The 244481-nt window shown below is 52.6% G+C and overlaps 13 protein-coding genes and 2 long non-coding RNA genes across 70 annotated transcripts; 9 read left to right on the top strand and 6 right to left on the bottom strand.

The window, feature by feature from the left end:
- Positions 1-275: 275 nt before the first annotated feature.
- Positions 276-5231, bottom strand: NAIF1 (nuclear apoptosis inducing factor 1). 2 transcript variants are annotated; one of them, XR_002137099.3, is made up of 3 exons: positions 4484-5214; positions 2228-2754; positions 410-1000 (listed from the first exon to the last, which is right to left on the bottom strand). XR_002137099.3 is itself a non-coding variant. In XM_019728677.3 (2 exons), the coding sequence occupies exons 1-2, from the start codon at positions 4992-4994 to the stop codon at positions 2282-2284; spliced, it is 984 nt and encodes a 327-aa protein (XP_019584236.2). In that variant the 5' UTR covers positions 4995-5231; the 3' UTR covers positions 276-2281. The 2 variants fall into 2 exon arrangements, 1 of the variants encoding a protein (XP_019584236.2); XM_019728677.3 differs by having other exon boundaries at positions 276-2754; positions 4484-5231.
- An 833-nt stretch (positions 5232-6064) lies between these two features.
- Positions 6065-40762, top strand: SLC25A25 (solute carrier family 25 member 25). Of its 6 annotated transcripts, none has more exons than XM_019728679.3 (11): positions 6065-6433; positions 33195-33321; positions 33409-33496; positions 34119-34154; positions 34412-34523; positions 35736-35894; positions 37055-37207; positions 37541-37648; positions 37748-37915; positions 38427-38577; positions 38685-40762. In XM_019728679.3, exons 1-11 carry the CDS (start codon positions 6167-6169, stop codon positions 38867-38869), a joined length of 1554 nt encoding a protein of 517 aa, XP_019584238.1. In that variant the 5' UTR covers positions 6065-6166; the 3' UTR covers positions 38870-40762. The 6 variants fall into 6 exon arrangements, with proteins under 6 accessions (XP_019584238.1, XP_019584239.1, XP_019584240.1 ...); XM_019728681.3 differs by lacking the exon at positions 6065-6433 and adding an exon at positions 24183-24806; XM_019728683.3 differs by lacking the exon at positions 6065-6433 and adding an exon at positions 30587-30841.
- A 9317-nt stretch (positions 40763-50079) lies between these two features.
- On the bottom strand, positions 50080-55127 carry PTGES2 (prostaglandin E synthase 2). 2 transcript variants are annotated; one of them, XM_019728686.3, is made up of 7 exons: positions 54796-55119; positions 53389-53586; positions 52626-52684; positions 52078-52227; positions 51598-51798; positions 51374-51491; positions 50080-50680 (listed from the first exon to the last, which is right to left on the bottom strand). In XM_019728686.3, the coding sequence occupies exons 1-7, from the start codon at positions 55063-55065 to the stop codon at positions 50558-50560; spliced, it is 1119 nt and encodes a 372-aa protein (XP_019584245.3). In that variant the 5' UTR covers positions 55066-55119; the 3' UTR covers positions 50080-50557. The 2 variants fall into 2 exon arrangements, with proteins under 2 accessions (XP_019584245.3, XP_088649017.1); XM_088792891.1 differs by lacking the exon at positions 53389-53586 and having other exon boundaries at positions 54796-55127.
- Positions 55128-65106: 9979 nt separating this feature from the next.
- LCN2 (lipocalin 2) lies at positions 65107-68558 on the top strand. Its single transcript, XM_019728690.3, has 7 exons — positions 65107-65392; positions 65818-65954; positions 67059-67138; positions 67314-67433; positions 67643-67744; positions 68206-68239; positions 68363-68558. The coding sequence occupies exons 1-6, from the start codon at positions 65255-65257 to the stop codon at positions 68223-68225; spliced, it is 597 nt and encodes a 198-aa protein (XP_019584249.1). The 5' UTR covers positions 65107-65254; the 3' UTR covers positions 68226-68239; positions 68363-68558.
- A 1955-nt stretch (positions 68559-70513) lies between these two features.
- Positions 70514-73998, top strand: BBLN (bublin coiled coil protein). The gene is made up of 2 exons (XM_019728703.3): positions 70514-70748; positions 73529-73998. Exons 1-2 carry the CDS (start codon positions 70670-70672, stop codon positions 73699-73701), a joined length of 252 nt encoding a protein of 83 aa, XP_019584262.1. The 5' UTR covers positions 70514-70669; the 3' UTR covers positions 73702-73998.
- A 933-nt stretch (positions 73999-74931) lies between these two features.
- On the bottom strand, positions 74932-99311 carry CIZ1 (CDKN1A interacting zinc finger protein 1). Of its 15 annotated transcripts, XM_088793607.1 has the most exons (20): positions 99169-99311; positions 96695-96901; positions 92325-92512; positions 91054-91201; positions 90240-90390; positions 89914-90029; positions 88300-88371; positions 86327-86556; positions 84014-84104; positions 83721-83832; positions 82593-83203; positions 82213-82334; positions 81383-81580; positions 80544-80668; positions 78452-78539; positions 77859-77972; positions 77502-77657; positions 75912-75981; positions 75604-75725; positions 74932-75271 (listed from the first exon to the last, which is right to left on the bottom strand). In XM_088793607.1, exons 3-20 carry the CDS (start codon positions 92397-92399, stop codon positions 75053-75055), a joined length of 2820 nt encoding a protein of 939 aa, XP_088649733.1. In that variant the 5' UTR covers positions 92400-92512; positions 96695-96901; positions 99169-99311; the 3' UTR covers positions 74932-75052. The 15 variants fall into 15 exon arrangements, with proteins under 15 accessions (XP_088649733.1, XP_074187213.2, XP_074187210.2 ...); XM_074331112.2 differs by lacking the exons at positions 92325-92512; positions 96695-96901; positions 99169-99311 and having other exon boundaries at positions 82593-82794; positions 82891-83203; positions 91054-91229; XM_074331109.2 differs by lacking the exons at positions 92325-92512; positions 96695-96901; positions 99169-99311 and having other exon boundaries at positions 82593-82794; positions 82879-83203; positions 91049-91223.
- Positions 98342-138535, top strand: DNM1 (dynamin 1). 24 transcript variants are annotated; one of them, XR_012495962.2, is made up of 23 exons: positions 98342-98615; positions 110163-110236; positions 110575-110724; positions 111087-111290; positions 111580-111678; positions 111773-111933; positions 112958-113100; positions 113219-113354; positions 113522-113589; positions 116453-116591; positions 121419-121505; positions 123834-123904; positions 124064-124115; positions 124320-124331; positions 126446-126559; positions 130218-130327; positions 131150-131261; positions 131717-131728; positions 132108-132278; positions 133322-133537; positions 133932-134147; positions 136250-136286; positions 137912-138535. XR_012495962.2 is itself a non-coding variant. In XM_074331095.2 (23 exons), exons 1-22 carry the CDS (start codon positions 98455-98457, stop codon positions 136269-136271), a joined length of 2556 nt encoding a protein of 851 aa, XP_074187196.1. In that variant the 5' UTR covers positions 98342-98454; the 3' UTR covers positions 136272-136286; positions 137912-138535. The 24 variants fall into 24 exon arrangements, 16 of the variants coding, with proteins under 16 accessions (XP_074187196.1, XP_088649729.1, XP_074187197.1 ...); XR_016019491.1 differs by having other exon boundaries at positions 137908-138535; XR_012495964.2 differs by having other exon boundaries at positions 137236-138535.
- A 632-nt stretch (positions 138536-139167) lies between these two features.
- GOLGA2 (golgin A2) lies at positions 139168-157095 on the bottom strand. Of its 9 annotated transcripts, XM_019728705.3 has the most exons (27): positions 156938-157095; positions 155319-155441; positions 154275-154355; positions 151124-151240; positions 150796-150839; positions 150616-150676; positions 150149-150208; positions 149891-149971; positions 149081-149119; positions 148744-148806; positions 148562-148655; positions 148359-148465; positions 147318-147376; positions 146855-146996; positions 144868-144960; positions 144654-144761; positions 144359-144446; positions 142989-143326; positions 142608-142721; positions 141705-141929; positions 141544-141619; positions 141231-141322; positions 140751-140966; positions 140561-140663; positions 140367-140473; positions 140139-140295; positions 139168-140052 (listed from the first exon to the last, which is right to left on the bottom strand). In XM_019728705.3, exons 1-27 carry the CDS (start codon positions 156983-156985, stop codon positions 139835-139837), a joined length of 3054 nt encoding a protein of 1017 aa, XP_019584264.3. In that variant the 5' UTR covers positions 156986-157095; the 3' UTR covers positions 139168-139834. The 9 variants fall into 9 exon arrangements, with proteins under 9 accessions (XP_019584264.3, XP_019584266.3, XP_019584267.3 ...); XM_019728707.3 differs by lacking the exon at positions 149891-149971; XM_019728708.3 differs by lacking the exon at positions 151124-151240.
- Positions 157096-157183: 88 nt separating this feature from the next.
- SWI5 (SWI5 homologous recombination repair protein) lies at positions 157184-162886 on the top strand (the record flags this gene model as incomplete). Its single annotated transcript, XM_019728974.3, is given in 5 exon segments — positions 157184-157398; positions 157718-157766; positions 159743-159864; positions 160546-160640; positions 162546-162886. Coding segments are annotated over 5 exon segments (546 nt in total), but the record flags the coding sequence as incomplete, so codon positions are not given.
- Positions 162887-163410: 524 nt separating this feature from the next.
- On the top strand, positions 163411-168916 carry LOC141571193 (uncharacterized). Its single transcript, XR_016019185.1, has 3 exons — positions 163411-163540; positions 164801-164962; positions 168386-168916. It is a non-coding gene; the product is annotated as an uncharacterized LOC141571193 (long non-coding RNA).
- An 8803-nt stretch (positions 168917-177719) lies between these two features.
- Positions 177720-186755, bottom strand: TRUB2 (TruB pseudouridine synthase family member 2). 2 transcript variants are annotated; one of them, XM_019728713.3, is made up of 9 exons: positions 186678-186751; positions 185596-185853; positions 185087-185218; positions 183722-183796; positions 182584-182645; positions 181416-181497; positions 179646-179718; positions 179066-179202; positions 177720-178308 (listed from the first exon to the last, which is right to left on the bottom strand). In XM_019728713.3, exons 1-9 carry the CDS (start codon positions 186682-186684, stop codon positions 177977-177979), a joined length of 1158 nt encoding a protein of 385 aa, XP_019584272.3. In that variant the 5' UTR covers positions 186685-186751; the 3' UTR covers positions 177720-177976. The 2 variants fall into 2 exon arrangements, with proteins under 2 accessions (XP_019584272.3, XP_019584273.3); XM_019728714.3 differs by lacking the exons at positions 181416-181497; positions 182584-182645 and having other exon boundaries at positions 186678-186755.
- On the top strand, positions 185919-195567 carry COQ4 (coenzyme Q4). Its single transcript, XM_019728715.3, has 7 exons — positions 185919-186243; positions 186323-186454; positions 187788-187884; positions 188419-188521; positions 192202-192331; positions 192849-192942; positions 193565-195567. The coding sequence occupies exons 1-7, from the start codon at positions 186174-186176 to the stop codon at positions 193722-193724; spliced, it is 786 nt and encodes a 261-aa protein (XP_019584274.1). The 5' UTR covers positions 185919-186173; the 3' UTR covers positions 193725-195567.
- A 121-nt stretch (positions 195568-195688) lies between these two features.
- Positions 195689-198995, bottom strand: LOC109445898 (uncharacterized). 2 transcript variants are annotated; one of them, XR_012495967.2, is made up of 4 exons: positions 198699-198995; positions 197877-198558; positions 197232-197482; positions 195689-196190 (listed from the first exon to the last, which is right to left on the bottom strand). It is a non-coding gene; the product is annotated as an uncharacterized LOC109445898 (long non-coding RNA). The 2 variants fall into 2 exon arrangements; XR_002137102.3 differs by lacking the exon at positions 195689-196190 and having other exon boundaries at positions 196325-197482.
- A 195-nt stretch (positions 198996-199190) lies between these two features.
- On the top strand, positions 199191-212271 carry SLC27A4 (solute carrier family 27 member 4). Its single transcript, XM_019728712.3, has 13 exons — positions 199191-199342; positions 200608-200774; positions 202379-202773; positions 204033-204191; positions 205667-205736; positions 205840-205931; positions 206708-206817; positions 207078-207287; positions 207441-207567; positions 208210-208347; positions 208538-208702; positions 208790-208936; positions 211420-212271. The coding sequence occupies exons 2-13, from the start codon at positions 200614-200616 to the stop codon at positions 211575-211577; spliced, it is 1932 nt and encodes a 643-aa protein (XP_019584271.3). The 5' UTR covers positions 199191-199342; positions 200608-200613; the 3' UTR covers positions 211578-212271.
- A 7104-nt stretch (positions 212272-219375) lies between these two features.
- On the top strand, positions 219376-236868 carry URM1 (ubiquitin related modifier 1). Of its 2 annotated transcripts, none has more exons than XM_019728724.3 (5): positions 219376-219523; positions 223632-223702; positions 233480-233561; positions 235001-235049; positions 236073-236868. In XM_019728724.3, exons 1-5 carry the CDS (start codon positions 219489-219491, stop codon positions 236130-236132), a joined length of 297 nt encoding a protein of 98 aa, XP_019584283.2. In that variant the 5' UTR covers positions 219376-219488; the 3' UTR covers positions 236133-236868. The 2 variants fall into 2 exon arrangements, with proteins under 2 accessions (XP_019584283.2, XP_019584282.1); XM_019728723.3 differs by having other exon boundaries at positions 219384-219523; positions 235372-236868.
- The last annotated feature ends 7613 nt before the right edge of the window (positions 236869-244481 follow it).

The following is a 244481-nucleotide window of genomic DNA, read 5'->3' as shown; positions in this document are numbered from 1 at the left end:
AGCCTGTTTACCATCCATATTCTTAGAGATCTCCTTCCAGGACACCTTCCAGGTTTTGGGGAGGTGAAGGGTTGGGTATGTTTAACAAACACCCTAGGTAATTCTCATTCAGAGTCTGAAACACTGCCCTAAACCAGGGCTAGGCAGACTTTTTCTGTAAAAGGCCAAAGAATAAATATTTTGGCTTTGTGGGCCAGATGTCTCAGTTACCACTGCTCAACTCTGCCACTGTAGCGCAAAAACAGCCAAAGACATTAAGTAAATGAAGGGGTGTGTCTGTGTTCCAATAAAACTTTATTTACGAAGACAGGCAGAGGCCTGACTTGACCTGTGGGCCATAGTGTGCCAGCCCTGCTTTCTGCCAGCCCATATCTCTTCTATATATAACCCATAAAGGCACAGACATGGGTATTAAAAAAGTGATATTTCTTTAATTTAAAATTGTGACCTGGAAAGAACCAGTCAGTTTAAGTATCCAGGTTTCCTCTTTACAACCAATTGGGACAGACACAATATTGGCTCAGATTACCAACACTAGAGAAAAACCAAACCAAATCAAAAATCCTCAGGACATCCCTGCAGCTACCTTGCTGGGGCCATCGGACTCCACTGCAGGAGGGCCCCCAGGTTGTCAGGGGCTGCTGCTTTCCAGCCACGCTGAGAACAGCTTTCCCCACCGCCACCCAACTCCCTCCCAGGCCTGAGTCCTCTCCATCGCTCTGTAGCGGGCCCTGCACATGTCCTCCACAGAGAGGTTGATGGCATGGCAGTCACCTCCCAGCCATCTTTGGGGCACTTTCCCGTGACTGCAACAGTGGAGCTGAGCAATTCTGAACGTCTGTGCCCAGAAGGGCAGCACCTTCATTGTTTAGCTGAGATCTGGAGCCTTGTGTTGTACCATCAGTCACGTGTGGTCAAGGCACCGGCAGTAAGATGGCAAACTTGGGAAATGACCTGGGAAGATGCAAGGGTCTCGGTAATCGATTCAATCGATTTCATTCTGAAAACGAAACAGACAAATGCTATCTGGGTAAACTCCCTACAAACAAGAAAAAGCATCAAGATGGAGCAGGGAACCACCACCTCCTTCAGGACTCCAGGTCTGTCTGCTCTTTCCCAGCACAGAAATCAAAGGTTCCCCTTCTTAGGTGGGTGACGCTCCCACCTCATATATTCAGGGCCAATCAGGCCTGTGGATTCATCTAGCAAGCCAGTGAGGGGTCTCGAAAGAACTCGAGGCTCTGGATAATGTGTGAAGGGAGTCCAGGATGCTGAGTAGGCTTTTTTATGCACTGAATTTTGGAAGCGTGCAGTCAGTAGAGAGGAAAGGAGGAAGGGCATGACCAGAGCAGCCCTTGGAGATCCTGGAGGCCTTCCCAGAAGGGGTTCATGGACAGAATAAATACAACTGGCTTGAAACAGGTCTAAAAGGAGTCCACAGGTCACTGTAGTGACAAGTTTCCACACTGGTTTGCTTTCTCTAAAATGTACAGCACCTAAATCCTAATATTTGACCTGAGTCAAAGGGGTGGGACAAACCACTAAAGGGCTGCCCGGGGATGCAGTGGAAGACCAGATGGTGGCCAAGCTGTCCCCACCACACACAGCATTCCTGAGCCCAGAGGGGCACATCCTGGGTGTAACTCAGAGGCAGCTCAGGGCACTAACAAGGGCCCCTGCTGTATACAGGGTGGAGTGGGTGGGGGGAGAGCATGGCATTAAATAGAGTCCCCTGAGAACTGAGGTGCAGTGAGGAGAAAGGGGTGGGGCTTCCTCCTCAGGCCCAGTCACTCTGCCTCCCAAGGGAGGAAGAAAATATTACTGTGCATTCCAGCACCACTGATAGTATCTTACTCAAAAGGATGGCACCTGCGGGTGGGGGCATTTCAGCACAGACCCCCGGGTGTAAGACAACCCCCAGTGAGAGCCTTTCTTACAATGGTCCTAGACAGAGTTTGGGTCATGTCACAAGCCCTGCGTGTCACAAGCCCTGGTTCATGACAACACATATCCCATCAGCAGCACCTGACCCCCAGCTAACCAGTCTTCAGGTCCTTACAAGACAGCTTAAGCGGTGGGGGTAGGAGAGGTTGGGTCCCAGGACCCCACAAAACTCCTCTTCCCAGTCTCCTTTTCTCAGAAATAGTGGACCCCCTAAATGTCCACTAGAGAGGGAGCTGTCCACGTGGCTGGCCCCAGCCAAAGACCAGTCACTGAACCCACTTACGAGACCACCGCAGTGTCATCCAATCACAGCAGAAGGCTGGCTCGACCCCTGCCCTCACTGGATGATGCTGTCCGGCTGCCCATTCTGGGCCACCTGTCCAGGGTCAGAGGCAGGGGCAGGGTTGGGCGTGTTGTTCTGCAGGTAGCGGCGGAAATCTTTGATCATGGGCCGGAGGACCTGGATGAGGACACTCAGGGCTGCCTGGGTGCCCTCCATGGCCTGAGCCTGGCGCTCCTGGGCACAGGCCTGCACCTCCTGGGAGCGGCGGATCATTTGCAGCAGGTCGTTCTGCTGCTCCAGGTGCTGGGCGATCTCCTTCACGTGCAGGTTGGTGACTCGCTGCTCCTGGATCAGCTTGGCCGAGTTGAGGGCGATTCGACTCTTGAGTGCCTGTGGCTTGACTGAGGGGTCAGCATGCTGGGCCATCATCTCCACAGGGGCTTCAGCTGGCAGGGGCGGGGGGGCCTCAGCCGTGCAGTACTCTACCACCCCCTCCTCAAGTGTGTGATAGGTGGTCTCTGTGGGGACTGTGGACAGAAAGAGCAAAGGCAGTGTCAGGTCACTTTCTAGAATGAAGCTGGCCACGTGGAGTGGGGAGGAGGCCATTTAGCTTTATTCTGGGGAATTCAGGCCTCCTCTGACTTTATAGTTATTCACGTACCTCAATCTAGAATCTAAGGGGTTTAGAATCTAAATCTACTTCATAACCAAAGGGTCAGTCACGGATCTGGCAAAAGCAAAGATGCTAATAATAATACCAGCAAAAAGGGTAGAGCACCTACTATATGCCATGCACTGTGCTAAGCCCCTTGCACTCATTTGCTCGACAAATCCTCTTGATGACACCAAGAGGTCCTGTCATGGTGATTGGCAGAAATGAGGAAATAGAGTCAGAAACCTGGAGTGACTTGCTTAAGGTCACACAGCTTATTCAGCAGGTCCAGGAAATAATCCCAGGTCTCCCCAACACCAGAGTCCATCGTGCTCAATATCCCCCCACTGGGCTGCTTCTGGCTCATAAAAGCAGGACCACATGCTCCCCATAGTGCCAGAAAAAAGCAGGCATCTTACGGGGGGACTCTTTATATGAGCTGTTTGTAGCCACACTGATCCTACCTCCTTCAGTGCTTTCTTGACTTCGATGGCAAAGCAGAAAAGGTGGGAGTGTGGCAGCAACAGCTAAAGTGCCCAATAAATGCTTCCCTGTCTCCTTGATCAGCCTGGTCAATGGGATACCTAAAGGCCCTTCCTGTCCCAGAATAGCAGTTGATTTAGGCCAGTGTTCAATCCCCTTTCTTACCTCAACATCCTTGAGAAATATGCCACTGCAGGGGATGTTGTTCATACACCCAATTCCCTGAAGCCCCACTGAGAACCACTGATGGGTACAGTTCATAACCCAGCACAAAGGAGCAGTTCACAGTCACTGATGCAAATCTCATCTGAACGAAAAAGTCCAACCCAAGCTAGCTTTGTCACTATTCACAACTGAGAACATTTGAAGGGATTCTAGGTGGGCTGTTTGGGCCTCCATGCACAGGGGAAACATTAATCTTCTCCACCCTTCCATGCCAACATCAACTATATGTCCTCACCCCGACCAGGAAGACCCCTTTCTCTTCTGAGTCCTTAGGTTCTCCCAACTAACAGTGCAATTACTCACATATGTGTCTTATCTGTCCTACTAGAATATAACTGGCCTGTCTTAGACACCTGGTAAACCCAGTGCCAAGCACAGGATTTGGCACAGAAAATGTGCTAATGTTTGATGAGTGGATGAATGAGTAGATTAACACCAGAAACCATGAGGGTCCTCAGTGGTACCCGATCAATGTTCGTCGGACTGAAAATCCAGAATATCTTTGTCCAGAGTCTGACTTGGGCATTATCATTCCCATCTATCTACTCATTCAACAGATATACCCTGACTGCCTTCTATGTGCCAGGCCCTGTGATAAGTCCTGTGGGGATAGAAACATGGTCTCTGTCAAGGACCACACAGTTCAGTCATGGACACAAATGGTGACAAAACACAGTTGAGAGCAATCCAGCTCATCGGGAGTCCAGACTGCATGCTGAAGAACTCCCAAAGAGAACAAGATCACTTCTGTCTGGGGAACTCTTGGAAGGCCTCTTGGTCTTCCAAGACTCCCGTCTGACCTTTGACCCTTTATAATCAAGCTTCCCAAGGCTGCCCAAGCTCTTGCTGGCCCTTCCCATTTAGGCGCGCTGGACTGGGCAGGAGAGGTCACTCACTCTGTGTCAGGGTGACCGTGGCTGCGGCTGCAGTGGCTGTGGGTCCGAGGGCCACAGGGTGGATCTCTGTGGTACTGGGCAGGCTGATGATGGTGGCCTCACCCAGCAGGTTGCAGATGCGCTGTTGCATGGGGGTGAGCAGTACGGGGGCTACAGCTGAGCCACCGCCACCACTGTTACCACCTGACCCTGGCCCACCAGCTCCATCTTCCTCAGTGGGCCCTGGGACATCGCCACCCTCCACGGCTGCCCGAACTTGGGCAACCTTGCGACGGACCTCAGTCTTGAGGTCAGACCATTTCTTCTTGACCTCGGGCAGCTCCCTGCGGCAGGTGGCCACAGCGTTTACCCTTCTCAGGATGCCATGCCAGGCCGCGCTCTTGGCAGCTAGAGGGACTCCGGCGTTGAAGTGGTTCACCAGCAGGTGCTTCTTCAGTTCCAGCTCCTCCACGATGATCTCCACCTCTCGCTCAGAGAAGTTCATCTTCCTCTTCTTGGCTGGGACGGCCATGGCTTCTCCTCACCCCCCTTTTTAAAGAAATTATAATCCCCTCAACCGCCCCAATTCCCCTTCTCTACTTCCCCCGCCTCGCCCCTCATCCAACCCCCTACAGGGGATAGGCCGGGCTTGCCAAAGGCCAAGCACCAGGCCTTTGGTAACCCCCCTCGCTACGCAAAGTGCGTAGGGCCAAGCGCCGACTGGCCCAGCCGCTGCCAGCCAGCTGCGTAATGGCTTCCTGAATCTGCCTCTTCCGCCGTGGTGTGCGGAGATCCGCCCACTTCCCCTCTTCCCGCCTCCCAGTCCTTTTCCAGGGGAATCCGCCCTCCCGATTAGTCGCGGCTCAGTATCACGTCGTTCACTGGATTTTTGATCTGTCGCTCAACTACAGAGTACGCCCACTTATTGAATTGGACAGATCATTGGTCTAAAGGTGTGTCTGTCGCTACAGAGCTCTCCGCCCACTAAGCCTTTTATTCACTTCCATTGGAAAATCGTCCTGTCGTTCAATCATCAGTATTATTTGACAGCATAAGCTGTTAAATTCAGCTATTTTATTGGTGATTTTAGGTAGTTAGTTGATCGAAACCTGGCCTCCTGAGGATTCCCTAGTGCTTTCGGCCTTAAGCCGTTGGCCAATTAATTTTTAATTCCACACACGGGCCCAAACTCTGGTTTGTAGCCGCAGCTCACAATTACTCCTCATACAAATCCTGTTTCCCATCGGAGACTACTTCGTAAACGACCGCTCCTCCGATCCTTTCGGTTCTGAAGGCTAAACAGAGTTTCTCAATGGAAATTGGACACGGTGCCTTCCAATCTGCCAATCACATGACTTCTGCCTATCACGACATGAATTTCTCTCTTCAGCCCGCCTCTCTCAGTTTGAATCGGCCTCAGGCTGAGCCGGAATCGCCCCGCCCTCTCCATTGATCTGGGGTGTCCTGGGCGGTGTGGGCAGTCTTCGGGGGGGCTCCGCCCCTCGGCAGTCCGGGCCTGTGACTGGCCGGCGACGCGCCTGGGGGCGAGGCCATAGAGGGAACGAGCGGCGGGGCGGGGCGGGGCTCCCGGAAGCGGCCCCTCCCTCCAGTTTGCCGGCGTCTCGGATCCCGCGCTCGCAGTCTGAGGACACCGGCTTGTCTTCCGCGTTCTCCTCGCCGCCCGGCGCCCGTGCCTCGCGCCCGATGGTGAGCAGTGTGTTGTGCCGCTGCGTGGCTTCCCCGCCGCCGGACGCCGCCGCCGCCTCCTCGTCGCCCGCATCGTCGCCCGCATCATCGCCAGCATCTGTGGACCCGTGCGGCGGCGCAGTTTGCGGGGGCCCGGACCACCGGCTGCGCCTGTGGAGCCTCTTCCAGACGCTCGACGTCAACCGCGACGGTGGCTTGTGTGTCAACGACCTGGCCGTAGGGCTGCGACGCCTAGGTCTGCACCGCACCGAGGGCGAACTCCGGGTAGGCGACGCGCACTGTCCGCCCGGGGGTGCGGGGGCCCCTTCACGCCCCAGCACCTCGGGGAAGTCCAGTGACAGGTCTAGGCTTCTGGGTGACAGATCTGAACGGCCCGGCTTCTAGGGCAGACCCTTGGAGCGTGCCATATCTGCTGGACGGCCTCTTGAGCTGGGTGGGACCCCCAATTGACAGACGGATACCCAATTTATACTCTAGTGGGAGTGGAACTCTTTCCTGACTTCTGTGGGCGCTTGGTCCAGGGGGAAAGACTTCGTGCACAGGTGGGCATCCTCTGAGCTTGCTCTGGCTTTCCCCAAAGTAGAAGGCCAAGTCTCAGAAGTCTGCGTTTCGTTACCCACTATTGACGGGTTCATCCATCCTCCAGCAGACCCCTCCCTTCCCCTCTCGTTTCCATGCCAGCCCTGATCTGGTTCCTTAGAATCAAGGGGGCGTTGGAAAAAATGGGAATTGGGGTTTCGGGTAGATCTGCTAAGGTGTGGGTGGTGAGGACTGACAGTTCTGATAGTTTAGGCACATCTCCATTGACATGCTTATCAGAAGGTGAGATTGTGAACCCTTGCAGGGTGGCAGATCATGAAAGAATCTGGGGGAAAATCCTTTCTAAAAGTGAAAGTGTTGCACACCTAGGAGGCATGTGGATACTCTTGTTCAGCAGTGGGCTCTTGGCCAAGGGAAAGAGGGGACAGAATGTCCATCTCTGGGCCTGCCAGAAAGAGAAGTGCTGCCCTTTCTTTATAAGAACCTCAAGCAGAGGCTGTTTCTTCCCCTTCTGTCTCTCATGGTATGTTTTCCCATCTGACTTTGTAGCTGTAGCTACCCTTTCCCAAGTATTTCCCTTACTTGTGACCTGGAGGATTACTGAGTACTTTATTTGGTAACCTGTTTCTCTTAAGTGAGTCCATTTGGTCCATTTGTACATAAAACAATTAGAGCCAACTATGAAAAAAATCTGGTAAAATGCCAGAGAGTTAAACCAATTTGTTTGTGAGGTGGGTAGGTGTTTTTAACTCATGTCCAAGATATCTTGGATCCACATCCAAGGTATTCAACCTACTTAGGATCTGCCTAGGAAGAAGACCAAGGGTAACGATATGCAAGATGCAATCGTTGGGTAAAGTCCAAGAGGTTTAGAAACAAGTTAAAAAAAAATTTTTTTTAATTTTACACAAAATGACAGCTTGATATTTTCCCATCCAGATCTGATGAATAAGTCACTTGGAAAGATAGTATGGCTAAACTCAGAGGGTCTATGCCTTATGGGCTCAGGGAGGTGTGGGCCCAGGTTTACCTTTCTGCTTGTGTGAACCTACCCACTTGGCATATGCTGCCAGACACATGGCGGGCATCTGACTGCGGGAGTGTATTCAAATGTTTACACTATGCTTTGTGCCTCACCTAGAGTCACAGTGTTCTTGCCGTTCACAGCACATCTGATATTGATCCTAATCCATTTTTTTGGCAGCAAATTTCTAAGGGCAAATAAGGAGAAACTGATCGTTTTTCTTTTCAGTGTTGAAAGAAACCTTTTTGATTAACCAAAGGGAGGCTAGCCGCTGGGGGTCACATTGGTTTTAAAATCTTTGACTCTGTGACTGATCTAAGTTCTGTTGTATGAAACAGTTCTTTTTTATTCTTTTGGTGTTATGATTTAGTATGGGCTCTATTTCTACAACTCTTTCAGCTTTTGACTAAGTTAAATTATACAGCTTTGAGACTGGGGATGATCTATTTTATTAATTTATTACCTGTAGAGGTATACATGTGAGTCCTGTGGCAAATGGTTTAAGTATTAAGAGAAGGAATCTGCCTTTTTGTAAATAACTGGGCAACAGGAAGACACTCTGCCTCATGAACCCCCATACCACTTCCTGTTGAAATAGTATCAATGTTAGCCACCTACAGAAAAAGCAGTCCTGTAGTTTTGCAGAACTAGCAAAGCCAAAAGAGAATTTGAGGCCCCATGGGTTGGAAAGGGGTCCTCTGCCTTAGGAATAGCTGTTGAAAGACACATCATTAAATTTTGGCGGCTGCTTCCTGTGACCCTTAGGACCAGTCTGAGATGGTAGGGTTTGCTCAGGAATCAGCTAAGAGTGCTTATCAGTGGGTGATGGGTGAACCCAGGCCATGTGACTATACAAAGCCCCTTGCTAGCTTACAACAGGTTGGGTCAAGTTTTCTTTAGATACAAACCAGCAATTTTTGGCACCCCCCCCCTTTTTTTTAAAGAAGAAATTGGAGTAGTCGAGGAAAAATGACTTCAAATGGAAGTGGGCAGAGAAACTGATGGCAGCCAGCCAGGGCAGTTTTCTTTGTAAAGGACATGTGGGCAAGAAGCCGGTCCTGGGACAAAAGAAGGGAAGGGTTTGTTAAAGAAAGAAAAAAGATGACGACAGAGGTAGTGACTTTGGGAAATGAGGCTTCAGCTGGTGCTAATTATAGCATTGCCTATTTAAGGCATTTTCTTGTGCCCAAACAAAATCTTTGTCTTAAAACAAATTTAAAACATAGGTTGGAACTCAGGCAGCCAATTAGAGGAAGAACGCAGGCTGGGTTAGATGTAAACAGTGTCCCTTTAGCTGAGTCTTGTGGGGCTCTCCTAAGGGGCTGGTATTTAATGCGGGTGAGGATTCTAGAAGGTGGTGTGGTTTGCCGATTTAGAGACTTGCATAGGCACCAGCTAGTTTAAGCCTCACAATAACTTTGTGTAGTAGGTAAAACAGTGCTTTCACCCCATTTTACAGAGGTTCAAAAATACTATAAAACAACTTCAAAACTCATTTGACCACTAAGGAATTAGACCAGAGAAAGAACAGGAACCATCTTCTGATTCCTGCTCCACTCCCATTTAACTATACCATTTGTTTCTGAGGAACATGCAGAGTTCCAACCTGGGCTTCTGGGAGAATTTGAGAAAGAACCATTTAGAACCACATCTGCTATTTCCAAAGTAGGTTTCAAAATTATCCAGAGATTATCCTGTCAAAGAATGCGAATCCTCCCTACCCTAATTCTCTCCTTGACCTGAGCAGTGTACATGAGGCAATCTCTGTTGACTTCAAATCATTGAATGGCAGATCACTAAGGTCAAGTTGGTATTGCTTAATCAGACAGTTCTGTTAAACTCTATACCTTTTAAACTTTTATTTATTTTAAGTGTGTTTTTCCAGGACCCATCAGCTCCAAGTCAAATAGTTGTTTCAATCTAGTTGTGGAGGGTGCAGCTCACAGTGGCCGGTGCTCGGATCGAACCGGCAACCTTGGTGTTACGAGCACCACGTTCTAACCAACTGAGCTAATGGCTGCCCCAAACTTTATACCTTTTAAATGTGTGGCCATTTGGGGGGAAGGTGTTTACCTAAATAGCTGGACTTAGATAAGACAGTCTACAGGAAAAAAAAAAAGCCTTTTTCATAGAAAAGGGGTAGACATAATTTGATATAATATAATTAGAAAAAGAAAAAGGCTCTTTGCAGCTTGGATTGAGTTCATATATTAAACTGATTATGTTATATTGATGCAGAATTGGTTCCTGGCTCGAAGTAACCATCATCAAGATAAGATTTTTTTTTTTTAGTTAGTTGATATTTGGAAAGGTCGAGTCAGGTACCTTGATCGGAAGACCAAGGAATATGTATGTACAAATATAGCAGAGGAAGCCTGCTCTGGAGCTTCAGTTGGATGAATTCCTTTGATGTTCAGAGTCATTAATTGGTTGATGTCTCACAGAAACCAAACAGGAATGAGAGAAACAAATACAGTGGTACCTCGGTTTTCGAACATAATCCGTTCCGGAGACCGTTCCAGTTCTAAAACGTTCGAAAACCGAGGCCCGGTTTCCCCATAGAAAGTAATGCAATATGGATTAATCCGTTCCACACCTTTAAAAATCAACCCCTAAAACTGCAAATTAGCATGAATTTTACTATCTAATGATACCATAGATCCATAAAATTTATGGCATTCGTAAACCGAAATGTTCGTCAATGGAGACATTCGAAAACCGAGGTACCACTGTATTTTGCTGATACTTATTTACTCATTTCTAGTACAGCTGCAAATTGGAGTCAGTAAACAAAGCTATCCTTACAGAGGACTAGTCTCATTAAGTCAGGGCAGACTTTTCATTTTAACCATTTCTTATACTGACATGAATTTGGTAGAACCAAAGCATTTGATCTTGGAAAGGTCACTGGCCATTACAGGCCAGCATCTGGGGAGCACTCCTCCTGGGGTATCCTTCACAGATGGCCAGCCAGCCCATTCCATAGTGGACCCCTCCGGGATCATGGTGAGTTCTTTCTTAGGTCAGACTGAAGTCTGTCTGCTTATATCTATTCCCATTTGCCCCAAGTTTTACCTTCAGGAGCAACACACGAAAGTGATCCAAGGGCCCTTTAAGTATCTGAAAACAGGTACCTTATCTTACTGTAGTCTCTGTGCTATGAAAACAGTGGGTTCCATCGTGCACTTCTCACATCAACTGTCCACACCTTTCACGGTCCCTCATCCGAGGCAGTGTACTATGGGAAACATACAGACTTTCCTTGGAAACATTACACTAAGAAACCAGTCACAAAAGACCATATATTATGTGATCCATTTATACCGCTGGGAAGGGAGGGGAATGGAGCGGTAGGAAAGTGATAACTAAAGGGTTTGGGGTTTCTTTTTGACGTGATCAAAATGTTCTAAAATTGACTGTGGTGATGGTTGTACATATCTGTAAATATGTTAGAGACCATTGAATTGTACACTTAAGTGGGTGATTTGTATGGTTTGTGAATTCAATAAAACTGCTTTTATTTTTATTTTTAATTTATTTTTAAGTTAAATTTATTGGGGTAACATTGGTTAATAACATATAAACTTGAGGTATACAGCTTTATAATAGGATATCTGAATACCCTGTTGTGTCCATTTGCTCTAGTGTGTCACTTAAGGCTGATAGTTCCTTATTGATTTTGTGGCTGAATCCATTGCTGTCAATGGGGTAGTCAGGCCCCCTCCTGTAATTGCATTTTTGTCAGTTTCTCCCTTTAGTTCTGTTAGTAGTTGCTTTGTATAGTTTGGTGCTCTCAGATTGGGTGCTTATATATTGATAACTGTTAACCTCTTCTTGATGAATTGTCCCCTTAATATTATAAAATGTCCATCTTTGTCTCTTGTTACCTTTTTTTTTTTCCTATCTTGAACTCAATTTTGTCTGATATAAGTACTGCTACACCCACCTTTCTCTGGACGCCATTTGCTTGAAGTATATCATCTTCCACCCATTCATTTTGAACCTATGCTTGTCTTTGGAGCTGAGGAGAGTGCCCTGCAGGCAACATATTTTAGGTAGGTGCAAAAGTAATTGCGGTTTTTGCAATTATTTTTAACTTTTTAAATCACAATTGCTTTTGCACTTGTTTTGTAATCCATCCTGTTACTCTGTGCTTTTTTTGATTGGTGAGTTCAGCTTATTTACATTTAGGGTGATTATGGGTAGATGAACTTACTATAGCCTTTTATCTTTTGTGTTCTGGTTGCTCTGTGTCTCCATTGTTTCTTTTCCCTTGTGATTCTGACTGCTATTTCAGTGTAGTGGTTTTCTGTGACGTTTTTTTCTCCATTTTTCTTTTTTATGTTTCACGTCTCAGCTCTGGTTTTTTGTTTAGTGGTTGCCATTACGTTTGTGTAAAATGTCTTATACATACAATAATCCTTTTTCTTTTGATTGCCTCTTCTCTCCATTCACCTGTTCCTATTCAGTCCTTTTTCTCCTCTCTTCTTATATTTTGTTGTCACAAATTATCCCTTTTTATGTTGTGCATTTGTTACCAAATTGCAGTAGTTACGTTATTTTTAATGCCTTTTTTCACAGTTAACCTTTATGATATAATTAAGTGTTTAATAACCTATTCTGAATTAGATTTGCAGTTTACTGCTTCTGTCTATCTGTTAATTACCTCACTCAAAGTTTTGTATACTTTTTTCTTTTCTTTTTTTCTTTTCCTGGTAGAAGAGCTCCTTTTAACATTTCTTGTAACGCAGGTCTCGTGGTGGTAAATTCTCTCAGCTTTTGTTTGTCTGAGAAAACCTTTATTTCTCCTTCATACATTATGTACCTTAAGGATAACTTTGCTGGATATATTATCCTTGATCAGTGGTTCTTCTCTTTCGATACTTTGAGTATTTCCTTCCACTCTCTCCTGTCTTGTAATGTTTTTACTGAAAAATCTTATGATAATCTAGTGGGGTTTTTATAGGTTACAGTCTTTTTTCCCCTGGCTGCCTTGAGAATTCCTCCTTTGTTATTAATTTTTAGAAGTTTGAATAAAATTTATCTTGGAGAAGGTCTTTCTGTGTTAATGTAATTAAGTGTTCTGTTAGCTTCCTCTTTTCTAAACGCCAGTTCTTTCCATAGGTTTGGAAAGTTCTCATCAATTATTTCTTTGAATAGGCTCAGTGTTCCCTTCTCCCCCTCTTCTTTGGGTATATGTGTTATCCTTAGGTTGCCAGTTATTTCTTGTAGAGTTCTTTCATCTTTTTTAGCTCAGTTCTCTCCATTACTCCTGTGTTATTTCTAGGTTTTTGTCTTTGAGTTCACCAATTCTTTCTTCCACCTGATCTGCTCTATTTCCAATGATCTCTAATGCCTTCCTTATTTATTGAGTTTTTCAGCTCCAGAATTTCTGTTTGGTTCTTTTTTACCATTTCAATCTCTTTGGTAAACTACTTCTTTTGTTCATTAATTTTATTCCCGAGTTCATTGAACTGACTTTCTGAGTTTTCTTCTATATCGTTGAATTTTTTCATGACTGCAATCTTGAATTCTTTGTCATCTAAATCAGTCTTCCATGACTTTGTCTAGAGACTTTCGTTTTCTTTCTGTGATCCCAAGTTACCTTGGTTGTTCATGGTATTTGATGGATTGTTTCTCTGGGCATTTGATGTAGTGAGCTTTTTCAGATACTGTTTTGCTCTCAACAATTCAGCAGGTTAATAGGGTACTTTCTTTTGTTTTTGAGTAGATGTTGTTACAGTGCAAGTTCTTGTTCTAGCTGCACTATTTGTGCCTCTGGGATTGCCATGGAGTGGTGTCACTTTGGTTAATGCCGTATACCCACCGGTATGGTGGCTGTCCCCTTTGTGTGTGTCCCCTTGCCTCGGTTATGGGGCACCACCACTCTGGTGGCGGAATGTGGCAGGTGGTGGAGAACCGGTTTGGCAAGCTCCCAGAGCTACCTCCTTTTCCACTGTTTTTGGCTTCACTGGGCTCTGCCAGAGAATGTGGTGGAGAGGAAGTGAATTCGGATCTCCCAGCTCTGTTCTCCTTCCAATAATGGCTGTCCCGACCATTGTGTAGTCTAAAGGTTTCCAGCCACCTCTACCCAGCTGGGCTACGATGGGGAGTAGGGAAGGGAGATGCCCTTTCTGGAAGAGAACCTGACTCGGCCCTTCTTCTGCTCCAGGCCATAGTATGAAGCCTGGAGCCTGACCTCTCCACCGCACCCACCAGACTCTCAGGAGCCACAGTGGACACCAAAGTGTGTCTGCGGGCATTTTCCCTGTCCTTCCCCATCCCGCCTCCCTTACTCCTTCCAATATACCCACCTTCAGGTGTCCCAATGAGTGGATCTTTCAGGCGTGTTTGTTTGCTGAGCAGGGGATCTTTGTCGAGTTACAGTTGTCTGACTTGTAAATGTAAGGGGAGAAAGGATGGAGTCTTCTCACTCCTCCATGATGCTGATGTCACCCCCAAAACTGTTTGTGTTTTTTTTTTAAACAGTACAATATAGGCTTTGTGGTATAAACCTGGGTTCAAACAAAAATATTGTTTCTGCCACTCGCTAGCCGTGTGACCTTGAGCAAGTTACTCAACCTCTCCAAGTCTGTTTCCTTATCAGAAACATGGTGGTATGAATAACGACCTCATCAAGTTGTTGTGGGGATCAAATTAGATGAAGTATATTATATAAAAGGCCGGGTACAGTGGCTGACACACAGGTGTTTAATGCAAAGCGACTTTTTCCCCTCATTGAGTCTTTGAAAATGAGATACCCAGAATTGGTGCTAATCATCCACATTTTTCCTGGATTGTGAGGTGAAAAGTGGAACGGGAAGAAGGAGAACGTGTGGGGATGTCGGGAATACAGGGTGTGCACAGTCTCCCGTCAGCGGAGAGGGCCTGCAGCGGTTCTGGGAGGAGGACTGTGGATTGTAGAGCCTGGGCCACGTGCATATTAGGAAAATTAAAACAGAAAAAGAAACCCTGATCGCAGGAGCTTTCTCAATAGTGGCTGTAGTGGTAGAGTCACGACATATAACAGTGTCTTGGGCTCAAATGTTTCCCTGGATGGAAACAGACCCTTAAGAGCACGGTTCTTGCGAGCTTGCTACCCATTTCATGAGCCATGGATGCTCTTTTCTCAAATTGTGGAAATGGAAGCTTCACGTAGAGTTTGGTTAAAACCCTTGGAGATTATCTCACTCACCGCGTTATTTTGCAGAAGTGGGACTGAGACTTAGAGGCCAGCCTGGTTGAAGGCAAAGCCAGTAGCAGAACCCAGGATTTTGACTCAGCCCAATTTAGCTCAATATACACGGCCTCCTACTACGGGTGTAGATACTTAACTAACCCCTAAAACTTGACAACCTTTACATTCACAGTTATGAGGTTGCCGTATCTGTGTGATACCAGCTCAGCATTTTAAGACCCCTGATGGTATTCAGAAAGCAGCAACTGAAATGATAGGTATAAAAGACTCAACATAACACCTAAAAAAAAGATATTGTTGCCTTACAGATGCACCTTTCTTTGAAGTTAATAAGTAAATAACAACGGTTGGACATAAGGAGCTTCTTATCTGCTTTAAACTCTTGGCATAGCTTCCAGGAAGCTTGAATTTCCCAGGTTCAAAGTGGAAACTGGAGATGGTGACTGTCCCTATTCCTGCTTTGTGAAGCTTTCCACATTCCATCAACCCCAGGCCTCGTGTCTTCTTTCCTCCCGTCCTCCCTCCCCTTGGCTGGAGTCTGATGTGACTCTAAAACAGAAAAAACCCACCTGTAAGAAAATTCTCAAAACCACAGAAATACCCATGGTGGGGAGGGAGGCCGTGGGCAGAGACAGGGTAGTTTAGATCACCAAGGGTAAGCACAAACTGTTAAATCCTTGGCTGTTGGTCTGACACAACTGAATGGTCCTGTTGGTTAAAATCAGCCAGCAACATACACTGCCCACCTGCGTCAACCTGTTGTTCTTTCTCCCATCTCACAGGCAAAGCGCTGCTGTCACCTTGGGTTTAAGGCCTTTAGATTGACTTAGGATCCACACGACATTAGAACTGGAAAGGTTTTCAGGGTTTGTCCAATTCAGTCCCCACGTCTTGCAGCCCAGAGAGGCTGAATGACTTGTCCAGGGTCCCATAGAGGAACCAGAGAGGAAAAGGTGACGCCCCTGTTGCACCCCTTCGTGGTGCATTTATAGACACAGTTAACTTTTTTCATTCACCTCTTGGGTGTGTTCTTTTTGATAGAGTCTCTTCTTTAATCTCTATAAAAAGTAAAGCTAGCATCTGGTGTAAATAGTTCTATAGCAAAAATACGCCTTTCCTGAATTGCTTCTACGAGCTGGCTTGGTTTAAACCAGTTATTGTTACAGACTTCTCCCGCTGCCCTTCGCATCCTGAGCTGCTCTGCTGTGTATTTGCAGAAGGCAGCCGTTGGGTGGGGTTCACACCCCTGTGTGGGCTCTTCTCTCACAGTCCTCCCCGGAGTATAGAGCAAGCAGCTGCTGAGATCTATGTTTGTACCCATCAGACGGTCTCAGTTTTAGGTGTGATCCTGGAATCGTTTTTAAGAAACTGAAAACATTTAGTGTTGCTTTAATAATAAAGCTGCTGGTTTGCCTCTTCACGTGGGCGAAGGGAAGTCATGAATAAGGATAAAGTGGCTGCAGCGAGCAGGCTGAACTTGTACCAGTGGTTTGGCTCCCACTGATCCATTTTGGATTGGTTGAGAAATTTCTGATCATTTTAGGTGATTGGGTTTTTACATGCCAGCCTCAATACCATATTCTCCCCGCCCCCTTATACTTGACACATGTCTAATCGGAAAGAGCGGTGTGCTCTTATAAGAGCAGAAAAAGAAGAAAAATTATGCGGGGTTTCTATGCAGTCTTTTCTTGTGTCTGCAGAACTTTAATTTTCATGTTACGTCTCAAAATGCTACACTTAACCAAACTAAAATTACGTTAATTTTGTATACTCCTAACTCGCTTTTAGATAAAAGAAAAAAGACATCTTTGTTAATAGGCATTGACCTTGAACTTGGGACTTCGATGGGGATTGGCTTTTTATCAGAAGTAAACAAAAGCCGTCCAAGAGACCTTTTTCTCTGCGGTGTACGTCTCTTCCTCTTCCACAGTCACGGGAGCTCCCTTCAGGGAGTTTTTGCCAGCGCTAGTTTCTGGTTTCACTTCCTCAAATGGAAATAGATTAAGGGGCTTTCACCTTTGTCATCACTGCACTTGTCATCTTCGATGCCTTGATTTCTTTTGTGCCAAATGAGGTGAGTGCCTGCTCCTCTTCATTGTCTAATTGAAGGCTGAGTCAGGGCAGAAAGGTGTTCAGTAGTCCTGCCTTACGTTCTGGAACCCCGCTGTCACATGGCTACACGGGCAGCAGGTAGGATTAAGCATTTAAATTCTCCATTTGATTCGTGTCAAAGCAGAGGGATAGTCACCTGCTATAGTTATGCCTCTGAAATAACAAATCACTGCCATATATCAATGTACAAAAGAGATCCTTCAAACTCTTTAGCTCCCGTATTGTCCTTAAAGAATTTAGAAACCAACATATGCCCTTGCATGTATTTAAGTCGACATCTAAACATTTTTGTCAGCAGTTTAATAGCTGCAGAGGAAATAATTTCTGGCATAGTGTATATCTGCTTTAAATGTTTTTGTCAGTTTGGGTTCTGGGTCTGGTTTTGGTCAAAACCTTACGAGTTTTGCAGATTTGACTCATTCAATGTATGGGAAATCCCTCCATGTAACCTCACTGGCCCAGCCCGTCCTCACTTTCAAATCACATCTATCTGGCTGTCTGTCAAATAAAATCTGGCTTCATTATTCCATTTAAAAAAAAGTGTTGATAGTCAGCCCTCGGACAACATGTCTTCTGAATGTTAATAAGAATTCTAAGATAGATCGGTAGTAAGTGGTGCAGCTGACAGACGTAAGACCTGCAGCTCTGCTTTGTGTAAGATTCCCCCAGGAACCCTCAGCTGTCCTTCGTGTGATGCACGAGGGGCCCTTCTCATCTGGGCATGTCAGCAGGGTATTGGAATGGGTTCCCACCGGGGGTCCATTCCATTAGAATCTGTTGTTTTCTCTACAAGCGTGGGAGGTCCTGTGACACACTTTTATTCAGCAAGTCTCTATTTTCTAGATCCTCAGAAGAGTGGGTTACTTCTGCAGGTGATTCATTCGCCTCCTCTTAACCAGTTTCTGTTGAGTTTATAAGCTCCGCTAACAGTAGGATTATATTTGCCTGCCCTGTGTCTGGGTCTGGGTGGTCCCTCATCCCCCAGAAAGCTAAGTGTGGTAGAGCTGGAATATAGTAATCGCATGGAGCCAAAGAAACTAACGGTCTACCAGATGCTGCTGGTTCAGGTGCTGCTGCGGTATAAAGAAAGGGATACACTGCGTTAACCCAGAAGGAAATCAAAGGCACAAAAGAAAAGGCCGTAAAATACAAATATTGGCAAAGTATGCAATTGCACAAATGTTCATTGATCTCTGGCTTAGGTGCCGAAGAAGGGAGATTTTAGGATAAATAAGCCATGGTCTCGTCCTCACCTAGTTTATTATTTCCTTTCTTCTGCTTACTTTCGTCTTAATTTGTTCTTTTCTGATTTCTTGAGGTCAGAAGCTGAAGGCTATCGATTTGAGACCGTTCTTTTCTAATGTCTTCCCTTCTAAATACGGCTTTGGCTGCATCCCACAAATTTTGATCTGTGTGCTTTCACACCATTCAAAATACTTTCTAATTTCTCTTTTGATTTCCTTTTTGACACATGGATTATTTAGGATTGTGTTAGTTTCCAAATATTTAGGTATTTTCCAGACATATTTCTGTCACTGGTTTCTAATTTAATTCCACCGTGGTCAAAGAACATCTCTTTCTCCTTTCTTTTGATCAACTGAGTATTATTTGTGATTCCGTTTTTTTCTCTCTTGTTGGTTTGCTTTCTATCTCTCTCTAATGCTTGCTTTAGGAATTATACCACAGTATACATCTTTAATTTATTACCACCTATCTCAACTGATAACTATACCGCTTCACAAATAGTTTAAGAATTTTAAACAGTATATTTTCATCTCTCTCCTCCCAGCCTCTGTGCTGTGGTTTCCACACATTTCTCTACATGTGTTATAAACCCACAATCCATCATTTTATTTTTGCTTTAAACAGTCGCTTATCTTTTAAAGAAATTTAAATAAGAAAAAAGTCTTTTATATTTACCCACACAGTTACCATTTCTGGTGCTCTTCATTCCTTCCTTTACGTCTAGATTTTCATCTGATATCATTTTCCTTTTACGTGAAGGATTCCTAACATTTCTTGTAAAGCAAATCTGCTTTACAGTTTTTGTATGTCTGAAAAGTCTTTATTTTACCTTCCTTTTGGAAGGAATTTTTCTAGGTATAGAATTCTGGGTTAACAATTTCTGCTGGGAAGTCCCCTGTCATTCTTTGTTCCTCTGTATATATTGGGTATTTTTTTCTCTAGCTGCTTTCATGATTTTCCTCTTTATTTTCAGAAATTTAATTGTGGTGTCCCTGAGTGTAGGTTTTTTGGTTTTGTTTTATTTTGTTTTTTTCTTTTTTGATGTTTCTTATGCCTGGTGTTTGTTGAGCTTCTTGGATCTGTGGATTTGTAGTTGTCGCTAAATTTGGGGGAAATCTGGCCCTTATTTCTTTAAATATTTTTTTCTGTCCCTACCGTTATGGACTCCAATTATGTATATATCAGCCTCTTAGCAGTTGTCCCGCAGGTCACTAATGCTCTGCTCATTTTTCTGTTTTGTTTTGTTTTTCTCTCTTTCATTTTGGAAAGTTTCTATCGCTATGTCTTCAAGTTCGTTAATCTTTTTCTTCTTTTGTACTGTCTAATCTATTGTTAAAGCCAGCTGGTGTATTTTTTATTTCAGACGTTTTAGTTTTCATCTAGAGTATCTGCAGTGTCTCTGTGTAACATGTGCAATCTTTCCATTATTTTCTTCAGCATATGGAATGCCATTACGTCTTTTAATATCCTTGTGTACTAATTATTTCATTATGTCATTTCTAGGTCAGTTTTAATTGATTGAATTCCGTCTTCATTATGGGTCATCTTTTCCTGCTCCTTTGCATTCCTGTTAAATTTTTATTGGAGCTGATCTTTCTGGTTCCTGGAGATTTTTGTATTCCTATCAATGTTCTTGAGCTTTATCCTGGGGTGTAGTTAAGTTTTGAGCTTGTTAGGGCTTTTTAAAGCTTTGTTAGGCAAGAATGGCATTTAGTATAGGGGTAGTTTTGCCTCACTATTGAGGCAACAACCCTCTGATACCCTTCCTGAACCCCCCTATATTGTGAAGTTTCCATTCTGGCTGGTGGGGACAGGAGCAGTTGTTAGGACTGTGATGCCTTTGGATGGTTCTTTTCCCACCCTCAGGCAGTTTCCTCACGTGCATGTGCTGTGACCATGGGGGGCCCTCAGCACTGTAGCTCCCTCCTGTCTGGTACTGGGTCCTGAAAACTCTAGCTGCCCTGGCCTCCCTGGCCTCCCAGCTTTATCTCTTCAACCCTGAGAGACTGCTGGACTCTGCCTGAGTATCCACTCTCTACTCCGTAGCCTGGAAACTCCAACCAGGAAGCTAGGGCAATTGTGGGGCTCGCCTCATTTGTATAGATCTCCCAGGAGGCAATGCCCTTTCTTGCCCAATGTGCAATGTCTTAAAAACCATTGTTTCAAATATTTTGTCTGGATGTTTAACTGTTATTGGCAGGAAGATGAATCGGTCCCTGTTACTCCATCTGGGCTGAACCCCCTGAATTCATAACTCAGTTCTGTGGTATGTAGGAGTCCATTCAATTAAAAGCTAGTAGCCAGCTAAATACAGGATTTGTCTTATGTTTATAGAGGAGGACCCAAAACATCAGTCTCCTCCATTTCAGCAGACTTTCAGTGTCTAAAAACAAGATTCATTTTTATAAAAGACTTATTTATTTAGTTAGGGTTTTTGGCTACAGATGGGCTCTTCTTTAGTGTTGTTAAAAAACAAAATTGTGGGTACAGGATAGTTAATAATTAACATTTATAGCACATAGAGATAGTATATGGGCAGCAAGATAACAGCGAAGGGTTCTGTGGTCTCTGCTCTGGCACCCAGTGAATTTGGAGACCTAATTGGCTTTATCAAGCAATTCATGTATTGGGCAATATCCCATCTGACAACTAGAAGGGCGCTCTGCGGGGTTGTAGAAAATGGGAGGTTTTAGAGGAAAAAGGGTGGGGCAAGGGAGCTGTTAACCAAAGAAAAAGGATTATTTTCAGACCGACCAGGACATCATCTTTGGGGGGATAGGGAGGGAATGGCAAGGGTTTTTACCATGCAGATTACCTCTTGCTGCTTCTTTCTATGAGGGATGGAGAAGGCCCACTGCGACAGAATGTTACTGGTGCTTGACAAGAAAATTCCAGACTGGTTGACTAAGATTGTTGTTCTGGTAGAGGTTGAAACTGCAATTAGATCAGGTATTAAATCTAGGTTTGGTATCATGGGCGTTTAGCACAAGTGACGCCATTTTGGGCCTGTGGCTTTCTCTTTAATATTGTTAAAACTACTTAGTTGCAAAGCGCCCCTCCCCCAACCCCATGCTTTTTGATCTCTAGGTTTTCAGTGTACCTGACTCTGCTGGCTCAAGTGCACTGACTGAGGCACTAATAAATTGAAGGGAAAAAAACCTGAAACGATTACCAGGTTAAGGGCAGACTACAAATAAAGGATAATTGGGACAGTGCCCAATTTGAAAACAAAACAAAAAACTAATTAGTTGCATGAACTCACAATCTTTTTCTAGATAATGATAATAAAATAGCTAATAGTCATGTCGACAAATGAACATCCAAACCTACAGAAAAGTTTTAGAAGAGTTTATTTGAGCCAGATTTTTGAGGACATGCCCAGAAGCAAGATCTCGGCAGCTTGAGAAAATGCTCCTAAGAATGGCAGATCTGCATCTTATTTTACACACTGGAATCAAAGGAGGAGACATAAGGAGAGTTACATGAAATCCATTGATGGTAGATTAAGGGGGCGGGCGAAAGCAAAGCGGGGAAGTCTCTAGGCTTGGATAAAAAGCAAACTGAAGAAACACATACTTCTTTTACATTTGTGGGTGCAGGATAGTTAATAATGAACATTTACAGCACATAGAGATGGTATATGGGCAGCCAGATAACGAGGGTTCTGTGATGTGCTCTGGCACCAGCGACTGTGCCTTCAAGGAGTCTAGGAAAGGAAATTACTCTGACCTTTCAAAGCTATGTTATCTTAGATGCATAAAAACAGTGGACAGGCTCATTTAAGGTAAGATTGACCTTTGCTGTGGAAGCTGAAGGCCTGGGATGGGACTGCCCCCATGGCCTGCCCGCTTAGGAATTTTTATGTTCAAACCATTTTGTGTAGTTACTTTTGGTCATTGAGCTTGTCAGTTTTATTACTTAGCCCCTTTTGATTATGTGATATAGCCCCAGTATTGCGTGCTCGATATACTGTTCTTAGAACATTATATATTATCTAATTTAGCCTTCAAAGAATTCTATTAAGTAACAGTATGATTCTCTTACTATTGCCATTTTGCACGTAAAGATATTAAGCACAGAGAGCTAAAGTTACTTGACCAAGATCACACAGCTAGTAAGTCGTGGCCAGGACTTGAACCTGGGGTCTAGCTCCAAAGATTGCACATTTACGTAATCAACACACAAAACGGCTTCTAAATAAGGTTATTCTTAGCTTGGGCGTCTTGGTATCCCTACTTGTGTTTTCTTTTCAAATAATTGTTGTATGTATGTGTGGTCGTACATGCTCCTTATTCAGTTTCACAAGACATGAATATCCATTCAGTGAAAGTAAATCTCCCATCTGCCTTTGTCCCCTCAAACCCACAAGTGTCCTCCCTGCACGCTTCAATTTTAGTGTGCCTTTCCCTAGATACTCTTCATGTGTACAAGCTTAGAAATAAATGACAGCATCCTATCACCTTTCTTCTGAACCTTGCTCTTTTCATTTAACAAGATATTTTTAACAAGTCATCCCGTAATAGTGTCAACCTAAAAATAAAGGCCAAAGTGAGAGGCAACGAGTATTTATTTGAGATCCAAAAGAACAGCTATCGGGGAAGCACTGATGCAGGCAGAAGCCCAAACAGTGTTCTGATTAGAAGGTAGAAGCAAGGAGTATTCATGAGAAAAATAAGGGGAATAATTACATGCATAGAATACAGTACTGCTTTCAGCCCAGTCCAAAGGTTATTTTGCCTAGTTTTAACATTCCAAAGGTTGGAGGGGTAAGGCCTACAAGGCAGTTCCTCTGGGATAGCAGCTCTGAGTCCATTTTGAAGTGATTCCATTTATACTATTTTTTACAGTATTGCATATAGAGCTGCCTTATTCTTTTGAACAGCTGCGTGCTCGTAGGGTTCCATTGTACGGTGTGCCATAATTTATGTACCCACTCCACTTTTAAAGGACTGAGTTGGTTCCAAACTTGTGTTATTATAAACAGTGATGCAAAAAAAATCCTTAGATTTGATCACATGTGTATCATGTGTATATATCATGCGTATATACATACAATTTCTCACGTGTGCAAATGTGTCGACAGATTAAATTGCTTAAAGTGGAATTGCTGTCAAAGGTCTGTGCTTTTGAAATATTGGTAGCTAAGACGAAATGACTTCAGAGAGGTACCGACGTACACTCTCATATGAGGCTGGATGGTTCCCCATACTCTTCCTGACACAGTTTAGTAAACTTTTTCATGTTTGTGTTTTTAGAATAATGGTTATAAACACGGTATCAGAGGGTCCCTTTGTGAGGGATGATGGTAGTTTGTTCCTGCATTTGTCTGCTAGTAAATTAAGAAACAAATGAGCAAAGATTAGTTCCCTTTTATTCATAACCATTTACTCAATTCAGCCTACAGACTTATCTGTGCCTGGTTCTGGGTACTAGGGGTAGAGATCTGTCACTTGGTCCCTGTCCCCCAGCAGCTCCCCGTGTCCTGGGAGACAAGGGAGGAGAAGTAGGGATGATACGGCTTGCGTTATGTTACACATAATTGGAGAGAATGGGATCACAGAACAAGGAAAAGTGTCTTAGGAAGTGTTGCCAGGGATTCTCGATCATGTTAAACTTGATGGTGAACGTCATTCCAGAAACAATCCAGAGGAGGGAGTTGGGCTCCTGCGGACGAGCCAGCACCAGGTAGATTCGGTGAGCCGGGAGCTCAGCTGGAGGTTGCCACCGGCACCTCCCTGCAGAAGTGCAGGGCTGCAGGCAGGGAATCGGCCGCCTGTGATTGGAGGGACGTTGCTGGGATTATGAACTTGGTAGTGTCGGCAGAGGTGATTGGCCGCGCCCTGCTGCAGTGAGAATGCAGACTGGATGCTCAGCTCTTCGCTGTGTGATGCTCATTAGTTGAGCGAGGACAGTTGAATAATTAGGAGCTCGAAGTTGCTTCTGCCTCTGGGAAAGGTCTGTTGGGCTATTGCTTTCTTTCTTTTTTAAAAAAGCCAAACATTTGATCACCATCTACCGGCAGAAGAGAGTTTTTATTGAAGAAGCTCCAGCTGCTCGCTCCTCACTGCCAGCAACCCGGCGGGACTCTCTTAGAGTGAGCTATTTCTCAGGCCAGGCACGACAGCAGTGCTACTAAATTTGAAAGAGCAGGAAACAGCCACTGCATGCAGAGCTTCCAGCCTTACAACTCCCTAGGCTAGTCTTGCGAGCAGCTGTGTAGCCAGTGACCCTTGGTATTGTGGTCACATCCCTCCTCAAAAGTGATCGGTCACCATCGGCGACGTTGGGAGAAAGCCGTGATGTTGCAGATGCTGTGGCATTTTCTGTCCAGCTTTTTCCCTGGGGCTGGGTGCCAAGGCTCCAGAGAGGGGAACGAGAACGAAGTCAGAGGCACCCCAGCTCCTGCTCTCGGAGACCAGATGTCAAGCTTTTTGGGGAAACAGGATGGAAGGGCTGAGGCCACGGAAAAGAGACCGACTATTTTGCTGGTGGTCGGACCTGCAGACCAGTTTCCTAAGGTAATGGCAACTTCAAGAGGACCTCCTAGTTTAGGGGCTGGTCTAGGAACATGTTCCTGGAAAAAAACTGAAGTGTGGGGAAGAAGAGAAGACTTTTAAATCATTCAGTTTGGTGTTGGGGACCCGGGAGAAGGGTTAGGCAATGAGGAAGCCAAATCCTCAGTCCAAAATCTTTCTATGGTCGTTGTAACAGCTTTATTACCCTACTGAGCACTTCACTGTGGCCATTTGGGGAAGGAAGGTTGAGTGCAATAGAAGACTTGCCTTGGATTTGTCAGTTTGGCCCCAGAAAGCCATTTGAAAGTAAGGGACAAACGATTACAGTCTGTCTTATGTATTAGCGTATCTGAACAACGCAGAAAGGACCGAGCTAAGCGGGCAACAGAGTGAACATTCCAAGTTGAACCCAACAGCCTGGAGCTGGGCAGGGCCAGCCTGTCCTGCATCCCGAAGGTCAGACCCCTTGCCTTGGCGGGCAGAGGGCCTTTGGGTCTGGGAGGAAGGGAAGGGTCAAAGGAGAGGCTGGAGTCTCAAGGTGCAGAGGCCGGTGCCTCTCTTGGGTCTGTGGGTCTGTTGAGTGCCAGGGCGTTCCGTCCATCTCATGCCCTGAGTGTGGGTATCTCATCTGATCCTTGTAAGAGCCAAGGTAAGTGGTGGTACCCCGTTTCATAGATGAGGAAACTGAGGTGCAGAGAGGGTAAGTAATTTGCCCAGGGTTAAACAGTTAAGGAGGAGTAGAAGTGGTATTTCACCCGAATCTGTCTGGAACTTTGCCCTGTATTGTCTCACTTTCCCCTAAGAAAGCAGTTTTTAATGGGACCAGGTACGTTCTCAGCATTAGAATGGAAAATGCCATCTGGCTGAGATTTCTCTTGCCTGCAGTAGGAGTGACCTTTTTCACCTCCTGAGCTTTGGTTATTTTGACGCTTTTCTCCTTTCTCAGGATAAAAATGAACTAACGGAGATTCTGCGCTACGTCTGGTACACTATAGGTTCCTAAAAGATGTTCGTTGAATTGAATTGCTACATTTAAGAAATAAATGTTCAGTTTTTCCTTTGCTAAGTGGGAGGAGGGACTTTTGAGGCAACAACTTTTGCAGTCATTTAAGATTAAGCATCCAGGAGAACCGTTAGTCTGTGATGGGCTTATCCTGGTCGTCAGGGATCTCAGAGTCCGTGTTATGCTTGAGATGTGTTGCGAGGGGTGTCACTTTCTACCTTTGGATTGTTTTAGACAAGCTCAGAAATGGCGGTGGCGCTGTTTTTTGTGAGGAATTTTTATCTACAGACCTGCTTGCCTTGTGGCCAAGGGACTAAGGGGTTGGCTGGCTCCCTTTTAAAGTCACCTACTTTTGACTTTAATAATAAACTGCTCCATTTCCTAGACTCATACTGACACCTCTTGCCAGCCCTCCCCCAGGTGACCTCGCATTAGGACTTTCTGATCTGAACAGTTTAGGTCCTGGCCTGCAATGGGGCTGGACCTTCGACTCACACCTTTCACCGGCCCTCTTCCTCAGAAGGGAGATGGCTCAGTGGGCTGGGGGGTGGCGGGAGCCCCAAAAGGGAGCTGGATCTGCTGGTTTTGTTTGAAGCAAGAAAGCAAGCACATCTGGGGAGTGTGGACTCTTTAAAAGCAGATAAACTGAGAATTGGAATGGTAGGAACGTTTCTGCAGCCTGTTCTTTTCTAGTGCAGCTTTTCTTGAAGGTAGGCTTTGGGGTTTGTGATCACTGGCCGATGGGGCCTGGCCTCTCCATTACTCAGGAAGAGGCTCCCGAAACACTGTGGAAACCTTATAGAAAAGTTCACATTGGTCCTCAGGCTTCTCAGTTTCCCAGCAGCACTAACTTTATTTTGGCCTCCCGTCCCCCATTTAAATATGTCTGCTGGTAAGTCAGGTCCCTGAAAGCTTTTATCCTAGGAACTGTTCCAGTTTTCCCCTTTATGTTCTTCTTGCAATTAATCTGCAGTTAGAGAAGAAAGCCATTAGCCTGGAGTGGGGAGGGGTGCCCTCAGCAGCATCCAAGCTTTCAGTTCCTGAGGGGCTGTCTTTTCAGAAGCTCAGAGAATTTTGCTTATTGTGTGTCTAATTGCCAAGTATAGGCCGGTTTCATTGGAAACCAGCTACACTGGGCTGTCATGGCAACCTGGTCGTCAAATGACACTGTGGCCACAGCAACAAATGAGGTTTGAGAGACTTACCGGTGGGTGGGGCTAGAGCAGCCAGATGCTGGCACGACTCCTTCGCATATTAGTATTCTGGCTTGGTCTGAGTCATTGCAGAGGAGGGGGAGATACTCAATGACCTAATGCTGGGCTCCCCAGGTAGTCCACCTGCCCTGTCTTACTCAAGGTATCGCAGCACTTACAGGAAGCTCCTGTTTTGTTGGCATGAAGCGGAGTGGTAGAACGAGGAAAGCTTGTGGCATTGGCAGGTTGGAGGACAAGAAGACGCTCCTGAGACCAACTGCTGCTTTACAGATGCAGTAAAATCTGATACCACTAAATTCTAAGGGATCTAGAGTTGCTGTCATTGTTCCTAAATACTGATTATACGAATGGACATCAGAAGAGAGGAAACAAAAGTAGATCTGGGTCACAAAATTAGAATAAGAGCAGAGAAGAATGTAGACAGCTGGAGGGAGGGAGAAGGGGGGCAAAGAGAGAGACTGAGAGAGAGAGAGAGAGAGCGCGCGCTACTCCGGGATCTTAAAGAGCCTGAGCTGGTGGGAAGCATTAGGCCCTAACTGAGCCCGGCTTTCATCTTCTTCCTTATTTGTATTATATATGTGTTTAGAAGCCGTGACACAGATACAGGGCTTTTGTTGTTTTTCAGCTAAGGCTAAGCTGAAACTTGCTCAGGTTACTCTTTTCCCACACACCTGCCTTCTTCCAGTTTGAGGTAGTTTACTGTAATTCTCGGGATCAGCCTTACAAGTGTTCTTTGGGAACTGAATTCTGAAATCTCCTTTTGGCAGCGTCACGTCTGGGTACTGTTTTAAGTGGCTGCTGTGCCAAGATTCAGGCCCTGGGTGAGGCTCAGCCTCACCACCACCAGGCTCTGGGGCCTGGGCAAACCAGGCAACCTCTCCTGGCCTCTTTGCTCACCTCAGAGATTAAGGGGTAGCCCCAGAGCCCCTCTGGGCCCCACTGTCGGTAATTCCAGAGAAAAAGCATTTACTTTGGACACTAGGTGCCTGGAGATTGGCTTACGTAGGAAGAATCCCACGTGAAAATGGAGTTGTGTGTGACCTGTGAAACTCAGAAGCGTGGGTGGTTAAACGTCAATTTACGTTTGTCCAATGAAGACATTCCATTGGACTTGGTGACAGTTGCAAAATAAAAATGAGTTAAAACCCTTTTCAAAAATTAACATTGGAATAGAGTTAACAGCGTTGTGAAATAGCATGTGGACAAGCACGCGCAGAATTTTTCAGAGAACATCTGATACCGTTGGTCTGTAACGTAATGAGCTTTGTTATCATCAAGGCGATTCCATGCTGTGTTTTCTAGAAAATAGTTGCTCTTATTTGATAAAATTTTAATAATTTTTCCTTATATATTGAACACAGGTTTCAGTTTTATTTAGTATTGTTTTCAAATCTCTTCTCAGATTTGTCCTGTAAATGCATCATAAAACTCAATGGTACAAAAAGAAAAAAAGCTCAGTGGTAGAGTTATGATTACCAAAATTTATTTGAAAAATATGTTATATTAGGAAATGAATATCTCCAGTTGACAACTAATTTATTCAGTCAAAATATTTCCCATTTTGTATTGGAATGACTACAGCCATCATTGAAGTGAGATATTTCAACAGAGCTGTGTAATTTATTTTCATTTCAGAAGCAAACATAAATAATTTAACAAAGGAACATCAGCATTTTAAAATTCAGCTCTTTTATTTGTAAAGGTGAACCTCCTTTAAAATAAAAAATAATAAATTATCTGGTTGAGGTGGATAAAATAAAACCTGAGGGCTTCCTCAAGAGTAGTCTCTTTGCTTGTCGGGGTCTTAGAGGCCTGTCAAGCCCAATTCATTCATTCATTGATTCATTCATTCAGAAACGGCTTCTATGCAGCACCTTCCATGGTCAAGGCAAGGGCTCCTTCCACACCAGGAGGACAAAGGTTTGAGCAAGAGCCTCCTTCCTTCAAGGATCCCAACAGTAGAGATAAGATGTGTGTAAAAATAGCCCCAAAGCAGAAAGTTCTGGATTGGACAACATAGAGTGTCATGGGATTTAGGTGGAGCTGAACAGGAATCTACCTGCACAGTCCTGAGCTGCCTCTGGATACCTCATTGGACCTTCCCTAGTGAAGCCCGGGGTCTCTTTGTCCAGACTCATCATCAGATCTCTTTTAGAAGGGCCGGAGTGGCATGTAAGTTTATAAACTCTGTTTCGTAATGTTGTACGGAAGCATCAGCATCTTGTTTTAAAATCCTTTTTTGAAGTTCTCCACAAAAAGCTTTTTATCAAATTAAGAAATTCCTTTTACTTTTGTTGAGCCTCACATGATAGCCATCCATGTTTATGCCTCCTGGTTGTGCGACTTGGTCTATATTAGGAAGTGCTACACTGTAGTAGGAACAAGGCGAGACCCATTCCCTTTTCGTCTTTGTCACATGTTCTCTTCCTCCACAGCACGAATCTCTGATACTTGCTGCCAGGAAGGAAATGAGGTAGAGATTGCAGGTTGTCCTGGAGAGGGTCACCCTGAAGAAAATATCGAATCTTGACTTTCTAGGACCTGAGATTTTCTCTCATCCTCACCTCAGAGGGCCATTCCAGAGCAGCGTTGCCCAGTAGAACTTTCTGTGATGATGGACGTGCTCAGTGAGTTCCCGCGGCTGTGGAGAACTTTAACTGTGGCCATACCACCAAGGAACTGAATTTTCATTTCATTTCAATTCATTTAAAGTTTAACAGCATCCATGTCGAACAACAAACACAGTTCTAGGCGGAAAAGCTACAATTCCACTGAGCTGTCCAGTGTTCTGAGAGAATGTGGGCTCTGAAGACTGCCTCTGTGGGTCTTAAGTGAGGCCCTGGATGACCTCAGGGTCAGAGAGGCCCTCCGTGTAACAGCCTTTTAGCCTAGTGTGTTCTCGTACTGCCCCTATCATGTCAGCTCTTCAGCGCTGTGGGAACCCCAGGGGAAGCCTGCAGGGGAATGGGTGGCTTCTGAGGTGCTCACGCTGTGGAGTGGCCTGGAAAAGATCACTGGAGCCGGCCAGAACTGTGCCTAGAAGGCTGTGTGGCCAAGGCAGCCCTGCGTCCAGGGCTCAGCCAGCTGAGGGGGGTGGGGGGCGGCTCCCCTGTGGATGAGTGGGGCCACTTCATGGATCGCTGGGGACCCTCAGCTCCCCCCCCCCCAGCTTCTACCCCCACAGCTAAACTTGGCCTCTCGTCAGTGAACTTGATTCGATCTCTACATCCACTTATTTTTCTGTTGGGAATGATTGACTAAGGGGAGAAAACCACCGTATTGTGTGACGTGTTTGGGGACCTTGTGGAAAAACAGACTGAAGGCTGTTTGTTCACTTGGAGGGGTTGGCGCCAGAGGGTGAAGGTTTGTTTGAGCAGGATACCAAGCCTCTAAAGAGTTAACTCGGAGATGACGTCAGTCCTGATCTTTCTGCCTCCTCTGGTGAGCAAAGGAGACGTCTGTGCTCATTGGCCCTTGACTGGACTTAGAGTGGGCGGGCTTTTTTCAATTAAGGAAAAGGGCGGGGCTTGAGCAGCCAATGACAGCTGCGCCCCAGCATATCTTGCGCAAGTTTGCGGGGCCGGCAGCATTCCCCATTCTCCACGCTACCAGAACTTGCCCCGGTGGCGGATAGCAGCTGAGCCCCGGCTGTCCCCGTGAGCATGCTCTGCCTGTGCCTGTATGTGCCAGTCACTGGGGACACCCAGACGGAGTTCCAGTACTTTGAGTCCAAGGGGCTTCCCGCCGAGCTGAAATCCATCTTCAAACTCAGTGTCTTTATCCCCTCCCAGGAGTTCTCCACCTTCCGCCAGTGGAAGCAGGTCTGTACCGGGTGCCACGCCAGGCTGTGAAAGGCAGTGGGCATTTCCTCAGTGTTTGTTGAGTGAATGGATGAGTGCTGGTAGGGGGACACGTGTGAAATCTGCGAGTTTTTTTCCCTACTTGTCTTGTGGCTCTGCCGGCAAAAGGGCTACGTCACAAGAATGACTGGCTTTCATGTGACTTCCAAGGAATGCTGGAATTATAGGGAAGGCACTTGTGGGAGAGGTGGAAAGGAATTATCTCGCTCGGGGGTGCGAGGGGGGGTTCCTGAGAAGGGGGGCATAATCCAACTGCTGCGGGGCTGTTTCTCTGAGCTGGGGGACAGAGGAAGAGAGAGGCAGAGAGGTTTCTCATTGGAGGTCCAGACTTGGGACCATAGCTACGACGCTGGATCTGGCAGGGCTGTGGCCTGGGTGAAACAAACCAATGTGCGAGGTGAGGGGAGCCTCCCAGAGATCCCTTTGGAGCAGAAATCATTACCATTTTAAAGATGGGGAAATAGCTACAGACTGGGGGTCGCTTGCCTCCTAAAGGGGCACCCAACTTCTCTGTGAATCCCATCCCATGCTGTCCCCTAGTGCTCATGATGGCGGAGGAGGTGTATGGTAGACAGGGGTGGTGATTCGCACATCCTAGGATGGAGACAGAAAGCGGGCCCAGTTGTCTGAGGCACAAGCAAGGACTTGGAGAATATTTTGAAATCAGCTGCAGTAAGCACATCCTTGGGTCGTCTGTATCACAGGACACCCACCCCAGTAAGGTGCATGGCTCGCGTTGGTGGCAGAGCAGCCGAATACCAAAGAGCTTCGTGCCTGTCATTCACCTCCTCCCTAAATGACATGTAGATTCTATTTCCACTCCGGTCATAAATCTAGAGTGATAACCCTATACGTAATTTGTGTCATTCTTGGCTGAGAGCACAAATGTCTGCAGGAAGTTAACACAACTCCAGATAGTATTCTCGATAAAATACTTACTAGCATCTGTCTCACATTCCAGCCACACCCTCTGTATTGCTCTTTGGATCGTGTTAGGTGACCCAGTATCTGCCCAGGCCTCCTCCTGGCACCCTTGGTGGCTGAGCAGTCACAAGGAGCTATCATCAGGTGGTGAAGGGAGTGACCGTGATTGTAATCGTCGGTGAGCGCCAGCTAACCAACGGTCCATCAATTTCCAAACCCAGTGGCTCAAAAGGCTTGGAAACCCATATTGGTTTGTGGATAGTGAATGGATTTCTCACTGAGAATTGTTCAACACAAGGAGACTATAACCATTTTCCTTAGGAGATTCTCAGCCCTAGTTTTGGGGTGGGGCTGAGTTGGACTGACTCATGTGTGTCCCCCACCTTCTTCAGATGACCCTGTAGGGTGGCAGCAGGATCTCTAGGGAGGTGGCTCAGGAGTCCAACAGGCTCGACTTGAATCCCGCCCACCGCTTCCCTAGCTGTGTGATCTTGGATAAATGACTTGCCATCTCCCAGCTTGTTTCCTTTTCTGTAAAGTGGGGGAGATGATAGTGCCTGCCTCCTAGAGCTGTTTGTGAGGATTCAGCGGGTTGCTAGAGGTAAAGCATTCAGCAGGACCCATCCGTGGCTTGGAACCTCACTGCCAAGGAACAGGGTTTCTTCAAGCCTTCTTGGGTCACTAAACTAAGTGGAGCTGCCCTACTTCTCAGTGCCTAGTTGAGGGAGCTGAGGTTGGTTATATCATCAGCCTCCCCTGAGATCAGACATTGGCTGTGCCGTCAAGCACATGCCCGTGAATAATTCCTTGTGGCTCTTACTGTGTCTCTGGCCTCCAGAGTTCTCTCTGGCAGTGTTTCTGCCAAGCAGGCATTGGCAGGGGCCAGCTCTGCCCATATCTTCACCCTGGCTACCCAATTGTTCTTGGGCCACTGCCACTTGTAGGATTAAAAAGAGCAAGCTGCAGAGTCCCTGATGGAATCCGGAGCTCCAAGGCCATCCGCACATTTGGGCAGGAGCATGTGGGCTGAGGCCCGGCACCAGGGACAGACAGCCTGCAGGGGAGCCAAGCAGCTGACCCTGGCAGTATAACACGTTGGTCTTGGGAATGTGCCAAGCCTGCCACTGTTGGCCTCTGTCTGCAGGGCTCCTCTAGGGCCTCCTTTTCCTCTTTGCCTGTGAGCGAAGCAGGGGGGGCTCTTGCTTGGGTTCCGGCCAGCCCTTGGGGATCCAAATGGTGACTTTGGGAGTAGAGCAAGGGAAGCGTCCCGGTCACTGGGGCCACCTCTGTTCACGGGTTCGTGCACTTGTTTCCTGGGGATGGTACAGGGCACCACCAGACACAAGCGGGTGCATGAGCTAAAGGGCGGAATCTTACTTTTGTTTCATAGAAAATTGTACAAGCTGGTGATAAAGACCTCGATGGGCAGCTAGACTTTGAAGAGTTTGTCCACTATCTCCAAGATCACGAGAAGAAACTGAGGCTGGTGTTCAAGAGTTTGGACAAAAAGAATGATGGTGAGCGTGGCCTCCAGAGCCAGCAGCGGGCTCACTCTCAGGTTCTCCGTGGGCCTGGCTCCGGGCTCACAGCCTCTGTTGTTACAGGGAGAATCGATGCTCAGGAGATCATGCAGTCCCTGCGGGACCTGGGAGTCAAGATATCCGAACAGCAGGCAGAAAAAATTCTCAAGAGGTGAGTGCTTAGCCAGGCTCTGTGTTTGGTTTAATGAATTACAATGTGACGAAAGAAAAGTTCTTGGACTAACTCGCTGGTACTCTTCACCTCACTGCACTGACCCTGTTCACTGAACTCTGGCTCTGGTCGTTTGGAGGGATGAATAAGTAACCCCTCCCCAGGTTCCAGGGCAGCTCTCGTTTGAAAAATTATAAATCACCTGGAAGTGTTCCAATGGCCCACGAAGAGTAAAGGCTAGTTGGGGGAGATTTCAAGTAGGTGAAAGGCAAGTGAGGAACACGCTTCTCTGCCTGGTCTTGAAGGGGAAGGGACTCACACCACTTCAGGTGGTCGTGACACTGTAATCAGATGTGCTGCCCGACAGTAGGCCTGGGGGATAACGCAGTGGTTGCTGGGCTGGGAAGTTACACCGAGCAGCCCGAGCAGCAGCTTCCTCTCCTGGCTGAGCCTCTGCATGTCCCTGGGACCCGGCAGCCTCCTGTGCCCGCTTCCCGGCTGCTGCGGAGGGCACGTCTCGTGCTGTGCTGTGCTGTGTGTCTGCGTCAGTAACATCCGCTCGAAGCACTTATTGGTGTTGTTTCTCCTCTCTCCTCTGCATCCTCCTTTGTCTGTCTGTCAGAATACGAACGGCCCACTTCTGGGGCCCTGTCACCTAGTAAGTATCCATGTCCCCCTGGTGACCACCTCCCTCCTTGACCGCTGTGCCTGATCAGAACGGGTTTCTTGTGGGCCATTATATCCATTTTTGTACAAAGTGGGGTATGGCACCATCTTGCCTTTTCTCCTGGGGGCAGAGGCACCTTCTGTGGTTTCCTCGATGGCCACACGCCTGCCCTTGGCTCGCCTGGAGGTGGGAAGCGTGGCTGACAGATGGGCCTATTTACACGTGGCACCCGTGCATTTCTCTCGCAGCATGGATAAGAACGGCACGATGACCATCGACTGGAACGAGTGGAGAGACTATCATCTTCTGCATCCTGTGGAGAACATCCCTGAGATCATTCTGTACTGGAAGCATTCCACGGTGAGCCGCAGGGTCCCCTTCGCCCCGCATCTGTCCCCAGCCCGGGAGTGGGGCTGGGGGTCCTGGCTGGCCTCCGTTTCCCGTACGCTGGCCCACCTAAGCAGCCTGAACCCAAACACGGGCTTCCTCTGCCAGCGGTGCCCTCCTGTCCCCACAAGCTGCCTGTCCTTCAAGGCCACTTCTACCCCTTCCCTGAGCCTCCTCGTCCTCCCAGCCAGTGTGAGCCTTCCTGGCACGGGTGGGGTGCGGGGGTGGGCCCTCTACAGAAAACAAATGGTACAGGTCTTAGGTGTCTCCCCCACCACCCCATTTTGTCATTTTCTCTCTCTGGCACCATCACATATGAACTACTTTTTCACCCGTCAAAGCTGTCATGGAGAAATACAGATCTGCCCCCTCACTGGTAGTGGCCACGTTGACCCCCGCCTGCCCTCAAACCCCCTTCAAGCTGATCCTTGCTGAGCACACCCTCAATTTTAGTCTTATCCACCCTGGCTGTCAGCTCTGGGAGCGGAGGTCAGAGGTGCTCCTCCTGGTCTGTCTCCCACAGTGCCCAGGCCAGGGCCTCACCCTCAGGGGACACCTGGTGTCTTTGTGGGTAAAATTAAGTGCACTGCCCTCAGGGCAGGAGCAAGCTAACCTGTGGGTCTGGCCTGCAGCCCCCGGGTCGGAGAGGAGCTGGCCCTGTCCGACCAGCCGGGATGCCACCCAGAAGAGAGGGTCTTATGCAGGCCTCGCAGCCCTCTCATGTTTGCTGAGGCCTTACACGGAGTGTTCTGCCAGCGAAATCTGGTTACGCATCAGATTTCAGGAGAATTTTCAGCCCTGATTTGATCCTTCCGTACAGCCAGCCTCGTAATCCTCAGCTGAAATTGGCCTTTGTACGCTGTTCTTGCAGGAGCTCCCTGGCAGTAACTGAAAGGGCTGTCCACGTGGTTTTGAACTGCTTTCTTCCAGCTGCGCTCTCAAATTTTGTACCTGGGTCTCTCCAAGGCCACCAACAGGGACCAGAGCTTTGTCACCTTTGCTTAGTGAAAGGGAGGGGTTACATCCGTTTCCCACCCAGAGCCCTTGGCATTTTCACCACCTGTGGGATCCCTTGGAGTGTCGGCCGTTCTAGATGGTAGAAGGCGATGGACCTAGCCGTCTGCCAGCGGCTTCGCCACAAGCACTGGGGCCTGCTTGTTTCATCTTTGTTGGTCTTCCTCGTAGATCTTCGATGTGGGTGAAAATCTGACAGTCCCCGATGAATTCACAGTGGAGGAGAGGCAGACAGGGATGTGGTGGAGACACCTTGTGGCCGGAGGTGGGGCCGGGGCCGTATCCAGAACCTGCACGGCCCCCCTGGACAGACTCAAGGTGCTCATGCAGGTATGGCAGAAAACAGGCCCCACACCTCCTGGGGTTCTTCAATGGGTTGCTTTCCCCTCCCTTATCTGCGGCCCGTGCTTTTCTATCCCGATAAATTAGACTAGAATTATTGCTCAGACGAAGGTGACGTTAGGTCCAGGCCTGGGGAACCTGTTGCACCTCACTGATCTAAGTTTATCTGAGGCCCTTAATCCTCAGATAAACTCACGTTACAGAGCCATAGTGTGGACAGGTGAACCCAGTGAGAACTGGGGTGTGGCAGGAACCTTCCTTTAGGCACATCTCACGCCTCACGGGTGGTGTGAGCAAATGCTCACCTGGCCCCGACACCATTTCTTTGGCCAGACGCCCGACTCCACGTCCACAGGGCAGAGATAAGCTAGACCAACGTCAGGGGCAGGATTGCACAATCAGGTTGTACGAGGATGCACTGTTGGACTTCAGCATCGACTGAACAGTGGCCAGTCACCCCCTTGTCCCCTGGCTTGTGTTCTGGCACTTTCTGAGCCAGGAGCCCTGCTCAGAAAAGACGTCATCCTTTCCCTCCCCCCTTTGCCCTCCTGGGCCTGGCTTGTCTGAAGTCTGTGGATGGATAATGTGAAACCCCTTGTGCTGAAACAAGAAAGGGGAGCGGTTCAGGGAAGAGAGCCCGAGGCCTGGGCTCGGACCCTGTCCCACTATGTGACCTTGGACAAGTCACTTGTCTCCCAGGACTTCATTCCTCTGAGCCTAAGGCCTTGTCAGTTTGTTTTCTTCATGGAATTCCCAGGAATGCTGTAGAGTGAAAGCATTTCCCTTGGGTAAAAGGACACAATCCTGTGATGTAATTTAAAGTGATGGAGAGGGGATCGGGCAGCACAGGGACATAGACTGGCTGTAGTTTCATGATTGTTGAAGCTGATTGTGGGCTCATTATATAATTCTCTGTGCTGTTGTACATGTTTAAAATGTTTCCATAATAAAAAGTTATAATGTTTTTTATAACTTTATAAAGTAATCCTTCTGCAGGTGTTTAGCACAGTGTTGGCACACAGTAGGTACACAGTAAGAGCCCGCCTGCCGACCTTGATGGCTGGCCAGTGAGAAGAGGCTCTTCGTCGGATGGTGGCAGCGCTGTGGCCGCTGAGTCCTTTCTGACCGCGTGTCCCTCCCTCCCTCAGGTCCACGCGTCCCGCAGCAACAACATGTGTATTGTGGGCGGCTTCACCCAGATGATTCGCGAGGGAGGGGCCAAATCACTCTGGCGGGGCAACGGCATCAACGTCCTCAAAATTGCCCCCGAGTCGGCCATCAAATTCATGGCCTATGAGCAGGTGAGAATCCAGCTCCCCAGGGAGAATTGCCAATTGGCAGCTGCCTACTGAGTGTCCCCCTGGGCTGAGGTGCCGCCCTGCTGATGTCCCAGAACGTGGAGCCAGCCATTATCCCTGAGGGACAGCAGGGCAAGGTGGGAAGTGGGAGGCCTGGGTCCAAGCCCCGCTCTATTGCTATTTCCACTGTGGGCCAGTTCCTCCCATTTCTGGGAAGCATCAGATATGCCAGGGACACCAAGTCTCGGCTGCGTCTGACTGGCCGTGAGGAAGGGTGGGGCAGGGGTGGGTGCACTGGTCCCTGGGGCATATCGGTGTGTTTGCTCCCTATTCTAGATCAAGCGCCTTGTTGGGAGTGACCCGGAGACTCTGAGGATCCATGAGAGACTTGTAGCAGGGTCCTTGGCAGGGGCCATCGCCCAGAGCAGCATCTATCCAATGGAGGTGAGGGGCCACCGTGGTCCTGGGGCAGGTGCACATGTCGGGGTGTGGGTGGGCAGTGGGCCGTGCTCACACTTGTGTCGCTCCCATTGGGTTCTGCAGGTTCTGAAGACCCGGATGGCCCTGCGCAAGACAGGCCAGTACTCGGGCATGCTGGACTGTGCCAGGAAGATCCTGGCCAGAGAGGGGGTGACCGCCTTCTACAAAGGCTACGTGCCCAACATGCTGGGGATCATCCCCTACGCTGGGATAGACCTCGCTGTCTACGAGGTGAGGCCCCGGAAGGCCCAGGCCCCAGGAACCTGCTGGGAGAGATTCAGAAACCCCTCTTCACCATGCCCCTGTCTGACAGGCCACTGAACAGCACAAAGAATGTCTCCTTCCAGACTCATCTATTCATTGCAAGGGTCTCCTGTCACACGGCCTGCCCGTGACAGCCCCCAGGTTCTGCCCCCCTCCCAGGGGCTCACTGGGCCTCCAGCACACTCTAAACCACAGGAGTCAGGCCATCTGTGTGGGAGGGTGCTGCCCTTGCCTCATCCCCATTCCCTGTCCGACCCAGGAATCCCCAGTGACAGCAGAAACAAAGGGCAGGCAGGCCAGGAGCTCAGCCAGCCCGGCCCAAGCGAATCAGGTTACAGTGGCGTCAGGGATCCCATGTGATGGGGATTCAGTAACTGTCTCCCCAGTACCTCCCTCCCCCAGCTTCTCAGTGCCTCACAAGCCCTTCCTGGGGCGCCAAGGCACTGTGGCTCACCCCTGGCCCCCCGCCCCCTTCCAGACGCTCAAGAATGCCTGGCTGCAGCGCTATGCAGTAAACAGCGCAGACCCTGGCGTGTTTGTGCTCCTGGCCTGTGGTACCATGTCCAGCACCTGTGGCCAGCTAGCCAGCTACCCACTGGCTCTGGTCAGGACCCGGATGCAGGCCCAAGGTAAGGCTGGTCCTAGGCCGGGCTCCAGGGGCCCTTCTTCCCGGGCAGGTTGGGATCCAGGGAGGAGTTGGTGAAAGGCCTCTAATGTGCGGCCTCTGTCCCTGCAGCTTCCATTGAGGGCGCTCCAGAGGTGACCATGAGCAGCCTGTTCAAACAGATCCTGCGGACCGAGGGGGCCTTTGGGCTGTACCGGGGGCTGGCCCCCAACTTCATGAAGGTGATCCCAGCCGTGAGCATCAGCTACGTGGTGTACGAGAACCTGAAGATCACCCTCGGTGTGCAGTCTCGGTGACGGGATGGAGGGCAGCCCCACCCCACCCGGCGGACTTGTTCATCCTGGGCCTGCAAGATCCGGGATGTGTAGTCATCTCATTCTGTGAATGTGCCAACACTAAGCTGACTTAAGCCAAGCTGTGAAAACCCTGGGACGCAGCCACAAGGGAGGGGGAGAGCTGGCGGGCCCACCGGCTTTGTCCTGCTGGCCCTGGCTGGCCCTCGTGTCTGTTCCAGGGTGGACCCACGGGTATTCCTCGGGGGCCAGGGGCCAGCAGGACACAGGCTTATGTGCATTAGGGACAGGATGTTTCCTGCGGTGGCTGCCAAACAGCAGGGCATAGAAGCCGGCTTAGCTCTTCCATCTCCTCCTCGCACCCAGAACATTGGCCGCGGGCCCCGCCCTCTGGCCTGCTGGGCATCTTCCCTGCACCCACTTTGCTTCTTCCTCACTGCTGTTTTAATGTAGTAGGAGGGCTGCCAGCCCACTCTCCACACCCCTTCTCGCTCCTCTCCCTTCAGTCCGTGGGGAGAGGTGGTCCACCACCCCGACTTCCTCTGGCGAGGTCGTGCAGGAAAGAGGGAGGAGTCTGGCTGTGTGCTCACCTTCATCTGAGCTCACGGGCAGCAGGGCACCCGCATGTGTGTCTGCATGCGGGGGGCCGGGCCCAGCCCCCCCGTTGGCTGCCTGGTGTCCATGCATATGGCTTCCCAGACGGCAAGTGCTGGTCCTGGAACCCAGATGCCTCTGCCCCGTGCTTCTGGGGCACTCCTGGTGGTCTGAGCTGGCCCTGGACTCTGTCAGGACGGCACCAGCTCGGAACCAATGCCCTGTCCTCGCTCTGGCATGAGGGCAGTGGGCGAGATGTTGTAACTGGCAGGGCAGTCTCTATCCCTATGCCTTGGTGAGAAGGAAAAGGGGGAAAGGCCTTAATTATGTATTGTTGAGAAAAGGGTTTTGTTCAGAAAGACAAGCTGGACAAATGTGTGAGTTCTGTGCTTCCAGAAGGAAGACGAAGGGAGTAGAAAGCTTGGCTGACTGCATTAAAGTCTGTCTCTGACGCCCCTGTGGACTTACGTCCAGTTCCAATTGGGGCAAAGTGGGACCAGCCTCACATTCCACTGATGCAACGTATCACACTGCTTGGAGCCTATTTATTTTGTATTTATTTGAACAGAGTTATGTCCTAACTATTTTTATAGATTTGTTTAATTAATAGCCTGTCATTTTCAAGTTCATTTTTTATTCATATTTATGTTCATGGTTGATTGTACCTTCCCAACACCTGAGAGGTGGGGTGGGGAGCGGAAGGGGGGCCGTGGGAGCAACGCTTCCCACCACTGCCCACACCCATGTTACATGTGTCCTAAGACAGAAGAAAGGCAAGGGGGGAGGTCCCTGCTCACAGACAGATGTCCTCTGGCAGTTGGGGGCAGGCGTGCACCCAGGAAGCTTAGGATCTGAGGGTTTGACGGGGCGGAAAGAGGGGGAGAAGTCTGTTCCATTGAAGATGGAAGTCCAAATCCTTCCTCGGACTGGGGGGATTTCTTTATTTCACCCTTTTTGAGTTCCAAGGCAGCGAGGTGCCAATCACTGTGAGTTTGGGGTGGGGCTAGAGGAGAGTTCAGCCAGATCCCCACCCCACCTGTGAAGTGGGCTCCTCCCTCCCAGCACCCCCTCACCCCAACCTGCTGCCCCTGCTCAGTAATGCTGGTCAACCTGCAACCTCACAGTTGTACTTCCATTCCACCAGAATGGCCCAACGAGGACAATTTAAATAGGATACAAAGATCAATGCAAAAGTTATTGTTATATATAAATATAGTTATAACTGGAATTTGTGAAAAAGCAAATTGAGAAATTGGAAGTTGTCATTTAAAGAGCCTTCTAATAAAGTTGTTTCAAAGCTGCTGCACAGAGCCGTGATTTTGCTGATCTGGGCTCGGGTGGTGTGGGGGGAAATTCACGTGTTAGAAAATGAACTGACTTTTCTCACAGAAAACGAGAAAGCCACTTCCTCTGGGCTTCTCGGAGGCACTCCCTTAGAATGCGTGTTTGTTGGATTTGGGGTGCGCTGACCACGCCCCAGGGCTCTCTGATTGCTGGGTCTGGTGGTCCCCCATCAGCCCTGTGATTAGATATTGGAGGGCCCCACCTGACATTCTTTGCTTTCTACCTGTGTCCTCAGGAGAAGATGAGGCCCCCAGGGGCAGGGCTGTTTGCAGTTGTGAACAGACTGTACCTAAGACAGTGCCCGATGCACAAAGTGTTCCATAAAATGTTCATTAAGTGACCCACACTCCAGTCCCCCGATAGCCCTGGGTGTCCTGGGTCTGGACATTATGAAGCAGTTTGGGGAGTCCACCAGGTTCTGCCATTCGAAGGCTATAGGGAGGCACAGAATGTGGCCACGGTGAAATTGGCATAGACCACCTGTGCTGGGTTGAATGGTGCCCCCCTAAAATCCGTGTCCACTGGGAACCTCAGAATGTTGCTTTGTTTGGAAACAGTTTTTGCAGATGTAATCCGGTTGAGGTCACATCAGATTAGGACGGGCCCTAACCCAATGACTGGTGTCACAGAGGAGGACAATTGGGACACAGACACGCACAGAGGAGAGACAGGGAGAACGCCACGTGACGACAGCCAGAAAGGTGGAGGGGTGCATCTACAGGTCAAGAAATGCCAAGGATTGCATACTGGCAGCCACCTGAAGGAAGGCAGGCGAGAGGTGGAAACACGTTCTCCCTCAGACCCTCCAGAAGGAACCCACCCTGCCAACACCTGGATTTCCGACTGCTGGCGTCCAGAACGATTAGAAGTGAATTTCCATTGTTTTAGGCCATTTGAGTTTGTGGTGAATTATCAACCCTAGGAAGCTAATAGGCCACTTGGCTTCAGCTGTTTGTCACTGGGGTAACGGGCAGAAATCATTTCCTAACCATTGGGTCTTGGCAAATTGGCACCCCCTCTCCGAACCTGCTCTCTCATCCTATCCACAATTCCCCTTGGGACAGTGGCCTGGGTGCCCTCCCAGGTTCTCATTTCCATCCAACTGGGAGAGGGGTTTGGGGACAGAGCCAGGAGTGCAGTTTCCAGCCTCTCGGCCTCACGTGGAAAGGTGCTCACTCAGGTAATAAATGGCCATCAACTGATTGGATGGCCATCAGCTGTGGCTAGTTGGCCGTCAGCTGTAACCAGTGAGCCATTGGCCACTAATATAACTGCCGAGGCTACGCTAGCAGGAAAATGGGGGCTAGCAAGAAGATGGTGGCTGAGCTAGCAAGTGGCGGAGTGTGGATTGCGGATTGCAGAGAGGCGTATTGCAGCCAGCAAATGGGGAGTCGGTCATTTGGCAGAAAAGTGGACAGCAGGTCGCACGTCGTGTGAATCCAGCCTCCAGTGAGACTATATTGGTATGACTCCCCTACCTATGGCTCCGTGGGTGTTCCTTTTTGGCCTCACCATGTCCTGCGTTCTTATGTGGGGAGCAGGACCAGAGACCGAGCAGGACCAGAGACCCCGCCGGACGCCTTGCATGACAGATGGCGCAGCGAGCAGGGTCCCCTGCATGACAAGGGGCTTCTCCACACAGAAGTTAACCTGGGAAGGTGTTCTGAGGTGGCTGAAGCGCGGAACCTCGCAAGCTGTCACGCAGGGTGTCATGCGGGGTCTCAGCTCCTGCTCCCCACATAGGAATGCAGCACATGGTGAGGCCAAAAAGGAACACCCACGGAGCCATAGGTAGAGGAGTCATGCCACTATAGTCTCGCTGGCGGCTGAGTTAGAGTCACAGGAAACAGGATCCACACGATCTGCAACCTGCCATCTGCTTCTCTGTCAACCAACTTCGCTTGCTAGGTGCAATCTGCCCTGCTAACTGCAATTGGCTCTTGCTACTGTGTTTCCCTGAAAATAAGACCTAGCCGGACCATCAGCTCTCATGCGTCTTTTGGAGCAAAAATTAATATAAGACCTGGTCTTATATTACATTATATTATATAAGACCCGGTCTTATAGTAAAATAAGACCGGGTCTTATATTAATTTTTGCTCCAAAAGACGCATTAGAGCTGATGGCCCGGCTAGGTCTTATTTTCAGGGAAACACGGTAGCTCAGCCCCCATTTGCTGCTAGCGTAGCCATGGCAGTTATATTAATGGCCAATGGCTCACTGGTTACAGCTGATGGCCGACCAGCCACAGCTGATGGCCATTTACTACCCGAGCCAGCACCTTTCCACGTGAGGCCGAGAGCCTGGAAACTGCACTCCTGGCTCTGTCCCCACACAAGCCTACCTTCCTCCAGTTGCCTCCTTTGTTCTTTCATCCCTCCAGTCTCTCCTGGAATGTCACCAAGTCCTTCCCTGACCACCCTATTTAAAATGGCAACCTGTTCCCCCACCCAACCCAGCCCATTTCTCATGCCATCTTATTTTTCTCTCTAGCACTTTTCACCATCAACTCTACCGCTTGCTTTCAGTCCTTGGTTTATCATGTTTCCCCTGTGAGAGGAAGGTATTTGGCTTTCTTCACTGCTGTTCCCAGCAGGTGCTGGGCACCCACTCGGAGCTTAATAAATAGTTACTAGTTGAATGAAGCCCATCCAAACCTTTCCTGGTGTGGTAGGCAGAATTACCCTTCCTCCCAAGGATATCCTCTTCCTAATCCCCAGGACCTATGAATTAGGTTACATGGCAAAGGGGGTTAAGGTTGCAGATGGAATTAAGATTGCTAATCAGCTGACCTCAAAATAGGGACATGATCCTGGTTTACCTGAGTAGCCCCAAATAATCGCAAGATCTTTCCATGTGGGAGAGGGAGGCAGGGAAAAAGAGCCGGTTTGCGAGGACTCAGCCCGAGGTCGCTGGCTTTGAAGATGGAGGAAGGGGCCACAAATTCAGGAATGCAGGTGGCCTCTAGGAGCTGGAAAAGGCCAGGAACAGATTCTCCCCTGAGGCCTCCAGAAGGAACCAGCCCTGCTGACACCTGGATCCGAGCCCAGTGAGCCCCATTTCAGATTTCCGACCTCCAGATCTGCCTGGAAGGGCTGTTGGGAAGTCAAATAAGACAGGAAATGGAAATGGCTGGTCCTTAATAAACAGTTTTATCTCCCAGCTCCATTCCCCATCCAGGATTCCAAACACATAGTGTAAGTTCCGCCTGAATGCTTTTCATTCCAGCCTGCCAGTGAGGAGGCTCATTGCTGGCCTGGGCTCTGCATCATCTGAGAGGAAATCCAACCCCGAGGGTGGGTGGGGGTGAAGGGGGGTCTTCGCTCTCTTTCCTGAAACTAGAGCCTTTCATCTCTAAATGCCGACAGTGACATTTATTGAGCACCAGATGGCACGCTAGCCATGCAGGACCTCACTTAGCCCTCAGCAGTTCTGCGAGGTACTGCTGCCACAATGTCTCCATTTACAGAGGTGGAAATTAAAGCTCTGGGAGGGGAATGGACTTGTCTAGGACCTCACCATAAGTAAGGGCTTCAAATGCAGACCAGTGGACCCCTGGTGTGCTGCATGCCTGGGGGTGAAGATAGGGTGGGCTGTGCTGGGGCTGGAAGCAAGCCATGACCCACTTGTGAGGAACTTCACCGAGGGGCACCTGGTCCCTGGATGCTCTCATGGTCTAAGAGGCCACAGAGAACTTGGGAGATGGGGGGCAGGCCACTGTGCTTGAATCCTGGCACCAGACAGTATGATCTTAGGCCAATCTCATGCCTCTCTGAGCCTGTTTTCTCACGAGCAAGGTGGGCACGGTACCTTCCTTCAGCTCAGAAGGGAAGGACTCGTCCAGGTTCATACAAGGTGAATGCTGAGCTGGGATTCAAACCAGCTTTGCTGCCTCTGAGGCCATGTTCTCAACCTTGGCTCCTGGCTGGGCTGCCCCTAGTCCTGATCTCACTGGTCTGATCGGGTTAGAATGTAGGGCAAGGGTGAGAGGAGGAGCAGTTGCACGCTGGGCCCAGCTGCCCACAGGTGGACTTTGGTCCCTGGCCTCCAGGGCTGACAAGGAAGCTGGAGCGGACCAGCAAGGCCCGCTCACAGTGGCTGAAGAGGTCGCCCAGGGATGGAGGGGCGGGGCCAGCAGGAGGGGAGTGATGGAGTAGGGCCGGGAGGAGCCAAGAATGAGGAAACTGAGGCCAGGGAGAACCAGAGGCCTGCCCCAGTGCCCTTAGGGAGTAAGATAAACATAGGCCTCCTGCTCCCGGCAGGCGGGCAGGGTAGGGGCCACAAAGGAATGATCTCTTTTGGCCATTTGCCATCGCCCATGAGCACAGCCCCTGTGGCCCAGGAGGAATCATTATCTCCCCACAGCAGTTCTTGGGGCTGATGAGAAAGGGCTCTGGCTCCACCCACACCCGCCAGGTGGGGCATCCCTGCTGCACCAAAGAGCCCAACCCTCACCCCCTCATTTTACAGAGCAGGACATTGACACAGGACAGGGGACTTGCCCGAGGTCTCTGCAGCAGTTTCTCTTCTCTGACTGTACTGGCTTATACCACTTATATTAATCTCCTATGGCTGCTACTACCACAAACTTGGTGTCTTAAAACAACACAAATGGGGGCGGACAGGTGGCTCAGTTGATTAGAGCGTAAGTTCTGGGCAATGCCGGTTTGATCCCCACATGGGCCAGCAAGCTGCACCCTCCACAACTAGAATGAAGTCAATGAGCTGCAGCTCAGCTCCCAGGTGGCCAGATGGCTCAGTTGGTTAGAGCACGGGCTCTCAACCACAAGGTTGCCGGGAGTGGTTCGACTCCCGCAAGGGATGGTAGGCTGTGCCCCCTGCAACTAAGAAAGGACAACTTGACTTAGAAAAGTCTTGGAAGTACACATTGTTCCCCAATGAAGTCCTGTTCCCCTTCCCCTATAAAATCTTAAAAAAAAAAAAAAAAAAAAAGCATTCTCTTACAGTTCTAGAGGCCAGAAGTCCAAATCAATTTCACTGGGCTGAAACCAAGGTGTTGGCAGGGCTGTTTCCTCCTGGAGGCTCTCTCGAAAACCCATGTCCTGCTTTTCCAGACTCCTTTCTGGGCTTCCGGAGGCTACCTGCATTCCTTAGCTTGCGACCTCTTCCTCCCATGACTACAGGCTCTTGCTTCTGTTGTCCTGTCTCCTCTTCTGTAGTGTAATCTCGCTCTTTTAAGGACACTTGTGATTATATTTAGGGCCCACCTTTAGGGCCCACCTAGATAATCCAGAACACTCTCTCTATCTCAAAATCAGGACTTTAATCACATCGACAAATTCTCTTTACCACATAACTTTCACAGCTGCTAGGGATTAGAACCTGCATATATTTGGGGGCCCATTATTATCGCACCACACCGTTCCCTCACTACAACTCCTGTTCCCTATTAGACACTTCTGCCTGAGAAAATCCTTCCCATTCGACTGGTTAAATGAATCAGGGAACAGTCATCCAACGGAACACTTTCTGCTGCAGAATACTACACAATCATCAGGAATGGTGAGGAAGAACAGTGTCTGAGGGGCCAGCCCACCAGCCCAGTGGCTCAGGTGTTTTGAGCACCGTGCTCCTAACGTTGAGGTCGCGGGTTCGATTCCCACATGGGCCAGTGAGCTGCGCCCTCTACATCTAAGATTGTGAACAACAGCTTTCCCTGGAGCTGGGCTGCGGTGAGCAGCCAGAGGTTGGCCAGCCATCATGAGCTGCTGTGTGCTGCCATAAGTGGCTGGTGTCCGGCGGCTGAGAGATGCTGTGAGTGGCTGTGAGCGGCCAACAGAAGACTGGTGACCGACTGCCTCAGCGGGGGGAGCGCAAGGCTCATAATACTGGCATAGGCCAGGGAGCTGTGTCCTACACAACTAGACTAAGAAACAAGGGCTTGAACTGGAGTGGGGGCGGGGGAGAGGCAGAAGAAAGGAGGGGGAATAAAAACCAAGTGTCTGATCTGGAATATGTTCACGATCAAGAAGTGACTGTGTGATCTAAATTTTTATTTCAAATAAAGAAAAACTTACCTAGAGAGAGAGGAGCAATGTGACCCTGTGATAAAGACTACAGAATCTGGAGCCAGGAGATCTGGGTTCACATCCTGCCTCTGCCACTTTCTAGCTGTGAGACACCAGGGAATCCACTTAACCTTTCTGATGCCTCAGTTTCCTCATCTGTAAAATATTTGTACCTACCTCATGGGAATGTTGCAAGAATTAAATGAGGTAATATATGTAAAGAGATTAAAACAATGCTTGCCACAAAATGGGCCCCATTGAACTGATATATATATATATATATATATATATATATATATATATATACACATACATATATATATATATACTTATATATATACACATATATAGAGATATATACATATATGGAGATATAGCTATATGTAATGTAGGCTACATCAGAAATAAACTAGAAGGCTGTATTCCAAAAAAGTTTTAAGTGGTTATGTACAACAAACATCGATTATTTATATAATCAAGGTGAAATTTAAAAATTTAACAATCTAACAAACAAAAACGAACCAGAATCCTCCTGATTCTTGTAGCCTGGCTGTGGCTTGCTATCCCCATGGAGCCCTCCTGACTCCCAGGGAGGAGGGCCCCCCACCCCCACCCCCTCACCCCCCCACACCCGCCTTTGTCACGATTTTCTTCCCTTCTTACTTCCTGAGCTCTGGGAGACCAGTTGGGAACAAAGCAGGGAGTGTGTTCTGAGAACAGACAACAGACCCACTAGCTGCATAAAAACGCCCATGTGTTGACTGGGCACATGGACTCTGTGCAATCTTCTCATCCCTGATGGCACTAACCCCACGGAGGTTAACTGACCTCCAAGGGTTGGCCCAAGGATGGGTCTTGCCCAAGGTTACTGTGGGCTGTGGCAGGGTTCCCACCTCAGGCCTTCTGCTACCATCAAGGCCATAGGGGATATGCCATGACCTGAGCATGACCAAGATGGAGCAAGGGTTCCTGGCTTGAGGCACTTTCCCCTAAGAGGTGTGGCTTTTCCTACCTGCCCATCTTCAAACCCTTGCATGCCAAACCGTATTTTACCAATGGGCAAACAGGGTCCCCGGATAATGAAGACTGCCAAGATGCAATTCCAGAGTGACCGCAAGGTGGCAGCAGCAGGCCATGGTCCCATCTCCCACAGGGTTTCGTATCCTCTATCGCCCTCTCGTGGTTATGGGAAAACACGCCAGGGGGCCAGGCCAAGGAACATTTGGGAAAACTGAGGCAGGGTTGTCACCTCTTCGGGGGTGATACTCGCTGAAAGAAGCAGGGCTCAGTTGGTGTCCCATGGTAGCTTTGGGTTGACTAGCCGGTCTCCAGCCCAAGTCACAGAGAATGGGTCTAGCTAGTACAGTCCTTGGAATTTTCCTTAAGGTGACCCTTCAGAGGAGGGCGAGGATACAGGCATGCTCCTCTGTGCCTGCAGCAGCCCCAGGGAAAAAGCCCCAGTCAGGAGTCAGGCCCCTGTCCCCTGCATGGTTCCACCACCAACCGTATCCTCCTCTGCAAAATGTGGAGACAAAAGCAAACATCTCTGTGTTATGTGAAAACAGGGAGAGGGGAAACGGATAGTAGCTGGGGCCCCGCCTGCACCCAGGGCCTCCTTCGTGGGACTGGGTCACAAGGGGAAGCCGAGGCTGGAAATCCCAATTGTTGGGCTGAGCAGGGCAGGGAGCACAGGGTAGGGTGCGGCAGTGAGATTCTCCCCTGGTCACACAATGTCATGGACAGAAGGTGGACACCTTGAACCAAGCCGGGGCACATCAGATGCTCCCTTTGGGGAATATGGGACTAAGACAAGGAAGGATGAGTCTGCCTCCTTGAGCAGCTGGCAAGGTACCAAGTAACTCCAGGTGAGGTTTGAGGACGGCAGGAAAAGGCTGGCTGTGAAGAGAAGGGACACAGCAAGTGGGGCGGGGCGCAGCAGGGAGGCAGGGAAGGCTGTCCCTTGGCCATCATGGCGCTCCAGGCCTAGTTCCTGTCCTTTCCTGAGGGAGGCACACACCACCCCAGGCCCCTGGAGCAGGAAGAGCATGCTGGACACAGTGCTGGCTCCGGGACCCTGCTACCTGTTGGCCCCTTGGAGGCAGCCTCCATGGTTCCTCATGTCCCAGGCTGGTGTGGCCTCAGGCCTCGGCTTCTCTCCTTCCTCCCACAGCCCCCAGGAGACAGGAAGGGAAACTCGCCTGGTACTCCACAACACAGGCCTGGCCAGTGGGTTACGGTACGTATGTGGCGCACTCTGCAGCCGTCCAGAATGAGCCAATGAGACACATGCTGACAAAAACAGATGGCCACCATGGCACGAGGACCGACAGGTGGCAGACCAGGCCTGCAGGAGAAACTGAAGCCACTGATTCCAGATGTCGTGCTGCCTGCTTCCGGAGTACTCATCACACTTCCACTTTATTTGAATGTTTGCTATTACAGGGAATATGAATTATTTTTGTTTTTACAAAGTACTAAAGAAAATTTAAATACCCTTCAGGCTGGGTCTGGAAGGGTTGTCCAGTCACCACCCAACAGAGAGGGCCCAGTGGGGGGAGTTGGGCGCACTGGCCATCCATCTGGCCTCTGGAGGGCTGCCGTGGTGGACTACCATGCCCCTCATCTGCCAAAAGCAGGGAAACAAAGACCTCAGCCCAGGGCACCATTTAGAAGGGGGTTCTACCCACAGCCCCCCTCATTCTCAGAGCTGGCTTTTCCCTATAGATCCTATCCTAGCGTCCATACCTGTAAGATCCCAGGCCTGGGATTGAAGCCTGGGGTGGCCACCTGCTGCCAGGGGCCCTGCAAGGCACTGCTCTCTGACCTTGGTGTCCTTGGTCTGTACAGCAGGATTAGAACAACCCCGGCTCCTGCTCTGAGCCCGACATCATTCTGTGCACTTGACCTGCATCTTGTCACTGAACCCTCACAACTTCCCCAGGAGGTGGGGACTATCATGACGCCCATTTGGCAGATGAGGAAACTGAGGCTCAGAGAGGGGAGCCACCACCCAGAGTCCCAGTCAGTCCCTCAGAGACTGTACCCTGGACCATCTCTGAGCCTCGCTGCTGATGTCCCAAGCCTCATGTGACACGAAGCCTGCTAAGCCTTTGACCCCAGGCCTGCCACTTAGTAATACTGGACAAACAGTAGTTACCAGCAGGGCTGGGCTTGACCCCATTCCAAAGCCATCCGAACTGGCAGCCACTTGCAGCCCCTGCCACAGAGCTCACCACAGCACCGTCAGGAGGGGAGCAGCAATCTTTTTATTTCAAATATGACACAGAGTCCTGGGGGTGCTTGGGAAAAGCAGAAACCAGGGGAACCAAGGATGGGGCTCTCCCTAAATGGAGTGTCCCTACTTCCTTTGTCCAAGGCAGGAGCCCAACCCAATTCCCACCTATAGGGTGTAGAGGGGGCAGCCACTGAGAGCCCCAGAGAACAGGAGACGAGCAGGAGGCCCAGGGTGGGGGTGGGCAGCCCCTCCGTGCCCCACAGGGGACTGTGATGGGAAATGGAGCCTGGCCTCATCACCTCATGTCCCAGGGCTCTAGCAGGCATCCAGTGTTAGAAACAAAGAATGCTGGGGGGATGGGGGTGGGCAAGAGGTGAACGATCCTGCCCCCTCCCCGGACAGCATTGCCGCATGCTGGCTCAGCGACCCTCGTCCCTGCAGCCAGTGTCTTCTGCTGTGTCCCCGTTCCTCCCAGCAGGGAGGCTCAGCTCACTGCGGGGCCTCAGCGATGGCCTTCTCTACCCGCAGGTACCAGGGCTGGATGCGAGTGTGTTGCATCAGGTCATCAAAGGCCTCCAGGCCCTCCATCACACGCAGCACGCCATACACCGCCTAGGGTGGGTCCAGAGGTGACATCCAGACCCATCCCATTATCTGCCAGCTGTGTGCCCTGGGGCCTGTCACCTCCCCTCTCTGAGAGCTCTGAGACCCACCAGAGGGCTAATTTTGCACACAGGGCTTTGAAGTGCATGGGGTGGCTGCAGGTTTCGCCTGCCCCACACCCACACTCCCCTACTAGGCAAACCCCCGCCACCCCCTGCACCAGAGTTTCCTTTGGGACAATGCCTGCCCCCACTCTCAGGTCCTGAGACCTCCCCCACCACCCAGCTCTGAGACTGGGCCTGCCAATCAATGTGTTCCACCCTGACTACAGGACTGCTTCACGATAGACGTGGAGGCCAGGGCTTTTGCTGGGGGAAGGCTGGAGCACAGGACCTGGCCGACCTCAGGCTAAGGCCAACTGCAAGGAGTTGAGAGGCAACAGGAAAGCCTGAGCCCTGGTAACACAGCTTGGGCCCCTGGATCCAGCCGGACCTGAAGCCAACCCTTCCATTGAACTTGTCAGTTATGGGAACCAAGGCAGTCTTTAAGCCCCTGACAAAAGATGGAGCCAGGTGCTGCTGAGGTAGGAGAGCTGGGAGATGTAGGTATTGCCTACATCTGGGCTTTCCCCACCTGGGCTTCTCTGTCCCCAAAGATAGGCCCCTCAATCTGGGCACCCCCTACCATCACCACCACACTCACCAGGTCAGCAAGGTTCGGCTCCTGGCCCCCCATGAAGGGCCGGTCTTTGCCCACCGCTGCCACCCACTTATTGGCAGCCTCATAGAGGTCCTCACGCACGTCATCCTGGAGGTGGTGCCTGGGCAGGGATGAGGGAAGTCCATCAGGGGCCTCCTATCCTGGCCCAGGTGGGGACAGCGAGAAAGCTGTCACACATACACACATGCACACACGTGCGCCATCACCTGCTCTTGAGCCGCTTGCTGATGAGGTACATGGCAGCTGCGCCCACGTACTTGGCCATGGCACCCTCCACGGTCCCGAACTTGCCCTCCCTGACAATGTAGTCAAAGGAGGCCAGGGCCTCGGCAGGCGTGCGGTACACATTGGGGGAGATGAGATGTACCAGCCAGTCGTCTGCCCACTGCCGCCACTTCATCTCCTCCCTGCAGGCAAACGGGACAGAGGGCGGGCCAGGTGGGCTTCCTAAGCCAGGGCCTGGGAGGTGGGGGAGCAGACCCACTATCTCGACGTCCTAGTGTATGGATGGGAAGCTGAGGCCCAAGCAGCAGGTCCTTATGGAGACTCAGCCTGGCCTGGGGCTCGGCCCCAGCCCTCCTGGTTTCCCATGCTGCTTTCCCCTCACATCGCCTCTCAGCCTGGGCCCCTTTGGGGAAGACCCCCACCCTCGCCACCTCCCCAGGGCCGGCCCCAGCCCCACTCACGTCCTGGCCTCCTTCCCACCATACATTCGCTGGGCCTCCTTCTCGTCTAGCATGAGCCAGTACTTGTTGCAGAACTCCGTCACCTCCTTGCCCTGGTCATTCATGGCCTTCATGGGCGGATAGTAGGTGATGATGTCTTCCAGGGGCTGCCTTTGGGGGACATCCAGAGCCTCACCCCAACTCCTTCCTCCTCCAGGAGACTGAACCCTCCCCTCTTTAGGGTGATTACCCCCCCACCCCCACCCTCTTGTAGGTGACACAGGAGCTCCTGCAGCAAGAGGCATTTGGGACAGACACCAGGAGCACTTCCCTGACAGATGAGGAACACAGCAGTTGCCCCCAGATACTCGGTCTGAGACCTGGCATCTCCCGGGTCTCAGAGGGAGATGTGCAGAGAGGAAGGGGGTCTCAGAGCAGGATGCCCATGGCCCATTCTGGAGACGTGAACAGCAGCCCAGCCTGCTCCCCATGCACAAACTCAGGTGAGGCCTCCCCGGAGACAGAAGGGACAAACTGACACCTGCCTGGGTGTCCGACAGGCTCCTTACCCCGATACCAGGTAGGTCTTAAGGGCGCTGATGATGACAGAGGAGTCGTTCAGTTGTTGCTGGAGGAGAAGAGGTTGGTTTACATCATAGGAGGGGGTCAGGAGCTGACTGGCCCTGGCAGGATCACAGGGGCCACTGAATAACACCAGTGCCCAGGCATTCCACAGGAACTGGGGCACTGTTTACCCACCCCTAGGGGCTTCCCCCTAAAACCAATGCCCACTGAGCTCTCCCCTCCCCGCAGGATACACTACCCACTCTCAGGGAGGCCCATCATAAGGGAGACCCAAGTGTGGCTAATGGGGAGCAGGGTCTGGGCCCACCTGGCCTTCTGGGCACTGAGGGACAGGGTGGACTCCAGAAGCTACATACTAGGAGCTAAGTACTGTGCCAGGCATTCCCCACAACCCAGAGAGTACAGTCCTCTGTTGATTAACGAGGAAGCAAGCCCAGAGAGCCTAAGTGGCTGTCCTCAAGTCACACAGCCAGAGGGTCAGAGCCACACCTTGAACCCAGACCACCCTGATTTCAGAACCCACATTGTTAAGCTCTGTGGTGCTCTTAGACTAGGCTGGTGTTTGGTGTTGGTAGGGAAGGAAGGCAGCCTCTATTTATTGAGTATCTACTGCACACCAGCTACTTTCCCTTCATAACCCTCAGCTGAGGCCAAGAGCCCAAGTTCCTTCCAGGGCTGCAGTGCAGAGCCCGACTCGAGGGTACTCCAGGACAACCCGGGACATGGTGGGGGGCTCCCGAAGCTCACCAAGCTGTCTCCTTCTTGGGCCAGCAGGATGGGCACCTTCCTATAGGAGGAGAACTTGATCTCGGCCCTAAGCACGGGGTTCACCTCCACCACCTGGTAGGGCAGGGCATGGAAGTCCAGGAAGGCACGGACCTTGCTGCAGAAGGGACATGTTTTGTACTGGTACAGAGTCAGCTGCAGGCGGCCGGACAGGGAGAGCTGGGTGGGGAGCAGAGGGAGGGGGGCTTCTGAGGCCTGGTACCCAGCGCTGCCCCCCAACCCAGGCCCTGCCCCCAAGCAAACTTGTTTCCTAGAGAAGTCTTCTAAGATGACCCTGAGAACATTGGGAGGAATGGGGGGTGGCGTGGAGAAAGAGGGTATGGGGAGGTGGGGAGCAGGCTCATGCAGTGGACAGCCCAGGCTCAGCCCCCATCCAGAGCGCTCCCCAGGCAGGAAGTCTGTGTAGGAGAAATCTTCTGATCTCTGTCCTACACTGGATAAAAACCTCTCTTCTTCCTCCTGTTCCAAAGGGACACCAGACACCCACAGGTGTGCCCTCCCAGACGCAGAGCAATCGTTTCAACTCAACGTGCCCATCCCCATTCCAACCCCAGGGACTTCTGAGTGAGGGCAACAGAGTTGGGCTACAACCCAGCCAGTAGCCCAGCATCGGCCAGAGTGGGGTCTACCTCAAATCTCCAAGAGGGGAGGGTTGTATCTGGGCCATGGGCCTGGATCCTGGTTCCCTCCAGCAGGAAAGCCCCAAGTGAGCTTGCTACATATTCATGTTTGAAAGTCACAGCTGCAGTCAATGTTCAGATGGGAAACAGGCTGGCCCCTTGGAGGTGGGCAGGGAGATACAGAAAACTCCACCCACCCGTTACCCTGGATACAGAAAAAAGCACCTGTGGGTGGGTGGTGGGGATCCCAGCAGAGAACGGCTGTGCTAGTGCTGTGTATAAAGCACTGCAAAGGCAGCTGGGCCACCCCCTGGCTCTGTCCCTCCCTGTCTCCAGGCCTGGAGTCTAAGGGTCATCGGTTGCATGAAAATACTACTAACAATACTAATAAATACACGACCTTAGGATTTAGGGATGATGGGAGGGGATCGACAAAAATGTTTGAAAAGTGATAAACTGTGAAAGAGGCTTTCTCTTTTCTGTGATCTGCAAATCTTCCCATTAAAAAGTCTTGAAACAAGTTAGCAAAACGCCTTTAAGACAAAGACAACAATTTTAGTTAGCAGGCATCAGTAGCGCCCCCATTTCACAGATGAGGACGCTGAGGGAACGGAGACAAAACCATCACTCTCCCAAGGTCACCGGCGGACCGAGGAGGCGATTCCCGACCTTGTCGCTTGTTAGATGTCCCGTAGTTCGGCGCTGACACCACAGCCCCTTCCAGTAGCTCGGTCCAGCCCAGGCTTACCTGCGTGGCGGAGCGCTTCGCGCGGAGATTCTGCGCATGCAGGTGCCACCGCGCGGTGTAGTACAACCCCACGGCGCCCCCCAGGGCCAGCGCCGCAGCCCCCAGGAGCCGTGGGCTTCCCTTGCGGGCGGTGGCAGCGGGGCCCCGGCCTCCTGCCGCCCCCGCGAAGCCGGTTCGGCTCTGTGCTGGGAGTCCCGGCGCAAGGCGACCACCCAGCCTCCAGGCCAGAGCGCGCCCGCCTGGCCACAACGCGCGTGCAGCCTGGGCCATGTTCGCAGTACCGGCGCCGCGGGAGGGCGCGCGAAACGAAGAAGGCCGGACTTAGGCTTCCCTTAAAGGGCAGGGTCTCTCGCGCTTCGCAGGTTGCCAGGGGTGACAGTGACGCCGCGCGGGTAGGGGGCTACTGCCCTCGCGGCTTGGGGCGTGCGTACCCGGCGCCCAGCTTCCACACACCCGACATCAACGTACCGGGAATGTCCGGGAGTCGCTAAATGCCCCTGCTTCTGAATATGTAGACGTAACAGGTCTCGGTGGTGACCCGGGCTGAATGCGAAGAATGCCTGGGCACTAGCTCCGGCTGGGCCACGCAGCTCCACGTGTGGCCTTTAAGTCTCAACGTCGTCCGTAATAAGCGTAATTTCTACCTCATGTACACAGCTGAAAATGACTGAACCTTTCGGAGGGTCAGGGAAAGGGTCATGGCTTCGGGTTCGGGCAGAAACTACCGAACCCGACCCAGCCACTCCGGCTCTTTCTGCCCTCCCGCACCGCTGCACCATTTCTCCTATGACCCGAACCATAAAAGCTTCTGTACACTTTGGGGACCTTAGAAACCATGTGTCTCCAATTTCGCCCACGCAAAGGCGCAGGTTCGCCCACCCGCAGGTTCTCACCAGCTTGATGGGACAAAATGGGGGTCCCACACTGCCCCCGCCCCCTGATGGGCTCATTAGTCGGAGCTAAGGCCCCAGCCTCCACCACCACCACCTAGGCTTCTCGCCGGGCAGCCCGGGGATGGCCCCGCCCAGCGGCCTGAAGAGGGGCGGGGATCGACGAGTGGGCGGGGATCTGAAGGCGCTACAGGTTGTGGGCAGGACCTGGGCTGAGTTCTGCTCGCGAGGAGGTTTGCGTTGATAGGTTCAACGGCATTTATTTATATACGTCAAGACATCAAATTGCTCAAAAACCGCAATGAAAGGAGTATGTCAAAAGGACCCGGGAGATCTCGGTGGCCAAAGCTGGAACAATTTGAGCAACAAAATGAGAGTTTTGGATTATAAACCAAAGTATAAGATAAATATCCATGAGCCCATTCTGATACAAATAAACGATTGAATTAATAAATAAATGGGGAAAAGACAAATCTCCCATGCAGAAGAATTCCAAATAATTTATGTAGACACACTGCCCTCTAGGAGATGGAGCAAAATTCCCACTCTATAGATGCGGGCTGCAGAGGGTAACTTCCTTCCCAAGGGGACGTCCCAATTTGCAAAGGGGAAAGAAGAGTCACCTTACAGTGGAAACACCTGACAACATACCTCAGCCAGGTGATCAAAGTCAACATCAGCCGTGATTAGTCATGTGGACAGTATGTCTTCGATGTGATGTGATGAAAGTGGCACTTTACCTGTGGTCTTCCTCCTAAAACCCATAACCCCAGTCTAATCATGAGAAAAACACCTGACAAGTCCCAATAGAGGGACATTCTACTAAATATCTGAGCAGTACTCAAAATAGTCAAGGAAAGTCATCAAAACCAAGGAAAGTCTGAGAAACTGTCAGAGCCCAGAGGAGCCTGGAGACATGAGGACTAAATGTAAAATGGTTTCCTAGATAGGATCCTGGAACAGGAAAAAGGAGGTTATCTGAACACTAAGGAAATCCAATAAAGTATGGACTTCAGTTAATAATAATGTATCACTAGTAATTCATAAATTGTAACAAATGTACCAAACTAATATAAGATGTTCATAATAAGGGAAACTGGGTTCAGGCTATATGGGAACTCTGCAAAAATTATTTTCATAATTTTTCTATGAAACTTTTAAAAGTTTATTTTTTAAAATGTCAAATTGTGCACTTTGAAGATGTTCAGTTTATATCGCATTGCTAGTGTTCTGTTTGTGGGAAGATTTGTTAAAAACTGATTCTATTTCTGTGGTGGTTATAAGGCCACTCAGACTTTCTTTTACTTCTTGAATGCATTTTGGTAAGTTACAGTTTTCTGGGAAGCTTCCCATTTCATTACCTCCAACATTCTTTTACCCTTTTAATGTCTATAGATTGTATAGTTAGAGCCACCTATCCCCCCCTTTTATTTATTTCTTCTGTTTATTTGTGCCTTATATCTTTATGTCTTGAGAAGTTTTTCTAAATTTCTAACTATGTTACTAGTCTTTTCCAAGAGTCAACTTTTGACTTATATCTTTCTATTTTATTAATTTCTGCTCTTAACTTCATTTTCTCCTTCTATTTTCTTTGGATTTATGCTGTGGTTTCTTTTCTAAACTTTTACTTTGGACACTATCCTTTCGACTTTGCAGCTTTTCTTATCATAAAACACATACTTAAGGCTGTACATGTCCCCCTGTGAGTCTGGCAGGGCATTAAGAGTCTGTTTCATGCTAGATCTGGCTGTCTGGTGGAGGGGGACCCTTCAGGGTATCCAGACTGCTGTTCACCCAGGATTCCTTTTCAGATGGTCCCCTCCCGCCACGGGAGGACCTGGCGCCCCTTCCTGCCTGCCCTTACCAAGCAGCAGCCCCTCCCAGGCCACTTGCCTGCTTTGCTCTTCAACAGGGGCTGATGCAGCCAGTTGCTTGCCTTTGACTTTTCTTGGCAGTACTTTGACTCCAGTCCACACACTCCAAGGCCAAAATCAGCCCCCCCCCCCGCCCCCCCCCCCCCCCCCCCGCCCCGCACTTCCCCTACAGTTCTCTACAATAGAACTGTAGAGAGGCAGGAGGTGAGAGAAGCAGCTCCCTCCCCATCCTGCTCCCAGTGGAGATAATAATAGATAGAAAGGGAGGGGCACTGGTCAGGGAAGGGAAGGACCCTGAGACCCTTGAATACTAGGCTAGGCCCTCTGGTGGAACTCTCCTCACCCCCACCCCCACCCCCGGCTTTTAATATTTAATACTAACCGCAGGCACTCAGAGGTACACCTGGTGTGCCCTTGGGAGCCTGTAGGAACCCTTAGCTACACAGGAAGGGGAAGCCAACGGTAGAAGGGCAAGGCTTCCACGTTTTAGCCACAGCCGCTGCTGGGGCACCCAAAACCCTGCCTAGGACTGAACTGAGCCCTGAGGCTTCTCAGCCAGGGAGACTAGGGCCTCTGAGCAGCCGGGCTGCAGCTGTCTGCACAGGCCAGGCCACCCAGGGTCCAAGGCCCCTTCTAAGAGGAACCTAAGTCCCTCTATGAGTAGGTCTGGGATGTGGGTGGCCCAGGATGGTACAGCCTGGGGTGTGGGGAGGAGTCTGCAGGGGTCAAGGGGACTATGATAGGCTGGAAAATGGCCCTCAAAGGATATTCATGTCCTAATTCCCAGAACCTAAGAATGTAACTTTTATTTAGAAACAGAGTTTTTGCAGATGTGATAAAGATTTTCTTTATTACTACATTTTTTTTTTTTTTTTTTTAGTTTGGGGACTCGTGGTTTTTTGTTTTGTTTTATTTTGTGTTTTTTTTTTTTTTTTTTTATGGGGAATATTGGGGAACAATGTTTTTCCAGAATGTCAAATTGTTTCTCAATCTAATTGTGGAGGGCTCAGCTCAGCTCCAAGTCAAGTCATGTTTTTTTTTCAATCTAGTTGTGGAGGGCACAGCTCACTAGAACCATGTGGGACTCGAACCGGTGACCTTGGTTCACCACTGAGCCAAGTGACCCCCCCCCACTAGTGGCTCAGCTCCAAGCTCAAGCCATTGTTTTCCATCTAGTTGTGGAGGGCGCAATTCACTGGCCCATGTGAGAATCGAATCAGCAACCTTGTTGTTAAGAGCTCGCGCTCTTAAAACTGAGCCATCCGGCCGCCCCATTTATTACTACTTTGTAAAATTTTATAACAGTGTCCTAATGCCTGATTTTTAAGGTGTATAAATTAAATGTATGCATTACTTTCTTCAGAAGAAAACAAAACAAGCTATATTTTTCTTGGTATGGCCCAGATTTTTCCCTTTCCTGAAGATTTGACAATATTCCAATTCCTGATTCATAATACAATACAGAGTGCATTCTGTTATCAAATATCTAAGAGAATAAAAAAAATTATTTTTACGACTCACCAATATTTTAATAGTAGAAGACAGGTTTTCCAAACTAATGGTTGGCCCTTCCCTTTTCCTTCTCCCTTCCATCTGTCCTTCTTTCTTTGCCTCTTATTCCACCTCTTAAATAAGCTTGGATTTTGACATGAAGAGATCATCCCAGTTTATCTGGGTCGATCACAAGTGTGCCCATAAGAGACAGAGGGAAATAACACACAGAGGAGAAGAGAATGTGAACACAGGCAGAGATTGGAGTGATGGGGCCACAAGCCAAGGAATGCCCGCAGCCACCAGAAGCTGAAAGAGGCAAGGAAGCGTTCCCTGGAGGCTCTGGAGGGAGTGCGGCCCTGCCCACACCTTGATTCCGGCAAAGTGAACTGATTTCAGACTCCTGGCCTTTGAATGTGGTGTTTTCAATTCTCAGCCTATCCACATTGTAGAAGCTGCTAAAAGTGGAAACATCACAGTTAGGAAAGTATGCTCTGGGGGGAAGGCCAAGAGCACGGCTGGGCAGGGGACCTAAGGATGTGGGGAAAAGGTGCCCCAGGACAGGGAGACTCAGCGATGTGAGAAGGTGGCTGTCTCAGTCCACTGGGGCTGCTATAAATACCACAGACTGGGTAGCTTACAAACAACAGAAATTTCAGTTCTGGAGGCTGGAAGTTCAAGATGAAGCCAGTGGTAGATTCAGTGTCAGGTGAGGGCCCACTTCCTGGTTCACAGACAACTGTCTTCTCACTGTGTTTGCACATGGGGGAAGGGGTGAGGGAGCTCTCTGTGGTTTCTTAAAGGGCACTAATCTCATTTATGAGGGCTCCACCCTCATGACCTAATTACCTCCCAAAGGCCTCCCCACCTCCAAATATCATTATACCAGGGATTTGGTTTCAACATATGAATTTGCGGGGGACACAAACATTCAGTCTATAACAGTGGCCCACAACAGGGAGACCCAGGGGTGTGGATGGAGGCAGAGGAGTCATGGGACACTCCAGCCCTGGCAGACCCAAGCCGAGCGCCTCAGGAGTCTCCCTTGAGGCTGCCCCGACCCTGGAGGCCAGTACTCACTCAAGACCTAAGGCACTCTGGGCCCAGAGGCAGCCACCCAGACCTGGGCCCTGCATTCTCTGGCCTGCCCACCGTGCCTTTGCAGAGCTTTCTCACCCCTGAGAGGTGATTCTGAGTCACGAGAAGAGGGAAGGGGGAAGTCCTCCAATCCAAAGTCCCCAGAAACCACACTACCCCCTCAGATTCCTGACCTGGTTCCCCTGAGAATTGGGCCACAGAGGGACAGTGGCCAAGCCAAGCCCAAGGCCTCAGTGGGTGTTCTCTGTGTCTTCTCCATTCTCTGTACTACTCTCCTGGCCCTTTGCCCCACTCTCCACTGGCCCAGGTGGCCCCCTTCTCCTTTTTTCTTTTTTTTTTAAGGAGCACAGCTCACAGTGGCCCATGTGGGGATCAAACGGGCAATCTTGGTGTTATCAGCACTATGCTCTAACCAACTGAGCTAACTGGCCACTCAACCCCCTTCTCCTTTTGAAGGCAGACACGCTCTTCCTTCTGAGCCTGACCTTGTCCTCACTGCCTGTTACAGCCACAGACCTCACCCCATCGGAAATAAACAGTTGGTCCAAGGAGGACCCCGCCAGACACCAACGTCCTTCAACCACTGAGATTAATGGGGAGGGGGACAAGGGCCCCTGCCTGGTCAGTCTCCAGTGGCAAGTACCCAGGGAGGACCCAGGCAAGAGCCTGAGCACCTCTCAGACATTTGTTCTCATTTAACCTTTCCAGCACCCGCTACCCTGCCCCCTGGGCTGGGCACTCCTCTGGTGTGTCCTGGGCACTGAGGGTACAAAGGCAAACCAGCCTTTCGGGAGAGCCAGATCCATCCTCACACAAGCTGCCTTTGATGGTGTCCGGCAGAGGCCCAGCCAAGGGCCCAGCGTACAGAGAGCATGGAGGTGACCCAGGAGTGGCCAAGGTAGAGGTGCCCTTTCCTGGGGTGCTGGGGCTACAGCCCAGGCAGGAGGGGTGCAGAGCGGCGAGGAGCAGAGGCCTATGACAGAGGTACTCCTGCCCAGCTCCACAGGAGCCCTGCGCCCACTCATCACCTTCTGGATGCCAGAAGCCCACGGCAGACCCTGCTCAGAACAGTGGCCTGCAGTCCCCTCTTCTGGTCATCAGGGGCCCTGTCACCTGCATGGGAGTCCAGGCCCCAGAGTGAAAGGCAGGAGCACCCATATAAGAACATGCTTGGGCCAGGCACCCAAGGACCAGAACCAGAAGACAGCCCTGGACCCAGACCTTGTGTGATGAGGCCTGCTGGGCCTTGCCCAGGGGACTCCAAGGACCTCCCCAGAGGGAGGAATCCAGTGGGTGTATGGTGGGGGGCGGGTCAGAAAGAGCTGACTTTCACAGCTTTTCCACAGGCACGATCCCCACCAGATATTTCTTAAGTAAGCCCTGGCATGAGAGATGGAGCATTGGGGCTGGAAAGCTGCTTCTGGAAACTAGAGAATCAAGCCAAAGCCCTAGAAGAGCAGGCCTTCCCCCTCCTGGGTGTGTCTGGACCTGCAGGGCCAAGGACGGCCCATCTGTGGACCCCAAGAGTTCCTGGTGCCATGACGCTTCCTAGGGCATCTGCTTAGAATCTTCTCCCCAGTGTGGCCCCAGGAAGCCTAGTCACCCACTACCGGGGCACATCTTGGCCAGCCCTTCTAGCCAGTCACAAGGCATTGCTACTGCCCCAGGCATTGTAGCTGGACTAACCACTGCTCACAAGCTTCCAGAAACCAGTCCAGGGGGTTAGACTGGATTCCTGAGATGCAGTAAGCGCACAGAACACTTAGGTACCTTCCTGGGGGGATTAGACCAGGCATGGGGCCTGGGTCCCTGTGTGTTGGGCGTGTGGAAGGGGAGAGCCACCTGCCAGAGACAGTGGGGGAGGTCTGGAGCAGCCAGACTTCTCCTGGCTCCTTGCCACAGAGAAACCCAAGTGTGGATGGTGTTTAAGGTCCTGCCATTGCTAAAGGGGACCCAGAGCAGGACTGGGAAGGCCCAGCCCTGGCTTCTCTCAGAAGGGGCTTGGCCCCAAAGTTTCTGTGTGGCTTGTTGTGGCCTCATTGGGACATTTGTAGGGGGGAGAGAGAGAGAGAGAGAGAGAGAGAGAGAGAGAGAGAGAGAGAGAGAGAGAGAGAAAGAGAAGCTGGTGGGGGTGATCCAGTGGGATCAGCCCAGGGACCACAGTGGAAAACGAGAGGGGCCAAGGGGAATTGCCCACACAGTGCCACATGCACAGTGCAGACCGTTCTGAGAGCCCCGGGCCCCAGAGACTGCCCCTTGCTCTGGGCAGGGTGAACCCGAGAATCCCCTCCTTGGCCAGGGGCCCAGGCCCAGTTGAGCTGACCCTACCCCCGAAGCCCTGCTAGACTCTGAGGAGAGTGAGCAGAGTATTGCTCCTTTGTCTCCGGCCCAGAATGCAGGACCACTCTCTTCCTTGGGCAGAATGTAAGAAGCACCGTCCACTGATCCCTGCCCTCCAGCTATAACCAGCCCAGCATCCATCTCCTGTTGGCTGGGATCAGCCGCAGCTTGGCCTGACCTCTGCCGCACGCATAAAACCATGACTCTCCGTGGATCCCAGCTGGTTCACAAACTGGCCCCTGTACACGGAGAGCAAGGAGAGACCGAAGAAAGAGGCAGCCACTCCAGATTGGTGGGTGGCAGGTTTAATAAGCCACGGAGGGAACTTCCTTAGGGGCTTGTCTTGGGCGCCACAAGACGAGGAGCTCTCCACACGCTCCCGCCAGAGTCTTAGTTTATAGAAGCCTTCATGGGGCGCAGTCACGTGTTCAGTCCAGATGGTCTCATACCACAGTGCTCTCTTGGGGCTGCGAACTTGACAACAGCTCCCACTGTGGGAATGGTGGGCAGAGCAAACCTTCAAGGACAGGAGAGGTGAGGAGGCTCCAAAGGCCTGGGCCCAGCTCGAAGGTCAACTGGTGGTCACATCCTCTCAATGGTTTCCCCCAACAACACCCACAAAGTATGGCTGGGACACTGCACACTGCTGAGACTCAAATCCCTGGACAGACCTCGTCCCCTCCCTCAGCTCCTGGACCAGCCCAACCTCCAGTGTTAGGCCAGCAGAGAAGGCAGGAGGCAGCCATGTGAGGAAGAAGAGATGGCCATACCAGGTTTCAGCCAAGGCCAAGACCACACAGAGATGATGACAGAGAGATAGACGAAGTCAGTGGGTCTGGACAGGCCTGGAGCCAGAATAAAGAAGCATGGGCACTGCGGGGGTTTGGTCAGAAACTCAGAGATGCCCTCATGTGGAGACACCTCATGTGTGTGCCCCCGGCACTGCATATGTGTGGCCTCGCAGAATCTGCAGCACAGCTCTTTACAGAGGGGGCCAGCGCCCCTGAGCTGGGCCATCTCCCCTCCTGTATCTGGCCTCTGTTTTCTCATGCTGTAGACCCAGCCTTCCCCACCTTCCCAGTTTCTAACAGGGATCACTGGCCACTCCGCCCCATGACTTTCAGAGTCTGGACTATTTCATCCGGTGATCTAGGGCACTGCCCCTCCCCTAGTTAAAATTCTGTGGGGCTCCACGGTTAGTTTCCTCCACATCCAGCAGTCACCTCAGGCTTGAAGATACCTTTTAAGGTCAAAGAGAGTAGCAGGGGAGGAACCCTTGGATGGCGGGTGGCCACTGGCACCTCTGGAGGGCACACAGTTTGGTGGCAACATTGTTCCCTGAAGCTTTGTTCATCTCCACTTCCTGTGCTTTCATCACCCAGACACGGAAGCAGTGCAGAGCCTAAGAGGGCCTCTTTGCCTTAGGATGGTCAAGGCTGTGTCCTACCCAACAGCTCAGGACCCTGTCCAAAGCCACTTCTCTTGGGGCCTGCCCCCCCAGAGCCCAGGCTGGGGGTGCTGGTTTCCTAGCAGCAGGTGGATAGAGCCAGTGGGGCTCCTGTCAGTTCCCTTAAGCTGCTGAATCCTCAGTTCAGCCTCAGGGCAGGATGCTAAACAGCCTCGGTTCTCATGCTGACATCTGGAAGACACTGCCCAGGGGCTGGGACCCATCACTACCTCCCAGGGATGGCCAGGCCCCCAGTGAGGAAACTCCTCTCTAGGACAAAGCTGGGATCAGCTATGGTAGGAACACTTCCAGGGCCCAGGCCTGGCCACCAAGGCTGTGGCCAGAGATGGTGGATAGTCCCAATGACCTGTCAAGGATGAGACCAAGTCCTTGCTCTTTCTGTGACCCAAAGCACTTGGTGTCCAGAGCAGTAGTGTAGAAAGCCGGCCTTCAGGCCCCAGCTCCCCCAGGCTACCTCACCCAGTGCAGGTGTGCCCCTCATTTCCCACCCTGACCAGGGTGGAGCTGGGACTGAAGCCTCCATGGTATTTTATGCTGCGGCTGAATTGCCCAGCTTGGGGTCCGTGTCCCAGGGGTCAGCTGCAAATGGGGCATGGAGGGTGGGAGGGGCCAACTCAAGGCGGGAGCCCTGCCAGGTCCGCCTCTGGGGAGGAAGGTCTCACCCTGTGCCAGTACCTGTGTGGGGCCCCTGGGAGGGGCAGGATCTGGGATCCGTGATCTCAAGAAACACAGAGCCCTTCTCTGTCACAAAGATCTGCTTTTAGCTGCCCCATCCTTCCCTGTCCCTCAAGAACCAGGAAATGGGGGCGAGGCATTGTTTGCATTCATCACGTGCCAGGAGTGGGAGCTCTCACAGCACAGAACCCAGCCTGGCCTGGTCTGAGCAGGGGGTCCTGGAGGTCAGAGATGACGGTTCAGCCAGATCAGGACTCCTAACCATGAACAGGGCCAACCAGAGAGAAGGGAAGGGGCACAGAGAGAGGACTGGGGGAGCCTTTGTCCTTGCCGGAGGTGTGGAGCTCTGTGGAATGTCCCTTCATGACTCCCCTGGCCTTCCTGTTCCTCTACTTTGCATAATCCTAACCATGAGGGACAAGAATCGTGCCAAGTGTTTCGGCAGGAGTTGCGGTACTTACCTCACTCTTCCTGAGTTTGGCAAAGGATAGATCACTCCACCCTGGCGTGAGTCGGCAAACGGGGACCATAAATAAGGTTCCCTCGGCCACCTCCTCACTTACCTCCTCCTCCTTCACCACCTGCAGGCCCAGCAGCTGCCCAGCTTCTTAAGCCCTGAAATCATGCCCCGAGGTCTCCTGTGGCTGGGCTTCTCCCTGCTGGGAGCCCTGCAGATCCAGGCCCAGGACACCTCCCCAAACCACATCCCAGCCCCTTCTCTGCTCAGCATCCCGCTGCAGCCCAACTTCCAAGATGATCAGGTAGGGAAGGGGCCTGGAGGGGCAGCTGGGAGGGTGGGAGCAGAAGGGAGAAGAGGCAAAGAGTCTTCGGAAGCAGGATGGGCCCAGGCTTCAGCTCAGAATGCCCTTCAGTCCCCTGATGGAAGCCATGCCCTGTGCCCCCTTACCCACTCCGACCTCGCTGACCTTCCCGGGTCCACACCCTCTCCCTTATCTCCGTAGGTCCATGCAGGGTGGGAATATCTTCAGTCCCTCCGCATGATGAGGAAACTGAGGCTCAGGGGGGCCAGCTGGTCACTTGCCAAAGGTCCCTGCCAGACTCGGGGTTCCTTCCTGGTCTGATGGCCTCTAGCTTCTGCCCGATCCTAAGGGCCCCGTCAGGAGCCCTATGGCCCAGGTAGAGGGGCTCGTGGGGTGCACTCTGCCTATCACCAGCCTCCCTGCAGTTCCAGGGGAAGTGGTACGTGGTGGGCCTGGCGGGGAATATATTTTCAAAAGAAGAACAAGGCAAGTTTAAGATGTACTCCACCACCTACGAGCTGAAAGAAGACCACAGCTACAATGTCACCTCCATCCTGCTCAAGTGAGAGCCGCTACCTCCTGGGGGAGCATGGGGACCCGGGGGGCTGCCCTGGCGGTGCCTGAGAGGCAGGCTGATGTCATGGTTATGGGGCGACGGAAGCTGACAGGCAGTTCTCCATCTCGCTGCTCGGTACTGGATTCATGTATCTGTTTCCTTCTTCATTAGATCAGCATTTACTGGTCACTTCAGCACAGACATACAGAGAGTGGTGAGGAGGGCCACAGTCCTCAGGAAATGAGACAGAGGGAGCAGGGGTGTCCTGGGTAGGAAGAGGCTCACTGGACCCAGCCTGGAACCCCATCCAGGACTTCAGTTGGGGGCTTCCAGGGAGGTGGCTTCTGGGCTGGGCCCTGAAGAAGCCAACCTACCTTGGCAGGACATGTGGGGGGTTCATAGCAGAGGCTGGTAGACTTGAAGAGAGCTGCTCCTTCAGGCAGAAGCATACCATTGCCAGGCTGCCCTGGGCAGGGGCTTGTGAGCAGCCTGGAGGGGGGCAGGTGCCACAATGCCAGCGGCCTGAGGCACTGGCACCCCAGGGAGCTGGTGAGCAGAGGATTGGTGGGCCACAAGGGCTCACCCAGCTCCTGTGGGTTTCTGGCTCTCGCACCTGGGGGAGCAAGAGGCAGAAGAGCGGGTTTGGGGAGATCAGCTTTGGGGTGCCAGGGACAGGGTGAGAGGTCAGGGCTGGCACAAGAGCTAGGGGAGTCCATGGCATGGAGCCGACTGGAACCTTGGAAGGTCAATTCCCCAGGAGAGGTTACAGAGAAGGAAACAGAAAGATAAGAATAGGAGACAAATGCCTGGGGTGCAGAGGATAGTATATAGGGAAGGCCACCAGGGGGAGACAGTCCTGAAGACAGAAGGACAGTGCACGCTGCAGGGAGGGTCTGAGCACCTCAGCTAGCCCAGGGCCCCTGGTGGGGACAGCAGAGATAGGCTCAGAGGGGGAGACCTGGGCCTCCTGCTGAGGTAGGGGATGGGCTGGTCCCTCCAGAATCAGAATCCCGGCCCCTTCAGCTGCAGCCCTGACCCCTACTTCATCCAGCCCAGGGGGTCCAAGCTTGTGTGTCTTCCCTCTCACCCACACATCTTTCACCGCCACAGGAACCAGAACTGTAACTACTTTATCAGAACTTTTGTCCCAAGTTCCCAGCCTGGTGAATTCAACCTGGGCAATATTAAAGGTGAGTCCTGAATGATGTGGGCCCTGGGGTTGGAGTGCTTGGGGAGCGGGGTCCGCCCAGAGGGGACACAGACCTTCCTGTGCCTCCACACAGATGCTGTCCTGGGCGGGGAGCTGGGTAGCAAGGAGCTGCTCCATCCTCCCAGCCAGGGCTGACCCCTCTCTCCACCCCGCAGCTTACCCGGGTCTAAAGAGCTACACCGTGCGAGTGGTGACCACCGACTATAACCAGTTTGCCATGGTGTTCTTCAAGGCGGTTTCCCAAAACCAGGAGAACTTCAAGATCACCCTCTATGGTGGGTCTTCACCCACCCTGTCAGGGACCCAGCTCCTGGTCACATTGGAGGGGCTCACCCCCACCCAGCCCATCAGCTTCACTCCGAGCCCTGGGGAGGAGAGAGGGCTTTCTGCAGACCCTCCATGAGGAAGGGTGCTGAGGCTCCTTTGTGCATTCAACAATATTTATGGAGTGTCTGCCGGCCACTTACGGCCACCTTGGCCACAGGGAGGAGCAAGGAGCTGACCCCTGAACTGAAGGAGGACTTCATCCGCTTCACCAAATCTCTGGGCCTCACTGATGACCACATCTTCTTTCCTGTCCCCATCGGTAATGGCCATTTGGGGAGAGGAGAAAGGGACACAGGGTCGGTCCACATCTGACGCTGCCCCAGGAGAGAGGAGGGCCTTGGTCCCCTGCTCCAGTCACTGGAGCCCCCTAGGAGCCACTTTGGGTTCAGGAAGATCACGCTCCAGCCCAGGGGTGTGTGTGGCAGGAGATCTGGGTGCCCAAGCAGGTAGCTGGGGCTCACTTGCCTCCTCTAAAGAACAGGTGACCCCAGGTTTTCTCAGGCCTTTCTCCTAGTTCCTTTCCCCATCGTCTGGCCCTGTTGCCACATCCCTGAGAGGGAACTCTCAGGTCTGTTCTTGGGCCAGGCTAGGGCCTAGGGCAGCCTGTGGGCAGTGCAGGGGCCCTGGTGGTCAGGGGCCACACACACACACACACACACACACACACACACACACACACACACATTCCTGTCCATTCTGATGGACTCTCTTCCCCTGCAGACAAGTGCATCGATGGATGACAAATGAGCGTGTAGTGAGTATGGCTGGGGAGGGGACTGATGGGAACCAAGGTGAAGCAGGGTGAGGGGGTCTCAGGACTGCCTTTGCTCCCCCACCCAACACTGCTGCCATCTTTACTCCCCTGTGTCCTTCTCAGGTGTCTCCTGTTTCTCTCCACCCCCACTGCCCTCATACTGGCCTCCGCCCAGGGTGCTACCCAGCTGCCCCTACCAACCCATTCGCCAATCAGAGAGCCAGAAGATCCTTCTCACAGTTTGGCCCACCAGCTGCTCCCCAGGCCACCCTGCGGATGGAGTCCTTCCTCAACTGCTAAATAAATGCATGCCCCCAAACTCCCAGTCTGTGTTCTTTGATCGCTGGGCCATCTGGGAAGGGGAAGGGCAAAGCATAAGCTCTCGTTAGCATCATTCCCAGACTCCCTTGCCGTCCTCAGTGAGGGTTGGAGGCCACAGAACCCAAGTCCAGCTTTGACTGAACACTTTCTAGCTCCCAGTCCTGGGCCCACCCCCAGGCCAACAGAGGCCCTCACATGTCCCTGCCTCCAAGGGGTGCCCAGACCAGTGGAAATAGTAATGGGGCCCCACCTCATGCCTCCACTTGGCCACTGCAACGGGTCCTATAGCAAAACCCAGCCAGGACTGGGCAGCAGGCGGAGATTGGAGAGCCTGACGTGCTGTTACCCACAACTCACTAGGACCCCTGTGGATACTAAATGAAGGCAACCGGGCAAGAGGGGTGAGCAGAGGGTGGGGCAGAGGCCTGCCCAGCTTGAGGTTGTGTTGGGCAGAGAGGGTCACCAGGGGTGGTCCCCTGCCCCTCTGTGAGCCTCCTCTGGGACCTGTGCACCCATCTGCCCGCACTGGGGGGTGACAGTGTCCATGTTGACTGCATTTAGAGCACTGTCCCTCACCCACACCTCCCTTTTATGATGACCTCTGGACTACCAAGGGTAGGGCTAGGGGAGGCGAAGAGGGGAATATGCTGCGAGGAATCCAGATTCCAGAAGGCTGGAGAGCTCCAGGCCTGTACCACCACTTGGCTAGGTCTGTGTCTGGGGCCTGACAAGCCCCTGTCCACCACAGGCTGCAGCTGTAGCCCCTGTTTGTCTGCATCACACACAGAAACTCCCTCTCCGGCCTCTTCTCCCCTTGCAAAGTCAGAGGCCAGAGGGGTGGGCTTCTGAAGAAACCCAGGCTTCTCTACCCCACAGACTTGCACACCTACACCATTCGTCCTTGGCCAGAGACGTGGGATGAAACTGGAGCTGTGAGCAGCCTCAGCCTCCAGGAAGCAAGACAGGCCTGAGAGCCAGGCCTGACACGATGCTCCTGCAGCCTCAGTACTCTGGGCCAGACTCCAGAGAGAGACCAGCTTGGTGCAGCCCGGGCTGAGTGAGGGATGGAGCTATGCCCACGGCCAGAAAGCCCCACACCAAGAAGGGCACCCAGGGGGCAACTGGCCAGAGCCCCACTAGTTGAGGGGGTGGAAGCTGCACCCAGCCTGCCTGCCCTTGGGCTCCAATTTGGGCAGCAGAGACAGTTTCTCTGCCTTGACCCAAACAACGCAGCTTCCCATCACCACCTGGGCCTACTGGGCCTTCCAGGATCAAACTCTGAGGACACAAATCGGCTCTGTGTTTTCCCCCAGGGTCACCTGGTTTATTAGTTGTAGTCACACAACAGCCTAGGCAACTGTCCCCCTGTGTCTTTCCTTAAGGAAAGAAGAGTCTGTGAGACTGTGCCTTTTTGGGTCTTTGTTCCATCCTTATGTTTATACCTTATGTCTCTCTGTCTGGTCCCCAAAAGATGGTTTGCAGCCAAAGACGGGTAAGATATCTCACGGGAGATACAACCTAAGCCAGGCGGAACCGAGTGGGGACCCCCAATGAGCTGCCTTAGAAAAATATGGGAAGGGGCCTTGCCTCCCCTTCCCCCTGCCTGGGAAAAGCTGTTGCCGGCTCTGGCTTTTCCCTGGCACCTGTTTGTGAGAGAAGTTACAAAAACAATAAAGGTTCCCGGCAGCAGGAAAGGACAGGGTGGGCGTCCCAGGCTGCCCCGCCCTCTGCCCAGCTCGCTCGCCCTTGCTGAGGACCCGAGCTTCCACCATCTACGTTTCTCAGCGGGCAGCCCCGGTTTGGCCTCGCCCGGAGGCTGGGAGAAGAGGGGGCTCCACTGTTAGGCAGTGTGGGGCGGGGCTCTGGGGCGGGGCCTGACGGGGGGCGGGAGCGGAGTTCTGGCTGTGGGCGGGGCGGGGCGGAGCTCGGGCCCCGAAACTCCGGCCTTGAGGGCGGGACCCCGGCCGCCAGGCCGCAATCGGAGGCGGGATTCCACCCTTCCGGCCTTGAGGTCTATCGGTCGCCTCCACCTTCCGCCGGGCGCCGGCTGTCGGCGTGACGGTCGCAGTGTTTCATCGTCTCGCGGCCCTTGCGGCGCCCGAGCCCGCAATGTCGGGCCCCAACGGGGACCTGGGCATACCGGTGGAGGCGGGCGCGGAAGGAGAGGACGACGGCTTCGGGGAAGCAGGTGACCCAGGGGGACTGCTGAAACGACCTTTGCTTTCTCAGTGGTACCTTCCTGGGAAGGGGAATAGGTGCGGGGATAGGGGCTTGGAAGGGACCGCAGAGCCTTCTCAACACCCCCGCCCCCGGGTGGGTTGCAGCTGCAGGTGCCGTCTCTGGGTTCAGGGCGAGCACCTGCGAGTGGGTCCCTGGAAACGGCAGCAGCATTGGAGAATTGTGGGCAGCCGCCCCGTTTTGCAGATGGGGAGACTAAGGCCTCTCCAGAGACACTCGCCTTTTTGGGATTTGCTCCAGCCACTTCGTTCAGCCCGTGTGTGGACGGAGGCTCCTTAGGGGGCGGGGCCGGTGGACCTTCCTGGCTAAGCAAAAGGGGCTCTCTGGGTGGGTGCGCCCGCCTTGCTGAGTCAGCATCCCCCACCACCTCTTCTCGTGTGGCCTGGAGCCCTAGCGAATGTGACTTGCTTACAAAGCAGCCTGTTTCGTGCACAGCACTGCGGGAGGTGGGAGGGGAGGTTTGGAAAGAGAGAACCATCAACTCCCTTCTCACCCTCTGGAGCCTCAGTTTCCCCATCTGTAAAATAATAATGATTAGCGTCTCCTGCATTGAGATGTGTCAGGATGAAGTAGCAAAATGAATGGAAAATACTTAGTAGGTTCCTAGCATACAAGTGTTCAGTAAGTGGTTATTCTCTTTAGTGTAATAAAAATTGATGCATTAACTTAGAGCACAGGACTTAGTAAATGTGGGGTAAGTATGGAATCTGTGTTTTTTTGGTGACAGCTTTATTGAACTATAATTCACATACTATCCAATTCACCCATTTAAATTGTACAATTAGTTGGGCTTTAGAATATCCAGAGTTGTGCATCAATCACTATATTAGTTTTAGAACACTTTCATCACCCAGGGTTTGCATTTAATAGAGGTCGAAGACCTCCCGCAGGGGTAAGTGTTTGGCTGGCCACTTTGCCCGGGGCACTGCTGGTGAGCGATGGCCAGATGTGTGTAATCATGCTGGCAGCTGCGGTGGGAGCGTCCAGAAGGGCCTCCCAGGAGTCACATTGAGTGGATGCTGGCAGATTCACAGGACTTAGCACAGCGGGAGGAGGGAGGCAAAGGCTTGGAACTGGAACATACCCTTGATGCAAATAAAACCTGCCCCAGTGGTATGGAGACACCCATCCTTCTCCTGGCTGTGTCTCAGGACACAGAATGTGACATGTTGATAATGATCACCTATTAAGTACTTCCTGTGGCCAGACCCTGAGTTCTTGATATATTTGAGACCTCACAGATACTTAGCTCTTTAGCTCCCTTTTCTAGAAGGTGCTGTAACTTGCTGAGATGGAGCAGAGCTGGAGCTGAAACCCAAATGTCCCTGTTCCCCAAGTTGGCTCTGCCACCAACCAGTCGGAGGATCCTGGGCAGGTCCCTTCCTCCCTGGGCCTTGGTTTCCCTATCTGTGCCACAAGGGGGTTGGATTGTAAGATCCAACAGACTTTCCAGGACTCTGGCCTCTGTGAGGTGTGCCAACTCTGGGTCACGGGTGCTCTGCCTCCAGAATGCACACTCATTCGCACCCATATCCCAGACACACTCTTCCAGCCCTGGCTTTTTCCAAACACTGTCAGCCACTTCCCCTTTGTTCCAAGCTGGCAGTGGAGTGTATCTGAGTCATGGGCTGGCTCAGAACTGGGTCCCGCAGTGGGCACAGGCCCAGACCTTGGGTCCTAAGGGACATTGTGTTGCTGACAGAGGCAGGTCGGGATTGGCTGTGGAAGAGGAAGTGATGGTTTCTGGTGGAGACCATGGAAGGCTTCTCGGAAGAAGAGGCATTTTGAGCTGGTCCTTAAATGGCTGTTGTGGTTGAGGCCTTCTGGGCAGCAGGGACAATTTAGCCAAGGGAGAAAGGCTGGAAAGTTAGAGGCTTCATTCATTCATTCATTCATCCATTCATTCATTCAACAAATGTTTATTATGTGACAGTGAGGGCCTCAGGGAAACAGCAGTGAACACAAGACCATTCCACCTCTCACAGAGCTCTATAGTCTGGTAGGGGAGCCAGACCAGCACACAGATAATCACAGCAGTCAGTCCAGAGGTGAGGGCCATGGAGGTGTGAGGAAGGGGATCAGGAAGAGGCCTGGTCCAGTCTGGGGCATTGAGAGCTCCCTGTGGCGACATCCATGCTGAGACTTGAAGGATGAGTGGGACTCATCCAGGAGAGGAGGAGAGTAGAAAGACAAGACACAGTGCATTCCAGGCAGAAGCAACGGCTTGTTCAAGGGGCCTGAGGTAGGCAAAGGCAGCTGTGAGAGTGGAAAGGCAAAGGCATGGGAGGTAATGCTGGAGAGGGAAGTGGGGCTTTGGAGTCTTCGCGGTGCTTTATCCTGCGGGCAGAAGCCATGGAAGAGCTGGGAAGATAGGCCTGCTTGGGGACAGAGGCCTTGATTGCTCCACTCAGGAATGTGAGCTCTGGCCTCTAGGCAGATGGAGGATGTGGAAAGACCGTGGCATGTGGCAGAACTTCCCAGGCAGGACATTGGCTGATCTCCCTGACCACCGTAACCCTAGAAAAAATATGATGTGCTAAGGTATTACTATTATGTCTCCAAAGCCTGTCCTCCTTTGATATCCACTCATTTTCCAGATGGTGATACAGGCTCAGGCAGTAGGGACTTGCCAAAGCCTTTTTCGAGGCAGGCTGGGGAATAGATGGGGGGAGGATGTCTGTGAGCCCTGGGGAGATACAGGACCTTGGCTCTCTTTCCTCTTCCTTCCAGAATATGCTGCCATCAACTCCATGTTGGACCAGATCAATTCCTGTCTGGACCACCTGGAGGAGAAGAATGACCACCTCCACGCCCGACTCCAGGAGCTGCTTGAATCCAACCGGCAGACACGCCTTGAGTTCCAGCAGCAGCTCGGGGAGGCCCCCAGCGATGCCAGCCCCTAGGCTCCAGGATCCCCCAACCAGGCCCCAACCCTGCCTCCCGGGGCCAGGCTCTGGCCTGGGCACTCACCACCTGACTTAGATACGTTCTCAAGGGCTGGCCTACAGGTCCCCTGGTGGTTCTGCCTGCCTGGGCCACCCTTCAGGTACTCTGGGCCAGCGCTCACCACCCAGCCTCCCCTCCTGGGGCCAGGTGTGGGCCTGCGACCCATCTATCTTGCCTGCCTGCCCAATAATTCCAGGGCACTCTCCACTCTGCCCAGGCTTTGAAGGTCCACATTAAACAGGTCTCCGACACCACTGCGCCTCTCTGTATCCTGGGATGAGGACCCCTGTGGCTGACAGGTGAACAGAGCGGTCAAGACTTTCCAGACGTTGCTCACACACTCGCGACGCTTGGGCTTGAGGTTCTTGACTTTCGTGTATTTCCGGACATAGGGTGCAGGTGAAGTCAGGACTTCCTCCCCACCTGGTGTGCTCCTGGCCAGCAGTTGCTTCCCCAGCCAGGCTGAGACAGCGTCGGACATGCTGTGTGACACTGTGTGATAAGCTTAGCTTCTCTGGGTACTAGGGCTTTTCACTAAGACAGCCAACACCAAAACATGCTGTATAACCTTGGGCACCGCCCTCCTGCTCTCGGCCCCTCTCCAGTTGGCCAATAGCAGGGTTGGTCTGCTTGTTTCTGCAGGGGTCTTTCCAAAGGGGGAGATAGCAGAAGTAAAGATCCAACATAGGCTGGGCCACATTCACGGATGGTTCATTATAAGGTCAGCTGACGAGAAGGGCGTGAACCATGAACTCAGAACCAGAGGAGCAGCGAGGGCCCCCCCCCTTCCTGCACTGCAATTTCCACAGGATCCAGCTGGAGAGAGAGACTAGGCTAGCACAGGGGTGCAGAGCTTCAGCCTGGGGTCACATCCTCGCCACTCACCCGATGTATGACCTTTAGCAAGTCACTTGACCTTGCCAGGCCTTAGTTTCTTCATTTGTAATTTGGAGGTAACAAGACGTCTCTCCTAGAGTCACCGTGAAGATTAAATGAGACCTTACTTGAAGGTACTTTCCTCGCCCTGATACATTATTAAGAGGGAAAGCAAGGCTCAGAGGTGAAGTGCGTCGTGATCCCAGGTTCCCTGGTTAGGCCGGTTCCGCCCTCACACTGCCTGAGAGGCTGGGCGCTGGTTGGGGTGCTCCCCTTCCCGTCTCCCCAGACACAAGTGCTGGTGGGGACTATACAGCCAAACTACCTTTTATTGGATTTTTGAGTAAAAACACCAACCATGTCAAAGTTCATGCAGACTCCTAAAAGCACAGATCTGGACCCAGATGGGGTGGGTGTAGAGAACTCCTTCTATCAGGTTTTGAGGCGGTTTGAGCGCCGGGGTGGTGGGGGCTGGGGGGGCTGGTCTGTCACCTTGCTGGGGTGTTTGGCTGTGTCCTGGATACCGGGTTGCGTATGGGAACGGCCGCTGGAGGTGAAGAGAGCAGTCAAGGCGTTCCGGGCGGTGATGGCACACCGGCGGCTCACGGGCCTGGTGGTGGCGGGGCTGGGCTTCTTGGCCTTCTTGTATTTCTGGACACAGAAGGTGTGGGTGAGGCAGGGCTCCCTCCCTCCCTGGTGTGCTGGCCAGCAGCCGCTTCCCCAGCCAGGCTGAGACAGATTGGACATGCTGTGTGACCCTGTGTGATACGCTCAGCCTCCCTGGGCCAGAGCTCTAGAGCTAACAGCCTGTCCCTCAGCAACCCCCCCCCCAGAACAACAGCAGAAAGAGCCCGGCCCCACCCCGGCTCTGTCCCTCTGTGGGCAGGGCCTCCCTGTGGAGTGTAGCTGGGGCTGAGGTCAAGTGTAGCGGGGAGGTGGCCATTGGCCATCAGCCCCATCAGCTCGAATAAAGTGTGAGTCACCTGCAGGTTCTCGAAGTGAGCCAAGGACTTGCAGTGGGAGAGCTGCGCCCCCGACGTGCTGTGGTAGAACTTGCGGCAGATGTGGCAGACATAGCCCATCACAGGTACCAGGAAGTCCACACCTGTGGGACAGCAGGGTCTCTGTGTTCACATCCCTCACGCCAGCCAGGTGTCCTGCCCTCTTTAGGGGCCCATGTGCTCTCCCACGCTCCAGGTGGGAGAAGTGAAGACAAGGGGATAGGCCAGGATGTCGTGGCTGCGATCTGGGGGGTGTCCCCTGGAGGTTGGGCTCAGGGCTGGGGTCTTACCATATGCGGTATTGGGGCTGTAGGTCTCTGAGCCTTTCCACTCCTCTGTGGATATATCTCTGGACCTCACCTGGAAACACGCAAGTGTGGCCTCGGATCTGGCTTCCCCAAGACCCCAGCCCCTGAATGCAGGTTGGGGGCCAGGAACCCACCCATGCTCTCAAGCACAATGTCCCCTTGATCTCGAGGAGGTTGTGGGTGGCATTCTCTGAGCCTCGCACGTGCTGATCCTGCGCCCGAGTGCCCTGCCCAACCCGTACTTCCGGGGCTCAGCTCCATCCGCGCCCTCCTCCAGGAAGGCCTGCTCCCACAGGGGCCATATTAGGTGCCAGGGGTGCCCAACGCGTCACACGTCATCTCATTGAATCCTCACAACCTGCTATGGTTCACCCATTTTGCATAACAGGAAACTGAGGCCCAGGCACATGAACTTATTTGCCCAGGGTCACACAGCTGGTTTAGCGAGGAGGAGGGCGGTGAACCCTGGTGGGCCCCAAGTCCTGGTTACACTTTTAGCTGTGAGCACCCTGCCAGGTCCCTAAGGTCCTACCTGGTGCTGCAGTGACCTCATTCCTGGGGAGTGGGTGGCTTTCAGGTCACCTAGGACCCCTCATTTCACCTGCTGGACATAAGCCCCTTCCAGATGAGACTATCTGACTCCAGCACATCAGCCCCACCATGCCTAGCAGTGCCTTCCGCCACATACCAAGCAAACAAACATGGCTTTTAAGAGTGACGACCACTGACATTTGCTACCCTGGGCTGCGGCCCTCCCCCACAGCCTGAGGGCTATTACTTCTGAGCAGAGGAAACTGAGGCTCAGAGAGGCCAAGGGGCTTGCCTGGGACACCCCTGCTGACTGCCGAATACCAAGCCAGCTTCACCCCTAACCTGCTCGGGGCTGCAGGTCGCCCTTGCCGCCCTCCATCTACAGCCCCTCGGTGCCCCCTTTCTGCTGCCCCATCACCACTATGGACTGGAACGGGTGAGCTCTGTGAGGGCAGGGGCCAGGCCTCGGTCTCCACGTAGCTCTGGTGTCAGGCACTGGGGCAGGGCCTGGCCCAGAACGAGTGCTCCGGAAGCATTTGTTAAACTGAAAAGAATCCACAATCCTCCAGCTTCTCGCTCATGGGAGGCAGAGGGGCGGGGGCGTTCTGAGCACAGGCTCTGGAGTCGCATTTCCTGGCATCCAAATTGGTAAGATTCTGCCAGGAAAGTGCTTGATACATGCCTGGCCTATAGTAGGTGCTCAACAACTGTCGCCTGCTCTCGCTGTCACCTTCATTATCCTCTTACACTGGCCTTACTGTATACACCACATAGCTCCCCCACTTACTGAGGCTGTGCCCTCAGCCAAGGGGTCCTTTCCCTTCCTCAATTCAGAATTTCAGCCGGACCTTCGAGGCCCTCACATATTTCACCTGTCACCGGTCATTGTGATATTTACACATAGTCATCTAGAATACAGTTCCTATTAATACTCAACTGTGCCCTGTGGTAGTGCCTACAAATGCCAGCACAGTGGCTCCTGGCCCCTGGGAGATGTCCAGCCTCCAGCCTGCCTCCCGAGTCCCCTCCGCCCCCAAGCACCTGCTTGCAGAATTCCTCATCAACCTCAATTTCTTCTTCTTCTTCTTCATCGTCGTCCTCCTCCTCTTCCTCATCTCCCTCAAAGCAGCCCACAGCGTCCACTGTGATGAAGTGGTCCTCTTCTTGGCCAGGTAGCTCCTTCTCGAGCATCTTCAGCTGCCCAGGGGAGTGGGCCAGGGCTCAGGTCAGCTCAGGGCAGCCAAGGTGCCACACCCCATGCACCTCATACCCCTGGGAATTCCAATGCCTCCAGACCTGCGGTGAGCACGGTCTGGGATAAATCTCAAATTGCTGTGTGGCCTTGGCCAAGGCTCTGTACATCTCTGGGCCCATGTCCTTCGAGGGAGCTGGGGTTACCTCCTTAGCTTTGTCCTTGTGCCCTTGGGACTTCACGTGCTCCACAAACTTGCGGGGGGTCTTGAAGTAGCGGTTGCAAACAGTGCAGAAAGGTCGCAGGGACTGTTTGGCGATCTGGGGAAAGAAGGGCAGGCCCAGTGGGTGGCAGGCAGTGTCCCCAGGTGCAGCCAGCGAGACCTCGCTTCCCACCTGCAGGCTACCACATCTGTAATCAGCTGGCTGCGCTCGCCCCTGTACCAAACATGGGCAACATGTCCCCTCCCTATGCCTCTGGCTCCAAAGTGGGATGGCAGGTGGCAACAGAAAGGACAGAGGGAAAATAGGGAGAGAAGATAACCACCAAGAGGAGCCCCACGAGCCCCGTAGGTGAATGGCATGGTGAGATGGCACCTCGCCCACCCTGAGTAGAAGGAGAAACTGAAGCCCAGAGAAGAAACATGACTGACTCATCGAGAAGCCACACTTTAGAGTTATGGCCACGCAGAGACAAAGGCTGACACTGACCTTCCACTCCCAACCGGGGCTCTCTCCCCTCCAGCCCTCGGCTTGGAGACAGCACAGGGGGTGCCTTCGCAGCATGTGTGCCCTCATACCTTGTGGTCCTGTGTCCTGCGGTGCTGGATCAGGTCCCCCATGTAGTAGACGCGGCAGGTGTTGCACCAGCGCCTCAGTGGAGGCTCTCTGAGGGACAATCAAAACGTGTAGTGTGACACTATGTTTACTGGAAAGACAGAGTCTCCCAGGTGCTCCATAATCCAAGTGCCATTCCAATAGGATCTTTCTTGGAAACTTAACAAAATGGGTCTGAGATTCATCTGGAACAATACTTAAATAATAACCAAGGAAACTTGGGCGGGGGGGGAAGGGGTTGCAGAATGAGATTCAGAAGCACTTGGGATACCGAGGGGCCACCAGGACAGTGATACAACGGAGGATGTCTGGCCTTGAAAATTCCCCTTTATCCTTCAGTTTAAACACCCTTTTGTTCCCAGAGTTGTTCTTGCCCCTCCCCCCATTCCTGGACCTGTCCCCATCCCAGTAAGGCCACGCCCCCCTCTGAGGCCCCAATGTGTCACGGCTACAGCTTTGTCCACAATGGATTGGCAGGACCTCATCCATTTTCCACCCGCACTGGGCTATGGGGAGCTCTGGGAAGCCAGGACTGCATCCCAGAATCCCCAGGGCCTGGCACGGGATCGGCCTTGAGTTTCTGACTGTGTCAGATGAAGGAAGGACAGGCAGCCTCTCTGAAGGACTGCCACGTTCTGCGTGGCCTTTAGGGGGCCAAGTCCGGATTCCAGGGGAGGCGTCATCAGGAGACAGGTCAACAAATCCCCTCCACCGGAAGCTTGTTCCGAGCTTGGGCTACCTCTGTGCCATGTTCTCGTGTGACGAGATCTATTTTGACATCATGAAGCTCATTCTGCAAATGCAACTTTGACTCCTGTTCTCACTTGACACTGAATCAAGCACGTTTCCACATTATCATAAATTCCTGCCACTGTCCTATCTATCAGTTGTTCCACCACGTGGACTTAACCGATCTACCTAATCCTCCAGTTTGGGATATTTTAGATAATTTCCAATGACATTTTTCATTATGACATTACCTCTGCAAGGAATGTTTTGTGAGTGCCCTTTCTCCTGTGTTTATGATGACGTCACCTAAGTATACGTCCTAGGTCAGCGGGCAGGGGAGGTTTAAAGCTCGAGAACATACTGCAAAGCCACGTAGGGAAGCTCTTCGCAAAGTGAGGAATGCTAGCAGAGACACTGCTACCTTTGGAGAGAGCGCTCCCTGTCACTCAGGGCACCTGTCCCCTCATCCCACTTGGGAGTGCAAGCTATGACCCTCTGTAATGCTCACGGCAGAGTCCCTGACCACGGATGGCCTCAGGGTCTGTCCAGCCTGTGGAAGTGTTTCATTTGGCCTCCACGAGGTTTGGTTTGTGTTAATTGGGAACTAGCTGTTAACATTTTGAAATTGGGAGACTCCACCTACAAATCTGGGTTTCCGGATTCTCCTGAAAAACTAGGGGACCGGGATCTGAGGGACAGCTATCCTGGGAGACAGAGCCCATGTCCCCCGGATGGCCTAAGCCAACATGACCTGCTTCTCTCTGAAGACACCTCCCAGCCCCTACCGGCCTCTGTGACTGCCCACGGGTCGTGCGAGGTCCTCCAGCTCCCACCTTCCCACGCCGACAGCCAGTCTCAGACTCTAGGAGGGCTGGTGATTCTGACTGACCAAGCGTCCATGACAGTGAAAGGGGCACACGGAGGGTAGCTCGAACCTCGGACCACAAGATGAACTGAGCCTTACCGTTATACCCCCGTAGTGGGGTCCGGACATGTGCTGGGGACGAGAAGCAGCCCCAGTGCCACAAGTGGGCAACCCACTTCCTTCCCACTTGGATGGTCACACTCTTCCCGTCTGGATGGCAGGAACCTTAATGAACTATCTGGGTCATGAACTCCTGCATTACACCCATCACCAGGCCATTTTACAGACGAGGAAAACTGAGGTCCAAGGCCACACAGTTGCTGCGAAGAGGCCTCTGGGGAAAGGCAATGCTAAGTACAAAGGCAGACCTTGCAGACGGTAGATTCAGGGCCCCTCCCAGCCTTGCCTGGCCTGCGAGACTGCCCACCCCTCAGTATAGAGCCTCTGAGATCCTCACTCACTCATCCTCTCTCTCCAGGACATCCCGGGGCACGGGCAACAGGGACAGGAGGCAGGCATGGCTCATGTGCTGGATCTCTCCGAGCCGCTGCTGGTGCTGGGCCCCCGACATGTGGTCCTGGAACTCCTTCAATACAAAGGAGCAAGGGAGGGGCATGAGGCGAGAGCCCTGGAATGGCGGTCAGGGCGGGGCCCACAGAGGAGGTCTCCAACCTCAGCTGCATGGCCACCCCACCACCGCTGAGGCCATTTCTCTTACAACCCTGTGTGGGCCAGAGAAGACTGGTAAACTGAGGCACAGAGTGAGCGCACAGTAGCCAATGCTTCTGCTCATCCTGGAGCTGTGTGAGTGCCTCAAAGACAAGCAGCGGTCTGATTAACTTCCAGGTCCCCAGCTCTGCTCAGGAGAGGCACCGAGTGACAGCAGCACGAGGAGCACTAATATGAGCGGGAAGCTGTTATTAATGCTATGCTTTCTCTGGACCAAGCCTGTGGCTCAGGGCTTCAATGTGAAGTCGTGGAATCCTCAGAACCACCCAGTGAGGTGGATTCTAAATGTTTCCTCATCTGATGCATAAAGAAACCGAGGCAGGAAGGCAGAAATTCACCTTGCGAGGGCTACACAGCTAGTCAGGACCAATTTATACCAGCTCTGCCTGACTCTAAAATCCTGCCTTCGTGGCTGGTCAGAAAATGTTTTCTGAGCAAGTGCAGGGCTGCCAGGGGCGGGGCTCATGGCGCCCCATGTGGCCACTCAGGCGGTCGTGGTAAAGGCAGGCTTGGCATCCCACTCAGCCCCTCCCCTCGACCTACCCAACCCCCAGGGCCCAGTTGGCAGTACCTGCTGGCTGCTGCAGTTGGTCTTGCAGATGTAGCAGAAGAACTGGAGGGTCTGCTTAGAGGGTGTGCTGGTGGCAGCAGAAGTGGCAGAGATGGAGTCGCCAGAACGGGGCCCGGGTGTGAGGGATACAGTGCTAAAGGCCCGACTGTCACTGCTCTGCAGGATGGTGACCTTCAGGGAGCCCCCAGTACCCCACACCTGCACCGGAAGCAGAAGCAGAGCTACCACCAGCTGGGCACTTATGGGGGGCCAGCCCCAGTGCTAAACATCTATGGGCACTGTCTCATCAGGCCCTCCTGACAGTCCACTTTACATAGGGGAAATCTGAGGCTCTGAGCCATTGGGTGATTTCCCAAGCTCACACAGCTAGGACGCATTACAGTCAGGATTCCAACCCAGTCCCACCTAACTCTCAAGTCCACCCACCCCAATCCTCACATGACAGATGGAGAAACTGAGATGCAAAGAATGCAATGGGTTTGGCCACAATTAGTGTGAGGCAAAGCTGGGTCCTGATCCCCCGGCACGGGCTGCCACTCTGCTCTCTCCATTAGAGCCACGTCACCCATGTCAGGGGACTAGGGGCACTAGTTTTGTAATGAGCAGGTTAGAAGGGATTCTTGTCACCACAAGTACTTCCACATCTTCAGAGCAAAGGCATGTGAAGGCAACAAGACAGCATGAGTTCAACAAGCCACCATCAAATCCAGGTGGAGGGCTGCCATCACATCTACCAGGTGAGGAAATGTGATGGGGCCCAGAGGTGGGCTGGGGCGGGAAGAGGCCCTCCCACAGCTGGGCGTAGTGGTCACGTCAGCATCTCTACCCACCCTGAGCATCTCCCTTGCTCTTTTTTCACATTCCCCCACATCCAGACCACTGGTCAGCTCTTCCTGGCTCTCCTCCACGCTGACCTGGGCACCCACAGGCTCTGGTGAGGCCTCCTCCTGGCCTGAAATGACAGATGTACTCTGTTTCCCAGGGTCCACCTCCCACTTTGCCCAGAGGGACCCAGGCCCATGGGCCACTTTCTCTGCCCACAGCCATGGCCTTAAAGCCTAAGGTGTAGATGGCCCCAAACCCTGGTTCTCGGTCCAACCCTTGGTCCCAGACAATACCCAGTCAGGACTGTACAGTGCCGGGGGAGGAAAGAAGGGCCTGGGCAGAGCTTTCCCATCACTGGGTGGACTGGGAGCCAGCACTCACTTACCCGCTCCAACTTCTGCCATATCAGGCCGTGTCTCCAGCACAGTGGAATTAACTAGAACTGGTGCTTGCTCCGATGCTGGCACCTGTGGCTGGGTCTGAGGCTGCCCCTGGGTCTGGTCCAGTGGCTGCATTGGAGACTTCTCTGAAGGTTGTTCCGGTGGCTGCTCCACTGTCTGGAACTTTGGCTGTGCTTCTGACTGGACCTGTGGATATGTCTGTGTCTGTGCCTGCTTCTGCAGCTGTGGCTGCCCCTGCCTTGGGGGCTGTGAATGTGCCTGTGGCTGCACCTGTGGCTGCACCTGCTTCTGTGGCTCCACCTCCTTCTGCAGCTGCGGCTGCACCTGCTGTGGCACTAAATGCTCTGGAGACGTCTGTGTCTGTGCCTGTTTCTGCAGCTTTGGCTGCACCTGGGCATCTGCTGATGGCATCTGTGGCTGCACCTGGGCCTGGATCTGCAGAACCCGTGGCTGGAATCGTGGCAGCACTCGGGCTTCTGGTGGCTCAGGCAGTAGCTCGGGTGTCTGTGTCTGCTTCAGTGCTGTCATCCGGGCCTGTGGCTGGACCTTTGCCTGCAGCTGCCCTGGGCGCCCCTTCTCTGTGGGCTCCTCGGAGCTAGCAATGATCAAAAGAGTATCAAATTCATGTCTTCCAATTGGTCCCAGGGGCTCCCTAGAAAGGCCAGGACCCAGGTTCCAGTCATCACTCTACCATGTTCAAGCTGGGTATTTGGGTAAGCCCCTTTGGCTCTCAGGGCCCCAGTTTCACTTACATAAATTGGCAGGATCACTCGTTCCCACCTCCCACAATTTGCTAACATGTATCCTAGGCCTGTAAAGCTGCATACCTTCTACCCACCCTGAGGTCCCAGATGCATATCTTCATTCCTCCACCCTGGCCACTTTGTCTGCTTCTAGGTGGCTCAGTCACAGTGAAAACACCAGAGTCTAGCCTGGGGCCTTCCCAGGTGAGGTGCAGAATTAGGTTTACCTTCCTCCAAGCCAGAGGCCAAGGCCCTTTCCTTGCTCCTGCTCCCCTGAAGGGTCCTGCTCCCAACTACACCCACCCCCTGCCTTTGCAAGAATAGGAGTACAGAACTCCTGGGTCCCAGCAGGTTTTCAGCATCAGTTACCTCTTTGACCTTTTAGCGGGTGGCTCGGACGCCTCATAAGAAGACTCTCGCTCAGGTGCTGGAGTACGTTTCTCCTTAGTGATGTCATCTGGGCTGGGAGGGGAATCTTGGTCTAGAATGGAAGGCAGATGAATGATTGCCATTGGCAAGTAAAGCACGAACAAGCCAGGAGATGAGGCCTGGGCTCACCACCCCCCGCAAGATCCCAGCCACCCAGAACTGTCTCCACTACCAATCCTGCAGCCACCTGCCCCAACCTTCATCCCCTTTGAAAGACCAGCAGCTTTCCTCACCTGGTGTGTCCATTCGGGGCTCTGTGGCTTCCTCAGACCCCTCTGGGGGGTCTGCGTTGTCTTCCACAGGCGTCGTCTGAGAAGAAGAATCCTGCTTCCTTTCAGAAACCATTCTGACAACCACCACCCACCCTTTTAAACACATCCTTGCCCAAGAATGGCTGCAACAGTCCCCCAGGAGATGAAGGGGCCTGGGGCCCTCTGATGGGCCTGGCCCCAGAGCCGCCAAGAGGCGATCCTAAACACCCTGGGAATCGTGTCGAGGGCATTCCTTCTAGCTGCCTGTTTAGGAAACCCAGGTCTGGAGGACACAAGCCCTCTCCTGGCCATGGTGCTGCCACCTGACTCCCCACACGCTTCTCCACTCAGCAGCCAGAGGACTCCTTCTCACATGCAAACGTCATCATGTCTCTTGTCTCTTGCAGGCTGAAACCCTCCTGTGACTTTTTACAGGCCTGGAGTACACCTCTCTTACCCCGAGCCTGACACCACCTCCCCCACCTCCTACACAATCGGACCTCTGTCCCCACACCTACCCCTCCAGCCTCAGCAGCTCTCCTTCCCCCTTTCTACATCCACACTGGCCTTCTCTCTGATTCCCCAAAGCCCCAGGCCTCTTCCTGCCCCAGGCCTCTCCCCAGAGCCTCGAAGACACTTCCTGCAGAAAGCCCTCCTGACACCAGAATAGGTGCAGACCCCTAGGACAGGTTGCCAGAGGACCTTGGGCTTCCCTTTTGTGGCACTTGCCACAGTCTTAATTAACTGGTGAAAGCATTATTTGCATTACTGTCTTACCACCACCTCCATCTTCCTCCCTAGCCCAGGATCTCCAGGAGGGCCAGGCCAGATGGGACATCTGCACCACTGAGTCCCATGCAGGGTCTTACAAATGTTTGCTAAATACATGCATGGCTCCAGCTGGTTCTAGGGCCCCCCAGGAAGCACCAGGAGCCCCACCTGCAGCCTCCCTCCCTTCTACTAAGCCGAAGGAACCAGCAGTGCGCCAGCACATGCACCAGAGCAGGACTCCGTGCCTTTCAGGACCACCCAGCTCTCACCCTGCACGACCCGGCACTGGCCTGTGAGTCAGGAGGCCCAACTCTGGCTCTGTCTCAACAACTGTACAGCCCAGGGCAACCTCCACCGACTCTGAGCCTCAGTTTTCCTACATGTAAAATGTGGGCAGGGGGCGGTCATAGACAAGACCACGTGAGGACAGGCCCACTGGAAGGTCAGAGGCCGGGATCCCTCTCTGGAGGGAAATGCCTCACCTCCCGATGGGCGCTGCCCCAGAGCAGGCAAAAAGGGGGTTACCGTCCCCACCCCAGAACGCTCTTAGGAGCGTGGTGTGTTTGAGGATCTGCCAGGATGCTCAGGGACAGGACAGCCTCAGGGAGGATGGTATTTGCTTTGCAAGTCTCTTTGAGTTTCTCTGCTCAGGTCAGGCAGAGCTTTCCTTTGATGCTTTTACCTCCTCTCAATCATAAAAAGCCAGGACCAGACCTTCAGATTTTATAACATTGTTTCACCCCAATTACCTTTCTTTTACTTGCACATATGGCAATTAATTTACACTGATTTTACATTTTAGGTAGCGATATAATGGTTCCTTTTAAAATAATTGTAACGAAGAAGAAGCTAGTTCATTTAACACAGTGCTATCCCAGGCAGGAGGAATTAGCCACATGGAGGTGGCTTGTAAGTCCCTGAAATGTGGCAAGCCAAATTGCGATGTCAGTATAAAACACACACCAGATTTTAAGACTTAGTACCAAAAAAAAAGGAACGTAAAATGCCTCATTCATTTTTTTAAGTTGCTTACATGTTGGAATGATAATCTTTTAATATATTGGGTTAAATAAAGTATATGAATAAAATCAACTCCACCTGTTTCATTTCACTTTGTTAATGTGATTGCTAGAAAAACTGAAATTATATATATAGCTTGCATTCTATGTCCCTTGGGCAGTACTGATTTTAAAGGAAACTGTTAGGGTACACCTAAAACTAATATATTATGTGTCAATTAGATCTCAATTTTTTTAAAAAAAGAGAAATATTAGGTAAATAATACTGCTGGTGTTTGGACATGGCAAAAATCACAGCAGGGGTTCGGGACTATTTCAAGTGTGGGAAACACTAGATGAGTCCAATTTACCTCCTGCTCATTTTACAGATGAAGAAACTGAGGCACAAAGAGGGGTGTGACCTGCCCAAGGGCCCAGTGTGAGCTGGAGTGGGGAGCTCACTTGACACCCAGGTAAGCCCTCTCCCACTCCCATCCCCACCGGCTCTATCCCAGCCATCACTCACCTTGCGATTGGGGGGAGTGGAGGAGGAGGTCCGGGCCTGTTTCTGGGTGGCCCGCCCTGAAAGGTTGAGCTGGGAGGGGTTTATGGAGACCCCCACAGGAGGGGGGCCCAGCAGAGACTGCCGAGTGGCCTGGGGAAAGAACTGCTGTAGATTTGGGGTGGCGAGCTGAGGGGGTGTGAGGCTGGGTGCTGTCAGGTTCGGGGTTGCCAGGTTGTAGCCACGGAAGTTACCTATAAGTAAGAAGAGGGAAGAAAAGGGATTACAACCATGGTTGGATGGTAGAGGGTCAGGGTTCAGACCACAAAGCATCATGGGAACATCATAGAAAACTTTGAAGGTGACCCTTCCCACTCAAGGGGAGAGATGAGAGCTGAGGACCCAGTCCCACCTTGAGCATTAAGGCTGGTTTTATGCTCTAGCTGGGGGACTGCCTTTTCCCTCCCAATGCCTCCCAGGTCAGCGGCTTGGGAAGCCCCAGCAAACCCACTCACCCTCAGGCATGCTCTAGAGTACACCTTACGTTATGTGAAAGATCCAGCACAGGACCCAGAGAAGAACCAGCAAGATGACTGGTCCCTGGAATAATAAGACCCTTCCCTACCCCCACCAGCTACCCTGGGAACTAGGTGCTAAGCACTTTCCATGCATGGCCTCGGTCACTCGGCCATTATCAGGGTAGGTATTATTGTCACAATAGTCACAAAGTGGAGGAGATATCCAGGGTCCCTGGGAGGGGCCCACTGGCCCCAGCCATGGTTCTGGGGGTCCTCCTGACTCTTCCCTCTTTATGCACTGCCCCCATCCAAGCCGACACATATCCTATCAACTCTCTCTCCTACCCCTCTTCCCAGTTCAGCCTGACTCCCCTTTCCATCTCCACTCCCAGCTGCCCTTCCAAAGCCACTTCAACCACAACTGAGTGGCAGCCACAACTTTTGCACTGGATAGCAGCAGTGATCTTTCTAAAATCACATTCTGACTTCCCTGCATAAAACCTTCCATAGCTCCCTGCTGCTCATGGTGAGAGATCTGGCCCTGCCTCTTCCTCGACCTCCTTTCTTGCCATTCTCCCCACACATGCCCCCACTAGACTCCAGCCACATGCTCCCATGCATCCCTCAAACAAGCCTGGTTTCTCCCTGCCTTTGGGCCTTTGCACATTCTGTTCCTTCCTCCCGGGACATTCTGCCCCGACTTCCTCCCAGTCATGCTGCAGTGCTCCGTACAGGTGTTTCTCCTCTGGGAGGCTTTCCCAGACCTTTTCTGGGTCCCCAGATGCCCCAGAGTGCCTGTTCTAGGATCTGCTACACAATTTCCTGATCTGTTTCCCAGTGCCTACCACTCAACCATACTGGGACCTCCTTAAAGGTAGGCACCTCATCAGACTAGGAAGCCCAGTGCTTGGGAAGTTTTTGAGCCGTGAAAGACAGTTCAAATTCTTGCCCCAATGCTGGCACTAGAATGACAAAGGTTAAAGGGCATGGGTGGGATGTGCTGTGAGAGCTGGTTCAAATCCAGACTCTACAGTACAAGCTCCGTGACCTTAAGTAAATCAGTTGCCCCGTCTTAGCCTCAGTTCTCTGATCTGTAAAAAGGGGATAATAACGTTTGACTCACAGTGTTTTATGAAGATTCAATGAGATATACACGTGTACCTGGTACATAGTAAGTGTTCAATGAACACTAACTTAAAACAAATACATATATACACATATGTGCAGAGAAAGAATGCCAATCAGCTCTTGAAAACAGAGAGATAAACAATGCCACACTCTAAAAGAAAAATGACAAAGGACATGGACAAGTCACAAAAGAAATACAAATATTTAACAGACAAATATAAAATGTTAAACTGCACTAGTGCTTCAAGAAATGTAAACTAAAACATTCATGATATAGCTTTTTTGCCAACCAAATTAGTAAATTATATGTATATATACATATATATTAATATATAAAAAAGCATATAATACCCAATGTTGCCGTGGGCATGGTGAGACCGACAGTGTCATACGTGGCTGGTGGCATTGCAAACTGGTCCAGTCCTTTGGGAAAGCAATTTGGCAATACTTATCAAGAGCCATAAAACATCACTCCCCAACCCCCAACCCAGTCATTCTACTCTTGGGAATCCATTCTAAGAAAATACTCTCAAACATGATACTCATCCGAGTGTCATTTAAAAGAGGAAAAAACGGGAGAACAGCTGAGAAGGTTTAGGTAAGCAAAGGTACATCCCTCCAGTGGAAGAGTAAACAGCTGTTAAAAACAATCTTTACAGAAACTGTCAAATTATATGATAAATGATGATGCCATTCTAGTCAATGAAAAAGAAACAGGATACAGCCTTTCACTTATATCAATAACCACAATCATATACAAATCCCCAAGTTTGTGCCTAGGAAAAAAATGGGAGGAAATACAGCAAAACCTTGGCAAGTGGTTCTTTTCTTCAGGAGGTAAGTCTACACATGGTAATTTGCGTTTTTCTTATCCTCTTTTTAAAATACTTTTTTCATTTTTCTTTGAAGAGTGTCGCTTTTAAAATGGGAAAGAAAGGGGGGAGATATATATGTACTCATTGTGGGTCATGTGTGTGGTTTTATCTCTGCACCCATCCATCTGTGATTTCTAAGCCAGCTCCCAGGGCCATCCACATCTATGTGACCCTGACAGGACTGCAGAGTGACAACCATCACATCACCTGACCTGGCTGCATACCCTGCTGGACAGCAGGATAGCCTACTGCCTAAGAAAACAGCTCTGTAGTAAGATCTGGGCTCTAATTCTCCCTCTAATCAACACCTACTTGCTGTGTGACCTTGGGCACATGACCCCTCTCTGGGCCCCCGTTTCATCACCTGTAAAATGGGATCATGAGTGTATCCCCGCTTAGGGTTGTCAGCAAATTCAAGGAATTAGGTTTGTAAAGGCCTCAGCACAGTCCTAACCCAGCAAGTCACACCTACCCTGTGGGAGGGGCTGGGTCTGAATATGAGTTGGCCCCAGGTCACTGGACCCCAGGATTACTTCCACAGGGACTGAGGTATCAGGAGCAGCATCTTGGAAAGAAAAGCTGAGATACTGCTCTCCACACGGGGAAACTGAGGCAAGGGAACAGGCTTAACTTAGAGGACTAGAGACACCCACTCAAGAGATCAAGGGGGTCAGGAGGCCTAGGCCTTGGTCTAGCTGAGGCACTGCTGGTGCTGCTGTGACCCAGGGCAAATGACTTCCCTTCTCTGGACCTCAGCTTCCTCATCTGTCAAATGGGATGAGGAGGAGGGTGGTCAAAATAGATCATTCTGGCCAATGTCTCATCTAATCTAAATGTCAGTAAAATGTGCTGAGTACTGTCCATAGAGCCAGCACCACAGCCAAGGGCACACCTCTGTGATCAGATAGACCTGTATGCAGCTGAGCCACTTAGGGGCTTACACCTCCTGAAGCCTCGGTGTCTTTGTCTGTAAACTAGGATGCTGACACTAGCTCCCTGTCGGGTACTGTGTGGATCTGGTGAGATTTAATGTGATGGGGCTGCTGGGAAGCTGCCACTACGACGGAGTGAGAAGGGCTTGTGACCATACCTTGCAACTGCTGCAAAAGCAAAGCTCTCTGTAGCACAGAGCCATTGAGAAGGGAGGCTGAGCTGGCGCCCTGGAGATTCAGAAGCTGCTGCTGTGGCTGCTGCTGGGGGAGCCCCCTGTGTTGAGAGCAGGTGTCAGAGGGTTACTGGGAGAATCAGACCCTCCGTCTTTCCTGAGTGGCCTCACCTCCATTCTCTGCCCCCGTTTGATGACCTGCAGGTCTCAAATAGGTACTCCTCTGGGAGAAAGGGCTGGGAAGACGGGTCTCCAAGACATGGATCTAAGTGGCAGGGCTAGAGCCGCCCACCCTTTCCGGGGAAACTCACCGGCTGACGGCCATGGGCAGTGGGGCCTGCGGTGGGGACTGCTGGAGCAGCTGCTGGAGCTGCAGCAACTGCTGCTGCTGCTGCAGCTGCTGCTGGAGCTGCTGCTGCTGCAACTGCTGGAGCTGCTGCTGTTGCTGGTTGAACATGGCGGCTGGGGGAAGGAAGGGGAGTAAGGCTGGGAACCCCAGCACAAGGCAGTTCAGCTCTCCTCCCGTCCATGGTCATCCACGTCCTCCAATCCCGGGCCCTCAAATAGTGCCAGCTGAGCACGACACTCCCAGGACTGCCCACAGCATGCCACATTTGCACCTCACCCCATTATTACACCCCCAATTCTGCCAACAGCAGCAGGAGTCAAGTACCCTCCCCATTTCCCCCAAATCCTGCCAACAGTCCCTCCTTCAAATGACCAACCCCGCCCTCCCTCTCTCCAACTCTCACCGTCCATCCTTTCAGGAGCATCCGACGCAAACACACCTCCCCCTTCAGTGTTTCTCTGCGCCAACCGCTTACGAATGCCAGCCCCCCGCGCACTCCCACCCCCTCCCGTGTGCCTATTTGGTGTCGATAACAGCAGCACCCCCACCCCCACCCCCACCTTTCACTTTCGCCCATGAACAAGGTAGGAGGAAGGTTTCTCTCCATCCTAATCCCCTCCCCCCAGCCATTCCGCTAACCCCTTCCTCTGCAGATACAGCCGCATTACACATCACCTCCGGTAACCCCACCTGCCCCTGAAGCCCTCAGCCTCCATTATAGTGGCAGCTAAGCCTTCCGTCCGTTCCTCCAGCCGTCCTCGGCCAGCGCACCTCACCTCCCGGCGCGGCTTTGGCTGCGGGAACTGCACGGCCTCCTCCCCGCAGCCCGTCCGCTGTCGCGTCGCCCCCTCCAGCAGGGTAGGCAGCACGCGGCCCCGGCGCCTCCGGCTCGGGGTTCCAGGACTCCGGCAGCTCCACTTGGTCCTGTCGGCTCAGAAGGCTGATCTGAGGGCCGGGCTGGGCAGCGCCCTCTGGAGGACCGGAGGTTCGGGTGCCGCTGGCCGCGCAAGAGGACGGTTCGGGAGCACGGGTTACGCTGCGGCGACGACACACGCTCACCTAGCACCCAGGCGGCGGCGGGCGCGGCTTTGGGCTGCGAGGGGGCCCCGGGCAACGCAGACCCTCCGTCCTGTGTCCTCTGCGTCGGGAAGGGGCGGCCCTGAACTCCAGGTCCGTCTGTCGCCCGGAGGGATTTGTCGTCTGGGGGTACACGCGGGCGACTTCAAGGAGACTATCCACAACCGACCTCCCCGCGGCCACCACTGTCCCGTGATGGGGGGGGGGGAGGATGGCGCGCGGGGCTGGGGGGTGAGGGGGCATGCAGCCAGCCGCTGGACATTCGGGGACCGAGACCCGGTGACAGGGCGACCAGCACAGCCCGGCAGAAGAATGTGCCCTAAAAAGGGGTGGGGAGGTCCGTTTGAAAGTGATTTTTCTCCGATTTGACTCGAGAGGAGATGAGAAGGGCTAAATTCAATGGAAAAAAAAAGGCGCTCTTGCTGCCCTCGAAGGACCCTTTAATTACGACTCTGTCCCGCGTCCCGGCGCCCCAATCCTCGGTCCCCACACGGAGTCACTGAGGCAAAAACCTGTGGTTACTAAATAGCAATCCCTGTTCCCCTTGCTGTTACTCAGCTGTCTGTAACTCTAACAGCCCGGGGCAATTCGTTCCCTTTGAATTCAGCGCCGTCTGTATGCAGGCACGGCGCTTGGTGGCGCTAGGGACGCGCAGACCCGAGTGTCAAGCAATCTTCTGTCCTATGACGGCCGTTGCCCTAAAGCTTTGGACTCGCTCTACTGCAGCCTCGGGCGGCGGCACAGGTGCCTTACTCCGCCTGGACTTAGTGGCGCGAAAGTGGTTCAGCATGGCCTGAGCGCGGGGTAGGGCGGGGGTCCGGGAACATCGCCGACGCCTTTGGATGGAAGGGCAACCCGGAGGATGGTGGCTTTGAAGGCCGGCCTGAGAAGTTAGGCTTTATCCCCGAAGGGCAGGGAGCGCTAGGGAAGAGTGCGACAGCATCACATCCGCCCAGATTAGAAAACTCACTGCGATGAAAATCGAGACGGAGACAGTAAGGAGGGAGAGAAGGGCCGAGTCAAGATCGCCCAGGCTTCCAAGCATTCTGACACCCTGATCAAGCGTTGGAGACGTCCGAAGTTGAATCAGGGCTCGGCTGTCTTCTGGCTAGGCGACGCTGGCAGTCAGGAGAGTTCTCTCTGAGCTCATTTCTTCCTCTATAGAATGGGTGTCCCCTCCCAGAGGGGTGTGAGGGCCATATTACATAAGCTTAGCACTGGCACCTGGCAGGAAGCCAGCCTAGCAAATTGCCAAAGTAAAAAAAACTGAAAATAATGCTCATGCTGCTGAAGGTAGGGAAAGCCAGCGCTGGCTTCCTGTTTTTCCTGCTTTCTGGAAAGCATTTGGCAAATAATCCATCAAGACTCTTGAATGTGTTCTGCCCTTTGACCTGGTAACCCCACTGGTAGGAATCTAGCCCAAGAAAATAATCAGAAACGAGAGCTTTATAAGCCAGCAGGTCATTTACAGAAACATTATAATAGCTGTCTGGAAAATAATCAACTTTAGGGCAACAGCTAAATAAACCCTGGTGTCTGCTTCTTAAGGAGTAGCACACAGCCATCAGAAATTGTGTTTTCAAAGGATATTTAAACACTCGCAATATGATGCAAAGTGAACTCAGGAGTTACAAAACTGCATACACATTATGATCCTGGTTTCGGAAGAATAAATATATGTGTGCACTGGGCTCATGGGCGGGTTACTTTCTCTCCTTTTTTTCTAATTTAGTTTTGATGAGTTTGAATGACTATCAAGGGGAGGGAGTGAACATTCTCTAAAATGTATATGACCTTGTGCTGTCTTCTTGAAGAACAGAGGAGATAGTGGATAGGAGTGCTCTGGGGACATTGTTTAGGGCTAGATTCACGTCAATTATTTTTAATCAATCCCTTGCAGGCAAAGCCCCCCCCAAAGGAATGTGTTTGGGGAGAGAAGAGAGGCCCCATCTCTTTGCATCCCAAATGAAGTCTGAGGCGGTAGCGTCACATGGAGACTTGTTTCTTGCATCTAACTTGAGATGCACCTTTATCAGGAAATAAACTGTTATACTCATGTGGATCTATGTCCAGACCTATTCTGCTCCAGGAATCTGCCTGTCCTTTGCTGTCTCTTTCCATGATGACAACACATAGTGTGACTATTATAATTTTGGAATACATTTTAGTGCCTAATAACACAAACCCCTGACATTGTTATGCTTTATAAAAATATTTCTTGCCAATTGCCAATCATGTAAATGTTTTTCAGGTCAATTATAGAATAATTTTGTCAAACTGTCTCCTTGCCCTCCCCACTCCCCCTGCTGCCCAAAATATCCCATCATTGAATCCCAACATTGAATTTCAATCAATGTTGCATGAAATGTGTTTAAGTTGGAGAAGAGCTGACATCTTTACCCTGAGTTTTTCAGTTTAAGAATGAGGTGAATATCTCCGTTTATCGAGCTCTGTGTTATGTTAGGGTTTTGCAGGTTTCTTGATCTAGTACCTGCATAGTTTTTATGGTAGCTATAATCACTATTTCCCCAGTGTACTTTCTAACTACCTATTGGTTATGGTGTCTTTGTCTTGTAACCTGCCACCTCCTTACCTGGCATTACATCTGCCCTCAGTAATGTCATGTGCCCCTTGGCAGAAAGCAGCTGCTGAGTTGTCCCCATGTCCTTGGGACCCAGCTCAGAGCCTCATATGTCATGGTTACGTGGGGAAGGTTGATTAACTGAGTGAGTGAATGAATGAATGAATGACTCTGGGATGCTGTATCCTCCCTCCATCCTCGGCTTGGTGCCTATCTTAGCAGCTCTTCCCTTGTCGACATCGCAGCCCCACTGAGGCACCCAGCACAGAACACCAACGTAGGTAATAGAATGAGACCACAACCAGACACCTAGCTCAGAAACCCCAGAAACAGGCTGTGTTCAGAGACAGCTCCAGGTCAGACAAGAGGCAGGGAAAAATATAAGACCATATGCTTATCACGGGGCCTCCCCAGTAGCTGTCACCCACCTGTGCCTTTACCTATACATAAAGGGGGTGAGGGAGACAGAGAACAGAGGTGGGGAGCGGCACAATGGGCATAGCCTTGTTGCTGACCCTACTTTCCAGAGTGACCTGGGGCCCCTCCTGACTTAGGACCTTAGTGTGGCCGTCTCTGCTGGACAGGACTGAATTGTGGGTAACAGGCTGTCCCTCCTCCCTTCCCCTTAGCAGGTCCAGCTACAGTGGCTCCTTCTGTCCCCAAAGGAACCAAATTTTCCTTACAATGCTCCCCCTTGCTTCTGACTCCTCACCAGGCCAATTCCTGTCCAGTCTTCCCAGCTCAATTCAAATATCAGGAGGCCTTCCCTGATTGCTGGATATGCCCTCAAAGCCCTCTGTCCACGTGGGGAATTGGGCGAAATGGGGCCTGGAATTCCCACAAGCTGAACCATCCAGGGACTGAGATGGCCCCCAATCCAGGCCTCCTAACCCAGGTCTGTCTCTCCTACAAACACCAGTGTATTTACGATCCTTTAGCTTTCCCATCAAGAGGTGACACCCTTTGCTATCTTCACAAGACTGACGTTTCTCCAGACATTACAATGATGCTGCTGATGATTATAATTACATCATAGTTCTAATTATTCACTGTACCATGCACGGTTTTCATGTTCTACCTGAATTATTATGACATCACAAATGCTCCTTGCACAGCTCTATGAGTTAGGTAGCATTTTCTTTTTCTGTTTTGTTTCTTTGCTTCTTTTCTTTAGATTCTACATGTAAGTGAGATCATACGATATTTGTCTTTCTGTCTGACTTATTTCACTTAGCATAATACCCTCTAGGTCCATCCATGTTGTCACAAATGGTAAGATTTCATTCTTGTTTATGGCTGAGTAATATTCCATTGTATGTAAGAGTTAGGTAATATTATCATCCCCTTTTTACTGAAGAAACTGAGGGTCAGGGAGGTGAAGCGACTTGCCTAAGGTCATCAGGTTAGAAAGCAGCAGAGGTGGGATTTGAACACCAGCCAGTCCAGCTTTCCAGCTGTGCCCGTGACTCATATGTACCTAACCATCAGCACACAAGGGTACCTGCCTTATTCCAGGCTCATGGGGAGCTCCTCACTATAAGATGGGACGCTGCAAGCACAGATGCTTGGACCATCAGTGCCCAAAAGCCCCTGGGAAATCTTGGTGCCCAGTCCCCAGCCATGCAGAGGAGGGGGTGTGGCCCAGCCTGGCTCAGCTGCTCCCTCAGCAGTAACCTTGCCCCAGACTGGGCCAGGTGCCGTTGCCCTATGCACCCGGTCTGCTTAGCTTGTCTTTCTCTCCCCAGTGAATCCATTCTAGAAGGACATGTCCTACATCTTATTAACCTCTTCATCCCCCTGTGTCTTGCTTGAGGTCTGGCATGAAGTAGCCACTGATCAATAACCTGTTGAAGAATAAATGAACAAATGAACCCAAAGGGCCCAGACCCTGATCAGACCCAATGACTAAATATAATGGCTTGACCGAGCTGTGTAATAAGGCCACTGTTCAATTCAATATAACCAGCATTTACCGAGCACCTACTGTATGCACAACAGAAACCCTATCAGAAAGGGCTACTGTTTTATGTGCACTTATATATATATAGGTTACAAGAGCTGGAGTAGTGTAGGATAGAAACGTGGAAGCTCTGAGTCTTACGACCTCCATTCACATCTTCACTCTATCACTTCCTGGCTTTGTGACCTTAGACTCATTCCTCATGAACCCTTTGTGCCTCTGTTTCCTCATCTGTCAAAAGGAACTAATAAAAACTTCTCCCTCCTGAGGGTTGAATCTCTCAGCAGAGTAACCTGGCAGAGAGGAAATGCCCAGTGAACGTTCCTATTGTAAACCTGCCCAGCAGTTAGTGGTTAAAGCTGCAGGAGGTCCAGAGAGAATTCTCCCGCTTGGGTGCTCAAAAGAGAGAGAGTCAAAGCCATTTCTAAGACTCCTTTAATTTATTGGCCCTCAGGGCCCCCAGCTTCTCAGTGCCTGGGGAGAACTGTCTACAGTAGCACTTCTTCAGTCCTCACCAAAATCTGTGGGAAACTGAGGCCAGGGTAGCTTTCAGGTTCATTTCCTTTCTGATTCCATACCTTCGCTTATACTGGTTCCTCCATCCAGAACATCAACCCTTCTCTACACCCCACAGTGTAGAGAATGGATTTTATTCATCCATTCTTCAAGCCCACCACATCCGTTTTTAGCAGACCAGGAAACAAAAACAGGGCACTGCCAAACTGGAAAACTATGCAGCCGTGAACAAGAACCATGACCGATCTGTCGGTTCTTACACTGAAACAGGTCAAAGACATACCGTTACTAAAAAAGCAAGTTGCAGAGCTTCTCCAACTTTGAAGTGCATAGGAATCTTCTGGGGCACTTGGTTCTTATGAAATTCAGGTTGTGATTCAGCAGGTTATAAGTGGGGCTTGAGATTCTGCATTTCTGAGTAGGTCATGCCCAGGCTGCTGGTCTGGCATCAGTGATACAGCAGGACAGGATGTATAATAAGATCCCACTTCTGTAAAAACAAAATGAATATATATGCAAAAAACCAGAGAATAAACACTAAATTATAAAGACTGATTATCTCTGGGTGGGAGGATGACCAGAAGCTTTCAGATACTGTGTAAAGGCTGATTTTTACAATAAGTTTCACTATCGTAATTAGGAAAAACCCAGCCATGACGGTGCCCCTCTAGGTAGACATCTGCAAACTGCAGCTCCTCCAAATTAATGACTCTACTCCAGGCTTCCTCTCTGGTTCTTAGGGCATAATACTGTTTCCCCAAAAATGAGACTGGGTCTTATATTAATTTTTGCTCCAAAAGATGCATTAGGGCTTGTGTTCAGGGGATGTCATCCTGAAAAATCATGCTAGGGCTTATTTTCCGGTTAGATCTTTTTTTCAGGGAAACATGGTTACCAGGCTGGCCTGAAGCAGCTGCTCAGGAGGGGTGTTGTGGGTGGCTGATGCTCCATCTGTCTCGAGGGCTGTCATCATCGGCATCCTCCAAGCAGTGGTTCAGTAAAAGTCTCTTGAGCGCCAGGCCAGGACTATGCCCTTCATAGGCATTTCTAATCTATCATTATCCCCATTACCCAGATTAGATAACTGAGGCTTAGGGACATGGAGGGACCTGGGTGACACAGCTTGTCTAAGGCCCAGGCCAGGCTCCTAGGATAGGGCCTGATCTGCCTGTGGCTGGCTGGCTTCTCATCATTTAGGTCTCTTCTCAAGTATCACCTCCTCAGAGAATCCCCATGACGCCGCCCAAGCTAAAGTGGACTTTTCATACCCACAGTTACCTCTTTTCACAACCCATTTTTTTTCCTCCATTGTTCTTAGTATAAACTTTTTTTCACTTTTGCTATTTCATTGATCTTTTTGGTCAATCATTGACTGTCTGTCTCTGCCACCTGGATGTAAGATCTATGAGAGACCTTGTCTGTCTTGTTCACTGCTGTATCTCCAGTGCCTAGGACAGGCCCGCCATATAGTAGGTGCTCAGTAAATATCTGTTGAATTAATGTTCTATATTTCTCCTGCTAGAAACAGGGAAAGTGAGGCCCAAAGGGACATGCTGGAGATGAATTAGTGTGAGAACTTAAGAGTAAAGGCAGTGAGGCCAAATTGAACTCCTGGTCAGTAGACTGTGACCTTGGAGGATGCCATTTTCTCTCCAAGCCTCAGTTTCCCTATCTATAAGATGAAGTGAAGCAGCCATGACCACTATCCAAGAGGCCTGATACCAGGGGGTGAGACCCTCACCCATTTCAGAATATCTTCGGCGCATTATCCACACTCCCACACACTGCTGGCTCAAGCTCCCCAAAACCCGCAGAAGGAGAAAACTGCAATCCCCATAGGTCCGCTGACGGCGCCTGCGCACGGCGGCCGGACTGCAGCGCCGCGGGCGCCCTCTGGCGGCAGTCCGGGGCAGCGCTCCCCTCCAATCCTGGAGGGCGGGGGGCCCGAGGCGCAGGCAGTCGGAGCGCGCGGCTGCTGCGGCGGAGCCGGAGCCCGGAGCCGAAGCGGCGGCCAGATCGCAGCCCTCGGGGCCCGCCGCAGCCATGGGCAACCGCGGCATGGAAGATCTCATCCCGCTGGTCAACCGGCTGCAGGACGCCTTCTCCGCCATTGGCCAGAACGCGGACCTCGACCTGCCGCAGATCGCCGTGGTGGGAGGCCAGAGCGCGGGCAAGAGCTCGGTGTTGGAGAATTTCGTTGGCAGGTAAGAGAGGCGCTCCGCGGAGCGCGTACTCCCGACACCTGGGTCCCCTGGGCCTCCGCCCCTGGCCCCGACGGCGCCGCGACCTCACAGCCCCTGGCGCTGCACCCGCGACCGTGCGCCCCCCACCTCCAGCCAGAGGGAGGCGGCCCTCCGCCTTCCGCGAGAGCCCCTCAGAGGCGGCAGCGCCCCCCGCTTGTCCACAAACGGCGTCAGGCCACCAGCTACTGTATCACGCCCCCTCCTCCGCCCCATCCGTTTGGGAAGACAGCGCTCTGCCAGGAGACCCTTACACAGGGTTGTCCCCGATACCTCACAAGGGCACCGAGGGGCCTGAATTACTCAGTGGCTCCCTCCGACTCCCTCCAGGAGTACCTTGGAGGGGCAACACCCCCGGGGCAGTGCCCCCTACCCCTAGGCTCTACGGAGGACAGCTCCCTCCCCCCATGGGAATTCCTGGACAGTGGCAGGGGACACCCCCCACAGCCCCTGGTAGAGGCCATAGCTCTGTGGGCATCAAGGACCAGGCACAGCCTACCCCCTCTCACACACACACCTCTGCGGCTCCCGCCGCCATCCGTGCGCAGCGCGGCCGTGGGGGGAGGCGCGGGCTGCAGGATGAGGAAGGGAAGGGGGGTGGGGGAGAAACTGCTTCTGATCCTTTTATGAGCAGCCGGCCCCTTATTCTGCCGCCGCCCCTGGGTGGAGGACGTCTGTCAAAGTCGTTCTCCCCTTGGTCTGGCAGAGGGATTGTAATGGAGGGAGAATGCAGTGGAGGGCAGAGATGACTAAGACGGAGGCAGGATGGCGGGGAGGGGGGAGCCATTTGCAGAACCTAATCCTCCTTCTCTGCCTTTGATCCCACAAGGCGCTGGAAGGGCCAGGTGGCAGGGAGTGGGGGGCAACCACAAAGACAAAAGGTCCTGGGTTTAGAGGGACAGGCAGTGTTGTGACCCCCCAAGTTCCCTCAAGACAGGGGAGGCAGAAATGGCTTTTTGGGGTGCGGAGAAGGAGGAGAGAGAGAGGATGGCGCTCTCCTGGTGCTGGAGGCTGGATGGGGGCTGGGCAGACTGAGGTTGGAGGCAGGAGAATTGACACTGACCTCTCCACTGTCATCTCTCTCCCTCACCTTCAGAAACCCTAGCTTCCTCCCAATGACCTTCATGGCTAAGGAAGCCACTGGCAATGTGGGAGAGGGAGGTAGAGGCCCCTCCCTCTGAGGAACAGCAGTTCTGGGGAGAGACATCCTGGGTCCAAATCGGGTTTTGCTGTGAAACCTCAGGCCAGTCACTTGCCCTCTCTGAGCTTCAGTTTCCCATCTAATATGGATAGTTGGACTGGATGATTGTTTCTGCCCCTCCAATGACCTGGAAGCCCAGTGCACACTGTAGTGGGGAGAGGGAAAGGTCTTGACTGAAGTGATGTATCTGTGGGATGTTGGAAAGCCGCCGTGGGGGCGGCCGGGCCCATCTGGTCAGCAGAGGAGGAGGCCGTCTGTCTGTGGAGGATGAGGGAAGGCTCCCAAAGAACCCTCCTGCTCACGTGACCCCCAGAACTGCAGAGACACAGGCAAGAGACACACAGATGGGCCAGCAGTCAGAATGAGGGGGTGAGGGTGGGGGTGGAGGGACCCTGGAGGCCTTAACGCTTTAAATGGCACTCATAGATATCCAGCACTTTACAGTGTACAAACCATATTCCTACCTTTCATCCATTGAATGTTTGCTGAACTCCTGCTCTGTGCCAGGCTGTGTGCTCTGGGCGGGTGTTGGAGGGGAAGGCAACCTTAGCTCCCATCTTCTGTGCCCTTCCCATGTGCCCACACCATGCTTCACAAGATGGCTCACAATAGCCCCATGAGGCAGGTACCATGGTGCCTAGATGAGGAAACTAGACCTTGAGGTTAGATGGCTCGCCCAAGGTCACATAGACAGTGCCTATTAGACTCCAGAGCCCAGGTTCCTAGTCTCAACCTTGCACAGCCTCTGGGAGCCAAGCCCTGTACTGAGCACAGGGACATTGAATGGTATGGCCTCCATTTTCCCCATCTGTAGGATGGGAAAAATGACGGCTGCTGCCCTGCCTTCCTGAGACAGTGGCTGTGGAGCTCCTATGAGTCCATGGGTGTAAAAGTCCTTTTGTCAACACATGGGGGGATATTGACAGTTTGGTTTGGGGGCCTGCGTGTGCCAGGACAGACCTGACCCCTGCCTGCCCTTTTGGAGTTTACTGTCCAGGAGAGAGAGGTGTCAGTCTGTAGGTAGCACAGCAGGCCAGCCCAGCCATGGCTGACTTCAGCAACTCTTTGTCGAGTGATGGTGCAGGATGTGGACTCTGGCCCAGGAGGCCTGGGCCCTTGCGCTGCTCTCTGAACCCTAATGCTCTTTGATGGTGGCCCTGCAAGAGGCTGCACCGGGTATCCAGATGCAGGCCCAGGGTAGAGCAGGTGAAAAACCAAGGTTCAGTGGGGCCCCCAGCCAGCCCTGCCTGCTCCCTCATGGGCTCCTGACCTCTCTACCTAGGGCTGGGTCCCCAGACTGGTGAGCATGGTAACAGCCGCTCAGCCTCCTGGGACTTCCCAGGAGTCAATCCCCCATGGAGAGGAAGTGGAAAAATGCATCAGAGGAAGTAGAGGCAGCTGTAGCCGGCCTGGGCTCCGGGGCACCCAGGAGGACCCTGTTGTCAGCTCTGCAATGGCGGTGGCTAGCAGCTGCCCGGGACCCTGCTCAGACTTGTCTGGTCTATGCTATTTCTTCATCCCCCTGTTACAGAGGGAAAACTGAGGCTGATTCGTTCAGTCATTTCAGCAAACATTCATGAAGTGTCCACAGCGTCTCGGCGCTGGGGAGTCTATGATAGAAAAGACAGAAACTGCATTGCAGAGGGAAAACTGAAAGAGTGAACCCAGAAGAATGTGTGTGAAGAAGACGCCTGGAGAACGTGGTCACTGCCGGGGAGAAGAGAAGGGCTGCTTTCCACAGGGAGGTCAGGGAAGGTCTCTAGGACAGGGTGGCATCTGAGATGAGAACTAAGGGATGAGCAGCCATGTGGAGAGACGCATTATAGGCTGAGGGAACAGCAAATGCAAAGGCGCTGGGGCAGTAACAAAATTTGGTGTGTTTGAAGAACAGAAAGGAGCCACTGTGGCTGGTGTTTGGGGGGCACTGGGGACATGGTATCAGAGAGGGAGATGGGGGCTAGACCTACAAGGTCCTCAGACTATGGTGAGGAGTTGGGTTTGTTTTCCTTATTAGCAGAAGCTTTTAAGTAGTGGAGTGACTTGAGCTGATTCCAGCAAGTGTGTGACTTAGGGACGTTAAGAGGGGGCAGGAGACAGGTGAGGAGGCTGCTGGGATGAGCAAGAGGTGACGGGGCCTGGACCAGGCTTCAGCAGTGGAGAGGAGGGAAAGGGTGGGGTTTAGGACATATTTTGAGGAAGGTCCCACAAGACTTGCCCGTGGATGGGCTGTGGAGGGTGAGAAAAGAGGGATCAAGGAAGACTTCAGCATCTTGACCCTGGATGGGTGTTGGTGCCATTAACGGAGTGCGGGGGGAGCAGGTTTGGGGGTGGGGGTAAGATCAGGAGTTTGGTTTTGAACATGTTGAGTCTGAGATGTAGGGTGTGCAGTGTGGGAATGCAAGTCTGGAGTTCAGAGAAGGTGGGCTGGGAATATAAATTTGGAATTCGTCCTTGTAGAATAGATGAGATCATCCTAGGGGTACTGCAGATAGAGGAGTGTGCGTGGGACCCCAGACACCCCAGAATTTCACGAGCAGATGACTGGTGCTCTAGGCTCTGCTTTGTCTGACCCCGGCTGCCTACCCCTCCTCCTAATAGCCATCAAGCTCCAAGACTGGGGTGTCCTGGGACAAAGCTTCCAGGCTCCAGCACCCAGCCTTTTACTCTGGTGCCCAGGCAGGTTGACAAATGGACAGAGCCCACCCTCCCTGCCTGCTTGGCCCCTGGAGAGGCCAAGGCCAGCGGGAATGTGGCAGAGGGTCTGAGAGCTCAGGCTCTGGAATCAGACTGAGGTTTGTAGCTCAGCTGTGCCACTGACAAGCTGAGCCCTACTCAGCTACTATTTCCTCATCTGATGGGATTGTGGGGAGCGTTGAGATAATGCCTGCAAAGTGCTCTGGGGAAGGCCTGGCATAGAAGACACACCAGTTCTGTTCCTGCCTGGGCCAGGGTGGGGCTAGGGGTGGGGGATCTTCTCCATCCAGGGTGAGGCAAGGGGCTGGTGAGTGAGCCTCTGCCCAGAGCCCCATGGGCAGCCTGGGAGGCAAGGTTTTGGGTTTCCCTGGTGAGCCGCTGACTCTGCCTACCCCACGCAGGCTCCCTGCCTCCTACTAGTCCCCTTGCCTCTTATCTCAGCAAGGCCTGGTGCTCCTCTCTGGCCTCTGAGGGCCCCTCTCATGGTTAGCTTCAGCCCTTCCCATGAGGGACAGCCCATCCCCACTACTTAGCTCTGTCTCTTCCTCTGAACATTTCGGGATACACTTTAGTGGTCCCATTTCCCAGATTTTGAGACTGAGGCCAAAGAGGAATAGGTGATAACGGAGACATCATAGATAGAAAGTCACTGACCAGAGCAGGCAGAGGGAACTGCCATCTCCTTGGCACTTGCAGCGTGCCAGGCACTGAGGATATGGCTGTGAACAAGCCGGACCCATCCCTGCTCTCAAGGGGGCTCACAGCTGAGTGGGACAGACAGACGCTAAATCACACAAAGAGCTCTTTTGTTGTGTGTTTGAAGAAGGGCACGAGGAGCTTGGCATTGAAGGGAGAGGAGTCGTCAGGGGGCCAGAGAAGGCATCTGAGCATTTAAATCTGGACCCAAGCAAAAATACGTCTTGGTCAGGCAAATGAGCGAACATGCTCCAGGTGCGGGTCCTACCTGAGCAAAGGCCCAAGGAGCGGAGGCCACAGTGAGACCAGGAAGGTTGGAGAGGCTCTAGTGGCCCCTGGACAGCCACCCCCACCCAGAGAGCCCATGTTGCTGTCTGCAGGGCAGACTCGCTGCTCAGAGCATGCACCTGCCACAGGTGGAGGCACGCCCATAGCAAGACTCATGGCCCAGCCTGGGCCAGAGACCTCTTCCCCAACCCCCGCCCCACACAGTGGAGCTGGGAATGAAAGGTGACTCTGGCAGATGGCATCAGCTTCTGCATCTGATCCTGGCGCCAGGAGAATCCTCGGGTCTTGGCTGGGGTCAGAGGGTCAGCGCCTCAAGGGAGGGGATGCAGGCAGGCTGGTACCAGGGACAGGATCATGGCTACAGTGCTATGAGAGCAGAGACAGAGGCCCATGTGCCATATGTCTAAATACTCCAATTATAAATCAAGCTACGGGATTGCTAAATACAATACATTTTGCCCTCCCACCTTGACAAACACACCTGCATAACAACCTGGCAGGCTGGTTTTGAATTTAAAATTTCCGAGTTCTGTGATGGGATGTGGAGGCGTGGGAGCAGGTGGCCCCTCTTCCCAGGCTGCCCCTCTCTTCCCACTCCATCCTGGTCTACAAGGGGCCTCCTGGTTTTGCATGTGGATACCCCAGCCCTCATATCTCAGCTCCATCCATACCCCAAGAAAGGATCCCCCCTTGTCCCCAGGACTGTCTCCCCACAGTGAGGACAGCCCTCCGGAGGGCAGACCCTAACATGGGGCTTGACATTGCTTGAGAGGGAATTCCAGGGCACTCAAGCGTGGCCTAGGAGAGGTGCTCCAGCTGGGCACCTTCCCTTGGCCCCTGGGGACCCTTTGCTCTGTGGACTGTGTCCCATTTCACTGATGGGGAAACGGAGGTTCAGAGCAGGGAAATAATTTAATGGTGGAGCTGAGAGTCCTTCGCATCAAACTGCTGTGCTAAGGGTCCAGATATAGCTCCCGACTGAATGATGGGAAATGTTTATCATGAGCTGTTGGGTAGCTCCAGCTGCCACCTAAGTGTGGAGAGGAGCCCTGTCTGTGCGTGGACATGTGAGAAGCACCTGACTTCCTGTCTCTGAGCCTCAGTTTCTCCCCTGTAAGATGGGGAAACTGGTCACAGCAACCTCACACAGCCCTGTGAGGAGTAGTCAAAAGGGTGAAGATTTCTTCAACAGCTTTACTGGGGTGTAACTTATAAGCCATAAAATTCAGCCGGTGTTAGTGCACAACTCAATGATTTTTTAGCATATTTATTTACAGATTCGTGCAACCATCATCACAGCTAATTTTAGAATACTTCCATCAGCCCCACAAGCAACCTTGTGACGATGCAGATTGGAAAGCCCCCCGGCAGAGTCCCTGGCGAGCAGTCAACCATCCATCAGTGTTTGCCATGATTATTATTCTAAATGATAAAATGTTTACAATGGTGATCCCCAGGTGTGGCAGTGATGGTTGCTTTTTTATTTTTTAAACATTCTAGGTATATTCTGAACATTTGAAAAAGGGAGGACATATGATTTTTAAAAGTAGGGGACAAAAGAAAAATCTATTTCCCTTTTGAAAATATAAAGTCATCAATGCTAGGAAAGAAGGGAAGGAGGGAGGGAAGAAGGGAAGAAGGGAGGAAGGGAAAGAAGGAAGAAGGAGACAAAGAAGAAAGTTAGGAAGGATGGAAGGATAAGATGGAGGAAAGATCATAGATTTTCTTTGCTACAGAAAATGGTTATTGTGGAGACAGCGCCTGACCTGGGGTCCAGAGCCCTGGGTACCAGTCCTGCCCTGTCACCAACTAGCCTTATGTTCTTGGACAACACTCTTCCCTTTTTGTGCCTCACTTTCCATATCTGTACAGTGAGGGTGATGACAGGACAACTGGAGGCGCTCGTCTTGAAATCATTCGTTTGGCCAACAGGGGTGCCAGGCGTGGCCGGTATGTGGCAGACTCCATGCTGGGTGCTGGGGACACGGTGGTAAACACAACCAGCCAGTCCCTGCTCTCAGGACATCAGAACATGGGGGGAAGCCAAGGCCAGGACTGCCCTGAAATGTTCAAACCTCTGCTGGAAATTCATGGGCTGTGTGACACAGGCATGCCTGGGGCCTCCTGGGGCAGGGGGAACAGAGAGGGACTTGTTGCCTGGAGCCAGCCTCACCTCCTCCCAACTGTATTTCTTGGCCCGTCTGCTCCCTCACCTCCGCCCCAGCTCCCTGCTTCAGAGGACACCTCAGAGCCCACTCGGGTCCTTGGCCTTCCACTCCCAGGGGCAAGATGTGGCTGAAAAGATCCTGGCCCACTGCTTACTCTTCCAACTCCCAGGAAACCCACCATCCAGCTCCCTCCCTGCTGCATTATTTGGTGACACTGTTGTGGGAGCCCAGCCTGTGTTTTCAGCTTGCTCAACAAGTTATCATAATTTATAATTACCACAGCTACAATTTATTCAGGCATTAACTTATATAAACCTCATAACAGCCCATTTTACTGATGTGGAAACTGAGGCTCAAAGAAGTACAGTCATTTGTCCACAGCTACACAGCTTCTAACTGGCAGCTCTGATATTCAATGCTGGGCCTATCTGACATCAGAGCCCAGGAAATAGGAGACTTATAAGGATGACAGCCACTGGGTACATGCCAGACCAAGCATGATACCCTCTGGCATAGTTTGCATTCAACAGGACCTGGCAACCAGGGTCCCTGAGCTCTGGCCCCAGATCTCAGGCACCCAAGTAGGGGTACCTTTAGTGTACTTTCTCCAGATCCCTCTGGGGGTGACAGTGCCAGTTCAGACAGGAAGCATGTGCTTTGGAGGTCCTGGGAGGTGTTTATTTCATCCTCCCTGTGCTTCAGGTTTGAAGGAGCCTCTGCAGATGGCAAGGCAAGGCCTCCCTGGGAAACCACCATCTGCCCAGAATGAGTGGGGAGAGCTGGCATGCCACCATCCATCCTGCCCACACGGCCACCGAGGCTGGTGGGCCCGACACACTTCTCTGGGCACCTGTTCTGTCCCCGCTCAGACAAACTAGGACTTGGGTGGGAGGTGCCTGGGCATGACTGGCTGGAGGTTGCATCAAGCCCAAATCCCCAATGGGGAGGTGACAGGGGGCACGTTAACAGAGTGCTGGGGGACAGTGTGTCCAGGTGAAGGCTGGAGCTGAGAAGCTGCCAAGCCTGAGCCGTGCTCCCTCCTTCAACTTGCGTGAGCACCTACTAGGTGTTGAGCCTGTGCCCAGCGCAGGAGTCTGGCAGGGAGTGAGGCTCTCCCAGTCTGGACATGGGAGCCCACCAGGTGCTCTTCAATGCCTGTCCAGGTGTAGGTCCCATCTCGGTCACCGCTCCCACCACCGTATGTCCTCATAGCTCCCTGCTCCTCTCTGGACCTGTGTCCCACCCTGTGGACAATCATGGGGGAGTGAGATGGCCCCTGAAAGCTTCTCCTCCTCAGTGTCCATCGTTTCTATCCAACATTTCGTGGCCAAAATCCTAAGATACGAGTCAGTGGCCGGAGGAGGTGAGGCAGAGGTTCTTCAGGATCTTGGATTCCTTGCTGATACTTGGGAATCCTCCTATGAAAGAGGCTGAGAACAGGAGGCAGTCCTCGGCAGCTCCCTGCAGCTGCTGAGCGCCTACTGTATACAGGGCACAGGCTAAGCTCTTTCCGTCGAAAATCTCCATGAATCCTGCCACAGCCATATGGGGTAGAGTACATGACGCCCAGTTTATATCACACCGGTTCACAGCTGAGGACTCTGAGGCCCAGAGTGAAGCAACTTGCCCAAGGGCACCAGGCCCGGGAATGGCCAAGGTGGGATTCGAACCCAGGGCCTATGCCTGGCACTAACCACTAAGCCAGTGATCCTTAAACTTGAAAGAGAACATGAAAATCACATGGGAGCATGTTTAAAATTCAGATCCCCTTCTCCCCACCTCTGCCCCACCTCTCCAGTTGAGATTCTAACCCAGCAGGTCTGAGGGATATGCATTTGAGCAAGCTGCCCAGGGAATTCTGGTGCCCTCCTGCCATATGAGGGCCTCACTTTGAGAACTTGGGCCATGGCAGAGATGGGGCCCCTTCCCACCTGAGCACCCCATCCCCACCCTAACCCAGGAGATGCTGGTCTGAGGAAGGGCTCTGCTCCTACATGTGGCCCTGCCCTCTGATCTCCACTTCCCATAAGCTGCTTGTCCTGTAAGTAGTCCTGGGGCAGGCTGGCCCAGACCGCTGGCCACCCACTCTAGCCTAGCCCTGGGCACCTTCTACGTGGCCCCTCCCAAACCTCTGCCCCTCAGGCCTGCCAGGGCCCTATGGGCCCATCTGTGTGGGGGAAGGGCTCTCAGGGACGAGCTCTAGGGAAGGTCCTTGTCTCTGCAATGGTGGGGGCCTCTCTGTGGGGAGTCCCATCCTTCCCAGCCCCTCCTGCAGTTTCCATGGCAACTACTGTTGCCATGGTACTGCTGGGTGAGGAGCTAGTGGGGAAGAGAGTGGACCCCAGGCCCCCATTCCCATCCCAAGCTCTGTAAGAACAGTGGCCTGTTCCAAATATTAGGGGTTACCCTTCCAAAGGAGTCAGTAAGGAATGGGAGCGAGAGAGAAAGGAAGTCCATCCACACCCGTTAATCACCTCCTCTGTGCTGCCTGCTGCACCTCTGTTCCAGCACAAGTCACACTGCATTGCATTATCTGTTTACTTGTCTGTCTCCCCCCCACACTGAGCTCTTGGGGTGGGAACTGTCTGACTCATCGTCTCCCCTCCCCAAGGCCCAGCACAGGGCCTGGCACAGAGCAGCTGCTCCTAAATGTGTCCTAGACAGAGCTGAAATGAAGTCAACAAAAAGCCCCATCTGGCTCCTCGAGTTTAGGGAGCAGCAGAGTTTCCCAAGGAAGTTCCCAGGCTCTGGGGTCCAACAGACACTCAGGATTAAATCCCAGCTCTGCCAGCCCCAACTGGTAACCTGGGACAAGTCCCTCCACCTCTCTGAGCCTCAGTTGCCACATCTATAAAATGATCATTTGCCTATCAGAGCACTGTTTGGGGACTTGGGGATTCGGTCAGCATTTATTAAGGACCTCTTGTGTGCTAAGCCTTGTGCTGGGCACTGGGGCACAGTGGTGGTGGGCAGAAACACGCAAGCCCTACCCTTCTGAAGCTCGCAGTTTGGCAAAGTACCAAGTACTTGCCTAGCACCTAGAAATGATGAATAAATGCAGGATTTATCATCCTTCTCCTTCTTCCACGCAAGTGGCTGACTCCTCCCCATTAGCCTCTAATCTCCCCAGAGGGAATGGCAGGGTGAGGACACAGGAGGGGGGAGGCCTCCCCAGGACCCGAAGAGAAGGCCTGGACCCCAGGAACCTGGGCCTACTCTGTTGTCCCCGGGACCCTCTGCCCCAACCTTGGGGTTCAAGAAGCTGTCTGAGTCCAGGTCAGGTTCTGGGCTGGTGGCAGAAGTGCAGGATTCTTGCTCCAGCTCTGTCCCAGCCCTGCATGAACTTGAGTGTGTCTTTTCCCCTCCCTGGGCCTCTGTGTGGCTCCATGAATGAGATGCCTGACTGAATCTTTACAGTCCCTCAGACCCCAGCTTCCTCTCCCCTTTCCTGGGTCCTGGGGATCCCGTGACTGTGGGTTCTGACAGCCTGATCCCTGGGGAGGCCTCCACCCTCAGGCCTGTGCTGGCCTGGGTGGGGCCATGGGGGAGGGGAAATGAGAAGAGTTGACAGGACAGAATGAATTTGTACCCACAAGAGTTAGCCAAAAGGGCTGCTGAGGTTGACATCGGCACAAGCAGATGTCTGAGGTATAGACATCGGGTCTGGGGGCAGGGGGTGCCTTTGGAACCCCTCAGTCCAGTTCTTCAAGGGAGCTGCGTCTCCATGGGATTGAAGGGTAGGGAGCTTTCACTGCAGAATTAAACTGATCTGGGTCCAGGGTCTGCTAGTTAGATACCAGCAGCGCAACCTGAACATCTCTGAACCTCAGTTTTCTCATCTGTAAAATGGGGGTGATAACAGCACCTACCTCACGGGGCTATCGTGTGGAGTCCCTGAGATATTGCCCACAAAGAACCTGGAGTGCAGTAGGCACTGAAGCATGAGCTCTTTTCCTTGCCTCTTTCTTCCCCTACCTCCTCATCCTCAACCCCAGCCCGATGGGGCCCTGGAAAGGGGAAGTGAGATGCGGCCCTTCCGCACAGCGGAAGGGAGGGGAGGAGGTACAGCTCCGTTTCCTTGGAATCCATTCTGTGGCCACTGGACACATGCATGTGGGGCACCCTGTGCCTCAGCTTCTCCTGCCTTGACTGGCAGTGGCTGTGTTGGGACAGGGACTTCCCATTGGCTCAGAACCAACATAAGGCAGACCTGAGAGAGGCCTGGGGACTTGTTGGTCTTGTCTCTTGACAGCTCAGATGCATCAATTCTGTGACCCAGGGGAATTGGGGAGCTCTTTTCCACCTTTCTGAGCTACGGTCTCCCCTTAGTGACCCGAAGCCTTTGGGCTGTGTGATGGGATACTTTGGGGGAGCGTTGGAGCCCCTGGTGGCAGGACAGGTGCACCTAGGACAGAAGGAACCTCCTTGATCCCTGACCCTCCTCTCACCTCCAATTCACCTCAGGGACTTCCTGCCCCGAGGATCTGGCATTGTCACCAGACGGCCCCTGGTCCTGCAGCTTGTCAATGCTACCACAGGTATGTGCTCTCCTCCACCCAGCAGGTGGGCTGGCCTGTCCAGTCCCCCACCCCATCCCCAAGGAGAGGTTCAGCCTAGCTGCTGAACTAGCTTGCTGTGTGACTTTGGGCCGGGCTTCCCCTCTCTGGGCTTCGATTCCCCATCTGGACAGTGGGGATACAAATCCATAACCGAGAGGTAGCGTTGTTGTGGGGAGGGAGGAGAAGGCAGTGTTTGGGGTGGAGTTCTATTCCCAGTGGTAGATGGGACGCAGGTGGGTTCCGGGCTATGATGCTGACTCCCCCACCTTCTTTCCAATCCTCCCATCCCCTACCCCCCACCCCTACTTCTGGAGCAGAATATGCTGAGTTCCTGCATTGCAAGGGGAAGAAGTTCACCGACTTCGAGGAGGTGCGCCTGGAGATCGAGGCTGAGACCGACCGGGTCACGGGCACCAACAAGGGCATCTCACCCGTGCCCATCAACCTCCGTGTCTATTCACCGCATGGTGAGGAGACCTGGCCCCGCTCCCGGTTTCTGGGCTCCCTCGCTTAGCCCTGCCCCTTAGGACCATTTTCTTGGCCCCACCCCTTTGCTGGCACCTTCTTGTGTGGGCGACCCTCCTCCGGCAAACTCCGCCCCCATAGTCCCTCCTCTGAGCGTCCTGCCCCCAAGCCTCACCTTGCCGTGACTCCGCCCACCCCTAGCCACGCCTCCAATGGACGGCTTTAGCCCAGTGTCTTTCCTTAACCCCACCCACCTCCGGCCATTCTTCCTTGGGGATCCCCTCTAAGCCCGGCCCTGTTCCTGAATCCGCCCGCCCACGCCACGCCCCATGCCTTCAGCCCGCCCTCTCGCCGCCCTGTCCAGTGCTGAACCTGACCCTGGTGGACCTGCCCGGAATGACCAAGGTCCCAGTGGGGGACCAACCTGCCGACATCGAGTTCCAGATCCGGGACATGCTTATGCAGTTTGTCACCAAGGAGAACTGCCTCATCTTGGCCGTGTCCCCTGCCAATTCCGACCTGGCGAACTCCGATGCCCTGAAGATCGCCAAGGAGGTGGACCCCCAGGGTAGGTTCCTACCTGAAGCCACCAATGGCGCAAGGCCCTGGGGTCTATTCACAGTGTAAGGGAGAGCCACTGGAGGGTCTAAACGAGCAGTGGTGAGATCCAATTTATGCCTTTAAAAATCATTTTGGCCACTCTGTGGAGAATGAATGGGGGTAGGGAGAGCAGAAGCTGGCAGTGAGTGATGGAGGGAGTGGTGCCATGGGGGCAGCAGTGTGGGAGTGGGAGTGCATGGGGCCTCCTGCGTGAGGCAAGAGCAGATGTAGACAACCCTCTCGTTGCTGCCCCCCAGGTCAGCGCACCATTGGGGTCATCACCAAGTTGGACCTGATGGACGAGGGCACAGATGCCCGCGACGTGCTGGAGAACAAGCTGCTCCCCCTGCGCAGAGGTAGGCAGGCCACTCCCCTGACCCACTCCACTGCCTTCCCTTCACCCCTGCTCTCTAAAAAGCTGGTTGACCCTGACCTCGACCCCATCCATAGGCTACATTGGGGTGGTGAACCGGAGCCAAAAGGACATCGATGGCAAGAAGGACATCACGGCTGCCTTGGCCGCCGAACGCAAGTTTTTCCTCTCCCACCCATCCTACCGCCACTTGGCTGACCGCATGGGCACACCCTACCTGCAGAAGGTCCTCAACCAGGTAGTTGCTCAGGCCAGAATGAGGCCTGGAGAAACCAGCATGAGAACAGAATAATTTAAGTGTGTTTTGTGAGGGTCACCAACAGAGGTTAGCATCCCTATTATGCAGATGAACAAACTGAGGCCCAGAAAAGCAACGGAATTTGCCCACTGTCCCACAGGGAGGTAGCAGAGCTTTGCTGACCTTTCCCTTTCCCTGTCTGGGGCCTGGGAGGGGAGCTCTGGAACCCCTAAGAATGGAGAGAAGACCAAGACCTTGTGGGGAGGGTGGCACTGGCAAGGGCTTGGGTTTGGAGGCTGGTATTGGAGTGTACATGGCTGAAGACCTTGTTTCCTTCTGAAATGGGGAGAGGCTGACCTGGAGAGGGGGACAGCAATCCCAGGGGCTTTCCTAGGATGTTTCTCCATCTGGACTGGGGCTTCCAGAACTGAGGCATGCGTGTGTTGATGGGAGGAAGGCAGTGGGGAATGCAGTGTGGCAGGGGACAGGATTGGGGAGTCTGGAGGCCAGAGACCTGGGTTCCAATCCCAGCTTTGGTATTCACCCAGAGACACTCTCCAGCTCTCTGAGCCTCCACCTCTGCATCTGTAAGATGGTGATGATGGTGATAAGACACTGTTTTAGGGTCATCGTGAGGTTCAGGGAGATACTGTGTGAGGACCTAGCCAGAGTGAGGACTTGAGGAGGGGGCAGCTGCCAGCCATCGCTGCCCCTGAAGCAGATCATGGCGTCCGAAAATATTAAATTAGTCAAAAAGTGGGTGATTTCAAATAAAAATCTAGATTGCTGGCTTCTTTGAAAATTGAGTTGTTCATTCATGAATTCAATGAGCACCTGCTGTGTGCCAGGCCCTGCCCTTAGTCGTCTTTTGTTCTGGTGGGCAGGGCTGTGGCTGCCCACTCCAGCTCTCTACCTCACCGTGTCCACGGCCCGCTCCCCGGCACAGCCCCCCTTTGCTGCCTGACCCTGTGGGCATTCTGGATTTGTGACCACCGCCTTAACCCTCCTCTCACCCCCACCCTAGCAACTGACGAACCACATTCGGGACACACTGCCGGGGCTGCGGAACAAACTTCAGAGCCAGCTGCTATCCATCGAGAAGGAGGTGGACGAGTACAAGAACTTCCGCCCTGATGACCCAGCACGCAAGACCAAGGCCCTGCTGCAGTGAGGCCCTCCCCACCCCTGAGCTGCCCCTTCCCCCAGCATCTCGGCACAGGGCTCTCCCAGGGCCCCCTCCACTGGGCTGCTGCCATCCCCTCAGGCCACGCCACTCTCCCCCCAGGATGGTCCAGCAGTTCGCCGTGGACTTTGAGAAGCGCATCGAAGGCTCAGGGGACCAGATCGACACCTATGAACTTTCGGGGGGAGCACGCATCAACCGGATCTTTCATGAGCGCTTCCCCTTTGAGCTAGTCAAGGTAGGACAGGCTCCCCGGGGCAGGGGGGCTCAGGACTCTCTCATGTACGCCTTTCTGACCCCACCAGAGGCCCTGGTGCCCAGCTCTGGGAGTGGGGTGGGCCCCCATCTTGACCTCCCAGGTAGCAGGACAGGCCCTGACCAGCCATCTTTTGTTCTCCTGCACAGATGGAGTTTGACGAGAAGGAACTCCGAAGGGAGATCAGCTATGCCATCAAGAATATCCATGGCATTAGGCATGTATTGGGAGGGGAGGTGGCAGGGGGGGCAAACCCCGGAAGGCAGGGGATCTAGTTCAGAGGCACATGGATTGATGAAGCTAAACTCCCTAAGGAAGGACCAAGAGTCCTGGTCCCCAGTCCCCTCAACTCTGACTTTCTGGCCCCCAGCTCGGACAGGCTCCGGCTGGGGAGATGGGTGGGAGGCTTGGGCCACCCCCATTGCTACATCCTGCTGTTCTCCTTTGCTATTCCTGGGAACAGGGCCTGGAGACTGGACTAGCTGGGCAGAGCTCAGGACACAGGTGACTGGGTAGCACCCTCTGGGTCTGGGCCCTCTGCCCATTCCTAGGGTTAGACAGCACCCCCAGTTCTACCCAGGTAGCTACTCAAAGCTGCCCGAACCACTGGGTAGGGCTTGGGGTGGGGCGTCTAGGTATTGGCTTGTGTCCTTTTATGATGGGACAGGGCCTCTCACCACTCTAGCCCCTCCATAGTCCCAAGAGCCCAAAGTGGGCCCCATCCCACCCCACTTCCTTCCTTCTAGCCAACCCCAAGGCCTGTGGAGCAGGAGAGGGCACTGGGAAATAGACTGTTCCTTAAAAGATTAGACCCCCTTCAGGAACCCATATTTACACTGTGTGTTCTTTCAACGAGGAAATTTAAAGCACCTGTTGTGTGCCAGGCAGTGAACAAGACCAAAGTGCCCTGTTTTCATGCAGCCTCAATTCCAAGGTTTGGCATGGAATTTACAGACTGATAACTGCATTGGCCAAGCCCCAGAAAAAAACAAAACACCTCTCCTAGTCTTTAAATAAAATGCTCTGTTCCTGGAAGGGCTCTTCAAGAGAACCCAGTTCAGCAGTTTTCAAACCATAGAACCTTTTGTATGAACAGAAACTTAAGAGGAAGCAGGACTTGAACGCAGTTGTAAGCAGACCGTGTCTTGTCCCAAAGAACATCAATTGAACTTCCTTCTTTAGAATCCCTCCTGCCCATTTTACAGATAGGCACAATGAAGCCCAGAGAGGGGTAGTGGGAGGACCCTGAGGGCGTAGCTCAGGGGAGTGGGGCAGGGCCCTGGCCTGGCACTCCTGGCGAGAGCTGGCCTGTGACACTGTCCTTCTCCCGCTCTGGGTGTTCAGAACGGGGCTCTTTACCCCAGACATGGCCTTTGAGACCATTGTGAAAAAGCAGGTGAAGAAGATCCGAGAACCGTGTCTCAAGTGTGTGGACATGGTTATCTCGGAGCTAATCAGCACCGTTAGACAGTGCACCAAGAAGGTAACCTGGCGGCCCAGGCCAGCCCCCGCCTCTGCCCCCATCCTGCACTGCTGCCAGGCGCTCCTTCCCCACGTCTCCCACTGCCTCCTCGGTAGCATGTACAGACCTCAGCGGGGTGGGGGAGGCAGGTCACCACAGACCAGGAGAGGGGGGCTCTCCGAGGGGGCCTCACCCGTCTCCTGGCCCCCAGGCTTAGGAGACCAAGAGATTAGACACTAGTAAGACAGGGTTGATGGTGGCTATCGACCCTGGGAGTCCACCAAGAATCCCCCACCCCCCGCTCAGGGAGAATAGAGCTTAAGGGGACCCTGAGCCTCCTCCCTGCCCTCAGAGGTGAGTCATCTTTGGGGCTCCAAGGAGGGGACTTGGGGAAGCCTTGGCCCTGGTGACAAGTGAGGTACAGGACCTTTTTGGGTGCTGCTCCAGGGGCCTGGATGGCCAGAGGAGTGCAGAGGACCCAGGTCTAGCAGATACCCTGACTCCCCCCAAAGCCCTTCATCCTCCCCATTCTCACCCCAGCCTCACTCAGGACCTGCTCCGTCCCTTCCATCCACATCTGACCTTCCAGAGACAGAGTCCTCTTCCATCTGCTATGTCATCTGAGCCTCAGAGAACCACCCAAGGAAGGCAGGGCAGGATGGCACCCATTTCACAGCACGCAAACTGAGGCTCAAGAGATCAAGGATATTAGCTAGGAGGTGACAGAACTGTTACTGGAAGCCAAGGCTTTGGACTCCAAGTCCAGTGCTCATGCAGTTTAACCCCCAGCCTCCCTCCCTTTCCTCTCCCCACTGCTGCCCTGGCCCCTCTCTATCACCACCTCCACTCTTTCTGTCTTTCTTCTTCTCTCTCTTTCTGTCTTTTCAAGCTGAATTGCTCCAGACCCCTTTGGAGGAAAGGCAACGGATACCCCTTGAGGAGAAAGGGAAGGGCAAGAGTAGAGCAGGGAGCTGGAGAGTGGAGGTCAGGCAGCTACACTGCAAACTCCAGGAGGCATTATCTGCACTGTAGTCTATGCAAATGGAGCCCCCTGGAGTTGTGCAGTGCACAGCCTGGGCAGCTGGATGCAGCAACCCTAGTGAAGGTAGGGAATTGTACTGGGCTTTGGAGTCAGGGTGAAGTGAACCCAAGAGGTGTTGGGAAACCTAGAATTGAACAGAATGGGTGGGTGGTGTTCTGGCCTGGGTTAGACCCTTAGGAGGGCCCAAGGCTGTGGCAAAGATGACATTGGAAAGAGAGGGCAAGCTCAGTGTAGCTGAGGAGTGGGGCGAAGCCCTGGGGACATGACCTGAACTCAGTAAGCGGCCTTGTATAGAGCAGGGGCTTGGTCCTTCAGAAGCACCCCCATACCCACAGAGCCCTGGGGGATGCTTGGCAGCACCTGGGAGGTGCCAACCCTGGGTGGCGGTAGGGAGGGCTGGGTCCCACGCTCACATTGTCTTCTGTTCTCTCTCTTTCTCTGTGTCGGTGTCTCTCTCTCTTCCCCCATGCCTGTGCCATCCTCTACCCCAACCCTGGCCCTGCTTGGCTTTCACTCCTCACCTTCTCCTCACCCACCCGCCCACCTGTGGCTGCTCCTCCTCCTCCCCGGGTGCAGGACGGGCCTCTTCACACCTGACCTCGCTTTTGAAGCCACAGTGAAAAAGCAGGTGCAGAAGCTCAAAGAGCCCAGTATCAAGTGTGTGGATATGGTAGTCAGTGAGCTCACGGCCACCATCAGAAAGTGTAGCGAAAAGGTATGGCGGCCACCTGGGTGGGACTGGGCCTGGCCGTCCCTGCCTCATGGCCACAGCCTCCCATGGGCACTAAGCAGGCCTGGGAGCCTCTGGGCCACCCATTTGGATGCCCATGCTGGCCAGGTGATTCCCGCCCTGAGGTTTCATGCCAGCTTATAACCCTGGGTCTGCTTGTACTCACAATCCCCTCAGACCCCCGTCTCTGCCAGAAGACTTTCCTCCAACCCAAACATCCTCGGTGGCCCCTTCCACCAATAAGAATGACAATGACAACGATGGTGATAAGGGGATGGCTGCTACGTTTTGAGCACCTACTATGTGCCAAGCATTGGATGAGGTGCTTGCCCTTGTCATTTGACTTAATCCTCTCAACAACCCTACGAAGTGGTAGGGTCCATCGTTTTACAGATGATGAAACTGAGTCTCAGACAAGAAAAGCAGAGTGGGATTCAGATGAGGGAGGCTGAGGGTAGAGATCGGGGATCGGGGCCTCTGGGGTGGGAGACTCTCTCAGCCCCTCAAAACCAATTTGCCTCAAAGCATATTGGATTGCTCGCCTTACCGTGAGCTGTAACGCCTTTGGCAGGGTCAGCCGCTTTTGAGTCGTCCGTGACCTTTAGATGCCTTTTTCCTATTTGTCTGCTTTTGGGCATTTGGATCATTTTTAGCCAGGTTGTCTGAAGCAGTTCTTCCCAGGGGAGTGCAGGAGCATCACTTGCCTGGGGGAGCCTTTCCAGAATCAAATGCCAACCCCTCCCTGCAAAAAGCTGAACCAGAACCTCTGGGGGAGGGTTCAGCCTGGTCTGTATTTGAAAAAGCTCCCTGTTCTGCGGAGATGGGGGCACAACTGCCTTAACTTTGTTTCAAATAAGTGTCAGTTTCACGGCTCATGCACACTTAGTCTTGTGCACCCCTTGCACAATCCTGTCTCCCTTTTGCCCACATTTGTGTCAAGTGGGGATAGACTAAGCTAGTTAGCATCCACTCAGCGCCTGCTCCAGGGGAATCAAGCCTGGGCTGGACACCCCCACGCCCTAGTATTTTTCGTGGCATAAGTCATGGTCTCACTGCATCGTGACTACTAAGCAACACCGTCTTACTTTTGTCAAACTTGGAAAAACATCCAAGAGTGTGTTTCGAGCTGCCACAAATCGCTTTATGAAAGACAAAATATAACTAACCTTTTTTTAAACGTTGGTTTTTAATTATAAAAGTGACGCATTCTCAATTAAAGAAAATATGGAAAATACCAGCGTAAAAAGAAGGCAACAGCCCTCTCTTTCCGGAGAGCCACTAGTACGATTTTTGTACATTTCCTCCCAGTATACTCCTTTTTTAAAAAACAAATAAAATTATCAGTATTGATTTTGTTTTGATCACACATGATTGTAACAAAAATATTCCAAGAGCACAGAGACAGCAAGAGTCCCATAATCTCACAACCCTAGAGTGAAGGACTGCTAACAGCACACTCATCCCCACTAATTACAGATATACACCAGTTCTCACCTAAATAGGATCACACCACACACTGACCCATAAATTCTTCCTTCTTACTGAGCAGTGTGGAATCCTTGTAGGTAGCTACATAAAGAGCATGCCCTTGAACTGCTGAATTGTATTTCCCAGTAGAAATGTGGCACACGTCATTTATATAGTCAATATCCTTTTGACAGATATTTAGGTTGTTCCAACCTGGTTTTTCTTGTTTGTCTTTTGCAACAGGCTGCAATGAACATCTGTATATAAATGTATTCATGGTTCTTATCTTGTTGTTTCTTTAGCGCACATTTCTAAATATAGAATTGCCTAGTCAATGAATACAAGCTTTCACAATTTTGGTCAGATTGCCTTCCAAAAAGTTTTCACCAATTTATATTCCTCCAAAGCTTTTTTCTATACACAGGTTTGTTTATTTTGTAATGTGATCACACTGTGAACATATTAGCATCAGTTTTTTTCTCTTAATAATATGCACTATTGGCGTATTATTACATAAACATTTTTAATGATTGTGTAATATTCTATCGAATAGATTTATCATGGTTTACTTCACCATTTTTCTATTGGTGAACATTTAAATTGTCTCTAGTTTTCCCATATTATAAATAACCTGGCAATGAACATCTTTATGTATAAAGAAGTTTATTTTTCTTTCTTGAAGATTATTTCCTTAGGATAGATTCCTAGAAGACCGATTACTAGATATAAACATTTAAAAACCATGGAAAACTTTGCTGAATTGCATTCCAAAAGAAAGCAATAATTATTGTTAATGGTAAAAGCTTGGAAACAACCCAGATGTCCATCAAGAGGGAATTGATTACATAAAGTATCACAGACAATGGAAGCCTTGCTGATAAAGCGGGTTCTGGTCCCAGACCACCGCAATAAAACAAATATCGCAACAAAGTGACACGAGTTGTTTGGTTTTCCACTTCTAAGCTTAGCAAGCCACTCCTGCCAGAGGTTTGAAAACGAGTCAGCTCTCATTATCCCATCCCTACCGGAATTCGGTTTCATCTCTGGATGAAAGCTAGAGTTTCATGTCAGGCATGTGATTGCTGCTGAGTCCTCTCAACAACCCTCAAAGTGAAAGTGCCATTACTACCACGTTTTACCCATGGAGAAACAGGCTCAGAGAAGACCACTCACTTTTCAAAGGAGAGTCTGCAGGGCAGGGGCTGGCTTTGAACCCAGAGCCATGTGGCTCCAGGGCCTTTGCCCCTGACCACTAACTGGTGGCCTCCAGGCTGACTATCCTGCTCAGCCAAGGACTGAGAGAGAAAAGTTCCATTTTAAAAACTGGCTAAAAGTCCTGGAAATGCTCAGAGGCAGCCAGAATGGAAAAAGATGCTCAAAGGGAACAAGACTTCTCAAAGGAGCTGAGGCTTCCCTGCCATGTGGGACACGTGGAAAACTTGACAAATGGAATATCCAGGCAGTTAGTGGGAGAACTGGTCATGCTCTTTGGCAAATTGCTCCCTCCTCCTCCCTACTTGCCCCCCTCCCCCCTCCTCTGCAAAGCCCCACCCTCGGAGAGAGCACTTGGGACCATCTCAGTGAAGGCCTGATGGCTGTGACTCACTCCCGAATCTCTGCTTCAAGCTGGAGATTTCGAGAAGGAGTGGGAACCACTCCTTGAGCCTCATGGGGCAGCAGGGTCCACTGGTCTCAGGCTGCCCCCCCACCAGACCCCTTGTACTTGGCCACATCAGCCACGCCTTTGGCACAGCCACAGGATGGTGCGGTGACAGGGTGGGGGTGGGAGGATGTGACATTTCTCACATCTGCCTCTCCTGGGCGCTGCTTTCTTCCCTCTCCTCCTGCCTCTCCCAATGCCCCCACCCCATCTCCTTGGCCTCCATCTTGCGCTCAGAATCACTACCTGTGACCCAGTGATGCTAACCTCCAGCTCTCTTCCCACATAGGGAGATCCACCTGAGGGGCCTGATCCAGGCATGGGACGAGGGACAAGAGTGGTCTGGCTCTGTCTCCCTTGGGCCCCACGTGGCCACCGATGGGAAGGGTGGGCCAGCAGGGCTGGAGGTCCCTGTGGTTGGGCTCCCACCATCAGCAGCTCCGCAAGTCTCCCTCCTCAAGGAGTTGCCTGTTCATGAGGCAGAGGGCAGAGGAACCCGTGTCCATGCACTGTGTCAAGGAGGGCAAAGACATCCTTCCATCCATTCATTCCCTCATTCCTTCAACGTGCCCTCTCTGAGCACTGGTGGTGTGCCTGGCCCTGCCCCTGCCTTCAGGGCAATTGCAATACAGTTTAATGAGGGAAGGTAACAGGGGCCACAGAGAGACCCTTTACCCAGCTCTCAGGGTGGTCAGAGCAGGCTTTCGGATGGAGGTGACATCCAACAGTGTCTTGAGGGAGAATGAGGCAACCTGGGCTTTGTCCAGGCAGAGGAGAAGGGCTTGCAGTAACTTCCCCTTCAGCCTCAGTCGATACAAACTGGGGGGAAATGGGTGGTGCTGAGCTCCTAACCCCAAAGGAGTAGGGTAGAGACAGTTTGGCTGGCCAGCTCAGGGCCAGACAGATGTGGATGGGGATGATGGTTCCAGGCTGGAGCATGCAAAGGGAGGCTAAACTGGGTGGGTTCTACCAAGAGGGCCAGGGGCCCAGCCAGGCCCCCCGCGGGGTACTGCTCATGCTGCTGGCACCCCCACTCCGCATGCCCCCCACACCCTCGCATGACTGTGCCTGTGGCTTCTGCATGTCGTATGTGTGACTGCTGGTTTTCCCATCTCCCAGCTCTGACAAGGAGCATTGCCTGTCCCCAGCCTGATTCAGGAGGCCAACTGGCACCTTAGGCCCTGCCCTCCCCACATTCTTCCTGGACAGGAATTCCCTGCTTGATTCCCCACCTGACTGTCCCACCAAGGCTTTGAGAAGGCAAGGGGTAGCCCTGAGGGTCAGTGAAAGCTTCGGGAGCTTATGGTCCGCCAAGCAAAGGCCTCAGTGGAATATGTCTGGTTCCAAGATGGCTGCCACCAAGATGGCAGCCGAGGAGCACACTGATTCCCATGGCATTTCTGCCCATGGGAACTGCCCTCCTCCTTGAAGTTGCTCAGGTAGGACAGTGAAGAGGGCCTGAAACCAGGAAAAACCTTGAATTGCCATTTGGAACCCACACTTGGGGAAAAGGGGTGGCCGTGGTTTGGTGCCATCAGCTTCCTGGGACCCCAGGTCTCTCTCCCCCTGCTCTCAGGCATTCTGTGTGTGCCTCCACCCCATGCCCCTGGACCCTGGTGGGGTTTGGGTGCTCCTGGCCCATGCCCCCTGTGTACGTGGCTCTCTCGCCTCCTACTTTTCCCCAGCTCCAGCAATACCCGAGGCTGCGCGAGGAGATGGAGCGCATTGTGACCACCCACATCCGGGAGCGCGAGGGTCGCACAAAGGAGCAGGTGAGCCCACGTCCCAGCCCCTCTTCCCTAGCCTTTCCTCAGGTCCCTGGACTCTCTTCCTTCTTCCCACTTTGTCTCTTCTTTCTCAGCCTCCCTCATACTTTCCATCCTTACACCAACTTTCTCTCTCTCTCTCTCTCTCTGGAATATATTATATACATATAACAAAATGTACTATTTTAACCATTTCTAAGTGTGAAGTTCTCTGGTATTAAATGCATTCACATTGTTGTGCAACCATCACCACCATCCATTTCCAGAACTTTTTCATCTTCCCAAAATGAAACTCTGTCCCCATGAAACACTAACTCCCCATTCCGCTTAACCCCAACTCCTGGCACCCACTATTCTACGTTCTGTTTCTATGAATTTGAAAACTCTCGGGACCTAATATAAGTGGAAACATGTAACATTTGTCCTTTTGTGTCTGGCTTCTTTCACTTAGCAAAATGTTCTCAAGGTTCATCCATGTTGTAGCATGTGTCAGAATTTTCTTCCTTTTAAAGACTGAATGATATTCCATTGTACGTATAGACCACATTTTGTTTATCCATTTGGGTTGTTCCACTTCTTTCTTGGCTATTGTGAATAATTCTTCTATGAACATTGGTGCACAAGTATCTTTTGGAGACCCTGCTTTCCATTCTTATGGGTACTATCCAGAAGTGGAATTGCTGGGTCATATAATAGTTCTATGTTTAATTTTTTGAGGAAGCACCATAGTGATTTCCACAGTGCAGCACCATTTTACATTCCCACCATCTGCTTCTCAACTTTTTGGCAATCTATGCTCTGGTCATCTCTCTTTGGGCCTCTGTCTCTATATGCTGTTTCTCTGGGTCACCTTATACCTGTCATCGCCACCCCTCTTCCTTTTATGTAGTCATTTATCAAATATTCATTCATTCAGTCACAAACAATATTACTGGATGCTGTCTCTGAGCTGGAAGGAGCACAGATAAGCGTGTCCTCCTTCTGGCTTCACACAGCTCACAGGCTACTCCTCTTTCCTTATCCATCTGTCATCCTTCTGTCTATGACCACCTCTGCTACCCTTCCCAGCCTCTATCCTTACACATCCCTTTTCCACAGTGACTCTGTCCCCAGTTGCTCACATTTTTGTTGTTGATGTTGTTTTTAAATCCTTATTGGTCTCCTTTTAATGATAAAAGTGATAAAGATTCAATAAAATATTCAATGACTATAGAAGTGATTAAATGACAAGCAAATATTCCTCCATTCACTCCTCCCTGCCCCCAGTCCCTCCCACAAAATAACCATTAACCATTTGGTGTGTCCCCTTGCGGGCATTTTTCCTAGGCACACACAGATTCCAGATTCCATCTGAATCTTAAAGAACCACCATCCTGGGTTGTGTCGTGCCTTTCTTCTCTAAAGATCATTGTAGGAGCTGACATCTGTGGAGCACCTATTACGTGTCAGATATGTCACCTGCCTCATCTCGTTGTCTCTTCCCCACTCCGATGAGGCCGAAACACTTCCTTTGAACTTGAGGCTCAGTGAGCGCAGGCCCCAGGCTCACAGGAAGCAGCAGCTCCTGGGTCTGAACCCTGCATGTGTGTCAGGAATGTCACTCTCACCACAGCTCAATGACAATCCCATCACTCTTCACCATTTGCGAAGAGGATCTTCCCATGCGGGAACCTAGAAATTGTCCTCATCCTTTGAACAGCTTTATTGTTTGGAGGGTACCATAATCTATTTCACCTTCCACTGGCCATTGGCTTGCTCCCAATTTGTCTCTGTTATAAACCACACACACCCTGGTACATAGATCTCTGCTCACTTAATGAATTTATCTGTGAGATGTAATTCTAGATGTGAATATGTGCATTTTAATGTTGTCAAATATTGCCAAATTGCCCTCCAAGAAGGTGATACAAATTTATACTTCCATCAATAGTATATAAGAGAATCCATCTTCTCACAATTATGCCCACACTGGTCATTACCAATATTTATTATTAAATTGATAGGTTTAAAAAAGGTCTCGTGGTTTTAACATATTTCTTTATTAATGAAGGTGAGCGTTTTTTACATATCCTTATTGGTTACATGCATTCCTCCTATGAATTACGCATTCATGTTCTTTGGCTATTTCGATTTGTGTTTCTCGTCTCACTTACGGATTTGTAGAAACTCTTTATTTATTATGGATACTGTTATGTATGTATTATGGATCATGGATTATGGATTTATTTATTTGGATTCGATACGTGCTGCAAGTATGTTTCTCCCAGCTTTTCATACATTTTAAAACTTTGTGGTGTCTTTTCCACTTGCCTCCTGACCTGTGGATCTTTGAAGGTCATGCTTCTCATCGATATTGAGCTGGCTTACATGAATACCAACCATGAGGACTTCATAGGCTTTGCCAAGTGAGTGCTCCCTGAGCAGAGAAGGTGACACCTCACGTGACGGGGAGAGGGAGAGAGTAGGACCCAGGGCTTCTGGGTTTGGTGTCCGTTGAGCAGTGGCAACGGAGCTGGGCTTCTTGAGAGGAGAAGTTCTGAGACGCTTCCCTCTCTCCCCATTAGTGCTCAGCAGAGGAGCAACCAGATGAACAAGAAGAAGGCTTCAGGGAACCAGGTGAGTGAGCCCCGGTGCCCCAGCCCGAGGGATGGAGGGTGCCGGATGGACGCCAAGCTCTGAGAGCCCCCTCCCCGAAGGGGAATGGTCCCATGGGGCCAAGGAGCCTGTCAACTGCCGGCCACACGCCTCCCACTCTGCCTCAGTAACCCTCTCTCCTCTCTCCCGATGCTTCTCGTGGTTGCTATGGTTACCTCTTTGCAGGATGAGATTCTGGTGAGTACCAGGACTGGGGCTCTTGGCTTGTATAGTGAGGGGGAGGAAGGGGCCCATTTGTAGTGGGGATGGGCAAGATGGCACCCTTTGGCTTGAGCTGCTTGCACAGACCAGCACAAGGGTGTCCACACATGATCTCAGGCCAGAGGCAAGGCCTAGCCACACACGGAGTCCCATCAGTCTGTCCATCAGTACGCGTGACCTAAGCATTACTTCAGGCAGTGGTAGACCATGGGGGCTGGGGCGGGTCAAAATGCCTCACTGGTGCCTGGCACTGAGTAGGGGTGCTCAAATAACTGTTTGATGGATGGGTGGGTGGGTGGGTGGGTGGATGGGTAGATGGATGAGAGAGAAACATGTTTTTAAGCTAGCCATCTCCGCCAGAAAGTGGAGTAAGGAGATGAATGCAATGTCAAGAGACAAGTCTGTCCTCACCTGTTCTGTCCTTCAGATCTCTGCTGACACATCGCTTCTCCATCTTAGTTGTACACATGAGCCATAGAGTCCTGGGCTTTTCCAGAGGCCAGAGTCTCTGTAATAATCTGCGCGTTTGTGTGATTATTGACTTCACACCTATTTCCATCCCAAACCCCATGAGGGAAAGGGCTCGGTCTGTCTTGTTCATCAGTAAATCTTCAGCTTCCAGCCCAGTGCCTGGCACACAGTAGGTGCGCAGTAGGATGAAGGAATGAATGGATGTAATATCTCAGGGCAGTTTGGTTCAACGAACACTCACTGGTGCCTATACTGCTGGCCCCTGGACAGGAGACAGACCTTGGCACTGCCCTTTGGAGACCTGGACCAGCAGGCAGGGCCCAGGCAGGGTGGGAGTCGGGGAAGCGGGAGGTCCCTGCTGCAGGGGCTCTGGATGAGCAGAGGGGGGAAGGGCTGGGGGTGGCTGAGGGAGGACAAAGGCAGCAGGGCAGGGCAGGGAGCAGGATGGCGAGGCCTGTTGGTCAGATGCTGGGCAATCCCAGTGCTAGGGTGTGGCATTTGGACTCAATCCCAAAGACACTGAAGGGATCCACTGGATGGGGACGTGGTAGGAGAGGGGTCATGGGGCCCAGCGTCTGCGCAGTGACTCTGCCCTTAGAGTACAATCCACAGCTCTGGCCTATGGTGATGGGCCAGGACAGTCCTAGGGACAGCTGCTTCCTGCTGTGAAAAGAGACCTTTGCCTGTTACTCTGAGCTTTCCCCAGGAAGAAGGGGCCTGGACAATTGGTACTCAGCCCCTCCCCTCTGCCCCCACTCCCTATCACCCCACCTGTGTCCAGGGCTTGGGGCCAGAGGCTGTTGGAACCCTACTGTTACAGCACTCGTGTATTCATACCACAAATGTTTGTTGATCACTTATCGTCTGCTAAGCCCTCTGCAAGGTACTGGGGTACACCAGAGAATGAGAGAGTTCACAATTTAGCAAGAGAGGCTGACATCAACAGGTAATCTCACACACACACACACACACACACGCACACACACACACGCACGCACACTCACATGCACATACGTGCATCATGCACATTAATTCGAAATCCCAATCATTGTCATAGAAGAAGACTTAAGGGAGTGATAAAAGATTATAATGGGGTTCCTGACTTATACTGGAGGCCAGAGAAGGCCTGCCTGAGAATGTCATTTCTGAACTGATACCCAGAGGGCGAGTAAGAATTTGCCAGGCAAACAGGAGAGGAAGTACTTTCTAGGCAGAGGCAACAGCAGCATGTGCAAAGTCTCTGAGGTCAGAAACGAGTCTTAGAATAAATTGGATCTCAAGCTGAAAAGACGCTCAGAGTTCTCTTGCCCAGTTGGCCACCTAAGCTTTGCTTGTACCCTTTTAGTGGTGGGGAGCTCATCCCCTACCAAGGCCACCGGTCCCCTACTCAGACAGCTCTGAGGGCTCTTTATCTTGAGCTCACCTCTGCCTTCTTGTGACTTCCGCTCTGTTGGCTTCTGGTTCAAACCAGGGCAGGTATGGCCCCCACCCTCCCTGACCAGCCGGGCCTCCATGAGCTGGGGAAAGGGTGGGTTTTCGAGTGCCTGTCTTTGCCTACCCTATCTGCCACCCGGAAGCCTGGCCTCTGCCCGCTGACCTCCGGCCCCCGCCCCCTCCAGGTCATCCGGAAAGGCTGGCTGACAATCAACAACATCGGCATCATGAAGGGGGGCTCCAAGGAGTATTGGTTTGTGCTGACGGCCGAGAATCTGTCCTGGTACAAAGATGACGAGGTGAGTCAAGGGCCAGGGGTCCTCGAGGGGCTTGGCTGGTGGCCGGAGTCAGGCTCAGACCCTTCCACGGGCTTGGCGTGCACTGGGCCACCCAAGAGAGGTTTTTAAAAATCCCATCAAAGATCTTCTGGTCTGGAGGTGGGCTGCAAGGACCAGTGGCAGGCCATCCTGGGGGCTCATGCAGGCTGGATGGACACGGCTTGGCAGGGCTGGGGAGCTTGGGGCTAAGTGCCCTGGAGAGGGTGAGCTGGGGTACTAGGCTCCCCTCCCTGACCCCTGCAGCTCTGCGGCCTTCCTGTTTTCCCACTCCAGGGCGTGCCGCCTCGTCTGTGGCCCCCACAGGCCCATGACACACACTGGTCCAGCTGCCAGACACCCTGTTAACCCCTGTACCCCAGTCCCCCAGACCCTGGCCGTCCAAGGGAGATCCCCAGCGTGCCTCCAGGCCCCACAGAAGCACAACTCCACTGCCCACGAGTGCAAACAGACCCCCGCCACCTCCCTCCCCTGCTGCTGGTCTCCTTTAAGAATGAATCTATTTGGCTTCCACATCTGGATTCCAGAGGTGACCATAGAGAGCAGGGAGGGCTGGGGGAGGCTTGTGGTAATGAACTCCAGCTGGCCCCAGAGTGGGGGAAGGGACTCTCTTCTTCCTGAGGGGTCTGTTGGAGGAGATGGTACTTTCAATGGGGAAGGAGGGCACAACGTGGGGGCCGTGATTCTGGTCTCCAAGCCCCTCCTTGATCCCTGCCCCCTCTAAGTCGCTCTGGGCAGTCCCCCCCCCATCCCCACCTTGGGCGGGGCCCTCTGTCGTCACTGACAGGGGTGCCAAACCATCTGGACCTCATTACCCCAAGCCTGGCCTCTCCCTGAGCACAAGGGCCCCTGGAAGGGATGGAGTGTGAGGTGGCATGGCAGGCGGGTGGGGGGCGACTTCCTGCTCCATAGCCCAGGCTGGATCCCTAGACGCCCCCCGTGGTGGTCTGGGGAGTGCAGATAGTGTGACCTGGGACTGAGGGCCAGTAACTGGCTACACTAGGGGGCGGGGCAGTGTATCCGAGGGGGGCCCCTGTCCTCCTACCTGTGGGGGGGGAGTCTTTTTTGAGCTTTGTGTGTACATTTGAGTTTAGTCGTGTGTCGAAGCCAGCCCTGAGTGGATGTGGGGAGTGGACAGTGAGTGCTGGGAGGTAGGGGGGTGTGAGGCTTGTGGCTATTGTGTGCGGGTGTTTTGTGGGAGACTGTTGGGGTGTAAGCATCTAGGTGTGTTTGGTATAGGAGGGTTTGTAGGTGCGTTTGGGGGCAGAGTGTGTGTGCCTCGGGCGTGTGTGCCCGTGCTGGGTGTATAAGTGTGTGTGTGGAGTGAGTGGGCTTGAGGAAGGGTGTATGTGTGGAGTATTTGAGAATATGTGTGTATTTGGGATGTACAGATGGCCAGTGTTCCGTTGGGAGGGTGTGTGTGTGTGTGTGTGTGTGTGTGCACGCATGTGTGCACATACAGTGTACATGTGTGCTTAGGGCATGGATGTGTGGTTTAAAGTGCGGGTGTGGGGATGTATGTGCCTGAATTGTGAGGTGTGCGTGTCAAGGCTACGTGATGTGTGTGTGTTGGGTGTGAGTGGATTTTTGCACTAGAACATCTGGGGAAATGGAGGTGGTCCCGGCTAGGGGGAGGGTGATCTGTCCCTTTTCTCCCTCCAGCTGCCAGCACTCTGGTCTTTGGGACTTGGGTGGCCCTCTGGGCAGACAGGAGGCCACCCATATCCCCAGCCCTCATTGGCAACCCCTCCCCCCAGCTTCTCAGTCTGCCTTTGCCACCCATCAGCACCCCTCACCCCATCCCACAACAGAATGGCACCCCCATCCTTCTGCACCTCCTCCCAGTCCTCCCTATGCCCCCCACACCCCTGCCCCAGCTCCGAGCTCCAGCTCTGGGATGACGGGGGTCGGTCCGGCTCTCCAGCGGCGCCGAGGGTCTAACCCAGCCAGCCTAACCAATGTGCAGACTACTGTACAATTTGGGATCCTGAACAGATAGTCTAAACACTGGGTAGACGGAGTGGACGTGTCCTCTGGTCCATCCAGGTGGCAGTGTCTGTCATCGGGTGGGAGCTTCAGCCCGTCTCTTGGAGATCCAAGGCCCCCATCCCCAGCCCAGCCAGCCCGAGGTCCCTTCTCTGCTCCCGGCTCCCCTTCTGCCTCCTTTGACGTGGCAGGGGTGAGCAGTAGCTGTGGCTGGGAAGGAGGGGCCTGGGGAGGGGGCTGGCCAGCAGGAAGGGAGGGGTGAGGGGAGGAGGCCACTCCTGCCTAGTGTCCAACCCCAGAGCGCAGGGTGGTGGTGGCGGGGCCTCCCTCGAACGCTTCCAGATGTTCTCTGGCCTCGTGTGCAACTTCCTCCTCTCCTCCCCCAGCCGCCCTCTGGGGCTCCCGGCCATCCGCCTGCCATAAAGAGGGCTTTATGTGGCTGGACAGGCCAGGCGGGTGCGGGGGGCAGAGGGCGGTGGGCAGGATGACGCAGGACAGGCAGCAGGGTCCTCCTAGACCCAGGCCCCCACCTGAGATCCTGGGCGAGATTCCTGCCCACGCCCTGACTCCCAGAGACCCACTTAGACCACCCCTTCCCCCCATATGAGCATGTATCCTGTGGTGCTGGGTGGGCAAATGGGGTACAAACAGCAGAAACCTCTCCCTTCCTCCCAGAGCCCCATCCTGGGGTCCCTCCTCCAGAGATCCCTGGGCCCTCCCATTGACAGCAGCCTACAGACACATGTCGGCCACACCAGGCACACACACATGTGCACGTAGGCCTGGCACCCACATGCCCATCCACATATACACATAACTCCTCCCAGACGACTACAGAGCAACCAGACATCTCCAGCCCATTGCACAAACTGTGTGTACGTAAATACATACAGTTGGACAGTACGTGTCCGACTGTCCAACTTTCATGCAAACACATAGACATTTACAATTTCCACACACATCTACCAAAGTGTGCACAGAAACATGCTCACGTGGACACGTGGCCATGCTGGCCACCTCCTCAGACACACATGTACAACAACACAATAGTGATAGGATATATGCTCCGGTCTGTATGTGTTTGCGCGCGCACACACACACACAACCATACACGTTTGCACAGACTCACCATCGCCAGGCCTGTGTTATGTGGCTGATTGCTAACACATGGGCGTCTGGGGGGTGTGGGCTGAGCCAGCCCTTTGAAGCCTCAGGGCTGGTGGCCCCCCTTCCTGTCTCTACAGTCAGGAAATGAAGTCAGAGGCTTATCCAAAGCAGGCCCAGCAGCCAGGCCAGGAGCGAGAGAGGCTCCAGTGAGGGGACTCTGGTTGGGGCTGGCCTGGCTTGCATCCAGGGCGTTTTGGGGGCAGGATGTGGGAGCCACCTTCAGCCTCGCCACCCTGGCAGGTATGCAGAGGTGGTGGAATGACTTGAATGCCCCTGGGAACCGGAGGTGCCCAGCAGGCCCAGGGCTTCATAGCCAGGCTTTCGTCAGCGCCTGTGCAGCACGAGAGGCTGGTCCCCAGAAGCCTGGGGCCACTCTGAGGGTTCACAGGTGCTCCCTAGTATGGAGAGCTCTCAGGGAGTGAGATGTGGCAGAGAACAGTGCCACCCTCACCCATGGCTCTACCCACAGGAGAAAGAGAAGAAATATATGCTGTCCGTGGACAATCTGAAGCTGCGGGACGTGGAGAAGGGCTTCATGTCGAGCAAGCATATCTTTGCCCTGTTTAACACGGAGCAGAGGTGCCTGCCTGCCCCCCGCTGGGGCCCCAGACCCTGCAAGCCCCAAACCACCCCCACTGAGGAGAAATGTGGTACATAGATCCAGAAAAGAGAGGGACCTGCCCCAAGCCCCACAGCAAGTCATGCATTTGACAAATATCATGGAGTCCCTAGTGTGTGCTAGGCAGCATTCAAGAGCTCCTTCCTGCTCACTGTCCCTCCATCTCTCTTCCTTCCTCCCTTCCTCCATCCCTCCTCCCCTTCTGTCCTTCCACAGTCACTTGGTTAGTGGGTGCTCTGCATAAGACACGTCAGGCACTGGGGACAAAGGACAGCCCCAGTCAGGCCTGGTCCCCTTTCCATGTTGCTGTGTCCAGGCGGGGCCAGTGGCTGTACCAGGCCTCTCAACTCCCGACCCAGGGCTGACTCTAATGGGCTTTCTCCTATCCACAGATGAGGGTTCAATACAGCTGCCATCAGGGGAGTCCCAAGAGAGACAGGGAGGGAGCTGGTAGGGGCTGAGATCCAAGCCAGGAGAGGCACTGTCACAGGTGGCCCGTTATTGAAGGCTCAGTCCCTTTCTAATAGAGTATTTTATACTGCTCATTTCACCGAATCCTCACAATAACCCTAGGAGGCAGGAATTGTTGTTAACCCATCATCCAGATGAGGAAACTGAGGTTTGGAGAGAGGAAGGGACTTACCCAGGGTCACCTAGCTTGGAAATGAGAAAGCCAGGACTGGCCCCCAGGTGGCGTGATGACCCCAGTCCACGCATGCCCTTAACCCCCAGGGTGAATAGGCTTCACCCTGGCTCCCCTCACCTCCTGCCCCATCTTGCAGGAATGTCTACAAGGACTATCGGCAGCTGGAACTGGCCTGCGAGACACAGGAGGAGGTGGATAGCTGGAAGGCCTCCTTCCTGAGGGCTGGCGTGTACCCTGAGCGCGTTGGGGTGAGTGACAGGGCAGGGAGGGGAGGGGCAAGTTGCTGATAATAGGAGGCCTGAAGCACCATCCTCAGTGATACCGACTCATACCACGTATCTCGAACCCTCCCTGGGTTTAGAAATAGGAGGAACCCTCCCCCTACCTGCCCTGGGACTGGATCAGACTTAAATCTTCCTCCCGTCCTTATCCACTGGCAGTTTTATGTGTCCCCTTATCTGCAGCACATGGCATTTCCTGCATCCCTTTCATACGATGGTGGTTTCTTGTGACGACTGCCTTCTCTTTTCTCCCTTCTTTCACTGTGGCGGTGTCTAGTATTGCCTTAGAGTTGGGGTGCAGTGCAGGGTTCACTCAATCCCTCCCCTTTTCTTCTCTGTGTATCTGCTTCGGCTGTGCTCACTATTGGCTACGGTGGCAATTCTGTGTGGTGACCTCTATGGCTTTGGTGTGGGCCTCCCAGGACAAGGAGAAAGTGAGTATGCCCTTCCCTCACCTGCTGCCAAGCGTCTGCAGCCTGGCATCAGATCAGCTCTAGCCAGGCCTTTAGAATCAGGAGGAGACCTTGGAGATGTCTTTCCTAATTCATGGACTGGGAAACTGAGGCAAATTCTAGGCACTAGAATCACAGCCAAGATAAGGCTGAATGAGGGTCTGGGGTCTTGAGAATCTGGGGGTAGAGCCCAGAGACCCAGAGCATATGGGGAAGCTGGTGTCCGTGTGTTCAGGCCAGTTGCTTCTCTCTGCCTCAGTGTTCCAGGTACTTTTGGAGGGGAGGGGCTAAGATCCTGGGGAGGCCTGGAACCCGGCTTCAAGGACCGAGCCACCCTGATTCCCTCTGTTCTCCATGGCAGGCCAGTGAGACTGAAGAGAATGGCTCAGACAGCTTCATGCACTCCATGGACCCACAGCTGGAACGGCAGGTGGAGACCATCCGAAACCTGGTGGACTCATACATGGCCATCGTCAATAAGACCGTGCGGGACCTCATGCCTAAGACCATCATGCACCTCATGATTAACAATGTGGGTGCACCGCTGTGGGGCGCGGGGCTCTGGTGAGACCAGGGAGGCAGGCAGCCAGGCTGGCCTGGGGGAGACACGGGCCAGCCCTGTGGGACCACCTCTAGGGAGGAAGGCATAGGTCCATAGCAGAGCCATTCGATAGAAATATAATGTGAGTTTCATGTATTATCTTATAGATTCACATACCCAAGTTGTTTCAAACATACTTAAATGTTTTCCAGAAGGAGCTAGAAATCTGTGTCTTTTGAGAACTCCTTCCCAGACATTTTGAAATATACACTCCACAGAACCACTACCACCAGTGGTTAGAATCCTGGCTTTGCCATAAATTCTCTGTACGACTTTGAGCAAATGAACTACCTTCTCTGAGCCTGTTTCCTTATATGTATATATGTATCTATAGGTATATAATAGAGTTGAGGATTAAATTAATATAAAGTGCATAGCAACACGTAGGAGGTGCTCAACACAGTCTTGAATAACAAATACGACACAGGCCTATGGTGTAAAAACCTCAGCATCTCTCCATGAATGTCCCAGAGCCTAGGCCAGGTAACACCTGGGGATTTGAAGGAGAACGTTAACCCTCCCCCTACACACAGAGACTCATGTCTCCGCCAGTGCAAGCACACATTTACACCTGTTACTCAAGGGCTCAGAAAAATTTAAACTGTCATCTTCCTTATTTTGGTCCAGTGGAGCATGCAAGTCCTGGAAAGGGTGTAATAACCCCATTTTACAGATGAGGAAACTGAGGCTGAAAAAAGCTGAGTAAGAAGGTGGCCTAGTTGTATGACAGGCCCTGAGCTGTCCTCCCAGATTTGTGACCTTAAACAGGTCACTTTTCCTCTCTGGACCATCTGAGAAAAGGACAAGGGTCGCGGATGGGGAGTGGGCAGGCAGGGAAGCAGGGGAGGTGTCTGAATTTAGGCAGAGCCCCTTTTCCAGAGCTTACAGTCCAGCCCACAGTTCTAACAGGGCCAGTGGGGGCGGCAGAGTGGTACAGGTCCCAGCCCTCTCCTTTCTTCACCGCCCGCACGCAGACCAAGGAATTCATCTTCTCGGAGTTGCTGGCCAACCTGTACTCGTGCGGGGACCAGAACACACTGATGGAGGAGTCGGCCGAGCAGGCGCAGCGGCGTGACGAGATGCTACGCATGTACCACGCACTGAAGGAGGCGCTCAGCATCATCGGAGACATCAACACGACAACTGTCAGCACGCCTATGCCTCCGCCTGTGGACGACTCCTGGCTGCAGGTGCAGAGCGTACCGACTGGACGCAGGTATCAGGGCTGGCCCCCACGGCCCCAAAGCCCCCCAACCCGGGGCCCGCGGGAGGAGGGCCGGGACCGGGCAGTGGCGCGCCCGCGTCACCGGGGCGGCTCCCACTTGGAGCGAGGGGCGGAGCTTAGAGAGGGGCGGGGCTTTGTCGCGGGGTGGGGCTTGCCGTGGAGTGCTGGCTGCGAGGCGGGGTGGAGCTGGAATGTTGGAGCCACCGGGGGCGGGCGGGGCTTAAGCGTCGGCGTTCACCTGGGGTGGGGCGGGGCTTTGCGCGCATGGGCGTGGCCGGCACATGGCTGGGGGCGGGGCCTAAGGGTGGGGCGGAGCCGCTCATCTCCCTTCCTTGTTCTCCGCTCCCTGCGGTCCACAGGTCACCCACGTCCAGCCCCACGCCGCAGCGCCGAGCCCCCGCCGTGCCCCCAGCCCGGCCCGGGTCGCGGGGCCCTGCACCTGGGCCTCCGCCTGCTGGGTCCGCCCTGGGGGGGGCGCCCCCCGTGCCCTCCAGGCCGGGGGCTTCCCCTGACCCCTTCGGTCCTCCCCCCCAGGTGCCCTCGCGCCCCAACCGCGCCCCGCCCGGGGTCCCCAGGTGAGTAGGGGCTGAAAGCGTCGGCGGGAGAGACCGCCGGGCGGGCGTGGCGGGGAGGGAGATGAGGCCGGATTCTGGAGCATCGGCCCTGGCCGCCAGAGCCGGCCCTCTCCATCCAAGGCACTCTTGGAGTGGCCGAGGGCTGGCGGAGCCTGCTCCCCAAGGAGCGCTGAGTCCCGGAGGTGGTCGTTTCTGGGGAGGGGGCTGTGGGGTTCATCCCACCTGCCCCCTTCTTTCCAGCACTTGCATGGCGCTTCCCTCCTTTTTCACTCTCTCTCCCACACATTGCATTCCTCTTCCTTTCCCCTTTATGCTGCCTCCGTTCTCTATTCGTCCTCTGCTTCTCTCTCCCATCCCCTAGTGAGCCTACCTTGGGTCTTAGGATCTGAACCCCATCCTGTCCTGATGTGTAGATTTTGTTCACTAACACTCAGGGCTACCCTGATGACTCCACTTCCAGTCCTGACTCTTTTGAACTGTGCCAGGAGGGTGTCCCACCTCTGGCCCACAGAAACAGAGGCCAGGCTGTGACTGTGTGACCAGCAAGGTGTGTGGTGTGTGTGGGCGTGCACACAGGTGTGAGAGTGTAAGAATGGCTCCCAGGCATGGGGTAGGACATGGGACAGCTGGGAAGGGGGTATGGGAGCCATGGGGCAAGCTGATGGCTTTTTCCTTCTCTGTTCCTCTGGCCCTACCTGGCCTGGACCAACATGGTGGGTGTGGGGCAGGAGTGCGTGAAGGCTGCCCCTTTCCCAGAGATTTCCAGGAAAAAAGGATTCTACTTCATCCCTTGGCTTTGCCTTCTTGATCCATGACCCTCTTTTAAGGGAGCTCACTCTGATATCTAACTCAGTCTGCCCTGTTTCCACTGGCCATGTTTTCTGAGGAAGGGCACATCGGACCAATATGTATGTTTCCAGATGGCTGGAGGGTAGGGCCACGGGTCTAGTCTCCATGAACCCAAAATGAGATAGAGTTGGGGCTTACTCTGCGGTGATCTGATGACCAAAGTAGGAAGCATGGTGTTGGTCAAGAGCACTGGACTGGAGTGCAGAGGTTCTGGTTCACCGTGGGCCTTTAAGCAAGTACTTTCCCTTCCAGGGCTTCAGTTTCCCTTCTATCAAATGAAAATCAACGTTCTGCCTTTCTCCCAGGGTTGGTGTGGGGACCAAGGGAGACAGTGGCTAGAAGGATGCTGCATTAACTGCAAATGTGGCTCTAGGAGCACTTGGCTAACTTCCAATGTGAGTTCAGATTCTTAAGGGTACTTGACATGCTGCGGTGTGACATATGGGAACTGTAAGATTTGGTATCTGCTCTAACTCCAGACTTGCTAACACACGGGAAACTTTTGGTCAACCGTAGCCTTGTCTCAGGGAGGAGAGCAATCTGGGGGAGCTTTGAGGCAGCTTGACTTCAGTGAGGTCTGGGGGCTGACTGAGACACACCTCAGGTAGTAAGCAGTTGGAGGGCATTTGGGTAGGGAGCAGCCATGTGGGTAAAGGTTTGGTGTGGGATGCATTGAAGAGAGCCACTGGCCAGAGTGGAGGGCAGATAGAATGAGGAATAAGCAAAGGCTGCAGTGGGTACAGTGGGGCAGGTTGGAGAAACTGCAAAGTCCACAGAAGAGTTTGACTCATTAGGACTCAATGCTGTGGACAGTAGGGAGCCATGGAAGGCTCTTAGATGGAGAAACGACAGCTGGACCCTAAGAAAGCAAAACCTGCCCCATATGGAGCATTGCAGGTGGCCCTCTGAGCACACCAGGCACGATTGTGGAGGGAGCTGGTGCAAATGCCTCCTGTGTGCAGGCAAGCTTCTGTGCTGTGACTCAGCCCACGCGTGTGCTTCAGTGTGCCAAGTGGGTGCATGCCCCAGACCTGTGCTGCACGTGCCGGCCAGTGGGGGTGCTGGGCAGTGGGAGGTGCGGGAGGTGTATGCGTGTTGTTTGTGGGCATGTGTGTCAGTGTGTGCATGCAGGGCCTTGGGGCCTCATAGCATGTGTGTGCACGCCCGGGCGTGTGCGTGTGCGTGTCCCCCACCCCCAGGCCTGCCCCGTCCGTGCGTGTGAACTGCCATGTTGATTTCGTGCTGTCTTTCAGAATCACTATCAGTGACCCCTGAGGAGCGTCAGCCACGGTAGGTACATGCCTCTCGGCCTGCTGCATGAGTGGTGTGTCTGCCCCCTGCTGCACCAGCTCCACATTGGGGGGCACACCTGGGACCTCAGAGCCAGGCTCCCCTCCCTCTCCCTTCTGCAGCTCCAGACTTATTCTTTCTTCTTCCTGTCCTCACTGCCAGCTGGCTCTCTCACCTACCTCCTCAGCGAGCCTCGGGACTCAGTGCCACTGCTCAAGACCTCCATGGCTGAGCCTGGGGAGCTCTTGGGACAGGCTCTGCACCCAAGCCGGCAGACATGGGTGCTCTCTGGAGCTGTCAGAGGGCAGAGAGCTCATGGTTTATGGTGTCGAGGCAGGGAGCCTGGAGGGAGTTGTATGTGGGGCTGGACTCAGGCAGCCAGAGACCCTAGAACTTCACCCTGAGGGTGCCATAGTCATTCCCCAATCTGAGCCACGCTGCTGGGGCAGGGCAGCCAGCTCGCAGCCTGGTAGCTCTGGGAACCAAATCCACAATAGGGCAGAGGAGGTCAGAGTCCCACCTCTGTCGTGTCAGCAATTGAACAGCGATCTGGGCCGAAGGTTCTGGTTGTTTGATGATTTCTGAAAGCCTGAAGGTCCTGTCCATACCATCAGCCCAGAACGTGGCTCCCAGGCAAAGCAGGATTCCACAATCGCTGCCCCTGCCTCGTTGGTATTGTCACACCTGCTAGCGCTCAACTGAAGGCAGCATCTTTGCCTCCAGAGAAACCACCACCCCCAGTCTGTGGGGGTGGTTGCTCCCCCATGGGGAGCTTGTTGCTCCTAGGGGTGACCTACACCCTTCAGCCAAGGGGATGACTATGTCTGCTGACCTGGGCAAATCAGCTTCTCGGAGTTCCACCCTGGCTGAGTCACAAAACTCAGCCAGTGAACCTGCCTGCCACTCTGGCCCTGCCACTGACTCTTGCTCTTCTGCTTTTCCTCAGCAGGAAGGGCCCAGCCTCACCTACACGACCTGCGGTCCCCCGACCAGCTGAGGCTCCCCTCTTAGACTTATAAACCTATGGCCACTGGCATCCGGCTGCCTCCCCTCCCTGCCTCCCCAGAGTCCCTTCAGAGGACTCCCGGGCTTTCTGCCCACCCAGAGGGGCCTCCAGTGCTCCCTCCAGCCATCCTTTTCGCTTTGCCCTCCTGGTTCAAACAGTGTTCTTTCTCCTGTCTTTTCCATCGGGCCTGGTGGCTGTCCCATGGGGCTCACAGCCCCATACTCCCTGAGGCTAGGGGCGGCCCTGGGCCAGTGGGTTGCAAGATAAGGGGACCAGAGAAGAGGGAAGCCAGATGGGTCTGAACGTGTTTGGAGCTGTGGATGTGCTGCCTGGTGGTGTGTGAGAGACCAGTGTGCGTGGCAGGGGGAGGGCCGCCCCAGCCTCCAGCCCAGACCCCACCCCAGACCCCCGTGAAGCTCTGACCCACACCCATCTCCAGCTCCTCCCTTCCTCCTTCCTTTTTGTCTCTCTCCTCTATTCCAGAACCCTTGCCCACACCCACCTGCTTCTTCTTCCCCTGCCCTGCCGTCCTACCCCTGCTGGGCTTGGTCGCCCTTGCCTTACCAGCTCTCTCCCTCCTTCTCTCTCCTGTTCTCTCTGCTTTCTCTCCAACTGCCAGCCGATCGGGTCAGGCAAGTCCGTCCCGTCCTGAGAGCCCCAGGCCCCCCTTCGACCTCTAACCAGATCCCTTCTATTCCTCGGAGACCTCCCTTTCCAAGCCTGCCTGGACGGCTGTCCTGTGACTTGACAGTGGCTCCAGCCCCAAAGCCTCCCCCTTTCATCTGTGACCTAGTCTGTTGTAGTGGTGAGCTGACATACCCAGCGTGACGTTGGTGAAAATTGTGCCCCTCTGTGGTGTTGCTCCTGCCCGTTCTATAAATATCTATAAATACTCATACATATATATATATATATAAAATACACACACACACATACACACACACACACAAATGGCCGCCATAGCCTCGCCTCTAATGCTGGGAATCACCGTGCTGTCCTTGGAGTCTTGTGGCCCAATTACAAGGGAACACTGTCACCCTGACACCCCCCTCTCCAAAGTGTGCCACCTCCGATGACCCTCCCTGTCATGCCCAGCCTGTGGACAGCCAGCTCCCCTCTGCCGCTTTCCCATCCCTCCCCCGAGTGTGGAGGTGCTGTACAGGCAGCTGTGTGGTTCTGACCACTACGTCTTGCTGTCTCTTGGCTGACAATAAAACCCATTTCTGGACAATGGGCAACAGTGTGTCCTCTGCTGGCTTGTTTTCTGTGGCAGTCAGGGAGAGGTGAAGGTTTAAACATGGGGGTTCCGGGGTGGGGAAGGGACCAGCTATTGCTCGGGTGCTGTAAGGAGTGGTGAAACAAGGCCCTGTCCTTTCCAAGGCCTACTAGGAAAGCACCTGGAAGTTAGCAGGTCCTCATCTTGTGAACCCTGCTCTGGCCACTAGGGTACAGGGCCACCAACTCAGCCTGAAGGGATAATGTGGGGCATGGGTGGGCACTGTGGAAGGACAGGACAAACAGGCCCCCAAAGAGGGCAGGGTCAAGGGTCATGGAACGGAAACCATCTGGCCTGGAAGTCAGCTCTTGAGTGCTGGCACCCTGCTTTCCCTCCCCAAGTTTAGAGCAGGCTTCTGGGTCTGTCAGCCATTAGGGCAGGACTGCCCCTTAGAGCCCCATGGCAATCCCCTTGAGGTCCCCCCAGGCTTCACCAAGCAGCATGCAGTACCAGGCCCAGATCTCGACCAGCCCACTGGACATGCTCAGACACAGTGCAGAAACCTGCCCTCTGCTGACAGGATCTGCTCCCTGCTCAGTGCCCACGGCAGGGAACCCAGGACCCAGTGACCTGAAATAGGAACATGCAAAGCCAAGCAGTATGGCTAAATCCATTTATTCCGAAATAAAAAGCAAAAAACAGGAGTCAAATCACCCGGGCATAACCCCCGTCCCTGTCTCCATCTATCCTATACTATCAATAAATAAGTTTCCCCTCACCCCAAATATTTAATAGAAACTGCTCCCCATTTGCCAGTTCCGACCTCCGTTATGATATAGGGGGCTGCCCTACTCCCAGAATATACAAAATGTTACATAGATATAATATATACACTGAGGAAGGGAGCCCACCCCACCACCAGCCATGCCCGTGCCCGACCTTGGTGAGCCCCAACTGTCCCCAGGCCTGTGAGAGTGCTGCCCAGTTGTCTAACTGGGCGAGGGGGGCACTTATGCCCCAAAGTGCCTCTGAGTAGAGGATGCATGAGCCCCTCTGAAGGACTGCTTGGTGGGGGTGAGGAAAAGCCTCCTAAATAAACTACCTCTGGCTCTTCGTTTTTCTGAAACTAGTAACAGCCCAGAGATTAAGACAGCCCCGGCCAAGGGGCCAAGGGATCCATAGGTGTGTACCTCCCCGAGCAGGCAGGGAGCTCATCATACCCTTCTCAGGGGTCCTATCTGGCTAGTCTAGCGATCAAAGGGTAACCAGGAAGGGGTGACAGGATGGGGTGGAGACGGTCCAGTTTTGTCTGCTAGTGTTGGGTTATTAGACCACCATGATCTTCACCTCGTCGTGGTCATCGGCTCGGTAGAAGAAAGGGATGCAGGGGTTGTTGCTCAAGCCTGGGCGCTCCTGGGGGTTCTGGATCTCTCGTAGCAGCTGCATGATCTGCTGCGCGGTGGGGTTCTCAGGGGTAGCCAAGCCCTGCAGGGCCTCTCCCTGGATAGGCTCCCCACTGTCAGCGAGGCTCACCTCGCGAAGATCTTTGGGGAAAGGGAGGCAGGGCTCAGAGCGCTGGGCAAGCCGAGCTCTTGCCTGCCTGCCTGCCTTTCCCGAGGGCTCTACTCACCATCCTGGCTGCCAGCAGCACCAGTCTCCTGGGCGGCTGGGGGCACTGCAGGGGGCTCGCCGGCAGGGTTCTGGGCAGCCGCCAGGAACTTGCCATACCATTCGTTACGCTCGTCCACCAGGCGCAACACCAGCTCCTGCAGCTCCAGGAGCTTCACCTGGAGGGAGAGGCGCTCAGCACCGGCACCCCCGCTCCCACCCCGCCTGCAGACATGCGCAGGGCCTCTACCTTCATCTCCTCCTTGTCCTGAGCCAGCCGACTAATGTACTCCTCCTTCTCGCGGTGCCGCTGCTTCAGCACGGCTCTCTGACTCTGGTAGAGGGCGATGTACTCTCCTGCAGGAGGGTGGGCAGGTGGACAGGGCTCAGGCGTCAGGCTCCCCATCCACCATACAATGCCCCTGCCCTGGCCTTCCCACTCACCGATGGTGTCTGTTTCCCCAGACAGCTGGATGCAGCGATGCTCCAGTTCCTCTACCCGCTCCTTCAGATCCGCCTTCTCCTGCATGAGCTCCGTAAAGCGGCTCTGCAGCCAACAAGCGGGCTCAGGCGCGGCTGGCCCCACCCACCGCGCCCCACCCCGCCCGCCCATTGCTGAGGGACATTCTCTCACCTGCAGTTTGTCCATGGCCACCTGGAGGGTCTGGTGGGTCTCCACAGGCACGCTTTCCCCGCCAGTGCTGGGGCCCGGGGCCTCCTCCAGCTCGCGCTGGGACGGGGCTACCAGCTGAGCCAGGCGCCGGCAGCGCAGCTTTTGCTCTTTCAGCTGCCCACGCAGCTGTGCCTGCTCTTCCTGAGCACTGGCTAAGGCCGAGTTTAAAAATGCCACCTGAGGGCAAGAGGTGCGTGTGTGCTTTTGTAGGGGGGAATGCTCAGGACACGGAGGGGCGCGGAGGCAGAGGATCTCCGCTCCTCGGGGCCTCTGGGCACACCTGTGGTTCAAGGACTGCGCGGTGGCTGACCACTGGCTCCCAGGGGAGGTGGGGAATCAAGAGAAGTCAGAGGGCGGAAGCCAACAGGTAAGAGGGTGTCTTGGGAGGGACCTGAGAGAGGCACGACGGTGGGATGGGAAGGGGCAGGGAGGTCGGCTCACCATGGCCTCTGGGCTATCTAGGTCCTCCGGTGTGCTCAGCTTTGGCTGGGAAGCCTCCCTGTCCTCCTCCTCCTCACTGTCCAGTCCGTCTCCTGTGGGGCAGCCACAGGGTCCTCAGGCAACCCCCCAAAGGAGGTGGAGCAGCCCAGCAACAGGGCCCAGCTCTGCCCCGCCTCACTGCGCGACCCTGGGCTTGCCAGTCCCCGGAGGAAATGGACTCGCTGTCCTAAGGGCTCTTCTAACTCAAGCCTATGCTGCTAAGGGTCCCCCTGCTCCGGGGCTCTGTCCGCTCCCTCTGGGCAGTCCCAATTACCTTCCCCAGGCAAAGCCATCAGGCTCAGCTGGGCCTGCAGCTTCTGGTTCTGCTGGGTGGCAGCTTTCAGGTGCCCCTAAGGGGCCAGGAAAGAGAGTGAGAAAGGACACGGGTTGCAGGCCTTCCCACTCGGGGCCCAGCCCAGCACGCAAATCCCTCACCTGGGCCTCCTGCAGCTCCTGGCGGAGCACGTCGGCCTGCGCCTTGCGCTGACTCTCCTCCTGCTGCAGCTGGTCGATGAGCTGGGTCTGCAGCAGGCCCTGCTTGTGCAGCACCTCTTTCTCCGTGACCAGCTGCTGACAGGCGGCCACGTGCTGCTGCAGGTGGGTCAGGTACTGGTCCCGCTGCTGCTGCAGACTCTGCGCCTCTTGGCTCTTCAGTTCCACCTGCGAGGAGCCCCCGGGAGTGAGGACATGGGGTGGCTTGCTTCCCGATTCTGAGCCTGTGCCTGAAGTAACCACGGAGGGGCTCGGCCACCTGCCCAGGCCCGACGTCCTCACTCCAGGGCCTCAGTGACTGACTCCCTTGCGCAGAACCCCATCTCACCTGCACCCAGCCTCACACCTCGTAACAACCTATTTTAAGTCTGAGCCAGACTGGTGGAAAGCAGAGTGCACCAACCAGCATCTACACTAAATGCCGGACGCTGTACGTCCTGATTCTCACTGCGTCCTCAGTGCCACTATGAGGAAAATGCTAGTCTCCCCTTTAGTTAAGGAAACTGAGGCTTAGAGATGTGACATGAATAGCAACCAGGGGGGCTGAGGTTAGCACCCAGGGCTCACTGCAAGGAGCCACCCATCGTCCACCATCCACATCTCTTCTCTAATTGGGCTCAAGGCCTCTAGGAGGGAGGACGATGCAGAGTTATCCACCTCTAAAGGTCAGATGGCAGGGAGCAACAAGCAGTCACAGGCTCTGGAGAACTCGGGGGTAACCTGTATCTCTACGCTGGAGCTGCCTCTGTTCCGGCCCTGGCACCCAGCTCATCCCTGCCCAAGTGCCTCCCCGCCCCCAGAGGCTGGTGCCTATCCCCGAGCACTTCTCAGTTGGGGCAAGGTTACCGTCTCCTTCAGCTCCCCCAGCTTCTCCTGCAGCTGGCCCAGCTTCTTGGCCAGCTCGTTCTTGGCGTGCTGCTCTGACTGCAGCGCGGTGGTAATCTCCATATTCTCATTGCTCTGGAGAGAGAGACGCCATCAGCAGCCACCCCATGCAGGTGGAGACCCCAGAACATGGTATCCCCCTCCCATAGCTCAGGGAAGGGTGGAAAATCATGGGAGCAGGGCTCTCTGGGTCACAGGGAGTCTCCGTAGGCACCACTTCACTTAGGGCCTGCACCACCCCATTTTAAAGGTGGAAAAACAAAGGCCCAGAGGGGTTGTGTCTCGCCCTGTGCCTAAGGACTTGACAAGGCGGAGGCAGGCCGGGCAGGTGGGGCTGCGCACCAGCCTGACGAAGCCGTTCTGCAGCTCAGCCAGCTGCTCCTTGAGCTCGCGGTTCTGGGATAGTGCTCGGCTGATGGTGACGCGGTCACTCTGCATGTTCTCCAGGATCTGCTTGTGCTGTTCGGTCTGCTGCCCCCAGCTCTCGGCCGCCCGCTCTAGCTCCAGCAGCCGCTGCTCCTGCTCTTGATTCAGGCGACTCAGACCCTCGTTGTCTTGTACCTGGGCCTGCAACTGCCCTGCCAGGCTCTCTAGTTCCTTTCGTAGCTGTTCTGCCTCAGCTTGAAGCTGCTGTTCCATCTCTGAGGGCCCTGCTGGGGGGTCCTGGGGTGGGGGGACAGCTGAGAAAGGAAGCATACCATCAGGACCTCTGCCTCTAAAATCTCAAAAACCCTATTCTTTTTTTTTTTTTTTTAAAGATTTTATTGGGGAAGGGGAACAGGACTTTTATTGGGGAACAATGGTCAAATTGTTGTCCTTTCAATCTTAGTTGTGGGGGGTTCTGTTCAGCTTCAAGTTGTTGTTCTTTCAGTCTTAGTTGTGGAGGGCGCAGCTCAGCTCCAGGTCCAGTTGCCGTTGCTAGTTGCAGGGGGCACAGCCCACCATCCCTTGCGGGAGTCGAACCGGCAACCAGGTGGTTGAGAGGACAGGCTCCAACCAACTGAGCCATCTGGGAGCTCAGCGGCAGCTCAGCTCAAGGTGCCGTGTTCAATTTTTTAGTTGCAGGGGGCGCTGCCCACCATCCCTTGCGGGAGTCGAGGAATTGAACTGGCAACCTTGTGGTTGAGAGCCCGCGCTCCAACCAACTGAGCCATCCGGGAGGCAGCTCAGCTCAAGGTGCCGTGTTCAATCTTAGTTGCAGGGGGCAGAGCCCACCATCCCTTATGGGACTCGAGGAATTGAACTGGCAACCTTGTGGTTGAGAGCCCACTGGCCCATGTGGGAATCGAACCGGCAGCCTTCGGAGCTAGGAGCACGGAGCTCTAACCGCCTGAGCCACCGGGCCGGCCCTCAAAAACCCTATTCTTGATCCACAGCTCCTAACTCAGCCTCCTCACCCCAAATCTTGGTTTCCTAACTAATAATTCCTCACGCTCACGTGATCTTCAATCTTTCAAGACATTTTCAAATAGAGATCTTTACATTTTTATGTGCAAGACCATGTGGTGATTGACAGTGGGCACTCTAGCCTTTTTTTGTACATGGGGACACTGAGGCTCAGTGAGATTGCAAGACTTGCCAACTCCTGGTACAGACCTCTTTCCCTTTGCCACAATGCCCTTCCATCCACCCACCTCCTCGGGGGCATTCTAGCCACCCTCATCAGCTCCCCCGACAAATCCTGCTCCCAGATCCCTCCAACCTCGGCTTACCTATCTGGTTCCTCAGCTCAGCCAAGCTGGCCTCCAGCTCCCGCACCTGATTCATGCTCTGCTCCTTCTCCTCACCTAACTTGTGCATCTGCCCAAACATAGGGGAAGGAAAGTATGGAGGGAGGGGATGGAGGAATGGCCAGGCGACCATCTCCCTCTCTACCCCCATCTACAAAACACACACATCTGCCTCTGGCTGCATACAGCAAGTGATCGGATTCCCATTTGACAGATACCCAGAAAGATCAAGTGACCTATCTAAGGTGGGGTGACCGATCTGAGAAGGTCACGTCACCTGCTCTGTCATCTGTTGCATCCTTCGGTACCAAATGTCATTCTCTTCTTTTAGATTCTCTGCATACTGGTCTCTCTCCATCTGCAGTTGCTTCAGCGAATCCTGCAGCTGCAAGAATGAGTATAGACATTAGCAGGGGCTGCCACTGGGCCTCACCTGCTCCTGGCCACCTGGGGTCATCTCCTTCCACACTCCTCCCTGTACAAAGCCTCACCTGCCCCACATATATCTCCAGCTGTGCTCGCTCCTCCAGGGCCTGCTGTAACTGCTGCTTGCCATCACCAGGGGTTTCAGAAGGACTAGAAAACTGGATGGTGAAAAATGAGGTTAGATCTGGGGGACCCAGGCTGTTCCATGCAATGCCTCCCCAAAAGGGTCTGAGCTAGGAACCACGTGCTACTCAGGGTCTATAAAGATTTCTTTCCTTATGTTATTGTACCACGTCGACAGGGTTTATATTTACTAAATACTCATTGTAAACTATTCAGACAGTAAGTGTTCCAAGTCCTCCCAACCTTTCCTCTAGCCCCCAACCCCACCAATCTGGTGTGTATCCTTCCAGACCCTTTCTCTCTATATATATATACAAACACGTTTAATGAATGCACATTACAGTTGTGTTGTTTTGTGGTTCTATCATATGTGGTTCTACAACTTATTTTCACTTTGCTGCATACCAGGTATATTTAATTTTTGTAACGGTTGCACAGTAGTCCTATATATGAATATAGCATATTGTCAACATACCTTTACCTAGGTGGCTATAATGAGTAAGGCTACACACGGGTGCTGGTCCTCAAAGTGGCGTGGTTGGGTCAAAGCACCCTTAAGCTCTGACTTCTTTTATCTCTGGTAGCCCATTTATTAGACTGCCTATTGCAGGACCAGGCATAAAGATTGCCCCCTAGTGGATGGATGAATGGGACGAGAGGCGAGGAGGTAGTAAGAGCTGTCTGCTGCCCAGGCCAGATTAATTTCACTCTGGGGTCCCATAGAGGAGCGCTGACAATCAGGTCACATCCAGGAGAGCAATCAAGAGGATGATAGCATGAAAAATGGTTGAATGAGCTGGGGCTGTTAAGCTCCAAAAAGATCTTACCGTGTTTCCCCAAAAATAAGACCTACCCCGAAAATAAGCCCCAGTTAAGATTGTCAGCCAGACGGAAGCATTTAGTACGGTATGACGATGTTCCAGAAAATGATGACATGACTGTATTTGAATAAATGTAGATTGTTATACATGAAAAAAAATAAGACATCCCCTGCAAATACACCCTAATGCGTCTTTTGGAGCAAAAATTAACACGTTGCGTACGGCGGGGTTTAAATCCCTCATACCCCTCTGTTCCGGCAGGTTTTTAAAAGAAACTACTCTAAAATGCACTCTTCTCTTTAAAGTATAAATGCTTCTATGTCATTTATTATTTTTCTATGGAATTTTTTAGGATTTACTCACCTATGATGTTAGTAATCCCTCCTGGTGTGATACTGCAGAAAGCAGCTTCCTTTGTTATTAACGAAACACAAATAATTCAATAAAATGTGCAAAGTAAAAAGAGTCAACAGTAAAAACGAGAATTCTCGTTATCCGTCCTTAACGCATGGCTCAGAAAAAAACGAAGATTCTCGTGATCCGTACACAGCGTGTTAATATAAGACCCGGTCTTATTTTCGGGGAAATACAGTATAACACCCAGTCTTATTTTCGGGGAAACACGGTAGGAAGGACGGGGAACTCACACACACACCCCCTTTTAAAGTATCTGAAGGTCTGTCTTGGAAAAAAGATGCCACTTTTCCTGTGTTATTCTGGAGAGAAGAAAGACCCCAGTGGAAGGAAGTTACATGAAGGCAGGGCATTTTCAGTGTGAAGAAAAACTGAAGAGGAGGAGCTCTCTGACCCAGACACCGATTACCGGTGGCTTGGCCCCAAAAAGAAGTAACCAGATTCATGGGCCAGCCTGACAAATGTTATCTATAAAACGATGGTTTTCAACAGAGTGCATTAAACAATAAATAAGCCGTATCCTTGAGACTCTGATCCCGCAGTTCTGGGCAGGACCCCACGTTAGAGATTTTTTAATCAAAATCTAGAGCATTCTATGGAGGACCAGAAGAAGGGTCTAAATTTTCTAGTTCCCGGCTGGGGGGTGGGGGGGAGGGCGGCGGGGCCTGGAGTCCCTGGGGCTGCAGCCCCTCACCTGTTGCAGCAGGAGCTCTGACATCTCCAGCTTCTTTTGCAGCTCCTCCGTCCCAGTCTGCATGGCCGTCTTCTCGGTCATCAAGACCCGAAGCTTCTCCTCCAGTTCTGATTTCTGCTGCTTTAGGTCATCAATGGTATGGCTGTGACCAGGGGCAGTGGAAAATGGCATGAATAAAGAACAGAAAGGACCGCTTTGGTGACTGCCCCACTGCCCTCACCAAAGAACCACAGAATAGCGGCACTGGAAGGGGCCCTGGGATCAAAAGTCACAAGTGACAGGCCATAGAGAGGATGTGCGTTGCATGAGGCCCAGCCTAAGCCGGTAACACAGCTGGGACTAGAGCTGGCTCTGCACCCGTCCACGGGGGCGACGGCCTCACCATGCTGCTCGTGGCCCTCCCGCTTCCCAGCACGTCACCCAGCCCAGGGCCCCCCCATCCCCTCCCCCACCCCCTTCCTACTTTCTTTTCACAAGCTCCACCGTGAGGGTGTCCCGGTCTTTGGTTAATTCGTCCTTTTGCTGCAAATACAAAAAGGCCAGGTCAGGCCTGGGCAGGCAGGAGACGTAGCTCAGACTAACAGCAGCTACAGTAAGTCCATAGCGACACCTCCTCACCCGGAGTCACTCCGGGTTTTCAAAGCACTTCCATGCCCACGTTCTCCTCTGCTTTTGAGAAGAACCCGGTAAGGGTGGAAGCGGCAGGTAGAGAGATCTAATTCACAGCTGCTGACAGAGGCCCAGAGATAGCAGATAGTACTGCTGTTGTTGTTACTATTACCATCGTCACTTTTAAACCTTTGTTGAACGCTTACCAGGCACCGTATTAACCCTTTTAATCCTCACACGCACCATCGGAGGCAGTTACTATTATTATCTCCATTTCACAGGTGAACAACACAGCGCATCAGAGGTTAAGTCGCCTGCCTAAAATCACAGAGCTACGACTGAACACTCAGGTCTGTCTGATTCTTGAACCCCATTTTCTTCCTGGGGTGGGAGCGCATTATAAGAGGGGAAATTAAATGTGTATTGGAATCTTTTGTTCAATTTTTGAATGGATGATACATTGACATAGCCCTGCACTCAGAAGGGACATGTCTCCCAGCCACTGTGGTCCTCTCCCTGGGTTTTATGAACCTTTTCGGACACGGCTTGTGTTATCCCTCTCACACATACCTCTTCGCTTTCTGCACACAGGATAACACACTGAAAACACTAATCTCTACCTATGCAGCCCAAACACCTCACTCCTGGCCAGGCCCACAGCGAGCTGGGGCAGGGCTGGCACCCAGTGCTCGCTGGGGAGACAGCGCACCCCAACCCACACAGCAAACAACTCACCCCCGGGTTCCTTCTAACAACCACACAACCTCAAAGCAGCGAGAAATGGCCTGCGCTGCGTTCTGAGCAGCAAGACACTCCACCCTACAGAAGGGACCTTGAGGCTGTCCCCCTTCGGGGCAGCTGCGCCTCCAGTGGCTGGGTGGGCTGCTAGGCTCACCCTGTTCGCCTGTTTCTGCTGCGAGGACAAGGTAGACAGCATCCGCTCCAGCTCTTTGATGCGCTGCTGGGAAGACTGCAGGCGACCAGCAAACTCCTCCGCCATTCCTGGAATGGCAGAAATGGAGCCCAAGGAAGGAATGCCACTGGAGGTCTGCCCATGTGCTGCTGGGCTCAAGGAGGACAGGGCGGCTAGATTCCCACCTTCTCTCTGCCTGACTGCGTGTTGAGTATGGTACAGGGCTGTCTGTAATTCTGACTTCTCAGACACTAGTATCCCTATCGTCTGGATATGAACCTTTGGGAGAAAAGCCAAACAAGTGCTGAAAAAGAGGAAAAGACATGTTCCCTAGGGGACATGAGGGCATACCCTCCACTCCACTCACCTGCAGCTGTTTTCTTAGAGCCCCTTTTTCATTCGCAAGCATTTGCTCACATTCCTCCTTCTCCTGGAGGAAAAAAGAAACGTTATCTTACTGGGAGGAGACAGGGATGAAACAGCAAACGACATGCCCCCAGAACAGGCCCACCCTTGAGGCCAGATTGGACAGGCCCACCCTTGAGCAGGCCCACCCTTGAGGCCAGATTGGGGTGGGGCCAGGAAGGGTGAGGCAGGCCCTTTCTTTCTGCAGGCTGGGAGCAGGTGAGATAAGAATGGGCCTCTACGTCTAAGTCCTTCCCAAACCCCTCAGCCATGTATAATGAGCAAAGAAATCACATTACTTTTTCTAGTTGATCCAGAGTTTCGCGATTCTGTTGTTCCTGTGGGAAGAGTCAAAGGAAGGTAACTGAAGTTGTCCCCCTTCCTACGCTCCCCAGACCAAGAAAGAGGGACGGGCAAGGGCCAGGAATGGGGTTTAAAGGGAAAGTTCACGGGGAAGTTCAAGCAGAGACTTTGGGCCTTGGGTAGCTTTGCTCCCAGCTGCAGCAAAGAGCATCTCAATCCAGATTCCCGTGAGAGGAGATAAGGACATAAACCTCTAGAAATGGGGTTTGAGAAGGGAAGGCCACCCCTTCTGCCAGCTCATGGTCTGGAAGGGTGCATTCATTCATAGAATATTCACTGAGCACACAGCACAGGCTGGGTTCTATTCTCAGTAGCAGAGAGACAGGAACGAAAAGGACCTTTAAGTCTCTGATTCTTTTGAACTTCTATGGACCCTTTAATTCTACCTCCTCAGGAACCTGAAGCCCAGAGAGAAGTGACTTGTTCAAGGTCAAAGGCAGCAAATTTGGGGCGGAGTCAGGGCCAGAACAGAACAGTAAAGCTAGTGCTTTCCCCAAAGGCAATAGAGCAACCAGGGCAAGTGTGGAGAGGTCTCAAGCAGGGGTGGCTGGAGGACAGAGAGCAGAGCAGGCAAAGGCGGCAGCCACAGAAAAAGCCATACCACATGCTCCGTGTTCTAGGGTCCCTCCAGCTGAGACCTAGGCCCCCAGTACCCCATTCTCCCTTGGCACCAGAGGCCACCAGCCCCTTTCTTCAGAGCCCCAAATTGGCAGTGTGGAATTAGGGGACCCCCCCTGGACTCTTACCAATTCCTCTATCTTGCTACTGAGTTGTTTATTTCCTAGTTTGCTGGACTCCAGGGCTACAGCTAGCTCTTGGTACCGGCTCTGAGGCGCATGCAGATAGGAGGAGTTGGAGGAAGAGTGGGGGGAGAGGTAGAAAGAGCAATCATTAGGGTTGGGGGGTGTCTGGGCTGTCTCAGCTGGCAGCGGGGCACCCAGTCCCTGCTTTAGGGGGAGGGGCTGGCCTACAGGGCCACTGGGCCACAGTCCAGGGCCACTCACCTCCAGAACCTTTCCATCAGCAGTAGATGCTAGGCCCTCCCCGTTGACGTAGGACGCAGACTGGGAGAGACAAGAAAGCTCACATGGAGATGCTCTCTGTCCCCTCCACGCCGAAGCGCTCCGACTTCCTGTCTTCTCCGCCTAATTTTGCCCCCTCTTCCTGTAACCCCTTTGCGCCAGCCTCTCCCGGTTCTTATCTCCCCCTTACCCCACCCCTCCTAAGCAGCTCTCATCCTGTGCTCCCTGCAGCAGGATAAAATGACGTAAGCCATCTTGCGGTCCAGCTCCTGAATTTGCACAGCTTCAAAGAGGCGACTCGAGAAGGAATGACGAGCTAAACACGCTACCCAGCCCAGCAGGCTGCTCCCAGCACCGTCCCTTCCTCTTAGGAACCTCTGCCTTGCCTCAGTTTCTATCATATTGTCCTTGCCCCTCCAACCCCCTCTAGGCTCCAGTTTCTGGGGTACCTCGGCAACAAGACCATTGAGTTGCTGCGAAAGCTGACGCAGGCCCTCGGTAGATGAAAATCTGAGGACGAACACAGGAGTCAGGGGAGCAGGAGGCTCGATGGGAAAGAAAGGGTCACGGGCAGCGGCCTGCCTGACTCCCTCAGCCTAGGGACGGCTGCCCCCATAGGAGACACTCACGTGCTTTCTTCCAGAGGAGTAGGACCATTTTCAGCATCATAGTTCTGTTTGGGAAGAAACGCATGAGGTGGTCATTCAACGTGTGATAAGAACCACCCGGGGGTGGGGCGAGCCAAGCTCATTCCGACAACCTTCCATCTTCCCGAACCTTAAGGAAAAATCTGGTCTTGGCCTCCCCCATCCCAGGCCTCAGGAAGGGTGCTTGGCTGGCCCTAGGAACCATGCTATCTGAATAAAGGGGCAGAGTCCATAGTAGCTCCAGTCTTCTGGGAAGGAGGAAGGGCACACATATAGTGGGGCAGTGGGCAAAGGGGGAAGAGGCACAAACCTGAGTTGATGCCATGCTAGTGACACGGGGGGGACTAGCACATGGGTAAACGACACCGTCAGGGGACATGGTGTCATCAGCAGGTGGTGCTGCAGGAGCGGCACGGTCTTTGGGCGCCTGTCACAGAACAGAGCCAGGGGTTAGGAGGCCATGCGGGAAAGATGGCATCTCGCTGCCATGGATGCGGGGGTGCGGAGCGGGTAGGACAGGTGTTGCTGCAGTCAGAGTGACAGTCACACATGCTGGGAGCCACTCTGGGGTGTGGCTGTGGCTCGCCCAGGGCTGGGGCTGCTCTGGAGCGTCTGGCCAGCCAGAGCTCAAAGAAGACTGCACGACCTCCTTTGTGAACAGACGGCGGCCTTGTTCTCACTGGCCTCAGCAAAAGACAGTACCAGGGTCTGCCCTGTGGCAGCCACAGCAGGTGGAAGGAAGGTGTGCCAAGTCAGGGAGAAGGAAGGCACTGTTCTTCCAGAAAGCCTGGCTGTGCCTCAGTGACCCTCACCGTGGGCCCCTGCGGGGCAGAGGGCAGCAGTGGTAAAGAAGGAGCTGTGGTGAGCACAGCCCTCTGCCTCTTTCCTCTCTCAGCCTCCTTTCCTCCCTCTCTCCTCCCCCACCACTGGCTGCGTTTGCTCGACTCAGGCCTTCTCTGGAAAAGAAGCTGCCCAACTAGAAGCCTCTCCCTGTTCCTAGAGGGAAAAGGTAACACCACCCCAACCTCCTAGCTCCAAATACCTCCCCAACCAAGAAACCACCTAAGAAACCAAAGGCAAGATGTCTACCCTGTGACTCTCGGTTTCCTGAAGAACAATCCTGAGGACCAGGAGCCATGGAGAAGCTGCTCTGTCTCCCCCAACTGGACTCACTTGCTTGACCAGAGCCCCACCGAGCCTCCCCCCAGGCTCAGGCTGGACACTTAGTCCAAGCCTCTGGCTCTAGAGAGCTAACGTCCAACAGGACAAATGGGCAAAGAGATGGGGAAGATGGGTGACACACTGAAGCTTGATGAGGAAAGCGCGCTGGGGAGCCAAGGCCTGTCCAGCAAAACTGGGTCCAGGAGGAAGAGGCTGCACCTCTCTGGGGGGGCAGATAGCTGCCTGCTCTCTCTAGACCCCTCAGCCCTGGCCTCTGAAGACCCCAACCTGCTGACCTCCTTAGAGCAAGTGCTACAAAGCCTGAGGAAGCTGAGGTTGGGTCAAGCTAGTTGCGTGTTTACTGTCCAAGCTGTGACCTTTGACCCTGGAACCTGGTGTTGCTTTGCCAACCTGTACAACTGTCTCTAACAGCTTAGGAGCAGGGATTCAGGCAGGAGACTTTGGGGGAGGCGGGCACTCTCCCAGGCACGGGCCCTCGCCAGCGCTGGGTCTCTCTTGGGTTCCCATTGATCCCTAGCACAAGACACAAGAAAGCTCGGAAGGGGGAAAAAGTCTTTTTCTGAGGACTTAAATATACATAACCTGATTATGTTGTAAGCAACCAAGTTATTTCATAATTTTAAGTCTTGTAGCTACGTCTGGAGTTTCACAAAAACATTCTCCACTCCTCTCAAATGTCCTATTCCATTAAAAACATTTTTTATTTCTCCATGAGTCCCCATTTCTGGAAATACTATCATTTCTGCCCAGGATACTGCCATCACTGGCCTGCATTACTGGAGTAGAAAACTTTAGTGGGAAACAGTTACTGATAGAGAGAGGACTTGGAAACAGGAAGGGACTACGGGGTCTAGGTCTTCATTTCCAGGAGGACAAAGGAATGTGGGCACAAAACATTAGCATAAAGACTCGGCTTCAGGACTCTTCTGGGCCGGTGCTGCCCTCCCCGTGCTACTCAGCGTCTCCTCTGAGCTGACAAAGTGAGTCATAGCACCTACAGGGAGCGGACGGACTGGGCGTGAGCAATCCTGATGATTGAAAGACTAACACCAGCCAGCAGGGCTCAGTCCCAGCCCCTCTCGCCATGCCCATCTCCAACAGGATCTGGTGCCATTTCAGCCCTACTCCTCTGGCCTGGCAGACGTCCTCCAAGGAAGTTAATTAAGGAGGAAGTGCCAACATCACATCCGGAGAAGGTCATCTCCTGATAAACACACATTATGCTCCAGGAGCTCACACTCCTGGCCGTTACCTGCACCACGCCCTTGGCCTGGGACTCCCATTTCCCCCTCTCTCCACAGAGATGAATACTACCTGAAATGCCACCCCCTCCAGCTTTAAGTCCACTTAAAACCAACCTCTCCCTCAGTTGGGCATTTGGAATGTTGCCACATCCTGTCTTGCTTCTTTCAGTGGAGGCTGCCTCCCTCAGTGGGCATTCCCTCTGGTTCCCCTACTTTCTCCGGCATTTAGCCAAGTACCTCCGCTACCAAGGGCCCGCTGAATATGGTTAAGTGTCCAGCTGATTTGTGAAACAGACTAGGGGCAGGACGTCCTGATCCCCCATTGCTTGGTTAACCTCACATTCTTACAGTTAGTTTCTCTGAAAAAATAATCTCAAAACTTGTAACTACGATGCAAACTCCCTCTCTCTTAATCCTAGGTTGCCGACTCTCAAGCCAAAATGAATGAGTCACCTCGAAAAACCACCAACTGCTCTGTGGTCTATGGGTCTTTTAGGGACAGATGTCCACAGGACAAGCTGACCTGAAGGTTTAGTTGTATTTAATCTCTCCTAGTCTGAGAGCACCACTGGACATTCACACTTGAGGCTCAAAAAGCCCAAATCCCACATACCTGCTCTGGAAACTGTTCCTGAACTACTTTTAAACTTCAAGGTACAAATATATGGTGATGGAAGGAGAACTGACTCTGGGTGGTGAACACACCATGTGATTTATAGATGATGTAATACAGAACTGTACACCTGAAATCTATGTAACTTGACTAATAATTGTCACCCCAATAAACTTTAATTAAAAAAAAACAACAAACTTCAAGGTACATCTCAACTTCTCCAAGATGCGAAAAGTTATGGGGGGAGAAAAAAAAAACCCCAGTCAACCAAGCAGGTGAAAAAGCAGACATGAACAGGCCGAGGGTTAATGACAGCAACACAAAAGAAGCCGGAAGCAAAGTATCCCCCAAACCAGAGAAGCCTTGGGGGCGTGCAGAGCTGACAGAGAGCAAGCCAGAGAGGGGATCTCGGCATGCCTCACCTTCCACTTGTCCAATGGGGGCAGCGCTACCCCATTGGAGCGGTTAAGGTCGGACACCAGCACCTTCAGAATGTCCTGAATCTACAGGAGGCAGAAAGGGAAAAACAAGGGCAGGGAGAGAAAGAGAAAAGTGGCTTAGAGAGAGGCAAGAGGGTCAGGGAAGGGAGAAGAGATGGGTTCTGGGAAATAGAATGCTGGAGGAGAGAGAAGAAGGTCAACACCGCGGCCTGTGCCATCATTCCAAACAGCCGCTTGCTGCCTTGCCAGAGGCAGGAATCAACGCCAAGGAACAGATGGAAAAGTCCCCTGAACGATGCACTCACAAAGAGTGGAGTCACCTGACCAGTGCAGCTCTGAATACGCCCATTAGCCCCTCTCCTCAGGCCTAGGGTGCTAGAGGCTAACCTGGCAGGACTCCAGACCCTCATCTCCATTTTAAAACCCAGATTTCCAACTAAAGGTTTGCTTGACCAAAGGGGATTACAGCTAAAACATAAGTTTGGAAGACATTATCTGATTCAACAATATCATCTTACAGATGAGGAAACTGAGGCCCAGGGGAGGAAGTCCTTTTCCTGAGGTTACCCAACAAGCTGTGGCAGAGATGGACTCGAAACTCCTAATCCAGTGCCTGGAACTCTCCTCACCACACCCGGGGGCTCCTTTGATGCTTCCTAAAGGGAGACCCTGATGGTAAGTGGCTTCCCCTTGAGGCTGGGGATGAGGAAAACCACCAGAGCAGTAAGTCCAATAGTAACTACCCTTTACTGAATGTTTACTCTGCACCAGGCTCTGTATTAAGGGATTCAGATAGAAACAACAGTCTCATTTAAACTTCATAAGGGTAAGACAGTAGTACCTGGATTTTACTGATGTGGAAACAGAGACCCAAAGAGCTTAAAGAATTTCCCCAAATCATATCCCTAGCAGAGGGAGAAACAGGATTCAAACCCGGACTTCTTAACCAGTACTGACACTTCTTCCACAATCTAACCACTAAGTTCTAGTCTTCTATCCCCAGTAGCCTGGCCAGCCAAGACTCACCTCCTCAGGCGAGTGACAACCGTCAGAAGTGGTTGTCTCAGGGTTACTGCCATTGTTACTCTTCTTTTTCTTCTTAGCTCCTGAAGGAACAGCAAGGTTGTTCTTCTTCTGAAATTCTCTCAACTGCAGAAAGGAAACGCAGTAAGACTCACGAGAACTATAAAGCCCTGTATTCACATCCTACTTTCCAGTTTACAAAATACTCATATTCGCCATTTGATGTGATGCCACAACAACCCTACAAGGTGTTGTAATTCTCACTTCATGGCTGAAGAAAGGGACTGATCACATAGCCTTTAAAAAAAAAAAAAAAGGCAATAATGGAATTTAAATTCAGTCTTCTGATGCTGAGTTCCAGGGGTTATGCCATAAAGCAGCAGCTGCCAGGGGGCAAAATCAGAGGCAGAGGTGGAAAAGTAAACATTTAAGTGATCAGACATGAGGGTCCTTTCTTATACGTCTATTAGAGATGCACAGCGGTACTTCTCAAATTTTGACGTCAATGTAGCCCAATGGTAGAAGGCAGTGAAGACACACCCCCAGTGAATCTGGGATTGTAACAAAGACAACTCAAGCACCATTTTGAGAGAAGTCTATTATAATCTTACAAACCTATGTAAATGTCATCCCTAAATACACTAATATAAAAATGGTTTTTCTCTCTCAAGAGACTCCAGCAAAACCGATGCTTCAGTCCCATATTTATCCTATGGCACTCAGAGCCCCCCATGTTGAGATGATGATTTGGGGACGATTCCCAGCTGTGAAGAGCAGTTTCTCAGGATCTGCTCCACAGAGGATAAGCAGAACGCACACCAAAGAACACTGATTGAGGGCGAATCTGGTCTCAGGATCATAGGGCATGATTAGAACGTGAGGTAGAGAATTCAGATTAAAAATTAGAAACACTCTCTGGGGACTGGAAACGGGAGAAAACCAAAGTAAACACATTCTCCCCATTGCCACGCAGAGATGTGGTCAACGTTTTGAGATCACTAGTGAAATGTAGGCTTTTTACACTACCAGTGTCTAAGGATGGGGTACAGTCTACAGGAAGCCTGAAACCTCTCCGATCTGGTCCCATAGTGCCGAGTCCCCTTCAAGGTGGAAATTTGTGCCGCGACCAAAGAAAACGGAGAGAGCCAAAACACTAGGAGGCTGGGTCTTTAGATCGAACACCTGGCTCGCGGCTGTAAAGACGGTTCCGAGGGTGATTGTGACGTAACTACATTCCACTCTTCCCTATGGATGCCCGAGTCGCCGCTCCGCGGAGGGGGAAGGGAGCGCAGGGCCCGGACCGAGGTCCTTAGCAACTGGGAGTCCAGGGAGCCCACGGAGCCCAGGGAGCCCAGAAGGTCCGGTTCTTGGCGGCAGGAGACTAGGGCCGAGCCGGGAGTCCCGGGGGTTACCGGCCCAAAGTCACCCGGGAGCGACAAGCGAGGGCGGGGGCCGGGCTGCCGGGGAGTGGGGGGGTGGGACTGGTGAGATTTTGGTGGGGAGCCAACAGGCTCCGAGGGGCTTGCCCCGTGTGCCTCCGAGGCAGCACATACTCTGGCCACGGCCCAGCCGTCGGAGGGGCCTTGGGCTGGGTCAGGGAGCCGCGACCCGGCACGTTTTACCTTTTTCTTGGCCGCGGCCAATTTCTTCTGTCGGGTTTCTTCCGACATCCCGGGACGGGGGCGGAGGAGGCGGGACCATTTGAGCTACAACCCGGCACCCACTGCGGGGTGCTTCCGGTCGCCACGGCGCAAGTGCGACACCGAGCCACAAAAGGAGGGACCCGGGGTATCTAGGCTGCAGCGGTGTGGGCAAGGCCTCAATTATCTAATACTATTGGTCTATGAGAAAGACGTCACGACAAAAGATGCGCGTACGGCCGCTGTCTCCGCCCACCTCGGGGAGGGGAGGGGCCGTCTTTCTCAGGCTGCGCGCGCAGCTCGTTGTGCGACGGTGCTTGGGCTCCATCGCAGGCTTCTGATTAACCCGCGGACCTGAGAGGCCGCACTGCGTCCCTCGCCCTGGACCCTTCTGCACAGCAAACCCCCCCGAAACGGGGGCCCCGGACCCCAGGGCTCAGGAGGTGGGCTAGGAGCGGACAGCAGGGGGAAAACTCATCCCTTCACAATCCCTGACCTGACTCCCATAAGTCTGCCCCAGACTTTCTCATCCCAGAGATCGCCTCGGGACCCCGACCCAGTCTACACACTCCATCCTATCAGAATCTCTCCTTCCTCGAGGATCTCCGCCCTGATCCCGGGAGCGTATCTGCCCCCTTCCCGACTGGGTCCAATGCCGGTAGCTCCTACTCCCCAACTCCTCCAACACCCCCACAGTACCCCTTCTTCCAGGAGCAGACTCTAGGTCCAATCAGCCATTTTTTCTCTCGGATTCCGCTCCAGGACTCAACCAGGACTTTCCAAAAGTTGCGGCGGGGCCTTCCGATCCCCTGTGAGTATGCCTGCGCCCCCCTTACCCTCCGCCGTGTAAGTACTGCTGCTGCTCGCCGGCCTCTCCATCCCCACAGCAGCTGACCCACCCCCAGCCCTCTGCAAGGTTTCCCTTATCCAAAGAAACTCCGGGTTATTTCTCAGCCCTTCCCCTTCTTTTCCTCGTGCCCACCAAGCTTCAAAGAAGAAGCAGTGCCCTGTCTTTGTCAATGGCCCCCCAGGCTCTCCAAGTGGGCTCTGTCTCTCCTTCCTGACAGCACCACAAGTGGTTGGTTCTTTTTGACACCACCATGCCCTCCTTCACCCATCCCACCTACGCGTAAACCCTTCTCATTCCCTCCAACGTATGTGCTCTCTCCTGTCTTAGGGCGTTTGGATATACTGTCTGTCCTCTGTCTGGAATACTCTTCCAGCTTTTTGCCAAGCTGTGTCTACTCGTCCTGTAGAATTGAGCTTCTCAGAGAACCCTCACCCCCATCTTCTAGCTTAGTCCAGCGACCCTGTTAGACACTCCTGTAGCACACTGTACTTCAAAGCACTTTTGAGACTTGTAGTTAGTTGATTAGTTATTTGTAATTCATGCATTCATTAGATACATTTTATTGAATGCCTACCATGTGCCGGGTACTACTGTAGACACAGTGCAATCAGCAGTGAGTCTAACAAAGTCCCTGCCCTCATGGAGCTTACACTCCAGTGGTGTAAGGCCAACAATGAAAATAATATTTCCTGGCTGGCTTGGTGGCTCAGGCTGTGGAAGTGCCGTGTTCCTAATGGCGAAGGCCTCGGGTTCTATTCCCACATGGGCCAGTGAGCTGCGCCCTCTATAGCTAAGATTGTGATCAACAGCTCTTTCTGGAGCTGGGCTGCCGTGAGCAGCCGGAGGTTGGCGTGAGCTGCTGTGAGCGGCTGACCTGTGACCAACTGCCTCAGCCTGGGGGAGCGCAAGACTCAATACCAGCATGGGCTATACAACTAGACTGAGAAACAACGGCTTGAACTGGGGGGGGGGGGGGGTGGCAGAAGAAAGGGGGGGGAAGGAAGATAATATTTTCACTGAAAGGCATAACAAGTCCGGTGGTGACAGATGTCATAAAACATCAGGACAAAGGGATAGTGAGTCTTTGAGAAGTACCCATTTAAATGGGGTGGTCAGAGAAGGCCTTTCTGATGAAGTGTGACCTGTGAGTAGAACTTTAAATGGAGATCTCTGGAAGAAGAGCATAGGTGTTGGGTGTTTTATATTTGGGACTAGGCTATCGGTTCCATTAAGGCAGGGGCCAGGCTTGCTGTCTTTTCCATTGCTGAACCCCTGGAGCCTTTGGCAGCTCCTGGTAGTCTTTGTTGACTGGCTGGAAGATTGGAACCACGTCTTCCTCTGTCTGTTCTGGTGGCGTTCATACAGTTGATCCAACACACGTTTCCTGAACAGTAGCAGCGTACCAGGCACTGGCCTTTGCAGCTTTGAGAGGCAGAAACAGCAAAGGTGAATTGTAGTCCCAGAGAAAGATTTTGTCACCCAATGAAATAAACCCAGCAACATCACAGACTTGAGAGAAGAATCCAAGTAGACCTGACGTGGATTCTCTGGAGTCAGATATGGTCCTTTAGTTAGAATTGGGTTGGGCTGGGAGTGAATGAAAACCCCAAATAATAATGGCTTTAAACAGTCATCAGGGACCCAGGGCTCTGTCTTGTTGCACCTCATCTTCAACGTGGCGTCTTATCTCATCATCCAAGACACGGCTCAGCTCCAGTGTCACGTTGCATACACCATTTCTGATTAAGTTCCATTTGCCAGAAGTTAGTTTTAGGGCCACATCTAATTCCAAGGGAAGCTGGGAAATGTGGTCTTATTCGGGCGTGGGGAGGTGTCTATTACCAAGCAGACGTGGGGAGAGGCTATTCGGGACAAATTGTAGGTTCTGAATGGTGGACAATGGCTCCATCTGGCTAATGACTTTTTGTGCCACTCAGCGGCCATCTCCCAAGTCTGGCCAGGCTGCTGGGGCCAACGAGGATTCCATGTGCCTTGACATTCAGAAACTGAAGGAGAAGAGGGACGTGCTGGACGAGGAGCTCTCCCAGTTAATATCTGAGTGAGTCTCGCTGGCTTCCTCAGCATAGTTCAGATAACTTTTAACTCAAGCCCAGTAACTGCAACCCAGCCATACTAGCTCAGCATAAAAACAGAACCGTACCGTTGGGTTCAGGGTGTCTCAGCAGCCTCTCAGGTCAGGTGTGGTCAGGCTGGGTGGACCAAGAACTAGGACTGGGAAGCTGGCAGGAATGGAGGTTGTCGCTCTCCCAGTCTCTCTCCAGGGCCCACATTCTCGGCTCTGCACCTGTCTGCACCCGGACTCCATTCTGTCTCTGCAGGTGGGGTTTTCAGTGTCTGGGAGGTGCTGGTTCTTGCACAACTCCTGCATTTTCTCACACCCCTTGCTCCAGCCACATGGCACAGACTGAGCAGCTTTTGAATGTGCATTGCACACTTGAGGGGATCTGATTAGCCACTGATGTGCCCAGCTATGGCCAGGGTCCCAGTAGCAGTGTGGTTGGGACTCCTCCCTAAGGGCACAGGGAGCATGTACGAGGGGCTGACCCCTGCCCTGCTGTAATCTTCAGTGGGCAGTGTCTGTGTTGCCATCTCTACGTCCCCAGGGTAGCGCACCTAGTAGGCCCTTGGTGACCATTTGTTAAGTAGATGCCTCATTACTCTCTGAACCTTGCGTCCTCATCAGCTTTCTGAACGATTCTCTCCCTCCCCTCTGACCCAGAGGCTACAGTGTGGATGAGCTGGATGAGCACATCTCCCAGCTGCACGAGTACAACAACGTCAAGGACGCAGGCCAGATGCTGCTGGGCAAACTCGGTGAGACGCGGGACTCCAGGGGAGCACCGGGGCTTGGAAGGAGTCCCCCACCCCAAGGGTGGTTGCCTTCTGCTCCTGGGCCTTCTCACGTGCCAGCCCTCCCACCCTTCACAGCTGCCCCACTCTCTGAGTGCCCCTGTCCTCCAGTCACCTGGCGAAGCAGTTGTACAGCTCCCTGGGGATTTTTCCCTCCACTGTAGGATCTGCTTTGGAGCTGCAGGCAGGTTTGAGCATGGGCTTGCCCACCTGCTGCCCTGAAGACTAGGGTTCCCAGTCTTCTCAGACTGATGAAGACTCCATCCTGGCCTCAAGTGGCTGACTTGCTGTAGATGCAAAAAGTGCGAGGGCGACGCTTGAAGGGGTATTTTATTCTTCCTTGAACACAGTCTTACTAACCAGAGGGCTTAGCCAAGGCACAGACACCTCTGTGTCTGTGCTGGCTCGGACAGCCCACCTGGGAGGTAAGGACTTTTGTAGGTTGCTGCGGATGTATCACCTGGCTTGGATTGGTGGGCACTGTGGCCGGTGACCATTTGGGATAGTGTTCAAGGCAGGGGCTGTAGGTCCAGCTGCTGCAGGACAGGACTTTATTGGGGAACAGTGTGTACTTCCAGGACTTTTTTTTTTTTTCAAGTCAAGTTGTTGTCCTTTCAGTCTTAGTTGTGGAGAGCGCAACTCAGCTCCAGGTTCAGTTTCGTTGCCAGTTGTAGGGGGTGCAGCCCACCATCCCTTGTGGGAGTCGAACCGGCAACCTTGTGGTTGAGAGGACCCGCTCCAACCAACTAAGCCATCTGGGAGCTCAGCAGCAGCTCAGCTCAAGGTGCCGTGTTCAATCTTAGTTGCAGGGGGTGGAGCCCACCATCCCTTGCGGGACTTGAGGAATTGAACTGGCAAACTTGTAGTTTAGAGCCCACTGGCCCATGTGGGAATCGAACCGGCAGCCTTCGGAGTTAGGAGCACAGAGCTCCAACTGCCTGAGCCACCGGGCCGGCCCCTGCTGCAGGAGTTTTATCATGTGTGGTAGAATTGCCTGTCAGCATCCTGGATTCCGCAGCTGGGAGGGCTTCTCTGTATTTCAGTGGGGGAATGGGTCCCAAAGGAGGGGAAGGAGAAAACCGGGAGGGAAATACAGATGGATGAAGAGAGGAGGATGGGCAGGGCCCAGGAAGACAGGAGCGTGAGGGGCTGGAGTCCTAATGGTGAGGGTGTTAGTGCCTGTTAGATAGACCCCAGCTTCAGACTTGTCTGCCCTGCGCTATTGTCCAGGGCGTGGGCTCACGTTGGAGAAGCAGACGCTTTAAGGTCTCTGTTCTCACGCGACTTCTGTTTTGGTGTTAGCGTGGGGAAGGGGAATGGTCATTAAGTAAAGGAACACGAATGAATTATAAACTGTGTTAAGTGCTATGTAGGAGACAAATGGCAGAGACTGAGACTATTGAGGTGTAGGGATAGGGTGGCAGGTGGGGTGAGATAAGGTGGTCGGGGGCCCTCCGAGGAGAGCCCTTCCCATGGGAGGAAAGAAGAGCCTTTGAGGGCACAGGAGGAACAGCACGTCACCAAACAGCCAGGGCATGGCCCATGAGCCAGGCTAAGGAGCGGGCTTTCAGCAGGCCCTGGAAACAATGTAAATGTACATTTCCATTTTCAGCAGATGCCTCTAGTGACTCTGTGTGGAGAAAGGATTCCAGGGCAGCTTTGTTTGACTCCTCTGGGGTGAGGGTTCTGTGAGTCTAGTTTGGGGTGGCCAGGAGGCAGGGCCCATGGTGGAGGGGCCTGGGAGGAGTAGCAGCAGGGTTATCTTGGCAAGTAGGGGAGCAGGAAGAAGGTGCAAGAATGAGTCCTGGGTGGGTCAAGGCTTTGGCCATTCTCCCACTCCTCCCACTGGACATTCATCCTTCTTTTCAGCTGTGATCCGAGGTGTCACCACCAAAGAGTTGTATCCAGAGTTTGGTCTGGACATGAACGACTGAGCAGAGGCTCCCAGCCCCTTGTCCACGGCCCACTGGGACAGGCGGATGTGGACATGAGAAGCAGCGAGAGCCTAACCTACAGTGCACCTACAGGCTTTCCAGCAAGAAAGTGTCAGAAGCCCCTTTCTAGCAAGCCCAAACTGAGTCAGGAGGGAGCCCAGCAAAGAGGGGGACAGGGATGAAAGTGTGTTCCCCGCTCTGAGGTTCCTAAGATGTCCCAGTGATTCCTGTGTGTGTATCCTATTTGTAAATAAACATGAATGATCTTGGTGTGAATTTGTACGCTGATTCCCTCTCCTCTGATAACTCCCTATCTCACCTGGGAGAAAGAGAGCCTGCCTTTGTTATAACCGTCTTACCTGTGCCAGGCATTGTGCTCAGTGCATTACATGCATTATCTCTAATGCTTACAGCCATCCTATGAGGAATTAGTATTGCTATCCCCATTTTACAGATGAGGAAATTGAGGCTTAGAGAGGTGAAGTGACTTGCCTAAGTCACACAACCTGTAAGTGGCAGAGCAGGAATTTGAGATCAAGTCTATCTCTGGAGCTGATAATTTTCAGTACTGCTTTTCTGGGTTGGGGGACAAGCGGGTAAGAGCTGAGAATGAAATAGCAACATTGGGAGGAATCCATCCCTTGTAAATCCATCTACAGAATGAAGGTTCCAGTCGCCAGCTGTAACTTCTATGGAGCAAGGGTGAGCTGTCATTTCCTCATTGGGTGTTGCTTATGACCAACCATCACTGGTGGGAGTGAAACTAGAGTATTGCAACAGCTCCGTGCAATCCAGAATGGCAGGATTTCACACCAGACTTTCTAAGTGGCCTGACTATACCAGCTGCCCCTCTGGCCCTCTCCTGCTGGACATTCTCAGAAGATATCAGATGGGACAGCAGCGCTTGGGGACAGGCTGTAATGAGGTGAAGTAAGTATAGTTTCTAAAAACCGGCCATGCGAGTCCAGCCTGGGTTTGAGTTCCAGCTCTGCCCACTTACAAGCTGTGTGGCTATGAGCAAGTGACCTGGCCTCCATAAGTGGAAATAATAGTAGTACTGTATGCAGCAAGGCCATTAGCATGAGCTGCCTCAACAAACCACCCCCAAATCTCCACGGCTGAACCCACTAAAGGTTTCTTTGTCTCACAACGTCTGATGAGGGTCTGGTAGCCCTCAAATGTCAGAGCTTTACCACCGGGACCCACAGCAGGAGAAAAGATATGGAGAAGACACATCAACTCCAAACTGACCTCAAAATCGGCAGACATCACTTCTGCTCACAGACAATTGTCCAGAACCAGTCACTTGGCTCAAATTGACTTAGCGAGGCTGGGAAATGAAAGTGAACACGTGGATAGTCAATGGGCATTACCGTATTTCCCAGAAAATAAGACCAGGCCTTAAATTAACTTGCTCCAAAAGACACAGGGCATATTTTCAGGGGATGTCTTATTTTTTCATGTACAACAATCTAAATTTATTTAAATACAGTCATGTCATCTTCTGGAACATCATCATAACGTACTGAATGCATCTGTCTGGCTGGCTGACAAGCTTAACTGGGGTGTATTTTCAGGGTAGATCTTATTTTCGGGGAAACACGGTAGCTGCTGTCTCAGCCACTAGTACCTAGCTCCAAAGGGCACTTCAAGGATCTGGTGAGCAGCTGCACAGGACCCAGTGGCTGGGAACACTGCAGCCCAGCTCCCTTCGGGGCTGGAGAGCACCCCATCTTCCTCAGTCCTACTCCAGACTGCAGTCACTGTTTGTACCTATGCGCCCTTCTAGATTCACCATGAAAGCCTGTATGCATTCTCATTTGGGGGCTTTTCTGGCCATTTCTTAAACTTTCACATCTTAATGTCACCACATTTTCACAACCACGTCATGAAATAGGTTTTACTATTGTCCCCATTTTGCAGATAAGGAAACTAAGGCTCAGAGAGTAGAAGCAACTTGTCAAAGTCACACAGTGGCAGAGCTGGGACAAGAGCCCAGGCCTATTGGCTCCTGACCCCAGGCTTCTAACCTGGACCCCACTCCGTGAGACCTTGCACTGGCCTCAACAGACCAAGTACCCTCTAAGGACAAGACTGTCAGATTCATCTCGAACGATGCCCTTCCCACCTGCACCTCACGCATAGTCAGTACTTGCCTAATTGAATGTGGCCGTGATCCTGTTCCCTTAGGTCTTGGGTGACAGCTAGCAATCTAGCTGGAGATGGAGCCAGGACTAGAATGGACTCCTGAGATTCTTAACGTCTTAGGCCACACAGCAGTCACCTCACCTGACGCACTCCCCTCTCAACTTGTGGGTCACATCATTTTACAGTCGAGGAGGAAGAAGAGAGGTAAGTGGCCAGGCTCGGAAGGGTGGGAACCCCAGGAGAAGTGACCCCCTTCTTTGGGTTTCCTCCACCTCACGCCATTTTCTCCACATGGACAGTTGGCTTGCCTTGCCTCTTCCCACACAGAGGCAATGCCAGGAACTGGGGAACCACGGTCTCTGGGGCTCTGCCACATGGGGCTCACCTGCCAGCAGGAAGTCAGGGAACTAAGAAACGATGACAATGCAGTTCGATCAAAGGCTGTTATAGGAGCCCCTCTGAGTGGCACCTAACCAACTTGGGACATTGGGGAAACTTCTCAGGAGAAGAGACATCGATGCCTGCGCTGTAGGGGAGTCAGCCAGGCAAGGATGTGGGGGAGTATTCCAGGAGGGGGAATGGCATTTGCAAAGGTCCAGAGGCAGATAACTTATTGGGCCCCAGGATGCTAAGGGACTCAGTCCGCTTGGAGAGTGATTGGGAATAGAACCCTTCCCAAACACAATCGTAACCCAACTCTGAATTTTGAACCAATCTTTTTTTGGGGGGGGATGGGTGCAGTTTTTATTTTCTACAACTCACATGTTTTATAATTTAACTCTTATGAGTTAAAAAAAAAATCCAATGAAGATATTCAATCCAATACGGACACTAAAGGCAGACATGCAGGAAAAAATACCAAAGGGAATGCACCAAAATAATAGTAATGTTTATTTAAGATGGTAGGGTTATTGGTGATTGTTTCTTTTGTTCCCACATTTCTATGCAGTACACAGTATTATACGTGTCCAGCAGTTGTACAAGCCCCGTCTCCACACCCTCACCACAGCACCACTTAACTTGTTTTACTTCTCAAACTAGCTAGTTCAGTCTGACCTTCCTGTAACTAATACTTGCTTTCTCCCATTTTCATTTCTCACACCCCTTTTGGGTATCTAACATCAAATTTTATAGCAAGGTATCTTTCCCCCTTGCCCTTAACTCTATACTACTTATTTTGCTTAACTCTAACCTTATCCTCAACCCTAATTTCATATGTTACTGGAAAGCAAGGACACTTGTCACTTGTTCTCTAAGCCCCTTGTTGTTTTTTACAAATTAGAGATAACCTAGAGTCCTAAGTCGGCTCTATAATTGCTTTCTGGCAGTCACCTTGAGTTGCATTTCTTTTGGAAGGCACTAGAGTCGAGTCCAGGCTCTCAAGTTGAGAATGGATACCCTGCCAGTGCTCCAAAGACTTTTGCATTTGGGGGCAATTTGAAGGCACTAGATAATTGAGGACACTTGGAAGGAAAGCGTCATCTGGGTTCACTGTGCGAAGTCCCCTCTCCCAGGTGTCATAGCGGGCGGTGGCCTCGAGGGGGCAGTGTCTGCTCAGAGATTCACCCAACCACGGGAAGCTATCCCTGGCAGGGCCTGCTGGGAAGGTCCAGGCCTGCCACGCCACTGGCCAGCTGCAAACTAGATCCTAGGAGCGCCCCACACAGGAGAGGGGGTTCGCTCTGGCAGCACCCCTCCCAGGAATCTGAAGTGACCCGCCCTAATGGCAGTCAGGAGCCAACTGGTTGGGAGATGTGGATAGTGACTTGTGCCATTTCTCAGGGTCTGCCCGATGGTGCTGGAAAACAGGCAGCCCAGGGTAACTGACATGGCGAGAGCATGAACAGAGCTTGATCACATCCAGGTAGATGTTACCTAAAAATATTTATCACCTGGCACATGTGGGAGTTCACATCACTAACGCCATTCAGCCAGCTTTCTCATCCCTGGGGACCGAAAGGGGTCACTTCTGGGCAGCCTGACCTCATGGAGTCAGTGTCACCTAATAGCACCCCATTTAACTTCGTGCAGAAGAAGGGGACACGTCAGGGAGGGAAAGAGAGGAGGGAGGCCAGGTCAGGGGCGCAGTGACAGTCGAGGTTTCCCACAGAAGGGGTGGCTGGTAGTAGTCAACATTACAAAAGACTGTGGGTCAGTGTGCTGGGTGGAGTGACTTGCTCAAGCTTGGATCTGGGTGCAAACTCCAGATCCTGGCTGACGAGGTGCTGTCCTGCCTCCTCAGCAGACGTTCAGCCTCTCTTGAGTCTCGTCCCCAAGGTTACGCACTGCTAAAAGGAGTCAGAATTTGAATCCAGAACTCACTGAGCCCTTAAGCCCAAGATCTTAACCATAAATCTCTGCTGTGCTTCTTACCAGTCGTATCTGCCCAAGGCCCTGACCTAGTGGCCAGGCCGGTGGCCAGAAATGAGCAGCCTCGGCCTTGGCCTTGGGCTTGACCTTGGCCCCTCTCTGCTAATTCCTCTGAGTAGGAGGCTTTGCTCTCTTCTCAGTGAACTTCTCATTTCCCACCTCAGGAACTCTGAACAGGAGCAGGTCCTCTCCTGACCTTTAGCTCCCTCAGCTTCTGGTGTTCATCCCAGAATCCCAAAGGATCTCAGCTAGAATAACAATCATAGCAGCTAACATGCTGAGTGCATGCTCTGTGCCAGGCCGCAAAGCCTAGCGCTCAAATGTGACTGTTGCATGTATTCCGAATGGCAGCCCTAAGGGGTATACAGTTATTCCCATTTTCTAGGTGAAGCAAATGAAGCTCAGAGAGGTTAAGCCCCTTTCCCAAGGAAACACAGCTAAGTAGCAGACTCAGAGATTGAAGGTTCCAGAGACATGCTCTTTAAAGATCTGGTAATAATTTCCAAACCTCTGAATATCACAATTATCTGAGAGGGCTTTAAAAGTAAAGATTTGGGTCCCTAACTCATCCCCAGGGATTTTGATTTTGCAGGCCTGGGGCAGGCCTATATTTTTTTTAATGAGCAGCCCAGGTGTTCTCGGAATCTGGCCTCTCCAGTGCATGTTCCTTAATGGTTGATGGCTTTAAATACCAGTAATAATGTCCGATCAAATCCTGCCTCCAAACCAGCTATCTTTAAACCCATCTCCAGAGCCACCGGCCCCTAAGAGCCACCTCTAGATCAAACCCAGGTGGATTTTCTCTGGCTTCTCCCCAGAGCTCTCTCACAGGCCCAGGCATTTGTCAGCTCCGTTCCTGGGCTAGAGCTGACCTGCTGCTCCACCTCCACCCTGGCACCAGCAGACCTGCCCAGCTGGTTTGCCAGGGAACAGCTCGCCCTGTTTTGCCATCTTAGTGCTTTTTCCGATTCTGATTTAGTAGTGCCTCAGACAGTGCCTGTATGGGTTGGGGATGGGGACCACGTGGAGAAAAGTTCTGGGCAGGGGGTCACTTTGAGTGCAGGCTTCTGTGCAGACACAAGGAAGCTGGAAGGCTCCCGGGACAGCCTCACCACCCCACCGATCACCCCGGGCCACCCACCCGATGCTTGTCTCTTAGTCAACTTCCACCCCCCCCAGCAGTATCCTGAGGGAGTGTCACCAGACAGGAACGTCCCCGTGACCGTGTGACTAATGTGGGTCCCTCCTGTATTCCAGCCCATCTCCAGATGAGTCCCACGCCTCCTGCGAAGGTGCTCAAAGGAGAGACAACAGGATATGGCACAGGAAATCAAGATGCTGATGGTGCTCTAGGTACAGGGTGTGTGTGTGTGTGTGTGTGTGTGTGTGTGTGTGTGTTATCTTGTGGCCACACAGAGAAAGCTGAGCAGGATGTGCCCTGTATAGACCGATGCAGGAGGCTGGGCTGGCGGCTCCACCTCACCAGACCTGTTTCTTCATCTATAAAGTAGGTAAAATAATACCCACTGTGGCCACTTCACAAGTGATCACAGATATAAAGGCTGGTTTAATGATTGTAAAGATAGAGGCAAATGTCAGTTCATTTTATGATGATACACTTGTGAATTCTAAGCATATTCCTGGTCCCCGGGGGAATGCAAAGTCCTTATAGCTTAAAGTGGGACCTTAATGAGCCAACATTCTGGGTGCAGTGGGGTCTGGGAAGGGGTGCGGAGAGGGGGGCTGGGAAGGAATAAAAGAGGGGGCACTTAGCAGAGGGGGGAGAGGGCAGTGGGTTGGGAGTGTATGAAGAGAAAATTCTTACCGTGAAAGCTGCAGCTATCTGGGCATTGACATTCATTCATTCATTCAACAAATATTTTTCCTTGTGGAGATTATATTCTAAGGTGGGGGAGACAGACAATAAAGCAAATAAAAAAGAAATCATTCTTCAGATGGTGATGAGTGTTGGGGGAAAAAATAAGTCAGGGAAAAGGGATAGAACCTCAAGCTTATTAAATTTGGGCCTCTCTTCTACCCCAATATATATTTACTGAAATCAAATTGAGGTCCTGGGCCCAGGAAGGGGCCCACTCTGAGACAGTTTTTATCAGAGGAGTAGAGACCTACAGGAGTGGTTTGGGGGGGCCTGTGAATACTTGGGGGGAACAGCAGGAGGAGGCAGGAGCATTTGAGGAACAGTGTAGAAACCAATATGGACTCAACGGGTGATCAAAGAGGGGAGCAGGGAAAAGAGAGGAAATAGGGCAGATTTGGGGGCCTTTCAAGCCACTGAAAGGACTCTGGCTTCTATTCTAGACAAGATGGGAAGGACTTTGAGCAGAAAATTAAGGAGATCAGACTTGCATTTTTACAGAATCCCTCTGTCCACATGGTGGGGGCGATGCAAGGGTGGACGCAGGTAGATGGTAAGAGGTGGTTGGAATCTGGAAACAACAGCATTTGAAGGTAGAGCCAGTAGGATTTGCTGATGGGAAAAGGTCTGCTAGGATTTGGGCCTGAGCAACTGGAAGGGTGGAGTTGTGATTTACTGGAAAGGGGAAGTCTGTGGGTTCTGTTAGGTTTGAGATGCCAACTCATCATGGACGTGGCGATGTTAAGCAATAGGCATTTGGGGATGGAGTTCATGGCATAGGTAGGTGAGAGGTATCAATGTAGGTACCAGCAGTGTAACATACCGATGGTATTGACAGCCAGGTGATTTCCGACTGAGATCACCGAGGAGTGGGTGTGGACCGAGAGAAGGACCAGAATGGAATCTGTGGGCCCCAGTGAGGGGAGCTGGGGGAGGAGGAGGATCCAGCAAAGGAAACCGAGAAGGAGCGAAGAGAAGACCCAGTGAAGGCTCCCGAAACTGTTCCAGGAGGAGGCAGTGACCAGCTGTGTCACTTGCAGCTTAGAAGGAGCCGATGGATGTCTCGAGGTCTTTGCTGATCTTGGCGAGAGCCGTTCCTGGAGAGCAGTGGAGAGTGAACCTCTGATTAGAGTGGGTTCTGGGGAGCATGCAGTGAGAAGTGCGGACAGTGACTAGAGATGACCTTTCCAGGAGTTTTGCTCTTATAGGAGGCAGAGAAACAGTACCTGGAGAGATGTGAGGCCGAGAGTTTAGGTTTGTTTTTCTGCTTGGGACTTCTTTAGGGTAAAATACGTATTAAATATACATAAAATGTACCACTTTTACCATTTTTAAGGGTACAATTCAGTGCCATTAATAGATTCACGTTGTTGTACAACTATCACCACCATCCATCTCTATAGCTCTTTTCATTTTGCAAAACCCAAACTCTGTCTCCACCAAATACTAACTCCACACTCTCCAGCCCTTGGACCCGGATGCAGGGAGGAGGGGAAGTGGTGAAGCGAGTCCCCTTCCAATTGTTTCTAGTTTCTCAGTGAAGTAGGAAGCAACAGTATATGTCAAAGAAAGAAGCTCTCTCTAGCTTTATTCATAATCACTAAAAACCTCGAGAAGTCCTTCAACTAGTGAAAGAGTAAACAAACAGGGATACCTCCATGCCACGGAATGCTACACGGTAATAAAATGGAATGGACTCCCGATGTAGCTAACATGGGAATCTCAGATGCATGATGCTGAAAGAAGCCAGACTCCAAAGTTTATACACTGTCTGATTCCACTTGTGTGACATTCTGGAGTAAACAAAATTATGGGAACAGAAACTAGACCAGGACTTGCCACGGACTGGGAGGGGGAGGGGTCAACTGCAAAGCAGAAAACTTGAGGGACTTTGTGGGGTGATGGACCTGTCTGTCACCTGCCAGTGGTCGTGGTTAGGGAGGTAACTGCAGGGAGGTAACTGCAGGCACTTGTCTAGAACTGTGCACCAAAACATGTGAAGTTGAAAATCGTATTTAAAAGAGAATAGAGATCACTGCTTTTTTTAAAAGTTCTCTCTGCTTCTATTTCTGATACCTGCTATTACTACATGGCAAAGGTGGGTTACCATGAAGCTAATGACATTCAAGCTTCAGTCTTTGTCTTAGAGGCCCCCAAATTGTATAAGCTTCAGGCCTCACTCCCTGGGGACTCCCGCCCCCCCGGAATGGACCCCAATGGTTTCTCCTCCCTGGGGCCCCATGGGAGCCCTGCCCCCTTCTCCATCCTTTGCCCACTCTGAGCCAGCCACACCACCTCAGGGCCTGGTATGCGTTCCTCTGTCTAGAAAGCTCTACCTCTGGATGTCTGCATGGGCTGCTCCTCTGGCATCCAGGTCCCAGCTTAGAGGTCACCATCTCAGAGAGCCCCTCCTGGACGCCTAGACTCCACTTCACTCATCTTGCTTCAGTTCCTTCCAAAAGCACATCTCTCCCATTATTTTCTGTCTTTTTTTTCTAATTTTTTTTCTGTCTTTTCTTCTTTTCTTCCCACTATTTTCTTGTCTGCTCCTTTCACCAGCCAAGCTCCCTGAGACCAAGGACCTGTCTGTCCTTCCACACTGGATAGAAAAAGGGGTTCTATGGAAAGTGATCTCACAGAGTGATCTGATCATACATTCCTAACTGGGCAGGTCCTGGTGGGAGTTCATGCCCCAGACGGTAACTTCTTTAGTAAAAGGTTTATTGTTGCCTCAAGCCAGCTCTGTCCGTTGTTTCTGTGCCTCTAGGTGAACACCCCTTTGAAATGCCTCTTTTCAGACACTCCTAAGATGCACCCACACTCAAGAGAGAAAATCATCTTAACTATCCTATCCCGTAATCCAACCCCTTTCCCCCCACCCTGCTTTCTCCCATCTCCATGGTAATCTTCCTTAGGTATGCTCCTTAATTTCAAAAGCATAACAAAACTGCAAAACTTTCGTTTTTCCAGAGTGTATGAGATCTTGCTCCCTGGCATATGTCGTCAGTTTGGCTCAAATAAACTCATAAACATTCTCTGCAGGTTTGGATGTTTCTTATGTTGACAACACTCAGTCCCCAGTGCCAGAGCAGTAGCTGGCCCGCAGAAGTACATGATTACTACATGGGGGGGGCGGGGGGGGACTGAATTAGGGAATGACCAAGGGGGTGTCATTTTAATTCCATTTTACAGATAGGTGGTCTGGTCTGTAAAAAAAATGATATAAATGGAGCCACTTTGAAATGGAGTCTGAGCTGCCATATCAGAACTGCCTTACCAGTCTCACTCCCCAAATCTTTGGAATGCTAAAACAGGGCAAATTAACCTTTGGATTGGGTCGAAAGCAACATTATGTCCCAAACAACTGTTTGCAAAGATAACTTAGAAAGCAGATACTATCAGGGCTACCAGACTAAAAATTAAAAACATTCTTTAGAATTAGCATTACTATGTTAGCTTATCTGTACATATAGAAATTCCTTCCTTTGATTGATGTAATTGTTCCCCTTCCCTTTTTCATAAATACCCCTTGCCTTCTATTTTTTTTTCTCCTTTGCCTTCTAATCAGAACACTGGGTTTTTGCCAGAATCAGTGCTTCCCGATTAGCTGTTCTTCTTGATCTCAAATAAATGCTGTTGCCTCTCACTTTGACCTGTTCTTTTTAGGTTGACAGGTCTCACAGAGGTCAAATCATCCAGTGCCAGTCAGGGTTCACGAACAGGCCCTTCTGCCACCAAAGCCCAGCTCAATGAGCAGCCATGGAGGGGCCGGGCCGCACCCCTCCTCCCCAGCGAGCCCCAGGGCCCATGTTACTGGCAGGCAACTGGCAAATGTGGAGGCCTGTGGGTTTGTTGAAGTTGCTGGTGTCCTTGAGAGAATGTTTTGTGCACAGAAAGAATTATTCACACTTTCTTTGGCTTTAAAAACAGTCTATTTATTGAAATAATCAACCCAATAATTTGACTTAAAATTTAAAGTTCAACTTACAAATCTCATGTTGCTTAAAACATTTGGCACAATTAAGCAATCATTGTTCATGTCTAGCCTTTTCAGGGTTAAAGACACCTACTAAGGAAAACATTTTCCCATTCCAAGGGATTTGGGGTGGTTTTCCCAGCAGACTGAGGCCGCATATTGAATGTTTGGTCACGACTCAGGGGTCCTGCCCCCTCAATCCTGAGACCACGATAGGCCACTCTGACTGCTCATTTATAATTTCTGTGTCAGTAAGGACTCCAAGTGAGGTGGTGTGATTGCCCGTGTATGCTGGGTTCCATCTAACTAATTTTTTTCCAACTAACTGAGATTTGAAAACACCCTCTGCCCCCACCCAGGTTTCTTCACCATTGTATTAAATCCCTCTAATGCAAGTATTGCTTGATTTCATTCTGAATTTTCCACATGCAGAAATATGTATTTCCATATGCTTCCTAACAGAGCCACGACTCTTAGATGAGATTCAATTATACATATCTCCCCCTGACTCAATGGGAAAATCTCACAGGGGACACACCCAGGGCACACATGGGCCGGGCCTAGGTTCGGCCAAGGTCAAGAGAGGGAGGCCATGGTTAAGAGAGATTAAGAGCATGGGCTCTGGAGCCAGACTACCCAATTTAAATCTACCCTTGACTGACTGTGAGGCTCAGGCAAGTATATTACCTTCTTGGTGCCTCAGTGTCCCCATCTGTAAAATGGAGATTAAATTCCCTGGGAATTCTGGTGTGAGGGAGGGGCAGTGTTAAGAGTGGGTGGTAGGCAGAAGTCTGGCGGTCCTGAGCAGGAAGAAGGGCTAGCTGCCTTGGGCAGTGCATGTGGCTTGAGTAAGCACAGGTGGTTACTTGCTCATAGTTCAGCCTAGTCACAAGTCAGGGTGATCTTGAGGTAGGGAAGATGGGTCCGAACCCACCTCTGGGGCAGAGATGCAGGAGGCCTGTAGGTGAAACTGACACCTCTAGTCGCTACCTGCTCAGAAATCACAGAGGGGCAGGTCCTAGGAAGACAGATGTTCTCTGTTGGGCAGGATGTCTCTTGTCTCTCCCTTGCAGCTTTCCTTACCCATAAAGTCGGGATAAATCATAATACTTCCATACTAGGATCGTGGGAGCAACTGCGGTGGTGAATGGAAAGCTCTGAGCACAGACTCAGGCACGTCAGAAGCCCTCGATAGATGACAGCCACTGTTACCAATATCACCGTCATCAACTTCCCTTCAGGTTACCACCAAACCTGCCCACATTCAGGGCTGGTACTGGGCCCTGGGAACAATTTCCAGTGACAACATCCATCCAGCCTTTCAGGGAAACCGAGTGGCAGCCAATTTCTACTTTCTCTTGAAGTTATCGGGGTAAGTGCTGGATGAGAGACCCAAGGGGTGGGGGCCCCTCCAAAGGAGCAAACACTGAACACACTCGCTGTCAACCCTGTGAGGTTAAACAAAATGCACAGAGGACCTGGGTTCAGATCTTCTGTCCAGTGTCCTGGCCGCACAGTGGATTCTGGGTCACAGGCAATTCTGATGCAAGCGGTCCCAGGCCTGCTTTGAGGATACAAGACAACTTGCCTCAGGTGTAAAGGCCTCAAGGTGCTTCTCCTTCTCAGGCAGTCAGCCAATCAGTGGACAAGGCATCTCTACCTATGACATGGTTGTCCTGATAAGTCACATACCATTTAAAACTGTACTGGCTGTTCCCTCGGCTTCCCAGGCTTCTTCCTCCAGCTCCCTCCTGGCTCCGTGTCTCTTCTCCTTCAGCTTTTTATTCAAATGACCACTTCTCAGGCAGCCCTATTAAATAAACATTGCCCCCCCCTGTCTCCCGCTGGTGTTTGGCCTGTCTTGTTTACTGGTGTAGTTCCTGGTGTGTACAACAGGATGACAGATTGTAGGCACTAAGTAAATATTTGTTGAACCCACTGGCTGGAAACCAGACCTTTGGGGAAGCTGCCCTATCTTAGCAGCAACAATCTGCTCCATGGGGAAGAGGTCGGGCCTTCCTCAGAGACAGTCTGGTGTGTCTGGCCACCGCCACAGGGTCTGGAGCAAAGAGCACCCATACCCGAGGGACAGACGGGGAGAAATGGCCATGCTCTCTTAAGTGAAAGAAGACAATTGTGACCTGCTGTGTATAATTCCACTTTAATAAATTAACCATTTGGGTTCATTCAACACACCTACACTAAACACAGGCAGGTCAAAGAAAATTTTGTCTCCTCCCTGCACACAGGACTTCTGACATCCTAATGTGTGGGGTTTTCCACACCAACCAAATTCTGCAATTCTCGGTGGACGTGGACTGGGTGTCCTATAACTTAACTCACTTCTGTCACTACCTGCCCAGAGTTAACACAGATCCCACAGGTCAGAGTTCAGATGCTACTCACAAGTCCCAGGTTGTCACCTGTACTGATGACCGACTGGCTATAAATTGGGAGTTCTCATGACCTCTTCCTCGTTTGATAATTTGCTTGAACACTTACTTACGTTTACCATTTTATTATAAAGGGTACAGCTCAGGAACAGGCAAATGGAAGAGGTGCACGGGGCAAGGCATGGGGCGAGGGGCACAGAGCGTCCATGCCCTCTCTGGTGTGCCATCTTCCCAGAACTTAGATGTGTTCACTAACCCAGCTCTCCGTACCCCATCATTTAGGTTTCTGGGCCCCACTCTAGACCTATTGAGTCAGAATCCAAGAGCTGAAGTTAGAATCCGGATTCTCAAAGATGTCTCCAGGTGAGCTTTTTTTCCCCCAAAAGACTGTTGTTTAGAACTTATTTGCAGAAAAACTGAGGCGACAGTACAGAGAAATTCCCATACACTCAGCACTGAGTTTCCCACATTATTATATTCTTAACATCTGACATTAGCATGATACGTTTGTTACAATTAACGAACCAATACTGATACATTATTAACTATCGCCCAGGGATTATTTAGGTTTCCTTTACTTTTACCTAGGGCCTTTCTCTGTTCCAGGACCCACACTACATTCAGTTGACTTGTCTCCTTAGGCTCCTCTTGGCCATGGTGGTTTCTCAGCCCTCACTGCTTTTGATGACCTTCACCGTTTTAAGTAGTCAGGCATTTGGGAGGATGCCCCACTACCAGAATCTGTCTGATGTTCTTCCCATAAGATTGGGAGGAAGACCTCAGAGGTAAAGGGCCATTCTCCTCACATCCTGTCAAAAGTACATACTAGCAACATGACTTATCACTGTTGATATTGACCTCGATCACCCGGCTGAGGTCGTTTGTCTGCTTCCCAACTGATTTTTATGCCAGAGAAATAACAGGTGATGGAGAGAAAGGTCTCTGACAACCCTTTAAGGTCATGTTCAAAAGAAAGCAGCCACAGCAATGGGACAGCTCACAAGCAGAGAGCAGGTCTTATGTGCCAGGCAGGCACTGTGACAAGCCCCTGAACATGACTTCATTTGCCCCCCACAATCCCACGAGGTGGGCGAAGTCATTCTTATGTTATGGATGAGGGAGCTGAGATTTCTTTTTTTTTTTCTCTATACCATATGTATTAGTTGCATCTTTAATCTGCTGTGGTTTTTGTGGATAAACTTTCAAATATGACTATTAAAGTAGCAAAAATTGTAAGTTTATATCATATTTTAACTTGCCAGGGAACACATGTATCAGATCTTCAAATAGTGTTGTTTCACTCAATGTTGTTTCATTGATGAGAAAAAAAAAATAAAAAATTCCTGGCTAGGGCCACCGTTTGTGTGGAGTCTGCGTGTTCTCCCCATGTCCGCATGGGTTTTCTCCAGGTACTCATTCTGGTTTCCCCCCACATTCCAAAGATGTGCCCGTGAGGTGAAGAGGCAGGTCTCAGTTGTCCTGAGTGAATGTGGGTGTGGGTGTGGGGGAGCTGAGTTTTCGAGGGCCCACAGCCAGAGGCTCACGGAGCCACATCTTCTTAGCGCTGCTCTGAGCTGCGGGCTGCCTGGGAGTGTAGGGTGAGGTGAGCCATGGTGGCAGGGCCTCCCCTCCCAGGTTGGCAGCAGAGACAACAGACAGGCAGTGCTTCTTCCCCTCAGGGCCCAAACCGGAGCCCTAGTCAGAGGCTGACTGGCTCCTTCTGGCCCGAGTGTTCCAAGTGGGAAATACCCACATGCCTAGAGGGTATAACCAGGCCAGGAAAAAAAGTACACAAGGGACTAAGGCGTGCAAAGCCTTGAGAAATAAAATCGGCTGGGGAAAAAAAGGCTAAAATTTTTCCTTTTGGTAATTTTCTTGATGGTATCAGAATAGAGCCTTTTAATCCTGTATCTGCCACATATATTTAACCATTCCCTTACTGATGGATGGTAATCACATTTCCCATTTATAACTACTATAGTCAGCTATGAATATCCATGTACCTGTAACTTTCTGTAACCTATGCTAGTAGATTCCTGAAACTGTAACTGATGAGTTACAGGGCGGTATTCACATTTTGATACATACTACCAAAAGCTTACTTAGTTGTATATTCTTAGCAACTGTATACATTGTCCATTTACCTACATCATCACCAATGCTGGATGTTATAATATCTTTTTATTCCTTTTTTTGAAAGTCAAGGAAAACTCATCTTATTTTCATCTGTATGTCTTTCATCATTAGAGAGGTTGAGCATAATTTCTGGTTTACTGGACATTTGGATTTCTTTTCACATATATATATACACATATATATTATGTATATATATACATACACACACAATTCATGCCATCTTTTTATTTTATAAAAACTCTTTATATATTATGGATATTAGTTCATTAAATATATTGCAAATATTTTTATCAGTCTGTCATTCATTTATTGTCTTTTCCTCCATACAGAGGTTTGTTCCTTTTCCGTTGGGTCAAATCTGTTGATCTTTTCTCTTACAGCTCGTTTTATGTCACAAGCAGAAAAGCTTCTCCCACTCTTTGCTCAGTTATCAGTTCCAGCTCATGAACTCTGATCAACTCTTACCTTTATCCACCCACGGCCCCACCTGCCTGGCCTTTCAAGGCAGAGCTTGGCCCCTCAGAGTCCCGGTGCTGGCCGGAACCAGGGAGCTGCTCGGGACCCAGCCGTGGCCTCAGGCTCTTCTCCAGCTCTGCTGCCACCCGGGGGGCTGCAGCCTGGATGGCATCCTGGATGCTGTGTAAGTCCCACTGGGTCCTCAGGAGGGCATCGTCCAGGGTGAAGAAGCCATCACGCGTACGCCGCACTTGGGAGCAGACAGCAGTGGTCTTTAGCTCCAGGCCGATTTCATGCACCAGCCTTCGCAGCTGCTTCTGCGTCTCATGCATGCACTGCACCTCTGCCAGGGACACACCAGGACACATACAGTGGTCAAGGGCATAGTCTCTGGTGTCCACTGAACTAGATGCACACCCCTTGATACCTCCTGGCTGTGTAATAACCTTAGCAAGACACCTTCGTTCTCCAGGGCTTTGCTATTCAAAGTAGAGCCCAAGGGCCACCCTGTGGGTGCTACCTGAAAGCTGGTTAGACCTACAGAATCTCAGGCCCCACCCACACCTGCTGAGGCAGACTCTGCCTTGTAAGAAGATGCCCAGGTAATGCGTGGGCAGGTTGGTCAAAGCGCTGCTTTAAGACTTGGTTTGCTCATCTGTAAAATGGGTGGTTGTGAGGAGTCTAAGGGATAATTGATTTAAGGGGCTTAGCATGGGGAGTCTTGGTCAATGCACAAGAAAAGGAGTCCCTGTTTCACACGGTCGACAAAGAAAGGAGTGTGTTGGGGGCCGGGTGGGGGCAGTTGGCGCGGTGACAGTGCTGTCGATGGCCCACATCAACTTGAAGCACTGGCAGCTCTGCAGACGAGCTGCTTGTTAAGGGCTGGCTTCAAAGGGTGACTCAGCAGGAGCTAGGACAGCATTTGTCCTGAGTGCTGTGTGCTCGGCCAAGTCCAGCCCAGGACTTGGGAGGAAGTTGGCCCTGCTGCCATGGCCAGCCGAGATCAGGGCTGGGATGTGCTGGCCTCTGCAAGGGCATTCTGCAGTGACCCCCAGACACCGGAGCCCCGTCTCCCTGCACCAGCTTCCGGGGCGACTTACCTAAGAGGAACTCTGGAGGCGCAAAGTGGAGGCATCGGATGCCGGTGATCAGCATGGGAGACTTGTTCATGGGCCGGATCAAGCCTGTCACAGCCATCTCATATGCCTCCTGCGTCTGCAGGTCGAGGTTGGAGTACCTGGGAATCAGGAGCGGGCAGAGTCGGGGGGCTAGCGTATGGTGGGGAGCTGAGCTGACTGCTTACCCCTGGCCCTGCCCACTCCTAAAAGATGCCTCTCCATCTCCCCTGCCCCTCCACGTGCCTTCGCAGCAGCCGTTTCTGTCTCCCTTCCAATCCCTAAATGCAGTCTACCCTCCTCTGCACACTCTCCCTGGCTTTCCTCTCCACTAGAGCATATACTCGCTGGGAGGGAGGCTGGTGTCTCTTGCTCCCCTCAGCTTCCCAAGGGCTGGCCCAAGACCCAAACACAGGAACACTTCCACATGCTGTGGCAGAAATGAGTGGTTCATGGATTCTGCGCCAGGGCAGGCGGAGCCTACAGGAGCCCCGTGGGCATGTCTTGCTCTCCCAGCACTTCCTTGAGGGCCCCTCTCAGGAGGTGTGGGTCGGGCCCCACTTACAACACCAGGGCCTTCTGATGGGAGCCTTGGATCAGGGCCAGGATTCGGTCCAGCTTCTCTCTGGTCACGTGGTCTGGAACAGCCAGGGGATGGTTAGCACACAGGTGCCCACTGAGGGTGGGCGACAACAAACTGACAAACTCCCTTCCCTCAAACCAGCCCTGTCCTTGGAATCTGGAAGGGGTTCCAGAGCATCCTCTGGTCCCAGGATGGGGGTTAAGAGTCCTTTGAGAATCTTTTGAAAGCTCGGACCTCTCTTCTCAGAAAAATACACATGAATTCAGCATTTTGAGGACATTTTCAGGGGGCTCACAGACTCCAGGTTAAGTACATCTTCTTCTGGAAATGAGGCTCAAAGATGTGACTTGCCTAGTATTCTGATCTGGGCTTCCTGAGCCCCACTCTGGGGTTTTCCACGCTAGGAACCCTGGGAGAGAGGGTGTCATCTGCCTAAATGCAGAGACAGGTGGCAAGAAGCAGGAGTGGCTCTGCCCGCTGGTCCCACTGAGTGACCGTGGGGCAGACAGCGGCAAAGCCTGGGGATACTCAAACCCTGCCGGCAGGCTGATCCTGCAGCCCCGCTGGGGCAGGCAACAACTTCTGGCTCCAAAGGCCAGAGTTCTGGGAGCAGGTGTGGTGACCGAAAGCTTGCCAGCTTGGAAGGGCCTGGGCCTCTCATCCCGTCTTCCTGGCTTCATTCATGCTGTTGTCTTACCTGGAATGCACCTGCCACTGCCTCCTCCCCTCTCATTTATAGCCCAGCTCAAATGTTGCCTCCTCCAGGAAGCCCCTCCTGGGGCATGATGCTTCATCCTCCTGGCTCCTGCCACTCTGCACCTGGGTCTCTTTCCCACCATCTAATTTTATTTGGTTTTTACATTACATTTTAATTGTGTAATTGATATGTGAATCTTCTTTTAGAAATTCAGTCGGCACCAACAAACATCTCCCCGCCTCCAAATTATGGCTTCCTCCCTCCCAGAAGTGTCACTTGGTTGTTGTCTTTAGATGTGTTTGGATGCTGACACACACCTACACATACAAATATATACTGCTGCCTTGCCATAATTTTAATCTTCTCCAGAAGATTTTAATCTTGCCATAATTTTAATCTTCTCCAGAAGATGCAGAGGTGTGTGTCTCTTCTCCTTGCTACACTGTGAGTTCATTGAGACTGGGGACCCCATCTGATTTACCATAGGTACCCCCAGTGCCTGGAACAAGGTTGGTGCTCAAAAACACCTACCAAATAAGCAAATGCAATCGATCCTATGCAGTAAACCACATAGGGAGAGCGAGAAGTGAAGAATGGGCCATCTGAACATCCATCCCTCCCTCCCTCCCGTCCTCCTTCTCCAATGTAACAGCACCTCCCACATCCCAGGCCCTGAGCTATGTGTGACCACAGGATGGAAATTACAGTCCCTGCTCTCATGGCTGACAGTCTGGTGGGGAGGTGGCTATTAAATCATCACTAATTATGAGTTGATTACTATTCTGGAAGTCCATTCAGTCTAAGCCTGGAGGCCAGATAAGTTTTCCTGGGGAGCTGACATTTAAGCCAGTTGAGGAGGCAAAGGGGAGCACAGCGCACTCCTGGAAGACAGAATGACATGTCCGAAGGCCCCAATAGCACCCTAAGTTTGGTGCGTCTGAGTAACTAAGAGGGAGCCCGCGTGGCCCTTGTGGGGGTGAGGAATCGGGGAAAGCAAACGAGGAGGCAGCCACAGAGGCTCCTCCCATGTACCCCAGGCTCCCCCAGGCTCTCACCGTATGTTGTCTTCTCCACCAGCCGCCCGTCCTCACAGAAGTCGTCTGTGGCTTTGCCCAGGAGGCCGCGTACTGTGTAATCCTACGAGGACACGGAGGGGACTGTCCAGACAGTGTCCCTGCTCTAAGCCTCAGTGCTGACGGAGGTGCTAGTCTGAGGCTGGGGGTGGGGTCCCTCAGGTCCCCTGGGGAAGGGCCCTGGACGTTCCTATGGCAATGAGGACTGGCAGCCTGCAAAGGGTGCTGACAACTAGACCGTGACCACCCCATGCCTCCACGCCGCTCACTCCAGCCCAACCTGACAATTTATCAAGCTGGGCCCCTCCTAGCATAGCCTGTCGGCTTCTCTCAACCCTCTACGTATGACTGATGTAGCTAACTGCCACAAATCAGAGTAATGACGACGATGATGACAGAGAATGACAAGAGGGACACTGATCGAGCATTTACCATGTGTAGTGACTGCACTGCCTATTATATGTAGTCACTAATTTAATCTTCAAAGTGACCCTATAGAGGAGGTACTATTACCAGTCCCATTATAGAGATGAGGAAATGGAGGCACACAGATATTTAGTAATCCACCCAAGGACCATAGCTGGTAGAACGGTAGAAGCTGGTTTTGAACCAAAGCCATTTGGCTCCCCCGTTTGCGCTATTAACCATTAAAAATTCACGCCCTCTAACGTGACAGCTCTGCATACACTGGTAGTGCCAGACTCCATGGCCCCAGCCTGGACGCAAGCTCCCTGATGCCTGGCCAGTGACACCCACTTCTCAGTCTTGGGGAGAGAATGGAGTGGTGTCATGTTAAGGTTCTAGTGTCGGACAGGTCCAGGTTCAAACACCAGCTCTGGCCCTTTCGGGCCGCGTGACGCCGAGCAACCGACATCCTCTCTCTGAACCTGTTTTCTCCTCTGTAAAATGGGTTCAGAACAGACCCCACTTCACGGGGAAGTTGTGAGGCATCTACGTACAGTGCTCAGCACAGAGCAGGGAACATGCAATCAAGCCAGCAGTGGTTACCACGGATTGTCACTGTCTTCCACAGAACACGACCACAAAACACGCTTGCTGATGGCTTGGGTGTTGCCCCTTGAATCCTCTCAGCTTCAGAATCCTGCCAGTGACACCCAGGGAAAGGACAGTCCGTGCCCAGCCCCCGTACCTTGGTGAGGTGAGCATTGTACATGTCGGTGAGGAGACTGCGTCCACGTCCCACGCCGAGCACTGAAAGGCACCCAGCCTGATCTTACACTTGGCTCCCCTTTTCTGTTTCTCTGAGACCCCAACCCCAGATCCGCCAACAGAGCACTCCCACCTCTAATGCCGCTGAAGCCAGCAAGGGGCCAGGGAGGGCTTCTACAGGGGGCAAGTGAGCTCCTCTGGGTATATGTAAATCAGATTTCTAGGCCCCACACACAACTGTCCCTGACTCATGGTAGGGAGGGGCTTCTGATACACTCAAAAGTAAGAGACCACTGGCCCAGTCACATCAGCAGTGGCCTGAGCATGTCCTTTAACCTCCCTGGGCCTCAGGCTCCCCATCAGTAAAATGGGGATAAAAACACTATCTGATTCTCGCAGTGTTGTGAAGACTGAGGCAATGCACAGGAAGCGGTCAGCACAAAGGAAGGGTCCTATAAAGGGGCCTTGTGGCCACTTCCTGCCTTTCCCCGCCTCTATTTCTTCCTCCGGCTGAAGGAGAGAATGACCCTCTATTCACTCCTGGAGAGGGAGAACAGGGAGGGGGGCATGACATCACGTCTGCCTGTGCCCTAGGAAGTGAGACGAGGGGACTGTGACTGGCGCATATGGAGGATGTGGATACTGCCTGACCCTGGGGACACAGATGGTTCATGACTCAGGGCTTTGTGTGTCTAGCTCCAGTGACATCCATACCCTGGTTAGTGTGGCCAGAGTCACACGCTTGGCCACTCCACGCAAGTGATGACGGTTTCCCCCTCTGAACCAGGGGCATTCACTAGCTAGCCATGTGACCCAGGACGAGTCACCTAAGCTGAAGCCACACTTTCTTCGTCCATAAAATCATACAATAGCTACCTAATAGGACTGCTGTGGTGAATACACGTGCATGAAGGGCTTCGTGCCACATGTCACATTCAGCGGTCATTTGATAAAGGTGGGCAATTGTGAACTCCCCTCTTCCACCAGCTGATCAGACTTGGGGCAGGAATCAGAGGACAGCAGTAGTGGGTAATGGCTGTCAGGGTGGAAGTGGGCTGGGCTCCTAAGAGCTTCCCAATCCTCTATCACTGCACCCCCAGACTCACCACATCACCTACCAAGCACCCCAGACGCTTGGGCATCTAGCCGGTGTCCCACACCAATCTTCAGGCTGGTGAATGCTGGTCCACGTACTGGAAAAGAAACAAATGAGGTCCCTTTCATCAGTGAATCCAGACTCCAGGATGACCTTTGGGCTGCATCATTCCTACACGGCGGCCCATGGAGCCCAAACCAGGATTAGCTTGGACTCTCAGGCTTCCCCACCATGGAATCTGGGGCCTAGAACCATTTCCGCAGTTCCCTGGGTCCAGAGAAAGGGCAACCCAAGATGCCTGTTACCCTGCCTATCACCATTCCCTGAGTGAGACATTCTCAGTGGACTGGGTATGACACTGGCAATCAAGATTGTGGGGTTCCCTGCCCAGCTCCTGCAGAACGAGCATTCTGGCCACTCTCTCGGTAAGAAAATGGAGCCTGTGAGCTCCTTAAGGCAGGGCCTGGGTCTGGCTGTTCACCGTCCTACCCCCATAGCCCAGAACTCACCAGCTGCTCAGAAAATAGCTACTGAAAGAATAAATGACTCATCAAAATACATAAATTAAAATATCTGCAGTCTTTTTGTCTATCGATTATACCTCAAGAAAGCTGTAAACACACACACAACACACACACGGAGTAAATGCAGGAATGAACCAGAAGCATTTACACCTCTGTAAATCAAGAGGAATCTAGGGGGAGGGTATGGGGTGGTTAAGAGCCAAGCCATGTTACTTAATGTCAACATTGAGTCTCAGTTTTCTCACCTGTGAAATGAGAAGAGGATTCACTTCATAGGATTGTGGTGGAGACTGAATGAGATGGTATTTGGGATAAGCTTAACACAATACATAGTACAATGTAGATCCTCGATACATCTTACTAGTTATTGTTATACTGTAGTCACTGAATATCACTGTTGTAGGAGGTTTAGAAGATCCTCGTCAAACCCCCTTGGTCCTCCGGACTTCTACCTGAGGGTCTCAATTCCCAGTTGGAGTCCCAGGATAGTAAAGGGGTCAGTTAACTACAGTCCACAAGCCAAATCCTACAGCCTATTTGCATAATGGTCCACAAGTTAATTTCCTTTTCCGTTTCTCAGTGGTTCAAAAAAATCAAGTGAATAATAGTTTGTGACATACACAGTGTCCATAAATAAAGTTTTATTGGCACACAGCTAGGCTCCTTGCCTTACACATCACCTAAGCTGCCTTTGCACTACAATGGCAGAGTTGAACCTGCAAAACCTAAATTGTTTACTATCTGGAAAATTTTCCAATTCCTGGTCAAACTGGGACAGGAGTCTGAGCGCTGAATGGGAAACTGACGCTGGGCAGAGATTTCCTGGGAAGGGACGCCCAGGCCCCTGCCTGAATGTGCCTTACCCAGCAGATGGTCCGTGAGGGTGGGCACACTGGTGGCCGTGAGGGTCAGTTCCTTTTCTTCCCTTCCTTCCATGGGCCCCAGCAGGAAGCGAACACGTTGTTCGGGGGCAGGAGGCTTCCCAGCATTGAGACCTGAGCATACACAGATAATGAGCATCTTGTCATTTGTGTTCGAACGCCTGGAGGAGGACGGGCAGGGAAGTACGGAGATGTAGAAGCCCACGGTGTAGGGAACAGAATAGCCGTAGTTAAGAAACAGACCTGGGTTCAAATCCTGACTCTATTACTCATTAACTGCTTATAACAACGGACAATTCTGTTTACCCACCCGAAAACAGGGGAGAGTAAGGAATAACAGAGTGTCTAGAACACATGATTAAGAAAGCGCTCTGCCCAGCCGACTAAGTCACATGACTTTTTTTTTTTTTTTTTTTTTTGCTGTAAGGACCAGAAACGGAAATGGACTCCCGGGAGAAAGCGAGCGGAATCGTCAGGCTGGAGCCACTCACCCTTCAGAAGCTGCAGCTCCACGATATCCCGCAGGTGCTTCCATTTTAGCCCCGGGGGTTTGTAAGCCGCGAAGAGCCCATGCAACCGCGCTAAGCCGGCGGACCCCATGCCTGAGGCCGGCGGTCGCGGCCAGCAGTAAAGCCGGATGGACGGAAGTGCCGTACGGTCCGTCACCCAAACACTGTCCTTACAAGGGGCGCCGCCATGTTTCTCAGCCGGAAGCGGTTCTCTTCTTAATATCCTCGGGGGGGAAGGTGCTGCGGCAAACGAAGTAGAGCCCAGCACTGAACCCCAAAGCTAGCGGGCCTTACTTGGAAGTCCTTTCTGGGGGTGAGGTGAAACGGAGAGAGTTTTACATCGGTAGAATAGGTGGCAGACAGGTCGTCTGGGTTTCCTTCTCATACTTAGCGATAGGGCCCTTTCCTGTCCGAGCTACAGTTTTTCTCCTGAAAAGGCCCTACTCAGAATAGTGGGGATCGAGTTCTTTTGCCCTTTCTGGCGCCCGGTCGCCAGGGAAGTTTGGAGCCTCGACCTTGCCCCACCCATTCTCCCTTGGACCTCGGACGTGCGCGCTGTCATGGCGACGCAGCTGCTCCGGGCGTTGGGCCCCCTCCGCCTCCTCCAACGCTCCCCTGGGCCGGCTGCAGGCAAGTGGCGGAGGCGGGAACGAGTCCTGGAGGCCCCCCCCCCCCCCACCTTTGACCACGGCCTTTTTCTTGCTCGCAGATGTCCCCCTCCGAGCCGCGAGCCATGGCACCAGCCTGCTCTACCCCGAACACATCCCCACCTCCCCGCTGCAGAAGGCGCTGTTGGCGGTGGGCTCTGCCGGAATGGCCCTCTACAACCCGTATCGCCACGGTAAGGCCGCCCGCGCCCCGCGCTGCGGTGGAGACAGCGAAGGTTCGGGGCGCTCCCTCGCATTGGAAGCCTGGGCAGGTCCCGACCCCTGGCCAAGCTTCCGTTTCCTGTGGATAACTGCAGAATAGCCTAGGCCAGGGTACCCAAACTTGACTACACCTCATAATCACCCGGAACGTTTCTAAACATGCAGATGCCTGGGTCTCACCCTAAACTCACTTACTCTGCATCTGTCAGGCGTGGAGAGGGGCGAGAGGAAGGGGCGTGGAATCTGAGCTTCTGCCTTTTGAAACTACTTCCCAGGATATCCTCTCATCCAACCACAATGAGCACCTCTGGACTAAAGAGATGATTTATAAGCACCCAGCGAATGATAACATCCCACTAGAAATTTAACCTTTGAGAAGTCAGGGACCATACTGCCCTGTTCCAGTGTATCGGCAGCCTTTTGGGTAATGCCTAGCACGTAATACATGTCCAATAAATGTTTGCTGGATGTATGACTGGAACATCCTAGGATTCTACGGTGCCTTTCTCGTCCCTCCCAGGATCCTTAAGTCTGGAATGTACTATTGCTCCTACTAATAAAAACGATAATACTAACTGCTCACTGAGCACTTAGTCTGGCTGCTCGCTGCGCTAAGTGCCAAAAAAAATGTATACACATTTTAAGAAAGGAAAACTGTATTAAAATTGTAATAATATATACCGATAACAAAAGATGAATACAAGTCACGCTTGACTTCTTCAATGACAAGAGGTGCTCAAAGTGGTTCCCATCAGCGTCCAGACACTTCTGATTACGGTGAACTACTGCTTGAGCAACGTTGACCAGTGTCCACTTGTACACATTTTTTGGCACTCCTGGTAGATATGTGTTTGATTTCTCACGTTAACGCTGTAAGAAAGGTGTTATCAGCACTTCACAAACTAGGACACTAAAGCTTGGAAATGTGAATCAATTTGTACAAGATCACCTCGACAGTGGCTGCACCTGGGCCTGAACTCAACACTGATGCCAACGCTTGTACCTGTCAGTGGAGCCTTGATAGTCTGTTGTGATAAGAGACGTGAAAGTGCTTCATAACCTGCTTAAAGCACTGTGCTAATCAGAGCCACCTCACCCCAGTAGATTGATAACATTAATACTAATAACTATAGATACACAGAGCCCTAACTGTGCTGAATGACTTGCTAAGCATTTAACATGAATCTTTCATAACTAAGAGGTACATCTTACCTGTGTTATCATTTAGGAAATTAAGACTCAGACTAGGTCAAGTCACTTACCTAAGATCCTATCTTCCATTTGTCCCCATTTCTTTCCTTTCAGACATGGTTGCAGTTCTAGGGGAGACCACAGGACACCGTGCCCTGAAGGTCCTCAGGGACCAGATGAAGAAGGATCCAGAGGGTGCCAAGATCCTGCAGTAGGTCTCAGCTCTGCCTGGAGGGTTGGGGGGGCATTCTGGGGGATCCTGCTCTCTCTCTCTCTCGAGTCACACTGTTGCACTTGGGAGCTCTTCTTGATATCCGGGCTATGGATGGCTGCACAGTCTGGGCACTGCCCAACTCCAGGGGTGCCACTCACTTAGACGCTACGGTGACGCCTGCGTAGTGTCGTGTGGTGGCTTCAGCTCAGTTCCAGCCACAGGACTTGGTACATTCTCTAAGCTCCCATAACACATGCTAGCTGTATCCCCCACCCCCCCTGCAGTGCCGTTTCTGAGTACCCCGATCACATCGGAGGCCTGGCTGCCTAGATTGTATCCCTGCAGGCAGGAACCACAACCATAGCTTGGGGTGGTCTCCTCCATCCCTGTCATCTAGAACGTGTTCCATCAGGACTTGTGGCCCCATTGCTGCTCTGACCCTTCACCTCGCACACCCTTGCTCTAGCTGAACCTTTCACCTGCCTTTGCTGGCGCCCTCCCAATACCTAAGTCCTGCTTTCTGCCCTGCAGGGAGCGTCCCCGGATCTCCCTGTCCACCCTTGACCTGGGCCAGCTCCAGAGCCTACCTGAGGGCTCCCTCGGCCGCGAGTACCTCCGTTTCCTGGATGTGAATGTGAGTTTCCAGCTTCTGTGCATTTGGCAGTCACTAGGAAGGTGAAATAAGTGGCATGGGAGTGATGGCCCCAGGAAAGAAGAGCCCTGAGCTGCCACCAAGGGCAGGAGTGCTTTTCTGTCTCTTGTGCCAAGGCTTTATCATTTTTTGTGGGACAGGTAAACGGGCCAATAGCATCGCTCTAAGGGATAATACTTGCCAACATGTATGAATCTCTTGCTGCATGCCAGATGCCAGGCTCAGACGTGATCTCACCGAATCCTCCCAATAACCCTGTCAAGTATGTTTCATTATTATCCCCCTTTAATAGATGAGGAAACTGAGACTCAGAGGAGTTAAGCAACTTGCTGACTTCACACAGCCAGTATTAATGGCACCAGTATTCAAACTCAGGTCATGCTGTTAACTGCTTCACTGTGTCCCCCTGTTCCAGAGACACTGCTTTCCCTGGCGTGTAACAAGTTATGGCACTCTGCACCCCAGGCAGGGCGGGGACAGGGACCGGGGGAGGGGAGCGGCCCAACTACTGAGGAATTCATTCACTTGTTCAGCATCTGCCATGTGCCATCCATTGTTCCAGGTTCTGGGGACACAGCAGTGAACTACACTAAGTCCCTGCCCTCATGAAGCTAATATGCTGACTGGGGAGGTAAATCAAGCAGTAAAAGAAAGAAATTTTCATATGAAAATTCATACAAAAATATTTGAGTACTTAGAACATACCAGGCACTGTTCTCGGTGATGGGGATACAGTGAACAGAACCAGCAAAGAGCCTGTCTGTGAGCTTCTAGTCTAGAAGATGGCGCTGTGAGAACAGCAGTCACCGTGCTAGAGGACCAGGGTGGCCACTTCAGACAGGCGGTCACGGAGGCCCCTCGGAGGAGACTGAGAAGAGGAGGAGGAGCCAGCCCTGAGGAGGCAGGGGAGGAACATTCCGAGCAGAGGGACTGGCACACGCAAGGTTTTGTGTGTTTAAGGGAAGGAGAACTGACCCATGTGGCCATAAAGTGAGTGGGGAGAGGCAGCCAGTGGTTGGGATCAGCCGAGCCAGGCCCTGCTGACCGTGAGAAGGAGTCTGGATTTTGTAATAGGAGCAATAGGAAGCCATTGAGGATTTCAAGCAGGAGAGTCATATGACCTGGTTTATAAAAGGACCTTAGGATACAGGTAGGTACCTTTCCTGTTACTCTCCCCACCCACCCATGTACCTGCCAACACGAACATATCCCAACAAAGGACCTCCGTGAGTGGCTCTCCAGCCAAGCCGCAGAAGCCAGCCAGGCGGGAGAAAGTGAAGGAGTGAGTGGAGGTGGCTTTAGAACTGGGTTTCTCACCCCTGGCACTGTTGACTTTTTTGAACTGGATAGTTCTTTGTTGTGGGGACTGTCCTGTGCATTGTAGGGTGCTTAGCAGCATCTCTGGCCTCTGCCCACTGATGCCAGTGGCACCCCACCCCCTAAGTTTTAACGACCACAAATGTCTCCAGACATTGCAAATATCTCCTGGTGGACAGTTGAGAACCATTGAAGGTTATTATCCCTAAAAAAAAAACCTGCTCCCCGTACTCTCCTGACACTTATCCCTGCCCCATTTTATACCTTCTCCCTCAGATTTGACCTGGATGCAAGTTATTTCATCGGTGTGAAACCCACCAGGGTGACCTGCCCCCAGTGTCACCCAGAGAGGGATAAGCTTTTTCTGAAGTTCCCCCAGAGCCTTTTGTCCTGTTTCTGTGGAGGGGATGGGACTACCAGGGCCTCCCTGGGCAGCTTGCCCAGTCACAGACCTAGTTGTGGTAACAGCCCTAGAGATTGTGACAGTTCTAGAGGACGGAAACCAGTAGCCCAAAGAATGTGAACTAACACCTTTATCCAGGCAGAGATTTAGATCAAAGTTCAAGGTGGGGCCACCCTCCCTGAGGCTGATCTCGGTAGGGGGTGCGATCATCCTTGTGGCATCAAGATTACAGGCATGGGCTCTAGTTAAGAGCCGCCTGAGTTAGAATCCTGCCTCTCTTTCCAGCTTTATGGCCCTGAGAAATCATTTGACCTTTCCGAGGTTCAGATTCCTTATCTGAGGAAAGGAGACCTAATGTTTACCTTCCAGGGCACTCATATGACTTATTAGTGATGGAATCCAATAGACTTTGTTTCCAGTCCTGGCTCAGCCATTTGATTAGCTGCGTGATCTTGGGCAATTGATTTGATTTCTCTGAGCCCCATTTTTCTTATCTATATCATAACAGTATCTACCCCCAGAACGTCATGAGGATGAAGTAATGTAACTAAAAGCTATACAGTGCAGGCACATAGTAGGGATTCAGTAAATGTCACTGCTGTCAGTATGATCACCTTCAGCTTCACACAGGAAATAGAACTGTGCAGAACAAAGTAGGACGCAGGACCCCGTGAGGCCTGGACACAGACCATAGCACCGACCACAGCACCGAGCCAGCAACCCCAAAGCAATGAAGACAAACTTCTCGACCTCTAGACAGGAAGACCAGGCTATTCCCACTCTCTGGGTGCAAATGAGGATTCAGAGAGGCAGTGGGTGGGGAAAAGGAGGACGTTGACATCCGTGCCTGGGGTCAGAAAAGTGCCTGGGGCTGGCCTGTTAATTGCGGATGCAGAGATGTTTCTTCATCCAGGCCCTGAAGAAAAAACAGTGAGCACCACAGAGCTGGCCCTGTCCTGTGTGGCTGACAGGCAGCTGCAGCACTGTTCATAGAAATAGAACGGAAGCCACATAGGACATTTAAAGTCTGCTACACACTACTTGAATAAAGCAAAAAGAAACAGGTAGAATTCACTTTAATAACATTTTGTTTAGCTCAATATGTCTAAAATATGATTTCAATATGTAGTGAACATTTTGAAAATATTGAGATTTCACATTATTGTCCTCATAGTACGTATGTTGAATCCAGTATGTATTTTTCACGGACAGCACATCTCAAGTGGAACTTGCCTCATTTCAAGGCTCAAGGGCCGCACGTGGTGAATGGTGCTGTGCTGGACATTAGCCATCGCCTGCACTAAACATCACGATACAATCGTGTTGAGTGTCAGAGAAAGGTACAGGAGACTGCAAGAGACCATAATGTGAACAGGAGTGAGCTCCCCTTGGAGGGGACACTTAAGCCCGGTCATAGGATGAGCAGGAATTGTCAAGATGAGGGTGGTGGTCACCTAGAGTGACCTAGGCTGCAGCTCATGTTGAGGATCTTTCTTCTTTTTAACTTCGGATTGTGGTAAAAACAAACAAACAAAACGTAAGATTTCCCATCTTAACTATTTTTAAGTGGACAGCTCAGTGGAATTAAGTATATTCACATTGTTGTGAAACCATCTCTAGAGCTTTTTCATCTTGTAAAACTGAAACTCTCTATCAGTGAGACACTCCCGCTTTCCCCTCCCCCTGGGGCTGCTTTGCCATAGATTTCAACAGGTTACATACATTGCGTGTGAGTCGGGTTAGGCTGAGGGGGTGCCAATCCCACCGCATTCCCTTGCCTGGGACTCCCCTGTCGGCAGGTACAGACAGAAGCCGAGTCCCCAGAGAGTTTTTTTGGGGGTGGGGTATGAGTGGTAGGAGCGGTTGACAGAGTTGAGGACATGCTGGCAGTTGGGCCTGGGAATCGTGGGGACAGGGTCTCAGGGAGGCCCACGTTTGTCAGAGGGTCTCCCCAGACACGCGAGCGCCCACCCGGTTCGTAGACGATGAGGAGCTGGCGTACGTGATCCAGCGGTACCGGGAGGTACATGACATGCTACACACCCTGCTGGGGATGCCGACCAACATGCTGGGTGAGTGCCGCCTTCAGCTGCCTCGGGAGTGGGCAGGGGTGGGCGGGGCCTGCCGGCCAGCCTGTCCACCCAGCTCTGTCTGCAGGGCCAGGGCAGGGCGCACCTGTCTCTGCCACCCACCAATTGGCTGGCTCGGTGCCTCATTTTCTGCTTTCCCCAAACATCTTGGTGCCGTCTCCTCGGGCTCCACTGCCTCTTATGGCTCCTACACTGATAGAGCAGCATCTAAGCATCAGGGCTCCCTCTTCTGACACCCTCAGCAGCTCCCCAAGGCCTAGAGGAACCAGCGTAGCTATGGAGTCCTCTGCATTCTGACCCCAAGCTTCCTTTCCAGCCCTTATTTCCTTTGGCTCTTTCTTGGACCCCCTCCTCCCTCCAAGCCACGTGCCCCAGGGCCCAGCACAGACCAGACTAGACGCGGCTGACCCCTGGTAGCACTAACTTCCCTTCATGGACACCACTGGCTTCTCTTCCTGGCCCCTGCTCACCTGCCATCTCATCCCCGCCCTGCCCCCAGGGGAGATCGTGGTGAAATGGTTTGAGGCCGTCCAGACCGGCCTGCCCATGTGCATCCTGGGTGCACTGCTTGGACCAATCCGACTCAGTGCCCAGTAAGTTCTCAAGTGGCCGGGGGTCCGGGGAGAGCTCAGAGGGACCAGGGCTCCAGGAAATCGAAGAGGATGCAGCCTCTCTGAGCGGCCCCGGTGGTCCCCCAGGAGGCCTGGGTGGAAAGAATGGGGTGGAGAGGGGAAACTGGCCTGGCGTGGGGTCTCCAGGGCCATGAATGAAGCCTGGATAATTCATGGGAGCCGAGGGTCTCTTGGGCCGGCTTCAGTGCCAGGACAGAATGATGTGTTCAGGGCTGGGGGGCAATCTAGTGTTAGTTTCTGGAGTTAGGTAGCCTCCGATTTAAACCTGGGCTTTGGCACGTTCAAGATGCGTGGCTTTGGGCACAGGATTTTAACCTCGGTGAGCTTGTTTCCTCATCCGAAAAGTGGCAATAATAACTACCTTTTTCTTCTTGGATCTGTGTGAACATTAACTGAGAAAATGCACATTGATGTAATATATAGATGAGGTATTTTAGAATTGTACATTTGGAACCTACGTGATTTTACTAACCATTGTCACCCCCATAAACTTAATTTAAAAAGAAAAGAAAATGCACCTTGACTGCTGGGCACATAGGGACCTTGGGACCTTACGTTTCCTTTTTCCTCTGCTGCCCCACAGGAACCTGCAAGTGCTGGTCTCGGAGCTGATCCCATGGGCAGTTCAGAACGGGCGCAGGGCCCCCTGTGTCCTGAACCTGTACTACGAGCAGCGCTGGGAGCAGCCCTTGACGTCTCTGCGGGAGGAGTTGGGCATCACAGACCCCCCCACCCCCCATTAATGTCTTGAGCCTGGCCTAGGCCCTGAGCTGCTGAGCCAGGAGGGCCCGGCCTAGCTCCCCTCCCCCCCTACCTCAACCGCCTCCCCTGGGGGGAGAGGTCTCCTTTGCCACTACGTTTGTTCTTTTCTTTGAACACTGACCCTTGGACATCATTTATCAGAATTTGTCATAACCACTGCTGAATGGCTTTGAGGGCCAATCCAGGAGGGAACAGGCAGTGGGGTTCCCAGGGGAGCCTGGAGCTGCCCATGAACAGATATCAGTCATCTAGGCTCGGACTGGCACGTCTCAGGTCCACAACCTCTGTTCTGGACCCCTCCCTGCCAGCCAGGGCTTTCTGGGTGCCAGGCTGGGTGTCCTCCCAGGAGTGAGGACTAGACCCAATTCCAAAGGTTGGAGAAGAGGGAGGCAGAGGGGGAGGGGAGTCTCTGCTGTCTGGATAAAGGCTCCCATCATGTCACGTGCGTGCTACCCCTGCCTTTGCTCAGGCAGGCTGACACTGGCAGCCTGGGGCCTTTGAGCCCCGGGGGCAGACGTCCCCTCCAGCCTGTGCTTCAGCTGCTTGCCCCATTCCTCTGGTCTGAAATCGGGCAGATCGGGATTCAAGCTCCCAACTCCTCCAGTTTTCTTGCAGAGGGACTCCGGGCAAGTCCATTTTCCTCTCAGCCCATTTCATCAATACAAGGGAAATGAAAATAGCGCCCACTTCCTCTGGTTCCTGTGGGGGTTTCATGAGGTGACGCTTAGTAGAAGGGCTTCAGAGAAAGGACCCAAGGGGCAGAAGCAATTGTGTTGTGTTTGCAGGCGGAGGAGGCAGCTGTGAGACCAGCTTCGTTTTGGAGTGGCGACCAGGCATTTTCCTTGGGTCAGAGCCAAGGAGTGGGGAAAGGCAGGGAGAAAGGTATTGGTGAAGAGTAGATGGCACTATCTTTCGATTTAGAATCAGATCTACTCTCAGAACAGCAGTTCCCCATTGCGTGGATAGGGCAACTAAGGGCCAGAGATGGGCAAGGAATTGCCTGGAGTAACTAGAACACAGGCCACAGGCCTCTTGATTGCTTTTCCTGTACCTCAGTTTTCCTATGGATCATAATAGTTACCATGTGTTTATAGCTGTACTATGTGCCAGGCTGTGCCAGGCACTTGGAGGCATTATGGCATTGACACCTCCAACAACTCGAGGAAGGTGGTACTGTTGTATTTCACTAATGGGGCTCAAACCAGCATTGGTGGTCTGAAGACCTGCTTATCACTTCCTTATGCCTACCGCATCCCCGTCCAGGGCTCCCCGTGGTACAGGGAGGGCATGGGAGGCTGGAGGCCAACCTTGGAACCGTGGCCTTTTTAAGAGGGAAGGCTTGTCCTGAGCTCTTTGCATTTCTGCAGAAAGAGGACGGGGTTGGGGGGAGCTCCTCATAGCTCATCAGTCGTTGCAGTATAGGCTACCTTTCCAGAACTGCCAGCTGTTTCCATGGCTTCCCAGGGCCCCTAGGTACCTCCATCTCCCGGTCAGTAAAAGTCAATGGTGCCAAGGTCAGAGGAGAAAGGTCAGACTCAACTGGCCTCTGCCCAGCTGGGTAGCTCACCTGCTCCGGCCACTTTCTGCCTGCATAACCCTGGGCCTTCCAGCACTCAAGAGAGGGGTGCTGGCATCAAGATTAGCTGGGAGTGGGAGTCCTATCTCCAGATCAGAGGGTGGCACTTCTGCACCAGCTCACAATTGGAGAAAAATTACACTGGCGATAGCTACCACTTACTGGGTTCTTGCCATAGCCTGTGAGGCCCTGTTGACTTCTGCCTAGAAACTTCCGATCTTCATCTCAATAAACCACGTTGGCCTTTTTCCTGTCTTTTTGTCTAGGTCATTACATAGTCCGCTCCTTGTCATTCACGTGTGTTCAAATGTCACCTTGGAGAGGCCTTCCCCATCCAGCCCCCCCGAAGCAGTCCCTTCCCCTCTATCACATCACCGCATTGTCCAGAGTGCTTAGCCCTCTGAAATTAATCTTACTTGTTCATTTATTTCTGAGTTCCGTGTCTGCTCCAGGACAGGGACCTTGTTCTTTCCCTCACTGCTGGGAACAGTGCTTGGCACACAGCGGGGCTTGCTGCTTCGTCCCTGAAGGATTGGATGCCCGGCCTCGTGCTGATCACCCCTCAGGCAAGATACTCAGTCCTTACAACAACCTCACTTCAGGGTGCAGACCCCGGGTCTCAGATTTGGGGAATGTCGTGGGGTCACAGCTGGGGTGTGATGGAGGGAGCCTATCCTGGGACAGGCAGGTCCTCTCCCAGTAGCCAAGGCGATGCGGGGATGCTCCCTTTCCCTCTGCCTGATAAAAGCCATATGTAGCTGACCCCAGAGCAGTGGTTGGAGGCACAGGCTCTAAAAGTAGACGTGACCTGCCACCGACCAGCAATGCAAACTTGCAGTCACATCATCCCTGTGAGCCTCTGTTTTCTCATCTGTAAGATAGGGAGAGTGCATGCAGATCTCACAACAGGGCCTTGTGTGTGTGTAATGTTTTAGCACATAGCACTTAGGAAATGGAAGCTGTCATTTGCCAGGAAGGCCCTTGGAGGCCTCTGAAGTCACCATGTACACAATAAGCCAGAAGTATTTATTTTGGGCACACCCAGAGTGGGAAGACTTACACAGCTCAGAGGTCACTAAATGCCAAATGCAACTGATATCTATGGGGTAAGTACCTACTGTGTGCCAGGGGCCAAACCACTCAGTCCTCTGGGAAGGCTTAAATCAAGTGAGTCCAAATGTCAGCCTCTGATAAGTTTGAAGATTTAAGTGCTGATGTTAGTTCTCTAATGCAGGGCAGATGGGGGTCATGTCCCTGGAAAGGAGCCCTCTGTGAGGTCAGCCTAAGTTCAGCTTGTCCCACAAATGACAGCACCCAGCTCCTGCCCTTCCTAAGAACCCTCCATGGCTGTTCACTGCATCAGGATAAACACAGCCACAAAGGCTCTTCCAATCACTTCCACCACATGTATCCTGATGCACAAGCCCACTAGTCTTCAATCATTTCACAAATATCTTCTAAATGTTTGTTGAATGCTCGGGGTTCCACAATGATCAAGACAGCTGCATCCCCTCCTTGGAGTTGAGCAGCTATGGCAGCTGAGGGCCTGCCATGCGCCACCCCATGCCGAGAGCTTGACAAGCATCATCTGATGGAATCCCTACCAGGCCCAGGAGGCAGGGACCATGATCACTGTATTCCCATTCTGCAAATGGAGACATTGAGACTCCATGGGGACAGGTGATTTGCCCAATGTCTCGCAGTCGGGACTGAGTGCAACCCAGACATGTCCGATTGCAAACTAAAGAGACATCACAAAAATGTGTGGAGGGTGTTGACAGACGTACAATGAGTCCTTGGTGAGGGAAAATCTAGTGACTTGATCTCCACCTGCCCTCTCGGTGTGTCCAGCTAGACTATCAGCAACTTGAAGGCAGGCTGTCTTGTTCCCTCTATGTCCTCTTGCACCTACCTTTCAGGCCTGGCCCAGTGTCTGGTGGGGTTACTGCTTTGGCTTCACTAAAGCGACCAGCTTGGGTGAAGGAGAGCAGGTCTGGTCACCACTGCCCTCCTCCAAATTCTCACTTGTGCTCTTTGCATGTGACCTCAGCAGTCAGTGTGGAAATAATTATATTTATACCCCTGGATCCTGGTGCAGGTGAGTTCAGAGCCTTCAATTCACTCTCCATCATTCATTCAGGAGCTTCTGTTATTTGTTAAGCCCTGTGGATACAATCAGAGATAATTTTCATGTCTAGATTTTGTAGGTGCTTTTTGGTTAATGAGCCTATAAGCTACAATAACAAATGTGTCAAGTGCTAATTCAAATGCTCCCCAACTCTCCACACAAACCCTGTGAGGTAAGCACTCTTAGTATGTTCTCATTTTTATATATAAGAAGAAATGGAGACTGAACTTTCAACTGAGAAGTTGACCCAAGTCTGTTGGATGGCCATGTCCGTAACCACGGCACCACACTGCCTCCTGAATGTAACACCCAAGAGGGAGGTGGTGCTTTAATTTAAGTAGATCCCCCAAAAGTATGCACCATATGTACACACATATATATATATATATATATATATATATATATATATATATATATATTTTTTTTTACTTGTGTTTTTCCACGACCCATCAGCTCCAAGTCAAGTAGTTGTTTCAATCTAGTTGTGGAGGGTGCAGCTCACAGTGGCCCATGGGGGGATCCAACCAGAAATCTTGTTAAGAGCACCGTTCTCTAACCAACTGAGCTAACTGGCGCCCCGCACCCTATATTCTTGAAGAAATAGGTCCAAATACTTATCAGACCAAAATTTCATTTTTAATCCCTATGAATAGACCCTGAAAACTGGCCCTACACCCTTGTAAGGACTTCTGCTGGACTAAGGGATTAAGGGATCAAGGGATCTATTCAAAGACTAGAGGCAACTGTGGATGCTCGACATGTTTGATAACCAAGGAACCAAGTCTGCAGAGGCCCAGAGGGGCACAAGGCTGGGAAGCTGGCCAATGGCCCCGAGCTCAGCAGGTGGCATGACAATATTGTCACTGACTTAGAGGTTGGTTTGCTACATAGTCCAGAGTCATCAGAGGCCAAAGTTGCGTGCAGGTCTCCAGGTCCGTGCCCTTTGTACCACCAGGTGTGCCAAGTTGCTTACAAGATACCAAGGATGGGAAAGGATTCCTATATAGTAATCGCGATGCCAAGTTTACTGTTGTCCCAGAAGCAGAGGTGACAGGTGCTCAGGTCCGCAAGTCTTCTGAACGTTATAAAGGTTACTGTAGCCATAAAATATCTAAATGGAATTGAGGGAGGAGTTGTCAAAATTAAACTTGGTGAAACTCGAACACCACAACCTTTGAATGACCACCCCAGGTTCAGCTAGAAGCCCAATGCGCTCTCCATTGAGCAACAGAGACAATTAATGTAGCTTACCCCTGGCTCACTTCTCTGCATGAAACCGCCTTTTCACTAATAGCTCTCGTCTAGGATGTGTCGCTGGGCCTTTGCCGAAATCTATCTGGGTCTGAGCACGGACTCCGGATTCTCTGCCAACGGTGCGGGTAGGGGTGCTCTCCCCTACGTCCGGACGCCTGGGGATTGGGGGTTCGGGGCGCAAGCAGAGCCCACCTCTCTCTTCCGGGTCCTGGGCGTGCCTCCGCGGCCGGGCGGGGCCGGGCGGCGCGAACTACAACTCCCAGAGTGCCGCGCGGGGCCTCGCCCGAGGCCGTCGCGCGAGCTGGGCAGGCTGGGCCTGGCGGCATCGGGCGCGCTGGGGCTGCGCTACGCCGCTGGTTCTGCCGCTCACCGGCGGCGGCGGTGGAGGCGCAGGAGGCGGTGTTGCCGCCCGGCGCAGCCAGTTTGGGCTGCTGGAGGCGGGCGGGGGAGGAGCGCCGCTGGCGGGCGGGGCCGGGCGGCGGGCGGGGCTGGCTGGGCCATGCTGGGCGCAGAGCCGGCGAAGCGCTGCTGAGATTCGGCTCTGCGCGCCCAGGGGCGGCTAATGCCCCCTGCGCTCCCCACTCGGCTCCAGCAGCCGGGCCGCATCAGGACTGGGCGCCGCGCAGCGGGGCCAACGCCGGGTGAGCATAGGCCAGGCCAGTGGGTCCCCAGGAGGGGGAATGTGTCCGGCCGCGTCGGGAGGTGACGGTACCGGCCTGTGGTGGGAGGCGCGCCCTGCTCCTCTGTCTCCTTGCCCGGCGATCTGCCCGGCGGTCCGCATGGGGACGGGGTCCTGATGAAACTGGGCATCCCCTTCTCTCCACACCCTATCCCCCAGCTTTCCGGGATGGATTCTGAGAGGCCAGAGGTCTGAGGACCTTGGCGATCCTGGTTTTGGAGTTGGGGACGCTGGCTAAGCACTCCTCCCAGCTTTTGCTTTTTGCATCGAGGAGGAGAAGATGGTCTGTTAGGACTCCCTGTGGTCCAGACCAAGACCTCATCCTGTCTTGGAGTCTCTCAGACTCTATCACAGCCATGACCTTCATCCCCTCCCCAGGAATAGGAGAACCCAAAGGAAAACTGAGACCCATCTGCTGCCTCCTTCAGCAAATCTGTAAAGTGCCAGGAATAGAACCCAAGAGTCCTAATCTCAGCCCAGCCAACTGTTCCCCTCCCCCCTGAGCCCAATCCCCAAATATTCATCTGAGTGGCTTGCTGAGTGTTTGTGGGGGTACCTTCAAGGCCCTCTTCCTCTCCCTCAATCACCTTTCCTCTCTGGGCGGTCACCTCTCAGGTACCTCCAGGCTCCGTCGCCCTCTATGGGCCGGCAGAGGCATGGCGCTGCAGGAGCCTGTGGGCAGGGACCGAGCAGGGCCCCTTCTCAGGAAGCTGTTCCTTTGGGTATTGTGGCTTGGCCTGGTCATCCATAGAACCTCCCTAGATCTCTGGGTGGGGAATCGAGCCAGAGGCACTTAAGTCAATATCTCCCCTCCAAGCCATTTTGGTTAGGAAACCTGGATGTCAGGAGAGTGGACTGTCCTATTTTGGCTGGAAGGGTTTCTGAGAGCAAGTCTCACTACACCCATTGCACAGGGGGGGAGACTAAGTCCTAAAGTGGGAAAGGGACTTGCCCAAGGACACTTGGTGAGTCAGAGGCAGAGATGGGACTAGGGGGCTAGAATCCAGCCTCCTGCCTGTCACTCCTGGAACTCCTCACCTCAAGTCCCATGCCTCTATCCTGCCCCTTCCAGACAGCCCTGGAAAGGGACCGCATCCTCAGCCACCCTACTCAGTATTGTTAAACCCTACTATAGGTTGATACCTTGGGGTCATAGTAGCCTGGATTACTGGGCCAGGAAGTGGAGGACCTAGACATTTGAATATACTGACTGCCCTATGCCCATAGGCCACAATGCTGCTCGGAGCATCTCTCCTGGGAGTGTTGCTGTTCTCCAAGCTGGTGCTGAAACTACCCTGGACCCAAGTGGGGTTTTCCTTGCTGCTCCTCTATCTGGGGTCTGGCGGCTGGCGCTTCATCCGGATCTTCATCAAGACCATCAGGCGTGATGTCTTGTGAGTACCTGGTCTAACCATTCTTGGGGTCTCCTGTACCATGCTGGGCTCCTAGTGCCCGAAAGCTCCCCAGACCAGACCCGTGGCCTCTACCATCACAGGGCCCCACACCCTGTGCTCCACACCCTTCCCCTGGTACTAGTACCTGGTGTGTCCACCTCCAGGGTCAAAGTCTCCTCCTGGGGAATCTCCTTAACTTGGTGCTCTTTAGCCTGGGGCAGACTTAGGGGACCGGGACATAACATGGAACACCAGATGTGTTGAGGAGACATCTGCAAGTGGTCCTGAGGACATGCAGCAGCTTGTGAGACGGTGACAAGGAGCACTGTGGGAACAGTCTTGTCCTTGGGTTGGCACGAGTCTGAGAGTGCACTGAGTTCTAGAGCAGGGCCCCAAATCAGATGTCCGGGAGAACCTGCTTCCCACAGCAAGTCAGGTATGGGCCACAGGGATATCCTATACCAGAAACACCTGCTCTGTGCCAGAGGCCAGGCTGGCTCTGGGGCCCAGAGAGGAACAAGGCAGACCCAGTCCCGGGCCAGCTATAGACTGGTCAGGGAGATAATTGGGACACAGTAAATCCCTAAACTGGCAGTGCCCTATGGGCAGAGACCCTGGCAGTCTTGCTCTCAATAGTGTCCCAGTGCCTAGCGCAGTGACCCACGCCCAGAACAGGCAGCTCAGCATTTGTCAGTCTGAGTTGATGGCAGCAAGAAGTGTCGAGTGGCCACTGCAGGAAGGGAGGGAGTAGCAGAGAGATGTGGGAGCACAGACAGGGAGAAATGGCTTCAGGTCAGGGCCTTGGGCAATCAGAGAAGACCTCCTGGAGGAAAAGTAGTTGTACTTGAGAGATACCTCAAGGTGGTAGGAGCAGGGGACTCCAGCCAGAGTATGGTATGGCATCCGCAAAGGCTAGAGGCCAGGAAGCTGGGAGAGGTCAGGGGTCAGAGGTGGCAGAGGCAGGGCAGGAATGGGTGGTGTGGCCAGCGATCCCACAGACACTTGTTAAACATCTCTGCTCCTGGCACTGAGTGGGGCCCAGGGGGCAGGTGGTGTGCAGGACAGAGCTACCCTGGCTGGGAGCACAGGAAGACTGGACACATTGCACACTCATTATTTACTGTGGTAATGAGGGGGGAGGTGAGAAGTGGGGGGAAGTATGATACAGCGTTGTGGGGGGCCCTGAAAGAGGAGTCTGGGCCTTGACTTCGGCCCTGGAGTCCCAGAAGGCTCCGACAGAGCAGCAAACTCCGAGCAGACATAGAGGATAGTAGGAGTGGAACTCTGGCGTCAGCGAGGAGTGGGGTTCAAATCTCAGTTTGGCCACATTCCACCCATGAAGCCAGAGTAAGCCGTGTGCCGGCAGAGCATCGGTTTCCCCTTGGGTACAGGGAGGGAGTGATCGCCCTGGTCCCTGGTATTACTGTGTGACATCAGTGAGCTGGTGTGTGTAACGGTGCCCAGCACACAGTGCTGGACCAGGGGAGTGTTGCAAGTGATTGGACTCAGGAAGCTCAGGCCCGGGGGTCAGCACCCTGGGCCAGGATATCAGAACCCCCACTGCCAACCCCAGCACTCACAGCCCCTTTGCTGCTCCCATACAGCGGCGGCATGGTGCTCCTGAAGGTGAAAGTAAAGGTCCAGCGGTACTTGCGGCAACGACGGACAGTGCCCATTTTGTTTGCCTCTACGGTACAGCGCCACCCCGACAAGACAGCCCTGATCTTTGAGGGCACAGACACCCACTGGACCTTCCGTCAGCTGGACGACTACTCAAACAGCGTGGCCAACTTCCTGCAGGCCCGGGGGCTGGCCTCCGGTGACGTGGCTGCCCTCTTCATGGAGAACCGCAATGAGTTTGTGGGCCTGTGGCTGGGCATGGCCAAGCTGGGTGTGGAGGCGGCGCTCATCAACACCAATCTCCGGCGGGACGCCCTGCGCCACTGCCTGACCACCTCCCGGGCCCGGGCTCTCATCTTTGGCAGCGAGATGACCCCAGGTGAGCCCCAAAAGGGCGGGGAACAGGCAGGGAGTCCCTGCACAGACCACAATGCCCCTACAACCGTGGGGGAGGCTGTGTGACTCAGAGGTTCAGGGTATGAGCCCTGCTGTCAGATGGCCTGGGCTCTGCCACTGGTAAGCCAGAGATCCTGAGTAAGACACTGGAATGCTCTGTGCCTCAGTTTCCTCACTATAGTACCCACCTCGTATTGTTTTCAAGAAGATACTTCTCTGGAAGCACTAACAAAGTGACTGATGCTAGGTGAGCCCTCAGATTTAATGGTAACCTTTCTTGTGACTAATTAGGCCTCATTTCCTCATCTGTAAAATGGGAACAAGAATCCATTCTTGGCTCTCCTGCAGAGCTTATGTTTTATTTGCTGTCACATTGGGCACTGACCGAGTGCTGAGCATGGTACTTTACAAGAGCAGCTCTTAATCTTCACAAGTGAGTTAGGTGTTGTTATCAGCTTTATAGATGAGGAGACTGAGGTTCAGAGTGGGGTGAGGAACTCACCGAAGGTCACACAACTGGTAAATGGTGGAACCCAGATTTGACCTTGGGCTTGACCACAGTGTCCCTGTTCTTTCTCCCCATGTTGCTGTAGTTTGTGGGATAATGGACAGGGAAAGTTATTAAGATGCTGAGAGGGGAGGAGGAAGGATGCAACAAGGAGAAGAGAGAAGGTTGGACAAATCAAGAGGAAGTGGGGCCAAGTGGGCCAGGACTGGCCCGTGCTCAGGGCAGGTGAGTATCTGGACACCTGGAATGCACAGGAGAGCCTGAGAGAAGGTTCCCCCTGGCTGAAGAGGCTGGAGGGCAGCTGGCCTGCCTCTGAGCCTCACTCCTCCCTTCTAACTGGATCCCCATGGACTAGTGGGGTAAGAGCGCAAACCTTGGTGTAAGATAGAATTGGCTTTGATTCGCAGCCCCAGCACAGTCTAGCTGTGAGCAAGTCCCTCTCAGAGCCTCAATTTCCTCATCTGTAAAATCGGCTGATACTGGTACCTACTTCCTAGGGTGTGTGATCAGGAGAATGCATGTAAAGAGCCCATTGTGTAGTTAGCCAGCAGCTAATGGGAGCTGTTGCTCCTCGCAGCATTTTCCTTATTATGAGGTCCCGGGTGCTTCACCCATCTCTCTCGTCCCACCCAGCCAGCCTCCCCTGACAACATGCCCAGCCCTGACATGAGCAAAGGGCCTGGGAACACAGGGTTTCCTGGCCTGCCTACTGATCAGCCCTGTCTTCCCTACAGCTGTCTTTGAGATCCATGCCAGCCTGGACCCCTCGCTCAGCCTCTTCTGCTCCGGTCCCTGGGAGCCCAGCTCAGTGCCCGCCAGCACAGAGCACCTGGACCCCCTGCTGGAAGATGCCCCCAAGCACCTGCCCAGTCGCCCTGACAAGGGCTTCACAGGTGGGCCCCCTACTCCCACAGAGGGGTTCTAAGATGGCCAAGGACAGATCACTGGCCTCGGGCCAGAGGCCTGGGTTCTTCTGCAAACTTGTCATGTGACCTGGAGTGAGACATGCCACATCCCTTCTGCCATCTGGGAAAATGGGGGCAGTAACACTGGGGTGACTGTACAGGTTAACTGAGCTGATGTGTATGAAAGTGCCAGGCACGCAGGAGCTCACAAAATCCAATTCTTAGATGTGTCAGACAAGCCTTCATGGATGCCTAACGCGCAGGGTCACGTAGAGCCCAAGAACTGGCTGTGTCTGAATGTCCTTTGGGGTTGGGCCAGGGGCGCGTCCCTTTGAATATTCACCAGCACCTGTTCAGTGCAGGCCCCTGTTGGGCTGTGATCCTCTCCCTGCACTGGGCTGCCTGCCTTCCCCAACCCTCTTCCAGGCAGCCCGCCGCCCCTTGCTTCTCTTCCCCCACGCTGCCTTGTGGAGCTCAGGCCTTGCTGAGTTGCCTGGTGGCTTAGAGCTTGGGCTGAGTTCACATCCCAGCTCTGTTGCTTCCCTTGTGTGATCCTGAACACCTGAGCTGCCCTCTGAGCCATGAAATTGGGGCAGGTTACAGAACCTATTCTATGAAATGACAGTGAGGATTGAAAACAATGCAGTGGGAAGCTAGGTGGTGACAGGAGGTGCTCAGTGACTGCGCATTGTCCTCATTACCTTCTGCCATATGCAGATGTTATCTCCTGGAGCTTTTGGAAGCCACTTGAGGGCAGGGACTCTGGCTGGTCCCGCCTGGTGCCCTCATGGTGCACAGCTCAGGCCTGGCATCCAGAGAGCAGGAGATGGTGGGTACAGAACATGCAGAGTCATCCCAAGGTGTTCCTGACCGCCCAGAACCTCCAGCCTGGTAGGGCTGAGCCTTATACACAAACCGTAATGTGACGGCCTCTAGACCAGGCTGCAGGGTGGAGGAAAGAAATGGCCAGTGGTGCAAAAGCTACCTCAGCACACGTTGCTTTCTGCAGCTAATGCCTCCCCTCATGCTAAGACCAGTGGGAGGCGTCACCTCCTTTGGGAAGCCCTCCCTGCTGCCGCCTCCCGTCCCTGAAGCCTGGGTCAGTTGCCACCACTGGGCTTCAGCAAGCCCTGTGCTTCCTGGCCCTTTGTGTTTGGTATTGGAGTGCCTGTGTCCTTCCTCATTCCTGTCCCACTTGGCTGCAGCCTCCACCAGGGCAGGGCCTGTACCCACCTTAGTCACTGATGTCTCCTGGGCCTGACACAGAGCGAGGGCCCAGAAAAAAGGTTGTTAAAGAACAGATGCAGGCATTACAGCAGAGTGGTCATCAGAGCGGGCTTGCTAGAGGAGGTGCGATCAGAGTAGGCACTGACTGATGCACACATACAGACATCTGTCTTTCTGTCTGTGCCCAGCCCTGTGCTAACCCCTCTCACAGCCACTCGTGTGTCTCTTTTCTTCAGATAAGCTCTTCTACATCTATACATCGGGCACCACGGGACTGCCCAAAGCCGCCATTGTGGTACACAGCAGGTAAGGGGCAGGTCCCTGTGGGGGACAGCTGGGGGGACAGGGCCCAGGAGCCTCCCCTCCTGCGCCTCCAGGTGCCAGAGCACTCTACCCTCTGCCCTCCCAGGTATTACCGTATGGCTTCCCTGGTGTACTATGGGTTTCGCATGCGGCCCAGTGACATTATCTATGACTGCCTCCCGCTCTACCACTCAGCAGGTAACCCTGGCCCGCCCCGCAGCCTCCAGCACCCCAGGGCTTCAGGAACCCCTCCCCTCTTGGCAGGCAGCATTTGCAGTCAAATCAGAGTTCAAATCCAGATGTGGCCATTGACTAGAGCTCTGAATGAGGCTGGCCACACCAGTCTGATGGCGTGTGTGGCCGTGTCCTGCAGAACACCTGGACTGGTCTGACTGTTCAGTTCATTTCCACAGGCATGCATGTCCTTGCTGCTTGGTCTTGAGGGCTTATGGGAAGACAGAGATGGAATAAAATATGGTTCCTGCCCTCATGGTGCTTAGAGTTGGGTGTGTGTTTGGGGTAGGATGAATGATGGGAACCCACCTGACTTTAATACAAGAAATGGCATGGTGAGTGTGGGAGAGGCAGGGAGCAGGAGCTTGGCTCAAGGGAAGAGCCCAAGGATGGCTGGGAAAGCTTCCTGGAGGAGGTGCACCCCACGCAGGCAGATGTGCAATATAGAAGCCAGGTTGGCTAGCTTGGTCGCCCCCAGCTGAAGGGCAGTATTATGGGTATAGGAGCAGGAACTTGGGTCCTTCTCCAGAGGCCCTGGGTAACAGACTAAGGAGTGTGCCCTCGATCCCGTAGGCACTGGAGGCCATGGAAGGTGTCTAACGAGGGAAGAGATGGGATTGTTAGTGTTGGAGGAAGAAGACACGAAAGGATCAGGGGAAAGGGCCTTTGGGCTGGGCAAGAGGAGGCTCTGAAGGGAAGGGTCTCGCGTCTCCTGACCTCCAGGCCCACTCTGCCTTCAGGAAACATCGTGGGAATCGGGCAGTGTCTGCTCCACGGCATGACCGTGGTAATCCGGAAGAAGTTCTCAGCTTCCCGGTTTTGGGACGATTGTATCAAGTACAACTGCACAGTGAGTGAGAGGGAAGGGGATGAGCCATCCCTGTGCCCCGGTGACCCTTTCACCAACCCCGCTCAGGGACATGTGTCTTACAGTTGAGGCCACCTGTCGCTCATTGTTCCGCTGGGAAGACTGAGGCCCAGAAACAGAAAAGATCACCCCTGGGGTGTATGGGTGGGGACAGGACGAGTAGGGACAGAGGCCTGAGCAGCTGGCAGGTGGGAAGTGAGAGCGATTCTGGGGGCCCAGACTCACGCCCCCTCTACCCCCAGATTGTACAGTACATTGGCGAACTGTGCCGCTACCTCCTGAACCAGCCGCCGCGGGAGGCAGAGACCCGGCACCAGGTGCGCATGGCCCTCGGCAACGGCCTCCGGCAGTCCATCTGGACCGAGTTCTCCAGCCGGTTCAACATCCCCCAGGTGGCTGAGTTCTACGGGGCCACTGAGTGCAACTGCAGCCTGGGCAACTTCGACGGCCAGGTGCGCCCCGGTCGGGGACTCGGATGGGCCACAGAAAGCACTGGCAGCAGCGGGGAGGGCAGCGAGGGAGTGTGGGTGCTGGAGTGCCCCCCACACACTGTCCAGTTTCGGGCCCAGGTGGGAGAGCCCAGGCCCAAGTCTTGGCCTTTACAGGTGGGGGCCTGTGGCTTCAACAGCCGCATCCTGTCCTCCGTGTACCCCATCCGGCTGGTACGTGTGAACGAGGACACCATGGAGCTGATCCGGGGGCCCAATGGCGTCTGCCTGCCTTGCCAGCCAGGTCTGCCCCGGTGTTGGAATTGGGGGTCAGAGGGGGAGGGATTGGCCCAGGAGGGAGGTGGGACAGAGGTGTGTGGGTAGGTAACTCTGTTCTGACCAGTGGCCATCAATCAGGTCTTAGGCCTACAAGTTATTTATTTCTACATCCATCCATCCATCCCTCCCTTCAGGCATCTCATCCATCCGTCAGTCTGTCCATTCACTTTCATGTTGAGGACCGTGGGTCCGGGCCTCCTGGGATGATCCTGGTTCGGCCCCTTAGCTCTGTGCTTGAGTGCCCACATCTGTAGTGGCGCTCATGGCAGCACCACCTCGTGGGTGGCCCTGAGCATCATGTGCTACAGAATGTGAGCAGAGCCAGGGGCCCAGGGAGTGCTGGCTTTGACTAGACTGTCCATGTCAGGCCCTTTCATCTATTTGTTCATCTTTTCATCTGCTCGTTTGACCAGACATCATTGGGTGCCTACATGTGTCAGTCGTGCCAAGAGAAGTTGGAGGGGCTCCTGGGCTAGGGGAGAAATGGATTTCTGTGGGATGCAGTGACCAGAAGTCAGATCAAGATGCAGGGTGCATTTGAGGGGGTGGGGGCCCAGTGGAAGATGCCACCCAGGGCAAATCTGACCCTCACCTTCCCTGCCCCCAGGCGAGCCGGGCCAGCTGGTGGGCCGTATCATCCAGCAGGACCCCCTGAGGCGCTTTGATGGCTACCTCAACCAGGGCGCCAACAATAAGAAGATCGCCAAAGATGTCTTCAAACAAGGGGACCAGGCCTACCTCACCGGTGGGTGGGACCTCTCCCCACCCTTCGTATCCCTGTCAGAGGGTGGGGCTGTAGAGGAATGAAAGGGCCTTCCCCTCCCTTCAGAGAACCTCCCCAGGAGTCCCCAGTCCCAGCCCCTACAGTCAAGCAGGTCCTTGGGATCTGGGAGGGCTGCCTGGCCCGAACTCGGCCTCACATAGCCCCTCCCTAGGCGATGTGCTGGTGATGGACGAGCTGGGCTACCTGTACTTCCGAGACCGCACAGGGGACACATTCCGCTGGAAAGGCGAGAACGTGTCCACCACGGAGGTGGAGGGCATACTCAGCCGCCTGCTGGACATGGCTGATGTGGCAGTGTATGGCGTAGCAGTGCCAGGTATCTGTGTGGGAGGTGCCAGTTTGTGCGGGGAGGTGCCACCAGGGGGCACTGCCAGCCGCTCACTGTCCACTCTGCTACCTTCAGGAACTGAAGGCCGGGCCGGAATGGCCGCTGTGGCCAACCCCGCTGGCAGCTGTGACCTGGAGCACTTTGCACAGCTCCTGGAGAAGGAGCTGCCACTATACGCCCGCCCCATCTTCCTGCGCCTCCTGCCTGAGCTGCACAAAACAGGTCTGTCCTCTCCCTGGCTCCAGCTCACAGGTTCCAGGCCTCTGCCCCTTCGTGCTTCCTTCTGAGGAGATCTAGGAGGCTGTCTCCTGACCTTCACCCACAGCCTAGCTGGGTAGTTGGTAAACTGACCTCCCTGTGTACAAGTGAGCAGATTGAGCCTTCAGAGAGAGAAGGTTCATCCATTCCTTAGTGGAACAAATATTTATTGAGTACCTACTATGTGCCAGGCACGGTGCTAGGCCTTGGGATACAGGTAACAAATTCTGACAGGAACTGTGTCTTCTTGGAGCTTCTAGAGCAGTAGGGAGGTAGCTTTAGGATAAGGAATTCCAAGATAAAGACTGGATACAGATCAGACAGACAGAAAAGTGAATGAATGGGGGTCGGATGACCAGGAAGCTTCCCTGAGGAGGTGACATTTAAGCTGAGACCTGAAAGGCGGTGAAGTCCCTGAGACAGGAAGGCACTTGGACACTAGAGAGTGAAGGAGGTTCCCCGAAACTGGAGCCAGCAAGAGAGGTGGGCAGTGGCATGCAGTGGGAGAGAGGCTGGCCGAGGCTGGAAGCCCAGGGCCTGTGAGTTGGGTAGGGGCCAGTAGGGAGCCGCAGCAGTGCTTGAGCAGGTAGCGACCTGGTCAGCTCTGCTCTCTACAAAGCCCTCTGGCTGCTGCATGGAGAGTGGGAGGAGTGGGCAGAGGAGTGAATGACAGTCGTTGTTATCCAGGCAAGAGGGGAGTGGTGGGTCCACCGTCACATGGCAGGGCGGTGCCATCCTTCTGTCTGTTGGTCTCCTGATGGCTTTCAGGAGCTCCCTCGTGGGCAGGAAGTGCTGAGGCTCGTGCCCAGACCTTACACAGTCCTTGATGCCCTGGCTCTCCCCACTGCTCAGCCGCAGGCTTCCTCCCACGTGGCCACCTCCCCTGTGGTCATCATGTTAGCCCTGCCTCCATGGAAGGCCTTCTCCAATTGGTGTGGGCCCTGCCGGGTGGTGGCCCCTGAGGGCACCTGCAGCAGTAGGGAGGCCCCTGGTGCAGTGCTCCTGACCAAGGCTGCGAGCTCCCTGCAGACTGGACCACAGCTGGGACTTCTCTGTCCAAGAGAGGCACGGAAGTTGTCCGACGTCAGCTTGCAAAGAGGCTTTGCCGCACACCACCCCAAATATACTTAGGGGCTTAAAACAACTATTTTATTTGCTCACAATTTGTGGGTCAGCCAAGTGGGGTTAAGTTCAGCTGAGTGGTTCTGTTAGCCTCACCTGGGTCAAAGGGCTGCCGTCCCTCAGGGACTCAGCGGGACTGGAGGGTCTAAGATGGTCTCTCTCGTGTCTAGCTCTTGGCTGGTTGGTTCTGCAGCGCTGTCCAACAGAACTTTCCGCGATGGAAATGTTCTGTGCCTGCACCGTCCAGCAGCTACTGTCCCCACATAGCTAGGAGCACTTGCAATGGGGCCAGTGTGACTGAGAAACTGAATTCTGTTTCATTTGAATTAAATAGCCCCCTATGGCCAGTGAGTACCTTACTGGACAGCACTGGTCCTAGAGGGTCTTTCCTGAGATGTTTCATTCCTGCTCCATGTGCCTTCTCATCCTGGAGAGGCTAGACTGCTCCCGGCACCCCCAAGAGGGTGAGGGTAGAAGCTGCAAGGCCCCTTGAGGCCTAGCCTCACTCAGAACTCTCACAACATTGCTTCTGCACATTCCATTGGTCAAAGCAAGTCATGAGGCCAGTCGGGTTTTGAGTAGGGATTGACAAAGACTCTACCACTTGCTGGGAGAACTGGCCGAGCCACATGGCAGAGGAGTGTGCCTACAGGGAGGGGAAGAATCTGGCCATTTCTGGCAATCTGTCAAACCCGGGTTCAAATCCCAGCTCTACCTTTTCCTAGCTGTATGACTTTGACCCAGGGGTGTGCCTCTCTGACTGTCAGTTTTCTCATCTGTACAGTGGGGCTAATACCACTGATTGAAAGATGCATAATTTACTTGTAACATACTATTAAGAAAAAATGGCTGCTACTTCAGCTATTTCAGAGATGTTAAAATCTGAAAATATGTGCATCTTAGAATCCATAGAATATGATTGAACACTCTCGGGTTGGTGTGCAGATTGAATGCCATCATACCTGTACCTGGGAGGTGCTCAGATAAAGGGAACCGTCACAGAAGACCTGAGTTCTGCTCCTCACTCTGCTGTCACTCAGTGTGTGGCCTTGGACAAATGGCTTCCCTTCTTCAGGTCTCAGTTTTCCTACTTGCAAAAAGGGGATAGGTAATGCGGCCCCCCGTCCCCTTTGCCAGGGCTGCTCTGAGAAGCGGTACATATGAAATGGATGGAGCCTTTTTTTTTCATATTTAATATATTTTTTGGAAACTATAGAAGGCTTGGCCCTCCTCAACCCCTCCTCAGCTCTGGCGGGCAGGTTCCCAGGAGCTCGGCCCCTGCCTTGCTCCCTCCAACTCTTCTTCCCCCATCTTCCTGCTCTCAGGTACCTTCAAGTTTCAGAAGACAGAGCTGCGGAAGGAGGGCTTTGACCCTGCCGTCGTGAAAGACCCACTGTTCTACCTGGACTCCCGGAAGGGCCGCTACGTCCAGCTAGACCAAGAGGCCTATACCCGCATCCAGGCCGGCGAGGAGAAGCTGTGATTTGCCCCGAGTCCCTCTCAGGGCCAGCAGTTGCTGGATCCAGAGCCCCAGCTCCCACCCCAGAGGGGTCCTGGGCAATGCCAGACCAAAGCAAGCAGGGCCCAGCAGCTCGACTCTGAGGTGCTGACCCCCTCCTTTCAAACTGCCAAGTGACTCACTGCCGCCTCCCCCTTCCCCAGCGGCTTTCTGTGAAAGCCTCACGTTCATGTGTGTCTTCGAGGCCAAGCAGGGCCTCTGGGCCCCAGGCTGAGACTGACTGGGCCCATCAGGATGATGTCTTGGTCAGGGCAGGGGGAGGTGGAAGGTTGCCAAGTACACCTCAGAGAGCAGGGAGTTTCGGTGGGACCAGGGCAGAAACCCCCAGACTCAGGAAGACCGCAGAGTGGGCAGGGCCAGTGGTGGCCGTTGGTCCAGTGGCTGAAGAGGACCCTGGCCTGGAGCAGCTCTAATGAGACTCAGGTCTGCCGGCGTCTCCAGGAGGATAGGAGCAGGACCCCGACATGCAGCAGGCGGCCCAGACTGAGAACCCCCTTCTCCTGTCCTCTCCCTGGGTGGCTGCCTGGCTGGCCCTCAGGCAGCACCTTTCTGTCTTTGTGGGTCTGTCCATGTCACCTTCTCCATCTCAGTCCTGGCCTGGTTCTGAGAGGAGGAGTGGGGGACACTCGGGGCCAATAAACTGCCTTGACTCCCCCCAGCCTGTGTGGATGCCCCCTGAGCTTATTCCAGCCTGCTCGGGCCCCACCTCCTGCCCCTCTGGCCATCCACTCACTTGGACTTGGGGCAGGTAAGATGCGACAGCCCTGCCCTCAGCAAGTTATCTCTGATCGGGCGGTTCCCACCTGAGTCTGGCAAGGTGTTTAGCTTGAAAGTCCACACTAGCTGTGTCATTTACAAGCTTGTGGCCCTGGGTAAGTGACTTAGTCTTACGAGGATTCAGAGAACTGAAGAGGAAAGGGCTGCTCAGAGCCTTTGAGGGAGAAAACCCTAACCCAGGGTAGGATCCCATCTCCAGATCCTTGCTCTTGCTATTTATTCACTTTGCCTGGGGTGCATTTCCCCAGGGGTTTGGGGCTGTGAGGAGCCAGAGAAGGGCTGCCTAACCAGCTCGGGCAATGTTCAGGAAAGCTTCCTGGAGCAGTCTTACCAGGGCTGTGGAGTCAGCAGTGCCGCCCAGAGCCAGCTGTGCTCCAGGCCCCATCGCTGGAATCACAGCCAGGCTGGAAACTGCATAGCCTGACAGGAAAGGCGTCCAAGCCACTCCAGGGCAGTGGGCAGTGTGTGCCTCTGGCTTTTCACTATTTAACCTTCATCGTTTTCTGTCACTTGGCCAAGGTCACACAGCAAGTAGTGGGGGCTGGAATGCAAACCCCAGTCCCTGGCCCTTCCCACTGCTCCACCCACCTGGTGCAGAAGACAACAAAGCCAGAAGAGCTTCCATTCCATGCATGCCTGTGGAGCTGACCGCGGTCCACGCCCTAGGCCAGCAGCTGACAGTTCAGGTGGAGGGTGGCCAGGATAAGAAATCTGGGGTGACTCCTGGGGGGGCCTTTGAAAGATAGAGGAGTCTGGTGCTTCTCTTGGGGGAAAGCAGGGGCCAGGGGAGGTGGGAATAAAGCTGGAGCTGGGCGCTTGGAGAGTGGGGTTAGGGGGTGGCAGGCAAGTCTGCAGTGTCCTAATCTGCAGTGCACTGATGTGACCAGCAGAGGGCGTGCAGAGCTTGCAGAATCCTAGAGCTCACCCAGGGGAAAGCGGGAAGGAGAGACAGTTCCCACCTCAGCCCCAGGCAGGTACCCAGCCCAGAGCACGCTGTGGTGGGCCTTTGAGGGCCTATACTTGGGCTTGCAAGGGGTTGGGCTTGGCCAACAGTGTGGCCTGGTGTCTTTAACCCTCAGCAGTGTGCGCTTTCCAATGGGAAGGAGTGCATGCGTTCCGGTTGAACAGTCACCGAAGGCAGTATGGAGTGGTTGTCTCTGCACTCACGAAGTAGGTGCTCATGCTGTTATTATGTTGGTGCAAAAGTAATTGCGGTTTAAAGGTTAAAAAGGCAAAAACCGCAATAATTGCACCAGCCTAATAATTAACGATGGCTACTGTGTATTGGGCATTTCCTGACATTTATATAGTGTTTAACGGTTTACAGGGCACCTCGTTAAGTACACCTAAGGAGCAAATTCAAAGGCCTCTGTGTAGGGGGCTGGGTGAGGGGTGAAGAGACCCTAGATGTGCCCTCAGGGAGCCCACCATCTGGGAGTGGGGGAGAGGGGGCTAGCAGCAAAGAGCCTGTGCTTAGCTGTACCTAACCCAGTGCCCTGGCGGGGGCAAGGGCTGGGGTGAAATGGGGGGGGGTGTCATGTGTCCTGGTCCGAGAGGCTTTTTAAGGAAGAGCTATCCAAGAATTGGAGGGGAAGAGTGTCCCACACAGAAAGCAGCAAAATTGAAAGTCCTGGAGGTGCAGGGAGGGTCGGGGGGATTAAAGAAGTGCAGCGAGGCTGGGCAGGGTGTGTGGGGAGTTGAGGCAAGATCTGAAGTGAGTCGTTTGTGAGCACTTCTTGCACACCTCCAGAGACTGGGAACCCCACTAGGAGATCCTTGCATCCCATCAAACCCGCTTCCTCAGACTTGCTAATGGCCATCATATTTGGAACATTTCCTATGTGCCAGGAGCTCTGCAGAGAGTTTTGTGTGCATTATTTCATTAAGTCCATAACACAAAGCAGCTGCTATTTGGAGCCCCGTTCCCCAGATGAGGAATCTGAGGCTCAGAAAGGCAAAGTCTGTCCAGAGGCCACAGAGCCTGTGAACGGCGGTGCTGGATGCAGGCCTCTTCCTGGAGCCTCAGTGTTCCCATCTGCAACCTTCACCGGGAGAGGCTGGAAGGGGCCTGCCTCCAGCGTCTCCGGAGGTCTTACTATCCTCAAGACAGGCAAGTGGCCGCCCAGGCCAGTGCTTGGTGTATCACTTTCAATTCCTGGGAAGAAGGTTAAATACCTCCGAGGGGCCTATTGAAGCGGCCAGGGAGGGGGCGACCGGGTGACTTTCAAAGGGGCCTGAATGCATGGCCGGCCCCTCCCCCCGAGGAGGGGGCCCTGCTTCCTCCCAGCCTAATGATATTCTGGGCTCAACCCTCATCTTTGGCGGCAGTTTAACCCGAGCCGGGACGGATTTCTTTCTCACTGATCTCAGCTTGACACCCAATTAGCACAAGAATGGGAGGAGGAAGCCTGCGAGAGGCGCCTCCCAGCCTCCCGGGGCGCACGAGGGGAGCAGGCGGGAAGACAAAGGGCAGTGGGCAGGGGGGCACCCGCGCCCTCGCCTCCCCCTCCGACCCTGCCATTGTCTTCCTTGCAGCTTCAGAGAGGATGGAGGCCAGCGCCCGGGCTGGCCGGCCTGCTGGAAGGGATAGGGAATGGGGCCCAAGCCCCTCTTCTGCGTGGATCCCAAGGGAAGGCACTTGGGTGAGCCTGCCACTCGGGAGGCAGTGAGAGTCAGTGAGTGGAACTAGGGATCCTGAAGGCACAACAACCTGGGCTGAGCCCTGATATTTAAAAGTCCAAGGGCAAGCCACCATTCCGAGCCTCAGTTTTCTCATTTGAAAAATGGGGATATGGTCCCTGCGAAGAATCAATCAGGTAACGCATGTAAAGCACCTGGCCGGTGCAAAGTGGGCATTCAATAAATACTCATTAAATGAATATAATAAACTATTATTCTTACTAATTGAAAGGTTGAGAGCGGTAGGCTTGGGGTCAGAAGGAAAGACTTTCTAAGAGTGAAAGCCAGGCATTAAGAATGGGCTGATTTACCCAGAAGTGAGCTCCCAGTCTCTGGGGCAATGGAAGGAGAAACTGGAGGAACCCCTGCCTGTTGAGATGTAGGAAGGATTCCTATTCCGGGAGGAAGGGAATGCCTCTGGCCTTCCCATGGCCCTCTCCCTCCCCACCTCCACCTCCCACAATTCCTTTGGGAAGCCTTCCCTGATCCCAGGGCTGGATTAGGGGCCTCCTCCTGCTCCCACAAGCCCGTCGTGTTCCTCCCTCATAACACTGATCTCACTGTGTGGTCAGTTTTTATATGTGTGTCTCCTAAAACATCAGCCCCAGGAGGGCAAGGACCTATTGGTTGTATTAGTGTAGAATTAACCCCTGGTCGTTTGCAGAAAGAATGTCAAAGAATTCACAAGACTCAGAAAAGTAGGAAAGCAGGGACAGTTTTATTGAGGGTTGGTGTCATGCAGGGTGTCATGCGGGGTCTCAGCTCCCGCTCCCCACATAAGAACGCAGGACACGGTGAGTCCAAAAAGGAACACCCACGGAGCCATAGATAGGGGAGTCATACCACTATATTCTCACTGGTGGCTGGGTTGGAAACACAGGAAGCAGGAGCCACACTATCCGCAACCTGCCATCCATTTCTCTCTGCCAACCAACCTCACTCGCTAGCTGCAATCTGCCGTGCTAACTGGAGTCTGCTCTTGTTCGCTCAGCCACCATCTTCTTGCTACCCCCCCATCTGCTGCTAGCGTAGTCACAGCAGTTATATTAGTGGCCAATGGCTTACTGGTTATAGCTGACGGCCAACTGGCCACAGTTGATAGCCACCCAATCACAGGTGATGGCCATTTACTACCTGAATGAGCACCTTTCCACGTGAGGGCGAGAGCCTGGAAACCATTCCTGGCTCTGTCCCCACAGTTGGGCAGAGAGTGCCCGTGGCAGTGTCTAAAGAAGGCTGCCGCAGGTAGTGAGAAATACTGACAGAGGGGTTGGCTTGCCGGGCGCAGAGTCTTAGAATAGACAACTGCAGCGGGTTACTGTTTAGCTGGGCTTTTATATTTTTCTATGCAGGATACAGGGAGCTAGTTATCTTGCAGTTGTTTACCATTACTGCTGGCCCTTCTGAGAACTGTTGTTGCAGTTGGCTTCCTCCCAAAATTGTCCTGGTGTTTGTCAGCCTGCAAGTGTAGTGCTAGCTAGGAGACTCAGAGCTAAGTGGTTAATCTTTAAACCTATTCTTTCCAGCTCCCAGACGCATTCTTATTAACTCTTTCTGAGTCATCAGTAGGTATTTAGGCTTATTCTTGTAGCTCCCAGACTCCTTCTTGTTCTTTTTCTGACTCATCACTGGTTTTGTTCACCATTGTGTTCCCAGCACAGGCACTGGGCCTGCACTTAATAGGTGCTCAATGAATGTTTATCAAATGGATGATGCTCTTCAAATGCTCCCTAACTCTCCCCTTCCAGCGCTGGGAGGTGGCAGTTCCCAGAATCAGAGCGGTGGGCTGGGAACAGAGGCTCTAAGGCCTCTGAATGCCTTCTAGGAAGGCCCGTATCTTGTTGGCCAAGAGAAGCCATTAAATGACTTTGAGCAGGGGAGTGATGTGTTCATTCATTCATTCATTCATTCAGCAAGCATTTACCAAACCCCTGCAGTACAAAGTATAAAATGTACAGTACAAAGCTCCTTACCACAAGCCAGGGATCAAAGATGAATCAGGCATGGTTTCTGCCCTGGAGGAGCTGGGTCCAGTGGAAGGATCCTGGAAAATTTTTGCTGAAAGGAACTTAAGAGATCATTTGGTCCAAAACCTTCTTTATAGACTGGGGTAACTGAATTCCAGAGAGGGGGCGTGCCCACCCACATAGTATGGTGAACATAGGGCCTCTCTATTTTACCACAGGATTCCTCTGCACTGTTTGAGGACCAGCACTGTGTCTCATTTGTCCTCCTTTTGTCAGTGCCCTGGGACAGTGCCTGGTACACTGAAGGGGCTCAGGGTGCCCATGGGTTGAACTGTCCAGTGAAGCCAAAGCCAGAAAGAGGGAGGTAGGAGACAGGTTGCCAGCAAAGTGGGTGCAGGTGAGAGGTGATGGGATGGTGGTGGAAGAATGTGGGGTTGCAATATCAGCTTAGAAGGGAGACAAATCCAAATATGGTAACTGTTTAGATGTAGAAGAATTAAGAACAATGTCCAAGGTTTCTTGCGTGGGTGTTTCAGTGGGTGGCAGTAGTACACTTGAGATCAGAGACACAGGGGAGAGCCTGTTTCTGGGAAAGAGGCACTGTGCCAAGAACTCGTTTAGTCCTCACTACAACCGTATGAGGTAGGGCTGTTATTACCCCCATTTTACAGATGAGGAAACTGAGGCACAAAGATGTTAAGGGATTTGCCCAAAGACACAGCTAGGAAGTGGTGGGACCTGGATACAAGCTGGCAGTTGAACGCCAAACTTTTAACTATTACGTCATTCGGCCCTAAGCACCAGGCTACACCACCATACTCTGCCAACGCTGAGTTCAATTTTGGAAGTGTGGTTTAGATACCCTGGGACATCCATTTCACTCTATTTCTAGTAACAGGCTCCAGTGGTCTCCCTATCTCCTTCTTTGTTCCCCTCCAAACCATTCACACTGCATCCAGAAAGGCTATTTTAAAACACTATTGGGCCGGCCCGGTGGCTCAGGCGGTTAGAGCTCCGTGCTCCTAACTCCGAAGGCTGCCGGTTCGATTCCCACATGGGCCAGTGGGCTCTCAACCACAAGGTTGCCAGTTCAATTCCTCGACTCCCGCAAGGGATGGTGGGCAGCGCCCCCTGCAACTAAAATTGAACGCAGCACCTTGAGCTGAGCTGCCGCTGAGCTCCCGGATGGCTCAGTTGGTTGGAGCCTGTCCTCTCAACCACAAGGTTGCCGGTTCGACTCCCGCAAGGGATGGTGGGCTGTGCCCCCTGCAACTAGCAACGGCAACTGGACCTGGAGCTGAGCTGCGCCCTCCACAACTAAGACTGAAAGAACAACAACTTGAAGCTGAACATAACCCCCCACAACTAAGATTGAAAGGACAACAATTTGACCATTGTTCCACAATAAAGTCCTGTTCCCCTTCCCCAATAAAATCTTTAAAAAAAAAAAAAAAAACACTATTAATATGATTCCCTCCCAAAGCCCTTCAAAGGCCTCCCATTGCTCTTAGAACAGAGATTGAAATTCTTACCTGGCTCACAAGGCATGATTTGGCGCCTGCCCACCCTTCTAAAGCCTCATCTCTTACCAGGCCCCCTGCCCCCCAATTTCCACCTTCTTTTCTTGGTGATCCAGCATGTTCTCCCACCCAGAGCCTTTGCACCTTCTAGTCCCCACACTGGGAATGCTCCTCCAGGTTTCTCTCCCATGACAACCACCTAGTTAATGCTATTCAGGCTTTAGAGCTCAGCTCAAGTCCAGTCCAGTCCGCTTCTCTTTGAAGTTCCGCTAACTCCAGCTCATCTCTTTCCGTTTGAGACCTCACATTTGTTAGTAAGACTGGCATGCTTATTTGATCAGGGTTAGTTTCTCCCACTAGACTGTGAGTACCCTAAAGGCAAGGAACTAGTCCATCCCGTTCGCCCGTGTACCCACAGCTCCCACCAAAATGCCTGGCACATGGAGGACGTGCAATCAGTATCTGTTGTATGAGTTAAATCCCAAGTCGACAGCGAAGGGGGTGGTTGGACAGTGAGTCGATAGTTCAGGGGAGAGATTTCTGGGCTGGAAATAAAGATTTGGGGGCCACTTATAATTCAACTGAGAAGAGTGGACGCGCTCGCCCAAGCGGTGTGCGGACTGAAAAGAGATTTGTAACTAATCCAAGATAAACAGTAACGTGGCTCACGGTCACTGCGCAAAGATGCCGGGGGCTCTCCTCCGCCGAGCTGTGGCTCGTACAAGTCGCTGCCTCAGCCCGGTCCCTAAAGGGCAGAAGATGACCAACTCAAAAGACTCCAACAACGCCGGCGACCTTCCCTATCCAGGAATTCCTTCAATAGCTAAGAGGGACGGTTCCCTGGGCGCCGCCCCTTCCGGCCGCGGATACCGGAAGTGGGGCGGGAGCGCCGGAAGTTAGAGGGAGTTTCCTGTGAGCTGGGCTTCCTCAACATGGCAGCGCCCTTGTCAGTGGAGGTGGAGTTCGGGTGAGTCACAAAATTGGGGTGCCATGGGGATGGGTTGAAGTTGTTGGGCCCGGAACTCCCCTCCTTCTGCCTTGGGGTCTGTCACGACCTAATCTCCGAGGCTCCTGGCGCCTTCTCTGAGCTACGCCACCCGCCTCGGAGGGTCTGAGAGGCTCGGTCTCCCTTGGCGACGAGGCCGTATGTCCGGGAATAGAGGCGCAAAGCTGGGCGTGGAGGTGCGTCCCGGACACTCCTCGGTGCCCTCCGGACACTCCTCGGTGCCCTGAGCCCTGCTGTACTCAAAAGGCGTGACGGTTAGCAGGCGGCTTCTCTACTTTCTTTGCCAATACCGTTTTGGACCAGACCAGTGTGTCTGGTACCTGATCTCTTAGAACAGAGCATAACCACTCTTCACCCCCGATTCTTTCCTTTGGGCAGCAAGTTCCACTTACACGGTTCTCGAAGCCTTGTTTCTGGTTGGATGTGCGGCCAACACGAAACTTCCTTTCTCTTTGCCAAGATTTGGGAGTGTTAAACCTGAGCCCTTTTTAAGACAGTCAGTAATTTGCTAAGTGCTTTCTGCAGATCCTAGGTCAGGTGGAGATATGGAGATAAGTGAGATAGCGCAGTGGAAGAGACTAACCCTGACAGTACTAACAAAATGAAAAGTGCAGGAACTGGGGCACACATACCAGTAACTGAAGAAAAAGATGAGGGAGGATGTCTCCTCAAGCCACTGTCTTCTATCTCCTACAAACAAAAAGTTTGTCATATAATTTCGGAGCTGAGAGAAACTGCAGAGCTTAGAGAGAAGGCAAAGAAACCGTAAGAGATGGGTGGTGTAATTTCCAGAGTCACGGGGAAAAGCTGGGACTAGATGCATGTGTGTGTTTGAAGATAAACAAGCCAAGGCTTGTGTGGAAAGGAAAAGTCTGGAAGGGGAATCTGTTAATAAAACCTCTGTCCATAAATGCCTTTCCTTTCATTGGATACCCTCAGTTTCTTTCATGTTTTCCCTTCATTGAGTAGTTTATTCTCCAGTCATTTATTGAGTGCCTACCATGTGCCAGGCAGTGAGCCAGGCACTGAAGATACAAAGATAAATAGAACTCTGTCCATGCCCTCCAGTGTTCAGCGTTTCTGTCTCAGCAGGGGGTAGTCTCATGAATGTTAAGTGCATTTTAATTGGTGATATTGTCTGGCCCCTTGGATCCAATTAGAACTGTACTGGTTTGGACTCCTGGCTGTTTTGCTTCACTGAGCGTTGTTCCAGCGATGCCTCTCATGGCCTGGAGGTTCTAGGAGAATCCCTACTGATTTGACCAGCCTCAGCAGAGTTGAAAAGGGAGAAGTTGCACATTGCTGATGTTAAGCTTTATCTGCAGCCAACTTACCTTTTATTCTCACTGAGTCAGACGTGGTATTTGTTCATCAGAAATGTCTTCTGTCTGCCAGGTACTGTGCTCACAGTACTGAGGAACTCATGTGAGGAAGATATGGTCCTTGCCCTCAGTACTGACAGACTAGCTTATTTACCCCTTTTCTGATCTGAGCATCTCTAGCCTCAGCCCCCGCTTACTTCCAAGAGCAATAGTGAACCCCAACAAGGTAGGACAACATTCCTTCACCCATTTACTCACCACCTAACACCGCTGCCCACCACCAGTGTCCCATGAGAATGGCAGCTTCTCAGGAAGCAAGAGTGCCCACGATGCATGCCAAACCCAGATTCCTTCTCTCTTTGTCCTTTTCTCAATGTATGTTTTTGCCCCTGGCCTTTCTTTTATTTCATATGTATCTCAGCAGATTCCCTTCACCCTGAACCTGAGCAGATTTGCAAAGAAGCTGCCTTGCCCGTCATTCTCTCCCGTTCGTTCCCACGTGCCACCCAGATCCTTGAAGAGTCTGGGTTCGGACATGGCCTCTTCCCCCAAGCAGATGTCCTCCCAGCCCCACCAGCTCTGATAGACTCTCCAGAAGATCTCTCACACGTTTCACTCTCTTGTCCGTGACCAGTTCTGCCACCGTTGCCTTGCCTCCTGAACTGGCCTTAGCAGAGCATTTTCTCCGGTCACACAGGAGTCAGCATATGTAATGCAGATGTGTTTTGTATCCCTGTGGTCCATACGTGAGATTCCGTCCTCTTTTTCCCAGTTCCTCCTTCCTGAGTCTGGGAGGTATTGGCAAAGGGAGGGAATGCCAGTGAAGTTAGAGAAGAAGTGGGCATTTTCACTTATGGCAAATTGAGTGCCTGCTGTGTGCGAGGCCTTGTTTTAGGCAGAGCTCACATTCCAACAAGTAGAGGGGAGACATAAAAATAGAAGATAAAAAGGTGATAAACTAGAAAAAGTGAGGGCAGTTTTGGGAATGTCTATACCAATTACTGATACCAATAAACACTCTTACCAAGAACTGGGGAGTGGAGGGAAGATGAGGTGTCTTACGATGTAAGTCCTTAATTGACTTTGAAAAGCAAATCCTATCAGAGATAGAGAGTCTGGCTTTGGTTTTCTTGGGGCCAAAACAGGCCTTTTGCCTGCTTCCTTGAATCACTCCAGAGAAGGGGCATTCACCTTTCTTCCTTCCAGATGTGCTGACAGCAGAAACGCCAACCCCTCCCTTGGGGCTAGTGAACCCAGTTGTGATAGGTCACTCGTTGAGCCAGACTGGCTCTCCCTTCATCCATTTTGTAAAGGGAAAAACAGCCTCGGCCTCTGAGCCTGGCACCACCAGGTTTGGCCATTCTTGGTTGTTTGCCTGGGTGCCAGTGCCTCCAACTCCCACCCCTTTTCTCTGACCCCCAATTCCTTAGCCCCTCGCCTGTGGCCCTCCCCCACCCCAGCTGCTGCATGTGCCAACCCCCACCCAGGAGAGAACGAGGCTCTTGGAAGGGGATAAATGGAGGCTCTGTGTGGGCTTGCAGCTGAAATGGCCCTGCGCGCGGCCACAGATGGGCCTCTTTTCCCCCCTCCACATTTCTGCATCAACAAAGCGTGACCTTGTTCGATGACAGTCGCCCCATGTTTCCTCCATGACAATGCTTGCCTTGCCTTTGCCTCCCAGTGGATGGTCTCAGGACATCTCTGTTCTCTGAAATTGGGAAAGGGTGGTGGGGTGGGAGGCATCACATCCGTCAAAAGCCTGTTAAGGCCTTCTCAGTTAAGTTCCACGTGAAGTCTGGGATGAATCAGGAGACCCAGAGGGAGAAGCAGTTGTGGGGCACTGAAAGAGCCCTGGGGTCCACATCATAAGCCCTGGCTTCTGGTCTTGTTTCTGAGCATCTCTGCTGTCCCAGCCTTCCCTTGGCCAGGTGCTGGCACACAGAAGTGAACCAAACTCTGCCCTCAAGGGGCTTCCTGACCTTTGGGGAGTCTTGGTTTTCCCTGCCAAGGCTGCTGGGGCTGAGCAGAAATGAGTTAGAATTCAAAGCCTAGTTGAGCCACTGCCTCCGTGATCTTGGACAGGTCACTCAACCTCCTCAGGCCTCTGCTTCTCCATCAGATGGAGTTAATAATGTCTTCCTCCCTTCCTCCTTCCCTGGGAAGCCCTGAGGATGAAATTAGATGAAGAATGGCCTTGTAAATGGCAAGGTTATTGCTAAGGCTGGTGGAGTCTCTTACCCTCCAGCACTGTGGTGTGCCCTCCAGGCCAGCCGTGGGTGGCACAAGCAGGGACATTTCAAACCCTCACCTGGCCAGAGGAAGCCCCTCAACACATACAGAGTCTCCAGCATGCCTCATGGTGGCCTCTCAACATTTTTGTAGATGGAAAGACTGAGGCTTGAGAACATAGAGTCGCGTGCCCAAGGTCTGGGCGTCAGGCAGAGGTGGAGCCTGGTTTCCATCTCGAGGCCGACAGCCCCAAACCTGAACCTGTATACCAAGCCGCTTCTAGAGAAAGCAGAGGAGTAAAAACAAGAGTCTGCAAACTCGGGTACTTAATTATTGGTTAAAAAAAAAAAAAAGGTTATTTACACCCTGCTTTACTACTTCAGAAAGTCACGTTTGAGAATCAGTCACTGGTACCCAGGGTGTTCCTGAACCTTGGGCTCTGCATCAGGTTTCAGTCTTAGCCTCGTATTTGTAGGAGCTTACCCGGCTGTCTTTCTCTGGCCCTCCTTCTTTTGCAGAGGTGGCGCGGAGCTCCTGTTCGACGGTGTAAAGAAACATCAGGTGACCTTGCCTGGACAGAAGGAGCCCTGTGAGTATGGACTGTCTGAGCCCCCCGCTGGGTTACACTGGGCAGGAGTCTACAGGGGTCCCTTCAAGTGGGAATGGGTCGGATTTCCCTGGCCAGTGGGAGAGGGAAGAGCGACCACCAGGGTTCCGTTCGCCCATCCTGTCTAGGATCAGCCAGCTTTGTAAGAGGGAGATGGCGTACCTTAGTCCTCAGGAGCGCGGGTTCTATATTCCTGGAAATTCCCTCAGACCTTCGGCCAGTGGCCTCCCCTCTCTGAGCTTTAGTGTTCTTACCTGTGCACTGGCCATGGTGATTCCTATCTCTCAGGGTTGCTAAAAGGAGCCTCTTTATTAGTAGATGACAGCAGAGAGATGCTTTGATGAAAGTGGTAGCCTTCATTGGGAGTGGAGCAACGTGGTGGGCTCGCGTTATGGTGAGAGGATTCAGATGAGAAGAAAATATCCAGCCACGAGGGAGGTTCACTAAGGGAGACAGTGGGCTTTTCTCAGTTGTGCATTCAAATACTTGTTCATCTTTCTTTAACAAAGATACACTGAGCACCTCCTGTGTGGCAGACCATGTACCAGGCACTGGAGAGACAGCCGTGAACGAGAGCCAGTGCCTGCCTTCAAACTCGGGGGTGGACAGAGGTCCAGCTGGGTAACTACCAGTGTGGCCTAGACGCAGGGGCAGGTATCACAGTTGTGGAGGTCCCCACAGGCCTGGCACTGGGTCCGAGCAAGTGCAGGACGGCCAGGCCCCAGAGCCGGTCACACCTAGGGCTGAGATATACTTCTGGGGAAGAGAGGAAATCTGTCACCAGGAGGTGGGAGGCTGAGGTTCCTGCAGGCAGGCGGTAGAAAATGGTCAGTGAGTTTGACAGAATTCTTCTAGAACTGGACCCTCATCCGTCAGGAATCAAATAATGATTGCCCAAAGTCACTGGCTGCCAGTGCTCTGTCTGAGCCTCCATTGGGTTGGAGAGCAGTGGCACAGGGGTGTCTGTGTGCCACACACTGAGGCTGGGGGACACTCACCAAGGAACAGGGCACTGCCCGCCTTGAGCTAGCATTGAGCATGAGACTAGGGTTAAACGTCAGGATTGCGGAATTGTGTGTGTCCCTGGTGGAGGAAGACCAGGGGTGATAAAGGCAACTATTTCTTAGTTTGACAGATGGCCATGCAGCCTTAGGAGGGAACAGTTGGCCTTCAGAGGAAGCCTCTCAAAGAGTCAGCCTGAAAAACCTGGCTGGAAAGTTATTAAAATATCACAAGTTATGATTTATTTCTCCCTGCATTTGCTTGGCACGAATGTCCCCAAGTTTAATAATTCCAGCACCTTCCATTCGTTCATTGGCTGAACGCTCACCAAGTGCCAGATGTGGAAGTGCTTTATTATTTCCTGTAGTTGTCACATAGTGTTTTGAGTGCCTCCTTTGTGCCAGGCACTGTACTGGGTTGCGGGCTATTCAGTGGTGAACAAAACAAAACAGCCGGTTCTTGCCCAAATGGAGCTTACATTGTCATGGAAGTGGAGCCAGGCAACAAAGAAGTAAACCCCTATGTGTGTGACTGTGACTGGACCAGTGGTTGACTGGCACTAGGAGAACAAAAGGGTGCTTTGAGCGAGACAACAGGTAGTAAGGGGAGTCCTTTTTAAAGAGGTGACTATGGGCTTAAGTGAAGGATGGAAAGGAGCCAGCCTCATAACTTGGAGGGAGAGCAGAGGTGCGTGGGGCTCATTCCAAACAAAGGGGGGTAGCACGTGTGAACGCTCCCTGGTAGAAGCCTTCGGGGTGGCCAAGGAACAAAAGGAAGGCCAGTGTCATATGGAGCACAGGCTGAGTGTGGCATGGCCCCGATTGGTTGTGCAAATACTTGTCACAAATTCCTAGGTGGTAGCTGTCATTTTTATTCCCATTTTAAAAAGTGGAAACTCAGAGATGTCAAGGGTCTAACTCCAAGTTGTACAGTTATTTACATGGCAGAGCTGGGATTCAGAAGCAAGATTTCAGGGCCTCCAGGGCCCTTGCACAGTGCCACTCACCTGGCGTCATTTACCCTAAAAGGCTCCCTGAATCACGTAACATCTCACGCCTGCAGTGTACTTTCCAGTTTGTACACTTGTATTCATTTATATTCATGTATTCAACAGCTACTTACGAGGTATGATCGAACAATACAGTAAATGTTTGTTTGTTTTTTAATTTTATTGTTATTTTTTAAATTGTACAGTATTGGGGAACAGTGTGTTTTTCCAGGACCTATCAGCTCCAAGTCAAGTCGTTGTTTTTTCAGTCTCGTTGTGGAGGGCGCAGCTCACTGGTCCATGTGGGAATCAAACCAGCGACCTTGGTGTTATGAGCACCGCGCTCCAACCACTGAGCCAACCGGCCGTCCACTAGCAGCTCAGCTCCAAACTCAAGCTGTTGTTTCTCACTGGCCCATGTGGGAATCGAACTGGCGACGTTGGTGTTATGAGCACTGTGCTCCAACCATTGAGCCAACTGGCCGCCCAAACAATACAGTAAATGTTTACATTTTTAAAAAACTCATTACAGTAAAAGACACATTGCCATTAATCCCCCTCAAAATACTTGCCCTCGCTTTGAACACACTTATGCCATCATTCTTGCCACTTTCTGAAGCAGTTCTGGAAGTCCTCTTTCCTGAGTGTCTTTAGTTGCACTGTCATGGCTGCCTTGGTGTCGTGAATCGATTCAAAACGTTTACCTTTCATGGTCATTTTGACTTTGGGGAAGAGCCAGAAGTTGCACGGTGCCAGGTCTGGTGAATAAGGTGGGTGAGGACACACTGTAATATTTTTATTTGACAGAAATTGCTGTACCAGAAGCGAAGTGTGACACGGAGCTTTTCCGTTGTGATCACAAAATACGGTGAAAATACGGTGACTGCTACTGCCGAGTCTATCCAACAGAAAGGCAGGGATCTCCCAATACGGGAAGCTGTGTGTCAAACCTTAGTAACAGTGTGTGACAAGTTTCAGCTTGTTCAGTGCAGTCAGTTGGGTGTGAGCTATGGTTGACAGAAGGTGTGTTTTAAAGTGTGCAGTAAATCATCCTCCATCATGACAGCGCTCCGTGTCACACTTCGCTTCTGGTATATGGCAGTTTCTGTCAAATAAAAACATCATGATGTGTCCTCATCCACCTTATTCACTGGATCTGGCACCGTGCGACCTCTGGTTCTTCCACAGTCAAAATGATTCAAGACATCAAGGCAGCCACGACAGCGCAACTAAAGACACTCACAAAGAGGACATCCGGAACTGCTTCAGAAAGTGGCAAGAATGATGGGAAAAGTGTGTTCAAAGTGAAGGGGAGTATTTTGAGGGGGATTATGGCAATATGTCTTTTACTGTAATGAGGGTTTTTTATTTATTTAAACATTTACCATATCGTTTGATCACACCTCGTATTTTGATTTTAGTAATGACCCCAGTAGGTATTATCTATCATCAAAGAAACCAAACCTGAAAGGGGGGGGAGGGGGGGGAGAGAGGGGAGAGAGAGAGAGAGAAAGAGAGAGAGAGGAGAGAGAGGAGAGAGAGGGAGAGGAGGGGAGAGGAGGGGAGAGGAGGGGAGAGGAGGAAGAGTCCGTTACTCACGCAGGGAGTCTGGGCCAAGACCCAGGGTTTTGATCCCTCCTCCACCACCCACTGCTTACAGGGCAGTTGGGGGCCTATCCTCCCCTCTCTGGGATAAAAAGAAAGGAAGCAGGGTCGGGAATCTGAAATGGCCCCTTTGCTCAATCTTTGGGCCGTTGGCTGTGACTCTGCCTCTGGTTCCCATTTCTGCCCTGCTGTGCCCAGAGGCTTGGGTCACATCGCAGCCGCATTGCTGGTTGGCAGCTGCCAGGCCTTACCCTGGCACATGGGAGCCCAGCAGTTGCCACTGGGAGAGTCTTACTCGTCCTCCAAGCTCGTGCCCAGATCTGTTGTCTGGCAGCCTTCCCAGCCCAGGGGCTGCCACTTGGCCAAGCAGGTCTTGGAGACTCCAGCAGAGAAAATAGCAGCCATAAGATTATGGATTGTGACAAGCCTCACAAACAAGGGGACTCCAGGGCCCTGGGTCCTGGGCCAGGGGAGAGCTTCCAACCAGGCCCACTTGGGAGAAGAGGATGGGTGAGGCCAAAGTGGGTGAGACTGCAAGAGAGGAGCCCTGGCAGTGTACAATAGCAAGTCAGTTACTTCCAAGGGCCTCTGTTTTCCCATCTGTAAAATGGGAGGTTGGGCTTGATTTCGTCTTCATTGAGCCGGTTATCTATTTGACATCTACAGTTTGGAAACGTTGCTTCCAGATCTAACTATACAGCTCTGGGAAACAGGGTGTGCTGACTGAGGAAGAAGGTGTGCATGTAGGGGGGACGTCTTAACAGCCATTTCCGAGGAACAGTTCATCTCTTTGATTGGCTGGTGTTGGTAGGCACCCACCAGCTTTGGGTATTGTGGCCGCTGGGGGCTGGCTTTTATGCTTCTAGGATCCTTAACTCAAGGCTTCCAGCCTATGGTTGGTCAGTGGCCTGAAGCAAACCCAAAATGTTGGGGGACAGACTTTCCCAACATGGGCATTACCTGCCCTGTGCTCCCACCACCCCCCGCCCTCCCAGGAGACGCGTCTGCCTTACCTTTTCCTGCCCCTCTTCCTCTGCCCTGCCATTGTATTGCAGGGTGGCTGAGAAGCTCCCGGCGCTTTAAACTGCTTAGCATGCATTTCACAGCCTCTCTGGGGCCAGCTGTTCCTTTCTCTGCTCTGGGGCCTGTTTGCTGATCCCCTCCCCACTGCCCTCCTCTCCCCCACACCCCTCCCAGTCCCTGTGCAAAATTGCTTTTGAAAAGATCCACTTTCTGCTTAATTAAACAATGAGGAGCGTCCCTTCGCACATCTGTAAACCTCCTTCTGAGGCCAGTTTAGCTCACAAACTGCTCTATTCTTACCCCCATTCACTTGTAAATGGACCCTCTGATGTTCCCTCTACCCTCTCTTACTCCCCCGGTCCCAGCTCTTTCTTCTCCCTTCCTACTAGGGCCTGGGGTAGGCCCCCCCAAGAGCCTTGTTTCGTGGATTTGGTGGGGACAGGAGTGGTTTAACCTATGGAAGGGACGACTCGGGATCCGTTTCTCCCAAATCTGCAGGGCGGGCATGGGGACGAGGGGACATATTTGTTAGCAGGGTCCCCATGGACTAACCAGGCTCAGTGGGAGTGACTGGAAGACAGATTTGTGGTTGGGAGAAAAGCTCTCCCTGGGGCGTTCAAAGAGAGGTTGCCTGAGGGTCTGTTACAGCCAGGATTCAATATCAGATAAGACCTTGAGATTGTTCTCTTTCAGCCTGAGGAGCTAGGATTGACATCATCGGGGGTCCTGCCACATTGGGTGGTCAGCGTCCCCAGACGACGACCAAGTCCACTGGGTCGAGGGACTCTGGTTTGAGCCTTCGTAGGTGATATCTCTAAGGTGCATGCGTGGTGTCCCGTCGCCAGCAGCCTTTAGGAGGAGGTTCTGGCAGCCCAGAGGTTAAGGACTAAGTCACTGGGCAAATGTACGTTTGTCCTGTGTGTTCCCGTGCTGGGCCTACTGCTAACCTTATGCCTAAATCCTCACAGCACTCTTTGCAGGTTAGACTATTATCACCGTTTGTCAGAGGATGACACTGAGACTCAGGGAGCTGAGGTGACCTCCTCCCTAAGGCCATCAGCACACAGTTTCCGGCTCCAGAATCCAAACCCTTAGCCACTGCACAGAGGAGCAGCTCCCATCGCTTGCTCCTCCCCAGATGGGCAGGCCAGGTCCCGAGGCTTCCTGTGCTGGAAACCTTTTATTAGGGTGCCCCTCTCCCTCCTCTGCGGCTGCATGCCCAGCGGCAGTCTGGCCTCCAGTACCCACCGCCTCAGAATGAGATTCCTTCTACCTGGTTGCCCTGCCAGCATCTTAGGGGTCTGAACATCCAAAATGGAGGGGAGGCCTGGGTCTGGGGCCCCGCACCACTCTCCCAATCCCTCCATCCTCTCTTTCCCTGTCTGACTTCTGAAGGAAACGTAGTGAATCTCACAGAAAGCCCCAGCCAGTCCCAGCACGGTCTGATTAATGGTTGACTGACTGTACCCCACCCTCCAGAGCGGTCTGAGCATTTCCCCAGGGTGCCAGGCCCTTGGACAGAGTGTGGAAGCTCAGCACAAAGGGTACAGGTTCTTCTGAATCGTAGAAGAAGTACAGCGTGATACGCCAGGCGTGGTGCCGAGAGCTCTGCATGAACCCTCTTATTCCATCCTCACAACAGGCATTCTTAGCATTCCCACTGATATCATTCCCATTCTTATTCCCACTGATACATTCCCATTCTTATTCCCACTGATACATTCCCATTCTTATTCCCACTGATACATTCCCATTCTTATTCCCACTGATACATTCCCATTCTTATTCCCACTGATACATTCCCATTCTTATTCCCACTGATATCATTCCCAGTCTTATTCCCACTGATATCATTCCCAGTCTTATTCCCACTGATATCATTCCCAGTCTTATTCCCACTGATATCATTCCCAGTCTTATTCCCACTGATATCATTCCCAGTCTTATTCCCACTGATATCATTCCCAGTCTTATTCCCACTGATATCATTCCCAGTCTTATTCCCACTGATATCATTCCCAGTCTTATTCCCACTGATATCATTCTCAGTCTTATTCCCACTGATATCATTCCCAGTCTTATTCCCACTGATATCATTCCCAGTCTTATTCCCACTGATATCATTCCCAGTCTTATTCCCACTGATATCATTCCCATTCATGCAAAGAAGGAAGCTGAGGCGCATGGAATTCCTTAGCCAAGGTCACATAATCAGAAGTGATGGAGTCGAACTCAGACCTGGGAGGCCCTGTTCGCAACCTCTCCTCCCTCCGTCCCTCCATAGTTGTCCACAAGTTGAGCCACCGTGTGGGGAGGGGCATGGCGCTGCGTGCGAGGTTCTGTGCTGTGGCCTGTGGCCTGTGCCGAGTCCTCAGAACACACTCCAGTGATGGTGATGTCGTCGATTGGAGTTGCACGGGCAGTGGCAGTGTGGGCTCAGCGCCCTCGGAGCGTACGTTTGGTAAATCCCCAGAGGTTCATGAGGGGGCAGAGGCCTCTTCCTCAGGAGGCCCCCCGTCAGGACCCACACGTGCTCTGTAGGATCTGCTGCCTGACTGCCGCTCAGCCTCCCTCATGCTGATCTTCATACCTTCTCTGTTCTGTCACTTTGAACCTGCCAGTTCCATCCTGCCCTTCCTTCTGCCTGAATGCTCCCCCACCCCACCCTATTCACCCTTCAGGCCTCAGCTTCAGCGGCACCATCCTCAGAAAAGCTTTTCCTGACCCTACACTTTTCCTATCTAAAGGAGATAGCATTGATCACAACTAATTACGTGAGTAATGTCCAGCTCTCCCGCTGCCCTATTAACTCCATGAGGGTGGGCTCTGTCTGGCTTGCTCAGCACCTTCTCCCAAGCACCTGGCACATAGTACTTGCTCAGTAAACACCTTGCAAATGATTGTGTGGGATCCCAAGAGGGAAACCACCCTCAGGGGCAGTGGGAAGGCAGTAGGACACAGAGGGGGAAAGTGAAAGTGAGATTCCCCAGAGGATCCCCAGGCCACCAGCCCCTGACTCTGCTTAACCCTTCCTTCTCCTCTGGACGCCTTTGGAAGCAGACCATCTGGCTTGGAGCCATTTGCATACTGTTTGGGCCTCAACAAGCCTAGCAAGATGTCCCTGGGGGTGTGTTTCAGGCCAGGCCGTGTGGCCCTCGCAGCCTATGAAGGGACCCTTGAGTTCCATCTCTCCCCACCCCCAAATCCAGGCATAGGGGAACAATGCGGATGGTGATGCACTGGCCTCACCATGGTAACAGGCTATCAAGAATGTGGGCAGGCCTGGGGGGCGCAGAGGAGGGAGGGAATGACCTCAGCAAAGAGGAGCATCATGATAAATGAGCCAGCACCGGCAGCAGACTCACCCCCAGCCCACCCCTCTGGGACTCCATGACGGTGCCATCACTCGGGTGACCCCAATGTGACCACTAGCCACTACCACCACCCCCACCGCCTTGCCGGAATGGAGCAGAAGTCCCTTCCTGTTCCCCACCTGGGTCTGGTTCTGTAGAAGCCAGCTAGGGCTGTGGAGGTGCAGTGGGGGCCCTCAGGCCAGGCACCTCCCGGTCCTCAGTGCCTCCCTGCCTGCCAGGACCGGCTGATGGATGTGTCAGACCCCGGCGGCTCTATCGAGTGGCCACAAGATGTATGTGCTGGCGGTCCACCGTTCAGTGCCAAGATGGAGGCCAAGGGGAAACCTCTGAAAGCCAGGCCTCAGGGGAGGAACCCAGCCAGGAGGCTAAATGGACCGCAGCTAGTTGGAGGCAACGCTCCCCACCTCCGGCCCCTCCGGGACCATGAGGACTTTGATCTGCTTTGTTTAAAAGGAGGAATTAACACTGAAAGGTGGCAGTTGTAGTCCATGGATGTTTTGCCCATGCCCTGTGCTCTGCTGGCATACGAGCCAGGCAAGTTGGCATGGAGCAGAGTGAACTAGTCTGTCCAGGGTGCAGCCTGTCTGCCTGCTGGGGGGATGGCATGCAGGCCCGTGAGAGCGCCTTACAAATTCTGTCCAGGGCTGGTGCTGTGCGTGTGACGCGCTGCTGGGCCTAGACTGGGGAGGGCTCGTCCTCGTTTCCCAGGCAGCCTTTCCCTCACCTCCGTGCGGGGTCGGACTCCAGCCCCTGAGCTTTGTCTCCAGCCTGGGTCCAAGACAGCAGTCCCTCCTGAGACATTGACTTGGGGTGGAGCTGGCTGGCCCCGAGCCCCTACTGGCTTCTCAGAGACTAGTTGTGTCCCCAGGGCCTGCGGTCCTCCAGTCCTCCCAGGAAGAGGAGGGACTCCTGCAGCCTCAGCCGACCGTCTGTTTGACGAGTGGGTGGCTGAGAGCCATAGCCTTCGTGGAGTTCACAGGTTTCAGTGTTCCGTGGCCTGGAACCCTGCTCCTAGGAAAGGAGAGGTGACACGGGCCAGGTGGCTCTGAGCCTTCCCATGATGTACAAAGAGCTTAGTGGCTGTCCCAGAACCACAAGCAGCAGATCTCAGTGTCCAGCAGAGCAGGAGAAGCCCTTTCGATCCTGAACCTCTTGCCTCTTCGGGGTGGCTGCCCCCAGGGTGGGGGGTTGGGGGGCTCTGTGAAGGGGTAGTCGCCGGGCAATGATTTGTCTGTGTCTCTCGCTGGTGAAGGAGCTTTCTCTCTTTCTGCCAGAGGAAATTAACTGATGTTATCAGCTCAGCAATTGTTTTTCTTCCCTCACAAAGGGAAATATATGCAGACCCCCTAAGAGCAAGGCGAATCCTCCCATGTGGGACTGGCCACAGAGATAAAGGTGGAGGGCGCTCTGTAGGGCCCTCTCAGAAGCCTAGCTGTGGCGATTTCAGCCCATCTTGCAGGACTTCTGCGTGGGCTCTGTCTCCCAGCGCCTGCGCACGTGGCCGTTTCTCCTGTTGTCCGCCTTGAGTCCCCGGTGCCTCTTCAACGCATCACCAGTGTGAGGGGCCACTTTCTCTCAAGACCCCTCTGGCAGGTCACTGGCCTGTGCCAACCCATTTCCTCACCTTGGGAATCTATACGTTCAGGGGCCCTGGTCTAAAAGAGGCCCACTGAGGCCTCATGTTCACTTCCTTCTAGTCCAGACAAGGCCGGGGGCTCAGGAATCATTTGGGTTGCACAGAAATCTGATCTGTGTCTTCCTCTCTAGGGGACATCCGGAACCTCCTTGTCTGGATCAAGAAGAATTTGCTAAAGGAGCGGCCAGAGCTGTTCATGCAGGGAGACAGCGTGTGAGTCCCTCTCTCCCCTTCCCTGAGGAGCGTGGGCGGAGGGAAGGAGGTGTGAACCCGTCCTCGGTTCACTCACAGCCTTCTCCGTGTCCTCTTGTCCCCTTAGCGTCCTCTTATCCTCTGAGGACTGAGCTTCTGTCCGTTTTTCTTGTTACCACACGGGATTGTTGGGAATTTTTCAAAAGGCCGGGTCAGAAGACTGGTAAATTTCTCAAGAGACTTGGCTTCCTCCTGGTTGCCACAGACTTGCTGTGGAGCCCTAGGCAAGTTACTTCACTTCTCTGGGCCTCAGCTACTCTCTGTACAGAAAGCTCTGAGGGAAAGATGCTGTCCGAGGTCCTTTTCACCCCCTGACAATCTAGGATGCCTTGACCCATAGAACTTTCTGTGATGATGGACATGTTGTGTGTCAGTGCTGTCCAGTATGATAGCTGCTAGGCCTGGGAGGCTCCTGAGCCCTGGAAATGTGGTGAGTGTGAATGAGGAACTAAATATTCAGTTTTATTTCATTGTAACTTAAATTTACACGTAGCTAGTAGATACCACAGGTCTAGGATGCCGGGGAGTGACTGCATACACACAGGCACATTTGTGCCCAGTGTGGATGCCCCTACTCCTGGCCCAAAGCTTCTGTCCTTGTCCCAGGCCCAGCTCAGCCTCCTAGGCAAGGAGCCAGGTTCCCTGGACCTAGAAGTCACTTTACTTCTACAACAAGGCCAGCCTAATGTGTCAAAGCGGTGGGCAGGGCACTCGTGGGATTCCATCTGCCTCAAAGCGGATGGTCCCAGCAGGTCCTGGGGCTAAGGCTGCCATCCAGCCCCTGGCTCAGGTCACAGTCCCCAGTCATGGAGGCCACCCCCAAGGACAGCAGTGCTCCTTGGGCTACTGCCAGCGGGAGCCAGGCTGCGGCACCTCTCCACACGCCTGCCTCCCCAGCCTCCCACCAGCACGGCTGCTCTTGGGCCTTCAGGTGCTCAGAGCCGCTGGCAGCCTGCCCTGGTTTGGGAGAGCTGAGCTCGCAGCCTCGCCAAGACTGGCCTGCAGGAGGCCTCGAAGGGTGAGGCGAGGCCCCTGGAAGGAGACACTGCCACCAGGGTTTACTACCACAGACTCAGCAAGCAGGCACTTCTCACACGCCTGTGGGGAAGGCACTGTAATTTACCCCATTTCTAGTTGAGGAAACTGACACCCAGAGAAACAAAGTGACCTGCCTGAGGGCTGGGGTGGTGCTGGAATTTGCACCCATTTGCATCTGGCCCCAAGACCATGACCATCTGATCTGGTTTCCTTTCAACTTAGACTGTTACCTCCACTTCCTGGGAGACCTTTAACCGGGACTTCCGGAGGAAGGGCTCCCACCACACTCCTGCAGTCCAGATGTCTAAGCCTCTGTCCCCCTGCCCTTCGCTCCCTGCTACTCACCACCATCTTCCCCACAGGCGGCCAGGAATTCTTGTGCTGATTAACGATGCCGACTGGGAACTGCTGGTCAGTACCGCTGGACAGCCCTCCCCCAACCGCTCCCCTCATGCTTTCCTAGGGAAGCCTTTCATCAGGCCCAGATAGGGGGACTGGATTATCCTCTGTCCCACTCTAGCCTCCAAACGGAGACTATTCAAGTCTCCCACCCCGAGTGAGGAAGGAAAGGGTCCTTGGGGGAAGTGGTAAGCTCTCCTCCATCCTGGACCGCTGGTAGATTCTACCTTTCCCAAACAGCCAGGCCCCATCTCCCTCCAGCCCCTCCCGACACCTTGGGAAAAACTGGGAAAAATGACCCTGATGGTCTCTTCCTGTTTTTCTCCCGGACCAGGGTGAGCTGGACTACCAGCTTCAGGACCAGGACAGCGTCCTCTTCATATCCACGTTGCATGGTGGCTAAGGGCCCCTCTCTGTGCCTGAGCGCCCTTGGGGTGGGAAGAAAGAACAATCAGACATCCCCCTGGGCCCTGCTTCCAGATCTCCCTGTCCCCCTTGGCTGCTTTCTTCCCTGCTCTGTCCCCTGAGCTCCCTCCAGGCAGGGAAAAGAGGCCAGGTGCTAAAAATGAGCCTTTCTCAGGCACGTGAGCAGGGGAAGGCAGGCAGGCGGGCAGGCGCTTGAGCCCAGTGCTCCTCCCAGCAGCTGAGGTGGGGGAGGGTGCCCGTTTGGTTTGTCAAGAGTGGAGGGGGCCAGGTGACCCAGCTGCCTTCCACTCCTGTGTCTCAAGCTAAACCCTGAGTGACCACTGACAAGGCGCTCCAGCTCCAGGTCACAGTGTCTTCGTGGGGAAGATGAATGGTCTTGAATAACTGATGACTTCTCAAACATTGGAGGAGTCCCCGCCTCAGTTTCCCCATCTGGACAGCAGAGGGCTCTGCCTATCCCCCACTGATGTCATTATGGAACCCCAGCTGGGGTCCCCTATTCAGTGCTGCCCCCCTCCCCCCCACCAAGCAGCTGCTCTTCCAACCACACCCCTCCTCCTGTTCCCCCCATCCCCAGCCCTTGACCCTGGTTGGCCTTCCCCCCCACAGGCCACCAGATGGGCTCCTGAGACCCTCCCCCAGCAAAAGGCTGACTGCAGCTCATTCTGAAGAGGAGGGAGTAGGCTTAAGCTTGGACTGGCACAGAGGCCTGAGAGGGTCAGTGTGCCTCAGTTTCCTCCTCAACGACAGCTGAATATTTACAGTGTCTGAAAACAAGTCATACTCAGGGGCACAAATGTAGACTTCATCTCCCTTTCCACCTCCTGCAGGAAGCAGTCTGGGGTAGGCAGCACCTGGTAAGCAGGGTGGTTCGCCCCTCCTTCTGTCCCTTCTGGAAGTCTTGGGGCCTCGGTGTCTGCAACAGCTGGCCTTGGGCAAATAACAGCCTAGGCTGTTTACTAGCCCTGCCTGGGGCTTTATCCTTAGAAACCAGTGGTACCCGGAGCCTCTCAGCTATGGTCTCTGGTCCAACCTGGGGCTTTGAGAGCTGCCCTTCACCCAAAAAGGGGGCAGAGGTTGAAACCCAGAACTGCTCATTCTGTCTGGGACTGGGTGAGCTGATAGGGCCATCTGGAGAAGGGGGTGGCAGAGCCAGTCTGCTGACCAGTCTGGGTCCCAGGATACTTCCCTACCCGTCTGTCCAAGGCCAGGCTTTGTTCCACCAGCTGCAACCAGCAGCCCCAGAACCCAGAATGGGGGTGGCATAGATAAGACTGCTGAGCCCCTGTTTCTTATGAGCTGGAAAAAAGCTGTTTGCTGGAGGGAGACCTCAAAACAAAAAAGAATAGGGCATTAACATCATCCTGCCCAAAATGTCGCTTTTCATTAAATGTCAATAATTTAAGGTGAAATTTCTCTTACTCTGTTGGGGTGAAAGTGCCAAATGGTTGTCCCAGATGTGTGTGGGGGATGTGTGCGAACGTCGTTCTCAAGGGGTAGAGGACCCATACCCCCCTGGCTGGTGAGCCTCCCTCCAGCACTCTGCAGGTGAAGGCCCTCTGGGTATTTTTTGTGGGTGGGGGCAGCCAGCCATGTTGGGGTTATTGGTAGGAAATGGTCTGGGTGCAAATTAAGGCCAGTGTTGGGGTCCAAGTGCTATAGCTACGGAAGCTGTGTGACCAGCCCACACTAGGTGCTGAGGTCAGAGTCTCCATGTTAGAGACAGAGCAAGGGCTGCGAAATGGCCCCCTATAGCCTAACTTTACAGGGTTAGCCTATCCCCAGATCCCTGTAACCTGGAGGTCCCTCCCTGCCTTCTGCCCTGCTGCAGTGGCCCGTTGTCCCACCCAGGATTCCAAGTCCTGGAAATTGGGCTCGAGGATTCCTTTCCCACCTGGACTGGGGTGAGGGGGTAGATGTGGGATATCCCTTCAGTGCACCCCAGTGAATGCTGAGCAGTTGGACAGGAGGACGTACTGGGAAAACCAGGTTCTCCGAGGCAGTAAGGAATGCCAGGGCCAAGGCTGAAATTGTCCAGGTTCACAGCATTTCGGGTCATGTTCAGCCCTGAGTCTGAGAGGCGTCAGGGATAGGTGACCTGGGCTCGGCCCCAGCAATGCCCACTGCCCCACCAGGCAACTCCTGACTCCCGCTTGTGAGGAAATAAACGAATAAATAAACCCCACCATCTCCGATGATTTGTCTTTAATGAAAAGGATTCGTTTGTCCAAGTTTGATTTCCAAAGCCGAGGCGATTGCCTGGCTGGAGCGCATATATTCCCCATGCTTCTCCTGCAGCGGCTGAAGGCGCCTCCGCCTATCCGTCTCTCTGGGAGGGCTGACGGAGGCGTTGGTTTATTGGGGATTTAGGGGTCGGTTTAGGCGTTTTTGTTTTGGGGGTATTGATGGGGAGATAGGTGAGAACCAATTCAAAACGAGTTAGCAAGCGCATTCCGCTGGCATCTTCTTTCGCCCCCGACTTCCTGCGGCTCTGCCCGAGGGCGTGCTCCCTGGACCACATTAGGGCCCTGCCGCCGCGTGCCAGCTTCGTTCGCGGCCGAAATTTGAAAAAGGGGAAAACGACGCGATCGACTGGAGGCCCCCGCCAGCCAGGACTGGTCACCCGCAGAGGAGGAGGAGAAGGAGGACGACGACGACGAGGATGTGGATGGCGGCGCTGGCGGCAGGGACCAGCGTCCCTCCTTCGCGCGCCCGGCCGGGCCAGCCAGCCGCCGCCCCGAGCAGGGGTCTTGCCCGCGTGAGCTCGGTCGCTGCGGCTCCCGCCCCTGTTGCGCCCAGAGCTCAGCCACAGATGTCCAGCCACAATTCTCGGTTGGCCGCAGACTCGTACAAGAATTGCGTTTGGACAATCAGTGGCGAAGCCCCTGAGTTCAGGGCCCCGGTCTCCTGCGGGGTTCGGCTTTGCTCCTTAAAAGCGCCAGACCAGGAGATCTCCAGAGCTGCGCGTCCGACTACCTCGCAGAACGCTCAGCGGTCGCGGCCCATCCCGCGGTAAGGTGGACGAGCAAGCACGCGGATCCCGACCCTGCATGGGGATCCCCATCGTCCCTGGCGTGTGTCTCCTTCGATCGGCCTGGGGTCCCTAGAGGAGCCCGCGTTGGGTCTGCGCCGCCCGAGGTCAGGGGAATCTCTTCCGTCAGGCCCGGGGAACCCCGACTCCCCTCTCCCCGCCCCCAGCCTGGGCTCCCCGGCTCGCCGGGAATCCGGAAAGCAGGGGCCCGAGGCCGGGTGGCGTTTCCGAGCCCGGGGTCCGAGCTGCTGGACTCGTGGGTCCCCCGCCCCCGCCGTCCCCGCGCACGCACCGGCTCGGGCGCTCTCCGCTTCCCTGTGGCTGAGTCGCAGCCGGGGCTCCGGCGGTAGCGGTGGCCCCGGCGGCTGGGAGCGCTGGAATGCGCCGCCGGGTCACCTGCCGTGCCCGGGTAGCCGGGCTGGAAGCCGGCGGGCTCGCGAGGCGCAGGGCTGAACCCGAGCGGGCGCCTCTGGCGGCTCGGGGCCGGGGCGGGCTTTTAGTGGGCCGCTCCAACAATACGGGCCTGGCGCGGAGAAAGGGGCTCGGCTGCAATTGGTACTGGATTTGAATAACGCCACGGGGCCATCAATGGTCATTGTGTCGGCGGGTAATGAATCTCCGCTGTCTCTCGAGCTGGCCAGGCAGCTGCAACCTGCGCTCAGGCAGCTCTTAAAGACATAGCGTGCCCCTCCCCAGGGGCGCCCCCCCTCTGCACCGGCCGGACCCCTCGCCCTCCCACCCCCACCCTGCGTCCTAGACTTCCAGTGCCCCGCCTGCTCCCTCCGCTGAACCCTTTGCCCATCGTCCCCTCCCTCCCTTCTGGGCCAGGCACCCGCATCTCCGCCCTGCACTTCCATGGACCTGACTCCGGCCCCTGGCCTTGGCTGGGCTACCCAAGGGACTTTCAAGGCCCAAACCTGGCCTCTGGTCTGCATCTAAACTGAGGCCTCTGGAGTCCTCCTTCCTTAAGCTTCTGCCCCAGGGGCTTCTAGCTGGAGGGTGAGGGGGAACAATCTGGAGGTCAGAGGGTCACCCCCTTAAAAGACTCTGCTGAAGCCTAAGGGAAGGGTTGCAGTCCTGACCCGCCAGGCTGAAGATGCCATCTCCTGACCACACCCCCACTAGGGATCTGCAGACTGTGGGGACCAAGGATAAGGGCTTGATTCCCAGGACACCCTGCAGGCTCCTGGATACCTCAGCTCTGGCAGGGGATGTGTGTGGAAGAGGGGTGGGGAGAACGGGGGTGGTAGTGAGGGGAGAGGGGCGTGGAATCGATTAATGCTGTCTTGTCATTGTCTCTTCCACTGGACAGCCCACCGATCCAGGAGGACAGGGGCTCTGTCTAGCTTGAGTCACCCCACACTCCCATTCCTGCCAAGTCTGGTGTAGAGAAGGTTCCCATCCTACTGGGAGATACATACCCGGTTTCCCACCCACAAAGCTCAGCCTAGCTTTCCCAATGCACCTCACACCCCTAAGGTGAGAGTGTGGCCATTCTTCCCACGCCTGTCCTCCGTCCACCCCAGGGTTCCCCAGGCCCCCAGAACTGGCCTGCCCTGCAATCCTCTCTTTTCCTCACAGTCTGTGGGCCGCCTCCACGTGCCCTGCTGAATTGTAATTATCGGTGCATCTATTCTCACTCAGACAGGAAGTGGGTCCTACTGATCTCTGTGCCTCCCCGGCCTAGTACAGTACCATACCCCCCAATCAATCTTGAGTATCCATTGGTGACTTAAAAATGAACCACATAAACCTCTGAGTGTTTCTTACAAAAGTTGAAGAAATATGGCTTCTGGGGAGTAATACTTAAAGTGGGGGTTTTCTAGAGAGGGAGCCCTGCTAACCCAACTCCGAGGTATGCACTATAAGATAATAATATAATAATAATGATAATAATAACAACAACAGGTGCTTTATGTGCCAAGCGCCGTGTGCTTTAAAGGTAGCAGTAGCCTGTTGACTACTCACAACAACCCTGGGAAGTAGGTACTGTTATCAGCCCCATTTTACAGATGAGGAAACTGAGGTTGGTGGCAGTTAAGTCTCTAGTCCGCAGCTGGCAGGTGATGGAGTCAGAGACGGAACCCAGGGTTGTGGAACCCACTGCACACTTACAGTTTCCCAGCCTTTACTTCACAGATATGGAGGGGACTGACGTAAATACACACTCCAAACGCAAGACACAGGAGAACACTCTGTCTCCTTATAAATTAGAATCCAGTGCTGGCCCTACATTGCCCTGGCAGGAACACAGCCTTGACGGAGCGGCCATTGTGGCCTCCACACAAGTGGAGAGCTCTCGGGCCTGTTGGGACAGCCACATCCTAGGAGGAGGGTTCGTCAGCCTCCAAGGAATGTCAGGGCTCTTTAAAGGCCATAAGTCCTGGGCAGAAAAGGGCTAATTCGCCTCACCCTCAGGGAAACTGAGGAGTCTAGAAGGGTCCTACGGCTAGTCAATGAATTGATATTTATTGAAGGCCTACTGTGTGCTAGTCAGGGACTCAGCAGTGGGCAGATGTCCCCAAAGGAGAAGCACAGGGGAGGCAGGTCACAGGCGTGGGGAGAGCTGCCCTGGTCAGTGAGTGGGGGGTTAGGTGAAGGTGGGCGGGGCGCTGATGCTGGCTCTGTGCCAGCAGAGGTTAGCGCACACTCCAAAGCTAATAGGCAAAAAAGAACTTGGTGAGTTCTGGGAAGGAAAAATCTGGAATGGCTGGGGCACGGAGAGGAAGAGAAAGTGAGATGAAGCTGGGGTGACCCTGCCCGCCCTGTAGGACACAAGGAGGGTTTGTGGTTTTTATCCTAACTGCAGTGGGGATCCTGAAAGGTCTGCCAAGTTCAGATTTACATTTTTAAAGGTGTGCTGGCGCTGATGTGTAGAGAATGGGGTAAGGGGGAAGAGGCAAGCTGGACCACAGGAGACCAGTTAAGTTACTGCTGGTTTGCCGGTTAAAGTTCAGGGTGACCTGGGCTTAGGTGAGGCAGAGCGGGGTTTCAAACTGTGTTCTTGGCAGACCTGGTGGCCTTAGGCAGGTCACTTGGCAATGAGTAACATTTAGTGGCACCTGAGGTGTGCTATGTATATGCTGGAGGCTGGGGGGAGGGGGCAGAGAAAGATGAACTGTCTGATACTGCCTCTCCAGAAGTATCCATCCAGTGGACCAGTGGCCAGGCAGACACACAAATACCCAGCCAGCCCCAGTGAAAGATGCAGAGCCGTAGGAAAACATTTGAACGGAAATATTAGCCAAATTCTCTGGGACTATAGAAGAGGAGCAATTCATCAGGGAGGCTGTGGGAAAACTGGAGGAGGCAGCACTGACTTGGGCTCTCCGGGCAAATGAATTCTAATAGCCTGAACCTTAGTTACTGCCTCTGAAATGGAGCCATTATGCCTGGCCTGCCTCCCTCTGGACGGTTGTGGTTTGGGGAGGACACAAACACGCGCTGCGTTGGCTTGCAGTAAAGTTGTATCATTATCTTCACACACATGTGCACACATGATACATGTTCAGGCTCATCCATGCACTCAATGGTTCCTAGCCTCTTCCTTAACACCAAGGCTCAGGAAGAAGGCAGCAAAGTTACCCACACTGCCAGTTAAGCATGGCCTCCCCCCCAGGACTGGCATTTGACCAAACGCTGTGCCCAGCACAAAGGACATGCTCAGTAAATGTCTGTTGAATGAATGAATGCATGAATGAATGAATGCCTTATTGGAGTAATAAGTAAATGAATGGGTGGATGGACAGACAGATGAATGAAAAAACAGATGCTAAGACACTTGAGTGAAAGATGAATGAATAAACAATTGACTGGGAACATGAATGCTGCCAATCAGCTAAGGTTCTAGGTGTGGAACTGGAGGCATTGCTGTGCGGAGGCTCATGAAAGGGGCCAAAAGGGGGCTTCTTTCATGCTGTGGCTTCGAGTCTGTGTTTCAAAGGCAAGCCCAAGGCCCAGAGCACGGCAGATAGGTGCCCAGGGAGCAGTTGTGGTGACAGGTCAGTCGGGCAGCACCTCTGTGCCAGATATTTCCAACCCTGGAGTCCAGTCCCTAAATGTTCCCATCAAACCAGGTTTCCCCGAGGCCTGGCCTCAAAGCTTGGGCTGTGCCATTTCTCAGTGTGTCTCCCCAGGCCAGCCGCCGCCTGCTCAGGGCTCCAATGTCCCCATCTGTACAGAGAATGCTCATAGAGGAGCGGGCCTCTTACGTGGTGACCGGCTGAGTGGCCTGCCTTCAGAAATGAACTGACAACCTAACACGTCCCAGTCTCGGAAGATGACAAAGCCAGGCCACTGTCCCCACACAGAGGGAATGCCTAAGAACCCCAGCATGCAAAGAACCTACATAGCAGGCTTCAGTTTATAGAAGATACCCGTCCCCGTGAGACGGTGAGGGCAGGGCAAGGCAGCCTTTCAACTGCAGCAGCGCACCTGGCCGCTTCACCCGTTTCATACCGCGCTGTTGTCTTCATTGCACTTGCTGCTCTCTGAAAGCCTCTGACGGACCAGCTGTGTTACTTGTCTGTCCACTAGAATGTCAGCCCTCTGTGGACAGGGATCACGCCATGTTCATTGCCATAATCCCCCTCCCCCCCGCAGAACAATGCCTGACTCTTACAAGGTGCTAACTTTTATTAAATACCTGGGTAAAGGGATAAATAGGCAGATGCATGGGTCATTGTAATCCAGGTAACAATACTGTGTATGAAGCACTGAGCGCTGGGCCAGCCCTTTGCATGGATCACTACTGCTTTGTGAGAAATGCCGTTACCCTCCCAATTTTGCAGACCCAGGGGCCTGAGGCTCAGAGGGAGGAAGCGACTTCCCCCAGGGACAGACCTACTGAATGACAGAACCAGGTTTTACACAGCAAAGCCCATAACCTTAACCATGCCACCAGCTGACACATTTTACTCTATTACCCCAGCATCCGGTGAGGTCGGACACATCAAGTTAAAAGTGGGGACTCAGACATAGTGTATGATTCCATTTATAGAAATATCCAGAATAGGAAAATCTACAGAGACAGAAAGCAGATTAGTGGTTGCCTAGGGCTGGAGGGAGGGGAAGTTGGGGGACATGAGGAGTGAAGGCTAATGAGTACAGAGTTTCTTTCTGGGATGATGAAAATTTTCTAAATTAGATAGTGGTGATGATTGCACAATTATGTGAATACGCTAAAAACCATTAAATTGTATGTTTTAAATGGGCAAATTGTATGCTATGTGAATTACATCTCAGTGAAACTGTTATTAAAAAAAAAATTGGAGCTCAAAGATCTCCCTTTCGCCACTTACGTACGAGGCACATCGCTTCACTTCACGTCTCTGAGCTTCACCTTCCTAATTAGTAAAATGGGAAAAGTCAATGTCTCATGGGGTTATTGTGAGCATTAAATGAGATCATGCATGCCATTATCCCCATTTTATCAAGGACGAAACTTAGGCCCAGAGAAGGGAAGGGAATTGGCCCAGAATGCACAGCTGGTGGATGACAGGTGAGGGCCTGGGGCCTGGGTCTCGGCACCGCTACGTCTTTAGCGTTATGTAGACTGGATGGCTGTCTGTGCATCCACCCAACCCCATCACCACCACCACTCTGTTCCATCCTCCACCTTCTCCTGGCTCCGAGGCCCTGTCTCCTTACTGCTCATGCTGGGGTACACTGAGGTATCAAGGTTCCCCCAGAGCACAAGACCCCTTCTCCCCCAGCCCCCACCCCGTTCCCCTCCTGGGGCCATGATGCTGTCTTGCTTTTGCTTGTAATAAAGAAAATATCTCAGCTACCCTTCCACGGTTGCTTGGCAACCCCAAAGGGGGGTGGGGGAGCAAAGGGGAGGAGGAGAGGAGGAGGACTCTGGAGCCAATCTGGAGACAAAGAGTAGGATTTGGGTGACATGGAGCCTGTTCTTAGTGCTAACCTGGCCTGGCCAGGGCAGCGGGTGGGGGGTGGGGGCTTCCTCCTACCCCAGTGTCTCACACCAA

Source organism: Rhinolophus sinicus, chromosome 16 (assembly GCF_057876585.1).
Source record: "Rhinolophus sinicus isolate RSI-liver-muscle chromosome 16, RSI-T2T, whole genome shotgun sequence".
NCBI classification, from domain to species: Eukaryota; Metazoa; Chordata; class Mammalia; order Chiroptera; family Rhinolophidae; genus Rhinolophus; species Rhinolophus sinicus.
The sequence above is the reverse complement of the archived record's forward strand: the minus strand, read 5'-3'. Positions and strand labels throughout refer to the sequence as shown.

Coding starts and splice junctions, on each gene's coding strand:
- SLC27A4 (XM_019728712.3), top strand. CDS start 200,614: ATGCTGCTCGGAGCATCTCTCCTGGGAGTGTTGCTGTTCTCCAAGCTG. Junction 202,774..204,032: donor TGGCAGCGAGATGACCCCAG/GTGAGCCCCAAA, acceptor TCTTCCCTACAG/CTGTCTTTGAGATCCATGCC. Junction 208,937..211,419: donor GCCTGAGCTGCACAAAACAG/GTCTGTCCTCTC, acceptor TCCTGCTCTCAG/GTACCTTCAAGTTTCAGAAG.
- CIZ1 (XM_088793607.1), bottom strand. CDS start 92,399: ATGCTTGGAAGCCTGGGCGATCTTGACTCGGCCCTTCTCTCCCTCCTT. Junction 83,833..84,013: donor GCCCCGAATGGACACACCAG/GTGAGGAAAGCT, acceptor CTTCCATTCTAG/ACCAAGATTCCCCTCCCAGC. Junction 83,204..83,720: donor CCCGCTAAAAGGTCAAAGAG/GTAACTGATGCT, acceptor GATCATTGCTAG/CTCCGAGGAGCCCACAGAGA.
- GOLGA2 (XM_019728705.3), bottom strand. CDS start 156,985: ATGTCGGAAGAAACCCGACAGAAGAAATTGGCCGCGGCCAAGAAAAAG. Junction 151,241..154,274: donor CCCCATTGGACAAGTGGAAG/GTGAGGCATGCC, acceptor GTTCTGTGACAG/GCGCCCAAAGACCGTGCCGC. Junction 142,722..142,988: donor AGAACGGCTTCGTCAGGCTG/GTGCGCAGCCCC, acceptor CTCTCTCTCCAG/AGCAATGAGAATATGGAGAT.
- URM1 (XM_019728723.3), top strand. CDS start 219,489: ATGGCAGCGCCCTTGTCAGTGGAGGTGGAGTTCGG. Junction 233,562..235,000: donor TTCATGCAGGGAGACAGCGT/GTGAGTCCCTCT, acceptor TCTTCCCCACAG/GCGGCCAGGAATTCTTGTGC. Junction 235,050..235,371: donor ATGCCGACTGGGAACTGCTG/GTCAGTACCGCT, acceptor CTCCCGGACCAG/GGTGAGCTGGACTACCAGCT.
- SLC25A25 (XM_019728679.3), top strand. CDS start 6,167: ATGGTGAGCAGTGTGTTGTGCCGCTGCGTGGCTTCCCCGCCGCCGGAC. Junction 34,155..34,411: donor TTCTGGGGCCCTGTCACCTA/GTAAGTATCCAT, acceptor TTTCTCTCGCAG/CATGGATAAGAACGGCACGA. Junction 37,916..38,426: donor TAGACCTCGCTGTCTACGAG/GTGAGGCCCCGG, acceptor GCCCCCTTCCAG/ACGCTCAAGAATGCCTGGCT.
- NAIF1 (XM_019728677.3), bottom strand. CDS start 4,994: ATGGCCGTCCCAGCCAAGAAGAGGAAGATGAACTTCTCTGAGCGAGAG. Junction 2,755..4,483: donor CACGGTCACCCTGACACAGA/GTGAGTGACCTC, acceptor TTCTGTCCACAG/TCCCCACAGAGACCACCTAT.
- TRUB2 (XM_019728713.3), bottom strand. Junction 181,498..182,583: donor ACAATGCTCACCTCACCAAG/GTACGGGGGCTG, acceptor GTGTCCTCGTAG/GATTACACAGTACGCGGCCT. Junction 178,309..179,065: donor GCCTCCAGAGTTCCTCTTAG/GTAAGTCGCCCC, acceptor TGTCCCTGGCAG/AGGTGCAGTGCATGCATGAG.
- BBLN (XM_019728703.3), top strand. CDS start 70,670: ATGTCGGGCCCCAACGGGGACCTGGGCATACCGGTGGAGGCGGGCGCG. Junction 70,749..73,528: donor CGACGGCTTCGGGGAAGCAG/GTGACCCAGGGG, acceptor TCTTCCTTCCAG/AATATGCTGCCATCAACTCC.
- DNM1 (XM_074331084.2), top strand. CDS start 98,455: ATGGGCAACCGCGGCATGGAAGATCTCATCCCGCTGGTCAACCGGCTG. Junction 110,237..110,574: donor GCTTGTCAATGCTACCACAG/GTATGTGCTCTC, acceptor CTTCTGGAGCAG/AATATGCTGAGTTCCTGCAT. Junction 111,934..112,957: donor TGCAGAAGGTCCTCAACCAG/GTAGTTGCTCAG, acceptor CCCCCACCCTAG/CAACTGACGAACCACATTCG.
- LCN2 (XM_019728690.3), top strand. CDS start 65,255: ATGCCCCGAGGTCTCCTGTGGCTGGGCTTCTCCCTGCTGGGAGCCCTG. Junction 65,955..67,058: donor GTCACCTCCATCCTGCTCAA/GTGAGAGCCGCT, acceptor TCACCGCCACAG/GAACCAGAACTGTAACTACT. Junction 67,139..67,313: donor CAACCTGGGCAATATTAAAG/GTGAGTCCTGAA, acceptor TCCACCCCGCAG/CTTACCCGGGTCTAAAGAGC.
- PTGES2 (XM_019728686.3), bottom strand. CDS start 55,065: ATGGCCCAGGCTGCACGCGCGTTGTGGCCAGGCGGGCGCGCTCTGGCC. Junction 52,228..52,625: donor AAGACCTACCTGGTATCGGG/GTAAGGAGCCTG, acceptor TGTCCCCCAAAG/GCAGCCCCTGGAAGACATCA. Junction 50,681..51,373: donor AGCCGAACCTTGCTGACCTG/GTGAGTGTGGTG, acceptor GACCCACCCTAG/GCGGTGTATGGCGTGCTGCG.
- COQ4 (XM_019728715.3), top strand. CDS start 186,174: ATGGCGACGCAGCTGCTCCGGGCGTTGGGCCCCCTCCGCCTCCTCCAA. Junction 186,244..186,322: donor CTCCCCTGGGCCGGCTGCAG/GCAAGTGGCGGA, acceptor TCTTGCTCGCAG/ATGTCCCCCTCCGAGCCGCG. Junction 186,455..187,787: donor CTACAACCCGTATCGCCACG/GTAAGGCCGCCC, acceptor CTTTCCTTTCAG/ACATGGTTGCAGTTCTAGGG.